Source organism: Balaenoptera physalus (genome assembly GCF_965194825.1).
Source record: "Balaenoptera physalus genome assembly, chromosome: 9".
In the NCBI taxonomy this organism is placed as follows: Eukaryota; Metazoa; Chordata; class Mammalia; order Artiodactyla; family Balaenopteridae; genus Balaenoptera; species Balaenoptera physalus.
The window spans coordinates 62,065,256-62,353,613 of NC_138888.1; the positions used below are offsets into that span (position 1 = coordinate 62,065,256).

Consider the following 288,358-nt stretch of genomic DNA (forward strand, 5'->3'; position numbering starts at 1 on the left):
TTGGGATGAAAATGATGAAGAAAGTCCTTCACATTTAGACCAGAAGTAGTTGTAAAACATTTCCATAAGTAAGATTGGGAACTTACACAGAAAGTCTTTCATTAAAGACGAATATGAATTTCTGCAAGGACACCAAGTTATTGTATGGGAATTTGATCATACATTTGCCATGAGGAATATGGAAAAAATGCTTACATGTATTCTTTATGAATTCTTAAAATTTCAGGGAAAATAAAGCCAAATTTCAGTAGATTCATACTACTACTAGAGTATGGTCAAAGAGCAAAAAAACAAGCAAAAAGATCAATTTAGTACTGCTTAGTTGGGACTTTTAATACAAAATAGCTTACTTTCATTTTTAAAACTGTAATGTGTACTAGTCTTTTTTTCCCAAATAAATATGGGTTTGTGTGCCCTTTACCCATTTTCATTTATTTCATTTATTATAACATAAAAATAAGAGATTTTCCCCAATTTAGAGTATAGTGTTTCTTATCAAATTAAATTGCCAATTCCATTTGTAAGCAACTTTTATTCTGAAAGGTTACAGCTGTGTACTCCAAGGGTAAATATATAATTTGTTCACTTTTTTCTTTAAATTCAGTGCAACCAATTATTAAATTATCTTTCTTCATTATGTTTTTCATCCTTTACTTTTAGTCTGTGTCTTCATACGTAAATTGAATTTCTTGTAGACAACTTATATTAAATCTTGAATTTTATTTTTTTACCCTCTTTTATTTCTTTACCCTCTTTTACCCTCTTATAGTCTCTGTCTTTAACTGGTATTTAGATCATTCACATTTAAAGTGATTATTGATACAGTTCTTTTAGTATCTAGCATGTTTGTAACTTTTCTATCAGTTGCTGTATGATCAGGCCGCCCGCTGTCTGTACATCCCTTGCTCAACCAGCGCCTGCTTCACCTACACCATAGTCACATGACTGACCTTCCTACTGCATGCCCTCCCACCCCGCCCCCCGCCTCAGCTGGTGTTCGTTCTAATCTTTGGAGCAGAACATCTCCACCAGAATAGCTTATCAAAGGAGTGGTGAGGGGCGTGCCCCTCTATTAGTTTCCCTGGTAACTGATGAGCCCACCTGCCGTCAATTCCCCTGTAACTGATAAGTAACCTTCCCAGCTTCCCTGGGAGCAAAGCCTGTCGCCATGTTCGGCCTGCCCGCGGTCTGCAGCACAGGAGGGAGGACGTTGCTCCAGGACCTCGCTCCAGACAGGTAAGCTCCCCCATCCATTAAACCATTGATGTTTGTCTCGCTGACTCCGGGCTCGCTCTTCGGTCTTGAAGCTGGGCAAGCACAGGGCTTGCAGGCCTGTGGGGTGCAGCCCAACAATTGGCCTAGCCAGCCGGGAGACCGAGGAAACTCCCGTGAGCGTGGAGATGTTGGGAAATAAGGACAGGGAATGGAAGGTTGCGGGGGCCGTCGGCTAATGTATGGAGTCTAGAAGTTACGAGTGTAATCCTGAGGTGGCCATCCAGTAATGCGGGGCCCAAAAGTTCCAGGGGTAATCCTGGAGTGGCCGTCCACGAGTACCTGGGGCCCTGTGGTGGCTGTTCTTGACGAATCGGGGCTGCTAAGAGAGTACAGAGAACTTACAGACCACCCTACCGCCCCCCCTCCCCAAGGCCATTGCTGAGATATTGGCTGCCATTATGGTTGGGGGAAAAAGAAGTTAGGCGATGAGGCAGTGGCCACAGCTGTGGGCAGGCCATTGCTTTTTACGTTAAGAAAGGCCACAGAAGCTGAGCTAACAGCTGAGGCAAAAGTTAACTTGAATGCTGATTCCTGTTCCTCTGAAAGTGCGGCACGTGAAGGTGAGTGAATGATATGTATTATTGTCTGTTACTGTTATTTATTTAAACTGACTTGGCTGTTTAGAAACTGAAAAAAATCCTTGAAAAGGGCCAAGATGGGAATCTTTTGACACTCTAACAAAACTGGTTGTTGCACATGCCCTTAGAGGAAGTTAGTTTTCTAGAAAGAAGTGGTATTTCTCTTCCTGCGCCTTTGAGATATAAGTGAGATTACCTGGGCTCCCAGGAATTATAATCACCTGTGATCCCTGAGAGTGAAGAAACAAAGAGGCCTTTTAAAGTCTAGCAGGAAAACTGTGACATCTCTGTGTCTATATAGATATATGAAGAGAATTCATTGACTATCTGTCATTTCAAATAGGATAAAATATTGGAGTATTAATTGCTGGTCAGTTCTAAGTTTATCTACTTTTGCCTTCTTAGGAGAGGAAGACTAAAGTATAAGTTTTCCAATCAGGAAATGCTGGTATGACAAATAGTTTACAATTAGTTCTTGTTTTTTGCCAGAGATTAAGGTTTTTAAGGGTTAAGATTATAATCAGTCATAATTGTAGTTATTGTAACCAAGTTTCTTTATTATATTGTAATCAGACATTTAACCATACCTTTTAAAGTCTTTTATCATTTATAGACAGTTGTATTCTGATGTTATTGCAAAAGTGCTTCATCTTCAAGAAAATTCATAGGAAGGAGTCTTTGACAAGTATAGGCCTCTGATAAATTTCAGATCATACTGCTGAACAGAGAAAGAAATTAAAGACTCCTAATGGAAAACCTAATGGCTTCATAAAAAGTTCACAGAAGGATTGGTTACTGAGTGAACTGGCGAATATGTTTATGATTCTTATGGTTTTTCTCTGGAATATTACTGGTTTTGATCTGTGCTTTGCAGGTCTAAGGAAGCCCTTCCCCTCGAGTTAGTTATGACTTACAGCAATTTGGTAAACTACACCTGTGGGTAGAATTGAAACATTTTTCTTTTTTCTCTGCCTGGTGCCTCCAGAAGTTGGAGATTCTTGGGTTCCAAGCAGCCGTATCAGGTGAACAGGAAAGACTGTCTCCTGGCATGTGCAGGAATCTCAGTATTTTGGGGACCTCTAGAAGAGGGAAATCCACCAAGGCGGAGTCTGATGGCACGCCTTTGACATGGGTTTCCTGGCCTTGAGAGGCCTTTTGGGAATTCAGTCTGAGACTCCTTCTGAGGACTGTTCCACCACAGCCAGTTTGGAAGAAACTATGTGGTTAATTGACCAGACTTAATTTGCAAACAAATTAGTCATGATTTGGCTGTGTTTGGTGGAGATGAGGGTAACTTGAGGGAGAAAAATATTATGTTTCAGTGGATATTAAATTCTAGTTCTGCTAATTGAGGTCTGTATTTATGAAAGTTATTGTGTTAGCCATACTTTTGCCCTGATGTTCAGGATGGAAAGAGAATTCTCTAGTGAAGTTGTCAAAGAGTATAACTACTCATGGTGTGTAACACTGCTTGCTTTAAATCTGCTGCTAAAAGCACAGATAAAACGGTCGTGTAACCATTTGGTATAAATGATAAAATGTATAGCCTCTAAAACGTTTCCGCATCAATATACCTCTGAGCTTGTTCAGGGTGTGGTACCTCAGAATGCGGTTACTGCTTGTGTTTTGCTTAACGGTCATGATCTCCCCTGTGTCGTTCCTGTTAGATGTCTTACATTTCGTCCCTAGCCTGAGCAGCAACAGTGGGTTCACTGTGAAATGAGTTTAACTGCTGGGTCTACAGTGAGTTGCTATTGTCACCTTTCTCTGGACTTGCATGAAAAATTGATCAGGCTAATGTGACCATGTGGGGATGACTGACAATGGGGAGAAAGACGCTTACATCTTCCTGTCACACATGCCGGTACCTCAGAAGGATGCCTGTCGGTAAATGTTACCATACAGCACATCCTACTCTTTGCCAGGGAGACTGCCCATGCGCCCCCCTGGGCTATGCTGTGTTGAGGGAATCAGCTGGCTTCTGGACACACGAGTCCAACTAGTGGGATTAACTTTTTTTTTGGTTGGAAAGACCTTATGGGTCCACCCCTGATGGCACCCAACATAACATGGGGTGGCAGACCTGTACTGTGACTGCTGACTCCTGGCTAGGCCACCAAAATATTTCTCTTAGAGTCAGGGCCTTCCCCTCCCCATGGGGGTGGCTCTGGGTTTGTGAAACCAGGTGTGGCCTTACCTTCCTTGTAACTGGACAGGGTGCTGCTATCATTGACTCCCTCTCCATTGACCTGGTAAGTGCTTGGCTCTAAAATTTGCCCACAAATGACTGTTCTGAGCATACTAGGTATCTCATTCTTGATACTCTTTGACTGCTGCTGTCTTTTATTGTACTTGTGATATGTGGTTTTAGTGCCCCCCTACATACATGACCAAAGGGATCTCGTGGAAGAGGAGTGAACCAAGATTGTAAGGGTTGTGCAGGGTGTGTAGGGGTGGAGTATATGATCAGGCCACCCAAGATGGCTGTTCTCTTGCTCTCTGTACATCCCCTGCTTGACCAGTGCCTGCTTGACCTACACCCTACTCACTTGACTGACCTTCCTAAATACTCCTCCCACCCCTGCCTCAGCTTATGATTGTTCTCATCTTTAGATCAGAACATCTCCCCCAGGATAATTTATCAAAGGGGCAGTGAGGGGCCTGCTAGTTTCCTTGGTAACCGATGAGCCAACCTGATGTCAATTCCCTCTATAGACTGGTAACCTTCCCTCCCCTCTGGAAGCAAAGACTGCCCCCACGTCCTGTCTACCGTCCGCTGCACACAATGCAGTGTTGGCTCTAGGACCTTGCTTCAGACCTGTAAGCTCCCCTCTTCCATTAAACCACTGATGTCTCTGTTGCTGACTCTGGGCTCTTTCTTTGGTCTTGAAGCTGGGCAAGTACAAGGCTTGCAGGTCTGTGGGGTGCAGTCCAACCGTTGCCCTTGCTCCTTCTCCAGTTTTAATTGAATGTTTCATATGATTCTTTTTTCTTTCTTCTTAGCATATAAATTATACTTGTTTAAAAACTTTTTTTAGGCATTGGCTTAGAATTTGCAATATACATTTAGAACTAATATAAATCTGCTTTCAAATAACGCTGTATTATGCTTTATGGGTAGTGTGTGTACCTTTTAGCAGAGTGTTCCCAATGACTCCCTCCCATTCCTTAGAACAGCTGTCATTCATTTCACTTAGCCATAAGCTATAATCACTGCATGCATCATTGCTATCATTATTTTGAACAAATTTATTAGGTCAGTTGAAAATGAAAAATAAAAAATCTTATTTCACCTTTACTTATTCCTTATCTGATTCTCTTTCTTTATGCAGGTCTGAGTTTCTCACCTATGTCATTTCCTTTTTCTCTGAAGAACTTTCTTTTAACATTCGTGCAAGGCAGGTCTACTGTCAACAACAACAACACAACAAGAATAAATTTGCTTGTCTGAGAAGTCTTTATTTCTCCTTCATTTTTGAAGAATAATTTTGCTGGATACAATTTTCTAGGTTAGTGATTTTTTTTTTTTCCTCAACACTAAATATTTCACTTCGCTCTTTTCTTGCACACATGGTTTCTGAAGAGAAGTATGATGACATTCTTATCCTTGCTCCTCTGTATGTTAGGTAGTTTTGTTTCCTCTGAGATTTTCAAAATTTTCTCTTTGCCTTTGGTTTTCTGAAGCTGGATATGCATAGGTGTAGTTTTTTTTGTTTATCTTACTTGGTGTTCTCTGAGATTTCTGAATCTGTAATTTTGTGTCTGTCATTAATTTTAGAAAATTCTCAGCCATTATTAAAATGGCTGAGAATAAAATAGAGCATATCAGAGGGAAAATATCTTAAAACTTACCAGCCAGGAAAGATACTCTATGTACAAAGAAGGACAATTAGATAGACAGGAAATTTCTTATTCAGAAATAGTTACTTGAATACAATAATATGATATCTTTGAAGTACTGATAGAAAAAAACACTTTTAATAAGAAATTCTATACCCAGGTAAACTACAATTTAAGAGTGAGGTCACAATAAAAATATACTCAGAGAAAGACTGAGAGAGGCTACGAGTCCTTTCTAACTCTTTTAAAAGAGCTACTAAAGGATATAGTTTAGTAAGAAAAAAAAAGAATCCAGAAGGAATTCTGGATTCTGCCAGAAGAAAATTGACTAATTTATGTTTGTTAATATGGTGGACTACATATCCTGAAGAATCTCCCTCAGTAGAACACATATATTCTAAACATACATGATAATTAGTACATATTCACTTAAGTGCATAGTTCAAAACGTCAAAAATTTAGAAGTTGAGATCATGGTTGTAAGTGATCACAGATACTTCGACTGCCCTGAGAGTGTTTATTAGTGAATTTAGGTTTAATAGATTATTGGAATTAGACACAAGGCATAGGAGTGAGTTGGAATGTTATCCCTCTCTCCTCATACAGCTAAGAATCTTATGGTATCTGGCATTATTGTTCCCAGTTTTTCACCCCTTCCTAATATCCATACCCTTTGCCATGTTGAAACTGAGTGAGAGGCAGTGACTACTGTGGCAGGCTTTTGGCTATGAAAATCAGGATCTGTTTATAAATCAAGTAATATTCTAGCAGGCTGTCAATATATTTCATTCTCAGAGACACTCTGATCTATTAGCTCACCAAACATCCCTATGAGTCAAAATGTTCTGACCATCACTAGGTGCCTGAGTCCTTTTTATTTAAAACATCCACCTTGTGCTTGGCACCAAAGTGCTAAAATTTCGTTTCTGCTGTTTTGAAGTCTCCAGTGTAATGGGGAAACCCATCTCAATGGCAGTATCCCAAAGGTCATTACTGTCTAGAAAATGAGAACAAACAGGTATTTTTAAGGTTATCCTCATTAATATATTTCTCAACGCCCTCGTGAAGGGAGTGTCTTCTGGGTCTTCTCATAGATATAGTTGGTATGTGTCTGTGTGTAGATTATACAGGATAAATCCATTTAAAGTCTTGTCTTCCTAAATCTTTGTATTCCTTTCTCTACATTAGTGCCAGGGAAACACTGGCATTTCAACTTCATTAAGCATATGCCACCATGAAGTCCAAGTTTCGGCCAACCAATTGCACTGTTAGAACGCATCCTAGCTGTACAAACTAACATTAATTTCAATATCTCTAGTAAGTGCACCCATGTAAAAAGAATTCAGCCTGGTATAGTATAGCATAAATAGTGTAGTATAATCTGTCCTCCTTAATACAACAACTTTAAAATCTGTTCATAAACATATTCCCCAGGAGTCTCCAATATACATTAGCAAAGTATTACAATTCTTTTGGTGTTTAAACTACTTCCTCTTTAATCCTGCTTCTTTTTGACCCCCTGAAGTAAGTTCAGATTTGACCTTAGTTATGGTGCTAGTGGCAAAGGAATGGCTGGAGTGCATCTTGAGCAGAACGGGTATCCTCTAGTAAAGCATCTGTCTAAGGTGAGGTTATTATAGGATTTACAAGCAGATGAAGGATATTCTTCTTACAAGGGAGAGCAAGCACATTTTCTTGATGAGGAAGGCTAAGATTGACTCAGGGTTTGAAGATTCTCAGTTTCGTCTGAGTCAAGTCAGATATTCTTATTCTCAGTTTCAAGGCCCCATTCCTTGCCAAACAGTGCCCTAAATTTTATCTGAGAAACTTGGCAAGGCTTCAAATAAACTTTGTAATTTTGCAACCCACCTATTAAATTTCGCATTCAGTTTTAGTTAACAATTGAGTTTTTCCAGTTCAAATTACTAGTGTAGTCTCTGTCTCCTGATCAGATTCTGACAGGTACCAAACATGAATTGCAGAAATGTTTGCTAAAACATTGACTTAAAGGTAATGTCATCGTCCAGTTAGAAGAGTGACACTGTAGTAGCACTGATGACAAACAACACTGATAAAACAATAGATTTTGAGTCCACTTGAGTTCTTACATAAAGTAAGTGACAAGCTCAACTCAAGTCACAGTCTGAGGACCAAAGAGTTAATTTCTGGAAGTCATGGGTTATATTGCTGGAAAAAAGTCTTTCTCCTATAGTCTTTTTTTTTTTTTTGTAATTTATTTAATTTTGGCTGTGTTGGGTCTTCGTTGCTGCATGTGGGCTTTCTCTAGTTGCAGCGAGCAGGGGCTACTCTTTGTTGCAGTGCACGGGCTTCTCATTGTGGTGGCTTCTCTTCTTGCGGAGCATGGGCTCTAGGTGTGCAGACTTCAGTAGCTGTGGTTCGTGAGCTCTAGAGCACAGGCTCAGTAGTTGTGGCGCACAGGCTTAGTTGCTCCGCTGCATGTGACCAGGGACATGGGACCAGGGCTTGAACCCGTGTCCCCTGCATTGGCAGGTGGATTCTTAACCACCGTGCCACCAGGGAAGTCCTCTCCTTTAGTCTTGTCTTCTCCCTCTAACACCCACTTTTGGTAGAGCCTAACATCAAGGCAGCTGGCAAAGAACAAAAGTTGTTTGGAGTTCAGATCCAGCGTCATAAAGCAGGGAAAAGACAGGTGGGTATGGTTCTGAGAGGCAAGAAGATAAGGGCTTAAGGCAGACCTCAACTGGCATAGATAAGCAGCTTGAAATTGAAATAACTAAATCCAGTTCTTGCTGAAAAAGAGCATAGATTGCTCTGTGATTCATAAGAAGAGCTTTAACTTTTATGTAGAAAGGGAAAAAAATTCATGATTCAACCACTCAGTTTTCTAGTCATCTTTCTTATGTATAAAAATTGTACCCTTAAAATAGTGATCATGTAGAGCACCACTTTATGGAATTTCAGAGATGGAAATATTTTTTAGTTTTCTAGTGAATCGTCTTGTCTTTGGCATGTCTGCATTACACAGTATTGATATTAGCCTGCTGTAATCAAGCCAAAATTCGTAACCTAATGAGAGGTTAAGTCAAGTTAGATTTTATTAATAGTTAGCCAGCAGTTTGTTGTTGTTGTTTTTTTCTTAATTGGGTAGTTATATTGATTCCTTTGGCTCTCTGTTTCTTTATCTGTGAAATGAAAGTTTTGAAGTTTATTATGACTCCATACCTGTGAAAGTACCTCTTAGGATATCCTCACTTTCCACTGGGATTAGAAGAGGTGTCTATAAGAATAATAAGGGTCAGAACCACATTTCCAGTTACCTGTTTCGCCAGTCAAATGGTAAAGAGGAGGAGAAAAAAAACCTTTTAAATGACCCCTGTCACAAGCTTTTAATACTGAGAATATACAGATGCACCAGTGTTTGTGCATTTTATGGCAATAGGTCAGGTTTTCATCTGTTGGGATTTTTCAACTGTCATTTTAAAATGTATGAGAAATGTTACTATAGCAGAAGTGGAGAGAATTTAGCTCCTTAAAAGACAGAAGCAGCGAAATACTAAATTTCTTTTTTTAGGTTTCAGATTTAACTGTAGCACTCATGAATTTCTAAGGTTTCAAACTTGACTATTTCCACATCCATATTCATGATGCTGTTTTTATCTGTAAGTGCTACCCACTAGGTTTATTTTAGATGATCTTGTTGATACCCTGACAAGCAGTGAACCTCTCACCTTTAGGACTCAGAAATGTGAAAGATTTGGGGTGGTGCAGGAGGGTGATAAAAAGAAAGTGGATACAGGGGGAAAAAACCCTTCTGTTAATGCTCAAATATCAACATGAAAATATTTCAGTGGTCAGAATTATTCTGAAATTTAATAAAAATGTATAAAATAGATAAAATTAAAATGTATTAAAAAATGTATTAAAATAAACTAGTGATTAAGACAGAATATTTAATTCACTATAGTAATTTCGAGTAGAAGAATATTTTCAACTAGATTAGAGATGTATTTCTCAGGGATCTTCTAAGTATCTTAAAGGGGTGCATTTGACTATTTAAAAAGAAATACACCTGAGATCATTGAAGTATTGGTAATTATGCCTTTTGGCCCAGGGCTTTAGTTTTTTTTTTTTTTTTTTTTTTTTTTTTTTTTTTTTAACATCTTTATTGAAGTATAATTGCCTTACAATGGTGTGTTAGCTTCTGCTTTATAACAAAGTGAATCAGTTATACATATACAATATGTTCCCATTTCTCTTCCCTCTTGCATCTCCCTCCCTCCCACCCTCCCCATCCCATCCCTCTAGATGGTCACAAAGCACCGAGCTGATCTCCCTGTGCTATGCGGCTGCTTCCTACTAGTTATCTATTTTACATTTGGTAGTGTATATATGTCCATGACACTCTCTTACCCTGTCACATCTCACCCCACCCCCTCCCCATATCCTCAAGTCCATTCTCTAGTAGGTCTGTGTCTTTATTCCCGTCTTGCCACTAGGTTCTTCATGGCCTTTTTTTTTTTTTTTTTTTCCCCTTAGATTCCGTATATATGTGTTAGCATACTGTATTTGTTTTTCTCTTTCTGACTTACTTCACTCTGTATGACAGACTCTAACTCCATCCACCTCATTACAAATACCTCCATTTCATTTCTTTTTATGGCTGAGTAATATTCCATTGTATATATGTGCCACATCTTCTTTATCCATTCATCTGTCGATGGACATTTAGATTGCTTCCATGTCCTGGCTATTGTAAATAGAGCTGCAATGAACATTTTGGTACATGACTCTTTTTGACCTATGGTTTTCTCAGGGTATATGCCCAGTAGTGGGATTGCTGGGTCGTATGGTAGTTCTATTTGTAGTTTTTTAAGGAACCTCCATACTGTTCTCCATAGTGGCTGTATCAATTTACATTCCCACCAACAGTGCAAGAGTGTTCCCTTTCCTCCACACCCTCTCCAGCATTTATTGTTTCTAGATTTTTTGATGATGGCCATTCTGACCGGTGTGAGATGATATCTCATTGTAGTTTTGATTTGCATTTCTCTAATGATTAATGATGTTGAGCATTCTTTCATGTGTCTGTAGGCCATCTGTATATCTTCTTTGGAGAAATGTCTATTTAGGTCTTCGGCCCATTTTTGGATTGGGTTGTTCGTTTTTTTGTTATTGAGCTGCATGAGCTGCTTGTAAATCTTGGAGATTAATCCTTTGTCAGTTGCTTCATTTGCAAATATTTTCTCCCATTCTGATGGTTGTCTTTTGGTCTTGTTTATGGTTTCCTTTGCTGTGCAAAAGCTTTTAAGTTTCATTAGGTCCCATTTGTTTATTTGTGTTCTTATTTCCATTTCTCTGGGAGCTGGGTCAAAAAGAATCTTGCTGTGATGTATGTCATAGAGTGTTCTGCCTATGTTTTCCTCTAAGAGTTTGATAGTGTCTGCCCTTACACTTAGGTCTTTAATCCATTTTGAGTTTATTTTTGTGCATGGTGTCAGGGAGTGTTCTATTTTCATACTTTTACATGTACCTGTCCAATTTTCCCAGCACCACTTATTGAAGAGGCTGTCTTTTCTCCACTGTATATGCTTGCCTCCTTTATCAAAAATAAGGTGCCCATATGTGTGTGGGTTTATCTCTGGGCTTTCTATCCTGTTCCATTGATCTATATTTCTGTTTTTGTGCCAGTACCAAACTGTCTTGATTACTGAAGCTTTGTAATATAGTCTGAAGTCAGGGAGCCTGATTCCCCCAGCTCCATTTTTCGTTCTCAAGATTGCTTTGGCTATTCGGGGTCTTTTGTGTTTCCATACAAATTGTGAAATTTTTTGTTCTAGTTCTGTGAAAAATGCCAGTGGTAGTTTGATAGGGATTGCATTGAATCTGTAGATTGCTTTGGGTAGTAGAGTCATTTTCACAATGTTGATTCTTCCAATCCAGGAACATGGTATATCTCTCCATCTATTTGTATCATCTTTAATTTCTTTCATCAGTGTCTTATAATTTTCTGCATACAGGTCTTTTGTCTCTTTAGGTAGGTTTATTCCTAGATATTTTATTCTTTTTGTTGCAATGGTAAATGGGAGTGTTTTCTTAATTTCACTTTCAGATTTTTCGTCATTAGTGTATAGAAATGCAAGAGATTTCTGTGCATTAATTTTGTATCCTGCTACTTTACCAAATTCATTGATTAGCTCTAGGAGTTTTCTGGTAGCATCTTTAGGATTCTCTATGTATAGTATCATGTCATCTGCAAATAGTGACAGCTTTACTTCTTCTTTTCCGATTTGGATTCCTTTTATTTCTTTGTCTTCTCTGATTGCTGTGGCTAACACTTCCAAAACTATGTTGAATAATAGTGGTGAGAGTGGGCAACCTTGTCTTGTTCCTGATCTTAGTGGAAATGGTTTCAGTTTTTCACCATTGAGGACAATGTTGGCTGTGGGTTTGTCATATATGGCCTTTATTATGTTGAGGAAAGTTCCCTCTATGCCTACTTTCTGCAGGGCTTTTATCATAAATGGGTGTTGAATTTTGTCGAAAGCTTTCTCTGCATCTATTGAGATGATCATATGGTTTTTCTCCTTCAGTTTGTTAATATGATGTATCACATTGATTGATTTGCGTATATTGAAGAATCCTTGCATTCCTGGGATAAACCCCACTTGATCATGGTGTATGATCCTTTTAATGTGCTGTTGGATTCTGTTTGCTAGTATTTTGTTGAGGATTTTTGCATCTATGTTCATCAGTGATATTGGCCTGTAGTTTTCTTTCTTTGTGACATCTTTGTCTGGTTTTGGTATCAGGGTGATGGTGGCCTCGTAGAATGAGTTTGGGAGTGTTCCTCCCTCTGCAATATTTTGGAAGAGTTTGAGAAGGATAGGTGTTAGCTCTTCTCTAAATGTTTGATAGAATTCACCTGTGAAGCCATCTGGTCCTGGGCTTTTGTTTGTTGGAAGGTTTTTAATCACAGTTTCAATTTCAGTGCTTGTGATTGGTCTGTTCATATTTTCTATTTCTTCCTGGTTCAGTCTCGGCAGTTTGTGCCTTTCTAAGAATCTGTCCATTTCTTCCAGGTTGTCCATTTTATTGGCATAGAGTTGCTTGTAGTAATCTCTCATGATCTTTTGTATTTCTGCAGTGTCAGTGGTTACTTCTCCTTTTTCATTTCTAATTCTATTGATCTGAGTCTTCTCCCTTTTTCTCTTGATGAGTCTGGCTAATGGTTTATCAATTTTGTTTATCTTCTCAAAGAACCAGCTTTTAGTTTCATTGATTTTTGCTATTGTTTCCTTCATTTCTTTTTCATTTATTTCTGACCTGATCTTTATAATTTCTTTCCTTCTGCTGGCTTTGGGGTTTTTTTGTTCTTCTTTCTCTAATTGCTTTAGGTGCAAGGTTAGGTTGTTTATTCGAGATGTTTCCTGTTTCTTGAGGTAGGCTTGTATTGCTATAAACTTCCCTCTTAGCACTGCTTTTGCTGCGTCCCATAGGTTTTGGGTCGTCGTATCTCCATTGTCATTTGTTTCTAGGTATTTTTTGATTTCCCCTTTGATTTCTTCAGTGATCACTTCGTTATTAAGTAATGTATTGTGTAGCCTCCATGTGTTTGTATTTTTTACAGGTCTTTTCCTGTAATTGATATCTAGTCTCATAGCGTTGTGGTCAGAAAAGATACTTGATACTATTTCAATTTTCTTAAATTTACCAAGGCTTGATTTGTGACCCAAGATATGATCTATCCTGGAGAATGTTCCATGAGCACTTGAGAAAAATGTGTATTCTGTTGTTTTTGGATGGAATGTCCTATAAATATCAATTAAGTCTATCTTGTTTAATGTATCATTTAAAGCTTGTGTTTCCTTATTTATTTTCATTTTGGATGATCTGTCCATTGGTGAGAGTGGGGTGTTAAAGTCCCCTACTATGATTGTGTTGCTGTCGATGTCCCCTTTTATGGCTGTTAGTATTTGCCTTATGTATTGAGGTGCTCCTATGTTGGGTGCATAAATATTTACAATTGTTATACCTTCCTCTTGTATCGATCCCTTGATCATTATATAGTGTCCTTCTTTGTCTCTTGTAATAGTCTTTATTTTAAAGTCTATTTTGTCTGATATGAGAATTGCTACTCCAGCTTTCTTTTGATTTCCATTTGCATGGAATATCTTTTTCCATCCCCTCACTTTCAGTCTATATGTGTCTCTAGGTCTGAAGTGGGTCTCTTGTAGACAGCATATATATGGGTCTTGTTTTTGTATCCATTCAGCCAGCCTGTGTCTTTTGGTGGGAGCATTTAATCCATTTACATTCAAGGTAATTATCGATATGTATGTTCCTATTCCCATTTTCTTAAATGTTTTGGGTTTGTTATTGTAGGTGTTTTCCTTCTCTTGTGTTTCTTGCCTAGAGAAGTTCCTTTAGCATTTGTTGTAAAGCTGGTTTGGTGGTGCTGAACTCTCTCAGCTTTTGCTTGTCTGTAAAGGTTTTAATTTCTCCATCGAATCTGAATGAGATCCTTGCTGGGTAGTGTAATCTTGGTTGCAGGTTTTTCTCCTTCATCACTTTAAGTATATCCTGCCACTCCCTTCTGGCTTGCAGAGTTTCTGCTGAAAGATCAGATGTTAACCTTATGGGGATTCCCTTGTGTGTTATTTGTTTTTTTTCCCTTGCTGCCTTTAATATGTTTTCCTTATATTTAATTTTTGACAGTTTGATTAATATGTGTCTTGGTGTGTTTCTCCTTGGGTTTATCCTGTATGGGACTCTCTGTGCTTCCAGGACTTGATTAACTATTTCCTTTCCCATATTAGGGAAGTTTTCAACTATAATCTCTTCAAATATCTTCTCAGTCCCTTTCTTTTTCTCTTCTTCTTCTGGGACCCCTATAATTCGAATGTTGGCACGTTTAATGTTGTCCCAGAGGTCTCTGAGACTGTCCTCAGTTCTTTTCATTCTTTTTTCTTTATCCTGCTCTGCAGTAGTTATTTCCACCATTTTATCTTCCAGGTCACTTATCCTTTCTTCTGCCTCAGTTATTCTGCTATTGATCCCATCTAGAGTATTTTTAATTTCATTTATTGTGGTTTTCATCATTGCTTGGTTCCTCTTTAGTTCTTCTACGTCCTTGTTAAATGTTTCTTGCATTTTGTCTATTCTATTTCCAAGATTTTGGATCATCCTTACTATCATTATTCTGAATTCTTTTTCAGGTAGACTACCTATTTCCTCTTCATTTGTTAAGTCTGGTATGTTCTGACCCTGCTCCTTCATCTGCTGTGTGTTTTTCTGTCGTCTCATTTTGCTTATCTTACTGTGTTTGGGGTCTCCTTTTCACAGGCTGCAGGTTCGTAGTTCCTGTTGTTTTTGGTATCTGTCCCCAGTGGCTAAGGTTGGTTCAGTGGGTTGTGTAGGCTTCCTGGTGGAGGGAACTAGTGCCTGAGCTCTGGTGGATGAGGTTGGCTCTTGTCTTTCTGGTGGGCACGTCCACGTCTGGTGGTGTATTTTGGGGTGTCTGTGGCCTTATTATGATTTTAGGCAGCCTCTCTGCTAATGGATGGGGCTGTGTTCCTGTCTTGCTAGTTGTTTGGCATAGGGTGTCCAGCACTGTAGCTTGTTGGTCGTTGAGTGAAGCTGGGTCTTGATGTTGAGATGGAGATCTCTGAGAGATTTTTGCCTTTTGGTATTACGTGAAGCTGGGAGGTCTCTTGTGGACCAGTGTCCTGAAGTTGGCTCTCCCACCTCAGAGGCACGGCCCTGATGCCTGGCTGGAGCACCAAGAGCCTTTCGTCCACACGGCTCAGAGTAGAAGGGAGAAAAAATAGAAAGAAAGAAAGAAAGAAAGAAAGAGGCTATAATATAGTGAAGTAAAATAAAGCTATTGTAAAGCAAAGCTATACAGACAAAATCGCACCCAGAAGCATATACATATACACTCACAAATAAAGGAAAAGGGGAAAAATTAATATATCCTGCTCCCAAAGTCCACCTCCTGAATTTGGGATGATTCGTTGTCTATTCAGGTATTCACCAGATGCAGGCACATCAAGTTGTTTGTGGAGTTTTAATCCGCTGCTTCTAAGGTTGCTGGGAGAGATTTCCCCTTATCTTCCCAGTTCGCACAGTTCCTGGGGTTCAGCTTTGGATTTGGACCCGCCTCTGCGTGTAGGTCGCCTGAGGGCGTCTATTCCCCGCACAGACAGGACGGGGTTCAAGGAGCAGCTGCTTCGGGGGCTCTGGCTCACTCAGGCCGCGGGGAGGGAGGTGTACAGAGGAGCCGGGGTGAGCCTGCGGCGGCCGAGGCCGGCGTGACGTTGCACCAGCCTGAGGCGGGCAGTGCGTTCTCCCGGGGAACTTGTCCCCGGATCACGGGACCCTGGCAGTGGCGGGCTGCACAGGCTCCCGGGAGGGGCGATGTGGAGAGTGACTTGTGCTCACACACAGGCTTTTTGGAGGCGGCAGCAGCAGCCCCAGCGTCTCACGCCCGTCTCTGGGGTCCGTGCTGATCGCCGCGGCTCACGCCTTTCTCTGGAGTTCGTTTAGGCGGCACTCTGAATCCCCTCTCCTTGCGCGCCGCGAAACAAAGAGGCAAGAAAAAGTCTCTTGCCTCTTCGGCAGCTGCAGACTTTTTCCCGGACTCCCTACCAGCCAGCTGTGGTGCGCTAACCCCTTCAGGCTGTGTTCACGCCGCCAGCCCCAGTCCTCTCCCTGCGATCCAACCGAAACCGAAACCCGAGCCTCAGCTCCCAGCCCCGCCCGCCGAGCAGACAAGCCTCTCGGGCTGGTGAGTGCTGCTCGGCGCCGAGCCTCTGTGCGGGAGTCTCTCCGTTTTTTTCCTCTGCGCCCCTGTTGCTGTGGGGTCTGCGGTGATCGCCGCGGCTCGCGCCCTTCTCTGGAGTTCGTTTAGGCGGCGCTCTGAATCCCCTCTCCTTGCGCGCCGCGAAACAAAGAGGCAAGAAAAAGTCCCTTGCCTCTTCGGCAGCTGCAGACTTTTTCCCGGTCTCCCTCCCAGCCAGCTGTTGTGCGCTAATCCCTTCAGGCTGTGTTCACGCTGCCAGCCCCAGTCCTCTCCCTGCGATCCGACCGAAGCCGAGCCTCAGCTCCCAGCCCCGCCCGCCCCGGCGGGGGAGCAGACAAGCCTCTCGGGCTGGAGAGTGCTGCTCGGCGCCGAGCCTCTGTGCGGGAATCTCTCCGTTTTTCCCTCTGCGCCCCTGTTGCTGTGGGATCCGCGCTGGTAGCTGCGGCTCGCGCCCGTCTCTGAAGTTCGTTTAGGCAGCGCTCTGAATCCCCTCTCCTCGCGCACCAGGAAACAAAGAGGGAAGAAAAAGTCTCTTGCCTCTTCGGCAGCTGCAGACTTTTTCCCGGACTCCCTCCCGGCTAGCTGTGGTGCACTAACCCCTTCAGGCTGTGTTCACGCCGCCAACCCCAGTCCTCTCCCTGCGATCCGACCGAAGCCCGAGCCTCAGCTCCCAGCCCCGCCCGCCCCGGCGGGGGAGCAGACAAGCCTCTCGGGCTGGAGAGTGCTGCTCGGCGCCGAGCCTCCGTGCGGGAACCTCTCCGCTTTGCCCTCCGCACCCCTGTGGCTGCGCTCTCCTCCGTGGCTCCGAAGCTTCCCCCCTCTGCCACCCGCAGTCTCCGCCCGCTAAGGGGCTTCCTAGTGCGTGGAAATCTTTCCTCCTTCACGGCTCCCTCCCACTGGTGCAGGTGCCGTCCCTATTCTTTTGTCTCTGTTATTTCTTTTTTCTTTTGCCCTACCCAAGTACGGGGGGAGTTTCTTGCCTTTTTGGAGATCGGACGTTTTCTGCCAGCGTTCAGTGGGTGTTCTGTAGGAGCAGTTCCACGTGTAGATGTATTTCTACTGTATCTGTGGGAAGGAAGGTGATCTCCGCGTCTTACTCTTCCGCCATCTTCCCGAGGAGCCCCCCTGGGCTTTAGTTTTGATTAGTGTATTTTCTACCATTTTGTCAGAAGAAAAACATTTTTATATAATGAGGAAAATATAATAACATTAAAAGTAGATCTTGCTGATTTTTTAGTATAATCTCGTCAGCCACAATAATAATTCAACCTTGAGGCAAACCTACTTCACTTATTTATTTAATTTCTATTTCTGATGCCTAGTGATCTATTTTTTCTTTCAAAAATGCTGGAGTCTGGGGTAGATGTGTGTGTTGGTGTAAGAAAGAGAAGGAAAGAAAATCTACTTTTAAAAATTGATTATAATCTGTAAAATAGTTTTTTTGCAATTCAGTAACTTTACTAACATACTTTAAAAAAGTACATTCAAATATATCTAATAAAAATATTGATTAGGGATTATATTGTCAAATTGCTCATTAAACTGTGGAAATGAGTTTGGACCATTGTTCCACTTTAAATTATGTTTGACAGAACGGATGACGTGTGTAACTTGTCCATGTTCAATGTGAAGCGTGTTCAGGACCTGTTTTGCTGGACAGCCCGTAGAACCATCTTTCTGAGCACTGCTGGTTCCATTTTGAGACCAAGTTATTATTATTATCATTATTATTTTTGGCTGCCTTGCGTCTTTGTTGCTGTGCATGGGCTTTCTCTAGCTGTGCTGAGCGGGGGCTACTTTGTCGCGGTGTACGGGCTTCTCATTGCGGTGGCTTCTCTTGTTGCGGAGCATGAGCTCTAGGTGCGCGGGCTTCAGGAGTTGTGGCACGTGAGCTCAGTAGATGTGGCTCAGAGGCTCTAGAGCGCAGACTCAGTAGTTGTGCACGGGCTTAGTTGCTCGGCAGCATGTGGGATTTTCCTGGACCAGGGCTCGAACCTGAGTCCCCTGTATCGGGAGGCAGATTCCCAACCACTGCGCCACCAGGAAAGCCCCTGAGACCGAACTTTGAGACTTAAATTGTAGAGCTCTTGAGAAAATAAATGAGGAGTGAAAAAGAAGCATAGAGAATTTTCATTTTAATATTTGTTGTTTAAAGGATACCGTATTTTTATCGGAGTGAAAAAAATACCATTCCCACATTTATTCTGCTGATCCTTTTCTCCACGAGCCAAAAGAATTGCACAGAAATGGAGTTTTTATGGTAGCCTCCAGAGATACTGAAGTGACAATGATATCTGTATCCTAGATCAGAATGTACCTATCACTGGCAAAATGAGTTAGCATGACTAAAACCCAAATGAATGTTATTTTACCCCCTGACGACCTTCAGAGTACTTATTTCATTTTATTGTTATCGCTTATTTAATTTTCTGCCTATGACAGTATAAGTTAAGTAAGGGCAGGTTCTATATACACTTTATTTTACACTGTTTTCACAGTGCTTAGTACAAGGTCTGGCTCTTGGTAAATTGTTAATAAGTATTTGTTGAATGTATGTCTGAGGAATAAATAAATAATGCTATGACCGCAGTTGCTTAAGCAATGCTCTACTGAATGGAGGGTAAAAATTTTACATAAGAGAACTACAGTCTACAGTAAGAATTATCAAATGATCAATTCTTGACCAAGGATCAATGGCTGAGCTGGTAATAGTCAACCTACTGGGAAATTCTAAAGTTTAGTCACTCATCAATCATCTTTTGAAAAGCAAGTATCGAACACCTATTATGTACTAGTTCCTGGAATAAGCTCTAAGGCCACAATTCCCAGCCAACAATTCTAGACATTTTTCAATCTGTAGGACAGTCCTTCACAGTGAAGAATTGTCCAAGGTTCCATAGGATTCTGAAATATTTTGCCATACTTTCACATACCATATTTCATTTGATGTAAGATACCACTGATTTTTAAGATAAATGATTATGTATAACTGAGAAGGGAGAAATGCTATAAGTTGTGACACATGCCTTTACTCTAGTTCTGTATGAAACATAGATCAGTCTTCATAGCTCTTGTAGCTTTGAAATTTCTTTTATCATCTCTGAGGGATCTACAAATTCTCCTGAGATCTGTTGCATTGGGTGACACGTGGTAGGAAATCTTGCATATGATTCATTAAGAAAACATAAGCCAACATCTTCTGATGGTGTCTACCTTCCTTAAATAAGGAATGTGTGCTTCTTTCTTAGAGGAAGCAATTTAGATGTTCCTTTGGGAAAAAAAAATTGAATATGATCATTCTTCCAATTATTAATATTTTAAAATTTCAAAATTATGCCCAGCTACACAGCTTTCCATGCCTTTGAATAGCTATTTATTTCAACGTTGAATCATACATGATCTTTTTTTTTTTAACATTTTTTTATTTTTAATATTTATTTATTTATTATTTATGGCTGTGTTGGGTGTTCGTTTCTGTGCGAGGGCTTTCTCTAGTTGTGGCAAGTGGGGGCCACTCCTCACCACGGTGCGCGGGCCTCTCATTATCGCGGCCTCTCTTGTTGCGGAGCACAGGCTCCAGATGCGCAGGCTCAGTAATTGTGGTTCACGGGCCTAGCTGCTCCGCGGCATATGGGATCTTCCCAGACCAGGGCTGGAACCCGTGTCCCCTGCATTGGCAGGCAGATTCTCAACCATTGCGCCACCAGGGAGGCCCCATGATCTTTTAAAAGGACATTTTATATAGTAATTAAACTCAACACAGGTAATACCTACAAAGCAGATAATGCAGTTGAACTGATGACACAATGAACAGCTGACCAAGTTTCTGATCTTGACTGCCACCTGGTTGAAACAGACTGTAAGAAGCACTTGACTATAAAACAAATTTCCTAATTTCAAAGAACTTAAAATGTGAGGAAAAACGTTACCCAGAGACAGTAGGTGAAAGATTTGTTTTTGTAGTTATGAGTCCAGAGCCTAAATCCATTTTGTTCAGTTGTTCATCATTTTGGAAGGTCAAGTCACTGATGGAAAAGATATATGTGGTATTAGAGGCTCTTACATCACACACCTGTAAGTGTCAGCATTAGGAACCAATACAGTCAATGTAATTCTTCATTGCAAATATCTGAGTAATTCAAATTTTGTCCTGTTCAAGGATTTATATATTGACATATAGCCTCCTTAATTATAAGTAATTTCCCTTTATTATTCCATATACTAAAGTGAAGGAATTTTGTTGATTTCTTTTGAACACAGTTTACTGCTTTATTATATTTATAGTGGTATAAAAATATAATTTCAAATGACCATAACCACATTATATATTATGATTGATAGTTTTTACATACTGAAATAGTGATAGTTTAAATAATACTTGAAATTCACTGACATTCTTTATGCAGATGCATCCACATGTTTTTCTAAGGTCTATAAACTTAATCTGATCTTATTCATATTCTTAGAATTTTCACACATCCTTAAAGTGTTAACTAAGCTCAGGAACTTTTTTTCTGAAAGAAGTGGCATATTTTACGAAAGCAATTACCCCCGAAAGCAGCTGTGCTTAATGATACATAGTAACTGATAGGATATTGATGGCTTTTGATGTATCAAAATTTCCTTTTTATTTAGAGCAAAAGCAAAAACTTTCACCTGGGCATCCAGACCACCTTCTAAAGACTGACCATATCCTTGAAATAGAACTCATTTGAAGGTATTTCACATAGCCATTTCCATTTTAATAGTCAAATGAGGATTGTAGTCTTCAATCTGAAAATCTTCAGCTTCCAAGTCATTAATTATCTCAATTTTTTTTTAAAAGAGGGCTTGAGTTTTAGCTCAGTTTTTTTTTATTAATTAATTAATTAATTTATTTATTTTTGGCTGTGTTGGGTCTTCGTTTCTGTGCGAGGGCTTTCTATGGTTGCGGCGAGCGGGGGCCACTCTTCATCATGGTTCACGGGCCTTTCACTGTCGCGGCCTCTCTTGTTGCGGAGCACAAGCTCCAGATGCGCAGGCTCAGTAGTTGTGGCTCGCGGGCTCTAGAGCACAGGCTCAGTAGTTGTGGCTCACGGGCCCAGTTGCTCCGCGGCATGTGGGATCTTCCCAGACCAGGGCTCGAACTTGTGTCCCTTGCATTAGCAGGCAGATTCTCAACCACTGCGCCACCAGGGAAGCCCAATTATCTCAATTTTTTTGAAGAGTGTGAAGTTAAGGAAAGGTCTGATTATCTTTCAATGGTTCAATACGATTTAAGTAGCCACGAGCCTCTCCAAACTTTGTTCAAAGTCTCTTGTCTTCAGGTCTGTGATGCGTGTGATCATGTAAGTGATGCTGAAAGGTCCCTTGGGATGCATGTCTCCTGTCACCCACTGAAGTTCACTGTTCATCAAAGAACCGGCTACTGGCATGCCACCAGTGCCAACAAAGGGAGTGTTTTTTTGGGGGGGGGGAATTCTAAGCCCACCTAATGATTCTTTTGTCATTGGGGTTGGTTTTGATTACCACAGTAACCTTTGGCAGTTGGTCTACTTCTTGACCTGAATAATCTGGTTCATCTCTTTGCATTTCGTCCCAGTGCTTCTACTGAAAAGCTTGTTCCCGATCTCCTTCTGGTGGGGAATCCAAGACTGTCCAAAAAGGTTTTGGGATTCATTGGCATAGTCGGATTCACTCTCTCAGAAGACAATTCTTCAGCATGTGTGGATGTCTTGATAACCATAGTAAATCTTCTCAGGACTGGTTTGTCCTCCTTCCTGAATCCATAGTGAGAATGTGCTCCATCTTCCCAAGGTACTAAAGCTGGCTATGGGGATGTGGTTCCTGCTCTGGCTCTGGCTGAGCCAGTGGGCAGGTACCGGGAGCCTGTGCTCACCTCCTGTGCAGCAGGTAGCACCTCAGGCTGTTGCAAAGGCCATTGGGCCTATTGATATTTTAAGTGTGTGTTTATATAGGTGCGTTAACTATGGCTTTCATATCAGGATAGTAAAGGGACTAAATGTATTTCTCAATAGAAGGAGTTGGTCTGATGGGTCGAGAATCACCGAACAGAAATATGCTATTCCTGCTCTCAGGTAGCTAACAGTGTCATTGAAGAAGTGGAAATAAACAGTTTCAGCCAAGTGGAAAAAGCATTGTGATAATGGTAATCACAAGGCGGTGCTATAAAAGCATGCAGGAGGGCACTTAGCAGGTAGGGCTTCCTAGGGGAGGGAATTTCTGAGCTGACTTGAAGAAAGAGTTGGAGTTGGCCAAGTGAATGGAAGTCATTCCAGGCAGAGGAGCAGAACTATGGAGGTGTGAGCCAGCATAGCATGCATGAAGATCTGCAAGTGGTTTGGGAAGTTGAATCCAAAGAAACAGTCCTTAAAATTGAATCTAGACTTCTTTTGAAGTCTAGACCCCACATTCTCCCACCCCCCATCACCCATGCACAGTGAGTATAAATCTATAGGCAAAAGGAGAATAAGAGAGGGGATATTGGTGGATAAAAGTTTATTACATTTTGTGAATTTGTGTAGCAGGAGTAGGGATGATATTTAAAATTATTTGAAAATAATTATGGCATAGGGTCCCAGCAACCAAAAAGAACTGCCAGATATAGTGCTGGAGCAGTTGTCTGGGGACCCTCTGCTGAGACAGTCATGTGCCGCATGGTCTCTGTCAACCCTTTGTTTTCCTCTTTAGATTTACTATCCACCCGACCCTTAGGGCTGAGAGGGCTGCCTTGCCCTTTGGCTTCTTGTTTGTTCAGCTAATGGAGGCACCAGGAGATGTCAGGGTCTTTATTCCAGACCCTGGCTCCTTCCATGCTGGGTCAAGATTTGGCAGTCTTTGCTGTGATCCACATAAGACCATAGTCTCTGTAGGGTGATTATTCTGTAGCAATAGCTCTACTTAGTTGTGACAACTGTTCCCTTTCCTTGTTTTTTCCGGCTGAGGGGAGGTGATAGCTTTCTAATCTTGACGAGTCTGGGGTCCTGCCCTATCACTTCTTGGCTTCCCTTAACCCTTTCCACATCCCAGTCAATGGTCTCTTCATTAAACCTTTCAGTGATCCATTTAAGGGTGCCATCTGTGTCCCTTGAAGAGCTGTGTGTGTGTGTGTGTGTGTGTGTGTCTGTGAAAGGAATGTTTCCAGACGATGCGGGGGCAAGAGGGAACACAAGGAATTTTGGGTTGGCTGCCAATAACCGACAGGCACAAGAGTATTTCTATTTCAAAAGTTTGCATGGCCAAACTGGGAAGTGCCTGTTGAATATCAGCAATGGATAGAATAAATATTACATACTTAACAGAACAGAAGTTTATACAGAAGAGAGGAGGACTTAGTTGCCCCCGCAAATGCACAGAGTCATAACTTAGGGATGGTATAAATATCAAAGTATAGAAAATAAAGTCCAGAACGGAAAATGGTATAAGCAAAAGCATTGATTTTTTTTTTTTCCTGTATATAGAACTGAAACCTCAACTACTATTTCCATCCCTCTGTACATTGAATAAGTAACTACATGTATAGCCTTCAGACAAGACATTATAGGTTATTCTCTAGAAATTGAACAAGAACTACTTGGGATTTAAAGCAAATGCAGGTTATTAATTGGAAGGCTTTTTTTCAAGGATGATTGATATCTATTCTCTTGTCCGCATCTAGCCTACACTGCATATATCTCCAATTAGGAGACTGGAGACTTCTTCTCTGGAGAACTGAATGGCTCCAGGGAAAAGTCCTTCACATATTGAGCTGCATATGGAATAGGAAGCCTAGGAATCCCCCAGTGGAATTATGGCTCCCACCCAGTCACCCCAAAGTGAAACATGCCAGTTGACACATCTCATCCACACATAGAAAGCTGCTATTTAGCTTTTTAAACATTCATCTTTAATATGTATTGTCAACCAAAAATATCTAGGCATGAGTAAAGCCCGCTAAATGAAAAAGAGAGTCCCATCAACAAAATGAAAAGACAACCCACAGAATGGGAGAAAATATTTGCAAATGAAGCGATTAATCTCCAAAATATACTAACAGCTCATGCAGCTCTATGTCAAAAGAATAAACAACCCAATCCAAAAATGGGCAGAAGATCTAAATAGACATTTCTCTGAAGAAGACATACAGATAGCCAACAGGTACATGAAAAGATGCTCACCATCACTAATTATTAGAGAAATGCAAATCAAAACTACAGTGAGTTATCACCTCACACTGTTCAGAATGGCCATCATCAAGAAGTCTACAAATAATAAATGCTGGAGAGGGTGTGGAGAAAAGGGAACCCTCCTATACTGTTGGTGGGAATGTAAATTGGTGCAGCCACTATGGAAAACAGTATGGAGGTTCCTTAACAAACTAAAAATAGAATTACCATATGATCCAGCAATCCCACTCCTGGGCATATATCCAGAGAAAACCATAATTTGAAAAGATACATGCACCCCAGTATTCATAGCAGCACTATTTACAATAGCCAAGACATGGAAGCAACCTAAATGTCCATCGATAGAGGAATGGATAAAGAAGATGTGGTACATATATACAGTGGAATATTACTGAGCCATAAAAAGAATGAAATAATGCCATTTACAGCAACATGGATGGACCTAGAGATTATCATACTAAGTGAAGTAAGTCAGACAAAGACAAATATATGATATCACTCATATGTGGAATCTAAAAAAATGATACAGATGGACTTACTTACAAAACGAAAACAGACTCTCAGACTTCAAAAACAAACTTGTGGTTACCAAACGGGAAAGGTCGGGGCGGGGGGGGGGGATAAATTAGGAGTTTTGGATTAACATGTACACACTACTATATTTAAAATACACAACCAACAAGGACCTACTGTATAGCACAGGGAACGCTACTCAATATTCTGTAATAACCTATATGGGAAAAGAATCTGTAAAAGAATAGATACATGTATATGAATAACTGAATCACTTTGCTGTACGCCTGAAACTAACACAACATTGTAAGTCAACTATACTCTAATAAACAATAAAAATTAAATTTAAAAAATAGAGTGAAAATGGAAGGAAGGAAATGATAACACATGAAATACAAGAAAATATTTTATAATTGAGAAATATGAATATCCAGATTTAAAGGATTTACCAATTCGCCACTATCAAGAATGAAAATGGCCCACACTAGGACACTTCATAATGAACTTTCAGAGCACAGATAAAGAAAATTTCAGAACACTGATATAAATATCTCGTAAGTACTAGGAAAGACCACATGTAAAGGACTGGGTATCAGAATAGAATCAGATATCTCAAGTCTGGAAACAACAAGACAATAGAAGATGGCTTTCAAAATTCTGAAGGAAAGTCTATCTACCTACTTGTTAGCTAGCTATCATCTATCTCCATCTATCTTTCTGAGAACTTTATACTCGTACTGCCAATGAAAAGTAGGGAAGATGAAGACCTATTCAGAAGGTTTGCCTTCTATGCAAACTTTCTTAAGCTATTAGTGGAGGATGTGTTCCAGCAAAATGAGGGAATACATCAAGAAAGAGGAAAATATAGAATCTAGGAAACCATGTCTCTAACAAAGGAGAGTAACAAAGAGATGTGCCAGAATAAAAGCTGTTCAGCAAGCTGAAAGAACAACCAGTCTTGTTTGGAGTAGGAGAAATGGAGGCCTTAATGATGGAGCACTCCAGAAAAAAAAATGTAGACCCAGTAGATTGCATGAAATTGTAGATAGCAAATTAGAGAAAGTATTAAAGATATTTACATGGAAATTATGTAAGAAAAAATTGTCACAATAATAAACTCCATAAGATAGGAAATAAAGTCTTGATAATCCTTTTCTGTATAGAAAATTATATTTCCTAAATCATATTAATGAATTGATTCAACTGGTAGCTTTTAACTCTATTCAAATAATAGGAGAGGGGAAGTGGAGGTATAAGAAAATGCACATATATCATATATGGAAATCAGTAATATGTAAACTATTGACATAATGTGTAAACTGCCATAAATCTAGATATAGAAGTATAAGCATATGTAGCAGAGACTTCTAGTTGTCACCCAGTAGCCTGTCTGCCCTTCTTCAATAGGAAGAGTTAGCACACGGTTGGCCAGTGCAAGCCCTACGTCTCCATCCTCACTGTGGCTTGGATGACGTTTTGTTTAAGGAGATGTATAGACACATTTTAAATGACAGCCACCTGGAATCTCTCATAAGGGAGAATATGCTCACGTGCCCTCATGTGCCCTTTGCTCCTTCTTTGCTTCTTTCTCCCTCTTGCTGCCTGAAACATGGACGCTACCTCAGACCAGGAGAACAAAGGCCATATTCTAGTGGTGGTGGAATGTGAATTGCGAAAATTCTGGGTCCCTATACTGCAAATCTTTTAAGTGAGAGAAAAGCAAGCGAACAAAACTCCCTTTTCTCTTATTTGAGGGACTGCTTTGAGCTTTGAAGAGCCAAACCTAACACTATTTTAGTGTGTGATGAGAAATATGGAGTTAACATCCAGAGGAATCAACTGAAAGGATGAAAAGTGGTTGTCTTTGGGGGAGGAGGCCTGGAGCTAGGGAGGGACAAAGCAAGACACTACAGTTTTCCATTACAGGTTTCAGTAATAATAGGTTGAAAATGAAATTGCTACCTTTGTATACTAAAATTGGTTGCACATCAACTTCATGTAGTTCAATCTAATAGATTTTTGTCAAGCTAGATGCATGTATTGGTATGATTAAAACATTTGAAATGACAAAAAAGAAAGATGAGACTGGGAAAGTAGACAGGAGTCATCTTGAAGGGCCTTGTATATTGTGGTAAGGAGTTTGTAGTTGAATGTGATCAGATTGGTATTGTGGAGATGACTCCCACGTGGAGAAGAGAGCTGAAAGGGCAAGAATCAGCAGCTATAATAAACAAAAATGAAAGAGGCTTTTATGGTAATCACGTGACAGATAAGACTAAACCAAGGCTAAAGAAGAGAGGATCAGCTCAAGAAATATTAGAGAGTTAGACCCAACAGAGCTGCACTACCAACCACAAGAGGGTGGGAGATGGAGGAGAGGCAGTACCACCAAGTGGTTCAGACCCTGTCCCTGGAGTCCTTCCATCTGCGGCTGTCACTCCATGTTTGACTTTTTTTTTCTTTTAGAATATTTTTATTTTTATTTATTTATTATTTTTTTATTGGAGTATCATGTTGTGTTAGTTTCTGCTGTAGAACAAAGTGAATCAGCTACATGTATACATATATCCCCTCCCTCTTGAGCCTCCCTGCCACACACCCCCATCCCACCCATCTAGGTCACCACAGAACACCAAGCTGAGCTCTCTGTGCTATACAGCAGCTTCCCACTATTTTACACACGGTAGTAGTGTATATGTGTCAATGCTACTCTCTCAATTCGTCCCACCTTCCCCTCCCCCCTTGTTTCCACAAGTCCGTTCTTTATGTCTGCGTCTCTTTTCCTGCCCTGCAAATAAGTTCCTCAGTACCATTTTCCTAGATTCCATATACATGCTTTGATATACGATATCTGTTTTTCTCTTTCTGACTTACTTCACTGTGTATGACAGACTCTAGGTCCATCCACATCACTCTCCATGTTTGACTTTGACAAGATTCTGCAAGGATTCAATGCCTCCTGTTCCCCCTCTGTAAAATGGATATAATAGGAGTAGCTTTTCTTGGAGTTGTGGTGAAGATTACGTGCAAGAGCACATGTGAAGCACTTAGCAAACTGCCTGGTGCAGACTGAGTGTTGAATACATGTCAGCTGCTATTGTTACTGCAGGTTGATCTATTTATAGTGAGGAAGCACAGGAGCAGGCTCAGACTGGGGAGCGGGGAGATCTTGAACTCTATTCTGGAATGTGGAGTTTGAGGTCCTGACTCTCCAAGCGGTCTGTCCACTAAAGAGGATTTACAGGAGAAAAGTTGGGCTACACACAGGAGTCATGGGTATCCAGGTAGAATTTGAAACTATGGGAACTAATTAATTCTACATCTGAGAGCAGTGTGCAGAGTGAGTAGAACGTAAATAAATAAAATAAATAAAGCAGGAAAACCAATATTTACAGGGAAGGGAGGCTTAAGAGGAATTAAGAAGGAGACATCAGCAATTTGGGAGGGGAACATAGGGAAGAAGCACTTTCAAATAGTCTTTGAGCATGCTCAAACACGACAAGGCATGTCCATTGGCTTTAGTAGCAAAGGGGTTGATGCAAACCTTGTGTTCCAAGGAGCACAAAGCCAGAGGGCAGAAAGCAGAGGCACTGTATTATGAAGGAGGCAAACCGAGCCCCTGGGCTTTGACTGCTCTTTCTAGAAGCTTGTCTGGGAATGAAATAACTGGGAGAGATTTGAGAATGTGTACACATGCAAATAAATAAGATGTCAGAAAAGAGGAAAAAAATATATGGGAAAGAGTACACATGAGAGGGCAGGGTCCCTGAGGATATGTTCTCCGATTCTCCAATTCTTCTGTTTTGCTTCTCAGATAAGTAGGATTTGTAAATTCAGAAAGATGAATCATTATTTTTGGCACTTACTTACATAAGATCTCTCTTAAAGCCCTCGTGGGAGCACGTGTTTCGTCCGGTTATATATCCTTTTTCTGTATCGTTTCTTAAAATAAATAACATATTCAAAGGAACAGTGAGAGAGAAATCAATCTGCAGTGACATCGCATGTCTAGGGATTATTCTCTGTGTCCAAACAGAAATAGCTCTTTTTAATAGCTTTTCCTATTAACATGCCACCTCTTGGAAGAAAAAGAAAGTGCTGTGCCTCACAGTTGGAAAACTTTTCTATTTTAACTGCTCCAAAAAGGTAATTGAGTGATTTCATCTGTCTATAAAAGTAGCAGGTGTGTGCGTGTGTTTAAGAGACTTGGGAGTTGAACTTAAAAGTCTTTCTATAATTAAAGATATTTTCAAACTGTCAGTGAAAACAATCATAAATATATTTGATCTCAGGATGTGACAGAGGCATTTCTAGTAACAAGAAGTGCGTGCATGCAGCCCCTGGGAGGGGCTCCTATGCTGAGCTCTGCCCCTGCAGCCCTGCTTCAGAGCCACTATAAATAGAGACAGTGCACATAGGAGAACCAATATGCTCTTCTGTATCAGCATCTGATTGATCCCAGGAAATGAACTGCTATTAAAGCTGATGACAAGAACTGGATGATTATTTTCAAATTATTTTAAATAGGTTTTCAATGCATATGCTGCTTGACATGTAAGGAAAATGTTATTTACATATCTATAACTTTGAGAGAACTGAGGAAAAGCTCAATGAGGAATAGCCTTCATGATTACCAAGCCCATGTCCTTCTAGGCCAGAATACTGCCATGTGTGTTCCTCATGTGAGTTCTGATTATTTGCCAGACACTGTGCAATGTACTTTAAAAGCGTTTACAATTGTTAACGATTACAGTCCTATGCCATAGATACCAGTATCACCCCATTTAGCAGAGGAGGAATTCGAATTTCAGTTAAATGACTTTCCCACTTTTTGAGATTTGGTATGTGGGCTTTAGAGCTACTAGTGGGGAGACCAGTCTTCCTAGCAGTTTGAAAATTGAGTGATATTCTGGGGCAAAACAACTAAGATTAAAGGAAATATCCTCACTTTATGAAATTGGTATATTCCTCAAAAGTTGTGGGCCTGGATGTATATATAAATTTTATAAATGTCTACAGCTCTATTTGAAAGGGGCCCTGCTGTGAACACTGAGTAAAGTGTTCTATAAGCAAAGAGTATAAGTGATTATTTCCCAAATAAACACACTCGTATGGAACTAACTGCACAAATGGGGACTTCAGTGCTTCAAACCGTGTGGCTAAGATGTGGACTCCTGTAAATTGAGTGTCACGGCACATGGTGGCCACTAGAGACGGGGCCGTGCTCCACCAAGGGCATGGAGCGGGCATGGAGCTGGCCTGGGCCTGCTCGCAGCGAGCAGCATGCCATCTCCTGTGCCCTTCTTGGTAAGGGTGTCTAGCGTAGACTTTTATGATTCCTGCTATGTTTCCATGATTCCAAATCTTTTTTGAAATATTTTTGTAAATATCCCATAGTTTCCTAAGAAAATTTTCTTATGTGCTCCTTTATTTCTTGTTATTTTCATAGTATTTCAAATTTATAGAAATATGAGAATAGTTCAAAGAACTATGTCCATACCTTTAACCAGATACACCAATTGCTTACATTTCCCCCATTTTCTCTTATCATTTTCTCTCACTCTCTCTAAATGCTTATTTTTTATTCTGAAACAGTTAAGAATAAATCTCAGACATCATGCCCCTTTGTCCTAAAGAGTTCAATGTGTCTATCCTAGGAACAAAGATATTCTTCTACATAACCCACATAACTGCGATTATAAAATCAGGACACTTAACACTGATACATTCCTATTATCTAATGGTGTATATTCAAATTGTATCAATTGTCCCAATTATGTTCTTTGTAGTTATTTTTTTCCCAGTCTAGGGTCCAATCCAGGACCATACATTGTATTATGTCTCTTTAATCTGGAACTGTTGCTCAGTCTTTCTGTGTCTTTAATGATTTTGACAATTTAAAAAAAAGTACAGGCTAGCTCTTTGATGGAATGTCCCTCAGTTTGGGCCTGTTTGATATTAACTCATAATTAGACATTAGACCATGTGTTGTTAGCAAGAATTCCAAAGAAGTGATGTATCTTTCTTGGTGTTTCACAGCAGGTAGCACAAGATTCATTTAGTCCCATTACTGATGACCTTGATTTTCACCACTTAGTAACATGGTAGCTACCAAGTCTCTCCTCTGTAAAGTTATTGTTTCTCTCTTCGTCATTAATAAATAATTTGTGCGGGCATCCATTGACGATTCTTGGCTGAATGAATTATTACTGTGGTATTCCAAAGTGGTGATTTTCTAACTTTTCTTGCATAGCAAAGAATTTTATCCCGTTATGTATTTATTCACTTATTTATCTCAGTTTACATGAGTTTGGATTCATGGATTTTATTTTGTTCAATAAGATGCAATATTTCATTTTCATTATATGAGGTGTTGGTGTGTTAATTAACTTGATGGGAGAACCCCTTCACAAAGTATATCAAATCATCACATTATACACTTTCAAATCTTACAGTTTTTCTGGTCAATGATGCTTCAATAAAGCTGAAAAAAATACATTCTCATAGCATGGAATTTGATTCTAATATACACAAAATCAATTATGAATAGTCAGTGATCTTGAAGAGTGGTATCTTTGTTGTAATCAGTGTACCACTTCTCAAACAATCTACTAATATTTCTCTTTTTTAAGCTAGTATAAATTGCACCACTATCAGTAGGATGATTCTCCCTTTTAGATTTTAGGTTCTGGTAAATTCATATTAGTCACACCTTCTGTAAGATTTTTCTATTTTCTTTGCTCAGGCACCCTCTTAACCTCAAGGAACAACTTGAGAGGTCAGGAATGGATTAAAATATATGTTGATAATAAATAGTTGCTTCTAATAATTATTGATTCATTTCTCTGTGTACTTTAGTCCAATAAGTATTATCCATTTGGTCTCTTAAGAGCCTGTTTTGTTTGGGATGTCTTCTGGTCAGTCTCTCTTTACAAATCCTACATTGTAGAATTCTCAAAATTAGATCTTATTTGCATGTGTAGAAATCTACAAACTTAGGACCAAAAGTGAAATGGCATAAACTTACATGTGAATCTATTGATTACCATTGCTTCTCATATTGTCATTGAACAGGAGAGGCACGGAATGGTTTAACTGAAATTATACCAGGGAAACTCTGTGTACTATGTTCAGAGGCTAAAGAACAAGGAATCTAATAATTGTGAAACTTCCTGGAGAAAAATTACCTGGAAGAAAATTAAGAGTTTGGAAGGATTTCAAGTTTAGATCATAAGTTTGGAAAACATATGTAGTGCCTTTTTGACTAGGCCTCTTCTTGGACTTAGGAAAACAGGTAGGGTAGTTAGGAGGGAAGAAAGGAGTCTGCTGGTTGAGAGGCATTGAACTAGGACTAAATTTTCCATTTAGCATGTTATTTAGGGTTTGTATTTGCTTTGTGCCTAGCCCAAATGAGGCATTCTATTTCTTGGGGAAGTATTTTCTCTACTGTAGATATTCTAAGAAGTCTTTATTTTGTTCTGTGATAATTTTAGAAAATAACCTTGACTCTCCATTAGAGGGAGGTTTACTTGAGTTTGCAAGTTGTTATTTTAGATGGTGAAAGCCACCCAGATGTACAACATCACTGTAGATATGGTCTTAAGTAGCACTTAATCTTAATCATACTTAGCTACGTCTAATGGAAAAACAGTTTTTGTTTTCTTTTAATTTTAGAGGAATGGTATTTGTTCCACCGTGGCCTATCTGAAATGGTATTGGTGTTGGAAACACGGCACTCTGTAGCAGGTTCACGTTTATTTGCCAGAATGGCTGATCCAAAAGGTTAAATACCTCTGTGCTTCCTACAGCAGTATATAGAAAATGAGTTCAGATGGCTTTCATCTATCTCCAGATGCTGTGCTTCCATTGGTCCCACACTGATACAGACAACCTAAAAAATAAGTCAAACTGTAACCATTGAAAGCTACCACTCTGGTCTGTGGGTACATAATGGCTTTCCCGCTCAACTCTGCAAAGCTGGCTACAGCTCAGTGATTACACATCAGCTCTGAGGCAGAGAGCTTCCGTGTAAAGATGATGCATCGCCCAAATTCAGTGGTGCATTGCGCACACTCATTTTAATCGTTGCCTGTATACTATTGCTGTCATCCATTTTTTTCTTCACAAGAATATAAGTATTTACTTACAAATTTTTAATCAGGAACAAAGCATCAGGTAAGCAGGGGACTGTTTATTATTATAGACTGTGAGTCGATTATTTCCTCATTTTTATGACCAATTGATGACTAGTTTCAAGTTAGAAGCAAATGTTGACTGATGATAATATCTATTAAGCACACGCAAATGGTAAATACAGTATAAAACCTAGGAAAGCCATAATTCTTGTTATCTAACAGTGCATAATCTAAGACTAAAAGATAGTCATATGTTCGGCCTCTGCCTTCCTTACCCACCGGATCCAAAGGAGATTGGCAATAAGGCTGAGTGAAACAGTCTTCCCTAGTCATTCTTAATTAAGTCAGCTTTTTATTGAGTAGATGATATCTGAGAATGTTTTTGGGAGGGGCGGCTGATTACAGGTGGGCCCAAGGGAACTTTTTGGGTGATGGAAATGTCCTATATGTTGATTGTGCTGGTAGCTACATGAGTGAATACATTTGTCAAAACACATCAAACTATATATTCAAAATGGATGAATTTTAATATATTTAAATCATACCTGGCTCCTAATTCATAAAGCAATCCTGGAAATTAATGTAAACTCCAACTAACTGATAGAATATTCTTCAAAGCATATGAAAAATCAATTCACAGAAATGGAAATACAAATGACTCTGAAGAAAATATACTGGTACTAGACTCCTCTCAAAATAAGGAAAGGCAATTTAAAATAACATAATGTAGTGTTTTTTTTTTTGTTTGTTTTTTACATGTAAGTTTGAGGAAAATTATAACAAACACATTGTATAGAACACAGGTGCTATCCAAAGGACAGCATGAAGAATCCTTGTGATGATGGAAGTGTTCTGTATCCAGGCTGGATCAATGTCAACATCTGGCTGTCATATTGTGCTATAATTTTGCAAGATGTTACCATCAGGGGAAACTGGGTAAAGGATACACAAGATCTCTCTGAAGTTATTTCTTTTTTTTTTTTTTTTTAATTAATTAATTATTTTTGGCTGTGTTGGGTCTTCGTTCTGTGCGAGGGCTTTCTCTAGTTGCGGCGAGCGGGGGCCACTCTTCATCGCGGTGCGTGGGCCTCTCACTGTCGCGGCCTCTCCCGTTGCGGAGCACAGGCTCCAGACACGCAGGCTCAGTAGTTGTGGCTTATGGGCTTAGTTGCTCCGTGGCATGTGGGATCTTCCCAGACCAGGGCTCGAACCCGTGTCCCCTGCATTGGCAGGCAGATTCTCAACCACTGCGCCACCAGGGAAGGCCTGAAGTTATTTCTTACAACTGCATGTGACTCTGCGATTACCTCAAAATAAAAAGTTGAATTAAAAAGAGTCCATGTACAGATTAGCATGGAAAATATGCTACTTTGTATATAAAAATTGTAAGAAGCAATCTATAATTGTTTTATTGTAAATAAATAATGGAATGCTAGAAAAATTCTTAAGAAATTTAAAAATGTGGGAGGGAGGGATGGAGGGAAAATGGGGGACATGAATAGAAAGGAGACTTGTCACTGTATGTTCTTTTAAATTTCCAATTTGTATATGCTTCTGTCTTAGATTATAAAGTCCCATAGGCCAAGTATATGTGTTTTCTTGATACATACCTGCACACTTCTCCATGCTATTAGTTATTTAATAATTTGTTTAATGCTTGCTAACTGATTTATAAACGTGAGTTAGGAGATTTGCCAAGAGGACAAATCTAGTTGAATAAAAATGTAAAACATGGAGAATGGATTAAAAAAAGCTGGAAGCTGAGTGGTGGAATAGAAGATAGTAAGAAATATGAGAAATAGACACACTTGTGAACACTTACCAAATGTAATTAATTTTTTTCCATCCTCATTTTCTTTATTTGATATGAACTCGTCATTATGAAGCTGTCGGCTCTGACTGTTGGGTAACTAAACTTTCTAATTCTTGGATCAGTGTTCATTTAGTCTATTTACTTCATCGACTCAACCCTTATCTTGATACTGCATGAGTGTGTGTGTGTGTGTGTGTGTGAGGTGGGGAGGTAGTAAGAGAGAAGGAGAAATGGCACATCCTACAGTTTAGTCGTCAGGTTTCTAGTCATTTCTCAATTCACTTTCTATCCCAAAGAGCCCACACATATAAAACAATTAGATGCCAGGCACCATGTAAGCACTTTCTGCACTTATTAACGTAATACTTGTAACAACGCTATGACGAAAGTTGTATTATTATCATACTCAGCTTTATTTTTCTCATCTATGAAATAGGTGAAGTGAACAACTTTCCAACATCATATAGCTAGTAAGTAATGGAACCAAGATTCAATGCAGGTCTGTCTGATACCAAAGTGTATGCTCTTTTCTTCTCTGCTTATATCTGAATGAGGAGTAATCAGGTGAGCAGAGCAGAGGTGGTGCCGTGATTAACGACACGCATCTATCTCCAGAATAGTTCATGGGGAGAGAGGCAAGAATTGGGTGACTCCTTGACCAGATTATAGTAGTCTGTATAATGAAATGCCTGCGATATCATAGATGCTTGGGTCATCATGAAGGAAATGTATACTTTATAGAAAGTATGGAAAACATTTTGTCAAAAAATGGAACGTGGGAGAAAAGAACAAAACATTTGATGTCCTGTCCTGGGGAAAAGGACATGGTGGTGCCTTTTACTAGTGAAAATTGGTAGTAGAGTTATCTTGGTTAATTAAAAAAGAGAGGGAAATCCTTCTATTGCCTGGTTCTGCTATATGTGTTAGGATGTTATTCAGACAGGGAATGAGGACTGGCTATCTGACAGAAGGGCAGAGAGATGTGAAGTGTATGAGGAAGTCGTGACTCAAGACAATTAGGATGGCTAAGCTTGTTTTGATGGCATACTTGGAAAGAAAAGGACAGGGCCAGTACAAAGATGAAGAAAACCAGACTCCTAAATTAGAGAAAACGAGGAGGAAAGAGAGAGACCATGAATTGGTTCAATGATAGATTGATAGATTTGAAATAGGTCTTTGAAAGAATCAGATGCATTTGTATAACTGTTTAAGGTAGACCGTTTCACTGTGCTGAACAATATCAGGGTATAATTTTCAGGTAATTTTAGGCTGGTGGAAATATCACTTTCGTGGAGCCTGCTGTATTTCCCTTTTCCTCACGTTTGGATTTCTGCTGATGGAAATGCACTCCAGGCACCAGTGCCATAACCAAGTGCCAAGTCCCATTCCAACTCTGAAATTAACCACGATGGCCCTTTGGGAACCTCAAGGATATAGAGACTACAATTTTAAATTGTCTCCTTTCCGTCCTGCACCTCTTCACTTGGTTAGGCCAGAATTTACACCTGACTCTCTCAGATAATTGTTGGATGGCTGCCAATCCTAGTAGGGACAATGGTTTAGAAAAATCCTCTCTCACTGATTTCAGGGAGTTTGCACGTACCATGGGGGAAATACGCCTTGCTATAGCCCACCCCTCTGGGAATTCATGGACCAGTGACTGCACATAATGAAGCTCTACCTGGGGAGAGAGCCTCCATGATAATCTAGTGATCTTCAAGAGAGAAAGTCTGAGCCCAAGGAGCTGCTCTCAAGATTATGTCCTTGTGGAGAGTCCTTCCTTTTAAAAGTCAGCCTCCTTCCATCGCACTGTCCAGTTGCAATGGGAGTTTCTCCACAGCCTAAAAATTATCACCCGACCCACAGTTTGGGGGATGTGCAGTAGACTTCCAGGGTTTGTTAAATCGCCATAGCCTAGTATCTCACACAACGTGTGCTACTGACATTTAACCCAGAAGAAACAATTTTTTTCTAAAAGTAAATGGTTACTAAGGAGATTACAACTATTTGGCAGGAACCAAACATGGTCTAAAGTTTGGACAAAGTGCTAGGGGAAAAAAAGGTACATTGTGGTATAGTGCTGAGGCCCTTTATATTCCTCCTGATTAAAATTCGCCTGATAAATTACTTTCTGGAAACAAAATGTAATTCCTCAATGCTAACCTTTAATTCTTAAGACCTAGATAGTAAATAATGAATGGGACCTAGATGAAATGAGTTCTAAAAATGTAATTTTTACTTTATCTGATAAATTATATTTTCTTAAAAAGAGCCTCTTTAGAGATTCATACTAAAAATATTTACAGATGAGGTAGTATGATGTCTGCGATTTGCTTCAAAATAATCCATGTGTGAGGGGAAAGGAATAAGTAGAAGTATAGAAAAAAGAAGACTGGCCAAGAGTTAATAATTAATCGAATTTAGGTGATGGGTACATGATTGTCTATTGTGCTACCCACTGTACTTTTGCATATGTTTTACATCATGAAAAGCTGGAAAATAATAGCACATAATGGTCAATCTTAGAGGCATTTAATTCTTGTGAATTTGACTACGTTCCTCAAGATAGATCATCCAAAATTTTATAGCAACTGTACATCATGCTTACTACTTAGCTCTGCCCCCAGGTCTTTATTTAGCACTAAATGTTGGCAAAAAGTATGGATATATTTTCAAGGAGGAAGCTCCAAGGAATTCAGCTTGATTAAGCCAAGTGTAGAAGAATCTATATCATATCCTCCTGCATTTCTAAGGAAGAGCTCTCTGCTGGGTCAAGAGACCTACATGCTCAGGTGCCAGAAAAAAGTGAGGTTCTAAAAAGAGAGGACAGAGTGTGGATAGAATTCAGTTTTTTTTTTTTCCCCACACACACTATATTTTATTTTTACAAGAGATAAATAAACTGACACCAAGCATTGTACATGGATGACCACAACAAAAGCAACAATGATTGCAATTACCAAACACGAAACACACTCATACTATGTCATAATATTGACATTCAGTCCAGTAATCCTCCACTGTAACAGCTCCTTTACTTTGCAGTGAAAATTGATTTGTATATTTTTTGCCTCTGAGTCCTTGTGGGATTTTTTTTTTATTCAAACAGAAAGTCACAAAAATTATAATCATCCTCATCAGTTCACTCAGTCCCATGTAATTAATTTTCTTTTTCATCTTGATCTTTTGTTAGCACTTTTATGAATTCATCAGTTTTCCATTAGAGTTCTGAAAATACTTATTCATTCAGTTCAGCAGTATAGTCAGTTACCAGAAACCTGTATTTGTCAGAGTCTTTTCCATGAATTCCTTGAAGATGAAACCCTTTTATAGGAACATTTTTGCGAAAGCATCAGAGTACACCCAAAACTGTCTGTAAATGACAAAAGACTTAAAAATGACCACGGTTAAAGAGTTGATGAAAGTTCATAATAATGCAATTGACAAGGAAATTTAGTTATTTCTGAGATATACATTTTAAAGTAATAACTAGAATTATGACTTATAACATTATACCAGAACATATAAGGTTTTTAGAAATTTCATGTAATGTCTGAAACATTTATATTAACATATTTCCATACAAATAACCCAAAGAAAGTTTAGTATTAGTTGTTTTTTGTTTGTTTGTTTGTTTATACTGCAGGTTCTTATTAGTCATCAATTTTATACACATGACTGTATACATGTCACTCCCAATCGCCCAGTTCAGCACACCACCATCCCCACCCCACATTGGTTTTCCCCCCTTGGTGTCCATACGTTTGTTCTCTACATCTGTGTCTCAACTTCTGCCCTGCAAACTGGTTCATCTGTACCATTTTTCTAGATTTCACATATATGTGTTAATATGTGATATTTGTTTTTCTCCTTCTGACTTACTTCACTCTGTATGACAGTCTCTAGATTCATCCACGTCTCAACAAATGACCAAATTTCGTTCCTTTTTATGGTGGAGTAATATTCCATTGTATATATGTACCACAACTTCTTTAACCATTCGTTTGTCGATGGGCATTTAGGTTGCTTCCATGACCTGGCTATTGTAAACAGTGCTGCAATGAACATTGGGGTACATGTGTCTTTTTGAATTATGGTTTTCTCTGGGTATATGCCCAATAGTGGGATTGCTGGATCATATGGTAATTCTATATTTAGTTTTTTAAGGAACCTGCATACTGTTCTCCATAGTGGCTGTATCAATTTATATTCCCACCAACAGTGCAAGAGGGTTCCCTTTTCTCCACACCCTCTCCAGCATTTGTTGTTTGTAGATTTTCTGATGATGCCCATTCTAACTGGTGTGAGGTGATACCTCATTGTAGTTTTGATTTGCATTTCTCTAATAATTAGTGATGTTGAGCAGCTTTTCATGTGCTTCTTGGCCATCTGTATGTCTTCTTTGGAGAAATGTCTATTTAGGTGTTCTGCCCATTTTTGGATTGGGTTGTTTATTTCTTTAATATTGAGCTGCATGAGCTGTTTATATATTTTGGAGATTAATCCTTTGTCCGTTGCTTCGTTTGCAAATATTTTCTCCCATTCTGAGGGTTGTCTTTTCGTCTTGTTTATGGTTTCCTTCACTGTGCAAAAGCTTTTAAGTTTCATTAGGACCCATTTGTTTATTTTTGTTTTTATTTCCATTACTCTAGGAGGTGGATCAAAAAAGATCTTGCTGTGATTTATGTCATATAGTGTTCTTCCTATGTTTTCCTCTAAGAGTTTTATAGTGCCTGGTCTTCCATTTAGGTCTCGAATCCAATTTGAGTTTATTTTTGTGTATGGTGTTAGGGAGTGTTCTAATTTCATTCTTTTACATGTAGCTGTCCAGTTTTCCCAGCACCACTTATTGAAGAGACTGTCTTTTCTCCACTGTATATCTTTGCCTCCTTTGTCACAGATTAGTTGACCATAGGTACATGGGTTTATCTCTGGGCTTTCTATCTTGTTCCATTGATCTATGTTTCTGTTTTTGTGCCAGTACCATATTGTCTTTATTACTGTAGCTTTGTAGTATAGTCTGAAGTCAGGGAGTCTGATTCCTCCGACTCCATTTTTTCCCCTCAAGACTGCTTTGACTATTCAGGGTCTTTTGTGTCTCCATACAAATTTTAAGATGATTTGTTCTAGTTCTGTAAAAAAATGCCATTGGTAATTTGATAGGGATTGCACTGAATCTGTAGATTGCTTTGGGTAGTATAGTCATTTTCACAATATTAATTCTTCCCATCCAAGAACATGGTATATCTCTCCATCTGCTTGTATCATCTTTAATTTCTTTCATCAGTGTCTTATAGTTTTCTGCATACAGGTCTTTTGTTTCCCTAGGTAGGTTTATTCCTAGGTATTTTATTCTTTTTGTTGCAGTGGTAAATGGGAGTGTCTCCATAATTTCTCTTTCAGATTTTTCATCATTAGTGTATAGGAATGCAAGAGATTTCTGTGCATTAATTGTGTATCCTGCAACTTTACCAAATTCATTGATTAGCTCTAGTAGGTTTCTGATAGCATCTTTAGGATTCTCTATGTATAGTATCATGTCATCCGCAAACAGTGACAGTTTTACTTCTTCTCTTCTGATTTGGATTCCTTTTATTTCTTTTTCTTCTCTGATTGCTGTGGCTAAAACTTCTAAAACTATATTGAAAAATAGTGGTGAGAGTAGGCAACCTTGTCTTGTTCCTGATGTTAGATGAAATAGTTTCAGTTTTTCACCATTGAGAATGATGTTGGCTGTGGGTTTGTCATATACGGCCTTTATTATGTTGAGTTAGGTTCCCTCTATGCCCACTTTCTGGAGAGTTTTTATCATAAATGGGTGTTGAATCTTGTCAAAAGCTTTTTCTACATCTACTGAGATTATCATATGGTTTTTATTCTTCAATTTGTTAATATGGTGTATCACATTGATTGATTTGCGTATATTGAAGAAACCTTGCATCCCTGGGATAAATCCCACTTGATCGTGGTGTATGATCCTTTTAATGTGTTGTTGGATTCTGTTTGCTCGTATTTTGTTGAGGATTTTTGCATCTATATTCATCAGTGATATTGGTCTGTAATTTTCTTTTTTTGTAGTATCTTTGTCTGGTTTTGGTATCAGGGTGATGGTGGCCTCATAGAATGAGTTTGGGAGTGTTCCTTCCTCTGCAATTTTTTGGAAGAGTTTGAGAAGGATGGGTGTTAGCTCTTCTCTAAATGTCTGATAGAATTTACCTGTGAAGCCCTTGGTCCTGGACTTTTGTTTGTTGGAAGATTTTTAATCACAGTTTCAATTTCATTGCTTGTGATTGGTCTGTTCATATTTTCTGTTTCTTCCTGGTTCAGCCTTGGAAGGTTATACCTTTCTAAGAATTTGTCCATTTCTTCCAGGTTGTCCATTTTATTGGCATAAAGTTGCTTGTAGTAGTCTCTTAGGATGCTTTGTATTTCTTCGGTGTCTGTTGTAACTTCTCCTTTTTCATTTCTAATTTTATTGATTTGAGTCCTCTCCCTCTTTTTCTTGATGAGTCTGGCTAATGGTTTATCAATTTTGTTTATCTTCTCAAAGAACCAGCTTTTAGTTTTATTGATTTTGCTATTGTTTTCTTTGTTTCTATTTCATTTATTTCTGCTCTGATCTTTATGATTTCTTTCCTTCTGCTAACTTTGGGTTTTTTTTGTTCTTCTTTCTCTAGTTCCTTTAGGTGTAAGGTTAGATTGTTTACTTGAGATTTTTCTTGTTTCTTGAGGTAGGCTTGTATAGCTATAAACTTCCCTCTTAGAACTGCTTTTGCTGCATCCCATAGGTTTTGGTTCATGTTTTCATTGTCATTGGTCTCTAGGTACGTTTTTATTTCCTCTTTGATTTCTTCAGTGATCTCTTGGTTATTTAGTAATGTATTGTTTAGCCTCCATGTGTTTGTATTTTTTATGTTTTTTTTCCCTGTAATTCATTTCTAATCTCATAGCGTTGTGGTCAGAAATGATGCTTGATATGATTTCAATTTTCTTAAATTTACTGACGCTTGATTTGTGACCTAAGATATGATCTATCCTGGAGAATGTTCCGTGTGCACTTGAGAAGAAAGTGTAATCTTCTGTTTTTGGATGGAATGTCCTATAAATATCAATTAAATATATCTGGTCTATTGTGTCATTTAAAGCTTCTGTTTCCTTATTTGTTTTCATTTTGGATGATCTGTCCATTGGTGTAAGTGAGGTGTTAAAGTCCCCCACTATTATTGTGTTACTGTCGATTTCCTGTTTTATAGCTGTTAGCAGTTGCCTACTGAGGTGCTCCTATGTTGGGTGCATATTTATTTAGAATTGTTACATCTTCTTCTTGGATTGATCCCTTGATCATTATGTCATGTCCTTCTTTGTCCCATGTAACATTCTTTATTTTAAAGTCTATTTTATCTGATATGAGTATAGCTACTCCAGCTTTCTTTTGATTTCCATTTGCATGGAATATCTTTTTCCATCCCCTCACTTTCAGTCTGTATGTGTCCCTAGGTCTGAAGTGGGCCTCTTGTAGACAGCATATATATGGGTCTTGTTTTTGTATCCATTCAGCAAGCCTGTGTCTTTTGGTTGGAACATTTAATCCATTCACGTTTAAGGTAATTATTGATATGTATGTTCCTATGACCATTTTCTTAATTGTTTTGTGTTTGTTTTTATAGGTCCTTTTCTTCTCTTGTGTTTCCCACTTAGAGAAGTTCCTTTAGCATTTGTTGTAGAGCTGGTTTGCTGGTGCTGAATTCTATTAGCTTTTGCTTGTCTGTAAAGCTTTTGATTTCTCCATCGAATCTGAATGAGATCCTTTCTGGGTAGAGTAGTCTTTGTTGTAGGTTCTTCCCTTTCATCACTTTAAGTATATCATGCCACTCCTTTCTGGCTTGTAGAGTTTCTGCTGAGAAATCAGCTGTTAACCTGTGGGAGTTCCCTTGTATGTTATTTTTTGTTTTTCCCTTGCTGCTTTCAGTAATTTTTCTGTGTCTTTAATTTTTGCCAGTTTGATTACTATGTGTCTCGGCATGTTCCTCCTTGGGTTTATCCTGTATGAGACTTGCTGTGCTTCTTGGACTTGGGTGGCTATTTCCTTTCCCATGTTAGGGAATATTTTGGCTATAATCTCTTCAAATATTTTCTCTGGTCCTTTCTCTCTCTCTTTTCCTTCTGGGACCCCTGTAATGCGAATGTTGTTGGGTTTAATGTTGTCCCAGAGGTCTCTTAGGCTGTCTTCATTTCTTTTCATTCTTTAGTCTGTTCTGCAGCAGTGAATTCCACCATTCTGTCTTCCAGGTCACTTATCCATTCTTCTGCCTCAGTTATTCTGCTATTGATTCCTTCTAGTGTATTTTTCATTTCAGTTATTGTATTGTTCATCTCTGTTTGTTTGTTCTTTAATTCTTCTAGGTCTTTGTTAAACATTTCTTGCACCTTCTCGATCTTTGCCTTCATTGTTTTTCCGAGGTCCTGGATCATCTTCAGTCTCATTATTCTGAATTCTGTTTCTGGAAAGTTGCCTATCTCCACTTCATGTACTGGTTTTTCTGGGGTTTTCTCTTATTCCTTCATCTGGTAAGTAAGCCCTCTGTCTTTTCATCTTGTCTGTCTTTCTGTGAATGTAGTTTTTGTTCCACAGACTGCAGGATTGTAGTTCTTCTTGCTTCTGCTGTCTGCCCTGTAGTGGATGAGGCTATCTAAGAGGCTTGATGGGAGAGACTGGTGGTGGGTAGAGCTGACTGTTGCTCTCGTGGGCAGAGCTCAGTAAAACTTTAATCCACTTGACTGCTGATGGGTGGGGCTGGGTTCCCTCCCTGTTGGTTGTTTGGCCTGAGGCAACCCAACACCGGAGCCTACCTGGGATCTTTGGTGGGGCTAATGACAGACTCTGGGAGGGCTCACGCCAAGGAGTACTTCCCAGAACTTCTGCTGTCAGTGTCCTTGAACCCACGGTAAGCCACACCCCCCCATCTCTGCAGGAGACCCTCCAACACTAGCAGGTAGGTCTGGTTCAGTCTCCCCTGGGGTCACTGCTCCTTCCCCTGGGTCCCGATGCGCACACTACTTTGTGTGTGCCCTCCAAGAGTGTAGTCTCTGTTTCCCCCAGTCCTGTCAGAGTCCTGCAATCAATTCCCACTAGGCTTCAAAGTCTGATTCTCTAGGAATTCCTCCTTCCGTTGCTGGATCCCCAGGTTGGGAAGCCTGACATGGGGCTCAGAACCTTCACTCCAGTGGGTGGACTTCTGTGGTATAAGTGTTCTCCAGTCTGTGATTCACCCACCCAGCAGTTATGGGATTTGATTTTACTGTGATTGTGCCCCTCCTACCATCTCATTGTGGATTCTCCTTTGTCTTTCGATGTGGGGTATGGTTTTCGGTGAGTTCCAGTGTCTTCCTGTCGATGCTTGTCCAGCAGCTATTTGTGATTCTGGTGTTCTTGCAAGAGGGAGTGAGAGCACGTCCTTTTACTCCGCCATCTTGGTTCCTCCCTAGAATTCAGTTTTTATTAGTCCCTATGATCCTTGGCGTCAAATCTATGTCAATGGATGTTTATAAAATTCATTCAATTAGAATTCTCCTGAAAAAATTCTAATAAGTGCATTTCAAATTCTATTGTTTTGCAAAATGCCAGGGATTAATAAGTTCAATTACAGTTTCCTCCAGAAAAGCAAGAGCACTCCCAATGCACTGATTTTTTTTTTTTTAAGAGTTAGTCATTGCCAAAGCACAGTTACCAGATAGGTTATGCTAATTTTCCAACGAGGTCGGCAGCTACAGCTTATATTACAATGTTGGAACCTATTGTTAGTGCAGATGCATTTTTAGATACAGCCAGAAAAATAGAGAGATGGATGTCGTTCATTCATTAATCAATCATTTAGGAGGGAATTGTGGCATAATGTTATATGCATGGGCTCTGGAGCCAGACTGCCAGCAAGAATCTCAACATTCCCTCTTACTGTGTGGCCTTGGGCAGGTTATGACACCTTTTTGTGTCTCATTTTTCCCCAACTCTTTCATAGTATAGTGGTTTAACTAAGTTAATATTCATAAAGGCTCTAGAACAGAGTTAGCTTTTGCAGTCATGGAGCTTATAGTAAGATAGGCTGTTAAGACATCAATCCTAGAATGTTGGAGCTTGAACAAAGACTAGGAAGCCTAGTCTAATCCTCTTATTTTATAGCTTAGGAGGCGTGAAGGAATACCAGTGTCCAGGTTCCACCATCAGAGAGCTGGCATCTGGGTTGGGCCCTCGGGTGAGTCTAATGTGCAACCAGGGGTGAGATCGGTGACTTGAAAGTTACAGAAAACTGTTCTACTGGAGGTTTTTCTGCTTAATCTTACTATCTGACATCTGGATGGAACATTCTATGAGGGCTCTCAGCCCTTCACCCAATGTCTGTGCATCCGTTCCCACTATGTTAAAGCAGAGCAACACAAACATATAATTAGTGTGCTCATACCTAATATTTATTGCTGTGAACACCTCTGATTTTTCTTTCCCAGCTTAAAAATACCCGTTTGCTTTAAAATGCCAAACGTGACAAGAGAGAGGGGATATGGGGATATATGTATATGTATAGCTGATTCACTTTGTTATACAGCAGAAACTAACATACCATTGTAAAGCAATTATACTCCAATAAAGATGTTAAAAAAAAAATGGCTCTGAAGAACCTAGGGGCGGGACAGGAATAAAGACGCAGGCGTAGAGAATGGACTTGAGGACACGGGGCGAGGGAAGGGGAAGCTGGGATGAAGTGAGAGAGTAGCATGGACATATATACACTACCAAATGTAAAATAGATAGCTAGTGGGAATTAGCTGTATAGCACAGGGAGATCAGCTCGGTGCTTTGTGTCCACCTAGAGGGGTGGGATAGGGAGGGTGAGAGGGAGGCACAAGAGGGAGGGGATATAGGGATATATGTATACGTATAGCTGATACACTTTGTTATACAGCAGAAACTAACACACCATTGTAAAGCAATTATACCCCAATAAAGATGTTAAAAAAAAAAACGCCACGTGTGACAAGGCCAGCGTTGCTAAGGGTAGAGGTGAAGGCAATTTGCCTAAATCTGAAGCTTAGCAAAGAGCCTGGACTAGCCCAGTAATGTCACTTTAGACAGTAACAATTTTCTGCCACCTAGTGGATACTTCAAAGAATAAACCATATCTTTATTTTTAAAAAAATCAACATTATCACAAAGCAATGACTTCTAAGGGTCCTGCTACCAGAAAGAAACGTTTTGGGGTTAGTGAGAGAAATCGTTTTCCACACACTATGTCTGAAATGTAGTCTTCCATTTTTATTCATTTACTGACTTATTTTTTCAATGGAAAAAAATTCATTGTCCCATCACTTATCTTAATATTGCTAAAAAAAATAGTAGATACACAAAGTATAAATCCAAATATGCTTAATTCCTAGAAGTTTACATACTTATCGGCCTGTGGTATAGATAAATATGTTTATATTTGGCTCTTTCAAAAATTTCTCCTACTGGAAGAAATTAAAATATTGTCTACACAGAGACTCTCAAGGAATCTACAAAAACACTCTTAGGACCAATAAGTGGGTTTAGTAAGGTTGCAGATAAAAGGTGAACACAAAAAAATCGACTGTATTCCTGCAAACAAGTAATGTGCAATGGAGAATCAAAGTTTAAAAAAAATCCCATTTACAAAAGCTCCAAAATAACTGAAGTATTTAGGTATAAATCTAACAAAATTTGTGTAGGATCTGTATGCTTAAAATTACAACAAAAAATCTACTGGCAGACAAATAGCTATTCTGCAATTCAGGGAATTATGTACCAGCCAGAATATAAATAAGGCTTAATAAAAGTTCGATAACAAAGTAATATTCAGAGTAATAAACACATTGCTTTACTTAAAAAAAATTCTCCTTTCCAGTATTGGGGGCAGTAGTGTCCAAGTTTAAGAGCATGAACTCAAAAGCCAAGCTTCCTGTTTTAAAATTCGGGCTTTCTCCTCTATTAACAGTGGGAATTGGAGAACTTAACCTCTTTGTGCCTTGGTTTCCCCATGTGATAAGGATAGTACCTGCCTCACAGGGCTGCTGAGAGGATGAAATCCATGCAAAGTCCTTGGTGTCAATGTCATTAGTATTTTTAACTGTTGTTATTGTTTACGTGTGTATCAGTATTTACTAATTATGGGGAAGAAGTTCAGAAGTGGCTTGTACTGAGACCCAATTCAATTTAAAAAATTAACAAGCATTTATTTAGCCTTATTTTATACTCAACATTACAGGGAATACAAAACTGAATCAGACATTGCCCTGTTTTGAGTCAGTGTTCTCAGAAACAAATGGGGGAGAATTAACTATAATTCAAAGCAAATATATTGAGTGTGAGACTGGAAGCATATTGAGTGTGAGACCAGAGTTATAAACAAAGTAGAGAGGTGGAGGAGGGTATTTGCAGCTGGAGAAGTTGACTTATGAGCTGTAGCTTAAATAATGGATACATTTTAATGGAAATTAAATTGCCTAAGTGGAGATGGTAGGGAGGACTCCACAGGTACATATTTTAAGCAAAGGAATCAAATCGGGGAAAATCTAGGATTTGTTTATTCTGGATGCAATAAGATCGGGCTAAAGCATAAGATCGCTTCATTCTTTCACCCAACACTTATTTGAGCATCTACTCTGTGCCAGGCTCTGTCGAGGTACGTTTATGATGGTCCAATAGAGTAGACCAAGACTCCATCCTTAAGGATGCGTATTCCAATGAGGAAGGAATACTGGGAGAGGAAGTCTGGGAAGAGAGGGTGGGACTCGATTTTGGAGGAGCCCTAACGAGGTGCCAACAAAGGCTGCTGAGTAAGATGGAGCCATGATCAGGTGCTGCTTGAGAAATATTTATGTGGTGGAGGAAGTGTGAGTGATAGATAAAAAAGACGATGCTGTAGAGGCACAAAAACATACTTCAGTAGGCGGTAATGAAAGTCCAGGTGAGAGGTAATGAAGCCTTGAACCATGGAAGCGAAAAGGAAGAAACTGACTTAGAAGACATCCAACGGGGGGAGCAGGACTTGGACCAGCAGGACGAGGGCATGTGAAGAGGGATGCAAGACGATGACACTAGACTTGCTGAGGAGAGGGGAGGCATAGTTATGTAGTGCGTCGTCCGCATCATTGGCACCATAGACACTGGAGTCAGACCTATCTGTATCATGACTCAAGCCAATTATATTATCTCTTTAAACCACAGTTCCCTCATCAGCCCAATGGGAATAAATAAAAGTACCACTTTATTAGATTGTTGTAGAAAATAAAGACAAATCCTTCCCACATTACTGCAGACATGGTGAGCGCTCAGCCCTGGAGGCTATTCTTGGGGGAAGTAAAGAAGGCTAAGCGGAGTCACCTACACCTGCCTGTATTTGGCATCAGATGTATTTGTAGGGGGCGGTGTTGCTCTCACCTTACAGCTGACAGTTGTTCACAAAGAAGATAATTAGCCAAGAAGTTTTCGACAATTATTCCACATTAGAAAATGAATCACAGATTGAAGGACCTTAATTTTTAAAAAATTTTTGTTGGAGTATAGTTGATTTACAATGTTGTGTTAATTTCAGGTGTAGAGCAAAGTGAATCAGTTATCCATATACATATATCCACTCTTTTTTAGATTCTTTTCCCATATAGGCCATTACAGAGTATTGAGTAGAGTTCCCTGTGCTATACAGTAGGTCTTTATTAGTTATCTACTTTATATATAGCCGTGTGTGTATGTCAATCTCAGTCTCCCAGTTTATCCCTGCCCCCTTAACCCCTGGTAACTATAAGTTTGTTTTCCACATCTGTGACTCTATTTCTGTTTTGTAAATAAGTTCATTTGTGCCTTTTTTTTTCTTTTTAGATTTAAAGTAATTTATTTTGCATTTGGGAATCCAAGCAGTTGTGAATTTTGGTAGTATTCTCCTCATAAACTGGCATAGTCCTCATGTCAGCAGCTAGAAGCATACCTCTTATGAGGGACAGAGATTTCGTGAAAAACCCAAGAATGAGAATTGGACTAAAGTTTCAGTAGCCAGAGTGTTTTATTTCCCCCAATCTCAGGACCTGTCTCTGAACATTTGCCAGCTGAAGACTTTTATTATCCCATCTTGAGAAGCTACATATAGAACATAATATCAGGAAGCAGAACTGTGGGTGCTGGTTAAGGACCAGGCAATATGGATCAAGAAGTGTGCCTAGATGTCTATTTTCTGGAATTCCTTCCAAAGTAATTATGTGAAGAGTCTGAATCTGTGTCCAGAGGGAATTAATGCACATTAACACAAAGAGAGCACTGAAATAGGAGAGGTGAGATGGTCAAAGGGGAAGCTTAATAAGGAGGAACAAGAGAAACACCGTACCTGGGGAGGAATGAGGCAGCTCATGAATGCTGCTCTGGTACGATAAGAAAATTTAGGATGCCCAAAGCTACACATACTCAGCAACAGGTTAGAGTAAAATTGTCTTGCACTTTTGAGAGACACAGAGAATGCACTTTGCAGTTTAAGCAAAGTAAGTTCAATTACATTTCTAGCTGTAAGTACATGAAACAAAACTTGTTTGGATAGATCGACTCCAAATTTGGCAGGCGTATTTGGGATGGTATGGCTTAACATAAAAGCTACTCCACATGCAAAATCTACTTTGAGGGCCCAAGAGGAAACTTCAAGTACAGGCAGTTATTCTCCAGGGCACCTGAAAATTAAGTGTCTGAAGAAACCCATGTGAATTCTGGTTGAAAGAAGCACACTCTACAGATCAGTAGTCACTGGACAGAGGAAACAGCGACATCAAATTTAAAACATTCAAAGCAGATGCTTGAAGATGCAGGTGTTGATTTGCAATCTAGCTGCTTCTCACATGGGCAACTTCATATAACACGATCAGGATGAGAAGCAAAAAAGATTTACATATTTATCATGGTTACTGACAATCAACATAGGAAGAATATTATTGTAACAATGATAACACTTTCACAACTAAAATTTAATTCAGTAAGTATTTATTGGTCATCTACCAAGTGGCAGACATTTTGCCAAGCTCTGGGTGTATAAAGATGAGTAAAAGCATGATCTAGGGGTGGAGTCAGGGTGGAAAAGAAGGTGAAGATAACTAAAGTTTAATAACTTTTTAATAAGTTAAATATGTTTTAGGCAGATGGGAAGCAGTTTGCATCTATTTCATCTAATATTCAGAGCAGCTTTTTGAAGTTTATATTACAGATCCCCAATTAAAGATTGAAAAACCGAGGCTCAGAGAGTTTAGTAACTACCAGATGTCACACGCCAAGGGAAGTGGCTAGGCTGGGATCTGAACCCGGTTTATCTGGCTCCAAAGACCATCATCTTTTAATTAGATTTTCTCCCATTCCTAACTGTAATATAAATTGAGTTATTTAAACTGCTCACAGAATTGTAAACGAAGTTGAGGAAAACGATTAATTTTTTTCTAAGGGATATCAATAAAGATTTGACATAGGAGGTAACTTTGATCTGGGCTTCAGAGGTTGATTAACATTTTGACAGGCAGGAGACTTCTAGGCAGAGAAAGTGTAAAGGAATGAAATTTGAAAGAAACGAAAAAAGCTTGCAAGGGAAAATTTTAAAAGTGTGGCTTTTCTTATAGGAATTAGGTGTAAGGGACTGGGGAGAGCAGGGAACCAAGACAGAATTTTTTAAAAAAACAACTTTATGAGATGTACTTACATATCATACAATTCACTCATTTCAAGTATACAATTTAATGATTTTTAGTAATTTTGCCAAGTGGTGCCACCATCACCATAAATCAGTTTTGGAATATTTTCATTCCCCTATTAAAGATCCCTCATGCCCATTTACATTATACCCCCATTCCCACTCCTAGCTCTAGGAAACCACAGATCTACTTTCTGTCTCTATAAATTTGCATTTTTGACATTTCATATAAATGGAATCATACATATGTGACCATTTTTGTCTGGCTTCTTCCATTTAGAATAATGTTTTCAAAGTTCATGTTGTGGCATGTTTCAGTACATCATTCTTTTTTATGGTTGACTAATATTCCATTGTATGGCTGTACGATGCTTGTTTATCCATTCATCAATTGAATACTTGGGTGGTTCCACTTTTTGGCTATTAGGAATAATGCTGTTACGAACATTTATGTGGACATATGTTTTCATAGCTCTCGGGTAGATAGCTAGAAGTAGAATTGCTGGGCTGTTTGGTAGTTTTATATTTAACTGTTTGAGAAACTGCCAAACTGTTTTCCAAAGTGGCTGCATCATTTACATTCCTGCCAGCGGTGTATGAGGGTTCCTGTTTCTCTACATTTTAATAGCACTTGTTATTGTCGACTTATAAATCACAGTCATTCTAGTCTGTGTGAAATGGTATCTTGTGGTTTTAACTTGCATTTTCTTAATGACTAATGGTGTTGAGCATCTTTTCATGTGCCCAAGACGTAAAATCTAAAGGCTCTGTTGGGATGATGCATTTAAGATGCGGAACATAAGAAAATAAGTGGAATTTGTAGGAAGGATAATGAAGTTGTGAGCTGCCCGTGTAATACTGATTTGGAGATGTTCAGAAGGCAGAGAAAAACTTGGGTCTGGAACTCAGAAGAGAATTGAAGGCAGGACACGTAGATTTGGGCTCAGTTACACAGAAAAGGCAATTGAAATCAAGAAACTAGATGTGTTCATTGACCGGGAAAATGTGGAGCAAGAAGCTTGAGGAGAGAATGTTTAAGAATATCTGTTTTAAAGAAATGGATAAAGGATAGTGTACAGGCAAGGGAGGCACAACTTTAGGTGACATTAAGAGAGACAGTGTCGTGGATGCCATTGGAAGACAATCTTAAAATTTTGCTAATGTTGATATTTTATTGTACTTCTTTTCAGTGTTTTTCTCCACACATAAATTAATAAATTAAGTAACATTGGAATATATCATACATGTTGTTTTATAACACTTTATTTCCACTCAACCTCAAGTCATGAACATTTTTTCATGTCACTAAGTAGTCTTAAAAAATTATTTTTTTCGTGGCTGTTTTTAAAGTTATTTCATTATAGGTAGGTATCATAATTTATTCTCTTATTTTGGACCTTTACGTTGGTTTCTTGTTTGGGGCTTTTTAAAGAACACTGCAGTAAACCTTCCAGTACAGAAATATTTGTGTGGCTCTCCAATGATTCCTCCTGTATAAGTTCTTAGAAATCAGAATTTCTTATTCAAAGCTTATGGAAAAAATTTTAAGGTTCTTTTTATATACGTTGACAAATTGCCTTCCAGAAGTACCTTTCTCTCCCCAGCTGTGTATAAAAATGAGCCAGATGTATTGAACATGAAAAGAATATCTCATAAACATAAGGACAATATTTAACATCATTACTATTTTAGAAGATGTGTTTCCAAGATTGCCATGAGCACCTATTGATGGGAACCGCCTGGAGAATTTTGTAATTTTTTAATTTTTAAAATTATTTAAGGTGTACAACATGGTAATGTGATATGTGTATACATAATGAAATGATAACTGTGGTCAGATTTTGAAGGAACAAGGGAAGGCCAACAATAGCAAATACCTCACAGCAGCATTGGAAGGTGAATATTATTGACTTTGGCAACTATGTATCTGTTGGTGGCATCTTAAGAGTAATTTTCCCTTGAGAGGGGGAGACAGATACCAAATTATAATTCTCAAAAATTTTATTAAAAATGTTCTTTTTCTTTGTCCATTTATTTTGCTTTCTTCAAATGCCTTGTGGTTTTGAAAATGTTTTATTATACTGTAGGGAAAAATGTTTTTAAAAATCAATTTAATTTTCTGTTTTTTTCAAGAATGTTAATTTTTCATCACCACTCTTTTTTTCTTCATTTCTTCTTTATCCATACTCCCTCATTTATTTCCTTGGATTAGAGTTTTCAGATAAACAGCTTCATAAGTGATGCTACAGAAACAAATCAAGGATAGGCTGTCATTTGTATAAAGAAAGAATAAGCCTTTGGGATTCAGTGTGTGGACTTCCATAAATGTCAAACCTAACTTTTGTTTTTGTATGTGGTGGGAATAGAATTTAATGTCACTGTTTGAGTCACTGAATGGGTGTCTGTTGAGCTCATTAATGTTCCCCATTCAGGGAACCCTTTATGGACATCCACTCCATAAGTTTATTACCATTCATGGGAAAATATTTGACCCAAATACTATTTGCTTCTCTGTGACATGGATCATAATTCTATCACAGTGAGCTGTTTCCTTTCTCAACCACAGAGATATACAATCCAGGCATTCCAAATACACATAAACTCTGTTATTTCTTTCATAAACTCAAACTTGAGCATGAATCTCTTCTGTTTCTTTCCCCTCCTTTTTGATTCTCAATTTGAGAACTATCTCCTCCAACCCCACATTCAACAGGGTATCTGGTCCAAAAGCTGGTCATCTGGGGAAATTCAGAATGTTCAGAATTCTGAACAAGAACTTCTCTAATTCTCTCTGGATAATGCATTTTTAGGACTGTCTAGGAAGCCACATGGATGATTGAGTGGATGGACTAATTTCTAATTTCTCTTGAGTTTGATGGTTCAAATGAAGACTCTTGGTATCCTTGCCCCTTGGTGTTCTTTTGTTATGTTGGCATAACAAATCTAAACACAGTAACTTCTGAGAAGTTATAAGGTCAAATCTATCTTATGACATTTTACCCAAGTCTTGCTAGGTCTCCTTTACCTCTTCCTGGAAAGAGGACCTCAGAGTTCCCCAAACATTTCTTTAGTTATCCCAGCTGACTCTTGGAATGTTTCCGATAGAATAATAAAGATTTAAAGGTCTGATGCTTCTGAGGGAGAGGTTCATGCTAAAAGTAATACCCCAGCAAGTAAAGTTTCTAGTGATATTCTGTTTCATTGAAGAAACACCATTCTAAGACATAAAAGTTTATCTTTTGAGTACCCTTTAGAATTTCATTATATTTCAAAGCCTTATGATTTTTTAAAATGCTCTAGAAATGTTTGAGAGATATTCTTCTGAACCTTTGTGAAACACGGTCTGACATTAAATGATTTAATCATCTAATGTAACTCTAGAGAGAACCTAATTGATGCTTATAGTGTGGATTAGCAAAAGTTTCATGAAGTCTGTTACAGACACAGATTTTGCTTTAGATAAAACAAAAGATTAAAACCACTAAGAGTTTTAACAATTCCTCTTATATATAAATAGTATTCCTCCAATATATAAAAGAAATTAGCAGAAGACTACCTCCGTCAAAACAGGAAAATCCAATTGAATGGGATATTTCTGATAGAACATTTTTAGAATCACAAATAATAATTAAAATAATTTTTAGTTTAGAATATTTTAAAATTTGATCACTAAGAAAGAACATAGATGTGGAGGCATTGCTGTTTGGGTCAGACAGAATTGAATTATGCTATTTTTGTATTAATATGAAATGATATTTGGACATATGGTTAATTTAGGTGTTACAAAAATGAAGATAAAAGTCATTATGCCCACTTACGTAACAAAAGTAGAAACACTGCAAAGTTATTCCATACCTCTTTTGCTTACTGCACAGTTAATGTAAAACATAAATATCTAAAAACAATTTGAGAAATATGTACTATACAAACTCATTCAGCATAAGAAACTTCTGAAAACCAGAATTTGTAAAACAAGTAAAAGCAGTATTATTGTAATAGTAAACAACTGTAAATGTATTTGAGAATAATTTATGTGCTCAATTAAATATATCTAAAATGTACTGTAGCAATCATTTTCCTATTTATTTTTTTCCACACACACACACTGTATTTTATTTTTATAAGAGATAAATAGACTGTCACCAAGCATTGTACATGGATGACCACAACAAAAGCAACAATGATTGCAATTACCAAACATGAAACACACTCATACTATGTCATAATATTGACATTCAGTCCAGTAATCCTCCACTGTAACAGCTCCTTTACTTTGCAGTGAAAATTGATTTGTATATTCTTTGCCTCTGAGTCCTTGTGGGATTTTTTTTTTTTTAATTCAGACAGAAAGTCACAAAAATTATACTCGTCCTCATCAGTTCACTCAGTCCCATGTAATTAATTGTTGTTTTTCATCTTGATCTTTTGTTAGCACTTTTATGAGTTCATCAGTTTTTCATCAGAGTTCTGAAAATGCTTATTCATTCAGTTCAGCAGTATAGTCAGTTACCAGAAACCTGTACTTGTCAGAGTCTTTTCCATGAATTTCTTGTAGATGAAACCCTTTTATAGGAACATATTTGCAAAATCATCAGAGTACACCCAGAACTGTCTGTAAATGACAAAAGACTTAAAAATGACCACGGTAAAAGATTTGATGAAAGTTCATAATAATGCAGTTGACAAGAAAATTAGTTATTTCTGAGATATATATTTTAAAGTAATAACTAGGATTGTTACTTATAACATTATACCAGAACATGTAAGATTTTTAGAAATTTCATGTAATGTCTGAAACATTTATATTAACATATTTCCATACATATTTCCATACAAATACAAGATTTTTAGAAATTTCATGTAACGTCTGAAACATTTATATTAACATATTTCCATACAAATAACCCAATGAAAGTTTAGTATTAGTTGTTTTGTTTGCTTTTTTATACTGCAGGTTCTTATTAGGCATCGATTTTATACACATCAGTGTATACATGCCAATCCCAATCGCCCAATTCAGCTCACCACCATCCCCACCTCACCGCAGTTTTCCCCCCTTGGTGTCCATATGTCCATTCTCTACATCTGTGTCTCAACTTCTGTCCTGCAAACTGGCTCATCTGTACCATTTTTCTAGGTTCCACATACATGCATTAATATACGATATTTGTTTTTCTCTTTCTGACTTACTTCACTCTGTATGACAGTCTCTAGATCCATCCACGTCTCAACAAATGACTCAATTTCGTTCCTTTTTATGGCTGAGTAATATTCCATTGTATATATGTACCACATCTTCTTTATCCATTCGTCTGTTGATGGGCATTTAGGTTGCTTCCATGACCTGGCTATTGTAAATAGTGCTGCAATGAACATTCGGGTGCATGTGTCTTTTTGAATTATGGTTTTCTCTGGGTATATGCCCAGTAGTGGGATTGCTGGGTCATATGGTAATTCTATTTTTAGTTTTTTAAGGAACCTCCATATTGTTCTCCATAGTGGCTGTATCAATTTACATTCCCACCAACAGTGCAAGAGGGTTCCCTTTTCTCCACACCCTCTCCAGCATTTGTTGTTTGTAGATTTTCTGATGATGCCCATTCTAACAGGAGTGAGGTGATACCTCATTGTAGTTTTGATTTGCATTTCTCTAATAATTAGTGATGTTGAGCATCTTTTCATGTGCTTCTTGGCCGTCTGTATGTCTTCTTTGGAGAAATGTCTATTTAGGTCTTCTGCCCATTTTTGGATTGGGGTGTTTGTTTCTTTGATGTTGAGCTGAATGAGCTGTTTATATATTTTGGAGATTAATCCTTTGTCCGTTGATTCATTTGCAAATACTTTCTCCCATTCTGAGGGTTGTCTTTTCGTCTTGTTTATGGTTTCCTTTGCTGTGCAAAAGCTTTGAAGTTTCATTAGGTCCCACTTGTTTATTTTTGTTTTTATTTCCATTACTCTAGGAGGTGGATCAAAAAAGATCTTGCTGTGATTTATGTCAAAGAGTGTTCTTCCTATGTTTTCCTCTAAGAGTTTTATAGTGTCCAGTCTTATATTTAGGTCTCTAATCCATTTTGAGTTTATTTTTGTGTATGGTGTTAGGGAGTATTCTAATTTCATTCTTTTACATGTAGCTGTCCAGTTTTCCCAGCACCACTTATTGAAGAGACTGTCTTTTCTCCATTGTATATCTTTGCCTCCTTTGTCATAGATTAGTTGACCATAGGTGCATGGGTTAATCTCTGGGCTTTCTATCTTGTTCCATTGATCTATGTTTCTGTTTTTGTGCCAGTACCATATTGTCTTGATTACTGTAGCTTTGTGGTATAGTCTGAAGTCAGGGAGTCTGATTCCTCCAGCTCCATTTTTTTGCCTCAAGACTGCTTTGGCTATTCGGGGTCTTTTGTGTCTCCGTACAAATTTTAAGATGATTTGTTCTAGCTCCGTAAAAAATGCCATTGGTAATTTGATAGGGATTGCATTGAATCTGTAGATTGCTTTGGGTAGTATACTCATTTTCACAATGTTGATTCTTCCAATCCAAGAACATGGTATATCTCTCCATCTGTTGGTATCATCTTTAATTGCTTTCATCAGTGTCTTATAGTTTTCTGCATACAGGTCTTTTGTCTCCCTAGGTAGGTTTATTCCTAGGTATTTTATTCTTTTTGTTGCAATGGTAAATGGGAGTGTTTCCATAATTTCTCTCTCTTATTTAAAATATGAATTATTATCAATACAACAAGTAGGTTAAATTAAAAGTATTTTTTTCTTAAATTCAAAAATGGTGTTACTAACAATAGACATATATTTTTAGGTTGATTTTTCATTTGTAATACTAAATTTTGCAGTGATATTTAACCAAGGCCATTCGTGACAGTGTTATGCATTTTCACAATGGTTGATCAATCTTTCACTCCAAAGTACAACTTAATGTTTTTTTAAAGTAAGTTTTGAACCCATGATTGTAGCGCTGTCACACTTCACTTAACCAGTGGGCCTAGATTGTCCCAAAATAACGTTTATGATTTTGTTAAGTGAAAACTGAACCGTTGGTCACCCTTCCTGTTATCATGGAAGCAGAAATTCTTCTCTTCATTTTTCTCCTTCACCTCTAACCCCAACATGACAACACAAAATATTTGATTCATTGACTTGTCTACTCATCTATATCAACAAATCTAGCTCTTGGCTTGCATTACCTATTGCTGTTTCTCTCTTTTCACTTCTGTAGCCACTAACCAAATGTATTACTGCAGTCGGAGATCTTCATCTTTGGAACCTTACCCTCTTCAGTTCTAGGCCACACGGCAGCATTAGCACAATGTTCCTCACACACTGTCGTTAATGCTTTTTCTCCCCTATTTAAGAACAATTTGTAACTTTCTGTTGCCTGTTCTATTAAGTGTAAGCCTTTAATCCTAAGAGTTCATTATTCTCCCTTCATCTGACCCTTTCTCGTTTAGCAATCCCATTTCTTCTTGCTCTTTGGCACAGTTGTTCTGCTACTTCCAAGCCATCTGGCTGCTCTTAGCACACAGGATTTGCTTCTAACTGCTTCCCTACCTGTGCAGATGTCACGCCTTGAATCACTGGAAGCCCGCTGCTTCCTGAGACAGCCCATTCCATCTTTGGGTAGGTCACTTAGAGAGGTTTTCTCTTTACTGAGCTAAATCAACTCTAGTATGTTGTGTATGACTTTTACTTTTATCTTTGTGTGTCAGTCTAAGGGTGTCTTCCTTCTCAGTTGTCGTGAATATGTGTGTTATGTCTATAGTGGCACTTTTCATAAGCTCTCTGCATCCGGCTCTCCGACGCTTCCATACCCTGATCTACCCTCCCACCACCCCAGAATCACAGGAGCTTGAGCTCTAACTGCGCACAGTAAATGTTTAATACATGTTTGATGACTAAGCTACCTCCTAAATAGGGAATAAATATCTTCTAAAAATAGAAATAATTCTCTATTTAGAAGGTAGGTTAGTCATGTGAAAGTATATGTACTTAACTATACTTATCAAAGGATCACAAAATCTCTGTCTTGGAAATGGTTCTGTGAATTTTTTTAATTGTAAAGATTGAACACAAGCCTGATTACGTGCATAACTCACACCCACCCCCCTATCCCACACAGCAAAATGCCTAAACAATACCAATTGTTTAAGAAAAACCATTACATTTTGTATGTTTGTTTATAATTGACTAACTGATACAGTATTACATGTTGTATATCTACACAGATTCAAAATGGCTTGGTTTTCTAAATATATGATACACTGTTATATTCTAGATCATAGAACAATTGGCATATCAGTTTCACACGTGTAATTTCAAACAGTGCAGGAAAAATATGGATATTTTTGCCTGCATTTAACAATGTGAATAAGAGAAAATATCTTGGCATTGTTAATACCAAAAAAAGGACAATTATATCTTTCAAATCGCCTATGAAGCCTGACCTTTTATTAGTATCTCTAAATTGCTAATCTCCAAATGTCCTTGCATTTTAAACTATTTCAAAAAATGTGTTTCCATAACAATTTTAATTAAATCTCTTGTGATGTAGTTGTAATCAGCCACAGCATGTAATTAGACTTCAATCAGAACCTTTAATGCTATGCAGTAATCTGAGAGTAGACACTTATAAAAATGTTATGTCAATGTGGGTTTCTTCTCGTGACCTCTCTCTGCTCCACCCAAGTGACACCATAACAAAGGGTGGTAACTGAACATGGAGAGCAGAGGTTGATTTCCATTTATCCCACATAATGTGGAAAATTTTATCCAGGGGCAGCTAGGTAAGGTCATCATCAGTAGATGTCTGGTATAAAGTTAAACACATGGTGATAGGCTTTTTACTAAGGCTGTGACCAATAAACACTGGCTTATTTGTAGATTGGGCACCGAGGGTTGAGAGTGCCCCTCACAGTCATGCAAGAGCTTGAAGCGCTGGAACACCATTGGCATGGGTGAGGTGAGTTGCATGGGCATGGAGGAACAGTGGGGAGGGCTCGTCTGTAGACCTTATCGCTCTGTGGTGCTGCTTTGCAGGTCCTGAATTATCAGCAGTGAATTATTCTTTTTCAGTTCTTGTTATTACTAGGTTTCTTTAAAGCCCACTTTTATGTCTTCCCATTAATCAACTATGTAATTTTGGAAGGCAAAATGCATGACGCTCAGAGCTAGTTATGCATTCTATTATGCCTTTAGATATCTGGGTGAAAGTCAGGTTCCAACACTCAATCCCTTCCCTAAAACTCATTTCCAGAAGTGATGATTTAATGATCTATTTACTTTAAAGGTTTGCCTTTGGGGACTGATTATCTTGGTTAGCTCTCTTGAAAGAATAGACTTTTCTTTCATGGAATCTGTAAGTATTTAGAAAAAAATCTTTGTGGGCTTTGAAATGCATTTAATACAAAATGTGTTGAAACCTATGCTTTGACTATCCTTAGGGAGAAAGGACCCTTTTATAGATATGCAGAGAATATAAAGAGAATGAGAGGCATAGTGTCCAGAATTCTCAAATTCCATTGATTAAATATGGTAACCAACCAGCTGTGAAGCAGGATGGATGAGGGCAAATCGTAGCTTTGTTCTTCAACTCTGAAGTCAGTACTTGTGAACAATAAAAGAATGATAAAATGACAAAATACTTAAATATGATGATTAGTAATCAGTTCCTCCTGATCATTTTTGTTCTTCTACCATTCACAGCCAATCATGTTATGTATAACTAGCTAGTTAGGAATGCAAACATTAGTCTCATGTATGCCCTTCAATTTGATCTCTTGTTTTCCTTTTTACTCTGCAGGTTTGAAAAACATCAGTTTTCAGTAATATCATCCATGACTTCTAGGTATAGATCATACACTTGATTACAGTAAAGAAATATTTTCCTGTATTTCTAACAGCAGAGTGCAGTATTTTGCAAGGAAAGGTGCCTTTGTGACTTAGTATATATTCATTTCTGTTAGACTGTGTTGTTTTGTTTTTTTTTTTTTGAGCTCTTATAACATAGTTCAATCAGACTGTGTGCAAAAACTCTTCTGCTATAAACTCTACGTGAATCTTTTCTAAAAATTAAGTCAGAAATACAACGTCGATCGAGTTCTGGATTTAGTGAGAACAAAAGCAAGGTGGATTTCAGGTGGGGAGGGACTGTCTTCTACATGTCAGTATCCACCCCAGAGCCACATTTGTGGCAGAAGATTTCCTTGTTGTGAGTCAGGAAGCCTTTCCCCACCAAGGAGACTGAGCACTTCTCACAGTTAAAGCATTCGCTGTGCCACTGGCGGTCTTGAAAGCAGATAAACTTGGCATCTCTGAAACCTGTAAAGGAATTGGAGAAAAAGAGTAATCTATTCTTTCAACAGCTAGATTGAGCATTCTCTCAGGGACTCTTCTGGGAACTGGAGATACAGCAGTGAGCAAGACCATGTAGAGGCAAGTAACCTAAGAAAGGAGGCTGCCCCCAGTGACCTGTGTCCATCTGGGAAAGTCGCCTGTGGACAAGTTCTTTCTATGAGACCCAGCCAGATTCTCAGTCAAATTTTTGCATAATCCACATAAGTAGGTAGAATCTGGGTATACAAAGCACATATTTTTGGAGACAGTTAAGGATTGCCTAAGACATAAGGAAATACAGGGTAGTGCAGTGAGAAGAGGGTATAGGTTTTGAAGTCAGACATATCTAAGTATGAATATTTATTTTCCCTCTTTGTGACCCTGTTTACTTAGAAGCAAAATTAAGATAAAATAAATGTATACTTCCCAGCCTGGTATTTGATATCTTAATGACTTGTAGTTCTCTTCTCTTCCCTCTTTTTTCATGTTTCATTTTATTCAGGATAAAGTCCCATGGTCGTATTGGGGCTTGGGACACAATTCCCAAAAGCCCTAAATAGAGAATTTCATCTAAACTATCCTGTAGCTAGCCTAATATGATGACCTTATTACCTTGCCCAGAGGTGACTTCAGCATAGGCTTGCAGCAAAGATCTGTGAATCTGATCCCTCTGGCCACTGAGGCCATGCTACCCATTGATGAGTTTCTAAGAGGTGCTTTGTCAGCCTCTGTCACTTCAAGAAAGGTATGAGAATTTGAGTCTTCAGTGAGACTCTATCTCTATATCCCAAATTTGAATCCAGCGTATGGTTCAAGGAACTGATTTTGAGGAGTCATAGAAAAGGAGAAAAGGTCTAAGGATTGGGAAGGGGTTGGGATGCCCTAGGCTTGAGTCTTTATTTGCCAGTGATAATGAACTTTTGTTTTCATCCTGGAAACGTTTTTTGATGTCTTCACATAAATTTACTAGTTCAGGGATAAATTTACATCAAATTCTTGTACTTTTCTTGATTAAATTTATAGCTTGCTTATTTATGATGCTGTCATCACTACTTTCTAATAAGAGTAAATCAATAATGTACCAATTAATTCCCTTAATATTCAAAATATTAATAAGCTGACTGCAAGAATAATGTTCTGTATATACATAAATCATCTCTGTTCATCAAACTAATTATTATACATCCAGCATTTTGATGCACATGAGGTTTTCTTGATTTTATTATTAGGCCTTGTACAGGTGGCAAATGTAAAAATAATTCTTTCTATAATTTTACAAAGAAGAATAAAAAAGAAGCATCTGGTAGCAGGAATATAAGAAAGTCCTGACTCAACATGTGAGCTGATTGTAAAGTTTTTTGATTTTGGATATGTTTACTCCCTCAGGTCACAAGGGTCATTTGCAATAAGAAAGTCAGCAATGAAATAGGTCTCTGACACCTGTTTTATTTGGCTTCATTTATTCCTGAAAATTCTGTTGAATAAGAACTAGCATTTGTTGGGCACTTGAAGATGAACCAGTCACTATTCTAAGCCCTTTACTTCATATAGCTCTCACCTCACCTTCATGGGGTAGATATTACCATCAACCCGACTTTGCAGACAGAAATTGTCGAACAGAGAGGTGCAGACTCTTGGCCAAATCACCCAGATGCTAAGTGGCAGATCTGGGATTCAATTTCAATCCTAGGCCATCTGGTTTCAGAGCCTATGCTCCTAACTTCACCAAATTGTCTAAATTTTCTTTTTTAAAGAACATAACCAGGAACCTTAGCATCCCTTTCTGAAGAAATCAACATTTGAAACTCACTTTACTAAAAATAAACAGAAATAGAAGAAAGCAAAGATGTGATCTTGTTCAATTCCTCATTTTGCAAATAAGGCAAATGAGGACCTTGGAGATGAGTTTTGTACCCATGGGTCACACAGTAGTCAGGGGCAGAGGCAAGACCAAGGTCTTTTACTTCCTAGATCAGAGCTCTTCCTACTAGACCAAGCTGCTTCATTTATCCCAGAAAGTTTGCAAGGTAAATCCTATCTTGCAGGAGGAGAAAAAATTGTAATTACATTTTGAGTTTGTTCCTTATAGATTTAGTTACTTTAAAATAGTGTTTTGAAAACATTCTAACATAGTTTCTTAGGATGACATATTGTTTGCATGAATGTACAACTTTCAGAAGATAAATATATGGAAATTAGTTCAAATAGTTCAATTTTAAAGAAGCACTACTACAGGGCCTATATACATTTAAGAATCAGATCAAAACATATTAAAGTGAGTTGGAAGTTTTTGCAGGCATTTAGTTTCTGGTGTCTCTCAATCACAGAGCTAAAAGAAGGTTAAGATAATGACCAAAAGACTGTCCTAAATTAAATGCATATCCTGCATGTGGATTACTTTGGGGACAAATCATTGGTTCCTGATCATTCCTATGCTTCATGTGGAACAATGTAGTTTTTCTGTCTGATCTAAAAAAAAAAAAAAAAAGCTGTGCTCTGTGATTGACCTGTAACAACCCATCAGAAAAATCACATGAATCTGTGGTGGGTCAGAAATGAAACTCATCAAGGTCAGGGCTTCTGTAGGCGCTTTCAGATCAGTATTAGCCATTTGGGTCCCCAGAAAGTTTTCAAACCATTTTGAGTTGTTTAATTGTCTCATTTCTTCATGGAACAATCCCTCCACCCGGCCCCCAATTTTTTTTTCTGGCCAATTCAAGAAAAGTGTTGTAGAATAAATTGACTAAATCCATTGGGCTGTGATTGCAGATTCTACTGATTTTGCTGCTCCAGTTACTGTTGCATTTATGGAAGTCCCATTTCTAACTAAAACCAGTAGAGATGGTGGCTTAGTCTCTTGGCTTCAGGAGTTGCCAGGTGTATAGAAGCAGGAGAGCAGCGTGGTTAAGAGCCCAAGATTTGGAGCCCTATAGTCTGGGATTGTCAATGTAAGCCCTTGAAAGGGCTGGAGAGGTGACATAGCTGAGTGATAGAGACAAGGTGGAAGCAGCAAAGGGGGCATGCCCTACATAATGGGCCAGCCACTCAGCTCCATATGACCGTGACCCGGCCGGGAAAGCGAGGGTAGTCTGCTCACCCTGGGCAGGCTCTTTGTTTACTTTTTGGCTACAGAGATGGATTTTACATTAGTTGTTTACAAACAAGTGCAGGCCAAACAAACCATGCTTGCTGGCCAGATATAGCCCATAGGCCAGTGTGAGATTCTGAAAAACATGGTGCCTTCCTTGTACAGACAGACAGAACTGTGTTCTGTTCATCCAGGAAACTCCCTCCCTTGCAAGTAAGTGAAAGCCTATCAAGCTGGGTTAGCAGCAAAACTCTTTATTTGAAGATGAATAAATATTCAGTTTTACTTTGTGATATATTTGAAGATAGAGGAGGAGGAAAAGGATAAAATAATCTTTAATTCTGTGTTATATAAACTGAGCTAAAAGTGAAATATGACCTAAGAGTACTAGGAATGGAGAACAGAAGTATAGTTCTGCCACGTTATTCGGTGACCATACATTGCCTAAAAGAATAGCTTTTGGATTTCTCAGGTGTGATGAGATCTTCAGTTCCTTTACTACAGGATTAGCATTTTAGAAGTGTCTCTAAGGAAAACGTAATGCTCTTTTTACCTTGAAAATCCATTTAACACAGATCGGATTTACCATTTATGTTATTTTCAAATCATGTCATGTATATTTTGTTTCTTCAACAGAATTCTATCTTGTTTTTTTATCTCATCTATTCACAATTAAAACTTATTGTAAGTGAATAGAAAGCAAAGAGAATAATACATTTGTTAGAAGCATCTTAAATTGAGGTTTAATTAATTCCTGACCTATGCTATCCTAATTATTATAGCTTCAGATTTTTGTACAGTACTTGCATTTAATTAAAACTTTTTCTATTTTAAGGCCCTGTTACCCTTGTTTGGAATTCAGCATTTTGTTTTATAAGTATCCCTTCCCCCACTCAACTTAAAGTTCTGCCTCAGATCAGGCCTCCTTGTGAAGGTCTTCTCCGCTCATCTTATCCTCCTTCTTCCCTGAATTATTACTTTATGTAGAGTCAGTACCATGAGGTTTAGTATTAATTACCCTCTACAGAGCATAGCTACCTTAATTATACTCTATACTTGCCTTGAAGGTTCTGCGTAATATTTATATTTATATATAGGTACCCATGTTTATTTCACAAGGAAACATAAAGGAAAGATCATTCTTTTTTAAATTGCATTTCCTGGATTAACTACGTAGCATTTACAGAGCCATAACTGTCTCATGGTAGGACCATATTAAACTGAATAACTCACCAGTAATAGGCTTGGTGCAGGTGGCACACTTTTTGGCATAAAGATGGTTGTAGCAGTCCAAGCAGAATGGATAATCATCTCTGGACATAAACTCTTCTTCACAGAGCTCTTTCCTACAGCCACGGCACAGAAAGCACTCTTTATGCCACGGCTGGCCACAAAACATTATCCCACCTGAAGTAATCACCTGGCAAATGATCACAAAAAAGGCAATGACTGTGGAAGTTATTACAATTCAGACGTTTTGTGATTCTCTTCTGTGCCCACAAGTGGTACTTTGGGCTACTCTATCACACTGTGTCAGAATGTCTTTTCTCTGTGATTTTTTTGAATCTATATTAGAAACAAAAGGCTACAGGGATTAAATAGAACTGGTGATAAATATCCTAATTTTTCTCCTACAGTGGAACAGAAAGGAAGCAGGGCCATAATGAACTCAGGAAGATGAAAAAGAAATAGGCCCTTGATTCCTTTGCTCATCTTTCTCTTTCTTGTTGGTTTTCAAAGATCTGTTTTTAGAGCTAACATATTTTCTATGCTATGTTCTTATGTCCATGTATAACTTTTAAGGATCCTAAAAAAAAAAAGGTTTTTTTTTTTCCTGAATGCTTTATTCCAGCAGTAGTAACCCTGAAAGGAATTGATCAACACCATAATCTGCTAATAATGAATAATATTTCTGAGGTGTTTTTTCAGTCTTCAACCCTGTTCTTAACTTCTTCTTAACATTCTCGACGTCCTGACACAGTAGGGACTATTATCTTTCCCCCTTTAGAGATGAGCAACTACTGAGAGAGCAGTTAAGTCACTTGCTAGGGTCACACAGAGCTAGCATTCAAACCTGCACAGTCTTATTCCACAGCCCATGTGCTTAACCATGAACACAGTACTGAGATTAGATTACTTTGCACTGATAAGCAGTTGACAAGTCTTTGTTGAATGAATGAACAAACACTAAGGGAAAAAATGTTTGGAAAGCAACTCCAGTATTGTATCTAGCACAAATAGGGGTGCTGTGGGCAACTTCAGCATTAGGGCTCAAAGTCATAAGTGCTGGTTGTACATTGAACCTTAATGTGTGATATGCTAGGGTTTTGCAGAGATGCTTGTTATTCCTCCATAAGATTTATTTTCTAAACCAGTTTAATCTGGATTTTACTTTTTTAAAGGCTGAGATATCTTTATTTAAAAGTCAGATGGAAAAATATTAGACAGCTTTTCTTGTGTAGCAATTTTTAAGTCATAGCATCTTTCAAATTCACGGCTCTTGGGCTCCTGGGGTGTCCGGGGAACCTGGCATATGCTCATGGAAATGTCTCATAATGACTGAAGCAATGTGATATCTGAGATGCCGCCTGTAATCTTTGTATGCAAATTAACTAGATATAGAAAAAGTAGTCTATTCTAAGCCATGCTATTGTGACATCTAAGTATCCTATAGCCATCCTATAGGATACTTGTCTATCCTATAGGCTTTTGAAAAGATTATTCTAAAAATATTTTAAAATCTTACAGTGACTATCTTAAAAATTAAAGATACTTGATAGAAAGTTATTTTTCATAAAGGAGAAAAAGTATACTATTCTAAATAAGTAAATAGAAAACATAACGGTGTGTGTGAGCTAAAGCAATTTAAAATGCCCCCTACTGACTTCAAATGCCTTACAGAAGGCACAGCAGAATTCCAGATTCCTTTGATTTGTTTGGTCAAATGATTAGCAGGCAATGCTTAAAAGATTCAAAACTTGAAAACTGTATTCACAGCAAAATAAAACTTGATGTACCCACCAAAGATTGTTTCATTAGGGAGAAGAAACTCTGGAACATTAAAAATTGTTTGCTTGTGATTATATTCTTTTGAAGAGGCAGATGGGCTAAGATGAAGTCTAATATCCAAGCGTGGTTTTTGCTACTGATTGATCCCAGGATTTAGAACAAGTTTCTTCTCTGGCAAAGTGGAGGCAATAATGATTTTGCACCCAGTGGATGAAAGCTGATGAATTACAGAATACTCTATGTGAAACTTGAGGAGTTTGAATTCAGAGTACTACAGTTTGAGGTTACTTGCTTTTTGGTAGAAAATAGATTTTATTTTGTGAAACTAAAATGTGTGAAAAAAGTTCTATGGGCCTGATGGTCAAGTAGTTTTTGCTTATTTTCTTTTGTTTTATATTTGGTCTTTGGCTTGGGTTGAAAGAAATTGTTTTTCTTCAGCTTGGATCATCTTGATCTGTAACATTTATATCCAGCTTTCCTTAAAGGACTTGTGGTTTTAAAAAATTAAATAGAAAATAATCTGGCATGTTGTGATCTGTCTACTACCCAATAGAAACATTTCATAAATTTTTTGGTGACTTCAAATCATGTCCTAAATACAGGGCAGGCTCCTCTAACCTGGGAAACACCAGGGCTTTGGCCCCAGGTAGTGCTCAGCTCTGATGTACTAGAGAAGTTCTCTTGAATCTTTATAGCATTGAAAGAAACTTTATATTGTGTGCCCAACAAATGATTTTAAGATGAGTCTCACGAGTGTCATTAATATTTTAGTGTAAGTCCTTAAGAAACGTAGCCTAAAAACGGCCAACTTAGTTGTCCCGCAAAGCAGTGAGATAAATCTATTTTATTTCCAGCATCCCTTTCTAAATGCATGTCATTGACTGATAATTTTTCGGAGCTTCATCTGTCACAGGGTCATAGGGTCTGACTGTTTCTTGTAAAGTCATTTTCTAAGTTGTTATTTCTGGTAGAGTAATGGAAGTCTTCGGGTGTAAGATGGTTTTGTAGCATGTTACTTTCAACTGTAATTTTCAGCCATCATGACAGTGTAATTTAATAATTATAACATAGGGGTTGATTGATGCCTCTTCAAATGCAGTACCAGTATTTTAAATATATGTGGAAAATCATTGAGTGTGTGTATGTTTGTACATGCATTTGTAGAAAGTGGCAATGACACTTCAGATGCAAGTATGCAAGTGATCTTAAGAGACCTGCCAGAGTAGCCTGTAGATCAAAAATGTTTAGAAACCACTGGACTTATCCAATATGTTTTCATGATTCATGCTTTCTCATCACAAGTTATAGGGTTATTTGAAACTTATGATGCCTCACAGGTCAAGAATTTCTTTGAGAACATCAATATATATTTATGGAATACAGACAGACTTTATCAAGGTGATAGAGATGAGTGACTTTTTCACGTAAAAGCTTAGAGGATACAAAAAGAATTGGACCGTGTTTACTTGAAAAAAAATGACTTTTTTTCCTATTGGAAAATATGTTTTGAATGGGTGTCCAAGTTGAAAGGCCCTGCATGGAGCTCTGAAGCTGGAGGTGAAGGAAACCACTTGCAGTTCTTAAGTCATCTTTCTGTCTTTCTGTCTAATGAATTTCCCTAATGATCTTGTCAATCTCTTGAGTGTCACTCTCTTATCTATCCACTCTTTTTTTTTTTTTAACATCTTTATTGGGGTATAATTGCTTTACAATGGTGTGTTAGTTTCTTCTGTGTAACAAAATGAATCAGCTATACGTATACATATATCCCCATATCCCCTCCCTCTTGCGTCTCCCTCCCACCCTCCCTATCCCACCCCTCTAAGTGGTCACAAAGCACCGAGCTGATCTCCCTTTGCTATGCAGCTGCTTCCCACTAGCTATCGATTTTACATTTGGTAGTGTATATATGTCAGTGCTACTCTCTCACTTCGTCCCATCTTATCCTTCCCACTCCCTGTGTCCTCAAGTCCATTCTCTACGTCTGCGTTTTTATTCCTGTCCTGCCCCTAGGTTCATCAGAACCATTTTTTTTTAGATTCCATATATATGTGTTAGCATACGGTATTTGTTTTTCTTTTTCTGACTTACTTCACTCTGTATGACAGACTCTGTGTCCATCCACCTCACTACAGATAACTCAATTTCATTTCTTTTTATGGCTGAGTAATATTCCATTGTATATATGTGCCATATCTTCTTTATCCATTCATCTGTCATTGGACACTTAGGTTGGTTCCATGTCATGGCTATTGTAAATAGTGCTGCAATGAATATTGTGGTGCATGTCTCTTTTTGAATTATGGTTTTCTCAAGGTATATGCCCAGTAGTGGGATTGCTGTGTCATATGGTAGTTCTATTTTTTATCTACTCTTTAGAAATATAAAAGCTTCAAGCTAAGAAGACATTTATATTGCTTGGACATAATGTGAGGAGTGAAATATCCTGTTTAAATTGGTTCCCTTAGTCACTCTGTGAGACAAATCCATATCTCTCTGAAATTAAATGGATCAAAAATTTTCTAAGAAATCTTTTGTATTCAAAGAGAGACATGGGCCCTCTACCAGAATATGTGAAACCTTGCCTGAACAGCAGTGAATGGAACTGGAATATCAAATCACTTGAGCCTTTGGAACATTAAATTCATGTTCTGGGTGGAATTTTATGGTGATAAAAATAGATGGGCCTCCTCACTGTGACAGGTAGTGCTTTCGAACATGTTGGAATTCAAAATTAACATGAATGTGCAAAGACGGATATAACATGATAGTATCAGTTCATTGCAAACATATAATGCCGCTAAAAAGCAATGGTTTGGAAGATTTCACAAGCTTCATCCTCTTTAGATATTTACCTTCTTACAAAAGCTGCAGTAGTGAGCAAACTCCATCTCAAAACACGGCACACAGTAATTGCCACTCTCTATGGAAATCAAAGGTTTAGTTCCTATTGGCTGTTGGCAATGCTTGCACACAAAGCAGGTTTCATGCCAGTAGTTTCCCTTAAATTCCATTTTTCGGGAACCTGTACCCCCAAAGTAAGAACCTGTTAGTACAAATCAAGCATAATTGTTTTCTTTTAAGCAATAATATGTCAAATTACTTAAAATATATACTAAAGTTAAGGTGAAAAAAGCAATCATCCATATAGAAAAAATAGTGTTTACTGGTTTCCAAAACATTTATCTGAAAAAAAGAGGTCAATAAATAGAGTTCAGCCACGGTGATGGTGAATCACTCTTTCGCTGGAAACTCTTGTGCTGTTTCACAATTTTGAGATGCGAAAGTACTATAAATGTAGACTCTGAAAAGCTGCACATGGTTCAGATAAACTGGGACATAATAAGCATTACAGGGATATTAGGAATGCCCAGGGCACAAACTCCTGGGCTTGATGTTGTGTAGTTATGGTCTCCTAGAAAATCTTTGAACCTATAATAAGAAAATGAGAGAGAATTGTTCGTATGCTGCTGCCCATAGGGATTGAGAAGAGGATCAAAACAGAGAATTAGTACTTGCTAAAGGTGTAACAGTTTACTTGGATCCTTGTTTTCCCTGGGAGAAAATGAAGATGACTGACCTTCACACCAGTTTGTGTTGAGCTACAAAATGATGATTGGTCCCATTCTCCTATGATGGATTGATTATGTTTTCTGATGTTATTGGTTCTGCCTAGGACAGGGTGTTTAGTGCAGTGTTAGTATTATTTATTGGTATAGATTTTATCTTTATTCCATGGCTCAGGTTCTGGTTCAAAATGTTTCTATGAATTAACTTTATGAAAAAACACAAAAGACAGTACTTTGCCCATTGGAGACAGAAAGAACAATCTTTTCATGTCTAAAGTACACTAAATGAGATAAAGAGATAGCAGAAAGATGTCTTTCTGAGAAGCAGGGTTTTGTATAGTATAGTTCCCCTTTATCTGTGAGGGGTACCTCCCACGACCCCCAGTGGATGTGTGACATTGCAGACAATACCGAACCCTATATATATATAGTATGTTTTTTTCCTATACATACAGACCTATGTTAAAGTTTATTTATAAATTAGGCATTGCAAGAGATTAACAACAATAACATAATAAAATAGAACAGTTACAACAGTATACTGTAATAAAAGTTACATGAAGGTGGTCTCTCTCTCAAAATACCTTATTGTACAAGTTTAATGCTTTTTCCATCTTAACCAAGCACCTATCATGCTCCGTGGCCATAACTTTTGCAGTTGGAGGTGCAAAACTAGCACGAATTTCTTTTTCCTTCTTCACAGTTTCATGGATGGAAAATTCGTTCTTACATTAGATCTCAGCAACCTCAGCATACAACTTCTTTCCTTACTAAGTTGAGAACTTCCTTTTCATTTAAAGGGAGCACTTTATGGCTTTTCTTTGGCGTACCTGAATGGCCAGCATCACTACTCTTGCACTTTGAGGCCATTATTAACTAAAATAAGGGTTTCTTGAACACAAGCACTGCAATACAGCAACGGTCTGATCTGATAACTGAGATGGTTAATTAAGTGAGTACTGGCCAGGATGCTCTGGACAAAGAGGTGATTCACGTCATGGGCAGGATGGAGGGGGATTTCGTCACGCTACTTAGAAGAGCACACAGTTTAAAACTTAAGAAACTTTTACTGCTGGAATTTTCCACTTAATATTTTCAGACTTAATATTTTTGGCCTCGGGTAATTTTAACCATGGAAAGTGTAAGCCATGGATAAGGGGGGAGTAATGTACTACACTCTTCCTGTGCTTGGGTTTAATTCAAAGCGTTGCAGGTTCAGTTATAGACCAGGAGTGCCTTGTGATCTTACCAGGCATGATGGTCTTCTTACAATGGAAGCACTTGGAGGAGCACTCGTTAGAATAGTACTCGGAGCATAGCTGGCACTCATCCTTGGCAGCAAAAGGCTTTTCCGCCAAAGACTGATTGCATTTGGCGCGATTGAAGCATCCTTCATGCCAGTGATGGCCTTTGTAGCAAAGATCCTTTGAGACAGTAAATAAAAGTTAATTAAGTATGTTTGTGACCAAACAGGCCATTTTATAAAACAATACTAAACACTCTTGGGACTCTGGTGCCAGTAGGTGGTGCTGGTAGCTTGAGGGCATGTTGTTATTGATACTATTACCCATAGAGAGGCGACTCTCTGGGGCAATTAAGAACTAGAGCCTGGGGCTTCCTTGGTTGGTCACAAAAGACAGATGGAAAATAAGCGTACTCTCCTGTTTCTTCACATTCCCTCTACCTTCCTTTTATAAACTATAAGAAAGGTTTTTCATGGAATGATTTTTATTTTTAGGTTGTAACATCCTATTACTGTTTGAGATTTACCTAAACACAATCTCAACACTAGTTAACTAAAACAAAGACCACCCCGGCTCCCCCCCAAAAAAGGAGAAAAAAATATAATAATGTGCATTCTGGGAGGAATGGGTGTATGCGTGAGAGGTATCAGCGCACAATGGTTTAATGAAGATGGGGCTAATGTGAAGCGAGAAGATACAGGTTTTTGAATCTTTACGGCTCCAATTATTTGGAATAGTTATTCACTTTTATCATTCTAGAAATAACATTTCAGCTGTGTAACTTTGGGCAAATAACTTCTTTCATCTTCAGCGTCCTAAACTATCTCCTAAGATCATTGTAAGGATATTAAAGTGTATCTTATGTTTCACAGTGCTGAGCATAGCGCCTGGAACTTGATTGATGATAGCTTTGAAAATCCTTATATCTATCTAGTAGCAGAGCATTAGAGTATTAACAGTCAACACTAAAGAAAAAGAGGCATTCCAAAGCACTTGTCTGCTGTTCATATGCAATCATTCTGTGAACTGAGGTAAGACCTACCTTGGAATCTGATTTGATCGGTTCTTTGCACTCCTCACAATAGTTAGAAAAGATACGATCATAACAAGTAACACAGTATGGATTATCATCCTTTAGCACATACTTCCCAAGAAGTGATGCCATGCAGTATTGACAATCAAATTGAGCAGTTGTCATTTTGGCTTAATCCTATGAATAAAAAAATAATTTACATATATAAAGGCAAGATTTTTGGATAAGATAAATTATAAAGCCTCAATACAACATGAGTCAAGCACCTGAATAGATTTATATTTTCTTATATGAACACCCACCGATTTAGGAAATAAGCTGTATTCATGGTGACACTTGGAGAGATTTAGGAAAGGCTACTCTCCCATCTTGGCAGTTCCTGTGTGTTTTACTAGCAAAATGCATTAAACCAGCAGCCAGAGTGTGAAAAAACATCTTGTATTCCTCATTCGCTAATGTGGAATTCAATGAGAATGTAATATGTGTTGAAATAGGATGGTTTCATCTCAAGGATATAAATATGAACTGTCGATAGAGCTTTCACTAACTGTCATAAGTTACTGTCTTGTTGGAGAGTTCTGGAGGTGGAGTTCCATGGGAATAACAACAGTCTTTTTTTGCTCTAACTGAAATAGAAATTACCAATCAAGTACATTGTCATTTTCCCCGCCATCCTTTTATTTCCCAATTCTTTATCGGGTACCTAATGAGGGTTCTGCACATTAGTCCTAAGGTCTTCCTGTACCGTAGACTCTCCCTTGGGACGTCCTCCTTACCTGTGGCTTCAACCTCCCTAAATATACTGTTGACTCAAATCTCTAGCTTTAGCCTGTTCTTCATTTGCCTCCTGGATATCTCCACTTAAATGCCCCACACTTAGCTGGTCAAATACAACTCCTCAGCAGTGAGGATTCAGTCCAAGTGTTAGGTCTGTGTGACTGCCACTGAGCAATTTTCCAGATGTGGACATGCAGTTAAAACCATCAGTGGTAGAAAAGAACTATCGGATTCTTCAGGTTTTAGGGCTAAACTAACATGTACACAGAAGGAAGAATAACAGCAGCATTTTATAGAATGAAAAACATAAAGCCAAGGTCAGGATAAGAATTCTAGTTATTTTGTAAATTTAGGAAAACCATTAAAAAACAAAACACGTGGATTTCAAAAGGGTTTAATTAGGCATCGAACACAAGTTTTTCATTGTCACCAAAAATAATACCACTGATTTTCTTAGAAAATAAATACATTGGGAACTATGAATATTTTCTAATTCTCCACCTCAGAAATTTGTTTTTTTAAATTTTAGCAAAATCAGAAAATTAGTTAATTATTGTGATGATTTTTACAGCATTTTTAATGCCAGTTTTTATTTACTACATTCAAATTGCATTCTCACATATTTTGCCTTCTTTTAATGATGAAGTTTCCAGCAGAGTGTCTTGCTGAATGTACATTGTCATTAATTCTGTTTATAGCAGATCTTTACTAACAAAGAAAAGACTAAGGATTTAGAATATATGTGTCTTTTCCCAGGAAAGATGAAAATTCAGACTAGAAGTTCCCAGTGGAACATGCCAAAATTATCTGCAAGGAACACTGAATTCCCTATTTGATTAATTCCACAGAAATGTCCCTTTTTAGTGAATACAAACACACTAAAAGGATTGCTGAGAGCTTGGAAACAGGAGGAAATAGATCTAAATCCCCTGAAAGATTTAAAAATGCAAATTTTATTCACATTTACAGTGATCCAGTGTTTATCTCTTAATAGTGAAATACGGTATATACCTTTAACTTTCATCACTTAATATGGAAAATACCATTTTCATTGTTAATATTTCTTTAGTTTTAGATGTATATAATAGCACCATGAAGCACAGCCTCTCAGGACTTAGGAACTCCCAGACTACTTCCATTTTGTGAGGCTTTTAGTATATTATAAAATGAAGAAACACCAAAGGGATCACAGAATTGGTAGAATTTCAAGTTTTTATTTTAAACAACACTCTAAATACAACATTATAATACCTGTGCCTCATTTGGTGTTCAGAAGTCTAAATATCTAAAATCTAAATATCTAAATAAATATTTATTTTATAATATAAATATTGATATAGAAATGTATATCAGTGAATATAAATACTTGTCTAAATGTAAGTACAAGAAGATCCTGCCCCCTCCCCATTCTAATCACATAATAGGCCTTGCTCCCTAAAAATTCTTAACAAAATTGACCCTATTTTCTCCAGTTTTTTAAAGGAGAAAGTACATCTTATTACATCTGTTTTTTAAAAGCAAAGTCAGGGAGTTGGGGAGAGTGAGAAGAGTCAGTTCAATATCTCAGAACTATGTAATTTTGCATTTTATAGAACTATACAGTGGGAGCAGGCATTTGGTCCAGGTCAACACGTGTTAAATGTCTACTCTGTAATAGTTGAAGTCCCTGCCCTCAAGAAGTCTGGATTCTCTTAGCTCTTACCTTGGTAATAGTGAATATAATTTGAGATAAGAAAACAAACTGAACGTTTGTGCTCTTATTCTTAGTTGGGGAAAGTACACTAAGAAATTCAGTCCTCATTTTCATAAAGTCTATCATTTAACTATGGGTATATGAATACATCTATATAGAGTTTCTTAGAGGTGTTATAGCCATAAATATGATACACATTCCACTAGAACCATATAGAATTCTTAGCAACTAATAGAAAGGGGTGAGGAGCTACAGTAAAGGGAGACCTTTCTAAGAAGATCTGAAGGAAGTTAAGCTTTTGCAAGTCTGTTAGGAAGGAAGGAAGGAAGGAAGAAGGATCTTGATTAGCAGGGAAGGAAGGGGAAAAGACAAATGGGAGAATGGCACAGAATTACATCCAAACTTGGGGAATGGTGAGTCTTGCCAACAGATTTTCACCCGGGTCCATTCAGGATAAAGGAAGACCTTGAAACTATTTAAAGCTTTTCAAAGCTATTTGGACCTTTAATAAAAGCAGTTCTAAGTGGTGTGAGGGCAGGCAAAAGAGGCAAGAGTATGAATTTTTCCCATTGGGTCACATTTTCCCACCTTATTTGCTCCTAAACATCATTCTGTACTTTTTTTGGCCTTTGTCTCTTTTTTTCCCCTCTTCTTTGTCCCTTACATTAATATTTTTGAATAATCAGAATAACTAGTGTCCTCAAGAGCAGACCAAATGGCTAGTTTTTAATCATTTTCTAACAGGTAAAACTGTAGGAAAGGGGATAGGGACTATATGATTCTCATCTCAGGAGCCCCCATCTGAGGGTTAATTTGGCAAAGATACTGGAAAATGTTTGCTTTCAAAGATTTAAAGTCCTTGAACAGAGCTGATTTATAATTATGAGTCATAAGAAATCTTAATAGTATCCCAATTGAATAACATTTAACTTTTCCTGGCATGAACTTCGAAACGTTAGTATCAATATCAATTAGACATTCTTGTCAAACTTTTCAAAAGGATTAGATTATATTCTTGCCAAACTTCTATCAAAGTGATTCTGCAATTATGCAACAGTTTAAGCACAGAATTTTTATCATTGCATACTGGAGTTTTGGAAGACTGATTTAGAGGTACACTGATATATCAAAGAACCTATGAAGATAAGATAAATAGCTCAGAAGTCCAATGTCATGAATGCACTTGGCTTTCTTTTTCCAGTTCTCTCCCTTAGATTTTAGATTTCTATCTAAAAGCATGTGAGTTTATTGGTCCTAACTTCTATAGCTGAGAATGCTGTTTCTTGCATGTTATTTTTAAAACCAGGAATAATTTTGTGTCAAGTTATGTTATATGGTGAGTTAATGATTAGAAGTTTAATGCTGTGAGCAGTGTACTCACTTATATTTTTATTATGCTGAACAGATTCCCAAAAAGTATAGTTGAGAGAATATCAAGCAGGAGAGAGGCAAGGACTTGAGGCTATGCAGGGTATCTTTAATATGCTTTGGTTTGCAAGGCATCACACACCATTCATTCATTCTATAAACAGGTAATTTTTTTTTTTTTTTGCACAGTAATCTGCTAGAAGTTATGAAGGACATAAAAATAGACTAGACTCAAATCCCATCCTCAGAGAGCTTATAATCTAGTAGGAAGAATATGGACATTTTATAAATAACTAAACAAAGGTTTGGAAGTGATAAGGAGAAATGAAAAGTTATAATAATTTAGAGCAATGGTTCTAAACACAATGCATGTTAGAATTTTTTAAATTTCCAAAGTGCACTCCTATTCGAAACCAATTAAATTGGGATTTCTGGGGGTAGAGAATGAGAATAAGTATTTTTCAGCTCCCAGAAGGTTCTAATGTCCAGTGATAATTAAAAACCACCAGTTAAGAGAAGGAGGAAGGAAATTACTTGTAGCTGGGAAAAATTCAGGAACAACTTAGAGAAAATGGCATTTGAATGGATCATGTGGTAGCTATCATGGGTTGGTTCTCCCAATCCTGGCTCTATCCTCCTCCTAGTTGGAGAGGCCAGGCAGCTAAAGACATCTCCTGGACCCTCTTACAGCTAGTGTTGAGGATGCAAATATGGCTCTGCTAACTCCAAACAGGTGTGTGTACATTGGAAGGTGGGAGTGATACGTTCCTGCTGCTGTTGCTGCTGGCAGGCTGGGTCGTAGAAATGTGAGTGGTTTCCCCCGTTCAGAATGCCTGGACTCAGGTTTTCCAGGGTCCAGGGACTTGTTTTCAGGCTGTGAGAGGTAGTCGTGGTAGTGGTATCAGCGGTGGCAGCAGGTTCCCGACCTCTGGATTACAGGGCAGGATGGGTGCTGTGGTGGGCAAAGAGCAGCCTCTATCATCCTTGAAGGAATTGTTAAAAATACTAACAGTGAGTTCTAATGCTCCCGTGTGTTTCCTGAGAGCCATGTACTGTGTTAACCACTTTGTGTAGATTCTCTCTCTTAATCCTCACAACAATCCTGTAGGATGGGTCTATTATTAATATCCCCATTTGACAGATGAAGAAGCTTAGAAAGGCCAAGATAACTTGGCTGATAAAAATGCCAAATCCAGGATTTTATCCTACACCTGTCAGAAACTGAAGCCCAGGATCTGAGCCTGTGTAAGCCTCTCCTTTCCTGAAGATGTTGAGGGAGGGCACTTGAGACTGACCAACAGAATTAGGAAAGATGTTTATACTTGAATACATGAGGCCTGCATGGAAAATAGCAAGTAATCTATTTGAAGTGGCTTGCAGGGCATGAGAAGGTACTAATTGGAGGACAAGTTTGGAAAAGTAGGCTGGGCAAGATCACCAGTGGCTTAAGTTTCAAGCTAGAGATGAACATATGTTTTCTATAGAAAAGATATAACCACTGATGATTGAGAATAGATGAGTGAAGTGTTTTGAGCTGAGATTCGTGAAAATTAATGGAAATAGTGAGAGAAGGGATTGGAAGGTAGATATACCACAGACAGGAAATCGATAAGGAGTCTATTTTTTAATATTCCATTTAATCAACATATATTATTATTATCCCCATGTAAAAAGAGTTGTTTTATGTATTTTGGTGGGAATATGAAGAAGAATTCTTATTGAGGAAATAATGGCCAGTCTATTAAAACTGACAAAATACATCATGTTACAAATTTAAAAAAACAAAAACTATGACCCTCATCCAGACTAAAAACACACAACCTAAGCACCTCTGGGTAAAACTACTAAAAATCAAAGATAAATAACATCTTAAAAGTAGGTTAAAAATATTACTTCCAGAGTAACAACAAATTGAGAAGTTACCTACTTCTCAACAGAAAAAAATGGAAGGTAGACAATGGAAAGATAAAATGGCTGAAAGAAAATGGGAGCCAACCTAGAAGTCTATACTCAGGTAAAATATCTTTTGATAAAAAAGGTGAAGAAAAGATATTTTCAGACAATCAGAAACTGAATATATCAGTAGCACACCCATATTAAAGTAAATACCAAACAGTGTTCTTCAAGGAAAAGGACACTGCGCTCAGATTGAAGCTTAGAGATAAAAGGGTGAAAAACAACAAAAATTATAAATATGTAGGTGAATCTGAATAAACATTAACAGAACAACTTTAAAGAATTTGAACACTTAGGCAAAATGGGAAACTTCAAAGGTAAGTAAAACGTTAAAACGGATACAAAAAGAAATATAAAATTTTAACTGGTTGGTAACTATTAGAGAAACTGAATTTGAAATTAAAAGCCTACATATAAAGTAAAATACAAGGCCACATGGCTTCTCCAGTGGATTTTACCAAGATTTAGGAAGAAATAACACAAATATTAACAAACTATACCAAATAATTGAAAACAAGAAACATGATCCACTTAATTTTGAACTCATTAAAACTTTGATTACCAAAATCTAAAAACATTATGAGAAAAATTTATAGGCCAATCATACTCATAATAATAAATTTTGCAGTAAATACAAAACATTTAGCACAGACAATAACTAATTGAATCCAGTGATATATGAAAAAGTTAATATCATGATAAGCTGAGTTTATCCCAGGAATGCAATTTTAGTTTAAAATTAAGAAGAGAATCACTGTATTTTACCACATTTACCAAATAAAAGAGTAAGCCATATACTTAGCAGATGCAGAAAAGACTGATAATTTAAAAAATTGCTCATTGGAGGATACTATTAATAATGAAAAGCCACAAAATGACAGACTAGTAGATGATATTTGCCACATATATAACTGACAAAGGATTAAAATGCAGAATATATAAAACATCAATAAGAATTTAAAATAAACTAATGGAAAAATGGGCAAAAGATATAAGAAAAAAATTTTTCTTTTTAAAATGACAGATATTTTAAAGGAAGCTCATTCAACTCAGTATGAAATAATTTGTACTCATGGTCAGAAAAAATTAGCAAGTCTGACAGTATGAACTGTTGGTGAGGATAAGGAGCAACTGGAACTCACACATTGAAATAAGAATGAAAGATGAATGGATAAACCACTCTGAAAAACAATTTTTCATTATATTGTAAAGTTATTGTAAAGTTGAACATGTATCCTTCCCCTAAGTGTGTGACTCATAAAATCTTGCAAAGGTCACCTGAAAGAAAGTTCGTGGCAACATAGTTTATAGTAGCCCTAGTAGCAGGAGACTCTGAATGTCTATCAAAGGGAAAATAGATAAATAAGTAGATGTATGGTCATATAACATACTGCTATATGGCAATAAAACAGATGAATTACAGGTGCCCTCCTTAATACAGATAAACCTCACTACTGAGTGAAATAAGTAAGTTATAAAATAGTAAATACACCGTGATTGCATTTTTATAAAGTTAAAAAACAGCCAAAATTGATTATTAGGAATTATGATAAATATATGGTAACATGTTATTAAACATAATAAATGTTATTAAAGCTATTTTAAAAAGCATGATGATGATGATAAACACAAGAATTAGGATGCAGTTTAAGATTATCTAACTTCTGGAGTTAGTCGGGGATTGGGAAATTGCAGAGGGTTTCAAATATGTGGAAAATATTTGATTTCTTAAGCCAAATTATTTTTATACTTTGCATATATTAGAAACATTATTTTCTATATATGTAATGTTTTGTTTTTAATAGTTTAAAAAATGAGTGGGTGATAAATGGGTTCTTTCCTTATGTTTGTCAACAGAGAAGTAATCCAGATGGATGTAGTAATATCCTGAGAATATTTTTGTGTGCTAATGGTGGTCATGGAATTTATTGTCCAAACAGGGAAGATATGGGGATAATTGTGGGCTGATTCAAAGGGTAAATTTCTCAGGGTGACCATTTTGGATGCAAAAAAGAGAAGGAGACCAAGTTTTCTCTCTTTCTTTCAGTACTCAGTTACCATGAAAGTGTGCAAAGTCAGAACATGGTTCCAATATGTATGATCTTTGTCTTATTACTTTACAATAAGACACGAGCTGTGTCTTACTATCATGTCAGAGATTACAAGTTTCAAAAGTAAGAGGGCTTTTACTTTTTATGGTGAAATTGAAACGTACTAGGATATAATTTGGGCCTTCTGGTTTCCAATAATGTCTCTATGTTGGTGTGGTTTTGAGGAATTTTATTTACCTGAGGGAGTTGAATTACCATATATCCTATATTCTAAATATCCAATATAAGTTGTTACATTGATTTGATTATAGCTTTCTTTGTTCCATGTGGAGGCAGGCAGTACTATATAAAATCATCAAATTGATTATGTGTCTTGATAAGAGGATATACAGTAAATGGTATTTAAGATTACTTCCATCTCTACTACATGATTTGTAAATTTTGCTAAATGGGTGAAAATAATGCCACAATCACTACTTTTGCACATACGTAAAAGTGCACTATTCTTCAATTCAAAGTTTGTTGGGTTTTCTGGCTTAATTTTCATCTGGTTATTCAAAGTAGCCTCATTCAGCCTGTATAAATACATTGCTGCTCATCTGAGAGTGCTACATGTCTATTTCAATTGCCCGTTCAGGTCTTTCATTGATTCTGTAAAGTAGATCTGTTTCTGCTTTTGTTTAGGAAAGAACTTGAAAGCATTGAAATCTAAAGGGCATAAGGAATATTAAAATGCTCTTGGGAAATGTTAGTTCAAAACGCTGACGTCTTTGAAACTTGTGTGATTGATATACGGAACTTGGGTGAAGACGGAAAGTGGATGAGAATCTTAATTCGAACTGTACCTAAATGAATTTACCTGTGCTAGTTTTCCCATTTAGGATTTTAATTTGAACTGTTGCTGTGAGGGCAGATAGGGGCTGATGGCCAGTCAAGGGCACTTTGGAAGCCTCACTGAGGAAAGTATATTGCTCTGTGCTCTATAAGGAGTTAGAGAAACCATCCTCAGTATGTGGTTATGCAATCCACCTAGTGGTTTCAATCATTCTCCCCTCTCTCCCTGCCTGTACCCCCTACATATATTTATTGGGTACCATATCCTATTGATTCCACTTCAGAAGCATTCCTTAAATCTTTGTTTAGGCCCTCCTCGTATCTCTGATGGACCATAGTGGCTTACATTGAACTGAAGATATTATTAAAAGTTTCTCCTTCTACTGAGTGGAACCAAGCACATTTCTACTATATGAATTTTGCTCTCTAAATAAGCTCAATTTCCCTGGGAGTTCCAGAACATCTTCCACCATACTCAAGAAAAATCTTTCTCAGACTCATGATCATCTCCCTTCCTTGGAGAAGAGCCTCCAACAGCTCTTCTTTGACTATAAACTAATGTCCATTACTTAGCATAGAGACCCTTTGCTACTTTGTCTACTTTTCTCACTATCTCTTCATCCCTTTCCCAACCCTGTACCATCTGATACACACACACCGCACCTATGCTTTAGCCACTTCCCATGACTCCCTATTCTTCAAATATACTATGTCTTTGAGCCTTCACACGTGACTTTTCTTCTATCTCTAATGACTTTCTTCTTGTCACCCTCCCCCCCCCATTGACCACCTACTTCTCGGTCAAGGTCCAGCTAAAAATCCTTCTCTCTGCAGCTTTCTCAGATCTCTCTGGACAGGAGTTTCTCCCATTAGTTCATACATATGTCTCTTTTTCTTTTGCCACATTTGGTAACAGTTATTTTGTACTGTGTGTGTCTCTCTCACTTCTAAGCTCCTCAAGGGTAAGGATGTTGCTTAATTCTGTGTCTCAGGTCTGAGCATAGCAGGACCTCAGAACATGCTTTGTGGCTGAAGAAATGAATGAATGGAAAAATTCCTACTTCCCATGAGCTTGGAGTCCAAGACAAGAACTAATGAAACACATATGCAAAGAGGATTCTATCAACAGAATAAAAGATAAAGGCTCAAGTATAAAAAAGTTAAGAATTTGCATATGTTCACTTAGTAGTGAATTAATTCATATCTATTATATCTATGGCAAATACATCCAAGGACAAGATAAGATTAGGGAACAGAAGGTGAAGATCTAAGGGCCTGTCCATGACAAGGAGAGTCCTTTCACTTCCCCTGAAGAAGACAGCTAGAATGCCCTTTAAATACCAGCTGAGGAAGGTATCAAAGAAACAGCAGAATGTGGTTAATCTGTTGACATTATTAAAGGGTTTCCTCTCTAAACTGTGGGCACCAATAGGCTTCCATTAACAGTTTTTGAACTGTATGATCAGATACTTCAATTCTCTGTTGGAAGATGCACCAGCCTTTCTGCATCCATGAATATGATTTTCAGAGACAGATCATGTCTTTACCAAGATTGCAAGGTCTTTGTCTTCAGAGATAGGTGATATCAGCTGAAGTATTATTTCACTGAAGTGTTATTTCTGAGCGACTGAAATTGACAAATTGGGTGGACTTAAATGAGATATATGAAAAAATATATCCTCCAAAGTCTGTGTAAACTAGGCCAGACAAAATAAGTATATGTTGTACAGTGGAAAAATTTAGATTCACAGATTTAAAAATATCATGGAGTTGGAATAACTAGTAAAGTTCTACTCTTAGTTTTTTCCTTTGTTTCTTTTCCTAGTTCTGAGGGTGGAGTTGAACAGACCTGTGTGTACTTCTGTATCTGTTTTCTGCTTATAACCCAAGACATAACAAACATACTGAGAAAAATATTGGGTTGGAAAGCAGAGGCTATAGATTTTTGCACTAGTTGCTTAAGCACGAGCGTGGAAACTACTGCTATGGAAACGTTTAATCTTTCTGGCACTTACTTTCCTTAACTATGAAATGAGAACATTATTAGCTGCTTATGATCCCACCCACAGATCAAGTGAAGTTAGAATGGAAAAATCATGAGTGAGTTGGCTGTAGGTGTACTTGACTTGATGGAAAGTGTAATTATAAGTGTAGTTCCCATTTTGAAGAAGGAGGCTATTTTCTAGACCCCTCAAACACTACTTTTGAAAACTAAACAATTTAAAAAATAACTAAAACCATAACTTCAGGCCATCAATCAAAAATTACCTAAAACAAGCATCATAGAATTGTGGTGGAATGCTTGATATTAGTCTCTAGGGACATATTCACAAGCCCAGCTTGTTGGAAGCTGAATGTCTTGTGTAGGGAGGTCAAATGAGAATTCTCCTGAGACCTGATGGCACTGCTCTCTCGTGAAACAAAACAGCTGACGAGAGCTTTCCATCTGGTTAATTTGTTCTGTGGATACTAACAAAGGAAAAATGTGCTTTGTATGATTTTCTTGGAGGGATTACGTTCAGAATCACGTAATTATGGCAGTGATTACTGAAACAGGTACATTGTAGTTCATGGTAATACCTAAGTATAACCACATTTTATCAAACATTATATTCTTTTTTTTTTTTTTGTAAGTATTATTTTTTTTATTAATCTAAAAAGGTTATAATTATCTTTATTTTTGATTATCATCATTTTATATTGGAGTATAGTTGATTTACAATGTTGTGCTAGTTTCAGGTATACAGCAAAGTGATTCAGTTGTAGATAGATAGACAGGTAGATAGATAGATATTCTTTTTCAGATTCTTTTCCCTTTTAGGTTATTACAGAATATTTCATTATTAACACTTTGAATGTATACTGCCAAATGGTTCTATAGAGAGACTGAGTAGTTTACACTCACCATAGAGTATGAGAAAAATACTGTTTTCTCTGTAATCTGATATTAGGCTGGGGAAAGTTCCTCCTCCTTTAAAAAAAAGAGTAGTATCCATTTGGCAAATTTTGACAGATGAAAAATATCTCTGTTTTAATTTGCATTTCGTTGAATGCTGGTGATGAACTTTTTTGCATATTTTCTGGCTTTTTAGAGTTCATATATTGGAAACTTCTGTTTATGTCTTTTGCACTGGGATGGTCCTCTTCTATTGATGTCACCTTCTTTTACTTTTCATTTGTGTTTGTATATATTTGGGATATCAGCCTTTTGCTCTCACATGTTACAAATATTTTTTGTTCATTTTTTTCTTTAATTGTATTAAAAGGTGTGTTTGGTATACTGAGTTTTTTTTTTTTTTTTTTCATGTAACGTCTGAAACATTTATATTAACATATTTCCATACATATTTCCATACAAATACAAATATAAGATTTTTAGAAATTTCATGTAATGGCTGAAACATTTATATTAACATATTTCCATACAAATAACCCAATGAAAGTTTAGTATTAGTTGTTTTGTTTGTTTTTTTATACTGCAGGTTCTTATTAGGCATCAATTTTATACACATCAGTGTATACATGTCAATCCCAATCGCCCAATTCAGCACACCACCATCCCCACCTCACTGCAGTTTTCCCCCCTTGGTGTCCATATGTCCATTCTCTACATCTGTGTCTCAACTTCTGCCCTGCAAACTGGCTCATCTGTACCATTTTTCTAGGTTCCACATACATGCATTAATATACGATATTTGTTTTTCTCTTTCTGACTTACTTCACTCTGTATGACAGTCTCTAGATCCATCCACGTCTCAACAAATGACTCAATTTCGTTCCTTTTTATGGCTGAGTAATATTCCATTGTATATATGTACCACATCTTCTTTATCCATTCGTCTGTTGATGGGCATTTAGGTTGCTTCCATGACCTGGCTATTGTAAATAGTGCTGCAATGAACATTCGGGTGCATGTGTCTTTTTGAATTATGGTTTTCTCTGGGTATATGCCCAGTAGTGGGATTGCTGGGTCATATGGTAGTTCTATTTTTAGTTTTTTAAGGAACCTCCATATTGTTCTCCATAGTGGCTGTATCAATTTACATTCCCACCAACAGTGCAAGAGGGTTCCCTTTTCTCCACACCCTCTCCAGCATTTGTTGTTTGTAGATTTTCTGATGATGCCCATTCTAACAGGAGTGAGGTGATACCTCATTGTAGTTTTGATTTGCATTTCTCTAATAATTAGTGATGTTGAGCATCCTTTCATGTGCTTCGTGGCCGTCTGTATGTCTTCTTTGGAGAAATGTCTATTTAGGTCTTCTGCCCATTTTTGGATTGGGGTGTTTGTTTCTTTGATATTGAGCTGAATGAGCTGTTTATATATTTTGGAGATTAATCCTTTGTCCGTTGATTCGTTTGCAAATATTTCCTCCCATTCTGAGGGTTGTCTTTTCGTCTTGTTTATGGTTTCCTTTGCTGTGCAAAAGCTTTGAAGTTTCATTAGGTCCCACTTGTTTATTTTTGTTTTTATTTCCATTACTCTAGGAGGTGGATCAAAAAAGATCTTGCTGTGATTTATGTCAAAGAGTGTTCTTCCTATGTTTTCCTCTAAGAGTTTTATAGTGTCCAGTCTTATATTTAGGTCTCTAATCCATTTTGAGTTTATTTTTGTGTATGGTGTTAGGGAGTATTCTAATTTCATTCTTTTACATGTAGCTGTCCAGTTTTCCCAGCACCACTTATTGAAGAGACTGTCTTTTCTCCATTGTATATCTTTGCCTCCTTTGTCATAGATTAGTTGACCATAGGTGCGTGGGTTAATCTCTGGGCTTTCTATCTTGTTCCATTGATCTATGTTTCTGTTTTTGTGCCAGTACCATATTGTCTTGATTACTGTAGCTTTGTGGTATAGTCTGAAGTCAGGGAGTCTGATTCCTCCAGCTCCATTTTTTTGCCTCAAGACTGCTTTGGCTATTCGGGGTCTTTTGTGTCTCCATACAAATTTTAAGATGATTTGTTCTAGCTCCGTAAAAAATGCCATTGGTAATTTGATAGGGATTGCATTGAATCTGTAGATTGCTTTGGGTAGTATACTCATTTTCACAATGTTGATTCTTCCAATCCAAGAACATGGTATATCTCTCCATCTGTTGGTATCATCTTTAATTTCTTTCATCAGTGTCTTATAGTTTTCTGCATACAGGTCTTTCATCTCCCTAGGTAGGTTTATTCCTAGGTATTTTATTCTTTTTGTTGCAATGGTAAATGGGAGTGTTTCCATAATTTCTCTTTCAGATTTTTCATCATTAGTGTATAGGAATGCAAGAGATTTCTGTGCATTAATTTTGTATCCTGCAACTTTACCATATTCATTAATTAGCTCTAGCAGTTTTCTGGTGGCAGTTTTAGGATTCTCTATGTATAGTATCATGTCATCCGCAAACAGTGACAGTTTTACTTCCTCTTTTCCAATTTGTATTCCTTTTATTTCTTTTTCTTCTCTGAATGTCGTGGCTAGGACTTCCAGAACTATGTTGAATAGTAGTGGTGAGAGTGGACATCCTTGTCTCGTTCCTGATCTTAGAGGAAATGCTTTCAGTTTTTCACCATTGAGAATGATGTTTGCTGTGGGTTTGTCATATATGGCCTTTATTATGTTGAGGTAGGTTCCCTCTATGCCCACTTTCTGGAGAGTTTTTATCAGGAATGGGTGTTGAATTTTGTCAAAAGCTTTTTCTGCATCTATTGAGATGATCATATGGTTTTTATTCTTCAATTTGTTAATATGGTGTATCACATTGATTGATTTGTGTATATTGAAGAATCCTTGCATCCCTGGGATAAATCCCACTTGGTCGTGGTGTATGATCCTTTTAATGTGTTGTTGGATTCTGTTTGCTAGTATTTTGTTGAGGATTTTTGCATCTATATTCATCAGTGATATTGGTCTGTAATTTTCTTTTTTTGTAGTGTCTTTGTCTGGTTTTGGTATCAGGGTGATGGTGGCTTCATAGAATGAGTTTGGGAGTGTTCCTTCCTCTGCAATTTTTTGGAAGAGTTTGAGAAGGATGGGTGTTAGCTCTTCTCTAAATGTTTGATAGAATTCACCTGTGAAGCCATCTGGTCCTGGACTTTTGTTTGTTGGAAGATTTTTAATCACAGTTTCAATTTCATTACTTGTGATTGGTCTGTTCATATTTTCTGTTTCCTCCTGATTCAGTCTTGGAAGGTTATACCTTTCTAAGAATTTGTCCATTTCTTCCAGGTTGTCCATTTTATTGGCATAAAGTTGCTTATAGTAGTCTCTTAGGATGTTCTGTATTTCTGCGGTGTCTGTTGTAACTTCTCCTTTTTCATTTCTGATTTTATTGATTTGAGTCCTCTCCCTCTTTTTCTTGATGAGTCTGGCTAATGGTTTATCAATTTTGTTTATCTTCTCAAAGAACCAACTTTTAGTTTTATTGATCTTTGCTATTGTTTTCTTTGTTTCTATTTCATTTATTTCTGCTCTGATCTTTATGATTTCTTTCCTTCTGCTAACTTTGGGTTTTGTTTGTTCTTCTTTCTCTAGTTTCTTTAGGTGTAAGGTTAGATTGTTTACTTGAGATTTTTCTTGTTTCTTTAGGTAGGCTTGTATAGCTATAAACTTCCCTCTTAGAACCGCTTTTGCTGCATCCCATAGCTTTTGGGTCGTCGTGTTTTCATTGTCATTTGTCTCTAGGTATTTTTTGATTTCCTCTTTGATTTCTTCAGTGATCTCTTGGTTATTTAGTAACGTATTGTTTAGCCTCCATGTGTTAGTCTTTTTTACGTTTTTTTCCCTGTAATTCATTTCTAATCTCATAGCGTTGTGGTCAGAAAAGATGCTTGGTATGATTTCAATTTTCTTAAATTTACTGAGGCTTGATTTGTGACCCAAGATGTGATCTATCCTGGAGAATGTTCCGTGCGCACTTGAGAAGAACGTGTAATCTGCTGTTTTTGGATGGAATGTCCTATATATATCAATTAAATCTATCTGGTCTATTGTGTCATTTAAAGCTTCTGTTTCCTTATTTATTTTCAATTTGGATGATCTGTCCATTGGTGTAAGTGAAGTGTTAAAGTCCCCCACTATTATTGTGTTACTGTCGATTTCCTCTTTTATAGCTGTTAGCAGTTGCCTTATGTATTGAGGTGCTCCTATGTTGGGTGCATATATATTTATAATTGTTATATCTTCTTCTTGGATTGATCCCTGGATCATTATGTAGTGTCCTTCCTTGTCTCTTGTAACATTCTTTATTTTAAAGTCTATTTTATCTGATATGAGTATAGCTACTCCAGCTTTCTTTTGATTTCCATTTGCATGGAATATCTTTTTCCATCCCCTCACTTTCAGTCTGTATGTGTCCCTAGGTCTGAAGTGGGTCTCTTGTAGACAGCATATATATGGGTCTTGTTTTTGTATCCATTCAGCCAGTCTATGTCTTTTGGTTGGGGCGTTTAATCCATTCACGTTTAAGGTAATTATCGATATGTATGTTCCTATGACCATTTTCTTAATTGTTTTGGGTTTGTTTTTGTAGGTCCTTTTCTTCTCTTGTGTTTCCCACTTAGAGAAGTTCCTTTAGCATTTGTTGTAGAGCTGGTTTGGTGGTGCTGAATTCTCTTAGCTTTTGCTTGTCTGTAAAGCTTTTGATTTCTCCATCAAATCTAAATGAGATCCTTGCCGGGTATAGTAATCTTGGTTGTAGGTTCTTCCCTTTCATCACTTTAAGTATATCATGCCATTCCCTTCTGGCTTGCAGAGTTTCTGCTGAGAAATCAGCTGTTAACCTTATGGGAGTTCCCTTGTATGTTATTTGTCGTTTTTCCCTTGCTGCTTTCAATAATTTTTCTTTGTCTTTAATTTTTGCCACTTTGATTACTATGTGTCTCGGCGTGTTTCTCCTTGGGTTTATTCTGTATGGGACTCTCTGCGCTTCCTGGACTTGGGTGGCTATTTCCTTTCCCATGTTAGGGAAGTTTTTGACTATAATCTCTTCAAATATTTTCTCTGGTCCTTTCTCTCTCTCTTCTCCTTCTGGGACCCCTATAATGCGAATGTTGTTGCGTTTAATGTTGTCCCAGAGGTCTCTTAGGCTGTCTTCATTTCTTTTCATTCTTTTTTCTTTAGTCTGTTCCGCAGCAGTGAATTCCACCATTCTGTCTTCCAGGTCACTTATCCGTTCTTCTGCCTCAGTTATTCTGCTATTGATTCCTTCTAGTGTAGTTTTCATTTCAGTTATTGTATTGTTCATCTCTGTTTGTTTGTTCTTTAATTCTTCTAGGTCTTTGTTAATCATTTCTTGCATCTTCTCAATCTTTGCCTCCATTCTTATTCCGAGGTCCTGGATCATCTTCACTATCATTATTCTGAATTCTTTCTCTGGAAGGTTGCCTATCTCCACTTCATTTAGTTGTTTTTCTGGGGTTTTATCTTGTTCCTTCATCTGGTACATAGCCCTCTGCCTTTTCATCTTCTCTATCTTTCTGTAACTGTGGTTTTTGGTCCACAGGCTGCAGGATTGTAGTTTTTCTTGCTTCTGTTGTCTGCCCTCTGGTGGTTGAGGCTATCTAAGAGGCTTGATGGGAGGCTCTGGTGGTGGGTAGATCTGACTGTTGCTGTGGTGGTCAGAGCTCAGTAAAACCTTAATCCACTTGACTGTTGATGGGTGGGGCTGGGTTTCCTCCCTGTTGGTTGTTTTGCCTGAGGCAACCCAACACTGGAGCCTACCCGTGCTCTTTGGTGGGGTTAATGGCAGACTCTGGGAGGGCTCACGCCAAGGAGAACTTCCCAGAACCTCGGCTGCCAGTGTCCTTATCCCCACGGTGAAACAGAGCCACCACTCGCCTCTGCAGGAGACCCCCCAACACCAGCAGGTAGGTCTGGTTCAGTCTCCCCCAGGGTCACTGCTCCTTCCCCTGGGTCCCGATGCACACATTACTTTGTGTGTGCCCTCCAAGAGTGGGGTCTCTGTTTCCCCCAGTCCTGTCAAAGTCCTGCAATCAATTCCCACTAGGCTTCAAGGTCTGATTCTCTAGGAATTCCTCCTCCCGTAGCCAGACCCCCAGGTTGGGAAGCCTGACGTGGGGCTCAGAACCTTCACTCCAGTGGGTGGACTTCTGTGGTATAAGTGTTCGCCAGTCTGTGAGTCACCCACCCAGCAGTTATGGGATTTGATTTTACTCTGATTGCGCCCCTCCTACCGTCTCACTGTGGCTTCTCCTCTGTCCTTGGACGTGGGGTATCCTCCTTGGTGAAGTCCAGGGTCTTCCTGTCAATGATTGTCCAGCAGCCAGTTTTGATTCTGGTGCTCTCGCAAGAGGGAGTGAGAGCACGTCCTTCTACTCCGCCATCTTGGTTAATCTCCCAATCAAACATTATATTCTTTACAAAATAAAAAAGTAGGACTCTCAAAAAATATATAGGTTTAATACCATCTTTGATTTTTTTCCTCACTGAGATATAAGAAAAATTTTAAGACATAAAGAATACCACCTTTTAAGGTGCAATTGGATTATCTAGATCTCTGTCTATCCAGATACCAACTTCCTGCTTTTAAACCCTTCATTAGGCTTGCCTCAGTTTTTATCCCAAAGGAACCACTATCATTTCAATACATATAAGCTGTCATTCCTTCTACTCCCTGTAGCCTTGCTATTATTTCTGTAAAAGGTGTTCTGGAAGAGCAAATACAAGTTCCTAGGTTGCCTCAGGATCTCCTCAAAGTCTTGAGTTCTCATGTAGTGCTGGGGTTTGGTATACACAAGGACTGAACTAAAAGAGGTGATTTATCTAAATGTATTTAGCACAGAGTCAGCACATGGTAGGGACAGGATGTTTCCTGCATATGAATCCCCCAAATCAACCTCATTTTCTGGAGATGGATTCTAATCTAAATATCACTGCAGATCTAATATAAGTATCAGAGAGTATTCCCTCCACCCATCTCTAAGCTTTTTGAAAAATTCAGCAAGTACTCTATGGAATACTAAATGTAGTAGTTGTGTCAGTTTTTTTGTTCTGTTTTGTTTTGCTTTATTTCATTGGTTTTCCTTTCTATTTGAAGATCACCTTCATCATGCTCATTAACTACTATCAGTATCTGAGCCCTAGTAGCTGTTTTCTCAGCAGTGGGGAGGGAGCTCATTGATTCATCTGTTTAACACTGTTTCTACCTGCTTCCTCTTGCATCTATTGACAAATGCAAGCATATTTAGCAAGAAGTGTGATCTGTCATTGTAGAAACTAAGTCTCCTGTGGAAGGACTGAATCTCTAACACATGCTAGTCATATGAATCACCCCCACAGGGCCAGGTATTTGAGTTCACAAGATCACATGAAAATTTCACTATGGTCTAGTGGAATGTACTTCATCAGACAGGAAATGCAATATCTTTTGTACCTTTTTTCCTTCAGTTTTTGAGTTCAATGTCATGTGTTATAAAGACGTTGTGACTGGATCACTGTAAAACCAAGACAGCTGTTTTATTTTCCTGGGTGGTTTTTTTCTTTGTTTGTTTTTTTGGCCGTGTTGGGTCTTCATTGCTGCACGCAGGCTTTCTCTAGCTGTGGCGAGCAGGGTCTACTCTTGCTTGCGGTGCGCAGGCTTCTCATTGCGGTGGCTTCTCTTGTTGAGGAGCATGGGCTCTAGGCGTGTGGGCTTCAGTAGTTGCGGCACGCGGGCTCAGTAGTTGTGGCTTGCAGGCTCTAGAGCACAGGCTCAGTAGTTGTGGTGCACGTGCTTAGTTGCTCCACAGCATGTGGGATCCTCCCAGACCAGGGATTGAACCCGTGTCCCCTGCATTGGCAGGTGGACTCCCAACCACTGAGCCACCAGGGAAGTCCCTTGCTGGGTGTTTTAAAATAAACTCTAATTTCCTTCCATAATTAGTGATGAGAGAACTCTAATTAATTCACCTTAAGAAGATGGCAAACATATTCAGTTTACACAGTGCCTGAGAGCAGATTAGGGTAATAACCATGGACCCAGGAATTTAGAGGAGCTGAGCCAAGTACTACAATCACCACAGTTGTCGATGCATCTTAACCCCATGTAATCTTGAAAACCTAAAAGTACGTGCTCCTTAGAACATAGAAGAACCAAGGAAAAAATACTTTCCATGATTTTCTTTCCAATAAATATGTTTTTAAATATGAGAAATAAACCATTTCTATTCTGATGAAAGATAGTATTAGAAACTGTCCAATGAAATGAAGAACGTGCTTTATTTGGAAGGTGGCCAATATAAAATGATAGATGTATTCTTTATCTAATAGAGCCTATAAAGTAGTTTCCTAAATCGAAAAATGGCTTAAAAATGACAACTCCAGTTAAACGAATTGGGAAGAATGTTCAGTCGTTTAACTAAGAGCACGAAATAAGATTTCATAATCAATCACTTAATTCTTTCCTGAGAATAAGACAAGTCTGACCATATAATATATTGGCTTTCATGTATCCTGGCATTAATGCGTATTATAGATTCTGTTGGTTTATGACCTTCTTCAAATTCATAAAACACAATGATGAAAGAAGAGCTCATTTCTGGGCCTTCCAAAACAGAGTCTGTCAAAAAGTTCTAAAGCTGCAGACATTTTTGAATTTTAGGGTATATGAGTTTGTATTATAAGGTATATATAAAGTATATGAGTTACATTTATGAGTTGTATTATGGTATGTTCAATGAAGGCCCTTTGTGTTTCTCTTAGATAATTCTTACTTCTTTTATAAATTTATAATATATATATTCTAACTTCTTTTATAAATTTTGGAAGGGGGGTTGTTGTATTCCTTATGACCATAATATAAGCTCACTGAGAGCACTGTATCTTACTCATTTCTGTACTCCAAATGGAGCCTGGAAGTGCCCAACACTTACTGGGTGATTTTTTAAATGTTGCAGATAAAACTTATGGTAATTTTTAAAGGATTTCTACTTCATTGAAAGTGGTGATGACTAAAGACCAAGAAAATAAGCTGAAGCACCTCCAGTTTTGAATTTTCTGTTGGGAGGCATCATTATGATTCCCTAGTGACTAAGCATGCTAGGTAAACATTCTTCTCTTGATTTATAGGGATGAGGCACCAGATACTCTCTCTTTTCCTCTGAACTTGTAAGGCAAGTCAGAGGATAACGAATGTCTTATGTCTTTCAAGTCTACCAGCAGTTTAATAAGTGGATACCGATGTGGTGTAGGTGTCTCTTTGGAACTTTTTATTCTGTTTTCAACAATAGTAGTCACTGCAGCCTTTAGACTCCTGTGAGCCTGTAGCAGGAGCTCTCCCTAGCCCTTCACAGCCTGGGGATGGGGGTGGCAATCCCAGCAGCCTGCCACTGAGGGCTGGCCATAAGGCATAAGTGCCCCTTTTCATATGCATACAATTTCCAATCATTCTCCAAATTAACTCTCAGTTGATCATTTTCATGATTTTTGTGGGGACAGGTCATAGTAACAGTTTATAAAACTACTCCATTATCAGCATCCTATTTGGCATTTTGACAGCATCTAAATACGTATATGGCAGAAAACATGACATTTATATTCTGCCTTATAAGGTAGAATATTGTAAATCATACCCATAGATGGTGCTTTAGAGCAAATTAGATAATACATATCAAAATACCTTAAAAACAATTATGAGTTATGCAAAAATAAACCTTGCTGAGAATATATAGGAATTAAAGTAATGGTAGACAGAAAATTTTAAGACTATATATAATTTGTTACCCTAATAGTGCTGTAACATTTGGTACTGATCAAAACCAAACTTAACTTCTCATTAACCGACATTTAACTTAAAAATACCTAGTCACTCTTGAAGAAACCACAAAAACAGTGATGAAGAGACAGGGAAGGTAGTGAGATTTACTTTCCACTTGTATATAGCCTTTTGTACCCTTTGAATTTTGTACCAAATGGCTTATTTTAAAAATTAAATGAAATCTTAACACAAATCAAAAGGCTAAACTTATTTCCCTTTGAATCACTTGTTCTTGACTATAGAACATAAGAACTAAAAAAGATAGATCAGTTTTAGCTCCTCATTTTACAGGGATAGAAACTAAATTCCAAAGAGGATATTTTTAGGGCTAGTATTTCTTTCTAGAAAAATTAGGAAAAATGGAATATACCTTCCAAATTAATTTTTGTAAATACTTAAAAGGAAATACCCACAGTGCTAATTAAAGTGAATTTTAACAAGCTTCTTTTTTTTAGCTTCTTTTTTGGCTGTTTAGAGCCAAGCAGCTACTCCCCTCCCATTTTATAAATAGATGCTGACTCAGAGTCTTTAAATGACTGTCTTTAAATCACACTACTTTCAGTGACCTATTCCTGGTCCAAGCTCTTTAGCATTTCAGACCTTTCAAAATCTGGCATCTTCCTTGGCCTGGTTCTATCAGTTTTAAACCCAACAATATCAAACAGCTCTTTGAACACAGTGAACGTTACTTCCGTAGGTTTCACAAAGAGCTCTTGAGTGCCAAAACAGTGCTTGGCAGTGAAGGTAAAACCAGGTCTCTCCCTGTGAAAAGCCTCCACTCTGGCATGGGAGAGAGGCTCACAAATAATTACTCTACTCCATCAGTCTTACCAGATCAGGGCCCTGGCTCTCCATACTTCAGCACACACTGTGCACTGTAGCCCTAGTTAATCGTCTTTCCCGCTCAACAGTAAGCTTCAGGCGGGATAAATGCTATGTTACCACCAAACTAACTGGTGTCTAGCGTATTATCAGCATGTGCTGGGCACTCACTAAATATTGTGGATGAGAGGGAGTGAGGGGAGAAAGGAGAGAGGGCAGCTGGAAATGCTTGGACGTAGGCACAGGGTGCCCTGGAAATTTCAGGAAATTTCTAGAAAATGTCAGGTAACACTTCTAGAGCTGTAGCTTAAAGTTGGAATAAAAGCTAGTCTCTAAGAAAAGGTGGGGAAGAGCAGTGGGGAATCCACACAGTTGTGAATGTGGGGAAGCAGCACACTGGGAGTGTGGACCAGGCAGAGAGCATTGCTGGACCTGCTTGAGGGACCACACCTGGAGGATGGCATTTCCTCCATACCTGGATAGGCAAAAGGTCACTTACAAAATGAGATACTTTTACATGTCAGAGCTTTCAAAACTCAACTACACATTGCTATGAATATATATTTGCCCACTTTTCTCTTCTTGGCCACCTGAAGACCATACCCTTAAACACAGGTCTGGGATGTATGCTGTCAATTAGAAGTCTCTCTTACTTGGCATTTTAACAGTTTACATTGATGACTTAAATTTATACTAAACTAAAATTATACTTACATTTATACAAAAAAGCAGGAATAGTTTTTTGAATTAAAAATCATATAAGAGAACCTCTCATTTCCCTCAGGTTTCTATACTGGTCATTTAAAGGAATTTCTCTCTTTTGAAAGTGTTGGGGGTAAAATGTTGGTCCCTTGGCTCACTGATTCTGTTCTACCTGGGGAGCGACTTAACTGAGAAGCAACTGGGCAAAGGGGTCTGCTCAAGTGCCACTCACTTCCCTTCCCCTCCTTCCGCTGGGATTTGCCAGTGCACAGGCCTAAACTCTGCCCTCCTTCCTGGAGGGAGCCCACTATAGCCGCCCAGCCCCATGAGGGGGCACTGGGTTAATAAGTTCAATTCAGGATGGGAGGGGCAGTCTCAGGGAAAAGCTTTGTTTTCCAACCCAGCCTTAACAATAATAACATTGATAATAAATGGATTCATATATGACACTTGTGTCTATTTCACAGTTGAATTAGAACTCTGAAAGAAGAGGCTCATGGTTAAGTGGGACTTTCAAATCCACACATATATTACAATAAAGGTGGCTTTATTCCTAAGTCCTTTTGCTGTACTGCATGCGTATGTGTATGTGGCAGGAGGGAAGAAAAGAGAGAATAATATATATACCAGTTTTTATTAACCAGGATGGTAGATTAGGATTCTCTAATTATGCTAGGTTTGTAGTTTAAAACTTAACAGAAACAAAATGAAGAAATGAATAGCATTATTTCTAAGTTCTTGGCTCAGTCAAAAACCAAACAAAATAATAAATATTCTAATTACCTTCATCAGAATAACCATTAATTCTGTTTTAAATGTGTTTGGTAATTTAACTTGTTATCTAGTTCCTCTTTAGGTTACAGTTTATAAGATTTTTGGATTTTGAGTATCAGTTTTTCAGGTGGAATTCTGATAATGGCATATATTTATTTTTATTCATCAATTTTTTCAGATCATTTGGTGCCTAAGTGAAAAATATCATAAGTGAAGTACCAATAGGTATTCTAATAATAATTTATGGTTTACAAAGTGCTTTCGTGTATATTATCTAGAACAGTCATTCTTAAACATTTTTAGGTTAAGAATTTTTTAGCACCTAATGAAAGCTATTTACCTCTTCTTAAAAATTTAAAATTCATATTCCTGCGTTCACAGAACTTTCTCAGACCTGATGAAGCCAGGGTTCTTGGAACCAGGCTGTAGAGTGGAGGTTGCCAACTACATCCCAAGAACCAAAATCTAGCCACAACCTGTGTTTGCATGGCTTGAGACCTAAACATAGCTTTTACATTTTTAAATGATCAAAAAAAAAAAAATCAAAAGAAGGATAAATTTTTTTTGACATCTGAAATTATATGACATTCAAGTTTCAGTATCTATAAAGTTTTACTGGAACACAGCCTCAGTCCATGGCTACTTTTGAACTATTATGGCAGAGTTGCTTAGTTTTGAAACTTAAAATATTTACTGTCTGACTCTACAGAAAACATAAAATACATTTTGTGGTTTTTGGTCGTATTTTGTTCGTGTTTGTTAAATTACACTTAACTAGGGTTTGAAAAGGACTTCTGCACACTGCTTAAAAGCATATAAAATTATTTACTAAATGACTTTAAAAATAATACTTGAAATCATTAACATGGTGTTTGGAAAAGTACTTAATGACGTGGCAAAATGCTCCTGATATTGCTTTAAGTGAAAAAAAAAGCAGGAATTAAATAATCAGTGTGATCTCAACCACATAAATACGTTTGAAGAGTAGGAAACAAGTTTAGAAGAAAATATGCTTGATTAAATTTATAGATTTTTAAAAAAGATTTTTACTGTTCATTACTTTCTAAACTGTACAATGCATAATGTATCACTTTGAAAATAAGGAAAAGTATTGAACAAAATTTGAGTGTAGTCATTCAGTTTAAAAAAAAAAAACTCTCAAAGATTAGAATCTTCTGTAATAGTATAACTGCAGAAATGTTCAAGGGAACAAATTAATAGAATGAATGTAATTACAAGACCAGAAATCATTTTTAAATCTTACTTCCTTTAGGTGGCATGACAGCTTGGTGTCAGATGCTTTTTTTTTTTTTTTCCTGGATGCAAATTATACCCATGAATCTGTTAAAGAAGTGCTGAATTTTATGGGAAGAAAAAATTTTACGTAACATCAAAGCATTTTTAGTTCTATACTGAGAAGCCTTTGGTCAAACTTTATGATAGGCATCTCCTTGTTCACGCATGAAATGGTCATCAGCACAGTGCAGGGATTCATGATATAAGCAAAATTGAACAGCTTGAATGTTTCTGTAGATACTATACTGACTTGATCTGCTTGGTGAATGAATGAGTGAATACATGAATGAATGAATTACCTGTATGTATGACTTTTTGGCCCTGTCAAAAAAATGATAAATAGTTTGATACCTTGACCAGGACAACTATTAATAGTCTTTTTAAAAGTATTAGGAATTACATGATTATGATATTTTACTTAAATTGTCTTATGAACAGTAAGGATCATTAAATATAAAGGATCATTAAAAAGGACAGAATCAAGCTGGAAGACAAGAACCCCAGAAGCCCATTTCCCCACCATCTTCAGTGTGTACTATCATTAAAATTAAATTGAAAATAAAACGCAAAGCGTATTCTTAAATAATAAGAGGGGAGAATCTGATACATCAAAATGATCTACTGAAAAATAAAACTCAGGGTCCATTGATGATACTGCTCTGGCAAAATGAATAAGCAAAGGAAAATCTCAAAGCTTTGCCAACAATCAAGTAAGATGCATTTAAGTTCTAGTAGCAACAGAATTGTATGAGCAGAATTTGAGAAGAGATAAAAGCAGAAATGCCTACTGGTAGCATTACTCTAAAACAGAATTCTACAAGATGGGTGTTTTTATTCCATCTTTAAAGTAGTGAGGCAAACTAATGTGCCCGAGTTCACGGAAGACTCAACATGGACCAGACTTCAAAGTTTTGACTCTCTCCTCTGTCATTCTTGCACTGACTATCTAGCCTTGCATATTTATGTAATGAATTAAAAAATTTTTTTCCTTTCCAGTGGGTTAACAATCCAACCCAGAGGCAGCAGTTGGAGAGAAAGCTCTTTCTATTATATCCAATATTTCCCTTTGCTCCAACCAGATCTTAAATTTTTCTGTTCCCTGACTCCATGTCTCATTTTACGGGTCTTTAGAAATGTGTATATAAAATGCATTCATTCTTACTGATCATCTGAAGCCTGCAACAGTGTGTGGGATGCTAGAAATTCAGCGGTAATTGCCACAGTCCCTTCTCTAAAAGAGCATACAGTCTTGTAGGAGATACAGATAAATAAATGAGTTTATAATGTGAGCCCAAGAAGGCACATTGGTAGTATGAGGATATGCAGAAGTGGCACCAAACAGATTTGGGTGGAGGGTGGTCTGTAAGTTCTTTCCAGAGAAGGGAGCACCTGAGGGTGACTAGGGTGAGTTAGGTCTGTATGCAGAGAGCTCTTCTTTGGGTATATAAATTGAGGGAGAGGTGGAGTTAGTTCACCTCCAGTTTCTGGCTTGAGCAACTGGTTGTTGCCCATGGAGGCCTGGCAGAAAAGAGGCATTTGCTCAGTTCTTAATCTGCTGAAGGTCATTTGGTATGACTGAGCGGCAGAGTGTGTGTGTGTGTGTGTGTGTGTGCGTGTGTGTGCACCTGTGTGCGCACATCAGTGCCATAGTAAAAACTGTTTGGGAGAAGAATGTAGAGGCTAAATTATTCAGGGTCTTAACTAGTAATAATAACAACTTGCACTTAACACTTTTTCTATGCCAGACACTGTTGTAATTTTAATATAACACATTGATTCCTCATTTCAAACCTAAGAAACCTAAGAAAAAGTTATACCGTCATGATCTCCATTTCATATACAAGGAAAATGACACACACAGAGGCTGACTCCTCTGAGTTCCCAGATCTAGTGAGTAATATAGCTGAGACTTGAGCTCCAGCCAATCTAGCATGAAAAGTGTGGTCCATGACCAGTATTATCAGCATCACCTGGGCGCCTGTTAGAAATGCAAAAACTCAGGCACCAACCCAGACCTACAGAACCAGAATCTACATTTTAACAAGGACCCAGAGGTGGTTCCTGAGCACTTTGAAGTTTGGGGACATCTGCTATAACCCACTAAACTCTACCGCTTCTCTTTACTTTGGGAAGGAATCTGGACATTATCCTAAGGTCAGTGGAAAGTCAGGAAAAGGTTTGAAGTAAGAGATTGACAAAATCAAATCTGGTTTTAGACCAATAGTTTCAGTGGCTTCAGTATGGAGAATGCAGCAGAAGAGGGCAATTCTGGAGGCATGGAGACCCATGAAAGGGCCACTGTTCACCAAGTAAAAGAAGATGGCAGCCTGAATAGGGTGATGGCAGTGACAAAGGAGAGAAGCTGGTGAATGTATGAGGTAGCATGGACAGAATTTGGAGATTCTTTGGGTATATAAGTTGAGGGAGAGGTGGAGTTAGTTCACCTCCAATTTCTGGCTTGAGCAACTGGTTGTATCATGATGTCATTTTCTGTATGAGAATACTTGGGAGAAGTAGGGTGGAAAGTAGGAGAGGGGAATGATGAATTTACTTTTAGATTAAAATGAGATTTGAGAGGACTGTGGGAAAGCCAAGCAGAGCTGTTCAGCCAGGTCCAAAGAGAGAGGGCAGGGAAACCACATACATTACTTGAACATTTTGAAATTCTATGTCAAAAATTTTACCTGGCTTGCCCTTCAGGCCCCTTCCCTTCCCTTCCCGCATTGTATTCACTGGGGTCCAAGCCTGCTCTGGGCAATCCTGTATTCAGCAGATAATTGGACATATAGGTTTGTAGCTCAGAAAAGATATCTTAGCTGGACATAAAGATTTTGGACTCAGTCATGTAGAATAGATTGTAATTGAAGTAATGACATTTAGCTCAGAAAGAGAAAGGGAATCTAGGATGTAGGGAAGAAGAAGAGGAATCTGTGAAACAGACTGAGAATAGTGGTCTTAGAGGTGGGAGGAAAACCAGGAGTTGGATACCATGGAATCCCTGTGTAAAGAGTGTTTCAAGATGGGGAAAGTGGAGAATAAGGTAAAATGCTTCTGAGATACTAAGAAGATAATGAGAAATATCTGCTGGACTTAGCAATACACTAGTGATCGGTCACCTCAGTGAGAGGTGGGGGAAACTGATAAGGACCAAAGCCAGACTGCAGTTGATTGAGAAGTGGGAGCTAAGAAAGTGGAGATTCTTTACAAGGTGTAGACAATACTTTTACGAGACTGAGCTATGAAGCCGAAGAGTGAGGTAAGTGGAGGAGCTCAGTAATGAAGGAGAAGCTTTTCAAGATGGGGAATTTGAACATGTTTAAATGTTGATAGGAGGAGCCAATAAAGAAGGAAAGAATAAAGATTGTGATCCCTGAAGCAGAGGGTATGAGATAACGGGCACTAGTTTAGATCTTACCTTTCATGTTCCAATCTACCAATAGGCCGGTATGGGGATTGGGGGGAATGGCCAGAGAAACAGGAAGGTCCCACTGCAGTCACCTGTTCCACATTCTGGGGTCCCTAGAGGCTTAATCCTATCACCCTTCCATTCTAAGCCTTACTCTCCACGAAAGGAACTGTTCTGATACTTGAATCTTCTACTTTTATTTCAGTGGACACATTGCCCAGAACAAGTATGGCTATGAATTAACTATGTATCTGCTTTGAAAATTAACCCTTAAATGTCATCGCCAGCTAAAATCCTTACCTTAACCTTACCTGTCCTCAGGTGAGGACAGTTGAGAGAGACAGTTTAGACATACTTCCACCGTAAGCCTTTTAAAGATTTGGTAAACCCACCAACCCCAGGGTTTGTCTGAAGTCTGTGGTTTCATGGAGAATAGTGGTTCATAATCAGGACCCCTCAAGAATACTCAAGGACAGGTTTCAAGAGTCTATCAACCCCAGAAATGTCAAGGAAAAATCTATTTACAATGGGCTTTTTTTTTTTTTTTTTTTTAAATGAGAAGAGGGTCCGTTGATTCTATCAGATTCTTAAGGGAATCTGTGATCCCGAAGTGGTCTAATGTGGAGATAGATAATGCTCAAGCTGATCATTTTGGAGGGACTCAAGGTGTTATGGCAGGAAGGAGTCCTCTACCTCCTCCTTCCCCTCCTTCTTTTCACAGCTCCTTCCAGGGTACCATAAGGTAACCAAGAAAAATGATGACAATCAGAGAGGAAAAAGATAATTACAAGAACATGGAAATGTACAGTTGTTTAGCTGACATCTGACTCAGAACTTTCCATGTGAACGCAAGTATTTGGTTTTCAATTCTAAAGAGATCATGTTCCCTAGATTGAAAATGTGAAAAAACAAATCAAAGCTTCTCTAACATGTTCTAGATAAAATTTTATTTTCAATATAGTAGAAAGTTACTAGGCTTGCTTAAGGAACCCAAATTAATCCAGCTTTACTCAGAATGTTGTCGGCAAGTATAATAAAAATAAGAGGTAGACTTGTCCCTGAGGTAATGTTACATTAAAGCACAAATCTGCTGCTCTTGTTTAGGTAGAACGGTCCCAGAATTGGCAACTAATGATAACACATGGGAATAAATAGAACACGTATAGAAAACAGACATCAGAGTTTACCTTCCCCACCAAGCAATTTGGATTATGGCTTTAGGCACATATCATAAATATGTTAAGAAATATCTTGTGTGATACATATATTTGCAATATTTGTGTTAAATTTTAATCCATATACGTTACTAATAAACATGCTGGAATTTATACACGATAGTATTGTGAATGTGAAATGAGGGCTAAAATGACTTGAGGAATTTCTTACATTTTATTTATAAGAATTACACATTTTATTAATGATTGTTTTTAGTTCCTACATTTCCAAAACGAAAATTGACAAGCTGAGGAGCTGCGTTTGGTTTTCGAATGCATGACAGACACCAAAAAGGGTCTGATTAAAATAGTGAGGGAAAAAGCATAAACACATATGGGAAGCATACTTTTGCTTATGTAACGCTATCCCAGTTTCAAGAAGCAATGCTTTAGATTCATTCAGTGTATTACATATCTGTGTGGGTCAGAAACACAGACATTTTAATTCAATCTTAGAAAGCCTAAGATTAGGAATTGTCTTTATGCCTGCTTGTGAAAAATAGGCAGATTTTTTTAAATAGCAGGAATCTCACTAACTCACTTAAAATCTGTAAATGACTTTAAATTGTGCTCTGGATATGTAAATCCAGCCATAAAATATCCTTAGTGATAAAGTCAGTCATCCAAATAAATTAAGCCAAATAAAACTCCAGTATGGAGTCATTCCTTTTTTATAAATACAATGAAGTTATACCTCCAATTATAAAGACAATTTTCAGAACTCAGGAGGCAACTCAAAAGTTATCTGGCTACAATGTTGCCTTAATACACATGGCACAGAAATGAGAAATCTGAAAAGCTCAGCATATAAAATTTGATAACTGTTGGCTCAAATGTTTAAAAAGTTTCTAAGAAACTTCTAGATATATACTTACTTGCTAAGTAAAAACAAATCACTACAAAGTTTCTTTTAAGCAGTCACTAGAAAGTTTATAAGAATCTCTTGTACTTAAAAAAAAATTAAAGAAGCCAATAAAAACCACATTAAAAACACAAAGAAAACATTAAGGAAAAGAAAACAAAACTTACTTTTTCTTAAAGCTGCTTCTTCCAGTGATTTAAACAGTATGAAAGGAGAATGTATGATGATTTACTTTTTCCTCCAACACATTCATATGTCAACTCCAAGAGGAATAGAATGGGCCACCAAAACTATCTGAGGGTCCCTCCCAGTTGCAGCTTTTTAAACTTTGTGGAAGACAATAGGAGGGTGTGTGAGTTTCCTCCAAGTCTTGTGACATGTACATAGCTGACTCCTACTGGGCTGAAAAAGCACTCCTTGTCAATTTTTACTTAAAATTATGAGTAACAAATTCTCTGCAGGACGTCCTTAAAGGGAAATCCTGCCAGAATTAGTATCTGAAATGTCTGGATAATCTCCAGAAAGTTTAAAATATAAAGTGCACATACAGACACTCACATACACTCAAGAAATTCCCACTGCCTAGGCTAAATTGAGGGCATATTTAAATTAAAAAATTTCTATAACGGATGATGTATTTCCTGTTTTTTGTTTTGTTATTTCAGTGACTATCAGAACCCTTCTTATAGGTTAGAAATGGCTGAACTATAGAGCTTTTCTTTTGAAATATCTGGAAAGAGATGTGGCCCCATGTTCTCACCTGTAGCGTTTTTGGTAGCTTGAGAGATGAACCGTGGTTTGTGGCTTCTATCATTGCCTTCCTGGGAAATTTGCGAACTTTGAGCCTTGGATTTGACTAGGATAACTCAAAGTAGTTGCCTGCTTCCTGCCCAGTACCGTGGACCTGGCATTCCCTGCTGTTGCCTATTTCCCTATGAGCTGGCAACAATTGTTATGTCACGTCCACAGCTGTATGACTTCATTTAAGCACAGACTCAGATAGTCTTTTGAAATCTTAAGTCAAAACTTGAAAAGTGGCTAGATATTTCATGAGTCGGATCTAAAGAAATGTTTGAATATTGAACTAATCCACAACAGGAATTCTCAGTGGGTCAAACTGATCCATAAAGCAAGTGACATTTGCTCTTAAACTCTCCATCTGAGGCCATTTCTTCAGTTCGTAAAGGTGGGTGAGGGAGGAAATGTTCCGCCTTAACTCCATTTATGCTCAGACCAAACTTGAACTGTCCTTGTTCTAAGTGCCAAAGGAATGATATGTTAATATTTTCTGAGGTCAAACTCAGTTACAAACAATCAAAAAACTCGAACTAGGGAAATATAAAGCCAATCATCTCTGTGCTTTGTTATTCACCCGACTTTGATGATGAAGATATGATGAAAATGAAAACATGGTGATTAGCAGCAGCAAATTGTTCTTATGTCCTTTCACTGAATCAATCTATTATAAAACAGTCAATCTAACATAAAATATTATTAGTAATAGATTTTAATCCTCATGACACCATGGCTAGACAGGCATTATTTTTCTCCTTTTATAGGTGAGGAAGTGGAGTTGAGGAGGTACAAAATCGCCTATGTCCCCATCTGGCTATTGAACTATTACCCTCTTTATTAACCCTATGCTTCCTGAGAGGGTAATCTACATTCACTTACCCAACCGGTGATCCTCCTGCTCCCTTCTCAAACTACTCCACCAAAGGAAAGCTTCATTAAGCCCAATAAAGACCTTAACACCCCAAAGAATAGTCTTTAATCTTACCTGAAATTTCTCATCTCTGCCATGTCCATTTCTTTTTTTTTTTAACATTTTATTTATTTATTTATTTATTTATTTATTTATTTATTTATTTATTTATTTATTTATTTATGGCTGTGTGGGGTCTTCGTTTCTGTGCGAGGGCTTCCTCTAGTTGCGGCAAGCGGGGGCCACTCTTCATCGCGGTGCGCGGGCCTCTCACTATCGCAGCCTCTTGTTGCAGAGCACAGGCTCCAGACGCGCAGGCTCAGCAATTGTGGCTCACGGGCCTAGTCGCTGTGTGGCATGTGGGATCTTCCCAGACCAGGGCTCGAACCCGTGTCCCCTGCATTGGCAGGCAGATTCTCAACCACTGCGCCACCAGGGAAGCCCTCTGTTTCTTTTTGAAATTCTCTTCCCTTGGTTTCACTAAGTCACACTCTCCTGATTTTCTCCTTGGGCTTAGCACCTTCAGCCTCCTCTCCCTTTATTCACCTCACCCTTCCCTAGAGCTTCATCCTCAGTTCAGAATGCTTCTCTCTACGCTGTCCGTGGGGTTCCTTATGAAAACAATTAATGATATATTATGACTCCTTAACCTGTATTCTCAACTGATATCACTCTCTAAGGTGCCAGACCTGTATCCTGTTGTCTACTAGCTGTCTTTGTCTAGAGGTCCCCAGGCATCTCAAACTCAGCAGTCCCCAAAACACCTTCATCTCCTCCCGACTCCCCACTGTACAGATAGTCCGCTGTATTTCCTATCTCAGGGCATGGCACAATCATCCAACCCATCATACCCTGGACTCCTCACTTTTCTCATTTATTCTCCACCATCCCCTTCATTCATCCCCAACCCCAACTTCTGTTGGTTTTACTTTGTTAAATATCTCTCAAATTTGTCATTATCCCTGCTTTCTGGTCCTCACATTTCTCACTTGGATTATTGTCATCAGTCATAAAACAACTGACATCTGTCTCAGTCTGGTCCCCTTCTATCATTATATCACTATAAAACAATATTTATTTAAAGATATCAGTTTATTGACTTATACATGCTTCTTGCAGAAAGTCTGGAATAAGAATGAAAAAAATAAAGTTTAAAATGACTTGCAATCCAAGAGACAGTCAGAACTCAAAACATCACCCAAATATTATTATGCATACATATAGCTATACAAGGAAATGTTTATGTAAATGTTTTCATGCAAATGTTTACACAGCTATAGTTAAATATAATTAGAAAACCAAGATCACATTGCATATGGTATATCTATTTTACTTAATATACTGTGAATGATTTTCCAAATCAATTAAATATTTTGAAAGTGGCTGTGAATAATGGCTGCAATATAATGAAATATGTGATGGAACAGTGCTTCCTCTTTTTTTTCTCTCTCTCTCTCTCATCTGTTTTCTTCAACACCAAAACTTAGCCTGAGCATTTATAAGGTATGAATCACAGGACTTCGATTTAGGTGGGAAAGAGGAAAGGAGAAAAATATAGAACACTCACTTTAAGTTCATTTACATTTACTAGACACTATTTAAACAACTATATATTCTGTACTGTGTTTCATGCCTTCAAGGAATTATCCAACCTGTAAGTCTATATAATGAAGTTTAAGGCTGCATTTTAGGTGAGTAAAGACAAGTTTAGTAGGAAAACAATTTGATAAAGTGCTTTTTCTCTTCTTTACACTGAATAACAAGAAACACAAGAGAAAATCTGTGGAAATTTTAGCTTGACTAGTTTAGTTTTAGCTTGACTAGTCAGAGAAAGGGTTTTTCTTCAGCAGACTAGCATGTGAATAAACAAAAATATTTCAGAGCCAAGAAGATTGCCTCCTTTCCTTGAAAGACACATTATCTATGTTCCTCTTCTATCAGAGGCTGGGAAAAAATATTTGTACACATTTTTAAGTCCACATTTTACTTCTCAGAGGGGAGACATTGATTTCACAAATAATGTATACTTCTTTTTTTCTCTCTGCAGGGATGGAGAGCTTTATGTAGTTGCAAAGAATATATATTAATATATTTTGCTAATTTTCATCATGATAACATACAATCAAAATGCATTGTCTTTTTTTTTTTTTTAGTATATGCCTTTTTAAAAAACATCTTTATTGGAGTATAATTGCTTTATAATGTTGTTACTTTCTGCTGTATAACAAAGTGAATCAGCTATATGTATACACACATCCCCATATCCCCTCCCTTGTGTCTCCCTCCCACCCTCCCTAACCCACCTCTCTAGGTGGTCACAAAGCACCGAGCTGATCTCCCTGTGCTATGCAGCTGCTTCCCACTAGCCATCCATTTTACATTTGGTAGTGTATATATGTCCATGCCACTCTCTCACTTCGTCCCAGCTTACTCTTCCCCCTCCCCATGTCCTCAAGTCCATTCTCTACATCTGCATCTTTATTCCTGTCCTGCCCCTAGGTTCTTCAGAACCATTTTTTTTTTTTTTTTTTTTTTAGATTCCATATATATGTGTTAGCATACGGTATTTGTTTTTCTCTTTCTGACTTACTTCACTCTGTATGACAGACTCTAGGTCCATCCACCTCACTACAAATAACTCAATTTCATTTCTTTTTATGGCTGAGTAATATTCCATTGTATATATGTGCCACATCTTTATCCATTCATCTGTTGATGGACATTTAGGTTGGTTCTATGTCCTGACTGTTGTAAATAGTGCTGCAATGAACATTGTGGTACATGTCTCTTTTTGAATTATGTTTTTTTCAGGGTATATGCCCAGTAGTGGGATTGCTGGGTCATATGGTAGTTCTATTTTTAGTTTTTTAAGGAACCTTCATACTGTTCTCCATAGTGGCTGTATCAGTTTTCATTCCCACCAACAGTGCAAGAGGGTTCCCTTTTCTCCACATCCTCTCCAGCATTTATTGTTTGTAGATTTTTTGATGATGCCATTCTGACTGGTGTGAGGTGATACCTCATTGTAGTTTAGATTTGCAATGACTATACTACCCAAAGCAATCTACAGATTCAATGCAATCCCTATCAAACTACCAATGGCATTTTTCACAGAACCAGAATAAAAAATTTCACAATTTGTATGGAAACACAGAAGACCCCGAAGAGCCAAAGCAATCTTGAGAAAGAAAAATTGAGCTGGAGGAATCAGGATCCCTGACTTCAGACTATACTACAAAGCTACAGTAATCAGGACAGTATGGTACTGGCACAAAAACAGAAATATAGATCAATGGAACAGGATAGAAAACCCAGAGATATACCCACACACATATGGTCACCTTATCTTTGATAGAGGCGGCAAGAATATATAATGGAGAAAAGACAGCCTCTTCAATAAGTGGAGCTGGGAAAACTGGGCAGCTACATGTAAAAGAATGAAATTAGGACACTTCCTAACACCATACACAAAAATAAACTCAAAATGGATTAAAGACCTAAATGTAAGGCCAGACACTATCAAACTCTTAGAGGAAAACACAGGTAGAACACTCTATGACATACATCACAGCAAGATCCTTTTTGACCCACCCCCTAGAGAAATGAAAATAAAAACAAAAATAAACAAATGGGACCTAATGAAACTTAAAAGCTTTTGCACAGCAAAGGAAACCATAAACAAGACCAAAAGACAACCCTCAGAATGGGAGAAAATATTTGCAAATGAAACAACTGACAAAGGATTAATCTCCAAAATATACAAGCAGCTCATGCAGCTCAATATCAAAAAAACAAACAACCCAATCCAAAAATGGGCAGAAGACCTAAATAGACATTTCTCCAAAGAAGATATACAGATTGCCAACAAACATGTGAAAGGATGCTCAACATCACTAATCATTAGAGAAATGCAAAACAAATAATGTATACATTTAAAGGATTTTGGTAAACTGTCAAACTGCCTTTCGGAATGGATGATCTTTCTAGAAGACAAATCTAATCACCTCACGTCCCTGGTTAATCTTTAAAAGCAACCTCTTGTTTTTCGGAGGATGGCTATACTTTTCTGTTTAGCATGTAAGGCATTTTGTGATCCCTCTTTGACCTCTCTAGCTTCATCTTACACTACTTCCCCAAACCATTTTTCTTATTTTCATACTTTAGGGATTCTCAAATGTCTCATTGCATATTAATTTATCTTAGTACTCCAGAATCTCCTTTTCTCTGCCCAGAAATGCCCATACCAGGCTAGTCCTACTTTTCCTTCAGGACTCAGTTCAGGGGGTCACCCCCAGCCTGTTCAGCTCCCCTCCCTGCAGTGCAAGGCAGTTTGACTTTCTTCTCCCATAATATCCTCTGCTTGCTTCTCTCAAAACACTGTATGGAACTATAACTGTTGATTCTTGCCATCTCCTTGAAAGCAAAGCACATTTTTAAGATTTTCATTCATATTCTTTGTACTTAGCTGTCTTACAGGATGCAGGAGATTACTGAGCCAAGGATTTAAATTCACCATGTCCTCCTTTTTTTCCATCACACCCCAATGCAATCCCTTCCTTCCTGCTCTTCAAACACACATCCAGGTTAGGTCTTACTACTAATCACTGAAGAGGAACAGAGGTGCAAATAGAGACAAGCCTGGTAAAACAGATAAAACACAACACTGGGAACTTATAAAAATTTTATAATAACCTGTTGAAAGTAGTTGTTCCTTCTCTTTTTGTGTGTGATGTAAATGGAATAAACACTGTTTCTGAAGGCCCTAAAGTCAGGCTTTCTTTCTTAGGTGGTTTGGAAGAGGTCTGTCCTGTGTTCTATTTTTCTAAATTAATTAATTTTATAGTTGATTTACCAAGTCATGGTAAATCAACTATAAAATTATATATATATGTAAATTACATATATATATATAAAATTATATATATATATAAAATATTTTTCAGATTCTTTTCTATTATAGGTTATTACGAGATATTGAATATAGTTCCCTGTGCTATATAGTAGGTCCTTGTTATCTGTTTTATGCATAGTAGTGTGTATGTTTTTCCCAAAGTAACTTATCTCCCTGCTACCCCCTCTGATAGTAACCATAAGTTTGTTTTCTATGTCTAAGTCTATTTCTGTTTTGTAAATAAGTTCATTTATATCATTTTTTAGATTTTTTAGATTCCACATAAGTGATAATTATGTCTCTCTGATTATCTGTATGGTAATCTCTAGGTCCATCCATGTTGCTGCAAATGGTATTTCATGCTTTTTAGTGGCTGAGTAGTGTGTTGCATATATATACCACATTTTTTTTATCCATTCATCTGTTGATGGACATTTAGGTTTCGTCTATGTCTTGGTTATTGTAAACAGTGCTGCTGTGAACACTGGGATGCATGTATCCTTTTGAATTAGTTTTCACCTTTTCAGGATATATGCCCAGGAGTTGGATTGCTGGATCATATGGCAACTCTATTTTCAGTTTTTAAAGAAACCTCCATACTGTTCTCCGTAGTGGCTGCACCGATTTACATTCCCACCAACAGTGTAGGAGGGTTCCCTTTTTTCCACACCCTCTCCAGCATTTATTACTTGTAGACTTTTTGATGCTGGCCACTCTGACCAGTGTGAAGTGATAACTCGTAGTTTTGATTTGCATTTCTCTAATAGTGATGTTGAATGTCTTTTCATGTACCTGTTGGCTATCTGTATGTCTTCTTTGGAGAAATGCCTATTTAGATCTTCTGCTCATTTTTTTTTATTGGGTTGTTTGTTTTTTGGTATTGAGCTGTATAAGCTGTATATTTTGGAAATTAATCCCTTGTCCGTAGCATTGTTTGCAAATATTTTCTTCCATTCAGTAGGCTGTCTTTTCATTTTGTTTATGGTTTCCTTTGCTGTGCAAAAGCTTTTAAGTTTAATTAGGTCCCATTTAAAAATTTTTGCCTTTGTTTCCATTACTCTAGGAGACAGATCCAAAAAAATATTGTTGCAATTTACGTCAGAGTGTTCTGCCTGTTTTCCTCTAGAAGTTTTATACTATCCAGTCTTATGTTTAGGTCTTTAATGCATTTTGAGTCTTATTTTTGTGTATGCTGTTGGAGAACATTCTAATTTCATTCTTTCACATGTAGCTGTCCAGTTTTCCCAACACCACTTATTGAAGAGACTGTCTTCTCTCTGTTGTATAATTTTGTCTCAATTGTTGTAGATTAATTGACTATAAACATGTGGGTTTATTTCTGGGCTCTCTATCCTGTTCCACTGATCTATGTGTCTGTTTTTGTGCCAATACCGTACTTTTCTGATTACTGTACCTTTATAGTATAGTCTGAAGTTGGGGAGCATGATTCCTCCAGCTCTGTTCTTCTTTCCCAAGATTATTTTGGCTATTTGAGGTCTTTTGTGTTTCTGTACAAATTAAAAATTTTTTTGTTCCAGTTCTGTGAAAAATGCCATTGGTAATTTGATAGGGATTACACTGAATCTGTAAAATGCCTTGGGTAGTATGGTCATTTTAACAATATTGATTCTTCTAATCCAAGAACACGGTATCTCTTTCCATCTGTTTGTGTGGGCTTCAATTTCATCAGTGTCTTAGTTTTCAGAGCACAGGTCTTTTGCAGGTAAGTTTATTCCTAGGTATATTATTCTTTTTAATGCAATGGTAAATGGGATTGTTTCCTTCTTTCTGGTATTTCATTGTTAGAAATGTAATGGATTGCTGCATATTTTGTATCCTGCAAGTTTACCGAATTCATTGATGAGTTCTAGTAGTTTTCTGGTAGCATGTTTAGGATTTTCTATGTATAATATCATGTCATCTGCAAACAGTGACAGTTTTACTTCTTCCTTTCCAATTTGGATTTTTTTTCTTCTCTGATTGCTGTGGAGTCCTGGGTTCTATTTATTCTCCTGTTGGCTTGGTGTGGCCTTCAAAGTGGAGCAACTTGAGTGAGTCGTCTGTAGATCATTTTAACAGCCACTTTAATAGTGCACCTAGGTTCTGTGGAAAATGTACATCCCAGAGCTTATAAATGTGTTTTTCTTTCATCTCCCATGTACACTGGGTCAAAGACTTCATTGGTATTAGTCAAAGAAAGCAAACCTTCCATCGTCCCCACCCCCTATCCAACTCACACAAGTTAGCTCTTGATATAGAAAAAAAATCCCATTTGGCCATGGGTCAAGTGGCCTTTCTGAGGAAGGAATGAACCGTTTCTTCACACACTCTTCTTCAGCTCACTGTTGCACTTTGACCTCATCCTTGGTGCTTCATGGTCTGACTAAAGTATCAATACATTCTCTAAAAAGTTCAAGATGATTCTACATTCAGGTTAAGCAATTTCTACATTTATTGTTGTAATTTAGCATTAAGGTCTTTTTGGAAAATATACTAATTTTGGTAAGATGTACCACTCTTCACTGAATCTGATGGTCAGAAGTGAGTTTCCTTTGACTATTCAAAAACACATGGTCTGGAGATGGAACACATGAATGTGAATACCTGAGCACATTATTCAAATATCTCTACCATTATCTGCAACAGTAGAAAGTAGCAGATGAGAGTTTAGCTACTCATTTGCTGAAAACTAGCTAACTGAAAGTGATTTACCGAGGTGAAATGGTTCCCGAAATGGCAAACTTTCAAGGAATGAAAGAGGACTATGGAATTATTTTTGTGTAAGAAAAATATAACAAAATCCTTTAAAAATGTTCAGAATAGAATTTAAAAATGTAAATACATATATGTATCAATTAATCCTAGTAATTAAAATAACAAGCTTCAAAGTACATAAAATTTAACAGAAACAACACTTTATTTTAAATAACATTCTTAAATCTGCCCATTAAGATCATAGTAGATAAACATGGAACAACTTTTATTAATGAAATTAGATTTATAATATGAAATCAGCTAAATAATTTTATTTACAAAAAAATAAAAACTGCTCTTATTTACTGTGGAAAAATAACCATTTTGATAAATGAAAAAAATTTAATGCAAACAAAATAAGACAGAATATTTTATTTGCTTCATTGTCTCTTCTATTTTTATTTTCACAAATTAAGAAAGGCATAATGCTTTTATTTGCTTCATTTGTCTATGATCTAGTTTGACCCAAATGTGGATTACTTTGGTATCTCTTGAAACATAAATGGTAAGGTCCTTAAAGACTGAATAAAAAATCAGGTTAGGTGTTCAGTATTTTGGAAGCTGAATCAACAAACTAACTGGAATTTGTGTTCACAGAGGATTTGTCATTTTTCTTCCTTTGCCCTTATGAAAATACATTAATAGAAAATTAGCAATGGAAAATATTTTTTAGTTTGTTACATTCCTATCAACTTTGCTTAGCAAATTATATTTCTTGCAATCATTATTAATACTTTGTCTAGAATTAGTGTAGAGGTAGACCAATCTTTGTATTCAAACATTTTCAAAAATAGTTTTAAATGCCATGTAAGGTATTATATAAAATAGTATTTTTAAAAAATATTTGAGATTTAATTTACTATTATATTTTAAATAAGTTCCTCTTTTATATACAATAAATTGTTGCCTGAAACTCATTTGATTGAAATGATTACTCCAAGGAACTATTTTAGTCTTTTAACTACTACTAATCTTTACAGAACAAGAACACCTATTTTTTAATAAGCGTTTTTTCTATTTTGAAAAAAAAAGTTCTAATGATTTAAATGCACCTATAGATCCCCTACAACAAAGTATTAGGTGATGGTGACTATTAATATAAAAAATGAAATTCAGAAATGCAAACTGGGTTAAAGAAAACTATATTAAATTTTTAGTTATTACAATGTTAAAATGTGACTTACACCTATCAGTAGTAAATTATATTTTTTCTCTCACTCTTGTTAGCATCTTACTTTAGAATAGAGCACAGCAGTGCATGGGCTCCTCGGGTGTTCTTCTTCTGCACCTGTAAACACATCCCTGAAGCTCCCAGCCACATAAAAGTTCACTCTTGTGGGGGAGATGAGAGGCCCTCTATCTGCCAGAAATAAGAGCGAGGGCTTAGTAATAAAAAAAATATTTTGCAAGTTTCTGTATTTTAGGTTTGAACCATTCTCTATTAATTTTAAAGTAAAATACACTATTTTCAACACCAAAAAAAAAAAAACCTGCATTTTAAGTTTCTGCTTAATAAATTTACACATGTCACTTGAAATCCAATAACACAACAAATGAGTCCTTTCCTAGAGATAAAAGATAGCAGAAAATTTATTCTTCATTCAGCATCTAGAAAGAAAATAAACTAAAATGTATAATTTTTAGAATAACGTGAAAAAGAAATCTTCCATGGAGAACCCAATTTACAAAAATTCACAAGATTTACAATGAATACAACACTACTGTTTTAACTGAATTGTGAGTGTGGGAAGTGCTCTTGGGTGGGGGATTCCGAACTGTGAAATGTGTATTTTTTTTGTAACCACTCACCTTTAACTTTGGGGAAAAATGTTTACTATATGACAACATTAAGTAAATTAAAATCATTACTCTTCTGTCACTGATGATTTCCTGGATTTGACAACAAGGTCTTTAATGGATGAGGAAAGTTCTTGAAGCTCTTTACGAGTCATACTGATGATATCTTCTTGTTCTTTGTCTAATTCATCACTCAAGGGATCTTCTCCCTGCCCAGTCTTCTTATTTTGACTGACTAAATGCTTTATAACCAAACCTTGATACTTTACTAAAAGAGTATGTTGAACCTGTGAAAAGAGGAGAAAAGTTAACAAACATGATTTAATTTTCTGTGAAACAAAGTATTGGGTTGGCCAAAAGGTTCCTTCAGTTTTTAAAGTAAAAATGAAAGACATTTTTCATTTTCACCAGGAACTTTACTGAACAACATATTCATTGTTTTGTTCCACTACTTTCTGCCATTTTTCAGGCAGCTTCATAATTCCACCTTCCCAAAAATTTTGTTTCTTTTTGAGCATGGAAATGTTCCAGGTGCCTTTTACAGTCTTCCAGGAAACTGAAGTTTTTTCCATTAAGAGAATTTTGTGAAGACTGAAATAAATGGAAATCTGAAGGTGTGATGTCTGGTGAATACAGCAGATGAATCAGAACTTCCCAGCCCAGCTGTAATAGTTTTTGCCTGGTCATCAAAGAAACATGCAGTCTTGCGTTATCCTGATGGAAGGTTATGTGTTTTCCGTTGACTAATTCCGGATGCTTTTCGTCTAGTGCTGCTTTCATTTGGTCTCTTTGGGAGTACTTGTTGGAATTAGTCATTTGGTTTTCTGGAAAAAGCTCATAATAGAGGACTCCCTTCCAATCCCACCATATACACAACATCACTTTCTTTGGATGAAGACCTGCCTTTGGTGTGGTTCATTTCGCTTGCTCCATGATCTCTTCCGTTCCACATTATTGTACAGTATCCACTTTTCATTGCTCATCATAATTTTTAAAATTGGAACATTTTCGTTAACAGTTCAGTAGAGAATCATGTGCGGAAATACTGTCAAGAAGGTTTTTTTTGCTTAACTTACGTAGAACCCAAACATCAAAGCGATGAACATAACCAAGCTGGTGCAAATGATGAAAAACGCTTAATTTGGATATTTTGAGTATGTCAGCGATCTCCTGCATGGTATAATGTTGACTGTTCTCAATTAATGTCTCGATTTGATTGCTATCAACTTCAACTGGTCTACCGACTGTGGAGCATTGTCCAGCAAGAAATCCCCAGCACAAAACTTAACAAACCACTTTTGACACGTTCAATCAGTCACAGCACCTTCTCCATACACTGCACAAATCTTTTTGTGTGTTTCGGTTGTGTTTTTACCTTTCTTGAAATAATAAAGCATAATATGCTGAAAATGTTGCTTTTTTTCTCCCATCTTCAATATTAAAATGGCTACACAAAAATTCACCAATTTTGATGTTTTCTTTTTAACAGCACACTGATATGACAGCTGTCATAATACAATCTAACGAATTGTTTCAAATAAAGTTAAAGACAACTGACTGCTACTGGAGCCATCTTATGGAAAAAACCAAAGGAACTTTTTGGCCAACCCAATATATTGACGGTCTTCATCTTTACAAATTACTGGCCATAGAATTAGAAAGCTGAACCTAGCAAGGTCCTTGCTCTCAAGGAATTTACAGTTCGGGGGAGATAAAACATGAACACAGATCATTTTAATGTAAGTTGACTGAGCTAGCTTCTATCACCAAAGATACAGTCAAAGTGATATGGAAGTTCAAAGAAGCCAATTTACGTTTAGCTGAAGAGTTTCTCAGATGAATTTGTGCAGGATAAGACTTTTTGAGCTGGTCCTTAAAGGACAGGTTAAACCTGCATAAACTGAAATGGAAGACTGAACATTATTATTTCTCTTCCAAAAGCTTAATTTCCAGATTCAGAATACTCCTTACCATGGATCTTACAGGATCCTAAAAGATTCCTGAGCTATGCTGAGTTTTAAAAATCAACCTCCTTATTCACTGTTTCCATTCTTGGAAGCAGGAAGATGATGTTAATATGTTTTGTTGTCTTAGTGTTCACAATGATTCACATCTATCCATTCAAAATATTCAGAATCTAAAAGCTATAAAAGTTTCAAGTGCACTGAAAATGTAATACCTCTGGAATTTTAGTATTCAGAAAAGCAATGATCTGCGGGACACATCTTCCAGGTGCATGGAGCATGCTGTGGGTTGAGAACTGAAACAGCAGAACCGATGTGAGATGCAGAATAAGAGCAGGGTCTTCTGTGACTTTTAGCTGTTCAGCCAGTGCTTGTCGATGCTGGAACAGTATCTGCCTAAACAAAAATAAAATAACATAAATACATTATCATATTTTAACAAGTTCTCACCAACTTCAGTTCTTCTGTTTTCATCAACTTCAGTTCTTCTGTTTTCATTTTTAGCATCTCTAGTTTAATTAATCTAGTTCCATGAAAATTTTAAAGGACCTTTTAGGGGATACAGACACACATAATCCTAAACAGGCATGGACAAACTAATATGCTAGAAAATGACAGAAAAACATATATATATATATATATGTAGCAGGGATACTCAAAGTATGCTTTTTATTTTGAATTGTTGGGGATCAAACAGATGTGCACTGGATTAAATAAGCTTTCCTATAAAGGTCTTAAAGCTAATAAGAAGTTCCCAGGCTTGATCAACTATGGTATTAACAACTCTGCTACCTTATTCTATTGGGTCAGAGAGAGACACCTAAGGATATGAAGACTGACTATGACTGAAGGTCTACAGCCATTTAGACACAACAGTTCTCTATGCAAGATTCGGATAGACTCCAATTTCAGATACAAAATTTCAGACATTAATTCAATGTTATTACCTTTCCCTTTTTTTGTCTCCCCTTTTCACCATAATATCACAAGCTTCTGCTGCAGAATCCAGACAAGAAAGAAAGTCTTCTATGCTCTGAAAAGGTATTTAATACCATGATTTGCTTTTATAAAACAGGTTGCCTAAAGAAAAGCAGTCGTTTAATACCATTTTATAATTTTGCACCCTGGATACAATTTTAAAAAGGTCATTTTGTCATGAAGTTTGAAACTGTGATTTAGGACTAGAGGGTAAAATGCCCCCAGCTTGGTCTCTTCCTTCAACTGCCAAAGAGGTGTCTGAGTGCAGGATAATAGGTTTAGATTTAGTTTTCAGTTATTCTATCTATTCAAAGATCACAAATTCTAGCCCAAGTATCTAAATAGAATAAAACTTCACTTACCTTTTCATTCAGAGAGCTATGGAGTTTTGTGAGAGCTACTTTAGTTTCTTCTGATAATTTACTTAGAATTTTTTTTCTTACCTATAGGGCAAAAGAAATTCCTTTGGAATGGTGTCTTAGACATGTACTGGATATAAGTTTAAACAAAGCAAAACAAAAAATGAGTATTTACTATTGTAACAGAATGCTAAGTGAAATTTATCTTTGTTCTTAAATTTTAGACCACAAACTAGGGATAAAAATATGCTAAAACACTCTAAAATCAGAATGCTAGTCAACAGTCAGTCAAAGACGCTAGATGCAGCCCCTACTCCTCCCATCTGCTCCAGCAGTATAAGAAGAAGAATGAGAGACAGAGAGCGCATGAGTGAATGAGCACATACACACCATTCATCCTGCAAGAAAAAGAGAATTTGGGGTAAGAGGCTGCTCCCTCTTTTTTCTATTGTGGTGGGAAGAGTGTTTTTGTCTAAGGCCAAATGAGGGGGCCCCACTCATAAAGATCCAGAAGGCCATGAAGGTCCAGGATGCCTATAAGTGAGGGGACCTGAAGCACAGAAGGATGGATGCTTGTTATACTGTCTGGTGTGTGGGACCTTTTCAGCACCCCTCTCCACACAGCTGTGCTTTGTGAAGTTTGGTGGCATTCTTGACCAGAGTCTTAGGGCTCCTTCTAGTGCAAAATTTCTGGAGGAGGCCTTATTGGAATGGCTTGGCCAGCAGGCCCTGAAAATTACAGTATGTCTTAGAAGATTGGACCAACCTATTGACTCCTACCCCATGCTACAGCAATCCTCCTGTGGCCCTTAAAGGGCATGGGAACGACCCCAGGTACTTCCCACAGCAGAGGCTGGCATGCAGGCAGGTACATGGAACTATCCAAGCAGTTGAGAATCACTGCTCAAGGCGAAGAATGGGAGGGGAACAGTACCTTGCCAGGGTAGGAGGGAGAGATAAATGGACCTTTATCTGGAGGTTTAGGGGGAGTCCTTGCTATGAGAAGGAGTCACATGATACTAAAACATCCCCACAAAACAACCTATCCCACCTATGCAACAAAGACCACATCACGAGAAGTCACAAGCATTAGACTGATTTGGTTTGACCTAGATCAATGCCAGTGATATGCAGTCAGTCTTATGAAGGCACTGTTGTCTCTTTCATTCTTCCTAAATCTCCAACCTTAAGTAGATCTAGGGTGAGGAAGAAGAGGAGGAGGAGTCCTAGGGATAGGCCATACCTTTCCTCCTGTAGGCAACTGGGAGCCATAGCTCCACCTTACATTGCAAGAAGGGAAGAGATGAGCTTTGAATTTGAGATTAGAATTTAAGAAAATGAACTGGAATTAGTCTAAATAAATGAGATGGTGTCACGAAATGAAAATGACTGCAAAGTCAGAACACTGATAAGGGACTTGCAACTCAGCAGGAAAAAGGGATGTGACATAACAATAATCAGGAAAAAATAAAATAGCTGATTCCAAAGTAACTAAGCATCATTACCTTTTTTTTTTTTCCTTGTTCTGGGTGCTTCCTGGGATTCTAAACTGTGATGCTAGCCTAGACCTTTAAGAATTTGTTAAAATTTCAGCTGCTTTACTTCCAGCTTCTATGATGGACACCTCTTCTCCCTGAAGATCTGCCTAAAGTAAGCCAGTTCATTTGTCCCGTCTCTCCATCCTACACCTCTTTGAATAGTGACCCTCACTCTTTGCAAGGCTACCTAGTGAAATTAAATCCAATCTGAGTCATCTGATGAGCTTTAAAAAAGATTCTGTAGGCTACTCAGCTTATTTATTTACTTTTTTTCAGAGATAATACAACGCTTTCCTGTTGCTTTCTGTACAATAATAGGAAGTAGAAGGCCAAGCACGCATGCTATATTTATTACAGGCATTCCCAGACACAATGACTAGTATTTCCTTACTTTTATTATTACTGTTAATAGACTGGTTATATTACCAATCCTAGTAGCAACTGTATATATATTGTACTAAACTAGAACTAAAAATCTGACAGATTTCTTCCTAAAAACTCCTTTTATTTTCCCTTTAGATGTGAGAAAATAAAACATGCTTGGATTTCAAAGCAAAACACATCAAGAGTGGCAAGAAAATCACTAACTTACTTCACTTGTAATGGTTGCAGGATTGTCTACTGCCATCATTAATTCCGAAGCTAAGAAGTTGAAAATGAGATTAGTGACATCAGTACACACTGTCTTCAGCAAGTGCTTCGTAAGAGCAGCCTGGGTATCATCTGGAGAATAAAAGCGCTTCATTAAAATGAATGTCCAAGGACAATTATGAGAATCAATGAAAAAACAGTGTTAAGTATAATACCTGTAAAGAACTTCATCCCTTTTTCAAATAATCGAATATTATTATAAAGGTTTGAAACCTCTTCTTGCAAGTCCTTGATCGTGTGCTTCCTGCCAGTTCCAGAGGCAGAAGAAGTTGAAGACACGAATACTGAACGTACCACTTCGAGATAAGTTTTATTTAGAGGTCTGTGCATGAGATAAATATATTTAGTTTATTAAAATGTACTGGGTTTATGTAGATAAGAAATTTTGCTTCTATGCAAATAAGGCTTTAAAAAAGACCCCTATTTTTTTAAAAAGATTAATTTGGAGAATAGTTAATAAGAATTTTCCCTCAAATTCCAGAAATTATAACTTCAATGAATTATTTTTCTCTGTTTTAAAGTACTAAAAGTTATTGCATGAAAGACAATAAGAAAAACAGTAACAAAAGCTTCAGTTCAAATTCAATTCAGAGCAGCTTTTAAAAATTAACTTGGAGAACAGTAGCCTATACATTTGTTTCCCATCCTCAGGGATGATAACAAATTCTCAATTTCTAACGTACTATAAAAGATATGTATTTTAAAAAAATCTTTTTATGCCCAACTCAGATTATTTTAAAAAGTTATGGCAAATGATTAATAGTAACTTTCATCTTTTTATATATGAAAAATGTAATTATGTAATGTACTTATCCACAAGAATGTTCACTTAAGTTTTTAAAAAATCTCACTACAAAAGCTGTTCTTCTAATTCAAAAATTTAGATGCACTAGGCTCCTGGATTGCATTTAGAGAAGCTTACACATAGAGACTAACTTGGGGGAAAACCATGTTAGTTAGCAGTAGTCAAGTTATACACAATTTCTTTTATTTCTGTATAAAAATAAATTTAGCCTGGCTCACTTATCAGGTAGTGCTGTCTATTTTATTCTCTTTGAGGGCAGTGTGTTACTTTATTTTCTCCCTAAAAGTGCACTGTTTAATCTCTGTCAAATAGAAGATACTCTTTTCTTCATTTTAGATGTACTTTCATGCAGTGTTAGAGACCAGCCAGTGTTCAGTGCTGGTGTTTTTCTCCCAATTAGAACTGTAAGATGAGTGAGGGAGACCACCTCCACACTCCTGCCCTGTATTTCCGACACTGCCTTGCCCAAAGCACTTAAGTGTTTGTTGAACTGTTTCTGTAAGCAAACAAAATCTGGAATTTGGTGACTAGGTTAAATTTTAAGGTTTGAAAAGAAAACACCTAAATTATATGTTTTCTATGACCTTGCTGAAAATTTTAATAACTAACTCACTAAATTTCTATTATAAAACAGAAAACATATGTTCTTATACTTGCTTTATTAAGTACTCAGCAAGTTCAGAAATAAACTCCTCAGGGGCATCTTGTAAATGTTTTCTTAAAAAATCTTCAATCTCATCTTGGAACATAAAAGCGATCTCTGGCTTCTTCTTTCCTGTAATAAAAATGAGCCATAGGAAAAAACAACAAAAATAAATAAGCAACCTACAAGCAAATAAGGTTCCATTAATATATTTAATAAGATGATGGTAATTCATTTATTGCCTACCATAAAGTCTCCATTGTTAGTTTCTGTCACCAAAATCGCCAATGTCCAATAGCAATAACCAATGAAAACACTGTTAAAATAGGATATATAGTGGCATTTCTTTTTAGTAATAATTTTCTAACTTGTTTTCTACAAGTCAATCAAAAAATAATAAAGACGATTTTTTCCTCCCAAACTAACTTGGATGATGCAAATAGTTGGAAATCAAAACAACAAGTGGATAAAAAAAAAATCTTTTAGGAAAGGATGATTTTTCTCTGTTGAACAATGGATACTGAGCGGAATGTCCTTCTTTATAAAGATAAATATTTAATAAAAATCCAATCATCCTTATAATTTACACAAGCTTTTCAGGAAAGGTCTTTATAATCAAGTGAACCACAACTCCAGTAGAATTAAGCTAAAAATTGTCTATTTTGGAAAGGCATGGAAGAAAAAACAACTTAAAATTTTACACCCATAATTTATTTTTGCTCTCACAAAAATAATTCTATACCAAGGAAAATTTGTATGTAATGGAAATAATTGTTAACTGAGGAAATGTCATGCCTACTCACTTACTTGGAAAAGTATGAGTTGCAAAGAAAGCTAACATTATTTCCATTACTAATTGTAAAACTATAAAAAAGTGATTATTCCCAGCTAAATTAGGTTATTGACTCTATAAGTAAAACCTTAAAAATAAAAATAGAATAGCTCAAAAATCAATTTTCACTATGCATCAAGATCTAAGTACAACTACTTATCATAGCTTTAGAATAGATGGAAAAGTACTATCCTTTTTTCCTGAGATCTGCTATTCATTCCTGATCTCACAACAAATAGTATCTGATTTCTCCGTCTGCTTCCTGCATGCATTTTACTAGTTATTAAATTGTATTTCCTTCTAGTAATCTTTCACATAGGGTTGACTGTATATTTTAGCTGAGAACCTAACTGCATCCTCCATTTCTGAGATTACGACAGAACCCTTTTTCAAAAGCACTGAAATTACCTTTTTTTATAGGGAGAATGGTTTTACTCTTTTATAGCTCCTCTCTTACACTATACACAAAAAGTATCACATGCCTCATTTAACAATTACTTAGGGCTACAGATTTTAGAGAAGTATTTTCTTAAATGCTACTTCACTCCCACTCCTTGTTACATCTGGGAAAATAGGAAAATCCATTTATTAATGAAAAAGTAAAATTCACACAGAATAGTCTTAATGCTAATTAAAATAAGGGTAGAGCTCATAGTTTCTAAGATACTTTTCCTTTAATTAATACTGCTTTATGTATGTTGAGAACAGTAGCCACTGTTACCTATCTTAGACTACTTTAGACAGATCTTAAGCAACTGTTCTGTTACAGGTAGCAGCACATTAACATCTGAAGCCTTGTCACTTGACCCTTATATCTCCCAAGCCCATACATAATAAATTCTGTGGAAGAGGTAAAAGAAAATGTCAAATCATCATCATTTCAAGTTTTTTTTTTTTGGTGGGGAAAAGGAGGTATCACAGTTTCATTAATTTTTAAAAAACAAACATATTAAAAAAATCATAATTTTATTTAGAAAAGCAAAGATGTCTCTTGCTAACTTAACCATACCAAACACTAACAAGTCTAGACAAAGAAAGATGCATATACTTAATTCTCCTGCTTAGATAGAAGCAACCAACCAATTAGGTGTTACCATAAAAATTAAACATGCATGAAATTAATGTTTTCTACTTAACTTTGTAGAGATTCACTATTCATAAAATATTCTAATTTCTTCTGCATGGAAGTTGGGAGACCATAACAAATCTGTGCAAGCCAAAACTGCGAAGTGTTCTTAATAAACAATGGGAAAATTTATGATTGTTCTGTAACCTTTTAAAAATGTTTGTGCAAACATTCAAAGCTCTTACTGTTGGTTATAAATGTATAGGGAAATGAAAAATAAGACTAATAGTTCTAGTTTAGTACGCTGTAATTTAGCACATCAGAAACACTGAGAATGAAAATGTTTTCTTTGTAAAACACTCATCAAGAATAGTATGAACAGGGCTTGCTTGCCTTCTCATCCAATAACTTAAAATACAGAGGAAGCATCTTTTCTATGCCTGGGCAAGTTGTCATATTCCTTATTAAACTCTGGATCAGCTTCCAACATTTTATCCTTTGCCCTTTCAGCACTGTGCAACATCTCTGAGAATTCCTTTAATGTGAAGCTTTTTGCCAACTTCACATCCTCTAAGACATTTTTATCCTTTTCGTCACAACCATTTCCCTTATTTCCGCCTTTACCAAGTTTCTCTGACTGCGCAGCCTAGAGTCTCTTGAACAGAGGCAATGCCAACATTCCCATGGTCAGGCATTTCTTTTATAACTCCATTTATTCTTGATTCATATTTTATTTCCAGGGTTACGACTTTTCCTTTGCTGCACATTTATCTTTGTTGGCCAATTCCCCCTTTTGATTATCCATTTTTGTAAAACGTCACATGGATTTATCACTGGGGGACAAGAAGTCACCACAACTACATGCTGTGTTTTCTATGCATAAAGTGAATAAGAGCTGCACAGTGATCAGCCTCTGAAAAGCTTGGAAATGAGTGATGTGACTGTCACAGATCATGATGCACATCTGTTATTTACGTGCTGATCTGCAGACTAAGGAACCAGCAACAAAGTTTCTACTTCAGGCAATTACTCACAGTTAATACACCCTGGTAACTGAAATATGAACTGTGTTGTTGGGACTCTGGTGTTACTTAACTAACTGTGAAATCTGTGCTCACTGAAACTCTGCAAAGCAAGGACTTCCTTTAAGCACAGACACCTAAGTGTATGCATCTTAAGAAAATGTTAAAAAAAAATCATGCACATACAAAGGAAGAGTGAAATAAGCTACACACCTGTGTGAGATGACTCATCATCACTGTTGTCATCTTTTCGCCCTCTCTTCTTGATTTTTTTAATTCTGTACTCTCTGGCATTGCCGCCACCTCCTCCTCTCACACTTCCACTGCCCTCTGGTGGAAAACGACATTAGTTAGTATTACCTAACTAAATACTGTTTTTAGAAATAATGACAATATATTGTTGTACTTAACTTTACAGTAGAAAAATAAAGCCAAATAACTGACCTTTCAGCCACTTTTTAAGGTTGTAGTTTCTTTATTAAAACAAGTTTTATAAACTCAATCAGTAAAAATTAATAAGTAAGATATGAAATCTCTTGAATTTGAGCAACTCACTTAGATAACCCGCCTGCTCTAAATGCAGTCTCTTCCTCTTTCTCTAATGACATCTATTTTCTGCAGCTTTGATTGACTTTTTCCTGGCCGAACCCATTCCTTTACCTCCTCTTCTACCTTCTTCAAAAGTGCCCTAATTTGCTTATCTCTGTTACCACAGCCTCATTAACATCCCCAACTACAGTACCTCACAAATTTGGTTTTGTCTTTATGATTGAAAGATTATTCCCCAGGTTTACAGGAGACATCCTGACTCTCCCACCACCCAAGAAGATAACCTCTTGACAGTAGGGAGAACATCTCACTAACGTCTGCATACTTGAGGTTAAGGCAATGCTTGACACAACAGGGGCTCAGTAAATGTTGACCATAGGGGCTTCCCTGGTGGCGCAGTGGTTGAGAATCTTCCTGCCAATGCAGGGGACACGGGTTCGAGCCCTGGTCTGGGAAGATCCCACATGCTGTGTTGCAACTGGGCCCGTGAGCCACAACTACTGAGCCTGAGCATCTGGAGCCTGTGCTCCGCAACAAGAGAGGCCGCGATAGTGAGAGGCCCGTGCGCCGCAATGAAGAGTGGCCCCCACTTGCCGCAACTGGAGAAAGCCCTCGCACAGAAACGAAGACCCAACGCAGCCAAAAATAAAAATAATAAATAATAAATAAAAAAATTAAAAAAAAATGTTGACCATAAATATTAAATTAAGTAGAAAAATACAGTTATCAATCACCTACTGGCTAAATGAAGACTAAAAAAATACAAACTATGAAACAAACTAAAACACTGTAAATGAAAGTAAAATTGTTACTGAGGTATTTCTCTATTATATATTTACATTTAAAATATTCAACAAAATAGGATACTTTAGTAATGGAACTGTAACACTGAAAAATACTGAAAATACATTTCTTCATAAAGATTCATTTTTTCAATAAAATGATTTATATAAACAAAGATCTTTCTCTAAACTCTAAGAAGAATTCCCTTAGAGTTCATCATATTCTATAAGTTCTATTGCTTTCATGATAGAAAAACACAACTTTCAAAAGCACAAGTTTAAAGTGTATGTATCTTTTACATTTGGTAATAAGTTTCTTATGGGAAAGATGTTTGACATTATTCCATGAACTGTAATTAAACTATTATAAAACAACAGCACTATCAGAACAAAACACCAGATGAACCTGAATTTTTATAAGAATATAAAACAGACTAGTTATACTGACATAAGTGCAAACAATTAATTAAGGTGGATTTATAATTATATCTTAAAATAACAAAATATGCATGGTTGTGAATATTATGATTTATTGCAGTAATTTACTACATAGTTTTCCTAGAACAGAGAAATTTCAAAATATTATTGAAAGATTTTGTAGAAAAAGGTTTTTGAAGAGGAAAGAATCTCAAAGATATAGTGAATTCCCACAGCAAATAAAGTTTTTATAACGTGTTTAATATAGCTGTATTTAGTAATGAAATATGTTGAATATCTAATTTCTTTAACCCTGATACAGCACTGATAAAATTATTCCTACTATAAAAAGTATGGAATATACATGTTAATTTCCAAATGCAAGTTACTAGTATGCCAGTGCTACCTAGGATAATTTCCAGTGACTCTAAATTAAAAGAATTAAAAAAAAATGTCCTTGGGAAATTCATTCACTCAATAAATATTTATGGAGCACTTAAAATATTCCAAGGAGTGCTCTGAGTACTAGGGAAACAACAATAAATGAGATGGAGCAGACTCCCAAACGATAAAAGACATCACAATGATAAAAGTGCTGTAAAAAAAACTGGGAGGATAATCCGATGGAGAGTGACGGTGTGTGTATACTATTCTGGGTGGTTAGGGAGGCCTCTGTGAGGAACTGACATTTAAAGGTGAGCTCTTAATGACAAGAAGGAAACAGTTACTTGAAGCTTGGGAGGGAACAGCTTGTGCAAAGGCCTTGAGGTGAACACAAACTTGCAAAATTTGAGAATCAAGAAAGAAAAAAAAAGCTACTGGGGCAGGAACATAAAGAATGAGAACAGGAGATCATGAAATTAGCTTAGTTCTCACAAAATGAAACACAGTAAGTAATCACCAATATTTTCATTTTCATAATCAAAAGTTAATTCACTAGCAAAAGATTTGGTTAATATTAACAGTTAAAGGTGAATCAACCAAATAAAAGGCCTTTCAAAAGGTCTGATAAGTGCAAAGTTCACTGCAACAAATAAACTCATCTTGAATCTTGTTAATAATGTTACCTGTTGCTTTCCTCCTTCGTTCATCTTTTTTATCCTTTTTACTTGTATTAACGCTTTCTAAAATGGAGACTTGTTTCAGATCTTCTTCAGTGATTAAATGGACAGGATTATTTTTCATTTCCTGAAATAAAACATGCTTATTTTTTGTAGGCAAAAATATATAACATTACAAAAAGCATAAAATAAAAGTTGTTTATATACTCATATCCTAACTGTTCTTGTTTGGTTTCATTGCTAAGAACTATAGAGCTTTGTCTCAGCTGCCACTCTGAGATTGTTCCTCCATGCCCCAAATAAGTCTCCTCCCTTGCTGTTCTTGACTTTTTGTATTTATTACCAGCTAATGAGAAATCCTATCCTATCACTGAACAGCTGATCACACAGCATCAGATGCAATCTTCTTCAATTGTTATTGGCTAATTTTAGCACTGCTTAACGGATGACCCTTGCTACCTCTCTTTTTAAGACTCCCAAGGTCCAGTGCCACTTGGATATCTGAGATTACTAGAAAGATAATGAAATCTCCATCCCCACCCCACCATAATGATCACATATGAGTTGCATACTTAGGCATGTGAACTTTTTTCCCCTCTGGACTCATTCTTGATCTTTGCTTTTTATAAATTAATGTTAGGAACAATGAACTATTTCCAACTTCAGAAACTGATTCTTTATCATGGGAAAGGGTTCTAAATCTGTAGTGACAAACATACATTTTCACGTTAAAAATACTTCCTTTTCAGTTTTGCAAAGAAATGTTAAGAATGTTGACAGTTCAAACAAAAAATCACTTTCTTTTCCTGAATTTATTTTTGTGGTTGGAGGGAGGAGCACAAGGAAAGAAAAAAAAAAATCAATGATTATGTTAAATTTTTATTTTAGTAAAGGGTCTCAAATGAAAATAATAAGGTAGTCATTTAACTGGTAGCTAACATGTACTAAACATTTTATTTACATTGCTCCTTAATTTATATTTATCCTTGTGAGACTGGGCATCACCATCCTTTTCTCTGAAGATGAGGAAACTGGAAGTCTATTTGTCAAAGGCAAAAACAGAGTAAACAAGTTGAAATTAGAACTCAGGTTTACTGATATCAATCCTGTGTACTTTTTACTCCTCTCTGCTGCTTTGCAGGCCAAATGTAGAAAAGTTATATCATTTTTAAGACTATTAAGGAGCTTCAAAGGAATACAGATAAATACAAATTATTTATATATTTAATAAGCCCTCATGAATTTATTAACAGTCTGAGATATAAATGGGCTTTTTCTACCTATTTTGTGAGCAGGCTTTATAATGAGGGTGCTGCTAACTAGAAACATGAATTGAACAGTCATTAAAGCAGACCTGGCATGATCTCTGCTTCTAAACACTTCCACAGCCGTTGCTCTGAGGAACTACTCAATTTTAATAGTAACAATTTCTTTCCTCAGTAAGTTATCCCGCTGGTATATCCCAAATAGGTCAAATTATGAGGCTCTGCTAGATTTAGTAAATATAATGTGTACTGATTGATAAATATACTATACATTTATGCATATAATCCACAGGTATCATTTTTATGGATTTTAATGTTGGACCAATACCCTCAGGTGACTTAAATGTGAAATATATAATTTCATTTGTATGATTTCAATTTATAAAAGCAGCTTCCTAAGTTCTAACTTCTATGTTCTGACGGGAATGGAGAAGGAGAAAAACAAATCCAGGAGAGGAAATAAAAAGGAATGATGCATTGAAGGAAAATAATGTATGAAACACAGTGTTCAGTTTTGGGTATACTGCTTACCTCATTTTTCAAAAGTCATCAGATGATTCTAATGTGAAAGTACTGTTAAAATTAGTAGGCGAAAGGAAATGTGGCATACCTTTTCAGCTTTTTGGTGCATCAGGTCACTGAACAGTTCTGTACAATCATTTATAAATTTTTCACTGACTACAATAGTATCGCTAAAGACTACAGCTAAAGCCTGTTTGCTGAGTGCTCTCATCACATGTTGAAGTAATATTGCAGCATCTTCCACTGATAAGGAACTGGGTAGCAGAGGCTAGAATTACAAACAAAATGAAAACAAAGTATAAATGCAATATAATACAGATAAACCATTTGTTATATGTATTCTCTCCCTAATTCTCTCTCCATTAAGTCCATTAGTCCATTAAGTCAAAACCATCTATATGCTGATAACCTCCCAAATTGTATTTCTACCTTTATCCTCACTCCTAACTCTGAAATCACATATCCTACTGCTTCCCTAACCTCCCCCCACTCATATACCTAACAGGCATCTTATATTTTAACATGTCCTGTTCAAAACAACGTGGTTTGTGCCTCCTGCCCCCAGACTCCCAGCTCCCATCTTCTCTTCCCCATTGCTCCCCCATCTCAATTAATGGAACCACTCTCCATTCAGTTGATCAGGCCCCAAACCTACAAGTCACACTGAGTTCCTCTCATAAACTCACAAACATTCCAACTTCAAGTCCTGGTAACTTTGCCTCCAAAATACATTTCTTCTTAGTTCTTTCTGCTATCTGAAATGAACATTTTCATTAATACCCCTCCTCCCCCCGCCAACCATGAAAGTATCCTTCCTGAAAGCTACATCCTAATTCTTAAAATGGCCATATACTAGTGAAGTATCAGTTGTCACTGGTTTAAAGGAAAATTAAGAAGAAAAAGATAAAACATACTGCAATATCAACCCATGTTCCAGAGCTGATGGCTTCCTCTACTGATGCTTCCACCTGATCCACAAGTCCTTGACCAACACAAGCTGCTTTCAAAAACAAGAGTTGTGTAGTCTTATATCTTTTCTTTATGTAGCTCACAGCATCTGGGATTCCAAGTCTGGACAAAGCATCAAATTCTAGAAATACATCACGAGGTTGGAATAGAATCATCATTCACACCTTTTAGAAATCTCAGCAAAAGTTAAGTTCTACCAAAATCTATTCTTTGTGAATGCACTGTATTCTAATAGAGTTTTTTAAGAATAAAACATAGAAGTGTACCATAGCCTATTCCCTGGTTATGTTACCGTCCCCAATTTTTTATTACTAAACATATTTGTAGAAAAATTGGTTCAAGTACTGCATTAATTCAACTTTGTCTCTTACTCTCCAATTGAGGGGTCAAAGGGAAACATGAGGACTAAAGAGCAATAAAAGTAGAAATGAGGATAACGGAATGTAATGACTTAAGTAGAGAAACAAAAACTGGAATTTTGCTTATTATAGTTAACTAAAGGAATGGAATTTATTTTTAAAATCTTTCATTAGACAACTGAGGACAAAGCAATTCTCTAGTCTAATTTACACTAGTAAAAGATTTAGCATATAAAAGTAAAAAATTTAAGACTTAAATTTGCAGCCATTAAAGTTATTAGAGATATCTACCATCCTCTCTCTGTCCTCAAATAATAATATTTAAGGAAATTAATTACAACAAAATTCTAATCCAAGTCCTTGGCTGAAGAAACTGAGAAGGCACATTGTAGAAAGTCAAGAAAACATAAGCCAAGCCAGTGTTCATTCCAGCACACATTTAAACTGAATGAACACTAATGACTTACAGGTATACTTATTTATAGGTAACTGATCCCTTACATAGTTTGACTTGGGTTATGAAATTGATCAAACTGAGTTTTATATATATATGCTACTTATTTTAATGATTAAATTCAATCAATCTACTTTATCCAAATGATGGAACCTCAGAAACAAAATTTAGAATAACTTCTATGTTTCTGAAGTACTGGATAACTAATAAAAATGAACACTGTAAAACTGACAGCAATAAAATATTTCTAAGATTATGTAACTAAAAAACCAGGCAACTTCATAAGTTACAAGATATAATAAATACAATTACTTTTTATGAATTAAAAAGAACTTGAAGTATCTTATATATAGTATCACATTACTAGAAGGCTGGTAACAATCAATACCGGCTTCTGGCCTTTCTACATTACAACTGTTCAATAACTATGGAATTAAACTCAGTTACATGACCCACAAAAACCTACAGTGTGATGACTACTTTTATACTCAAAGGGAACCATTATAGTCTGCTGGCCAACAGTAAAGTACAAGTGTACTCCCAGGGCTACACCCTTTCTAAGAATGTGTTTAATATTAGAAATGATTTTTAGTTAAAAAGAAAAAAAGTTACCCAGATAGCCATTCTGCCTGAGAAAAGAATCCACCCAAGTACTTTGTGTTCTGGAGTAAATGTCAGGGACAAACACCGCTTTATCCTGTCTCCCACCAACCACAGTGCCTCGTAAGCGTCCACTATTAACAAGTTCCTCAAGAACAGCTTAAAAGAAAAGCAAACAAACAGAAATAAATCAGAGCAGGTAAAAATCTCAAAAAGTAAAACACTTTAAAATTTCACAATTTAGTTATTCTTACCCTTTAAAAAAGCAATTTAAAATTTAAATTTCATACTAAATAAAGACATTATATTTTAGACAAAACTTTCCTGCCATTTATGAGAATACTCAGGTCGTAAATTCAGGAAATTTTGGCAACTAGCTAAAGATGCTGAACTGTAATACAAACTAATTAATATTAATGTTCAATTTTTTAGTCTAATTTTGGAAAAAAAATGCCAATATTTATCTCATGATTAAAAGTAGACAATTACACACTCTGAGAATAGATAATACACAATCACTAGTGTTACCAAGTTCAATTTCCTCATATTTAGAAAAATCAAGACACCTGGATCCTATTAGAATCAACAGTGTGAAATAAAGCCATGAATATCTGTATAAATTATTACATTTCCACTGTTTAAATTGAAGGAACACATTTTAATCCTACCTATAACAGAAATATAATGCCATGGTTAAGAGGATGGATATGGACCCAGATAGCCTAAGTCCAAACCTCAATTCTGCCACCTACTAGTGCTGCCATTAACACCAAATTTATGATTTTTATTTAAACCATAACATTCGCCACTTTGTCGTTTTAAATATCAAAATCCCCTAAAAAGAGACAAAGCAGATAGGACAGAGTTATTCCTAAGTGAACCAACAAGAACAGTCAAAAGATGTCTAGCACAAAGAATGATTCAGGAAAGTTAGCTTTTAACAGAAATAAAAATTAGTTTACATAGGAATTTCAGAATTCCAATGCTGAGTAAATCAGAGTACATCAGAAAGGTCTAGATTTCACAATTGACTGCAGCACATAATTTTAAATTTTGTGTGACTGTACAACACAAATCCAAGCTAAATTCAGACGAAAGTTATCAATTTATCAGTTATTACTTGAAGAACTTTACATTATAATGAAATTTCACCAACTCTGATTATGGAAGTTCAGAAATCCGTCACATTTTAATTTTAAATTTGTCTTAAAAAATTTAACTCCATATTCTGAAAAATACAGTGAACAAAAATTAATTTTTGGTTCTGTATTTAAATTTATTTTCCATTATTCATTTTAATTTTATATTTGCACAGATACCTGAGTTGAAAGATTAAGTCATTGCTTTTAAAAATTACTTCAGCCAAGCTTTACAAAAAAACCTTCGAAATCTCGTAAGAGTTTCACAAAAACACAAAATATAGTCAATGGACCAAAATTATTTTGAAGCTATTACTGTACTGTTTGAATGCTAAGAATTTATTTTTAATGCTATAAGCCTTTTGTAAAAATTTTATTAGCCAAACACTACTTTCATAAGAAAATGTAGTAAAAACCTGTAAGAAACAAAGTAAAAATTATTCTTAATCCCAAAATTTTAAATCTCTATATGCATATGCATAGCAGAGTATTTTATACACACACATTTTTTTTATTCCACTCCTCTTGAGGTACCCAACACTAAATGTTTGGTGGGTATAACAAGACACGTGTATGAAAATTGGTATAGAGAAACTTCTCAACCAGAAATATACTTTTTAAAATAAATTTATTTATTTATTTATTTTTGGCTGTGTCAGGTCTTTGTTGCTGCACGCGGGGTTTCTCTAGGTGCCACGAGTGGAGGCTACTCTTCATTGTGGTGCGCAGCCTGCTCATTGCAGTGGCTTCTCTTGTTGCAGAGCACGGGCTCTAGGCACGCAGGCTTCAGTAGTTGCAACACGCGGGCTCAGTAGTTGTGGCTTGCGGGCTCTAGAGCACAAGCTCAGTAGTTTTAGCACACGGGGCTCAGTTGCTCCGTGGCACGTGGGATCTTCCCAGACCAGGGATTGAACCCATGTCCCCTGCATTGGCAGGCAGATTCTCAACCACTGTGCCACCAGGGAAGCCCCCTATATTTTAATTACATAAGTTTTAAGATTAAAAGAGGTAAAAACATTAAAATTAGTTAAGTTTTACATTTAGTCTATTCAACAGCTAATTAAGTGATATATCATTTAAAGCAAACTCACAGTAAAGAAGCTGCTCCTGAAACCCATATTTTGAAATCAAAGAATTCACTGCTGTAGGCCTTTATGGAAAGAAAAAAAAATAAAAAAACCATTTTACTCATCATAGAGTTACACATACTTATGAATTAAAAAAACTAGGATGATTAGTTTATGAAAAACAAATTAATTTAGAAGAAAAAAATGAAGGCAAAAATTGCACCACAGATCAAGACGGCAGGATAGGACGTGGAGCTCACCTCCTCCCTTAAGTGTATCAAAAATACATCTACATGTGGAATAATTCTCACAGAATACCTACTGAATGCTGGCAGATCTCATACAACCAAAGTTGCAAGAAAGATCACCATTTAACTGGGTAGGAAAAAGAAAAAAAAAAGGAATTGGGACAGGATCTACGTCCCTGGGAGGTACCTGTGAAAGAAGGAAGGTTCTCTCACATTGGGAACTCCCTTCACTGACTGGAAGATCAGCCGGGCCAGCAAGAGAGCTTCAGAGGCTCAGCGGAGAATGCAGCAACCAGCCTGCCACAGGCAGAACAGAGAGAGGCTGGCACGGACGGGCCTGACCACGTTGCTGCACTCCCCAGCCAGACGCATGTCTGCTAGTGGGCATGGGGGCTAGGTGCTGAATCTTGGGCTTCAGGGGACAGACCTGGGGAGAGGACTGGGATTCGCTGTGCAGAGACAGCCTGAAGGGGGTGGAGTATGCTTTGGGCTGCAACAGGAGGTGTACACAGGACTGAGCCTGGGTCTGCCACAGAAGCCCCACTGTTAATGGGGTGACCCTCAAGCAAAGGGAGGGGCAAGGCCCCACCAGAGCAGCCTCAATCTCTGCGTGCTCACAGCAGGTGTGGCTCTGCCTCTATTAGCTCTGGGAGCATGCAAGCCCGGGAGTGCTGCCCACACTTGGAGGTGGGGCTGAAATCTGAGCTGTGTCCCAGCAGCTGATCAATCCATGGATTTATGCCGCTGCTGGCAGCTTTGTAAGCTCAGCACCTGTGGGACATTCAAGCAGATTCCTGGTGATCCTGTGGCAGGGGCAAGTCTGGCATTAGCAGCTGCAAGCTTTGTGGGCATGCATATGCAGAGGTGGAGCTGGGGTCTGGGCTGGTTCTGTAGCTCCCAGGGCGGGTCCAGGTGCGCTACCATGACAGTTCAGGTGCCTGACTTCAGTGGATCTGCGCTGCTGGTTTTGTGAGCACAGCGCCCGAGGGTCACCCAGGTCGACTGCCTGCATTCCCATGATTGAGGAGGGGCCAGGGGCAGTGCCAACAAGAGCATACTTTGTGAGACTGCACGAGTGACAGGCAACACCACAGGTGCCCTCCTGGCAAACAGCTCCTGTGGAGGAATAGGCAGTGGTTTTTCTCCCAGCGGGAGCACTCCAGTCTTGCCTATCTCACACTGTAGTAGCTTAGAAATGTATCTGGGGGCTTCTACTCCAACAACTGGTGAGCAGACCCTGTCTCCAACAGGGCTGTGACAACCACAGAGCAAAGAGGACGCCCTGCTCAATATCCATTGCAGGCTCTGGTCACCACAACACCAGTCACACCCCCATCAATGGGATAACGGCCAGCACACACTGAGAAAAGACGTGCAGGGCCCCATACTAAAAACAGCTCTCACACCAAAAATATTAGATTCATGCAGGGTACAAGGGGATGCTCTGACATAAAAACAGCCCTCCAAGACCACAGCAGATAACTGTCTCTCCTAAACTCTTACAGTAAGAGAAATATAAGTAAAATGAAGAAGCAGAGGAGCCAAATGCAATTAAAAGATCAAGAGAATTCCCCTGAAAGAACAAAAAATGAAACACCTCTCCAGTCTACTAGACCCTGAGTTCAAAAAGGAGGTAATAAAACTACTGAAGGAATTAAGAAAGGCTATCAATAGAAATGCAGATCACTGTAACAAGGAACTAGTTACTAACTATAAAGAGGAACCAAGAAAAATTAGAAAACTCATTTTCTGAGATGAAAGCTGAGCTAAAGGCAATAAATAGCAAACTGAATGATGCAGAAGAATGAATAAATGATCTGGAAGAAAGAATAATGGAAATTACCCAATAAGAACAGCAGACAGAAAGACAAATGAAAAAAAATGAAAGCAATATATGAGACCTATGGAATAATATAAAGTGTGCCAATCTACACATTATAGGGATCCCAGAAGGAGAAGAAAGAAAAGGGGATCGAAAATGTATTGGAAGAAATTATGGTTGAAAACTTCCCAAACCTAAGGAAGGAAACAGATATCCAGGTATGGGAAGCAGAGAAGGTCCCAAAGGGATGAACCCAAACAAACCCACAACAGGGCATATTATAATTAAAATGACAAAAGTTAAAGAGAGGTTTCTAGGCAGCATGAGAAAACAAAGAATTAGTTACAAAGGGAACCTACTTAAGCCTATCAGCTGATTTCTCTACAAAAAGGTTTCAGGCCAGAAGGGAGTGACAAGATATATTCGATGTCCTGAAAGGGAAAAACCTACAACTTAGGAAACTCTACCTAGCAAGATTATCATTTAGGAGAGAGAAAGAATGTCTCAGACAAGCAAAAACTGAAAGAATACAGCAATACTAAACCTAGCCTAAAAGAAATATTGAAAGGTCTTCTCTCAATAGAAAAGAAGCAAGAATCTGTAGGAAAGAAAAAAAAAAAATCACAACTGGAAAGTAAATCACTTAAATAAGCCAGTACACAGATTTTAAAAAAATTATTGTGAAAGCGATAATAACTACAATGAACAGCAAAAGGATAAACATGAAGGTGCAAAAGAGGACATCAAAATCAAAAAATATGGGGGAGAAGAGTAAAAAAATACAGATTTCTTTTTTTTTAGAATGTGTTGAAGCCTATATGACTACCAGTTTGTAGCAAGGAGATACAGGAATGGGTTAACATACTTGAAAAAACAGCGTAATCACAAATCAAAAACATACAACAGATTCACAAAAACCCAAAATAAGAGAACAAAAGCATAATACAAAAGAAAACCATCAAACCACAACAAGACAAAAAGGAAAGACAAAAAGAAAAAGAAGGGAATAAGAAATATAAAATCAACTGGAAAACAAGTTTTTAAATGGCAACAAATACATATCTATCAATAATTACCTTAAGTGTCAATAGACTAAATGCTCCAATCAAAAGTCAAAGAGTGGCAGATTGGATAAAAAAACAAGAGCCTACAACATGCTGTCTACAAAAGACCCACTTGAGGGCAAATGACACACATAGATTGAAAGTGAAGGGATGGAAAAAGATGTATCATGCAAATGGAAGTGACAGAAAGGCGGGGGTAGCAATACTTGTATCAGAGAAAACAGACTTTGAAACTAAGACCATAAAAAAAGATAAACAAGGGCACTGAATAATGATAAAAGGATCAATACAAGGAAAGGATATTGCACTCGTTAACATATGCACCCAATATAGGAGAATCTGAATACATAAAACAAATACTAACAGACATAAAGGGAGAAATTGATGGGAATACAATAGTAGGAGACTTTAACACCAGACTCATATCAATGGATACATCTTCCAGACAGAAAATCAATTATGCAACAGAGATTCTAAATGACACATTAGAATAGTTAGACTTAATTGATATTTTCAGGGCATTACATCCAAAAAAACCAGAATACATAGTTTTCAAGTGCACATGGAACATTCTCTAGGACTGACCACATACAAAAACACAAAACAAGCCTCAACAAACTGAAGAGGATAGAAATTATTTCAAGTATCTTTTCTGACCACAACAGCATGAAACTAGAAATCAACCACAGAAAGAAAAACAAGAAAAAAACCGATTACATGGAGACTAAACAACATGCTACTAAAAAAAAATGGGTCAAGATGAAATCAAAGAGGAAATTAAAAAATACCATGAGACAACTGACAATGAAAACACAACCATACAAAATCTATGGCATGCAGCAAAAGCAGTCCTTAGAGGGAAGTTCACAGCAATACAGGCCTTCCTCAAAAAATAAGAAAAATCTCAAATAAACAACCTAACATACCACCTAAAAGAATCAGAAGAAAAAACAAAACCTAAAGTCAGCAGAAGAAAGGAAATAATGAAGATCAGAGAGGGAATAAATAAGAGATTAAAAAAACCAGAAACAACCCAATCAAAAAGCAGGTAGAAGATCTAAACAGACACTTCTCCAAAGACATACAGATGGCCAATACAGATGAAAAAAATGCTCAACAATGCCAATTATTAGAGAAATGCAAATCAAAACTACCATGAGGTATCACCTGACACCAGTCAAAATGACTATCATCAAAAAGGTCTACAAACAGTAAATGCTGGAGAGGGTATGGAGAAAAAGGAACCCTCCTACACTGTTGGTGAGAATGTAAATCTGTACAGGCACTATGGAGAACAGTATGGAGGTTCCTTAAAAAAACTAAAACTAGAGCTACCATATGATCCTGTAATCCCACTCCTGGGCATATAACTGGACAAAACTATAATTCGAAAAGATACATGCATCCCAATGTTCATTGCAGCACTATTTACAATATGCAAGACATGGAAGCAACTTAAATGTCCATTGATAGATGAATGGATAAAGAAGATGTGACAGATATACATACACACCCACACACACACAATGGGATATTACTCAGCCATAAGAAAAATGAAATAATGCCATTTGCAGCAACATGGATGTAACTAGAAATTATCATACTAAGTGAAATAAGCCAAAAAAAGACAAATATCATACGATATTGCTTATAAGTGGAATCTAAAAAAAAAAAAGATACAAAAAAACTTACTTACAAAACAGAAATAGACCCACAGGCATAGAAAACAAACTTATAGTTACCAAAGGGGAAAGGTAGGAGGGAGGGATAAATGAGGAACTTGGAATTAACATATACATACTACTATACATAAAATATCAATAATAAACAACAAGGACATACTGTATAGCACAGGGAACTATACTCAATATTTTATAATAATCTATAAGGGAAAAGAATCTGAAAAGGAATATATATATACACACACATATACATACATGTAACTGAATCACTTTGCTGTACACCTGAAACACACCATTGTAAATCTATACTGCAATTAAAAAAAAAAAAGAAATCAATAAAATCAAGAGCTGGTTCTTTCAAAGGGTAAACAAAACCTACAGACCTCTGGCCAGGCTCACCAAGAAGAAAAGAGAGAACTAAATAAAGTAAGAAATGAAAGAGGAGAAATAACAACTGATACCACAGAAATACAAAAACCATAAGAGAATACTATGAACAATTATATGCCATCAAATTGGACAACCCAGAAGAAATGGACAACTTTCTAGAAACATACAGTCCTCCAAAACTGAATTAAGACACAGATTAATTTGAACAGAATGATCACTAGAAGTGAAACAGAATCTGTAATAAAAAAACTCCCTGCAAACAAAAGTCCAGGACGGGATGGCTGCACTGGGGAATTAATTCTACCAACCATACAAAGAACTTACACTGATCCTTCTCAAACTCTTCCAAAAGACTGAAGAGGAGGGAACACTCCCAAAGACATTCTATGAAGTCACCATCATCCTGATACCAAAACCAAACAAAGATACCACCAAAAAAGAAAATTACAGGCCAGTATCTCTGACGAACATAGATGCAGAAAATCTCAACAAAACATTAGCAAACCGAATCCCACAATACATAAAAAAGATCATACACCACGACCAAGTGGGATTCCTCCCAAGTTCACAAGGATAGTTCAACATAGCAAATCTATCAATGTGATACACCACATAAACAAAAGAACAGACAAAAACCACATGATCATCTTGATAGCTGCAGAAAAAGCATTTGACAAAATTCAACATCCATTCATGATAACAACTCTTACCAAAGTGGGTACAGAGGGAACATATCTCAACATAATAAAAGCTATTTATGACAAACCCACAGCCAACATAATACTCAACAGTGAAAAGCTGAAAGCCTTTGTGCTGAAATTTACAACAAGGATGCCCACTGTCACCCCTTCTGTTCAACACAGTATCAGAAGTCCTAGCCACAGCAATCAGACAATAAAAAGCAATAAAAGGTACACAAACTGGAAGGGAAGAGGTAAAATTATCATTATAAGCAGGTGACATAATACCATATATGGAAAATCCTAAAGAGGCCACACAAAAACTACTAGAACTGATAAATGAATTCAGCAAGGTAGCAGGATACAAGATTAACATACAGAAATCTGTTGCATTTCTTTATACTAACAATGAAATATCAGAAAGGGAAAGTAAAAAAAAATTCCCTTTAAAAACTGCATCAAAAAAAGAAATACTTAGGAATAAACCTCATCAAGGAGGTGAAAGACATATGCTAAGAACTACAAAACATTAACAAAGGAAACTGAAGATGATTCAAAGAAATGGAAAGATACCTCATGCTTTTGGATCGGAAGAATTAATATTGTTAAAATATTAATACTACCCAAAGCAATCTACAGGTTTAATGGAATCCCTATCAAATTACCCATGACATTTTCCACAGAACTAGAACAAATAATCCTAAAATTTATATGGAACTATAAAAGACCCAGAATGGGCAAAGCGATCCTGAGGAAAAAGAACAAAGCAGGAGGCATAACCCTCCTTGACGTCAGACAATACTACAAAGCTACACTAATCAAAACAGCATGGTATTGGCACACAAACAGACACATGGGTCAATGCAACAGAAAAGACAGCCCAGGGAATTCCCTGGTGGTCCAGTGGTTAGGACTCTGTGCTTTCACTGGCAAGGGCGCAGGTTCAATCCTCGGTCAGGGAACTAAGATCCTGCAAGCCACACGGCCAAAAACAACAACAATAACAGAAAACACAGAGAGCCCAGAAATAAACCCACACACCCCCATGGTCAATTAATCTTCGACAAAGGAGGCAAGAATATACAATGGAGAAAAGACAGTCTCTTCAGCAAGTGGTGCTGGGAAAGCTGGACAGCCACATGTAAATCAATGAAGTTAGAACACTCCCTCACACCATACACAAAAATAAACTCAAAAATGGCTTAAAGACTTACATGTAAGACATGACACCATACAACACCTAGAAGAGAACATTGGCAAAACATTCTCTGACATAAATTGTAGCAATGTTTTCTTAGATCAGCCTCCCAAGGCAACAGAAATAAAAGCAAAAATAACCAAATGGGACCAAATCAAACTGATAAGCTTTGGCACAGCAAAGGAAACCATAAACAAAATGAAAAGACAACCTACGTACTGGGAGAAAATATCTGCAAACAATGTGACCAGCAAGGAGTTATTTTCAAAATATACAGTTTATATAGCTCAATATAAAAAAACAAAAACAAAAACAAAACACCAAACAACCCAATCAAAAATGGGCAGAAGACCTAAATAGACATTTCTCCAAAGAAGACATAAAGATGGCCAATAGGCACATGAAAAGATACTCAACATCACTAATTATTAGAGAAATGCAAATCAAAACTACAATGAGGTATCACCTCACATGGGTCAGAATAGCCATCATCAAAAAGTCTACAAATAATAAATGCTGGAAAGGGTGTGGAGAAAAGGGAACCCTCCTACACTGTTGGTGGGAATGTAAATTGGTGCAGCCACTGTGGAAAACAGTATGGAGGTTCCTTAACAAACTAAAACTAGAGCTACCTTTTGATCCAGCAATCTCACTCCTGGGCATATATCCAGAAAAGAGAAAAACTCTAATTCGAAAAGATACATGCACCCCAATTTCATACCAGCACTATTTTTTTTTAAATAAATAAATTAATTAATTAATTTTTGGCTGTGTTGGGTCTTCGTTTCTGTGCGAGGGCTTTCTCTAGTTGCGGAGAGCGGGGGCCCCTCTTCATTGCGGTGTGCGGGCCTCTCACTATTGCAGCCTCTCTTGTTGCGGAGCACAGGCTCCAGATGTGCAGGCTCAGTAGTTGTGGCACACGGGCTTAGTTGCTCCGCGGCATGTGGGATCTTCCCAGACCAGGGCATGAACCTGTGTCCCTGCATTGGCAGGCAGATTCTCAACCACTGCGCCACCAGGGAAGCCCACCAGCACTATTAATAATAGCCAAGACGTGAAAGCAACCTAAGTGTCCATCAACAGATGAATGGATAAAGAAGATATGATATATATACACACACACAATAGAATATTACTCAGCCATAAAAAAGAATTAAATGTTGTCATTTGCAGCAACATGGATGGACCTAGAGATTATCATACAAAGTGAAGTCAGAGGAAGACAAATGCCATATGACATCACTTACATATGGAATCTAAACTATGATACAAATGATCTTATTTACAAAACAGAAACAGACTAAGACATAGAAAACAAACTTAAGGTTATCAAAGGGGAAAAGGGGTGGGGGAGGGATAAATCAGAAGTTTGGGATTAGCAGATACAAACCACTATATATAAAATAGATAAACAAGAAGGTCCTACTGTATATATAGCACATGGAACTATATTCAGTATCCTGTAATAAAGTATAATGGAAAAGAACATGAAGAAAAGTATATATACACATATATATGTATAACTGAATTGCTTGCTGAACACCAGAAACCAACACAACATTGTAAATCAACTAAAAAAAAAAACAAAAAACTGCACCAAATTTTACATCCTTAAGCAGAGTTATGCTATTGAAATACCAGGTAATTGATCTGTCTTCCCATTCTGGGATCAATTTACTTTCCCACCAAAATTTCACCTCAAATTTGGTGACTCTTGACTATCTGTCTTGCCCTTTATTGTATGTTAATTTCTTGTTCATTCTATTTTTTCTGTCTGCAAGGCTCTCCTCACCTGGGAAGTCAGTGAATGTTATATGATTCCATTTCTGAAGAAAAATGAGATCATGTACCTACTGAAAGGAAACTGGAATGCTGTATTCCAGTTAGGGTGTATGACTGGGAGAAATCCACTTTAATTTCTCTCTTTTGCTTATCAGTATTTTCTGTAATGATTATACATTTCTTTTTTTTTGAACAGCTTTAATGAGATATACAAAATTTACATATAAATCTAACCAATTCTAAGTGTACAATTCAACGATCTCAATAAATTAACAGAGCTGAGCAACCAACACCACAATCCAGTTTTAGAAGGTTTCCATCACCCAAAAAGTTCCTTCCTAGATGTTTGCAGTTAATTCCTGTTGCCACCCGTAGACCTTCAGAACCACTGATCTGCTTTCTGCCTCTACAAATGTGCTTTTCTAGAGATTTCTTATAAATGGAATCAGTATGTGGTCTCTTGTGTCCGGCTTCTTTTACTTAGCATGTCTTTGAGGTTCATGTATAATAAAGCACGGATCAGTATTCACTCCTTTTTATTGCTGAATAGCATTCTGGTGTATGGATATACCATATTTTGTTGTTTGTATCCATTTATCAGTTGATGGACACCTGGATTATTTCCAGTTTGGGGCTATTATGAATAATGCTGCTATGAAGATTTGTTTCATGCCTTTGTGCAGAGATATGTTTTCATTTCTTTTGGACAGATCCCTGTGAATGTTTTTCTTTTACAATAATTATAATTTCTTTTAAGTAAAGGAAACAATTGAAAAAAAAGATCTAGACTTTATTCTGACTCCAATTTTTTTCTTCCCTATTCATTTTAAGCCAATTATACCAGTTCTCTGGTTTAGGTTTAGTCTGTGTTTTTATTCTTATGCATATAACTAAAATACTTTTAAGTTATTCCAACTACTTGATTCTCTCTTGTTGATTATTTAAAATGTTATAAATTTTCCCTATGACAAACCTGGGAGAGCAGAAACAGTTGTCAAAATATGAATTAATACTTAAAACCGCTGTTTGGGGATCTTTGACTAAACTATTATTTTTACCAAATTCCTATATAGATCAATTTGGTTTGTATTAAATTATTTTACCTAAAATTTTCAGTTGAATTATCTAGAGCCCCCCCGAACCACTTAGGTCCAATTACGTGAAGTTTGCTCTCCTCTGTTTATCTTATTACAACCTTCTCATGTTTTTTGTTTTCTGTTCCTTTCTACCTGAACACATTCCTACAAAAATGCGGAGGGCTCCTTGAAGAACTTTATCTTAAAATTGCGGGGTGCATAACTTACTGTGGGTGTTCAATAAAAGTTTAATTGCATTGCACAAAATTTCTAGCTTTTTTTGTACAATGAAACTTAGCTGCTGAATTATTTCAATCTGGAATACAATGTAGCTTAGTATACCTATATATCTCATTTTTCTCACTAATTACTTCCTGCTCTTCTTTCTGGCTACCTATAGTAACAATAAACATAAACCCTTTTTAATCAGAGATGCAGGTCTTCTCTCTGAAGTTAGACCAGAAAAGTGAGTTGGTTCCTTGTATTTAAGAGGCAAATATGAAGATACATTACCTTAAATGGAACTATCTAGAAGCCACACAGCCTAGCAACATCTTTTGTGGCTCAAAATTTGTTTTTGCTCTCATGGTTTGATAATACCTCCATACAGAGAAACTCAGGAAAATATTATTTGCTGAACCAGATGATAACTACACTCACCACAATAACTAGTCAAAGAAAAAGGATAAATATTTGTTAATAGGAAAAATACACTGGTTTTTTTTTTTTTTGACTAAGTGATAAATGTTCAGGGTACAAAAAAGTTACAAAACGGAGTCCCCCTCCATTCCTATCACTCAGCTACTCAGTTCCTCTCCTGGAAAAAACTACTGTTCTTGTGTTAGAAGGGTGATCTGGTGGAAGCTGTCAGAGCCTATGTAAAGAAGACATCCACATAGGGAAGAAAGCTGTAGCAGCAAATGGGAGATCAGTCACATAAAAGGGAATTAATCAAATAAGTAAATACATTAAGGATAATGGGAGCTAGGTTTCTCAAGGACAGAGAAGGGAGTTACAATTATGGAAAAGGAGAAAACTAGAACAAGACTTAGAGTGTTGGAGGTATCAGTGTGAACTCATGGTTCCTGATACACAAAGATACAAAAATATAGATATAAGGGGGGTGTATACAATTGTGTAACGTGTATATCTTAGCTTGTCTGCTGAGAGGGCTTGGGAGCAGGAACAACCAAACAGCAATAAACAATCTAGTGTCCAGATCTTGGTTTCTAAATACTATACTCTACTAAAAGGAACCAGGGCTCCCAGGAGGAATGGCTGATTCCAAGGTTGGAACAGGTAAAGTATGAACTGAGCCTGGAACTTCTTGTTGTGCCAGAAAGAAGTGTTGGAAGAATGATGGGGACATATCAAAAGGACACAGAAGCCAGCTTGAAGGGCCTTCCACTAGCTAAATCAGAGCCAATTTGAAAATCTAAATAATGGTAACAATAGATTATAATTCAATGACTAATATAGAAAACTGTAAGTCCACAGTGATTTAATAAATGAATAAACTGAAAATTTGATGAAAAACAGGGTAACTCACATGATCTCAAACTGCCCTCCCCATAAATACTTAATTATAAAGGGAAACAAGAATCTTTATGAGAAGCCTAGCAGATATCTCCTTATTAAGAAGTCACAATGCACCTCATCAGTAACTGGAAAAATCTGAATTGTATGCCACCTGATAGGGTTCAATGACAAGAAAATATAATCACTTTTGTGATATTCCTGCCAAAGATGCATAACCTGAATATAAGTATGACAAAGTAGCAGAAAGGAAAGACTGAATATTCTACGAAATAACTGGCCTGTGATCTTCAAGTGTCAAGGTCATGAAAGTAAGGGTAAGTGTTCCAGATTGAAAGTGACTAAGGAGACATGACAATTAAATGCACTATGTGATTCTGAACTGGATCCTTTTTGTATAAAGAATATTATTGGAACAACTGGTAAAACAAGAATGGGATCCAAGGACTGGATGGTAGTAATGGATCACGGTATTGTAGTTCTATAGGACGTTGCCCTTGTTTGTAGGAAATACAGACTAAAGTGTGATTATGGGACATCATGTCAGCCACTTTCTCTCAAATGGGACAGAATTAAAAAAAAAAGGTTCTCTTGCAACTTTTCTGTAAGTGTGAGATAAAGAAAGGAAAAAAGAGAGAAAGAAAACTGTTGCATTAGATTGCAAGCTCTCTCTTCTATCCTTTTAGTCTTTTGTTCCACCAGGGCCCTGAATGTATTAGGTGTTCAATGCGTGCTTTTGATTTGTTGAATGACAAAAAGAAATCACTGTGGCTGCCACGAAAAAATGTCCTGAAAGGTAATAGGAGTAGAAGAAGGGGGACTTGTTAGAAAGCTCCTGAAACAGTCAAGGTAAAAAATGGACTGAAGTGGTAAGAATGGTGATGTCAGAGAAGTAAAGATTATGTAAATATTTAAAATATGAATTCAAAAGATGTTGTGTTATGGAAAGGGAGATAAGAGAAAGGATGGCATAAAGGAGGACTCCCAGTTTTCTGGCAAAACCAACCTGATGATGATATTTACTGGTAATGGAAACACCAGTGGAAGAATAAATTCAGAAGAGGTGGAAAGTGGGACAGTAGTGAGTTATTTTAAAAATGCTGAATTTGAGGCACTTGTAATAAAACACTTCAACAGAGATGCTGTACAGATAGTATGAGTCTGAAACTTAGAAGAAAGGTAAAAGCACCTAGGCAGACAGTACAGGACTGAGAAGAAAAGATGGCCTGAAACAAAACTTTCAAGGCTCGTGAAAGGAGGAAGAGCCAGAAAAGGTACAGCCTAATAAGGTACAGCCAAAAGAGGTAAAAAGAAACCAGGAAAGTATAGTGTTAAAAAAAAAAAAAAAAAAAAAAAGAGAGATGAGAACATTTCAAGAAGGAAGCCGTAATTGGGGTTAAATGGTGCTATAAAGTAAAACAAGGACAGGAAATGCCCATTAGATTTAATGATACTGACATCATTGCTATGTAAGTTGTAGAAGCCAGATGGGTGAGTTGAGAAGTTACTGAAGGTAAGAAAACTGAGACAGTAAATGTTGACATCAATTCGAGAAGTTTCACTTTAAGGAAAGGAATAAACAAGATGGTAAAGGGAGTGGAATATGGGGTTGAGAGAGGTTTGACTGTTTTAAAATGGAGAAATCTGGACATTTAAATGCTGGTGGGACCCAAAAACCACTGAGATAAACTAAATGACACAGGAGAAAAGAGAGAATTGAGAATGTAGGTTTTCTTAATTCCACACTGGAGTTTGTTACACAGGCCCCAAACATTAAGTTCAAGTGATTTTGAAAGTAAAATTGTTATTCATTAGAATTCTAGAATGTTTAGTAAAAAAAAAAAGTTCTAAAGTCATCCAGCCCCATCTGCGGCCCAAAGAAGTTAGGTGTGACTGACTTATCTACTCAAGGTCACAAGGTTACTACGTGATAGGGCTATGACCCAAGGACTTCTGACTGCATACTCTTTCCACAATCCCAGGGTGACTTTATATATGATCTGGGTGTTCTGCAGAAGTACATCTGGGGTCATAAGGATGGTGAAGGTAGGCGAGTAAAGGAGATGTGGGTTGGAGAGAGTGTGGCTACATTCTAGGGCTCTGGAATCCCCATTCCTATTTCACAGAAGCTGCCCTCTGTCTATTTAACAAACTAGGGTCCTGAATGAGATTCTGCTTTAAAAAAAAAAAAGCAAACAATAATCAAACAAATGTAAAAATATACATAATTTAAAATATGCTTACCGGGTAATAGCACTGAACAACCCACGGATGCGTGCTTTATGTCTAGCTACAAAAGCTTCAGTAAATATTACTCCTCTGTTATCAAGATCAATGTGTCCGTTAATAATTCTACCTAGTCGCTGAGTTAGTGCCTGAGGGTAAAGATGGATGAAAATTCTTATTAATTTGAAAGAACAAAATTACACATTTACATTTGTACAGTCTTACTAGAGTCATGTTGCATGCTGATGTTGTATTAATCATATGATTGAATAATTTCAGCAAGCATGAATTAACAAGATATATAAGGTAAAATGAAGACTTAGGATCTAGGAAACTTCATAATCTTATGGCAGAGACAAGAATCGAATGAATCAAATAGCTGAATGTTAAAAGGCTCAGCTACTTGCTAAAATAAGGCCTATTTCTATGGTAAAATAAAAGAGATTGATTAACCAATTTTCTAGATATAGGCAGTCTGACACATAGACAGACAAGACATATACATGGGTCTTGGAGAGGATCCTATATGGAGCCTCTAACACTAACAGAGAGAAATAAATGTTATTCCAAGATTCTGCGACCTAGGGAAACATAAGACCTGAACAGTTATCTTCTGTGATGCAAATATTAACAAACTGTGTCCAGAAATCTATACTGACAGACAACCTGATTTCTTGGTAATCTCAAGAGAGTATTTTTCCACAGCTACACTATGACTGGGATCAGGTACATATAAAATGAGCCTGGACATATTTGCCTTCCCAGGACAAGTTAAATCTACTCAAGTCAGCTTGGCTGGTACTTTTATGGTACAGAAAAATGTTTTCCAAACAACTTCTTAATGAGCTTTTAGAATACTGCCTGTGATACTGAGAAAAATTAAAACTGAAAAATATTAAGAAACTATATATATTTCTAAAATGTATCAGTAGCACAATTTTATAAGAAATCATTTGAATCTGTTCTGATACTTTTATTTAAAAGTGTCTAAAAATTTTTTTTTACCTTCTGTGATTTACATATATTTGCCAATTTTATGTTCTGTGATTTACATACATTTGCCGATTTTATCTTCTGCGATTTACATATATTTGCTCAGGAGCTTAGGCTCCTGAAATGCTTTGTAAAACAGATCTATGCCCTAAATGGTATTTTAGATGAAATTAGGAGAAATCACTCAGCTAAAATGAGTGAGTAAATCGGTTGTATTATAAATTAACCTCATGAAATTATGGTTTGGTAAGTTAAAGTATAAAGAGATTTGGCTTTCCCCTTATTTGTTGCAGTAAATACAAAACAAAACCATCATTTATTGAGTACTTCCACTGTGCCAGCCATTTCAGTAGATATATCATGAATATAACCTCATTGAGATCTATGAAAGAGACAATTATTCCCATTTTCAGATATGTAACTGGAAGCACAAAAGACATGAAATAATTTTCCTGACACTGAGTAACTAAGCAGTGGCATAGACAGAATTCAAATCAAGGTCTGTTTAACTCCAAAGCCCATGCACTTTCCACTGTACCAAATGGACTTCTATAATTCGAAAATGTCAAACCACTTTAAGAAAAAAGAAACAACAAACAGGGAACTAGCCTCTATTTTCAGGTAGCATTGTTATTACACTATAAATCAAGATATCTGATTTGAATATTGACACAAGTACCAAAAATTAAGAGAATATAAGTGATTCCTTGGTTCTTCTTCCTGTCACACTGACAGTTTAGAGGAGGAAAAAAGGTGACATCAAAAGATGTTGGTACTACTTACATTTTGGGCAAGAAAATTCTTTGTTGGGAAGGGATGTTCTGTGCACTGCAGGATGTTTAGCATCAGCCTTGACCTTTACCACACAAGATGCCAGTAGCACCCCTTCTAAATTATAGTCTTCATCAGTTATTTCTTAAAATATAACTAGGCAATCAGAACTGATGATACCCTGGTTAAAGTTTCTGTACAGCTGTTATCAGAACATTAAATAAACCTATACGCTTATGGTATACCTGCTACTGCATCAAAGCAGGCCTAGAACTTAAGTTTACTTAAGTTTAGGGTGTCTCTGGGTTCAGGAAGATTACAATCACTTCTAAACAATCTCATCAGAACCATCAATGTTTAAGTATTCCCCAAATATATTGCTAGAACATCAGTAGTCAAACACTTGCAAAAAAACAATTAATGGTAAGAAGGTCTAGTTTCTTCCCATCCATTAAAATTCTTTTATTTATCTGAAAAGACATATTAGAGTATTAAGAAAAAAATACCTGTGTCAGAAAGTTTCCAGGAAGATCATAGGTTTTACACAGTTCGGATATCGTTACCTGACCACTTTCCTGTAATTTATCATTTACCTCTTCTGCTAACCGATCCAAATAGTTCCTAATAGTTTAAAAAAAAAAAGGGAAAAACCCAATTAGGAATAATAATTTTCCTCTATCTATTATGTTTAATTCCTGTTGCAATAAGGTATGCCCCCAAAGTAATGAATATGGTATGTTTAGGTAAACACCATTCATTACTCATATTTGAAAATTATTTTCTTACCAATGTAACTAAATGTAAGGTTAATCAAATAATAAATGCTGAAACTGTTTTCAACAATTAAAATTCTGCAATCATTTTCATTAATATTTTTGGAACAATTCTGCTTTCAGAGTTAAACTCATACAGGAAAGATGATAAAAATTATGTTTTGTGTCACTTTAAAACAATAGAAAAAAATAAAAGTTTATATTATTTCCAAGTACTCCACACAATTAAGCACTTACTTTTTAAGTACAATGATCCTTACAATGAAAATCAGCACTAAAAGAGTTCTAAACAAAATGCTGAAATGGCCACAACTGTTCTAAATTTAGGTATAAATTTACTTACAAAAAAAAAAAGAAAACAAAAAAGTGTTCTTAAATATCGTACTTACTCATCTATCAGTTGTCCCAACACTAGTTGAACATGTTTTTCTGATTTAACAATGTCACCAATTCTGTTTTCAATATGAGTCAGATCCACATTAATCGCCTGGAAAATAAGTACAAATTCTATTAGTGATAAGTTCATACTGTTTAAGTTTGAAATTACATATTTAGAACTTTAAAAAAAAACCTTACTTACCCTTAGGTGAATTTCAAATTGATTTGAAATATTATAAAAAGTCTCAAATAAAAAATTAGAGGCTTGTTGCTTATTTACTTTCACTTCTGAACAAGTACATTTTCACTTGCTAAGAAAGTTCATATTAAGAAGTTACACCATTTCAGGGGTCTTTTCTCCTCCAGAGTCCCTCCTGGAGCCCGGGGAGTCTGGTGGGGCACAACAGGCAAGTCTCAACCCGCCAGAGATCACACAGTGAGGTGGTGAGTCTGTGACCCAAACCGCCCATTGCCTCGGAGCAGTCGCCAGACTGCCGCCCCACAGGCAGCCACTTGGCCCAAGGTTCAACCCAGCCCTGGTTCTCTCGCTCAGGAGAGGCTTTGCAGGCCAGAATTCAGGGGATCAAGCTGGCCCATGCATCTCAGCCCCTGCTGTGGTTCTCAGGCTTGCTAAGATGTCAGCCAAACCTGCTGTCGGCTTCATGAACAAGGCTTCTCGGCAGATCCTGGCTGGTGGTTCTGAGGTAGGAGGTAGATGGGCCCCTGGACTGAACAGCTAGAGTTTGTCAGGCAGAGTAAATTGGAGCTTTGTGTTCCCTAGACACTTCAAGGACAAAGCTAATGGCAGGAGCTGAGCTCTGCCAGAATAAAGAGATAAGATGACCACATCTATCACTCCTGAGGTCAAGGAGACCTCCCTGACTGCACATGTGCAGAAAGACTCCTCGGGGGTCAAAAAGGGAGGGGTGCTACCCCATAATAGGTGCTGTCAATGTCCCATAGGCTGCTGCGCTGGAATCCATCTTGGCAAAAAGATGCACACGCATATGGAGAAGCACCCTGGGTCAGGTCAGAGGTTGGAAACAAAGCAAGATAACTGGCCAGAGAAAAACAAACATCTGGAAAAACTGCCTCCATATAAGTGATTTAAATCACATCTCTGGTGTGCGCCTCGTTAGGGAGGATGCCTGCGCTCTTCTCTGGGTGTGTATTTTTGCTTTGCTCTAAATAAACTGGTTCTTTGTTCTCTCTGCACATACTGTGCTTCCAATAAATCTTGTGCCTGCTTTACAATGTCTCTTTGTGGAATTCTTTCTCCTAAGAAGACAAGGACCAAGGTCCTCTCACCTGCCGACGTCATCTGGTGCCATGACTTGGATTGCTTCCAAGGTAACTGGCAGGTCTTGCTCAACTATGGCTAGAGACCTCTACTTGCACTATCTTCCTTACCTTCTCCTTTGGCCTGCACCTTTCTTTCCTACTTTTCTTACACATAAGGGTCTGTTTTTCACTACATACTTTCACACCCTCCTGGGAGAAGATCTTTTGCTTTTTATTTCTAAACTGCCAACGCTGTCTTTGTCAGGCTGAGTGCACAGGCTCCGTGAGGTCTTATCTTTGTTACAAAAAACACCAGGGCATATGACTGGAAATAACTATGTTTCCCAACTCCAATTCTTCCAAGAGTTCCTCCTTTTACCTCTCAGACCCCCCCCCCCCACCCCTCAAGCTTTGGCAGCCCTTACACTGCTATGGACAGCCTATTGGGCTGGCCAATTCCCAGCAGATCATGTCATAAATTTTACAAATGCTCAATCCCGAGGAGTACATCCCAGTAGGAAATCTTGTTACAGGACATAGGGGAGATCTGATGTCTATAAAGCTTAAGGAAAAACCGGCAACCGCTCTGCACTGGTTCAAATGTCCACCCCAGGTAAGAAGGGAGGGCACCCTGTGCAAGGAACCAAAGTTGACCAGAGATGTCTGGTTAGAAATCAGTGGGGGAGTAGAGGATGCTCCAAAGCCCGTCAGCATTAAGATCGAAAGACATTCAGAGGACACTCTGAATCTCCTCCAGGTGCCTCCTAGTAATGTTTCCAGGATGCTGGACTTCATTTCTAGGAGCACCGTTCTTGGCTGCAGGTTATTCAACATGGGAGGATCTCCTTCTAAACCAAAAAAAGCACCCCTCAGAAACGCTCCCAGGGCACTAAGTTTTTTTTGTTCTTTCTGTCCACTTTTAGTCATAAACACCACGGAAGGTATCCCTGGGACAACAATGTATCAGCCAGTCTGCCTCTGTCATTAAGGCCAATTTGAGCACTCTTTGGTTTAAATTCTAGCTATGAAACTATGAATACAGAAAAAGATGTTGTTTTTATTTTTTTTGACACTGTGTGGCCACAATACTCTTTAGACTCCAGAAAAAACTGGTTAAGATAAAACCCTTTTGAAATTGCAAAACTGGTTCTTTCTGCATATGCAATTAGAGAAAGCTAGCTTGTTAAAATACTTTTTTTCAGAATTCTGACCCTGAGAGAACAAAAATATGCCTAGGAGAAAGCCTGAAGTTAACTCTTCTCATGTCCTTGAGAGACAAACACAGCCCACTTTGCCTGAGACTTCAGCCTTGGGTTAATTAGTAGAACTTCAAGCCAAGGGGAAAAAAAAGCAAAGAAGCATTTTAAACCTCAAGCAGAAACTGTGAGATCTCTGTCTGTCTGGATTTATGTATATCTCAGTATGTGTCTCTGTCTGTGGATAATATTGCTGAGGCTAATTCGTAAATGAACTCTATTTAATTGGCTGAAAGAAAAGTAAGTGCTTACAAATCAAACAATTCTATATACAAGAGAAACTAAGCTAAACAAATTTCAGGTTCACATGATCTGGGAAATATTCAGTATTGAATTGGTATCTGATATTAAAGTTAGTTTAAGTTTATTAATACAGACATGTCTTTAGAGTCATCAGTATTAAGTATAATACCTTTGTTGTACCTAGGTTTACTGAAAGTCATTAAGTTCACACTGTTATCTGTTACAACATTTGTCAACAAGAGAATTAACTTAGTATGGGATAAAAGCTTTTGAGTAAACACTGTGGGAATAATTATGTTCTAGTTTTTCCAGATTTTTGGTACCTTGAAACTTTAGTTTTGCTAAATCAAGTCAAATGATAAAAAGTCATTAAACGTCTAAATCATTTTTAAGATAAAATACTGGAATATTGATCGCTGAACAAATCTAAATTCACCTACTTTTGTCTTCTCGCAAGAGGGAAACTAAAGATGTTTGGGTTTATTAGACACATGTCTTGCACTACATTGATAAAAGAAATTGTGCTTTGGGAAAATGCATGTTTTTAGAGGTTATGGAATATATTGTTTGCTAATCAGGAAATGCCAATATGACAAACAGTTCACAATTGCTTTCTTCTTGGTTTTCACTAGAGGTTAAGGTTTTTAAGGATTAACAAGTATAATACGTAATTAAAGCTACTAAAATGATAAGGGAAGCATTTCAATGTGTGAAGCAAGTAGAATATATGTTGTCAGTGATAGAAGATATGAAGACTGGATTTAGTTCTCTCTCTGTTAAGAGAACAAAGTTTTCTTGGAATGCTGCTTTTGATAACAGACTGTGTGAATTTCTTTGCCTTTAGGTGATTTGTATTTGCTTTTGAAATCTTTTGTTACTTTGGTTGAGTAAGTATTATTTCACAATGATCTATGATTCTATTGGACTAAGTGTTTTAAAACTTTTTGATATTTTTTAACAAACTTCCCAAGTGTCAAATTCTAATTAAAGTTCTTCTGACCTCCAGCTAACTTCAAGGCACTTCAGAGGGCCCCTGAGGCATCTCAGAAAAATATTACACTAACTGGGATTATTTGACAGATTAAATTACAGGAGGAACATTGTCAAATAAAAGGTAACAACGACAGAATCTGTAAAGATCATGACACATGTAGATAAAGTCACTCTGCTTCTACAAAGATTAACCCCTGACTGTCAGACTCTGCCATCCTGATGTCCTTGTAACATGGCAATGGTCTATTCCTAAATCAGGGAATTTAAAATGGGTAAACAATAGCTGTAAATTAAAGTCAGGGCTATGGGAAATCCAAGGTGGCCACCTGGCTTTTCCCAGCTCCCTGGCAAACTCCATTTCTACTTGATGGGTTAAAGCCTTCCCTGGCTGCAGGGCTGATGCCCTCACAATGAAAAGGAAATGGTTAAAGAATGTGTTTTCCACTTGGGGTATACTTTCTTCAACCTCCAGTGATCGAGGCACCCACTTCAACGGACAAATCATACAAGCCTTAACACAAACTTCTTGAAATTATCACTGTAACTATCATCTTCAATCATCAGGCAAGGTCAACAAAACTAATGGAAAAAGTGGACTCAAACAGAACAAAAATTAATTACATGGGATTAAATGAACTGGTAAATATGATTAATTTTTATGACTGACATATTACCGACTTCTAATCTTTGTTTTTCAGATACAGAAAAGCCCTTCTCCTCAAGCTACTTATGGCGTACAACAATTTGGTAATTTACACCTGAGGATAAAATTAAAACATTTTTCTCTTTGCCTGGTCCCTCCAGAAATTGGAGACCCTTGGGTTATGAACAGCCTTATCAGGTAAATAAAAAAGACTGCCTCCTGACATGTACAGGAATCTCAAAATATTTTAGGGACCTCTAGAAGACAGAAATCCACCTAAGCAAAATCTGAGGGCTGGCCTTTGGCATGGCTTTCTTGGCCTTGAGAGGCCTTTTGGGAATTTAGTCTGAGACTCCTTCTGAGGAGTTACAGCAGAGTCAGTATGGAGGAGCCTATGTGGTCAATGGACCAAACTTACTTTGAAAACAAATTGTTCTTGGCTGTGTTTGGTGGAAATGAGGGCAATTTTAGAAAAAGGATTGTTTCACTAAATATTAAATTCTAGTTTTGTTAATTAAGGCCTGTGTCTACTAAGACTCACTTCCCAGATAGTTCCTCACTGTTAACATTATACTGTTACAAAATTTAATTAAATTATTAAAGGGACATTCTAAGTTTCTTTCTGAAGCCTAACTTCATAATCAACCTTTGGATAAAGATCACATACTCCATGATCTACAACCTGAAGATTAACACCAGGCTATGATCATTCAAGCTTAAAGGAACAATTAGACTATACTAAGGATAACCAGCCTAGTAACATTAGGAAATTAAGCTGAATGTCTTATGGACAATGCCAATGTATATAATTTCCCTTAAAGATAAGTGGTACAAAACAGACTAAGACAGACAACTTGAGGATATACTAGGCTGCACCTAATGTAAGTTCTTGACTTAAACCCTTACTTCTGACCTTACTAATACTGCTAGCTATATTATTTTTTATTGCCTGTTTTACAAAATTGTTGTTTCTTACATTACCAAATGTGTGACTGATCTCTGATAAAATGATGATATATAGTCTCATACGAAATCAATGACTGTTAACAGTGTAACTCTAGATATGGGAGGAAGCAACAAGAGGGAATATTTTCCTGGATCATAAGAGACTAGTAAGACAGGTGGTCCAGAGACTTTTGGCTACTGATAACAAGGCCTGGTCCAGTAATAAATAGCACAGTGAGTGACCTGTCAGCAAACTCTTCACCAGACCTGGGAATGAACATGCCTAGCGCCATGGGACAAAATGGTCATAAAATGTCGCCCAAACCATGTTCAAATTTATGATTATAAAGGGCCCTGCCAACTGGAAACTGGCACTCGCCATCTACCTCTACAAGGATTAAATCATGAGCTGCTTCAGCTGCTGACCTTCAATATCCCATGAAAAGAGTTCGGGATGGAAATCAGAAATGAGGCACTCTGTGCTCTGGGAAAAAGTGACAGAACAGGCCTTCAGATAGTTAGATATTTTCAGGTAAGGATTTTTTTGATCCCAAATTCTTGCCTCTTCTCATACCTAGAAAAACACTAAAATCATTAACAGTGACATCTGCTTTGGCTATTAAGGGAAAAATTACAATTAAAAGTCAAAATGAAGGAGCTGTGGTTCAGCCATGCAAGGTAATACTAGCTGACACTACGGGCGTGATTTCAGAAAAGACCTTGTATTGCTGAGAACTTAAGTTTTATGAGCTTATGACTTGACGCCACCAGCTGTTCTCAGGACAATACCAGCTGACAGCTGGTAGCTACAACCTTACATTTTCAAGGTCTCCTTTTGTAACTACTACATTTTTAAATAATAAAATTGCTTTAGATCATACATTAACAGAAAGAAGGGGCATGTGTAGTGACCAATAGCTCCCGTTATTTATGTGTTAATACCACATCAAAGGTTAAAACCTACTTAGATAAAACTAGACAACTGGCTACCTGGCTACAAGTCTCCCCGAAGCACCAGGTCCATATTGGGTCTCAGGTTTATTCTCCTGGGAAAAAAAAATGAGATCTGTTTTGTCTTTTAATGTGCAGGTTGTCAATCCTCCAGCTGCTTCTAACTGGGGCTGTAACACCTACAACAATCACACTGGGTTAATAGAAAAGGACATCAAAAATATATGACCAGGCCAAATGGTTCCATTCTTTGAACAGGATAAGCCAAGCACTGACTCTATCTGGACCAGTATCAAAACTGTTACCAAATGTAACCTGGTTCTTACTCCTGCTTGGGCCTCTGGTTACAATAATTCTTTTACTGATCTTTGGCCCTTGCCTTCTTTTAACCTACTTGTTCAGTTTGTTCTCTCTAGGATGCAACAGTTTCCCAGACAATATGACGGTGATCCAGAGATTCCAGCCATTCCTTGAAACGGATCTTGCCAGAATAATAATAGAAGTCACCCTGGGGCCCCTTAATGAGACCTGGTGAGGGCTCCATGACCCCAACTAGGTAGGGTCTATGAGCCCCTTGCCAGCCTGAAGAATCTATAGAGGAAAGACTGTTGCTGTTCATCCTCCCAATAACGATTTCTTGGGGTTCACGTCTCTCGGGGGGATTTGAGGTAGAAGGTAGACAGGCCCCTGGGCTGAACAGCTAGAGTTTGTCAGGCAGAGTAATTGGAGGTTTGTATGCCCTAGACACTTCAAGGACAAAGTTAATGGCAGGAGCTGAGCTCTGCTGAAGTAAATAGATGACTGCATCTATCACTCCTGAGGTCAAGGAAACCTCCCTGACTGCACATGTGCAGAAAGACTCCTTGGGGGTCAAAAAGGAAGGGGCACTACCGCATAAAAGGTGCTGTCAATCTTCCATAGGCCTCTGTGCTGGAATCCACCTTGGCAAAAAGATGCACACGCATATCAGGAAGGGCCCTGGGTCTGGTCAGAGGTGGGAAACGAAGCGAGATGACTGACCAAAGGAAAACAAAGGCCCTGAAAAACTACCTCCATATAAGTGATTTAAATCACCTCTCTGGTGTGCTCCTCATCAGGGAGAACGTCCACACTCTTCTCTGGGCATGTATTTCTGCTTTGCTCTAAATAAACTGCTTCTTTCTTCTCTTTGCACATACTGTGCTTCTGATAAATTCTGTGCCTGCTTTACAGTGGAATTCTTTCTCCAAAGAAGACAAGGACCAAGGTCCTCTAACCTAACGACATCAGTTTTGCTCATTTTTGGAAGGCAGGAAAACAAGGTGGTGGAGTTGAAGGACGTGAGCTCACCTCCTCTCAAGAAAACACCAAAATCACAACTAACTGCTGAACGACTATCAACAAAAAAGACTGGAACCTATCAAAAAGGATATTCCACATCCAAAGACAAAGGAGGAGCCACAAGGAGATGACAGGAGGGGCGCTTTCTCAATATAATCAAACCCCGTACCCGCCAGGTGGATAATCCACAAACTGGATCCTCTGTTACAGAGTTTCTCCCACAGAAGTGAGAGTTCTGATCACCACGTCAGGCTCCCCAGCCTAGGGGTCTGGCATCGGCAGGAAGAGCCCCCAGAGCATTTGGCTTTGAAGGCCAGTGGGCTTGCGTGCAGGAGCTCCACAGGACTAGAGGAAATAGAGACTCCACACTTGGAAGGCACACACAAGGTTTCATATGCACTGAGACCCAGAGCAAAGCAGTGACTCCACAGTAGCCTGGGCCAGACCTACCTGAGGGTCCTGGAGGGTCTCCTAGGAAGGTGGGGGTCTGCTGTGGCCCACTGCGGAGGCAAGGACACTGGTGGCAGAGGCCCCAGGGAATACTCCTCCACGTGAGTTCTTTGGAGGTTGCCATTTTGGCACCAAGATCTGGCCCCACCCAACAGCCTGCAGGCTCCAGTGTTGGGACACCTCAGGCCAAACAACCAACAGGGTGGGACCACACCCCATCCATCAACAGAAAGGCTACCTAACGTTGTCCTGAGCCCACAACCACCTCTAGACACACCCCTTGACATGGCCCTGTCCAGCAGAGGGGCAGGACCCAGCTCCACCCACCAGGGGGCAGGACCCAGTCCCTCCCACCAGGAAGACTGCACAAGCCCCTGAACCAACCTCACCCACCAGGAGGCAAACACCAGAAGCAAGGAGAACTACAATCCTGAAGCCTGTGGAATGGAAACCTCAAACACAGAAAGTTAAATAAAATGACATGGCAGAGAAATATGTTCCAGATAAAGGAATAAGATAAAGCCCCAGAAGGACAACTAAGTGAAGTGGAAATGGGCAATCTGCCTGAAAAAGAATTCAGAATAATGATAGCAAAGATGATCCAAGATCTTGGAAAAAGAATGAAGGCACAGACTGAGAAGATACAAGAAATGTTAAACAAGAGCTAGAAGATTTAAAGAACAAACAGAGATGAACAATACAATAAATGTGATGAAGAATACACTAGAAGGAATCAACAGCAGAATAAATGAGGCAGAAGAACACATAAGAGAGCTGGAAGACAGATTGGTGGAAAACACTGCCGCGGAACAGAATAAAGAAAAAAGAATGAAAAGAAATGAGGACAACCTAAGACACCTCTGGGACAACGTTAAATGTGCCAACATTCACATTATAGGGGTCCCAGAAGGAGGAGAGAAAGGGCATGAGAAAATATTTGAAGCGGTAACAGCCGAAAACTTCCCTAACACGAGAAAGGAAACACTCACTCAAGACCAGGAAGCAGAGTTCCTTACAGGATAAACCCAAGGAGGAACAAACCAAGACACATACTTATCAAACTGACAAAAATCAAAGACAAAGAGAAAGTATTAAAAGAAACAAGGGAAAAGAAACAAATAACATACAAGGGAATCCCCATAAGGATATCAGCTGATTTTTCAGCAGTAACTATGCAAGACAGAAGGGAGTACCACAATATATTTAAAGTGATGAAAGGGAAAAATCCTCCAAGCAGGAATACTCTACCCAGCAAGGCTCTCATTCAGATTCGATGGAGAAATCAAGCTTTACAGACAAGCAAAAGCTAAGCAAATTCACCAGACCAGCTTTGCAACCAATGCTAAAGGAACTTCTCTAGGTGGAAAGAGAAATCCAGAACTAGAAACAAGAAAACTAAGAATGGAAAAGCTCACCAGCAAAGGCAAACATACAGTAAAGGTAGGAAATCATCCACACACAAATATGATATCAAAACCAGCAATCTTGAGAAAAAGAGAGTACAAATGCAGGACATTGGAAATGCATTTGAAATTAAAACACCAGCAACTTAAAACAATCTTGTATATATAAACACTGCTGTATCAAAACCTCATGGTAACAGCAAACCAAAAATCTACGATACACACTCAAAAAAGAGAAAGCAATCCAAATACAACACTAAAGATAGTCATCAAATCACAAGAGAACAGAAGAGGAAGGGAAGAAAAGAGACCTACAAAAACAAATCCAAAACAATTAACAAAATGGCAATAAGAACATACATATCAATAATTACCTTAAATGTGAATGGATTAAATGATCCAACCAAAAGATTGGTTGAATGAGTACAAAAACAAGACCCATATATATGCTGTCTACAAGAGACCCACTTCAGAGCTACGGACACATAGAGACTGAAAGTGAGGGGATGGAAAAAGGTATGCCATGCAAATGGAAATCAAAAGAGAGCTGGAGTAGCAATACTCACATGAGACAAAAGAGACTTTAAAATAAAGAATGTTATAAGAGACACAGAAGGACACTACATAATGATCACAGGATTAATCTAAAAAGAAAATACAACAATTATAAATATATATGCACACAACACAAGAGCACCTCAACATAAAAGGCAAATGCTAACAGACAAAAAAGGAGAAATCAACAGTAACACAATGAAAGTGGGGGACTTTAACACCCCACTTACATAAATGGACAGATTACCCAGACAGAAAATCAATAAGGAAACACAGGCCTTAAATGACACAGAGCCGATGGACTTAATTGATATCTATAGGACATGCCACCCAAAAGCAGCAGATTACACTTTCTTCTCAAGTGCACATGGAACATTCTCCAGGATAGATCAAAACGTGGGCCACAAATCAAGCCTCAGTAAATTGAAGAAAACCGAAATCATATCACGCATCTTTTCCAACCACAATGCTATGAGATTAGAAATCCATTACAGGAAAAACCTATAATAAACAAAAACACATAGAGGCTAAACAATATGTTACTAAACAACCAATGGATCACTGAAGAAATCAAAGAGGAAATCAAAAAATACCTAGAGACAAATGAAAATGAAAACACAACAATCCAAAACCTATGGGACACCGCAAGGGCAGTTCTAAGAGGGAAGTTTATAGCAATACATTCTTACCTCAGGAAACAAGAAAAATCTCAAATAAACAACCTAACCTTACACCTAAAGCAACTAGAAAAAGGACAAACAAAACCTATAGTAGAAGGAAAGAAATCATAAAGATCAAAGCAGAAATAAATGAAATAGAGATGAAGAAAACAATAGCAAAGAACAATGAAACTAAAACCTGGTTCTTTGAAAAGATAAACAAAATTGATAAGCCTTTAGCTAGACTCATCAAGAAAAAAAGGGAGAAGGCTCAAATCAATAAAATTAGAAATGAAAAAGGAGAAGTTACAACAGACATCACAGAAATATGAAGGATTGTGAGAGACTACTACAAGCAACTATATGTCAATAAAATGGACAACATAGAAGAAATGGACAAATTTTTGGAAAGGTACAATCTTTCAAGACTGAACCAGGAAGAAACAGAAAATATGAACAGACCACTCACAAGTACTGAAGTTGAAACTGTGATTCAAAAATTTCCAACAAACAGAAGTCCAGGACCAGATGGCTTCACAGGCAAATTCTATCAAACATTTAGAGAAGAGTCAACACCTATCCTTCTGAAACTCTTCCAAAAAACTGCAGAGGAAGGAACACTCCCAAACTCATTCTGTGAGGCCACCTTCACCCTGATACCAAAACCAGACAAAGATATCACAAAAAAAGAAAATTACAGGCCAATATCATTGATGAACATAGACACACACAAAAGTCCTCAACAAAATACTAGCAAACGAATCCAACAACACATTAGAAGGATCATACACCACAATCAAGTGGGATTTATCCCAGGGATGCAAGAATTTTTAAATATGCGCAAATCAATCAGTGTGATACACCACATCACAAAACTGAAGAATAAAAACCATATGATAATCTCAATAGATGCAGAAAAAGTTTCTGAAAAAATCCAACACCCATTTATGATAAAAACTCTCCAGAAAGTTGGGCATAGAGGGAACACACCTTAACATAATAAAGGCCATATATATGACAAACCTACAGCTAGCATCATACTCAATGGGGAAAAGCTGAAAGCATTTCCTCTGAGATCAGAAACAACATAAGGATGTCCACTCTCGCCACTTTTATTCAACATAGTTTTGGAAGTCCTAGCCATGGCAACCAGAGGAAAAAAAGAAATAAAAGGAATCCAAATTGGAAAGGAAGTAAAACTGTCACTGTACACGATGACATGACACTATACACAGAAAATCCTAAAGATGCTACCAGATAAGTAAAACTCATCAAGGAAATTGGTAAAGTTGCAGATACAAAATTAACATACAGAAATCTCTTGTTTTTCTATACACTGACAACGAAAGATCAGAACGAAAAATTAAGGATACAACCCCATTTACCACTGCATCAAAAAGAATAAAATACCTAGGAATAAACCTACCTAAGGAGGCAAAAGACCCGTACTCTGAAAACTGTAAGACACTGATGAAAGAAACCAAAGATGACGCAAACAGATGGAAATATATATCATGCTCTTGGATTGGAAGAATCAGTATCATCAAAATGACTATACTACCCAAGGCAATCTACAAATTCAATGCAATTCCTATCAAATTACCAATGGCATTTTTCACAAAACTAGAACAAAAAGTTTTAAAATTTGTATGGAAATACAAAAGACTCCGAACGGCCAAAGCAATAGAGAGAAAGAAAAACAGAGCTGGAGGCATCAGGCAACCTGACTTCAGACTACACTACAGGTTACAGTCATCAAAACAGTATGGCAAGAGAGGAACCAAGATGGCGGAGTAGAAGGATGTGCTCTCACTCCCTCTTGCGAGACCACCAGAATCACAACTAGCTGCTGGACAATCATCGACAGGAAGACACTGGAACTCACCAAAAAAGATACCCCACATCCAAAGACAAAGGAGAAGCCACAATGAGACGATAGGAGGGGCGCAATCACAGTAAAATCAAATCCCATAACTGGTGGGTGGGTGACTCACAGACTGGCGAACACTTATACCACAGAAGTCCACCCACTGGAATGAAGGTTCTGAGCCCCATGTCAGGCTTCCCAACCTGGGGGTCCAGCAACGGGAGGAGGAATTCATAGAGAATCAGACTTTGAAGCCTAGTGGGAATTGATTGCAGGACTTCGACAGGACTGGGGGAAACAGAGACCCCACTCTTGGAGGGCACACACAAAATAGTGTGTGCATCGGGACCCAGGGGAAGGACCAGTGACCCCGGGGGAGACTGAACCAGACCTACCTGCTAGTGTTGGAAGGTCTCCTGCAGAGGCAGGGGTGGCTGTGTTTCACCGTGGGGACAAGGACAATGGCAGCAGAAGTTCTGGGAAGTACTCCTTGGCGTGAGCCCTCCCAGAGTCTGCCATTAGCCCCACCACAGAGCCCGTAGGCTCCAGTGTTGGGCTGCCTCAGGCAAAACAACCAACAGGGAGTGAACCCAGCCCCACCCATCAACAGTCAAGTGGATTAAAGTTTTACTGAGCTCTGACCACCACAGCAACAGTCAGCTCTACCCACCACCAGAGCCTCCCATCAAGCCTCTTAGATAGCCTCAGCCACCAGAGGGCAGACAGCAGAAGCAAGAAAAACTACAATCCTGCAGCCTGTAGAACAAAAACCACATTCACAGAAAGACAGACAAGATGAAAAGGCAGAGGGCTATATACCAGATGAAAGAACAAGATAAAACCCCAGAAAAACAACTAAATGAAGTGGAGATAGGCAACCTTCCAGAAAAAGAATTCAGAATAATGATAGTGAAGATGATCCAGGACCTTGGAATAAGAATGGAGGCAAAGATCGAGAAGATGCAAGAAATGTTTAACAAAGACCTAGAAGAATTAAAGAACAAACAAACAGAGATGAACAATACAATAACTGAAATGAAAACTACACTAGAAGGAATCAATAGCAGAATAACTGAGGCAGAAGAACGGATAAGTGACCTGGAAGACAGAATGGTGGAATTCACTGCTGCGGGAACAGACTAAAGAAAAAAGAATGAAAAGAAATGAAGACAACCTAAGAGACCTCTGGGACAACATTAAATGCAACAACATTCGCATTATAGGGGTCCCAGAAGGAGAAGAGAGAGAGAAAGGACCAGAGAAAATATCTGAAGAGATTATAGTCGAAAACTTCCCTAACATGGGAAAGGAAATAGCCACCCAAGTCCAGGAAGCGCAGAGAGTCACATAAAGGATAAACCCAAGAAGAAACACGCCGAGACACATAGTAATCAAATTGGCAAAAATTAAAGACAAAGAAAAATTATTGAAAGCAGCAACGGAAAAATGACAAATAACATACAAGGGAACTCCCATAAGGTTAACAGCTGATTTCTCAGCAGAAACTCTACAAGCCAGAAAGGAGTGGCATGATATACTTAAAGTGATGAAAGGGAAGAACCTACAACCAAGATTACTCTACCCAGCAAGGATCTCATTTAGATTTGATGGAAAAATCAAAAGCTTTACAGACAAGCAAAAGCTAAGAGAATTCTGCACCACCAAGCTCTACAACAAATGCTAAAGGAACTTCTCTAAGTGGGAAACACAAGAGAAGAAAAGGACCTACAAAAACAAACACAAAACAATTAAGAAAATGGTCATAGGAACATACATATAGGTAATTACCATAAACGTGAATGGATTAAATGCTCCAACCAAAAGACACAGGCTCACTGAATGGATACAAAAACAAGACCCATATATATGCTGTCTACAAGAGACCCACTTCAGACCTAAGGACACATACAGACTGAAAGTGAGGGGATGGAAAAAGATATTCCATGCAAATGGAAATCAAAAGAAAGCTGGAGTAGGTATACTCATATCAGATAAAATAGAATTTAAAATAAAGAATGTTTCAAGAAACAAGGAAGGACACTACATAATGATCAAGGGATCAATCCAAGAAGAAGATATAACAATTATAAATATATATGCACCCAACATAGGAGCACCTCAATACATAAGGCAACTACTAACAGCTATAAAAGAGGAAATCGACAGTAACCCAATAATAGTGGGGGATTTTTAACACCTCACTTACACCAATGGACAGATCATCCAAAATGAAAACAAATAAGGAAACAGAAGCTTTAAATGACACAATAGACCAGATAGATTTAATTGATATTTATAGGACATTCCATCCAAAAACAGCAGATTACACTTTCTTCTCAAGTGCACACGGAACATTCTTCAGGATAGATCACATCTTGGGTCACAAATCAAGCCTCAGTAAATTTAAGAAAACTGAAATCATATCAAGCATCTTTTCTGACCACAATGCTATGAGATTAGAAATGAATTACAGGGAAAAAACCGTAAAAACCACAAACACTTGGAGGCTAAACAATACGTTACTAAATAACCAAGAGATCACTGAAGAAATCAAAGAGGAAATCAAAAAATACCTAGAGACAAATGACAATGAAAACACGACGACCCAAAACCTATGGGATGCAGCAAAAGCAGTTCTAAGAGGGAAGTTTATAGTTATACAAGCCTACCTCAAGAAACAAGAAAAATCTCAAGTAAACAATCCAACCTTACGCCTAAAGGAACTAGAGAAAGAAGAACAAACAAAACCCAAAGTTAGCAGAAGGAAAGAAATCATAAAGATCAGAGCAGAAATAAATGAAATAGAAACAAAGAAAACAATAGCAAAGATCAATAAAACTAAAAGCTGGTTCTCTGAGAAGATAAACAAAATTGATAAACCATTAGCCAGACTCATCAAGAAAAAGAGGGAGAGGACTCAAATCAATAAAATTAGAAATGAAAAAGGAGAAGTTACAACAGACACCGCAGAAATACAAAGCATCCTAAGAGACTACTACAAGCAACTCTATGCCAATAAAATGGACGACCTGGAAGAAATGGACAAATTCTTAGAAAGGTATAACCTTCCAAGACTGAACGAGGAAGAAACAGAAAATATGAACAGACCAATCACAAGTAATGAAATTGAAACTGATTAAAAATCTTCCAACAAAAGCCCAGGACCAGATGGCTTCACAGATGAATTCTATCAAACATTTAGAGAAGAGCTAACACCCATCCTTCTCAAACTCTTCCAAAAATTGCAGAGGAAGGAACACTCCCAAACTCATTCTATGAGGCCACCATCACCCTGATACCAAAACCAGACAAAGATACTACAAAAAAAGAAAATTACAGACCAATATCACTGATGAATATAGATGCAAAAATCCTCAACAAAATACTAGCAAACAGAATCCAACAACACATTAGAAGGATCATACACCACGATCAAGTGGGATTTATTCCAGGGATGCAAGGATTCTTCAACATACGCAAATCAATCAATGTGATACACCATATTAACAAACTGAAGAATAAAAACCATATGATCATCTCAATAAATGCAGAAAACGCTTTTGACAAAATTCAACACCCATTTATGATAAAAACTCTCCAGAAAGTGGGCATAGAGGGAACCTACCTCAACATAATAAAGGCCATATACGACAAACCCACAGCAAACATCATTCTCAACAGTGAAAAACTGAAAGCATTTCCTCTAAGATCAGGAATGAGACAAGGATGTCCACTCTCACCACTATTATTCAACATAGTTTTGGAAGTCCTAGCCGCGGCAATCAGAGAAGAAAAAGAAATAAAAGGAATACAAATTGGAAAAGAAGAAGTAAAACTGTCACTGTTTGCAGATGACAATACTATACATAGAGAATCCTAAAAATGCCACCAGAAAACTACTAGAGCTAATCAATGAATCTGGTAAAGTTGCAGGATACAAGATTAATGCACAGAAATCTCTTGCATTCCCATACACTAATGATGAAAAATCTGAAAGAGAAATTATGGAAACACTCCCATTTACCATTGCAACAAAAAATAAAATACCTAGGAATAAACCTACCTAGGGAAACAAAAGACCTGTATGCAGAAAACTATAAGACACTGATGAAAGAAATTAAAGATGATACTAACAGATGGAGAGATATACCATGTTCTTGGATTGGAAGAATCAATATTGTGAAAATGACTATACTACCCAAAGCAATCTACAGATTCAATGCAATCCCTATCAAATTACCAATGGCATTTTTTATGGAACTAGAACAAATCATCTTAAAATTTGTATGGAGACACAAAAGACCCCGAATAGCCAAAGCAGTCTTGAGGGAAAAAAATGGAGCTGGAGGAATCAGACTCCCTGACTACAGACTATATACTACAAAGCTACAGTTATCAAGAGAATATGGTACTGGCACAAAAACAGAAACATAGATCAATGGAACAAGACAGAAAGCCCAGAGATAAACCCACACACCTATGGTCAACTAATCTATGACAAAGGAGGCAAAGAAAAACAATGGAGAAAAGACAGTCTCTTCAATAAATGGTGCTGGGAAAACTGGAGAGCTACATGTAAAAGAATGAAATTAAAATACTCCCTAACACCATACACAAAAATAAACTCAAAATGGATTCGAGACCTAAATGTAAGACCGGACACTATAAAACTCTTAGAGGAAAACATAGGAAGAACACTCTTAGACATCAAACACAGCAAGATCTTTTTTGATCCACCTCCTAGAGTAATGGAAATAAAAACAAAAATAAACAAGTGGGACCTAATGAAACTTCAAAGCTTTTGCACAGCAAAGGAAACCATAAACAAGACGAAAAGACAACCCTCAGAATGGGAGAAAATATTTGCAAATGAATCAACGGACAAAGGATTAATCTCCAAAATATATAAACAGCTCATTCAGCTCAATATCAAAGAAACAAACACCCCAATCCAAAAATGGGCAGAAGACCTAAATAGACATTTCTCCAAAGAAGACATACAGACGGCCACGAAGCACATGAAAAGCTGCTCAACATCACTAATTATTAGAGAAATGCAAATCAAAACTACAATGAGGTATCACCTCACTCCTGTTAGAATGGGGATCATCAGAAAATCGACAAACAACAAATGCTGGAGAGGGTGTGGAGAAAAGGGAACCCTCTTGCACTGTTGGTGGGAATGTAAATTGATACAGCCACTATGGAGAACAATATGGAGGTTCCTTAAAAAACTAAAAATAGAATTACCATATGACCCAGCAATCCCACTACTGGGCATATACCCAGAGAAAACCGTAATTCAAAAAGACACATGCACCCCAATGTGCATTGCAGCACTATTTACAATAGCCAGGTCATGGAAGCAACCTAAATGCCCATCAACAGACGAATGGATAAAGAAGATGTGGTACATATATACAATGGAATATTACTCAGCCATAAAAAGGAACGAAATTGAGTCATTTGTTGAGACGTGGATGGATCTAGAGACTATCATACAGAGTGAAGTAAGTCAGAAAGAGAAAAACAAATATCATATATTAATGCATGTATGTGGAACCTAGAAAAATGATACAGATGAGCCAGTTTGCAGGGCAGAAGTTGAGACACAGATGTAGAGAATGGACATATGGACACCAAGGGGGGAAAACTGCGGTGAGGTGGGGATGGTGGTGTGCTGAATTGGGCGATTGGGATTGACATGTATACACTGATATGTATAAAATTGATGCCTAATAAGAACCTGCAGTATAAAAAAACAAACAACTAATACTAAACTTTCATTGGGTTATTTGTATGGAAATATGTTAATATAAATGTTTCAGACATTACATGAAATTCCTAAAAATCTTATATTTGTATTTGTAAGGAAATATGTATGGAAATATGTTAATATAAATGTTTCAGACATTACATGAAATTTCTAAAAATCTTATATTTGTATTTGTATGGAAATATGTATGGAAATATGTTAATATAAATGTTTCAGACATTACATGAAATTTCTAAAAATCTTATATGTTCTGGTATAATGTTATAAGTAATAATCCTAGTTATTACTTTAAAATGTATATCTCAGAAATAACTAATTTTCTTGTCAACTGCATTATTATGAACTTTCACCAAATCTTTTACCGTGGTCATTTTTAAGTCTTTTGTCATTTACAGACAGTTCTGGGTGTACTCTGATGATTTTGCAAATATGTTTCTATAAAAGGGTTTCATCTTCAAGAAATTCATGGAAAAGACTCTGACAAGTACAGGTTTCTGGTAACTGACTGTACTGCTGAACTGAATGAATAAGCATTTTCAGAACTCTGATGAAAAACTGATGAACTCATAAAAGTGCTAACAAAAGATCAAGATGAAAAAAAACAATTAATTACATGGGACTGAGTGAACTGATGAGGATGAGTATAATTTTTGTGACTTTCTCTCTGAATTAAAAAAAAAAAATCCCACAAGGACTCAGAGGCAAAGAATATACAAATCAATTTTCACTGCAAAGTAAAGGAGCTGTTACAGTGGAGGATTACTGGACTGAATGTCAATATTATGACATAGTATGAGTGTGTTTCATGTTTGGTAATTGCAATCATTGTTGCTTTTGTTGTGGTCATCCATGTACAATGCTTGGTGTCAGTCTATTTATCTCTTGTAAAAATAAAATACAGTGTGTGTGTGTGAAGAAAAAAAAAAAAAAAAAAAAAAAAAACCACACACAAGATTACCCCCACCAAAAAAAAAAAAAAAAAAAAAAAAAAACGCAGATGCTCTTTTGGCCAACTAAACAAGCGGGCAATGCAAATCAGCATTACAAAAATGTCTCACTTCGCATTGGTCAAAAGGCCCATGCTGAAAAAGTGTAAAACCCAGAAATGCAGGACAGGCCATGGAGAAAACGGAGCCTTGTTATGCTGATCGGCGGGATGTAAATTGCCACCGGCCACTCTTGAGAAGTGTATGCTGTATCTTAAAACTTCTAAAAAACAGAGCTACAGAACATACAGCACTTCCCCTCATGGGCGTATATCTTGGGAAAACCAAAAAATCGACAAGACACAGGCACCCCAAAGTTTAGGGCTGCTCTGTTTAGAAATACCTCGATTTGGGTACAACTTACATGTCCTTGGAAGGAAAAAATGGAGAAAGAAGATGTGGTACTTATGTACAATGGAATATTACTCAGCAATTAAATCAATGAAATAAGGCCAGTGGCAGCAACTCGTGCAGACTGAGGTACGATCATTCTAAGTGACATAAGTCAGACATAAAAAGAGACTTATCATAAGGTATCACTTATAGATAGTATCTAAAAATGCCTTCACATGAACGCAATTACAAAACAGAAACGGAGTCACACATTTAGAAAACACACTTATGGCTGCTAAAGGAGAAAGGTGGGGCGGGGTGATGCATAAACCAGGAGGTTGAAATTAGCACAGATACGGTTCCATAAACAAAATAGGTATTCGACAGGACCTACTCTATAGCTCAAAGAGCTGGACTCAGCACACTGTTGTCACCAGAAAAGGATATATAAGACTGGTAAGAATCTGTAAAAGAATTTATTGATGTCTCTCTTTAAGTGAATCAAGTGGATAGATGTAGAGCAGGAAGAAACACAGTATTGAAAATCAGCTATACCCCATTATAAAATTAAATAACAAGAACAAAATAAAGACAGTGAGAGAGAAAAAAAAAAAAAAAAAAAAAAAAATGGGCAGAAGACCTAAATAGACATTTCTCCAAAGAAGACATACAGATGGCCAAGAAGCACATGAAAAGATGCTCAACATCACTAATTATTAGAGAAATGGAAATCAAAAGTACCATGAGGTATCACCTCACACCAGTTAGAATGGGCATCATCAGCAAATCTACAAACAACAAATGCTGGAGAGGGTGTGGAGAAAAGGGAACCCTCTTGCACTGTTGGTGGGAATGTAAATTGATACAGTCACTATGGAGAACAATATGGAGGTTCCTTAAAAAACTAAAAATAGAATTACCATATGACCCAGCAATCCCACTTCTGGGCATATACCCAGAGAAAACCGTAATTCAAAAATACACATGCACCCCAATGTGCATTGCAGCACTATTTACAATAGCCAGGTCATGGAAGCAACCTAAATGCCCATCGACAGACGAATGGTTAAAGAAGTTGTGGTACATATATACAATGGAATATTACTCAGCCATAAAAAGGAACGAAAATGAGTCATTTGTTGAGACGTGGATGGATCTAGACACTGTCATACAGAGTGAAGTAAGTCAGAAAGAGAAAAACAAATGGCGTATATTAACGCATGTATTTGGAACCTAGAAAAATGGTACAGATGAACCGGTTTGCAGGGCAGAAGTTGAGACACAGATGTAGAGAAGAAACGTATGGACACCAAGGAGGGAAAACTGCGGTGGGGTGGGAATGGTGGTGTGCTGAATTGGGCGATTGGGATTGACATGTATACAGTGATGTGTATAAAATTGATGACTGATTAAAAAAAAAAAAACAGTATGGCATTGGCACAAAAACAAATATAGATCAACGGAATAGGACAGAAAACCCAGAAATAAACCCACATACTTATGGTCAATTCATTTATGACAAAGGAGGCAAGAATATACAATGGAGAAAAGACTGTCTCTTCAGTAAGTGGTGCTGGGAAAACTGGACAGCTACATGTAAAAGAATGAAATTAGAACACTCTCTAACATCATACACAAAAATAAACACAAAATGGATTAAAGACCTCAATGTAAGACTGGATACTATAAAACTCTTAGAGGAAAACATAGGCAGAACACTCTGACATAAATCGCAGCAATATTTTTTTTTAACATCTTTATTGGAGTATAATTGCTTTACAATGTTGTGTTAGTTTCTGCTGTATAACAAAGTGAATCAGCTATATATATACATATATCCCCATATCCCCTCCCTCTTGGGTCTCCCTCCCAGCAATATCTTTATGGATCCACCTCCTAGAGTAATGAAAATAAAAACAAAAATAAACATATGGCACCTAACTAAACTTAAAAGTTTTGCACAGCAAAGGAAACCATAAACAAAACGAAAAGGCAATCCACAGAATGGGAGAAAATATTTGCAAATGAAGTGGGTGACAAGGGATTAATCTCCAAAATATACAAACAGCTCATGTAACTCAATATCAAAAAAACAACCCAATCAAAAAATGGGCAGAAGATCTAAACAGACATTTCTCCATCAACATACAGATGGCCAAAACAACATGAAAATATGCTCAACATCACTAATTATTAGAGAATGCAAATCAAAACTACAATCAGGTATCACCTAACACTGGTCAGAATGGCCGTCATCAAAAAGTCTACAAACAATATATGCTGGAGAGGCTATGGAGAAAAGGGAACCCTCCTACACCGTTGGTGGGAATGTATATTGGTACAACCACTATGGAGAACCGTACGGAGGTTCCTTAAAAAACTAAAAATAGAGTTGCCATATGATCCAGCAATCCCACTCCTAGGCATACATCCGGAGAATACTATACTTCAAAAAGATACATGCACGGCAATGTTCACTGCAGCACTATTTACAATAGGTAAATTGCTTCCAATTAGGTTGGAAGCAACCTAAATGTCCATCAACAGAGGAATGGATAAAGATGTGCTACATATATACAATGGAATAGTACTCAGCCATAAAAAAGAATGAAATAATGCCATCTGCAGCAACATGGACGGACCTAGAGATTATCATATTAAGTGGAGTATGTCAGACAGAGAAAGTCAATTATCATATGATATCACTTATATGAGGAATCTAAAAAAAAAAATGATACAAATGAAGTCATTTACAAAACAGAAACAGACTCAGAGCCTTTGAAAACAAACTTATGGTTACCAAAGGGGAAAGGTCAGGAGGAGGGATAAATTAGGAGTTTGGGATTAACATATACACATTACTATACATAGATAATCAACAAGGACCTACTGTATAGCACAGGGAATGGTACTCAATATTCTGTAATAACCTATACAGGAAAAGAATCTGAAAAAGAACTATAAATCAACTATACTCCAGTATAAAATAAAAATTAAAAAAAAAAGAAGTTGTACCATTTCACACAAAATTTGCCAGTTTCTTGTATATACTGTAGTGTACCTTACTGATGACATGTACACCTGTATTTTCTAAAAATATCTTCTACATTTCTTTTACTTCCATATATTAAAAACAAATAAACATGAAACTGGTGATTTTTCTCCCAAAATTACATAAATTTTGTAATTACATAAAATGACAACTATGAGTTTATTTCGTAAAGAATAAAGAATAAGCAAGTCAACTGAGAAAGAAAAACTTATTAAACTGATTCAATATATGTCAGTGAGGGTTATGTAATTATTTCTTCACAAACACAAAACACGATACCAGTACCAAGCGAATACTTAGGGCACTGAAAAAATTAATGATATAAAAAACACTTGAGGAATCAAAGTAAAAACTATTATAAAGTTGAAATTTACCTGTTGCAGATCAACAATGTTTACTCGACCTTTAAAGAAAAGACATTCATTTATTTTACATTATGTGTTAAGTACATACCAGCCAAAAACTGTAAATTCCAAAGATTTATGTTCTGGACCGTCAAGGTTCTCCTTCTACAAAGGACACAGGGCTGCAGTAATTAATGTCTTCAGATGCAAACCATTAGCTGAATAAATTTTCATGACTTAAGGTACAGACAATAGTTTATTTTCAAAGTTCCATTTGTCATATCAGGCCAATTAGAGAATCAGCTGATACACGGGTTGGCCAGGTATACAGGGGTTATTTACCTCCCTTTGCAATTTTATCTACTGTGACCAAAGAGATACAGACAACTAAATTCAGGTAAACTTTTTTCAATTATTTGAAACTGGTAGGTTACCACTTATTAGCTAAAGATTATCTGTTAAGTATTCCAAATTATAGCTAATATTTTATTAGGACTATGCAGGACGATAAAAAACAAACACCAAGGGTGTATCTAATGACATCTAATGAGTTGTTTTCACAGATGCATCTAATCTAATCAAATAGTGTTCAAATTTGCTCAGTAATTGGTTCAAATTTCAAAAAGACAAAGGAAACAAAAACTTTTTGTATGCTTGTAATAGCATTTCCTACAAACAGATGTGGCACATTAAATTGTTTCCTAATTTGCAAATACTTAAAGTTTAAAAAAGAGCATGGTAGTACAACCTTGATTTTCAACAATCTATAATTTAAAATTTCTATTCCCTCTTCATAATTATCACCTGATAACAGGCAGCTAAGTATCCACCCGAGTCACCCAATAAATTCATCAACTGTGAAAAGAAACAGCTGATTAATTCACATACAGAACACATAACCCAAAATAATAAAAAATGCTATTTTTAAAGTGACAATATTTGATTTCATTTAAATTATACGATCATGTTTACCTAAACCTATTAAAAATATTAAGGCTGATTACCATATTAACAATTGAAAGGGTGTCTTATAACCTCCAAATCACTTATGATGTATAGTTTTAAGGGTTTTTTCCCCCCTTCCAAAGAACCAGAAGAAAAAAACTAAGGAATTACTTACCACCTCGAACATGTAGCTCATCTCTCATTTCTTTACTAATTTGGGCTGGAGTAATATATTCCTTCCCATCAAGTGTGTGAACTACTTCTAGCTGTTTCTGAGCAATCAATTTATTCACAATCTCAATGCAATTCCGCTCTGACAACCTGAGGGAAACAAAAGTTAAGTTTTAAAAATGCATTTGATACATTCAGGGCATAATATGATTAAGAAAACGTATGAAAATTGGCTTTTAAAAAGGTTTGGGTAGTCATTAGGTTCTATATTACAAAATCTGTATCTTTTATTAGTATAATACTAATTCAATAAATTAAAAAAAAGTTCTAGGGAGTAAACAGGTTTATATGAACTTAAATCATGTAGTTCATTGTTACAAATCTATTACAGATTTCAAGTTTGCTCTCTCTTCTAGGCCTGCTTCTAATCTTCAAATCTGAAAAATGTGGACATGTAATTTACATAAGGGAAAAAACTGCCCTACTTTTATTTCAATTTTCACTTTAGCTTCAGTTAAAAAAAAAAAAACAAAATTTTCTTTTATTGAATGCATTATTGCCTCATTCATACAACTCATCTGTAGGCAGGAGATAGGAAAACACGTTAAGCGTCCTAGTTTGCTCGCACTGATACAAAACACAGCATCAAGGGATTAAAGTCTTCAGCCCCAGAAGGAACAAGACAAGGAATAGTCAACAGATAAAAAAGGGTTCTACTAGCTTTTTACGTGCTCGGTAATGGTAAAAAGCAGAGTTAGGGTGCTTTTCAGGACACCCCCCCCCCCCACAAAGGTTAGTGGGTTTGTAGGAAATATCAGTGTCCGGAGTCCCTACAAATGACAGATGAGACCCTGGCTCTGGCCTAGCACACCTGTTCTGGAGAATAAAAAGGCAAAATGTTTAAGGAGTCAACATAGTACTTGCAAAGTACTGTACTTCGGGGTTAGCGTCTCCTTTCAAGCTCTAAGTCAGGCAGTGTATAACAGACAATGACTTGCTGACGGTTAAATAAGGGTCAGAGGGACGTTCTTAAGACAGCTCCAAGTCACCAGCCCCAGCTGTCGTGGGGGGAGGCCGCGCCTGCACCTGGCTGGGGCTTAAAGGGTGGGGGGATGTTCTCGGTCTCCCCCCGCCGAGAATTATACTGGCAGCCGCAATCTAGGCTCTGGGAGCGGGGGAGGGGGCGGGAACGCTGACAGCGGCTGGGAAGGTCCGGGGTCCAAGGCCTAGGGTTTGCGGCCTCAGGTCTTGGCGTGGCCGCCCAGGGGCTATTTTGGACTCCAAATGGAGAGGGAGGGTCAGGCACCTCTGCGTGGCCTCTGCGAACTGCGCCCGCTGGAAGTCAGCCGCCAACCGCCTAATCTCTTCCCAAGCGTCCGCCATCTCGGCCCTACTCGCCAAGCAGCCGACCAACAGCAGACACGTCAGCCGAAAAGCCACGGGAGCCGAGGCGGAACGGGCCGCGCAAAGGGACAAGAGACTCCTCCCCGACGCAGCTACGAAACGCGTGCGGCCGGCGCAGGCGTGGGCGGGGCCCGAAGAGCCGCAGCCCCGCCCACCCCGCGCGGGAGGTTTGTCCTCGGCTATGGGAGCCCGGCGGGGACTTATGAGAGCTAGGCTGCGAGGTCTCTGCTCGGCCGCGGATGGGTTGCAGGAAAGCCAAGTTAATAAAGTGTTACTTTAGGTCTTTGTTTGCATTATCCCTAATGTTTTGGAGCAGTGATAATCAAATTAACCACTCTTCTTTTTTTTTTCTGCCCTCCCTTTGGTTTATTTTTGGGACGGGGGGCGGGGAGGAGATGTGCCCGGGCCTGCAGTTAGCATCCCCTCTTCTCTAGCTATTAACGAAGGGCAATCCCGTTTGTATAGGGAATCATGCTTATTTTTACTTGGGCTCAAAGCTTTGAACCTGTTGGATAATTACTTTTTTTTTTTTTTGCACAAATATGAATAATTTGGGTACCATAAATGTTGGGAACTGCTTTCATGTAATCTAGAGCCTTTCCGATTTCTCTTACTGGGAGGATTAGCTCCATCAAATAATGAAGAAATATAAACATAAGGTAGTAAATGTATATGGATGGCTAAATGGCTCTGGATGGAATGGAAGAAACAAGGAGCACGTTTGTTTTGCTTTCCCCTACATTGAAATCAGTAAAAAGTAGATAGTTACTCTGGAGTACCTTTCTTGATCCGTTTTACTTTTATACCTACTCTTCATTTTTAAAAAATGTATATACTATACATATATAATTCCTTTTAACTATATGCCCTATAGAGTTGGTGAAGGGGAGTTATTTCAGTTACTTTCCCATCTCAGTATCTCATTCTGGGTCACTCAAAGCCAGTGCCACAAATGTTCTTGTCTAGTAAAGTTCCCAGCTTTATGTAAAATGCAGAAAACAGTAATAAAACCTGTCACTAAGTACTGCCACCAAACAGGCAAACTGTTGGGCAATGTGGTTGCAAACTGAGAGGTGGAACACCGGACGTTAAAGAGGTAACTTGGAATAGAGGAGGTGATGTGGTCCCAAAGGGCATCAAGTTTCAGGACAAGCAGAAACATTCATTCATGTAGCAAATACTTATTGATTATCAGATGCCATGGAGTACAGTGGTGGATAAGGCAGACGTGATCTTGCCATAAACAACTTGAAAATCTAAGGAAGCAGATTTTTAAAAAGCCATTTAATATAAAGTATGAAATTTATAACAATAGAAGTATAATGTACTATGTGACTACTTGATATCCAGACTTCTTACTGATCATGTAAGACTCACGATCAGCATGGAGTCTACTTTCCAGCAGCATCCTCTGCGGCTGCATACCACATGTGGAGTAGCACACTGTGTCCTAGATACACCAAGCCTTTTCAGGACTTCATGTCTTTTCTGGAATGCATGTCCTCTTCTTCACTCTCCTTTACCCACGTTTATTTTTTAACTTATTCTTCCATGATGTCCCAGCTTAAATAAAACTCTTCAATGAAACTTTTTAAATTCCTGCAATTGTTTCATATGCTGTGTCCCCACAATTCTCTATTCAGATGTCTCTAGCAGCAAGCAAAATTATACTGTAATTTTTACTCACTACATCTCTCAGTAGTCTGAGCTCTTCAGTGAGCTCCTAAATGCTCTTTAGCATTTAGGATGACAACTGGTACATAGTGCCTGGTATATTCCATAAATGTTAAATGAGTAAGTCAGTGTAAATGTTTTGGTGCAGCACTACATTTTGGTACAGTAGTAACATTTACATTTATTCCTAAAAAGGGAATAATTCCTAAAAAAGGAAGAATTCATGATTGTACTTTGTAGAGACAGCTTGTGCTGACTAAAAGGATAGCCACCAGACAGATGAAGCTATTTAAATTTAAGTTAATTAAAATTAAGATTATACCAGCAATGAACAAGTGGAACTTGAAATTGAAAACACAATATCGTTTTCATTAGCAAGCCCCCAAATGAAATACTTAGGTATAAATCTAACAAAATATGTATAAGATCTACGTGAGGAAAACTACAAACTCTAATGAATGAAATCAAAGAAGAACTAAATAAAGGGAGAGATAGTCCATATTCATGGATAGGAACACTCAATATCATCAAGATGTCAATTCTTCCCAACTTGATCTATAGATGCAATGCAATCCCAATCAAAATCCCAGCAAGTAACCATGTGGGTATTAACAAGCTGTTTCTGAAGTTTATATGGAGAGTCAAAAGACCCAGAATAGTCAACATGGTATTGAAGGAGAAGAACAAATTTGAAGGACTGACACTACCTGAACTTAAGACTTATTACAAAGTCACTGTAATCAAGACAGTGTGGTATTGGTGAAAGAATAGACAAACAGATCAATGAAACAGAATAGAGATCCCAGAAATAAACCGATGTAAGTATAGTCAGCTAATCTTCCACAAAGGAACAAAATGTAATACAATGGAGCAAATATAGTCTTTTCAACAAATAGTACTGGAACAACTAGACATTCACATGCAAAAAAAAGGAATCTAGACATAGACCTTACACTCTTCATAAAAATTAAGTGAAAATGGATCACAGACCTAAATGTAGAATGCAACTATAAAACTCCTAGGAGATAACAGGAGAAAATTTAGATGACTTCTGGCATGTCAATAACTTTTGAGATAAAACACCAAAGGCACAATGCATAAAAGAAATAATTGATAAGCTGGACTTCATTAAAATTAAAAACTGCTCTGCAAAAGTCCATGTCAAGAGAACAGAAGGCAAGCCACAGGATGGGAGTAAATATTTGCAAAAGACACATATGATAAAAGACTATTTTCCAAAAGATAGAAAGAAGTCTTAACATTCAACAATAAGAAAATAAAAAACCAGATAGAAAAATGGGCCAAAGACCTTAACAGACACCTCACCAAAGTAGATATACAGATGGCAAAGCAGCATATGAAAAGTTGCCTCATATCAAATGTCATCAAAGAAGTGTAAATTTAAACAGCAAGATACCACTACACACCTATCAGTATGGCCAAAATCTGGAATGCTGACAACACCAAATGCTGGCTAGGATGTGGAGCAACAGGAATCCTCATTCACTGATGGGAATGCAAATTGGTACAGCTGTCTTGGAGACAGTTTGTCACTTTCTTACAAAACTAAACATACTCTTAACATGATTCAGCAATCACACTCCTTGGTATTTACCCAAAGGAGCTGAAAAATTATGTCCACATAAAACCTGCAGACAGATGTTTATAGCATCTTTATTCATAATTGCCCAAACTTGGAAGCAACTAATATTTCTTTCAAAGGGTGAATGGATAAATGAACTGTGGTAAATCCAGACAATGGAATATTATTCAGCACCAAAATGAAATGAGTTATCAAGTCATGAAAAGACATGGAGAAAACAAACGCATATTACTAAGTGAAAGAAGTCAATCTGACAAGTTTACATACTGTATGATTCCAACTACATGACATTATGGAAAAAGCAAAACTATGAAGGCAGTAAAAAGATCAGTGGTTACCAGTGTTTGGGAAGGGAAGAGGGATGAATAGGTGAAACACAGAGGCTTTTTAGGACAGTGAGAATGCTCTGTATGATACTATAATGATGGATACTTGTCATTATACATTTGTTCACATCAGTAGAATGTACAACACCAAGAGTGAGCCATTATGCAACTATGGACTTTGGGTGATTCTGACGTGTTAATGTAAGTGTATCAGTTGTAACAAATGTACCCCTCTGGTGGGGGATGTTGATAATGGAGAGGCTGTACGTATGTGGGGGAACGGGGTATATGGGAACTTTCTGCACCTTCCTCACAGTTTTGCTGTGAAGCTAAAACTACTCTAAAAAATAAAGTCTTAAAAATATATGTATCATTTAATGTCAGTTCTTTAGTCACAAAAGCCACTCAATAGCCACATGTGGCTCATGACTATCTTATGGGACAGTATAGAAAACCAATTTTATCTTCACCAAAAGTTCTGTTGGACAGCTCTGGTTTAGACCTTTGATAAGGGCACAGATTTGTTCAGACTCTGAGCTCATGAGACTCAAAGCAACCACCTCCACCTAGCAACCATATATCCCAACTACAGTTTCAGTTATTTTGAATGGGGTATAAAAATTTGAATAGGGACTATTTCAGTGTTAGCCAACATCTGATACATTACCTGATAGAATAAGGGTAGGCACTAGTGGCTACTGAATAAGAGATGAGAGATTCCTTTTAAGAACAATCTTTGTGTAGACTTGAAACATAGAGCTTCAATTTTCTAGAATATTTTCTAACAATTTGTGTCTACAAACTTAAGTCGGATTTTGACGTGTATATTATGTGGGAAGGATTCAAGGTTTTCTCAGCTACACTAGGTACATGATTGTGACACCATCCTTAGAGTCATCTTAATTTCAAAGGCTAATGAAATATTCTAATATCTGTAATGTGGATTGATGGTTTCACTGATTTGATATGAGCTGTGATCCTGTAAAATTCCTCCAAGATAAACTTTCTCCAACTTAACCAGCAAAATAAAACTAAACAACTGCAAAACGGGTACTTTCAAGCAAGTCAGTATTCATTATTTGTTGTTGTAGAGAAATTACAAAGACATAGACAGTGTTAATTACATAGCTGACATTATCTTATTGTAGTTAGGGATATAACAGTTACCTTAACCTCATCATCAAAAATGGCAGTAAAATCTTGTACATAGAAAGCATCAATGCCTTAGGAAACTACTGTGATTCATGGGTGGAAGAAGAGAGAACAGATCAGTAAGCAAGAAGATGAAATTGAAGAGATAGAAATAAGGGAAGCGAGAAGGTATAGGGGATCGAACAGTTAACAATACCTCTGCATGATCAAAGGGAATGTAAATAAATGCAACCCTGTTGGCTTTTAAGGTAAAGAGGTTGTGACTTTTCAGAGGCCACTTTTTTTCCCTTCAGTGGTTGCAATCGAAGTCAGATTGTAGGACTACTTCATAAGCAAATGAGAATGATGGGAGAAAGAACAAAGAGAACTTATCAGATATTAAATGAAAAGAAGGTAAGTCAATGAAAAGAGAGATTGTGATAATGTTGAAGAGGTAGGCAGCAAATCACTCAGGGGTCACAGAATCAGAGGATATCAGGGCAGGAGAGGCTCTTCAGATCATCCATGTTAATATCCATCCACAGTAATAATTTGTGAGTCTCTGGTAGATTATGTACTTTTTGCTTGAACATTTGAAGTGATGAAGTGTTCCCTTCTTTGCAGGGTAGAGTAATTCAGTTTGGGACAGATCTGTTAGAAATTCCTTCCTTATACTAAAGCAAGATCTGTTTCTCTGTAGCTTCCATATTCTTTCCTTGGGTGATTCACAGGATGACTCTAATATATCTTTCCCATGACAACTCTCCAGATATTCAAAGCATGTTCCTCCTGTTTTCTTTTTCCAAGTTAAACATCTCAGATACTTCAATTATATCTCATGACGAGATTTCCAGACTTCCGAATATCCTGGCTACCCTCTCTTGTTAAATTCTAGTTTGCCAATGTCAACTTTAGAAAGTGATGCCCAGAAGGAATTTAGTTTTTTTTTTTTTTTAATTTTATTTATTTATTTATTTATTTTTGTCTGTGTTGGGTCTTCGTTTCTGTGTGAGGGCTTTCTTTAGTTGCGGCAAGCGGGGGCCACTCTTCATCGCGGTGCGCGGGCCTCTCACTGTCGCGGCCTGTTTTGTTGCGGAGCACAGGCTCCAGACGCTCAGGCTCAGTAGTTGTGGCTCACGGGCCCAGTTGCTCCGTGGCATGTGGGATCTTCCCAGACCAGGGCTCGAACCCGTGTCCCCTGCATTGGCAGGCGGATTCTCAACCACTGCGCCATCAGGGAAGCCCCAGGAATTTAGTACTTTACACATAGTCTGACTAGAGTGATGACAGTGAGATTAATTTCCCTAGATATTATACTTCTGTTCATTGGACTCTTGGCTTAAATTGAGCTGGTAATGAACTGTATCTGACTGGTATTCATCTAAATTGCTATCAAACCAGGTTTAGTCTATTCTGTACCTGAACAAATTAATTTTATTTGATAACTTTCGCCTTGTTATTTTTGACCCATTCATTCATTAATTCTTTCAACAAATAGTGTTTGAGGTCTACTATATGCCAGGCTTTGTAGTATGCCCTGGGGATACCCAGAAGAACAAATTGTTCTAAATGGTTAAGGCTATTTCAAAAATTATCTGTGTCATTCAACATTGTTATTTCTGCCATCACTTGTCATCTATAAATTTGATAAATATGATTAAGTCTTTATTCAACTTAATAACAAAATTGATTAAGAGAGAATCAAGGACATATACCTGTGATGACTGGTGACACTCATACAATAGGACCCTGGATTCTAAAATTTTAGAGTCAGAGGGGACTTTAGGAACATCTAACAGTGTGGTTCATTTATTTTATAAAAGAGAGTTAACATATGCCTTTGGGTATGATTGTCTTAAATGCCATACTTCTTTTGTTTAAGGGGAAGATCATGGAATGCCACTTTGTTTATAGAATTTCATAGTTCAAATTTATTAATCTTAGGAGGAGTAAATTTTTCCAGATTTAATCTTAAGGAACTCGTACTGTTTTCTACTGATCATCATTTTTTAAAATTTAAATCCTGCAAAGCCATTTATTTAATGATTTATCGTAGAATATGTCATGCTTTCGTATATTTTTCTTTTCCTTATTATTCCAAAATGAGGTTTTAAACTCCCTTTTGTTATTTGTAGGTTTTGTTGAGAGGTGAGGGAGCAAGTTTCTGCTCATTCTGACCTTTTCCCTTCATCAGTAAAGCAATAACCAGCATCGATTCTGGTTCCCATCACTTTATCTTTGGTACATAATCTTTGTAGTCTGACTTATGGAGTCAAATGCATGTCAATATTTTGTAAACTATAAAATTCTCTGTATATTTATGCCCCCTATTTATGCCTCACTAGTGTCATTTGTGATTATATTGGCAGAATTTCATTTTAGAGCCACACTTCTGTTGAAATTGTGCTGCAAATATATATATTTATTCCAAAAGCACTAAGTATTGTTTTGTTTCCAAGGGAACAAATACTATATTACTCTTTTCTGGTTTTGCTTTTTTCCCCCAATTCCTTCACAATGCTGTATTTAGAGCCAGATTTATTAGCTCCAGGCATCACTTTCTTTCCAGCGTACACTTCTCCACGGTGTAACTCCCAGGCAAAATGACAAAAAGGCAAATTCGCAAAGGAACAAATTAGTTCTCTTGTCAGTGCTTGGGCTTTGCTCTCAAAGGAGCTGTAAATTCTTCTGTTTCACCAACAAAGTATGATTTAAAGGGATATATTGCCAGCTCGTATCAGTGCTAAGGCAGTGGTAGGTAGAGTTAATAGTCATAGGAACACATTTTAAAGAAATACATAGTATCTGTGCTTCCTGTCAAGCAAGGGAAAAGTTAGACTGGCTCAAACTCCAGGAACAACTGTGTCATTCTTCTTCTCCTCCTTTCCTTCTTCTCCTTCTCCTCCTTCTTTTTTTTCTTCTTTTGTACCTTTTGACCACTTTCACCCATTTCACCCACTCCCAACACTTCACCTCTGGCAACTACTGATCTGTTTGGTATCTGTATCTATGAGTTAAAAAAAATTTTTTTTTTGTTTTTTATGTTCCACATATAAGTGATACCATACAGTATTTGTCTTTCTCTGTTTTCTTTCTTCTTTCTCTCTTGCTTCTTCTCCTCTCTCAATTTCTTCCTTCTCTTCTTCTTTCTCTATGCGTTAATTATTAATAACACCAACAAGATGACATGTTGTAAAGAAATAGGACTTGCAGCAGATGCCACACTATAGTGGCAGCAGTGACAACATCTGGAAGTTGTCAAGAGCCACAGCTGGCATCCCTAAAATTCACCTTCCTAAATTCCATTCCGAGGAGATTGTTTCTGAAAGTAAGTTCTGGCCAAGCTCCTAAAGTGCCAAAATCAAGGGTAATTGGCATCTATCCTAGTTCATGTGAAAGGTAAAAATGTCTTCAGATATATAGATATACAGGCTATGTGAATGCAAACCTTTAAGGCAATTCTTATGCTCTTTTAATTGAATTTGTTTCTCTGAATCTTAAAATATATGCTTATATTTTAAGCAGATCGAGTTTGTTTATGAGGGAGATATTGCTGATATCTGTTATTACTTACCATAGTAACTATATTTCTGCATAATTTTTACATGGACTAAACATTTATTGTCTTGCTCTACATTTGCTTGACAACAGTGATTCTAATCAATTTTATAGGGTCAGCAAATACACAGCACACAAGCTAACACTTCCTTCTAGCACCCAGGGCAGACCACTAATCAATGATGGCATTTGTCTTGCTAAGCCTGGAAATGCCTCAGATTTCTTCTCAAACAATATTCCAGCCAACCGCTGACAATATATCAGAGTTGGCACTTGCTATGAAATATATTTGTCATTCCAGAGCAAGGCCATACCTCTGAGAAATAACCTCATGTAAAAAGATCTGTGGGCAGTGGCATCAGAAATGTAAGGGTCACCGATTGAGTATGTCAGAAATCTCTCTGATTGGGGAATTGTGCTAGGAAAATCAGATAGAGATCCTAATTTCTCAGGAGCTGGGAACTGCGGGAAGGTAATTCTGGTTTGGACTTGGAGTAAATGTCAGATGCAAGTGAAGAGAGAAAACAAACTTTGGGGCTACATCTCTAGATCTGTATATTGTCTATCTGTGTAGCCATCAGTCAGATTCTTCTCATTCTATTGAGTGTTTGTGTGTGTGTGTGTGTGTGTGTGTGTGTGTGTGTTCTAAGATGGTGCCAATTGTGACATCATAGGTGTTCCTTGGGACTAGCTGCCCAAAGGAGGATGAAAGAGAAAACATTTGTTTTTGGTTTTGCTTTCCTACTACATAGAGGAAGGAGCTCCTTCTAGTAACCTAGAGGTTCTCACTTTTTAGTCTCAGGAAAATTTTGTGGTCTTAAACACTTTGAGGATCTCCCAAAGAGCTTTGTATGTGGGTTCTATATAACAATATTTACCATGTTAAAAATTAAAACAGAAATAAAATAATTATTGAAAATGACTGCAGTACATGCCTGTTAACATACATATTTGTGGTAAAATTATCTGGTCTTCTAGAACAAAAAAATTAGTGAGAAGAGTGGCATTGTTTCATGTTTTTGTAAATCTGTTTAACATTTGGCTTGCCGAAAGAAAATTCAGAAAACTTTACTTGATATAAATATTTTATTGATCGAGAAACAAATTATTCATGAACAGGGAGACTTCAAAACTAAGAGTGGTAAAAGGTTGGCTTTCAGCAGTTATAGCTCAGTTCATAAAGTTTAAATAAACTTTATAAAATTTGTAAATAAAAGTTTATAAATAAAATTTATAAAGCATGAATGAGGAAGTACATTGTTTCTTATAGTGATCAGTAACTAGAAAGTTACATTCTTTTTAGGGTAATAGCATTTTATTATCTGACTTGTTTGTGTATATGTTCACTTGATTGGCTAGGAAACTATGAGGTGATGCTGATATGAGGAAAGCTTAAGTTTTGTTTAAGGTCAGAGTCAGCGTTATAGGGAAATTGAGACGTCTTTAAATTTTGGTTACATGACTATTTGTGTTTGGCCTACAGGTATATTCAAACTGTGCCCTCCATTTTGGTTTCTTTTTAACAGGCTAAATAGAAGGTAGCTAGCTTCTTAATTCAATTTGTTATGCTATCACACATTATGCAGTCTCTGGAAAACATCACCATACACTCATGATAAAATAAGTGCAAAAAAGACAAATAATGTCTTAGTATTTTTTTGAAAATAGTTTTGACCTCACAGACCACCCCCCCCCCCGAAAGATTCTGGGGATGCCAGAGGTTCTTGACTTATATTTTCAGATCTGTTGCCTTAACACATTCTGTGATGCCTGCTGACTTGATGTAAAATGAGTGCAGAAAGTCTCTTGGTAGGGCTGTCCCTGTCATTTTTACCATTCAAAAAGTACCAAGCCTGTGGAAACAATATAGGTCAACTGAGATAATTCATTCAATTAAATGTTTATTGAAGATATTTTCATAACTTTTGCAGTATGTGCATTCATAATTTAGAGAAAGTACACTCCAAAATTATTGATACAGAAATAATTATTTCAGTAAGGATAAATAAAAAATAATCAGATGTAGGGAAATACAAGTAAAAATAGAAAGTCAAGATCTGGAGAAAAAAATGACAATGCAGATAGTCAGGCCATATAACCCTTTAAAGCTGCTCGTTCATTTATTTAAAAAATGCTTATTGAGCACCAGTATTAGGCATAGGAGATGAGTGAATGACTAAGACAGCCAAAGTTGTTACCCTCATTGAGCTTACATTCTAATTGTATAACTTGTATCCCAAATATGACTTTAAGCAAAACAAAAAACAAAAAACCAAAACCAAACAAACAAATATGTCAATTACAAGATTATCATTGACAAAGGTAAAAAGGGCTTCTCTGGGGAAGCAAAGGTTTTTGGAGATGTACTAAATAGTTTTCCTGCAGAAATGTCATAATGGACTTCATAAAGCTATTTCTTATAGCCTCTATTGATGAATGCTGACAGCATGAGAACAAAATGCAACTGAGAATATCACAGAAAACGCTTTTTGTGAAACGAACATTATAATCCATTTGTTGCCAGTCTTATGAGACCGTGACTCTAAAAGGAAATTACTTTTCCTTTTTATAGTCACATTTTCATAGTACAAGCCCCTACTGGTCCATTAGAACTGCATACTGCCTACTGAAAATTAGTCCCAAGGCTCTGACTTACAGCAAGAGGGCCAGGAAATGTGGAGGAGCACCGGGTATTTGATGGGAAGTAAATGTCTGATACAGATGGAACTTTGAGGGAATGGTTCTTTAGAAGGGAAGTTTTTGTTGTTGCCATTGTTGTTGTTTTCCAGAATGGGAAAGAATGGTTTGTGCTATGGGCTGAATCTTGCTCTCCCCAAATTTATAGGTTGAAGTCCTAACCCCCAGCTCCTTGGAATACGACTGTATTTGGAGACAGGGTCTTTAAAGAGGTTATTACATTAAAATGAAGTCATTAGGGTGGTCCTTAATCCAATATGACTGGTGTCCTTATAAGGAGAGGAAATTAGGAGACAAATATACAGAGTGAAGACCACGTGAGGAGAGAGAGAAGATGGCCATCTATAAGCCAAGGAGAGAGGTCTCAAAAAAATCGATCCTAACAACACCTTGATCTGAGACTTTTAGCTTCCAGAATTGTGACAAAATAAATTTCTGTTATTTAAGTCACCCAATCTGTGGTACTTTGTTATGGCATCCCTAAAAGACTAACACATTGAGATTATATGATGAAGGGAAGAAACCATTGAAGGCAAGGAATCAAAGATACGAGGGGGAGGGAGGAGGAGGCAAGGGGAAGGGTGGGAATCAGAGGGGGAAAATCTCAGCAGAGGCAGGAAAGTATGGGATAAAACCACAGGTAGATGGTGTGGTCAGTTGAAAAAGATAACCGTGTCAATGCCCTGGAATCTGTGAACATTATATGACGAAAGATGTGATAAAGTTAAGGCTCTTGAGAGGAGACGTTTATCTTGGATTCCCTGGGTAGGCCCTAAACATAATCACATGTATCCTTGTGAGAGACAGGCAGAGAGAATTTCAAGACAGACACACAGAAGAGCAGAACGTAAAGTGATGCAGCCTGCGGCCTGGGGACACCTGGAGCTCCCAGAAGCTGGAAGAGTCAGGGAGAGAATAGACTTCTGTTGTTCAAGTTTGTGGGCGATTTGTTACAACAGCCACAGGAAACCAAAGAGGGACTAAGCTGGAGATCAGAGGGAACATTTCTTCCTTTTAGACCTGAGATACAAACGTAAGGATGGTTATACACTGATTATCTTGGAGGTGGTGGTGATGCAGTAGTTGAAGTAATTAGAGACTGTCCATTTGGTAAATAATGAGCCTCAAGAACTTTTCTGATTTGCTTATTAGGTGGAAAACCCAGAGTTTAGACTGAACCCCAAATATTATGGAAAGCATTGAGGTTTCCTTTCAAAAAAAACCTTTTAATACCAACAGTAAAGCTTCTTAATTCGCTTCTTCAAGTCTTCAGTTATAAATAAAACACCAGAGAGGAAACAAAGGGTCAGTAATGAAATACCCAACTCCTCAAGGTGTGTATGTTTTATAAGTTATGCTAGACATTTCCAACTGCTTTTCCTGAAGTTGAAAGAACTTTCGTAACAAGATTGCTTCTTTGAAATACTGTTAACAGTACAATGTTCTAGATTGTGATATACTGCAGTATGTTAAAATCTAATGATTTTTCCCCATAAAAATTCATAATATTACTATGATTGAACACTGCTTTAGAACTTGGTAAATACGTTGTTTTTCTAAAATCTTGTATTTGTTATCATACTTATTGTGGCAGGTGGGGGAACATTTGGGTGAATGTTTGTTGTTAACAGAAGGATGAATTAGTTCTGCAGCATGAGTTGGCATTCCATGAAACCCATTCACGAAATAATTGCTTATTGGAGCTTTTCATCATTATAGCTGAGAAAGAGAGGCACATCTGTGCTCCTTGCAATATGAGACATTCATCGTTCAAGCAAACGAAACACACTAGAATAGATAGGGATACGGGAGAGAAAAAGATTCAGTAGTTCTACTTGAAACTGATTCTAACACTAGAGGCAGAACTGAGGTTCAACACTATAGCTATACCATGAAAAGCCATAATAAACATATGGGGGCTTCACACATTTTAATTCTGCCTATGATAGCTTTCATTTGGGTAATTTGGTAGAGAAAAACAATATGAAAAAGAAACATGTTTAGAAGTCTGTAAAGTATTATTAATTATTTATGGGCTTTCAGACATTCGATATGCTGCCATCTTGAACAAATAAGAAATGCTCTAGTTTAAACATACAGCATGAAATAATATTCTAAACCCAAAAGTGCTTTCTCTTCCTGATGACATTTATTCAACAACACACAAGCCAAACAATGGAAAGGGACACTGTATGTGCGTGGGTATTGGGGTGGGGGAATGCAGGTGCAGGAAAACCAACCACTAGAAGCATTTTCTGGCACTTCATGAACCCGGAAAGTTCTTTGCCTCTGATCTCTGATATCTTTCACTTCCTTTCAATTCTCTCTACAACCACCAGCAACCTGTCTTATAAATTACCTGAGTCCAGGGACAAAGTCATTTATTTATTTATTTATTTATTTATTTTTATCAAAAATGGGTGTTGAATTTTGTCAAAAGCTTTTTCTGCATCTATTGAGATGATCATATGGTTTTTATTCTTCAATTTGTTAATATGGTGTATCACATTGATTTGCGTATATTGAAGAATCCTTGCATCCCTGGGAAAAATCCCACTTGATCGTGGTGTATGATCCTTTTAATGTGTTGTTGGATTCTGTTTGCTAGTATTTTGTTGAGGATTTTTGCATCTATATTCATCAGTGATATTGGTCTGTAATTTTCTTTTTTTGTAGTGTCTTTGTCTGGTTTTGGTATCAGGGTGATGGTGGCCTCATAGAATGAGTTTGGGAGTGTTCCTTCCTCTGCAATTTTTTGGAAGAGTTTGAGAAGGATGGGTGTTAGCTCTTCTCTAAATGTTTGATAGAATTCACCTGTGAAGCCATCTGGTCCTGGACTCTTGTTTGTTGGAAGATTTTTAATCACAGTTTCAATTTCATTACTTGTGATTGGTCTGTTCATATTTTCTGTTTCTTCCTGATTCAGTCTTGGAAGGTTATACCTTTCTAAGAATTTGTCCATTTCTTCCAGGTTGTCCATTTTATTGGCATAGAGTTGCTTGTAGTAGTCTCTTAGGATGCTTTGTATTTATGCAGTGTCTGTTGTAACTTCTCCTTTTTCATTTCTGATTTTATTGATTTGAGTCCTCTCCCTCTTTTTCTTGATGAGTCTGGCTAATGGCTTATCAATTTTGTTTATCTTCTCAAAGAACCAACTTTTAGTTTTATTGATCTTTGCTATTGTTTTGTTTGTTTCTATTTCATTTATTTCTGCTCTGATCTTTATGATTTCTTTCCTTCTGCTAACTTTGGGTTTTGTTTGTTCTTCTTTCTCTAGTTTCTTTAGGTGTAAGGTTAGATTGTTTACTTGAGATTTTTCTTGTTTCTTTAGGTAGGCTTGTATAGCTATAAACTTCCCTCTTAGAACCGCTTTTACTGCATCCCATAGGTTTTGGGTCGTCGTGTTTTCATTGTCATTTGTCTCTAGGTATTTTTTGATTTCCTCTTTGATTTCTTCAGTGATCTCTTGGTTATTTAGTAACGTAATTGTTTAGCCTCCATGTGTTTGTCTTTTTTACGTTTTTTTCCCTGTAATTCATTTCTAATCTCATAGCGTTGTGGTCAGAAAAGATGCTTGATATGATTTCAATTTTCTTAAATTTACTGAGGCTTGATTTGTGACCCAAGATGTGATCTATCCTGGAGAATGTTCCGTGCGCACTTGAGAAGAACGTGTAATCTGCTGTTTTTGGATGGAATGTCCTATATATATCAATTAAATCTATCTGGTCTATTGTGTCATTTAAAGCTTCTGTTTCCTTATTTATTTTCAATTTGGATGATCTGTCCATTGGTGTAAGTGAAGTGTTAAAGTCCCCCACTATTATTGTGTTACTGTCGATTTCCTCTTTTATAGCTGTTAGCAGTTGCCTTATGTATTGTGGTGCTCCTATGTTGGGTGCATATATATTTATAATTGTTATATCTTCTTCTTGGATTGATCCCTGGATCATTATGTAGTGTCCTTCCTTGTCTCTTGTAACATTCTTTATTTTAAAGTCTGTTTTATCTGATATGAGTATAGCTACTCCAGCTTTCTTTTGATTTCCATTTGCATGGAATATCTTTTTCCATCCCCTCACTTTCAGTCTGTATGTGTCCCTAGGTCTAAAGTGGGTCTCTTGTAGACAGCATATATATGGGTCTTGTTTTTGTATCCATTCAGCCAGTCTATGTCTTTTGGTTGGGGCATTTAATCCATTCACGTTTAAGGTAATTATCGATATGTATGTTCCTATGACCATTTTCTTAATTGTTTTGGGTTTGTTTTTGTAGGTCCTTTTCTTCTCTTGTGTTTCCCACTTAGAGAAGTTCCTTTAGCATTTGTTGTAGAGCTGGTTTGGTGGTGCTGAATTCTCTTAGCTTTTGCTTGTCTGTAAAGTTTTTGATTTCTCCATGAAATCTAAATGAGATCCTTGCCGGGTAGAGTAATCTTGGTTGTAGGTTCTTCCCTTTCATCACTTTAAGTATATCATGCCACTCCCTTCTGGCTTGCAGAGTTTCTGCTGAGAAATCAGCTGTTAACCTTATGGGAGTTCCCTTGTATGTTATTTGTCGTTTTTCCCTTGCTGCTTTCAATAATTTTTCTTTGTCTTTAATTTTTGCCACTTTGATTACTATGTGTCTCGGCGTGTTTCTCCTTGGGTTTATTCTGTATGGGACTCTCTGCGCTTCCTGGACTTGGGTGGCTATTTCCTTTCCCATGTTAGGGAAGTTTTCGACTATAATTTCTTCAAATATTTTCTCTGGTCCTTTCTCTCTCTCTTCTCCTTCTGGGACCCCTATAATGCGAATGTTGTTGTGTTTAATGTTGTCCCAGAGGTCTCTTAGGCTGTCTTCATTTCTTTTCATTCTTTTTTCTTTAGTCTGTTCCGCAGCAGTGAATTCCACCATTCTGTCTTCCAGGTCACTTATCCGTTCTTCTGCCTCAGTTATTCTGCTATTGATTCCTTCTAGTGTAGTTTTCATTTCAGTTATTGTATTGTTCATCTCTGTTTGTTTGTTCTTTAATTCTTCTAGGTCTTTGTTAATCATTTCTTGCATCTTCTCAATCTTTGCCTCCATTCTTATTCCGAGGTCCTGGATCATCTTCACTATCATTATTCTGAATTCTTTTTCTGGAAGGTTGCCTATCTCCACTTCATTTAGTTGTTTTTCTGGGGTTTTTTCTTGTTCCTTCATCTGGTACATAGCCCTCTGCCTTTTCATCTTCTCTATCTTTCTGTAACTGTGGTTTTTGGTCCACAGGCTGCAGGATTGTAGTTTTTCTTGCTTCTGCTCAAAGTCATTTATTTTTGTACTAAACAGATATACATAGCACAGTGTCTTAAGGTGAAATATTAAATTGTCACCTTATACTTGATTTTTACAATAGTTACTGAACTGTTTTGTTGATTTCAGTTCACATTTCTACAACATATTTATATTTAAAACATAATTGTATTAAAAGCATAGTTTGTCATGCCACTTGCGCTTTTTTAAAACATTTAACGGCTCTTCATTGGTCAAAGAAATGAAGTATAGACTCGTAAAAATCTCCTGAAATAACCCTACACAATCTATCCCCAAATGCTTGCCCCAGCTGCAGCCTAATCTTCCTCAGCACCCTTCAGGAAGGCTGGGATCCAGGCAAATGCCAAATTGTTAGCTTTCTCAAAACCTGCAGGATTCCTGCAGGGCTCTGCGTATTTGCACATGACAGTTTACCTTTCTGAAATACACTTTCCCTTCTTTTTCATCCCTGGCAAAGTAAGTTTCTCCCTTATTTTTGCTCTAACAACCTTTATCTGCTCTCCTCTTGAATAATATAAGGACCTTAGAAAACTCTAATTTTTCCATCTATATGATTTTTAAACTCTATTCCACTATTTTTATTTCTCCAAGTTAGTCCAAGGTTTAACCTTTTCTTTCCTGCTTCTACTCTTCCCCTCTCAGTAAATATTGCTAATCATTTCCCAAAGATCCGTCCTCTCCTCTTTTGTTAAAGATTATATCCTAACTATATTAGAGTGACAAAGTAACTAGATTAAACAATTTCTATTCTTCTCATTTATTGCAAATGAAGGGGGTGAGGAGATGCCAGAGCTGTCTTGGGGGAAGCTTTGGGAGAAGCTCTTTGAAGCTGATAAATCTGGGAAGAACACGTTTCTCTTGCCTCTTCCTGCATTTTAATGCCTGTAATGTGGACGTGGTAGAGAGAATTTCAGCAGCCACTGAGTCCACAAAGTAAATTCAGGAGAATTACTGAGACTTTGGCACCGATATCTTTGAGTAATGGAGTTTATACTAGCAATCTCCTAATCGTTACATCTTATCTAAGACTACATAGCAGCCAGAGAAATCCTTTAAACATGTTGGTTTGTAAGAGAAAACATCAAATAATGGTTACACGTCTTTGAAATAGGCAAATTCTTTATACATTTGCCTATTTCAGGAATAGGCAAAGAAAGGAAAGGAATGACAAATCAAAATACATTAAAATTAAGAACTTTCATCAAAAGATACCATTAGACATTGAAAAAGCAAGACACAGACTAGGAGAATGTATTTTCAATGTATATGTCTGAAAAGGATTTATATGCAAAAGTATAAAGAACTTCTACAAATCAATAAGGAAAATATTACAACGCAATTGGAACGTGAGCAAAACACTTAATAGACACTTCAAAAAAGAGAATATCTAAATGACCATTAAACATGAAATGTGCTCAACTTCATTACTTATTAGGGAAATTTATATGAAAAATAAATGTAGTGAAAACTAAAATAATGAAATAACAATATACACCCACCAGAATAGCTAAAACTAAGAAGATTGACATTTTCGAGTGTTGATGAGTATGTGAAACACTGCTGGTGGAAGTAACAATTTAAAAACACTGTTTGGCATTGTCCACGAATGCTGAATGTAATAAACATCTCATTCCTCAACAATTTTACTCTGAAGTAAAATCCAATAAAATGCATACATATTGTGGTAGGCTGAACAGTGACCCCCCCTGAAGATGTTCACATCCTAATCGTCAGAACCTGTGAGTGTTACCTTATATGACAAAAAGGACTTGGCAGGTGTGATTAAATTAAGGATATTGAGATGGGGAGTCGATTTTTGATTATCTGGGTGGGCCTGATAAAATCACAAGGGTCCATAGAAAAGGGACACAGTAGGAGTCAGAGAGAAAGCAATGTGATGGCTGAGCAAGGGAGTGATGTGGCCATAAGCCAATCAATGCTGGTAGACTCTAAAAGCCAGAGGGGCAAGAAACAGATTCTGCTGGAGAATTTAGAAGGAATCAGACCAGCTGACACCCTTATTTTTGCCCCATGAGCTCCATTTCAGAATTCTAATCTCAGAACTCTGAGAGTGGGAGCTTTACTTGTCTTCGTTAATACTATGTCCCTGTATCTAGACAGTGTAAGTGCTCAATAACAGTTGTTGAAAAACAATGTGTGAATGAAGGAATACAAATGTCTTTATTTCTCATATTTGGTGGCTAAGTTATCATGGTTTAGAATTCTAGGTTGACAGTTATTTTCTTGCAGCACGATAGAGAGGCTTCTGACTTCTCTCATCTCTCAATTCTCTCCTTGTGTAACTTCACCTGGATGTTCTAGCCTCTGTGTCTCTAAACTTCTCCTTCATTATACCCTTCTCTTTATTTCCTTATGCTGCTCTTTTGGTAGTTTATTCAAATCTACACTGAGTTCATTAATCCTCTCTGTTTAACTTACCTACATAAAGTGCACAAATCATAAGGATAAATCTCAATGAATCATTACAAAGTAAACATACCTGTAACCACCACCTAGGTCAATAAATAAAATTTACCAGCACCCAGAAGCCTCTCATGCCCAGTCCCAATCACCATGATGTTCTTTCTACCTAGAGGTAACCATTATTCCTTTACTATTTCCATTAGTGGAATCTATTTAACAGCATCAGTGGGTCTACTCACAACAGATTCTCTTGTTTTAGTCAGTGAATATCCTAATGCCTCAAAGACATTTTCACTGATTATAGAATTTTAGGTTAACAGTTATTTTCTTTTGGCACTTGAAAATACAATTCATTGTCTCTGGCTTCCATTACTTTTATTGGAAAGGCAATGATGAGTCTTATTATGGATCCCATCAAGCTAGTCTGTTTGCCTTGCCTATAACTGATTTTATGATTTTGTTATTTTTCTTCCTTTTTCATTGATTTCACTATGATGTGCCTACCTGTACCTTTCTTTGTATTTATCTCTTCTAGTTTTCCTAATGCTACCTGAATCTGTGGCTTGATCTCTTTTGCCAGCTTTGAAAATTCCATAGCCATACTCCCTTCAACTATTTTTCAGCCATATTTTTCACTCTTCTTCTGAGCTGGCAATTATACATCTGTTCAAACTTTTCTCAGCATCCCCTATGACTCTCCTGTGTAATTTTCTCTATTTTTCTGTCCTTTTGTTTATCTGTACCTTATTCTGTACATTATTTTCTGACCTATGTTCCAGGTGACTTATCCTTTTTACACCTATGACTAATTTACTATGAACCTATATATTGAGTTATTAATATTGGGTCATTATACTTTTTCAGATTTAGAATTTTCATTTGATTCTATCTTTTGTACAATTTTTAGTTGTCTGCCAGTGTTTTAAATCTTATCTTTTACTGCCTTGAAAATATTCAAATCTATTTCTAATAACTCTATTATTTGGATTTTCTGATTGTTTCTATTATCTATTTTTCTCTTGGTTGTGATCATATTGTCTGGTTTCCCTGTACCTTGTTCATTTTTTAAAGTAAACATCACATTTAACATAAAGTAATAGAGATAATTTAGGGGTATATGGTGTTATTTTTCCACCAGAGAGGATTTATATTTTCTTCTGGTAGATAGCTAGAAATTCCAGATCATTTTAATTTAATAAAAGTTTGAGGTGATTCTTATCTGGGCTTCAGTTCTTATAAAAAGCCTGTCTTTTTATGATAGACCCTCATTTGTAGGGTATATTTCTTTGTGGTTCCAAACCAATATCTGAGGTGTTTATCACTACCCCTGTCTTAGGCAGGCAGTGAACTCCAATTTTTGTTCCCTTGGCACGATGATCTGTTCAAAATCCTGCTAAGTTCCTGATTCTCCCAGATGTCTCTTCCGGTATGAGCATGTACATAAAGGAAAAGTGGCCCCAAATACAGAGCTCTTCTTTTTTTAATTTCATCCCCTAGATCTTGCTCTTTTAATTAATCCCTGCCTCTTTCATCCTCAAATGGAATCAAGTAGATTTACTAAAAAAAAAATTTTTTTTACCAGCTTTAATAGTTATTAGCATGAAGGTTGACCTGATTTACTTTGGTCACAATTACTGGAAATGAAAATCATAAGCAATTTCTAGGTTTTTCACTTATAAGTTCGATTTTATTCTTTAAAAAATATTCTGTCCTTTTCTACAAAGTCTCCTTCCTTTGGTATGTCTTAGATTCCTTTTATACATCTTTTATTTTTATTCTAAAGATAGTTATTTTGTAGTGTCTACTCAATAGTTACATTATTAGAAGTTCTTGGAGGGTAGAATCCGGTTGTTTATTGTGGTTTTTTAAAAAAGGGAGTTCTGGATTTACATAATAGATTCAACCCTTAATTGTTGTGTGACCTTAGGCAGTTTGCTTAAATTTCTAAGGCTTAATTTTCTCCACCTTTTTGAAATGGAAATTATGTTAAATATAATTTCCATGGTTAGCTGTGCAATGTAGATGTTTATTTTTACCTGTTCTGTTAATAAAAAGGTGAGGAAACTTGGACTGATTTTTTGCTTTCTACTAGCAAATAAGTTATAATGCACTTGTTTTGTTCTGTAGATATATAAAACTTGGTATTTTGGAGCTCCCCTTAATTACAATGATTCAGTCTGATATTACCTTGACAGACAGAACTCCCATCTTTATTGCTAGAAAAACCTGGGGATTTTCACTTCAGCAATATGGAGGGCTAGATCACCTACTCCACATGTGCTGGTTATAATGCAATAGCTTTTTAAAGTTCACAAGGGCACTCCTCATTGTTCAAAAATAAAGAAAAAGCAGGAATCTGGCATGGTAAGCCAATACCAGGTTTGTGCTTCATGCAGGTATTTTCTGATTCAAAGAGACTTGTGTTTTCATGGCCCAATACCTTGTACCTATGCAAAGTGATTCCTATAGCCAGTTCCTTCAAAGGGATATTTGCTCAGTGAAAAGACAAGCTAGGAAAATAATGTCTTCCTACCAAAAAAGATACATGCCAAGGTCACTTGTTTGTCCTTGGCTCTGGCTCTAGGTAGGGCAAAAAGAATTCGTTTCTTAAGAATTCCTAAATATAACCATGACTTCAAGTGGAATCAGTAGTTGGATTTATATAATCCCAATTCTAGAAATTAAAATAATGTGGCCATGGGTATCTGACAGAAGCAAATAAAATTACTCTCTAGAAAGATCCACACTTAACTCAGATTCCCTCATTATTTCCACAGAGTTAGATTAACTGAGCTCAAAATTCAAAATTATAAAACGCTCAAGAAACAAGTCATCATGAATGAGAATCAGTATGAACAACAATGGAGTTTGAAATATGGTACAGCATCAATGGGAGTTTTTGTTTTGCTTTGTTTTGTTCTCTTTTTTTTAAAGATGGAATAGACTAAATATATTTCTAGGTCAAGAGGAAAAACAGATTTAAGATGGAAGAGTCAGGGGAAGTACTTGATGGAAATCCTGCCAGTACACCCGAAGAGAGATGGAGAGCAGAGGCTGAAGGGAGAGGGCCCATTCATCCCCTGAGGAAGGGAAGCTGATGTTGAAATGTTGAGTTAGGAATGGACTAGTCCTTGACAGATTCATGGTTCAATTTTCTCAAGTAATAGGAAGATGAAGGAGGTGAAAGTGGGTAGTGGAATTGGAAGCTTGTGGACATAGGTAAAAGTTTAGATTCTGCCTGAAAGAGAGATGAACAAGAAAAAGAGAAAGGCTGCTGACCAGTGTTGACAGCCTGAGTGTGGACATGGAAATTTGAACTATATTCATTTTGTGAGGTTGTGGCATTTTCTGTCAGCCATGGAAACATGGAGAAGCTGTAAAAACCACAATTACAACTGGAGGCACATTTAGAGCAAGGGCAAATGAGTAACGAGAATTCTTGCATTAAGAAAAAGATAAAATTCTATTCAATGTTCAGATTTTAAGAAAGAAGGAAATTGTGTATAGGAAGTTTGAAATCGTTGGTTGAAGGTGAAATGATTATAAATTTAAAAGTGTTTATGCTAGAAAGAGTAAACATAAGCTATCAAGAAAATTTTCTTACATGGACAAATACTGGACAAATGAACTATAATTGAATTTCTTTACTTCTTACCTGATTAAATTGATTGCCAATAAATTTAAATTGTTTTTTTTCTCTTTCTCTAAATATGTTTAGCAAAACATAAGGAAAAAAAATCAGTCTTAAATCTCTTTCAAACAATGTATTCAGGAAGTGGTTAGGCACTATACATGTTAAGTTTGAAATCTTGAGAGCCAAAGAATAAGTGCGTGTATGAATTTTAAGTGGTTTCCAATATCTTCATTTCAACCCCACTGGAAGCATTCATTGTGTTAGGTGTTCTAATCATTTATTGATCTTCCGGTAACTAGTATGGCAGCTGCAACAAAAGCCCTACCATATTTCTGTCCAAAATTGCTGCTGCACTACAGTACCTGCTATGGAGAAAATTAAGTATGGATGAGACAACCTTGCTGACTTCATTCCCAGCAGCCCACATGAAAAAAAAAAAAACTTTCGTTCAGGAGATCCTGAAATAACAGAAAATAAGGAGAAATGAGGGGGAATCTGAAACAGTAAAAGATAAAATGAGTTGAAAAAGTAAACAAGGTCTGACACAGTTTTAAAAAATTGTGAAATCCAGAGATTATAAGAAGAGGAGCATCTCCAATAATGGTGTGGTGAGAGAGTTCAGTTTGGGAAGTGCCCAGAGTCAAAGGAAGCAAGGAGTTGATGTGATTCCAGTGCTCTTGGCATCTCACACCGCTCTTTGGCAAGCAAGTCTTCTCTGGAGGCTGCTAACTGCTTAGCACCCCTCAGGGGGAGTTTATGAAGAACATTAGGTAATATAGAGCCTTGTTTAACTTAGTTGCTACGTTCAGTTTTGGTACTAAGGATTTCATTGGTTGCCAATACTTTCTTTTTGTTATTTAATAATATTGTGATGTTTGTTTTGAAGGACAGTGAGAATTAATTAGAATGAGGTATATTTTAAGCCTGACTAAAGTATTATCAGGGCCAAGAAACTTCTCACCCCAAATCTCTTGGACTCATTATTTTGACTCAAGCTAGGAAGCTCAAGGAAGCTGCTATTTCCAAACCACCCAATTGTTACATGCTAATCCCTCGACAGCATGCTGCTTCAGTCGTCTGTGCCCTGCTTCAGCTTCTGCCTTAGGAAAAGGGAGCACCTAGTGGCGGGTAACCGAAAGTCAACAGAAGCACACTCACTGAAAATACGGTTAAAGGAAGTAAAATTTTTGTTTATAAATGTGACAAACTGACTGCTTCTTGCAAAATGATAGCGGTATACCATAAAAATAGAGCATCTGAAGAGAAAGAAAAATAAGCATCCCGATGTTTAAACTTCACATCATAAAGCCCATATGCTTAATTTTATAGGAAATCCCCTTGGGTCCTCATCCAGAGGCTAGTTACTGTATTTTGTGTAACATTCCTACGTGCCTGATTATCTACTTTTTCAACCTACAAATGGTGTATGGAATATGTAAATCTAGATAACTGTGAGAAATTCACTATCAAGCTCCATAAGGATAGAGACTGTATTTATCTTATTCAATTTTGGATTTCCAGTGCCCAGCATATGCTTACCACACAGGAGCAGTGTTAGAAATATTTGTTGAATGAATGAATGAAAATTAATTAGGGTTATCAGGGAATCTAGATCTTACCAGTGAACCAGATGTGTGATATATCCTGAGAGACCTGAAAAAAACTCAGTTGTGATGCTAACAGTGTCGTTTTTTAGAGAGAATTGAAATGGAAAATATTTCACCTTTTTTTCCCTGAGGTCTGTCAACTCTGTCTTGAATGACCTAAACTGTGAAGTTTATAACTGAGAATATTGGCAACTACTTGGATTAAAAACAAACTCAACCATAGTCAAAATACTGACCTCCAAGCAGAAAATTGATATCCTTTTATTAGATTCTTAAGCCAGGCTTATTTTTAATGTGTCTAACATGTTTAAAACACAGCCCTTATCAAACTTAACTCTAAATTACGATGCATTGACCTACATTTTGTCTCTACCAAGAATCTTTTAATCAAACTAGTAATCTACTTATTGGTTTAATTCAACATAAGGGAGCTGGTGATTCTGAACCCCAGAGGCTATTCCCATGATAACAGCAGTTTTTGAGTAGTGTAGATTTCTTTTCTTCATTTCTAAGAAAGATAATGAATATAAAGACAACTGAAAACAATAGAAATTTACTCTCTTAAGTGGTTGAGTTTACTTTCTTAAAGTCAAGTTGAAAACATGTCAGAATAGTGTTATTAGTATGTGTTATAATCAGGAATGTGCCAGAAAATAATCTATTCATCTAGAATGAGAGAGCTAACTGTAAAATATATTGATTAAGAGCACAGGCTATGGAGCCAGACTAAGGTTCTTAAACCCTGGCTATGCCACTTAGCAGCTATGTGACTTTAGTAATACTTAACCTTCCTGGGCTTCAGATTCTTCATTTGTAAAATGGTGATAATAACATCATCTTTTTAATAAGGTTGTTGAGAAGGCCAAATGAATTAATATGGAGTTTATAGAAAGTACCTGGAATATAGGAAATGCAATATAAATGTTTGGTCTCCTATCCTTTCTAATAAAGTAACTTTAATTATCCTTTGGAGAAACTTATATAAAAAGGAAGAACGGCATGTATTCGTATCAACGTGAATTCCACCAACACCTTGGCTGTATTCTTTGTACAACTGGGCAATCATTTCACTACTAGTTCTATCCAAAGATGACTTCATGTGGGCCTAGAAGTGATTTAATGCTGGATTTTTTTCCCCCCTCATGAACAGTTTAGTGAATTCTTTAGAGACCAAGCTCCTTGGTATGACTCTCTCTTGGCTTAGAATAATGTACTCTATTCAAGCAGTCACACCCTTGAATAAAGCAGTCAGCCACCAGGAGTGTAGCTGTCTACCTCCAATTTCTCATCTGCTGAGGCCTGTTTCCCCTCTTAGATGAGCGTTTTGGACAGGATCTATGACAACTCCCAAGCTTGTTCCTTTTCATCTGTGGCCACATCTGCCCACAGGAAATAGACATGCATCCTTATGAAAGCAAACTGTAAAGCAGTAGCACCTTTCCTCCTCTTGCCCTTTAGAGTCCCTGGGCAGGAGTCAGTCATCAGTCCTTTGGGTTCCCCTAACTCTGGGCACATATCAAGCCTTCCAGGTGCTTCTACTGAAGATCCTCTGTCTTCCCCTAGGTTCACAGCATCTCAGCAACTCTCTCCCCAAATCCTCTTTCCAACCCCACTGATAACCCATTAATCCTCTCCATGTGAGTTTTAGAATAATTAGTATCTAATTCTCGACCACACCACTTTGACACACTTAAGTTCTACTGGATATTATCCCTTAACTCATTTTAGTATCCAGTGTTCACCTCATCTTTGTGCCTCAGTTGAAATTTCCTATTATATTCTGTTACAGAAGCAAAGCTTAGTTCTGAGGACATTAATGAGAGGTTTAAAAAAAATTTTTTTTTTATTTTTGTAACTTTTATTGGAGTATAGTTGCTTTACAATGTTGTGTTAATTTCTACTGTACAACAAAGTGAATCAGCTATACGTATACATATGTCCCCTCTCTTTTGGATTTCCTTCCCATTTACGTCACCACAGAGCATTCAGTAGAGTTCCCTGTGCTATACAGTAGGTTCTCATTAGTTATCTAATTAATACATAGTATCAATAGTGTATATCTGTCAATTCCAATCTCCCAATTCACCCCACCCCCCTTCCCCTTTGGTATCCATACGTTTTTCTCTACAACTGTGGCTCTATTTCTGCTTTGTAAATAAGATCATCTATACCAATTTTTTCAGATTCCACATATATGCATTAATATACGATATTTGTTTTTCTCTTTCTGACTTACTTCACTCTGTATGACAGTCTCTGGTTTTTCTCTAGAATTTCTGGTTTCTGCATGTTCCTTTTTGCAGATTGTGTTGTTCTCTGCCCTTTATCCTGGATTTTTCCTCAACAGTCTGGTCGTCCCTGACTGACTACTCACATTTCAGAGTGAGACACTAAAACTGACAGGAAGCTCTCTCTGCATATGTGTAGGTTGGACTATCAACTGGTGGGCTTCTCTGTAGCGTGATCCAACTGGGCAGTTTTACAGTGGAGTGCTAGTGATGAGGGATCTGTTAGGTCTTTACTCTAGGCATGGTCACCCAAGAAAGGAATCCTGCGATCCTCTGCTTTTAAGGTATGGTGGTAGTGGTAGCGGTGGTGGATTGAATCTGGACTGCCAGTTTTCTCTAAGCCAATAAGGAGAAAGGTACTAGGCTTTCACCCTTCATAATGTAGTACTCAACATAATTTATGGAATCAGCTCTACCGTCTTTGTGGCAGTGACATGTGGGTGAAAACTTGAAGGTTAAGTGAGATTATCCATATAAGGAGTAAGAGAGACACTGATCTAGTAGTGGGAAAATCATGTCTGAAATCCCCGAGCAGGTATGTTGTTTGCTAAGTTCAAGGATTTCAGGTGCGACCAAAACCTAACGAGCAAATAAGAGAGCAGGTAAGATGGCATGAAAGAAGCAGACAGGGACAGATTACGTAAGTTATTAAAGGTCACATTTGGAATTCTGGGTACAATTCTAGGTGTAATGAGAAGCTATACAAGGGTGTTAGAAGAGTAATCTCAGTTATTGCAGATAACTGGACTGACCTTTCCACAGATAACAATTGTAATACATATGTGTGTGTATGTTTGTGTGTATATAATTTGAAGGCATTAGATAGTAACCAGAAGCAGACAGAACCTAGAAAGACTTTAGCCCTTAAAAGAAGACACCCATATGCACAGACGAGATTCACATTTATATGACCTCCCTTTTTTTTACACAAGTCACTGCATAATATAGAACATCTAGACTTAAGCAGAAAGCCAGAATCTTATTGGCTTGAGAAATGAAAGGTTGGTGTCCAAGGATGCCAGAGTGACTGAAAATTTAGGAGGACACACTGTAAAGGAGGAATTCCTAGAGAAGAAGACACAAAAATATGAAGAATTCTCTTCAAATACTTGGGTGACCTCTGGACTATGCAATCATGGGGGAGACTCCAAGAAATCCACTAGAAAGTAGTAGCTGAAAGGATGAAAAAGTGAATAGAGATGTTAGATGCTTCCCAAAGCAGAAAAGGCAGAGTTTGGAGTTTGAGTTCTTTCAAATTAGGGAGTTTGGTGAACCCCCAGGGTTTTCCACCTCCCTATCCTATCAAAGCCTAACACCAAGCCTCCACAAGTTCTAGGTGATCATCTAGTAATTTAACTCACTTCCAGAAGAAAAATCAATGGTCTTCTGGGGAAGAGACTAGATTATAGCATTTCTACACTGGAACACAATGCCTCATATAAAATAAAAAATTCTAGATATGCAAAGAAGCAGAAGAATGTGACTTACAATTAAGGAGGTGGGGGAAAGCAAATGAATAAGATGTGAAAATTAGCATACAAGGACTTTAAACTTGATTTTATAAACATTTTAAATGACCTAAGGGAAACAATGGTTATAAAGAGTGAAGAGATAAGAAATCTCAGTAAAGAAAGAAAATCTATACAAAACAAGAAATTTTAGAATTGAAAAGTACAGTTTCTGAAATGAAAAAAAATCACTGAGCTGGCTTAACAGGAAATTGGATGAAGCAGAAGAAAGTCAGTAACTAGAGGACAAGACAATAAAAATTATCCAATCTGAAGAATAGAAGGAAAACAAAGACTGGGAAAAAATAGCACAGCTTCAGTGGCCTCTGGGATAACATCCATTGATCTAACATATGTCTAATTTGAATTCCAGAAAAAGAGAAGACATAGAATGGGGAAGAAACAAGTTTGAAGAAATAATGGCCCAAATTATGTGAAAAACATCAATTTACAGATCCAGAAGCTCAGAATACTCTAAACAGGATAAATATAAAGAGAACCACACCTTAGGCACATCATAGTCAAAGTTTTGGAAAGCAAACATAAGTTTAAATTTTGGAAGTGGTCAGAGAAACAAGACACTTTATATATACAAGAACAATGAGCTGAATGGTAGCTGCCTTCTCAGCAGAAACATTGGAGGACTGGAGACAATAGAATGGCATCTTTAAAGTATTGAAATTAAAAACAATAGAACCACCAATCTATGATTCTATATTCAGTGAAAATATTCTTCAGAAATGAGGGCAAAATATAGATGTTTTCAGGTAAATGAAAGCTGACAGGATTAGTTATCATCAGGCCTGTGCTTTCAAGAAATACTAAAGAATGTCCTTTAGGCCAGAGGGAAATAACACCTGATGAAAACTGAATCTACTATAAGGAAGAAGAGGACAGGGAATGGCAAATATATACATAAATATAAAAGATGACTTTTTTCTTCCTTTATTTCCTTTACAAGATAACTGACTGAGGTTTGTAAAACATTTATAATACAAGCTGAATATAATAAAAAATAGCACAAAAATAAGAGACAGTTAAATGGAATTTTATACCTACAAGATTCCTAATTTTACATTAATTAACACACTATTAAGTCTAAGTAGACTGTGATAAATTAATCCCTAGGATAACCACAACCAAATAATACAAATAGATAGGTCTAGCTAAAAAGTCAATATACAAATTAAAATAAAATACTAAAAATTATTTGATTAACCCCTCCTTCCTCCCAAGAAAGGCAGGAAAGGAGGAACAGAGAAGCAAAAAAAAAAAAAAAAAAAAAATAGAAACCAAGTAAGGTGGTATACTTCAATCAACCATATCAATAATTGCATTAAATTTAAATGGCCTAGCAGACCAATCAAAAGGCAGAATTGATGACAGTAGAGATGGAATTAAAAGGATGAAAGAGAGAAAGGCACTGGTAGTAGGTGCTACCTACCATTGCTCAGTAGAAGGTGTATAGCGTGAAAACTATCTGATATAATGTGATATTGCTGTATTGTATATGTTAGAACTTTCACTCGTCAGGCCTAACTTTAGAACTACAAGTAGAACTCACTATTGTTACTGGTTTACTTCATTCCCTGCACACTGAAAATGAAAGCACACATCCAGGTACTAAATTATCTTTCTTTTGGGTGTTTACAGTCTGGAAGGCATTGAAATAGCTAAAGAATAATGAAACAGGAGAACTGGGGCCAATACACCCCTGGTTATTTCTTTCTTGAGTTATTCCCTTCCTTTATATCATCCAGTACAAAATAGTGTGTACCTATTTTTAATGACACCCAGGGGATAATATTCCTCTTGGCAACTTGGAGCAATGCTTAGCAGGTTTCTCTGGAAAGAAATGCTTTATACGTAGCATGAATCCCTTGTGCTGCTCTTTGAGTTTATTTTGAATGAATTAAGAATTCGTTGAACACCTGCTATGTGCAGTACACTGGGGAGGAACAATTAAACTCAAAAGCAATATTAAAAGAGTGTCTCTATCCTTATTAAAGTCAAATATGTGTGGAGAGATATATAAATATTCAAGTAGTTAATTAAAAATACAAGGAATATGACAAATATTAATTGGTGAGCAAAGACAATAAATGCAATACAAGTCCCTAGGAAGTATAGACAACTGTGAGATGGGCTGATTAGGGAGAACTTCAGAGAGAACATGTGACTTTCCCTGAACCTGAAATCATGGGTAGGGTTCAGACTGGTAGAGAAAAGGATGAGAACTCCTTCCAAGTGAAGAGAATTGGGGAACAATGCTGTGCCATAGTGAATCAACACATTGTGCTTGAAAACAAAGGACAGACAAGCCCATGTAGAAGGGAGGCTTTGAGTGGCCATGCACCAGGGTCTAAGAGAGGAAAGGCAGGTTGGGTAAAACCTATGGAAGGCACGGAAGGCAGGTTAGGTTGCTTCAGCTTTTACCAGGAAGCCACCGGATGTGGTTGAGGAGAAAAATAACATGGCAGACATAGTTCATGAAAACTAATCTGATCCTGAAGAGTTGCGAGGATTGGAGGGGAGAAGATTCCTTTTATTTTGCCTTTAGTATAGTCAGAGAAGGATTTGAATAAGGCAAAGTTATATGTGAGAAAAGAATAAGTACGTTTACTATAGACTACCTTTAAAAAGCAGATAAGGAAATGCTAATATTATTAATTGTGGAACTGTTTCAAGGAGAATATTACACATTGTTGAGTATCTGTGAATTTTCGGTCAAGAAAATTTATGTGACCTTAGTTATGAACTGTCAGTAATTGTATAGTTGTAGCTTCTAGTAGCCTAGAACTCATTTTGGATGAACTGCACTGGGTCCCTAGGAGAAGGGGCTCAGAATTTAAAAGTATGTCATTGGTGTGTCTTTATTAGCTCTCCTTTGTTCATGGGGGATAGAAGCTATCTATAAAAACTTAATGTTTTGTTAATAAAAGTGAATTAATAATGTCTCATAAAGTCTTTCATTCTGCATTTCATTTTGACTTTGGGCTTATTTCAACCTTCTTTGTGATAAAGTGGGGGTACATTTTTATGTTTATTTGCTGTGAAAGATTTATGAAACTCAGGTACCAAAATATCTAGAGCACCTGCATGAATCTGGAAACTTTATAGAGCTAATTGGCGATATGGTACACCGCCAGATAAGCACATCAGAAGGAACTCAAAAAAATATCTAAAACTGTTTTCTTTGACTTTTCTTGATAATGGCTTTGTTTATTATGAAATGCTGGAAGTGGGGTTAGGGGCTAAACTGGGAGAGAATTTGAGAAGATATTTTAATGTAAAAAAAACTTTAGAGAAAAATTTATTCTTTTGAGCTTTTCTTGTGATATTGTATCACCTGCTCCCATGATGCTAGTGGCCATCTTAGTCAATGAAATTTCCTGTGAATTCTGCTCGGCCTTGCTTACGTCTCCCTGGTATATCAAGGAAGCTCTATCAAAGGAGGTCCTGGGAGCGGTATGGATAGGACTTTGCAATTTGATGATAAAATGACACTACATGTTAGATCATTTTATGGAAAAATTTGGTAATCATTAGGCTGGATATGATTGATTGTACCGTTATGGATGAAAATACTAGGAAACCATTGAAATCTGATTTCTTTTCATTTTTAGCATTTATATATTGTTTTGAATCACATGAGTTATTAGGATTTAGTGAATGAAGAGATCATTTAATATTATCCAGAATTCTACGAACCGAATACAGTTTGGATACCTCGTAGATGGTCAGAATTACTGACCTTTAAACGAATGAATCATTGTATGCGTCAAGATAATTTTATATGCAAACAAAATTTAGTAATTTTTAAGGTATAGCTTTTGAACTATTTTCTGCTCTTACATAAAATCTAGCTTTAGAAGAACCATTAAAAGAAATTAGGGAAAATTCTCCTGCAAAAAGTATCCTGCTTATTAGAATCTGGACATATCCTATGGCCAGGCCATTCCCACCATAGATAAATTCTAATTCTCAACTAACTTTTAAGGAGAGTGGAGAGAGTAGCCATTCAGAGATGGAAAAAGTTTTATTCTGTCCTCCATCCTCTTCTTGTTCTGAGATTTCACATGAATAAATTTTAATTTCCATGAAATGGAAGCTTTCCACTTATAAATGTGAGGGGTGAGTAAGCAAGTATTCACATGTTGACTTTTATCTGCATCTCTCAATGGTTTAGAGATGTCCTACTTTGCCATGACTCTCTATTTCTGATTATTTTCACTTACATTTGTGAGTGTGTGTGTGTGTGTCTGGGTGTTTGATCTCAGGAATGCATTGCTGTGCTTCCTTATATTTTCCCTTTTTTACAACTTCACATAGCTTATGAATCCTTTCCTCATATATATTGTCTACCTATTTGAAGTAGAATATTAACAAAAGGCATTCAACAGCACTACATAAAAGATACCATAAAATTGCTTCAAATACTCAATTCAGTAGGGAGTTTGCAAAACTAGAACCTGATTTGCATTTTCTTCAAAAGAATGGAATACTCTCGAGTTTGACTGTGGCAGAGCAAAACCATGATAATATAAGGAGAAAAAAATTAGAGAAAGTTTTCATCACCTATGTTTTTCTTGTTCTTGATCCAGCCTTCCAGAACAAATGTGATACAGTATTATCTTACTGTGATGCCTGTTCCTAATTGAAATCTATAATTTTTTGTGGTTGAATTTAGACACATATAATCAAATCATATCGTGTTGTGAACATAGAGATCCAAGTTTATATCTCATCTCTGAATGCACTGTATACTGTATGAGAGTTCAGCCACTAAATGGGGGGAGCTGTAGTGATCATACCACTTCTTGGGGATAATTGGGAAACTGGGTTGCCAGAGTCTAATGATAGGCATGCCGACTTTCATCCCTTTCAGATTTCCAACTACATGCTGGACTGTAGCTAAAATATTGCTTGAGAGTTAAATTTTTAAAATATTTTTCCTAAATGTAACACTTTTCTACCAAATGACCTAAAAATATCTCTGATATTTCCATGACTATTTTATTCTATTCTCATTGTAGGTGGGACGATCGCACATATGGAATGACTCTACTCCTGGCGTTTGTAGATGAATACAAAGTGGACCAGAATATAGGGAAGGATTAATGGTGAAAACAATGAAAAAATAAAGTTCGCTTAACAAGAATCAAAAACATTAATAGTTTCCAAAAGCGACACGTCAGCAAGAGAGATTTGAAGGCTGGACAGGAGGCGCTGGTCACATAGGAATGGAAAATGTAGAAAACTTTGATATATTTATGGTTGGAGTTTTTCCTCTTTGTATAATGGATAGTATTAGTAAACATTCTTTCTTGTGGGATGGAAATAACAAATTAAAAAATTTCTGATCCTCGTGACATTTCTAATTGTAACCAAAGAACGTAACTAGCTGCTTATGTCCTATTCTCCACCATGTAATGTCAACCCTTGAACACTAAAAGTAGTTTACCCAAAGGTGTGTGCACAGAGAGAGACATGAGAGAGATGCTAAGGCTCTAGGAACTACCCCATGCATACACCATCTGGTCTGTGCTTTCCTGAAGAAGTATATGGTTTATCAGGGTACAGCAGGTGGTACTTCGACCCCTACGCATGGGTGGTAGGCTAAAAGGCAAGATGTTCTCACTCCTGTTCATTCCTATTGTGTTCTGAGTGAAGGATTATTCTAGCACATTGCCTGTGATAGAAAACTGGCTTAAAAATATTAAGTATGAAGGATGCTATTTATTTCTACTTTGAATTACTTTCCCTTTTTTTGTTTGATCCTATTTATTTTACACAAAGTAGGTAAATAACCAATTTACTTTATAGAATTTTAAAATAATACTTAGAATGCATGTCCAAGTTCTATTTTAGTGGTCTTTCACCATCACTGCCTTCGTAAATTTTATGAAATACTTGTCTCTAGGTGGCAGCATTTCAAGCCTTTATAATACATTATTTAAAAATACATAAAATGAGGTGTTCCTCAGTGTGGCTAGTGATGATTTGGGGGAAGATGGTAAGACAGAATAATTTGCTGACAAAAAATCAAGGGCTTGTTGAATATTCAGGACATATTTGGCATTAATCAAAACCAAACTGGCAGGAAAAATGCTCACAATATAAAACAAGACTGTGTTTTTGTTCACAGCTGGGCTTTCCAAGGACCGTCAGTGTGATTCAGCATCCACACTGGCTAGACCTCTGGTGGAAAGAAAATCCTCTCCAGTCATCCTTCTCAGATTGTGTGAGTGCAAAGAACATTCTCTGTTGTCACATCTGTGTGGCTTCATAACCAGTTTGGCAAAGGGGAGGGGAATTAGGACATTGCCTGGGCTGCATGCCTTGGACAATAACAGATTGGATGCCTGTCATTACAACTGTCATTTATTGGCTGCTTCTCATGTGATTGCTTCAATCTATTTACTTTACAAATGCTTATGGATTTATTCCTCACAATAACCCTAACAGGTAGGCACTGCTATTCTCCATTTGCAAATGAAGTACTAAGGCGCAGAGAGGGTAAGTGACCTGGCCCTAGGTAACACAGATAGAAAAGTGGCAGAGCTAGGATTTGAACTCCACCATCGTGCTGCAGAGATTTTGTACTTATTTACCATGCTAAGCTGTGTAGTCTTAGCTGGAAAAGGCCCGGAGGGAGTGAGAAAAGTACAGCAGCAGGTATAGTGTGGCTTTATTGGGCTTCGGGGAGAAACATCACTTCTTTATGCTCAGTGGTCTGTAGAGTATTCTTCTGAAGGTTCTGAGACTACTTTCTGACCTGGTACTTAAATTCAGTTCAGCATACATTTATTGAGTGCCTCTTGTGATCTAGGAATCACATAAGGTGCTAGGGACAGCAAGACAGGTAAGATACAGATAAGACTCTACATTAAATCTTAGAAAGATGTTCTTTATCTTATAAATGTCCTCAGACGGCATTCTTTGCTGATGCCCTTAAAGTAGCAGAATGACACAGTGAGAATGCACAGTTCCAAACGCGTGCTTGTTTCTTACCAGAGGTCAACCTCCCTTTTTGTTTACATCTCAAGTCATTTAGGGAAGTGCAACCGACGGTGTCCATATCAGATGAATCCAATTCCTGATGTGCTCTCTGGTCATCAGTAGCAGGCCACGGCTGCTTGAAGCTGCTTATTAACCTGCTGGCTTACTGATGAGCTTCTCAGACTGCAAACATGCATAACTGAAATGGAAGAATAATAGTCAACTTTCTTCTTCCATTCCTGTATTTTAGATAATTTTTGTTTTGACTCCTGACTTCCCTTGTTCTCGAAAATAGCAAGTAGCATGTAGAAAAAGCTATCATCTGATAGTCATGCAAAAATGGCAAGGCAATACTGCCTCTCTTGCAATGAACGTATCATCTGAAATAATATTTACTACCATCAAATTCCATAAATTCCATAAAATAATAAATAAATGGAAACCTCATTCTTCAGCTGTTTAGCAGCAACTGCACTTCTTGATTCTATGATTATTTTCAACAAGTGATTTTGAGAATTAATTAGGAATTAGAAAATGTGAAAGAAGATGCTTGAACTTCACAGATAACATGTTTGAAAGACTTACTATTTCTATGTCTCTAAAATCTATGGGTTAAGCCGCAGCTTCATAGATATAGATAGTTTGGAGCCATGCTGTTGGTGGCACTTCAAATACTTCATGATAGTAACAACACTAACCAACATTTATTGGGTCAGGCCGTAGGCTAAGTATTTAATATGCATCATCTCATTTAATCTTCCCAAACACCTAGTTTTCATATAAGAAAACAGACTCATAGAGGTTACTTGTCCAAGGTTACATAGCTAACTGTGACAGAGTGGGACTCCCAAACTGGGAGATTTGTCTAACCAGTCTATACTCAAGGCTACCTTCCCATTCTCTCTAACAAAGTCACTTAGTTTATTGACTGTAGCTCGTGCCCACCCATTCAGCATATCACAGCTGTAAGCCCTTCTTGACTCCCTGAATTTTCGTGGATTTATTGTGAGAAGTAAATTCATTCCCCAATTGTATACTTACTACTCCAGAGACCTTTTCATTTTACATTTCATTTTAAATCTGTGTTGTGATTTCATTAGTGTCAGTTATCTATTGATGTAACAAATGACTTCAAAACTATGTGGCCTAAAGCAACAATCATCACTTATTATCTCTCATGGTTTCTGTGGGTCAGCAATTCAGATAGGGCACAAGAGGGATGACTTGTCTCTGCTCCATGATATCTGGAGCCTCAGCGGAAGCTGGAATCATCTAGAAGCTTGTTCACTCTCCTGTCTGGCAGGTGATGCTAGCTGTCAGCTGAGGGTCTAGTGGGGTTTTGGTTGGAACATCTATATGTACCCTTTACATCAGTCCTGGGTTTTCCTCACAACATCATAGCTGGTTCCAAGGGCAAATATTCTGAGAGAGAGCACCAATGCAGGAGCTCCATTACCTTTTATTGGAGGGGGTGGTGGTGGTGCAGCTTTATTAAAGTATCATTCACATACCATAAAAGGCACTCACTGCAAGCATATTGAATATTTTTCAAAGTCTATACCATTGGCGTTCATGTGAGCGGATGCATAGTTAATTAAAATACGTACTAGTGGTAGGTTTAATGATAAAGTGAAGATAACAAGCCGTTTTTGAGGTATTCCATAAGTCATCTCAATATATCTGACTATGGTGCCTTATTTAAAAATGGGGTTCTTGATTGGAGAAAAAGGATGTTGAGGGCCTGGGCATCACCACCCTGCACATACATACTGTGCATATTTGTTGGGAACTTTCTGGACATATGTGACGACCCCAAGAGTAGTCACACAAAATACCTGATAAACATGGCTTCTGTTGTGGGTGAGCAAGGAGTTCCAGCTGTAGACACTACCAACTCCACTTCATTGCAAACAAAATCCTGATTTTCTTCAGGGATGTGATTGAAATGTGAGCAGATAAAGGTGGAGTTCCACTCATGCCCCCTACCTCCAGGGAATAAACCATAAACTGAAGCCCACACTCTTCTTTCATGCCTTGGGAGGTGTAGTCTGAGAGCAAGAGGCTTGGAGGTGCTGCAGTCATTTTGTGACCATGAGGGGAGAGCCAACAAAGTAGGAGGGAAGCCAATCGGAGTCCTGATATTTTTGAGCAGCTAAAGTAACCAACTCTAAAACTTCTACTTCAAAAAGTCTTGATGAGTGAATTACTAAACTATCCTTAATGTTCAAGCCACTTTCATTCGCATATTTTGTTACTTGAAGCAGCACTCCACCCAAATGACAAATTCCTGTGAAAAGAACAAATCATACTTACTCCTGTCGGCAACAGAATAAAAGTATACAACTACTTGCTCTTATTAATTCTATTGCGATAAACTGAATTAATCTTGAGACTATTATAATTTATAATTTTTCTTTTGGAAAGTCAGTGCCAGTAAGTGGTTGGAACTTCTAGGCACCTGAGGTCATAATGACTGTGTATTAAAGATATATTAAATCAATATTAAACTAAAAATCATTTTTGAACTTTATGCTTTAAAATATTAGAGAATATAGGGAGAAAGCTCAAAAGAGCTGAGCAACTGATTTAGGAAATAAAAAGTTGGGAACTGGAAACTATAAATTATGTAAGAGGGGCATGGTCTGCTAAGCTGGGGTCATTTTGCACTGCCGAGTTGTGTGCAGGACTCCCTCTGAAGTCAGGCAGGCTTATGTGCAGAAATCGCTGTCAGGATCTTGCCCTGAAACTGTAAATGAGGAAAACTGAGAAACTGGAACAATTTCTTGATAAATGTGTGGGAATGTACCAGCTTTCAGGAAGACCAGGTGTTTGATGGAAATCAATGTTCTTGAGACTCTAATATTGCTGGATAATTTAACAAGAAAGAGAGAATCCCATTCACTTTCTTTAAACTTAAAATGATTCATTTTTCAAAAAAAAAAAAACCTTTAGGAATACTTCAGTTATTATTTTTCCAGATAAAGTATTTTAATGAATAATGCTCACTCTTTGAATAACTGGCATAAGATTAGACTTTTTTCTTTCCAATATTCTTAGAAAAAATTTCTTTCATATTAGGCCCAGCTTAACCTGTGAGTCAGAGGCTACCGTTTGTGCGTCCTTGTTTCTGGAACGGGAGGTATCGGTCTAATACTCATGGCATCACCCAGTTTACTATGAGCCTCCTTGACTGTTAGAGAGAGGGTGACGAAGGGACAGTGCAAATTTGGCAATGTCAAGTCTCTGAAAACCATTTTTAAAGAGTTTTGTCATGGAGGTTCAAGGGAAGAATTAAAACTCATCTTATAAGTCCTGATATGATTATAAAATTTAAGCAGAAGTTGTGATTTATTAAAAAAATGTTTTAATTGACTAGGTATTTAAAGAGCCAGCATGCAGAATCTTGCTTGAAGTCAGTGTTGATTAGAAGCCTTTCTGGTCGATTATAATTACAGAAGGAATTTTTTAAAAATCTTGATTTTTAATCTTTAGTTATGAAAATTTTCATAGGCGTTACCAGGCCAGGTCTGTAATTTATAAGCTCATCATTCGTGGGGATAAGTGGTTATTGTATTTTTGCTGCTGTCTCTTTCTTGTGGGACATTTCATCATTTTTTATTAGAATTTTATCACTATAGTATTTACTAAGTTGGTATCAGAGATTTACAGTATGCATCATTTTAGAGTCTGCTATATGAGATCTCAGACAATTTTGATAAAGGTAATAGTATTGATCTATTGATTGAATCATCTGGTTTTTTGTTGTTGTTGTTTATGTAAGAGTCATAAGATGTTCTTAGTGGGTAAGATCAAAGGTGTAGACAATGAAGTATTTGTAGACTGAGCCCTCAAGAAATTTACAGAAAATGTGATTTTTATAGAATTGTGCGGAATTTGGCTTTGCAGATCAAGCCGTCTATCTTACACTCAAGGGACTGGAGGAGCTCCTAAAAGGTCCATTATCTTGTTTGTCAAGGACCATAACAGTGGGTTAGTGGAATAGGAAGAGAACCCACATCTTTTAACTCTTGTCCAGAGGTCTTTAGAATACATCATAATATCAATCTCAAATAGCACCAAATTTCCCTAATAATCTACCGGGGGTCTATCATTTTATAGTTATCTAAACCCTTGTTTTTCAATGACATTTGCAGGGTTACAGGTTCAATTAAATTAGCATATCAGTACAGAAAATTTACATTTATTATTTTTGCCCTAGAAAAATCTCTTTAAAATTTCAAGCTTACTTCTGGTTCTAGTGTTTTGGGATTTAGAAAATTATCACACAATCTACTTATACGCTGTGTAATATAGCTTTCTGGGTTTCAGTGGGCTCATCATAAAATGAAAACATTGCTGTAATTGATCTCTCAGTTCCAGCCTTAGAATTTTCTTAATCTGTATACAATATCCACTTAATCTTCAGATGAACTCTTCCTGGTATTAGGATTTTACTGTGTTTCTCTCATTGGGGAATAAAGACTTTCTTTGTGCATGTAAAATAATTTTAGGCATGAATGGTTAGAAATATTTTTTGGCAAGTGCCCTCTTTATCTCTGAATTAAATTGGCCTTAAGACTGACCCTGAAGGTAAAACCACTGTAGTCTTTTAGAATGCCTTAGATTAGAAGTAAGTTCCCTGGGCTAGCCTCTGTCTTCCATGTTCTTTACTGCAAGTCTCTCTTTTCCGAGGTCTCAGTCTTAAATTCTCAAGTGCCAGAGATGCAGAGCCATTACTCACTTGACCTTCTCCCACCACCCACACCTGCCTGTATTGGTTGAAATAACACTCTGGATAAACCATGGCCTCATTCTCCTAAGTTCCTAGGGCCTTAGCCCTCTGTTGACCAGAGATCCTGGATATGTCGGGGTGGTCCAGTTATTAGGTAGGCAAAGACTTCTGATTGTGGTAATGGGTCTGGGAGAGCACTGATGGATCTGAGCATATACATCAGTGCTAGGGTGTGAGGTGCAGTCAGTGGCGCTGGAACTCCAGGTCCTGGTTTTTCTAATGCATCAGCACAGTGTCAGTGTGAGGGCAATTTTACTGATGATGATGGTGAAGAGAACTAAACAGTAAATGCCACTGGGGAAAACTGGAAATCTGTGCTCATAATAGGTACAACATAAGGATCAAAATTTATACTAACTAGAGTACAAATTATACTAATTATAGTACTTTTGTGACCTAATTTTAACTTAGGTTTATTTATTGAGCAGTAAAATAATGATTAGATATAAAGCTAAGTATGTCACATGAATGCTATTCTGTTTTATTGATTCCGATATTCAGACTTACTCACGTACTCATCAGTGTACATATAATCTAGTCCCGTACTCATGCAATGGGATTATTGTTTCAGATCTTAAAAAAAAATTAGATTGCATCCAGATGAAGGTAATTTTGATCCTTAAAGGATTTGTGTGAATGCTAATGAGTGCCACCTGAGAACTGTCAGCTATGTACAGGCAAATCTTGAGAAGCATGTGGAACAGAGGGCTTTTAATCACATGCTAATTCTCTGAACAAATTTTAAAAAGTAACATTTCTTGGTTTTTCCTACGTGTTCATTGCAAAAGTAATGGATATAGAGAAAACTTAATATATGAAATAATTATTTACCCATACTTGCACCACAGGTAGATAAGCACCAGTGACATTTGGCACGAACTCATAATTCTTTCATAGACACACACACACAATTTTTTTGGATGCAAAATTGCTCTCAGTCTATTTCTTTTGTATCTACTTTAAAATATTAACTTTTCCGGGTTTCAGTAGATTCATCAGAAAATGAGGGTATTGATCTCTGAGATCTAGCTACCCCCAATTATATGAATCTCTACTAAAGTTTCATTTATTCTTTGGATAAAAACTCTTGCACACCAATATAAAAATTCTTTTAAATTCACCATTTCCCACCTAACAATGCTTTGTGAACATTTTTATGGCTTTGAATATTATTCAATATTATGATTTTAATGGCTTTATGTTATTCCATTATATGATGATATCATGTTTTTACCAATCTTTTTTTTAACATTAGGGTCTTTTTTTCTAATTTTCCTGTTATATTTTACGCTCAGTTATTGTCTTTGTAAATAAACTCTTATGCAAGTATCTGATGATTTATGTATAATAAATTCTTAAGTGTATAATTTATGGGTCAAAAGATTCCCCAAATTTAGGTGTTTTATAAATATACTGAAAATTACCTCCAGAAATAATGTGCTAGTTTATATACTCCTGAATTTTAGCTCAGCATATTATAATTTAAAATATTTATTAATCAAGTTTAATACAATAGCACACTGTTTTATGTTCCTTTGATTACTAAATTTTTCCATGTATTTATCACTTGCATTCCTTTGCATATTTTTGTGAGTATTCATCTACTTTATTGATTCCTTCACATATTAACATTTTATCAGAAGTTTGCAAATTTATTGTCCTGAGCTTATTCCTTGACACACTAGCTGTGTGATCTTGGGCAAGATGTTTCTCTTGCCCATGCCTCAGTTTCTTTAAAGTAAAGTGGGACTGATCTAGCCCATCTCTTCAGTTAAAGTTTTCTGGATCTGAAAACTGGCGCAGATTTGGGGAGTGAGTAAGACTGTGACTTTTTATTAGAGAGACCACACTCACCCTCCTGCTCTTCTGTTCTTGCCTTTTTACCTGATTGTAGAGGTTAAGTAGCACCATCGTTGGCTGCATGTCTATCTTTTTTTTTTTTCCTTAAAAGTATTATTTTATTGAAGTATAGTTGGTATACAATGTTGTGTTAATTTCTGCTGTACAGCAAAGTGACTGTTATACATATATATATTCTTTTCCACATTCTTTTCCATTATGGTTTGTTACAGGATATTGAATACAGTTCCCTGTGCTATACAGTAGGACCTTGTTGTTTATCCATTCTCTGTATCATAGTTTGCACCTGCTAATCGCAGACTCCCAATTCATCCATCTCCTACCCCCTTCCCCCTGGGCAACACAAGTCTGTTCTCTATGACTGTGAGTCTCTTTCTGTTTTGTAGATAAGTTCACTTGTGTCATATTAGATTCCACATTTGTGATATCATATGGTACTTGTCTTTCTCTGACTTACTTCACTTAGTATGATGATCTCTAGGTCCATCCATGTTGCTGCAAATGGCATTATTTCACTCTTTTTAATGGCTGAGTAATATTCCATTGTATGTATATATACCACATCTTCTGTATCCATCCACCTGCTGATGGACATTTAGGATGCTTCCATGTCTTGGCTATTGTGAATAGTGCTGCTATGAACATAGGGGTGCATGTATCTTTTTTTTTTTTGGCTGCGTTGGGTCTTTGTTGCTGCACGTGGGCTTTCTCTAGTTGCGGTGAGCGGGGGCTGCTCTTTGTTGCAGTGCATGGGCTTCTCACTGTGGTGCAGAGCATGGGCTTTAGGCGCACAGGCTCAGTAGTTGTGGTACACGGGCCTAGAGCGCAGGCTCAGTAGTTGTGGTGCACGGGCTTAGCTGCTCCGCAGCATGTGGGATCTTCCTGGACCAGGGCTCGAACCCATGTCCCCTGCATTGGCAGGCAGATTCTTAACCACTGGGCCACCAGGGCATGTATCTTTTTGAGTTATAATTTTGTCTGGGTATATGCCCAGGAGTGGAATTGCTGGATCATATCGATCATTTGTTTTTGACTTCCTTTGTGGTGCTGTTACAATAAAAATAACTATCTTTTTATGTAGTTGGAGTCTTCTACTGCTTCATTTATGGCTCCTGTATTTTCTAAGACAGTCTTCCCTTACCCTGGAATTAAATTGTGTTATTCTTAAAAAAAAAAAGGGGTTTCTGTGGAGGAGAAGAAAGGTATTTTATTTAGGAAAAATAATCACTATCTTTTTCCTAATCTTCAGCACACCCAATTTAAACATAATCTGCTGTAATGCTTTACACAATTCCTGTGTACTGAAGCAATAACAAGATTAAAATACAGTTATATATATATATATTTAACATCTTTGTTGGAGTATAATCGCTTTACAATGTTGTGCCAGTTTCTGCTGTATAACAAAGTGAATCAGCTATATGTATACATATATCCCCATATCCCCTCCTTCTTGCTTCTCCCTCCCACCCTCCCTAACCCACCTCTCTAGGTGGTCACAAAGCACCAAGCTGATCTCCCTGTGCTGTGCAGCTGCTTCCCACTAGCTATCTATTTTACATTTGGTAGTGTATGTATGGCAATGCTACTCTCTCACTTCGTCCCAGCTTACCCTTCTCCCTCCCCGTGTCCTCAGGTCCATTCTCTATATCTGCATCTTTATTCCCGTCCTGCCTCTAGGTTCATCAGAACCATTTTTGGGGGGGGGGGTTCCATATATATGTGTTAGCATACAGTATTTGTTTTTCTCTTTCTGACTTACTTCACTCTGTATGACAGACTCTAAGTCCATCTACCTCACTATGAATAACTCAATTTCATTTCTTTTTATGACTAATATTCCATTGTATATATGTGCCACATCTTTATCCATTCATCTGTCGATGAACACTTAGGTTGCTTCCATGTCCTGGCTATTGTAAATAGTGCTGCAATGAACATTGTGGTACATGACTCTTTTTGAATTATGGTTTTCTCAGTAGATATGCCCAGTAGTGGGATTGCTGGGTCATATAGTAGTTCTAGTTCTAGTTTTTTAAGGAACTTCCATACTGTTCTCCATAGTGGGCTGTAACAGGTTACATTCCCACCAACAGTGCAAGAGGGTTCCCTTTTCTCCACACCCTCTCCAGCATTTATTGTTTGTAGATTTTTTGATGATGGCCATTCTGACCGGTGTGAGGTGATACCTCATTGTAGTTTTGATTTGCATTTCTCTAATGATTAGTGATGTTGAGTATCCTTTCATGTCTTTGTTAGCAATCTGTATATCTTCTTTGGAGAAATGTCTATTTAGGTCTTCTGCCCATTTTTGGATTGGATTGTTTGTTTTTTTGATATTGAGCTGCATGAGCTATTTCTATCTTACCTCTAGAGGGGTGAAGCTCTATTAACAACTGCCAGCCGGTCAAAGCCCCTGGGCTGCCTCTCTGGCCTTGCCAGCTGTCCAGGTAATTGTGGCCTCCTGGCATCTGCTGCTAAGCCCCACCTCCTGGACTCTCATCCCCACAGATAGTAACAAACCCAGCTCTGTGGCCACCTCTCCCAGTCAGCCCTGCCCTGCAAAGAAGTCCACCACAGAACTGCCTAGGGATGCTGGTGCCCAGACCAGTGCCTTCCTCATGGCCTTGCTGAATTGTTCTTTACTTGATGTCCCATTCTTCCAGTGGAACATAATCCTCTGATGAGTATTCTAGCCTTACATTTATTCCAGCACACCACTTCTCTCAGCCCCTGTATTCTTTACCATCTGTTAGCGTGGGCCATCACTCTCTCAGACTTCCAGGAGCCATTCTGGTAACAAATGCACCCACTCCCTGAGGTCCCTGCCAGGTTGTTAGATCTCATTCCCTGTGAAAGTGCTCCAAATCAATATATCCTACTTTATCCAGTCTTATATTCCGGCCCTTTGGTTAAGGACCCTCTCAGTCCAAGGCCAGATGCACTCTCCTGTCTCCCGTTGGTGTTGCTGTTCCTCGGGTGTTTAGCCTCCTTCCTCCTTTGCTGTGCCCGGCTTGTCCCCGTGCAAGTTATGCTTGGACTTAACCCTAGTCATCAGGCTGGCAACCAGGAGAGGAAGTTAGGGAAGCTTCCGAGAGGGGCACCTGTTGCTTTACATAGAAGAAGCCTCTGTTACATCTTCCAGCACAGGGACCTCTGCATCAGGGTCCCCTGGTTTTCCACCACCGACCTTCCTTGACTATTGAATCATCTGTAGAGCTCTGCACCTTTAACTTTCAGAGCTGCAACTTGCTGCTCAGCTGTGTCTTCTTTTCCACTTTGTAAGCTGTTAAAGAGGCCAATGGTTCTCTCATTTAGCCCTTAACTGCTTTTTAGCAACGTTCAGTTTCTTATGATTCCTTTGTGGTAAGCAATACAATTTATCAGTAACCAACCATCTCTGCTGTCTTTGTAGGTATTGTTCCTCTTCATCTTCCAAATGCCTTCCAGGTCATCTGGGGTGACCATTAGCAATTGGGCTGCTTTGGGCCAGGGACTGTCCATGCCCCATATACCACTCAGTATGGCATCGTCTTAGCCTGCTGGGCAGTGACTGAACTCACCCCCAAAACTCATTGCCTCTTTTCTTGGACTACGGGTGGTACCATTTGTATTAGTTAGTAGCTAGCACCGAGACAGAATTAGACATATGTATTAATTTCCTATGGCTGCTCTAACAAATTACTGTAAATTGAGTAGTTTCAAACAACACACGTCTATTCTTCTGCAGTTCTGGAGGCCAGAAGTTCCAAAATCAGTTTCCCTGGGTTGAAGTCGAGCTGTTGGCAGAACCACACTTCCTCTGGAGGCTCTGGGGGAGAATCTGTCCCCAGCTCCTTCCAGCTGCCGCTGGCTGCTGGCACACCTTCCATTACCAGCAGCTTCAAATCTCTCTCTTGCTGTTGCTTTCCCTCTGCTTGTGTTTATGTCAGATCTTGCTTGGCCTCTCTCTTATAAGGGCATTTGTGATAGCATTTAGGGCCCACCTGGGTAATCCAGGATACTCTCCTCATCTCAAAATCCTCAACTAACCACAGCTGTAAAGACACCTTTTTCGAAATAAGGCACATTTACAGATTTCAGGATTATGACCTGATATCTTTGGATATTAAAATACAGCCCCTCACAATATGCAATAGATTTATTGGGGAAATACTTGTGAAGAAAAAAAGGAAGGGAAATGCAAAGGCAGTGGGGAAATGCAACGCTGACATTTCTGAAAGAGAGTAAGAAGGAAGGGGCAATGTGTATAAAGTGTATCAGACCGCAGTGCAATTCCAGAAAAGTTTGCCCAGGCTGATGGGGAGTCCTTGAACCAAAGTACTTCATTTAAAAGGTCCCGTGTCTGCAGGTATGGGTCTGCATGCATAAGCCATTGTGCAAAGTCACCGGCTTAGTGCAGCATTTGGGAAGTGTGGCCTGGGCAGGACTGTGGTGGTGAATCCAGAAGAGCAAGAGCTCAAGCCATCAGTCAGTTATGCTCTGTGGAGCTGGGGAACTGAGCAAGGCATTTTCACGGCCACCACGTCCATCTGTGTACCTTTCCTTCAGTTCGTGTTGTCATCAATCTTCACATTTCTCAAGATCCCTCACTAGCTAGGCAACCCAGTAGCCATTAACCAAAGATTAGTTTAGATTTGTACCCATCTACCTCTCCTTCTACAAAAAGTGGAGCACAAATTATTGCCTGAAGTTTTGCTCAGCGGGAGAATTTCCCTCGCCTACTGTCATTTAGGGACACCCCTAAGTGGGACTGTAATAAAGCAGTGATCTCTTCTTCTTGGCTGGGGACACAATACCTTGTAGACTTACCTCTGAAAAAAGTCTGTGCTTTTTCCTCCTCTATGAACCAGTCATAAGGCACTGCTTATGAATTCATAGGTGTTGGTGAAAGGGAGGCGTAAAGGCAGTAATAGAGGCGCCCTGGGGTCTGTTTTACCAGCTCATGTGATTCACTTGTGCTGTCTGCACCATCTTGAGCCTGGTCTTGGGTGTACCACTTCAGTTTAAGAGTAGAATGCTGCTGCACATGTCCCACTCCATAATTTGACACAACAAATGTCACATTTCATGATGGACAGTCCTGGTCACAGAGTCACATAATGTCTGTGTCTCTGCTGGACCCAGTTCAAAGCCGAGATGTGCTTTTCAAATGAAGGATAGTTGTTGGAGGAAGATAACATGTCCTTACTTCCAAATCCTAAGATCTGTGCTGTGATTCTTCTATTGAGCCTCTGTCAGCCAGAAGCACTTTAGGTATCATTGAATCTGCTGGGTCATAAAGCCTAAACGGCAGGACCACTTGCACCACAGCTTGTGCCCAACATTGAGGCTTCTCTTACTCTGGAACCCACTTCAAACTGGCAGCTTTATACATTACCTCGTAATTGGATTGGGGCAGCACATCCAAATATGGTATTCATTCTCTCTAAAATATAAAAAGTTCTACCAAGCACTACGCCTCTTTCTTTGCAGTGGGAGTGCCAAGTACAGCCAACTTTTCTCACTTTACAGAGATTATCCTCACCTGCCACAGACTACGGCTCCTCTAAAAACTTATCTATGTGGCCGGTCTCTGAACTTTCATGAGTTTTATGTCACCTCTCTCTGGCAGGCACGTGCCTTTTAAAAGCATCTACTTTTCCTACTTCCCGATCACCAGGTCTAATCAGCATATTGCCATCAATCTAATGAACCAGTGTGATGCTCTGTGGAATATCAAGACAATCAAGGTCCCTCTAGGCTGTAAGGAGACTGAGAGCCAAGAGCTGACACAGCCCTGAGATAAAAGAGCACGGGTGAATCACTTTTAATTTTCTCTATTACCTGGTATAGAAAATAAATGTTTCCTGAGTCAGTGACTGCCTAAAAGGTGCCAAGGGCTGTGATGATGTGCTCCAGGGATGATACCACATTGGGAATAGCAGCTGCGGTAGGTTCTACAAGCTGATTAATTTTATAATACATAGGTATCCCTGAGCATATATCTGGCTTTTGCACTAGCTAAATAGGGGAGTAAAAAGAGGACATGATAGGAATCATCACCTCTGCATCTTTCATGTCTTTGATGGTGGCACTAATTTCTGTGATACCCAGTGATACAGTTTTGCTTTCAACGATGGGGGCAAGGTAAAGGGGCTTCTTACCATAATGGCCTTTACACACTGTGGGTTACAGAACCAGTGTGCAGATGCCCCCAGCCTTGGAGGAAAATAACTACAAAATGGGTCTGCAGTCCCAGTGTATCAACTTTGAGATGGATTCAGGCCAAGACTTCATCCATCCCCTTACCTCCACAAGGTCCTCTGACTGCCTGACTGGGGTGGCATTTCAGGTCTCTGGGGGTGAGCATCAGTTCAGAGTACTATCTGTTAACCTCAGAATGTCTGAGTTCTGTTAACCTCTGAATGTCTGAGTTCTGTTAACCTCTGAATGTCTGAGTTCACAGTGCACAATCACCCTGGTACATGGCCACATGTCCCTCAGGGGAAGGCTTAGAGGAAGAGTTTTAGTGAACATTTAAGGCATGGGCAAGGTCTTCCTCTAATTAAGGGACTCTGGGTCCAAGAACTGGTTTAAGTTTCAGAACGAGACAAGTGGTCTTTTATCCCCAATACAGTGACTCACAAGTCTCTATCACTAGGCCTAAAATTTGTTTTCATTTTTACATGTCAAGCAGTATTTTAATGGCTGCCCATCTATTTTATTCCTAGGGATTTTCGTACTCAATTAGCTACCACCAGAGATCATTTTAGGTTAAAAGACTTTGATTACTGCCCCACCCCATTGGCTTATTATGGTAATTGCACCCAGCAAGTGTCTAATGATTCAACAGTGCCACCTGGTTTCTGTCCATCTGGAAATGAAAGCAGGGAGCCCGATTTTATGATGGCATCTGCCACCATCATCTCTAGCCTATAGAGAACAGCCACCATAAAGCTTTTGAGAATGTTGATCTTCCCCTCACCAATGCATTTCTTTTTTTATTTTTTTAATTTTTTAAATTTTTTTTAAGTACATTTTTAAAAAATTAATTAATTAATTAATTTTTGGCTGTGTTGGGTCTTCGTTTCTGTGCGAGGGCTTTCTCTAGTTGCGGCGAGCGGGGGCCACTCTTCATTGTGGTGCGCGGGCCTCTCACTATTGTGGCCTCTCTTATTGCGGCGCACAGGCTCCAGACGCGCAGGCTCAGTAGTTGTGGCTCACGGGCCCAGTTGCTCCGCGGCACGTGGGATCTTCCCAGACCAGGGCTCGAACCCGTGTCCCCTGCATTGGCAGGCGGATTCTCAACCACTGCGCCACCAGGGAAGCCCCTGCATTTCTTAATACCTTGGTGAAGGAGGTGTCCTTTGGGTCCTACCAAGAGGAATTTCTGGAGGCAGCTAAGCAGAGGCATGTGACAGTTTTATTCCAATATTACCTCCCTAAGTCTCTATATTCCTTCCTCTATTCTAAGCCAGAGTCTGGCATCTTATCCTCATTGTCTGGAGGCCACTAATGAGCTCATACTTTAAATTTTATTCATCATTTCTAGGTGTTTGGTATTTGGAATTTTTTTCTGGTTAGTCTGCCAGATTGCAAGAAATGTGTTATTCTTACAGTTTATGATTAATGTTTATATTAGTTAGAATCCCATCTACATTGATTCATTATTTCATATTTCTCTTGACTACAAGGACCTCATTATGCTTTAATTACGTGTTAAATATTCCTTACCATATATTAATACTGTTTTAGACTTTTGAGTATAACCTTCCATTATAAACTCACAAATAATTTTTAATCTTGGTTTCTTTTATGTTTTTATAAATTTCCTTGATTCTGCTCTGCATTCTAGTGAGTTTCTTAATGCTGTCTTCCTACCTATTATTTCTCAATTTCTCTACACTATAAAGTTTATCCCCTTTATTGCATTTCCCATTCCAATTGCTATGTTTTATATCTCAAACATGTTAATTTTAAAATTTACATGTCTTTATTTTGTTTCTGTTTACTTCTCATTCTTTTTATTTTCTTTTTTTAAAAAATTGAAGTGATACCTCTGTTTAGCCCACTGGATATTTGCAACATATTTATTTTAAAGTTTTTGTTAGATTTTTAAAAATGAGATGGATTTCATCTGGAGTGAATTCCTGTACCAGTTATTGATTTTGTTGGTTGCCTTTTCTGGCATTGGAATTTATCTTAGTATTTTATTGCTGTGTGACAAATCACCACAGACTTAGTGGCTTAAAACACCATTTATTTATTGTCACACTTCCCATGTTTCAGAAGTCCAGGCACAAATTAGATGAGTCTTATGATCAGGGTACCAGATGAGGGCTCATCTGAGGCTTAGAGTCTTTTCTCAAGCTCAAGCAGTTGTTGGCATAATTTATTTCCTTGCAGCTGTAGAACACATGGTGGCTTGCTTCTTCAAGGCCAATAGGAGAAAGCATCTCTGACTTCTTTTAAAGAGCTCACACAATTAGGTCAGGAGCATCTAGGATAATCTTACTTTTGAGTATCTCAAAATCAGCTGATTAGGGACCTTAACTTCATCTACAAAATCCCTTCACCTTTGCCATATAATGTGACCTAATCACTAGAGTGCCATTCATAATATTCTCAGATTCTTCTGGCAATCAAAGGGAGGGAATTACACAGGGTATGTACATCAGGGGATGGGAATCTTTAGGGTAATCTTAGAATTCTGCCCATCACACATATTTTAAAGACAATTTTGGGGGGTAGGGTATACTCATTCTCAGTGGGAGATTTTATCTCTTACTTGCTTTTTTACCCATCTCTGAGGAGTGGTTTTGCTGCTGCCCTCACTCATCCTATTTGTCCCTAATCCAGAACCAGGTTTTATAGTGTTTTTAATGCTGGTTTCCTGTGATGGTGTTGGGAATACTGAATACAGAGTCAGAATGGTAGGGGAGAGGAAGATTGTTGGCCTTAGATGCTTGTCAAGATGCTCTTTTAAGTCCTCTGCATCCCTAATTTGGACTATAATTGCAGGCAGCATTCTACAAGACTTTTTGTTTGTTTTATGTTTTTATTATTTATTATTTTTAAAGCTTTCTTCAGGACTTGGTGCAGCCAAAACCTAGACTCTGGTTTCAAAAAGTGAGTGTGGCACTGCTTTTATGTGGAACTCTTATAGTTTCCTTTATTCCCACTGTCAACTTCAGGCCCCGAAGCCCAGCCATTCTGTGGATTCAGTTCCCACTGGCCATTTTTATTACCTGTCCATTTCTAGTCCATCATGATGTTTAACTGTTAAGTGTTTGGTTTTCTGTTTTAATATTAGTCTTCTGTCATTTAAATATCTCTGGAACAGAGACAGTTTTCAAAGTATGAACTCATTATGCCATTTTCATCTAGAAATCCCTCTGTGTATTTTTTTCTTTACAAAATATATTTAGTTTGTCATTGTTTTTGGTCTCAAATTAAGCATTTATTTTTGTGATTGAATGAGGGAATTTAATCCACTTACATTTATCATTTTATAAATAGATTTGGTTTTCTTGTTGTATTGGCCATGACTGAGAATCCTGTTAGTGGGAGTGAAATGTTAAATGACTGTTAGAGATCTCATTCATGTATAGAGGTCTGGTGAATAGGTTCTATCCCTCTGGACTATTGTGTTGATTTTGCTCCTTAAGAATATTTGAACATAAAAAAATTGCCACAGTCTCTATTACTAGAAGAAAGTTAATTTGCTTAAAAACAGAATACCATAAAATGTTGACATAAGCTTTAAGTTCAGACTTAGTCTTGATCTTCCTCAGAAGAGGTGCCACTGCTGCTAGCTGCTCTTTTCTGCAGAGACTTAAGGTGTATACAATACAGCTGTTTATTTTAGCTGTTTTCTCCGATTGCTATCCAGGGCTCCAACTGCCTACTTCCTGGAGGCAATGTTACTCGGTCAGTAAAGAGATTTTTAAAACATAAATTTTTAATTGGGAATCATTTTAGATTTACAGAAGAATGAAATACAAAGATAATGCAGAGAGTTCCTATACACCCTACACCCAGTTTCCCCTAAATCTTATACTTTATATTACCATGGTACATTTGTCAAATCACTAATGGTACTTCACCATAACTGAATTCTAGCCTTTGTTTGGATTTTACCAACTTTTCTATTAAATGTCCTTTTTCTATTTCAGGATCCAAACAAGAATACCAAATATCAAGTCATGATGAATAGATTTTAAAAACTAATATAGATTCACAAAACATTTGGGTCTTTAGTAGAAGATGGTATTTAAGGTGAGAATTTCAGACATTTTGACCAGCCAGAAGAACCCAGAAGGGTAGAGGGCAATTTCTTCCTACCCAACAGCTGGGATGAGGATAGGATGCAACTTTACTGGCGGACACTACTTGCCCCAAAGCTGTTGCAGTAAGAGATGCTGGGACACCTGACAGACGACAGCAGAAGGTGAGAATTCCTACCAAATCAGTCAGTATCCTGGATCTGTTGGAAACAAGAGTGCCGTGTGGCTGACAGGATTGTGGTGCTCCGGCTGGGTGTCAGGCCTGAGCCTCTGAGGTGGAGAGCTGAGTCCAGGACATTGGACCACCAGAGACCTCCCAGTCCTATGTAATAGCAGTTGGCGAGAGCTCCCCAAGAGATCTCTGTATCAACACTAAGACCCAGCTCCACCCAACAGCCACCAAGCTCCAGTGCTGGACACCCCATGCCAAACAACTAGCAAGACAGGAACACAACCCCACCCATTAGCAGAGAGGCTGCCTAAAGTCATAATAAGGTCACAGACACCCCAAAATGCACCACTGGATGTGGCCTGCCCACCAGAAAGACAAGATCCAGTCCCATCCACCAGAACACAGGCACCAGTCCCCTCCACCAGGAAGCCTACACAAGCCACTGAAGCAACCTCAACCACTGGAGGCAGACACCAAAAACAACGGGAACTATGAACCTGCAGCCTGTGAAAAGGAGACCCCAAACACAGTAACTTGAACAAAATGAGAAGAGAGAGAAAAATGCAGCAGATGAAAGAGCAAGGTAAAAACCCACCAGACCAAACAGATGAAGAGGAAATAGGCAGTCTACCTGAAAAAGAATTCAGAGTAATGATAGTAAAGATGATCTAAAATCTTGGAAGTAGAATGGAGAAAATACAAGAAACGTTTAACAAGGACCTAGAAGAACTAAAGAGCAAACAAACAATGATGAACAACACAGTAATGAAATTAAAAATTCTCTAGAAGGAATCAGTAGCAGAATAACTGAGGCAGAAGAACGGATAAGTGACCTGGAAGATAAAATAGTGGAAATAACTACTGCAGAGCAGAACAAAGGAAAAAGAGTGAAAAGAATTGAGGACAGTCTCAGAGACCTTTGGGACAATATTAAAAACACCAACATTCAAATTATAGGGGTCCTAGAAGAAGAATAGAAAAAGAAAGGGTCTGAGAAAACATTTGAAGAGATTATAGTTGAAAACATCCCTAACATAGGAAAGGAAATAGTTAATCAAGTCCAGGAAGTGTAGAAAATCCTATACAGGTTAAATCCAAGGAGGAATACACCAAGACATATATTAATCAAACTATCAAAAATTAAATACAAAGAAAAAATATTAAAAGCAGCAAGGGAAAATCAACAAATAACATACAAGGGAATCCCCATAAGGTTAACAGCTGATCTTTCAGCAGAAACTCTGCAAGCCAGAAGGGAGTGGCAGGGCATATTTAAAGTGATGAAAGGGAAAAACCTACAACCAAGATTACTCTACCCAGCAAGGATCTCATTTAGATTAGATGGAGAAATAAAAACCTTTACAGACAAGTAAATTTAAGAGAATTCAGCACCACCAAATCAACTTTACAACAAATGCTAAAGGAACTTCTCTAGGCAGGAAACACAAGAGAAGGAAAAGACCTACAAAAACAAACACAAAACAATTAAGAAAATGGTACCAGGAACATATATATTGATAATTACCTAAAATGTAAATGGATTAAATGCTCCAACCAAAAGATATAGACTGGCTGAATGGATACAAAAACAAGACCTGTATATATGCTGTCTACAAGAGAACCATTTCAGACCTAGGGACACATACAGAGTGAAAGTGAGGGGATGGAAAAAGATATTTCATGCAAATGGAAATCAAAAGAAAGCTGGAGTAGCAATTCTCATATCAGAAAAAACAGACTTTAAAATAGAGACTATAACAAGAGACAAAGAAGGACACTACATAATGATCAAGGGATCAATCCAGGAAGAAGATATGACAATTGTAAATATTTATGCATCCAACATAGGAGCACCTCAATACATAAGGCAAATACTAACAGCCATAAAAGGGGAAATTGACAGTAATACAATCATAGTAGGGAACTTTAACACCCCACTTTCACCAATGGTCAGATCAAAATGAAAATAAATAAGGAAACACAAGCTTTAAATGACACATTAGACCAGATGGACTTAACTGATATTTATAGGACATTCCATTCCAAAACAACAGAATACACTTTCTTCTCAAGTGCACATGGAACATTCTCCAGGATAGATCATATCTTGGGTCACAAATCAAGCCTCAGTAAATTTAAGAAAATTGAAATTGTATCAAATATCTTTTCCCACCAGAACACTATGAGGCTAGATATCAGTTAGAGGGAAAAAAAACTGTAAAAAATACAAACCCATAGAGGCTAAACAATATGATAATAAATAACCAAGAGACCACTGAAGAAATCAAAGAGGAAATCAAAAAATACCTAGAAACAAATGACAATGAAAACACGATGACCCAAAACCTATGGGATGCAGCAAAAGCCATTCTAAGAGGGAAGTTTATAGCAATACAATCCTACCTCAAGAAACTTAACTTACAAATAAAAAACTGAATGTTACACCTAAAGCAGTTGGAGAAGCAAGAACAAAAAAACCCCCAAAGTTAGCAGAAGTAAAGAAATCCTAAAGATTAGATCAGAAATAAATTAAAAATAAATGAAGGAAACAATAGCAAAGATCAATAAAACTAAAAGCTGGTTCTTTGAGAAGATAAACAAAATTGATAAAACATTAGCCAGACTCATCAAGAAAAAAAGGGAGAAGACTCAAATCAACAGAATTAGAAATGAAAAAGGAGAAGTAAGTGACACTGCAGAAATACAAAGTATCATGAGAGAGTACTACAAGCAACTATATGCCAATAAAATGGACAACCTGGAAGAAATGGACAAATTCTTAGAAAAGCACAACCTTCTGAGACTGAACCAGGAAGAAATAGAAAATATGAACAGACCAATCACAAGCACTGAAATTGAAACTGTGATTAAAAATCTTCCAACAAACAAAAGCCCAGGACCAGATGGCTTCATAGGTGAATTCTATCAAACATTTAGAGAAGAGCTAACACCTATCCTTCTCAAACTCTTCCAAAATATAGCAGAGGGAGGAACACTCCCAAACTCATTCTACAAGGCCACCATCATCCTGATATTAAAACCAGACAAAGATGTCACAAAGAAAGAAAACTACAGGCCAATATCACTGATGAACATAGATGCAAAAATCTTCAACAAAATACTAGTAAACAGAATCCAACAGAACATTAAAAGGATCATACACCATGATCAAGTGGGGTTTTTCCCAGGAATGCAAGGATTCTTCAATATATGCAAATAAATCAATGTGATACACCATATTAACAAACTGAAGGATAAAAACCATATGATAATCTCAGTAGATGCAGAAAAAGCTTTTGATAAGATTCAGCACCCATTTGTGATAAAAACTCTCCAGAAAGTGGGCATAGAGGGAACCTAACTCAACATAATAAAGGCCATATATGACAAACCCACAGCCAACATCATTCTCAATGGTGAAAAACTGAAACTATTTCATCTAACATCAGGAAAAAGACAAGGTTGCCCACTCTCACCACTATTTTTCAATATAGTTTTATAAGTTTTAACCACAGCAATCAGAGAAGAAAAAGAAATAAAAGGAATCCAAATCAGAAAAGAAGAAGTAAAACTGTCACTGTTTGCAGATGACATGATACTATACATAGAGAATCCTAAAGATGCTATCAGAAACCTACTAGAGCTAATCAATGAATCTGGTAAAGTTGCGGGATACAAAATTAATGCACAGAAATCTCTTGCATTCCTATACACTAATGATGAAAAATCTAAAAGAGAAATTAAGGAAACACTTCCATTTACCACTGCAACAAAAAGAACAAAATACCTAGGAATAAACCTACCTAAGGAGACAAAAGACCTGTATGCAGAAAACTATAAGACACTGATGAAAGAAATTAAAGATGATACAAACAGATGGAGAGATATATCATGTTCTTGGATTGGAAAAATCAATATTGTGGTAATGACTATACTACCCAAAGCAATCTATAGATTCAGTGCAATCCTTATCAAACTACCAGTGGCATTTTTCATAGAACTAGAACAAAAAGCTTTACAATTTGTATGGAAACACCAAAGACCCTGAAGAGCCAAAGCAAACCTGAGAAAGAAAAATGAAGCTGGAGGAATCAGGCTCCCTGCCTTCAGACCATACTACAAAGCTACAGTAATCAAGACAGTATGGTACTGGCACAAAAAGAGAAATATAGATGAATTGAACAAGATAGAAAGCCCAGAGATAAACCCACATACCTATGGTCACCTTATATTTGATAAAGGAGGCAAGAATATACAATGGAGAAAAGACAGCCTCTTCAATAAGTGGTGCTCGGAAAACTGGACAGCTACATGTAAAAGAATGTAATTAGAACACTTCCTAACACCGTACACAAAAATGAACTCAAAATGGATTAAAGACCTAAATATAAGGTCAGACACTATAAAACTCTTAGAAGAAAGCATAGGCAAAACATTCTATGACATAAATCACAGCAAGATCTTTGTCATCCCACCTCCTAGAGAAATGGAAATCAAAACAAAAATAAACAAATGGGACCTAATGAAAGTTAAAAGCTTTTGCACAGCAAAGGAAACCATCAAGAAGATGATAGGACAGCCATCAGAATGGGAGAAAATATTTGCAAATGAAGCAAGTGACAAAGGATTAATCTCCAAAGTATACAAGCAGCTCATGCAGCTCAATATCAAAAAAACAAACAACCCAATCCAAAAACGGGCAGAAGACCTAAATAGACATTTCTCCAAAGAAGATATACAGATTGCCAACAAACACATGAAAGGATGCTTAACATCACTAATCATTAGAGAAATGCAAATCAAAACTACAATGAGGTATCACCTCACACCATTCAGAATGGTCATCATCAAAAAATCTACAAATAATAAATGCTGGAGAGGGTGTGGAGAAAAGGGAACCCTCTTGCACTGTTGGTGGGAATGTAATTTTATACAGGCACTATGGAGAACAGTATGGAGGTTCCTTAAAAAACTAAAAATAGGACTACCATATGACCCAGCAATCCCACTGATGGGCATATACCCTGAGAAAACCATAATTCAAAAAGAGTCATGTACCACAATGTTCATTGCAGCACTATTTACAATAGCCAAGACATGGAAGCAACCTAAGTGTCCATCCACAGATGAATGGATAAAGAAGATGTGGCACATATATACAATGGAATATTACTCAGCCATAAAAAGAAACGAAATTGAGTTATTTGTAGTAAGGTGGATGGACCTAGAGTCTGTCATACAGAGTGAAGTAAGTCAGAAAAAGAAAAACAAATACTGTATGCTAACACATATATATGGAATCCCAAAAAAAATGGTTCTGATGAACCTAGGGGCAGGACAGGAATAAAGACGCAGACGTAAAGAATGGACTTGAGGACCCGGAGAGGGGGAATGGTAAGCTGGGACAAAGTGAGAGAGTAGTACTGACATATATACACTACCAAATGTAAAATAGATAGCTAGTGGGAAGCAGCCGCATAGCACAGGGAGATCAGCTCAGTGCTTTGTGTCCACCTAGACAGGTGGGATAGGGAGGGTGGGAGGGAGACACAAGAGGGAAGAGATATGAGGATATATGTATACGTATAGCTGATGCACTTTGTTATACAGCAGAAACTAACACAACATTGTAAAGCAATTATATTCCAATAAAGATGTTAAAAAAAACCAAAAACATTTGATTTGACAACTCTAGAGCAAGCTGTAGCTGCGCCTAGGACTGAAAGCTGTGATTCATGTTGCTTTCTGTGGAGAGACTTACTGTTAGGGTCATAGACAACATCACATACAAGAAACATTTTCTATTGGTTGCCCTGCCATCGTGAAGTGCATTGAAAGTGGAGAAAACTAAGATATCAAGGCATAGGCGTCATGTTTATTTCTGCCTTCTGATGGTGAAGGATTTGCCACTGACACAGAAAAGAAATATCAGGAATTTACTACAGGTCAAGCTGACCCAAAGGAGAGTCTCAAGATGGATAGCAGACCATTTAACACCCCAGACAGCTGGATTCTCTAAGCTGGTTTCCCTGGTAACTGGAAGACTCCCTCCTCAGTGTAGTTGAATAACAAATTGTTGAACATTTGAATAAGTGGTCAGGGAACGTACTATGTGCTAATATTGGGGGTGCATATTTACCAGGAAGGCAAACTCTCTTCAGAGGCCTATAGGTAAGTGAAAGAAGATATTCTTCACAAAGATGCCACCTGATTTATCAGGAAAATCTTACCTTTGTTTAATTTTGAGATTTTTTTTTTGCCTTTACCAGTAGCCAGGAGGGGTGGAATTTAAATACCCTTACTCTTAGCTGACCAAACGCTTACAGGATTCAGAGGAATGCAGAGGAGTGCAAAGAGTAGTGCAAAAATGCACAAAAATGCACAAAAATGCAAAAATGCACTTCTGTCTTGAGGCCAACACTCCAGCCCACACAGAGCCCAGTAGAATTTAGGGGTGGCTTCTCTGTCCTATTTATCTCTTGCATCCAACTTTTCAGGTTCAAGTCTTGAGCTGCCTTGTGAGGCTTCCCCTCTCACAGTTGCTAGGAAATTTAAAACCTCTGCTTCTTCTGATCTCTGCTTTCTCTTCACACCTCCCAACTACCACCGGCCCAGTTTTCTTCTCAGCCTCAGGGGAATTGTTCCTCATTCCCATCTGCTTCTACTTTCGATAGCGTTGGGATTGTGTGGAGGTGGCTGCATTTTGGATTCCGTGGAGGGGAAGTTGCAAAGCAATGAGACTTAGTACTCAGACATATTACAGTGCATATGTCCTGTGCACTATTGTGTTAAGAGCACCCTGGTTTCTATCTCTAGTTTTAGATGCAGTACCAAATGTCGACTTTTCTCCTTGCTGAGATGTGTAACAAGAAGCAGGAAGGGAGTTGGCATTTTCTAGGAATCAGGAATGGAAGGTGGAAGGAGTGGGAGGAGGATGAGGAAAAAACTTCATTCTGCTTTACTTCTTACATGCTTTTTGCGTTCTTCAGACTTGCCAGTTTCTCTTTTTTCTTTCCCGGATTCCTATTTGGATTCAGTGTGTTGGCTTGTTTTCCCCTCTGGTGAATTGGGAAGTCTGCATTCTATTTTTATTGTACTAGTGGTTATTTTTGACTTTTTATACCACAGTGGAAGGTCTTTCTCTCTATTGATCAATGTCAAAAATGAGAGAATGTTCACCGCAAAGCTGAAATGCAAACGTAAGCAGTTTCATTCCAGCATTGTTGTTCTTTTTTTTTTTTTAAAGGAATTCCTTTATTTTTATTTTGTATTTATTTATTTATTTATTTATTTATTTATTTTTGGCTGTGTTGGGTCTTTGTTTCTGAGCAAGGGCTTTCTCTAGTTGTGGCAAGCAGGGGCCACTCTTCATCGCAGTGCGCGGGCCTCTCACTATCGTGGCCTCTCTTGTTGCGGAGCACAAGCTCCAGACGCGCAGGCTCAGTAGTTGTGGTTCACGGGCCTAGTTGCTCCGCGGCATGTGGGATCTTCCCAGACCAGGGCTCGAACCCGTGTCCCCTGCATTGGCAGGCAGATTCTCAACCACTGCGCCACCAGGGAAGCCCCAGCATTGTTGTTCTTAATGGTTAAGCTCTTCAACCTACACAATGATGTTTCAATCATCTTCTCCTTTAGCCTTTATTTTTAGCATCATTTCCTAGCCTTTTAAACAAAAATTATTAAGAACAAGATTTCTTGAACTGGGATTACATACTTCTGGAGTATTCTTTGCCTACGTATATCTTAGCCAGTAAAGGATGGTTCGTTTTACTGGAATGCTGTTTATCTGAAGACTTGGGAAAATATTGTTAACTCTTTGTTGTCATATATATTTATAAGGGAATCAGCAGAATTCCAGTTCTGTGTGTATCTTCTGTGTGCAGTGTGTATGTGTGAGAGAGAGAAAGAGAAAGAGAGAGATAGATAACCTAGAAAAAAGAAAATATGCAGAGTATAAGGAAAATTTTGTACTTTACGTACTCCAAGAAATAAGTGGTATTATGTTACTATGTGGATGAATCAAGGTGGGGTCTGCCATGGTGTTAAAAACATATGCTCATGTCATTCACCCCCATGGTTTTTGCAAGTCTGTCAGACAGAGGAGCAGAGGTGTGTGATAGTTTACTAAGTCTGTGGGAGTCCCTAGAGCTGTTTTTTTTTTTTTAATAAAATTTACCACTTTATAGAACATTGCTTCTTTTTCTGACTTTAATTAATTACCAACTAACCAAAACTCAGCTCTATCGGTCGAATCAATTCAAATTTGTGCTGAAATTGTGCTTTATTCAATGTTCATTTATAAACATATGATTTTGCTTCATGCCATTTCCAACCAAAGTGAGGTCCCTTTTCACAAATATCCTCAATTGTTACCTTTTATTATTTTGCATGTCCTCCTTTGTCTTACTTAAGTGTCCTCATTCACCTTTTAAAAATTAAAAAAATTAAAAAAAAAAACTGTTTGGAACCTGGATCTGTGATGCACAATCATGAACAGAAAGTACAAAGCATGATAAGGAAATTGAGAACAATGTTAAATCATCATAGACTGTGGTAGATGAAGACATTATCCCTAAGTTTCCCACAATGAACTTGACAACAAAGATGATAGCTCTCCTCAACCACAACCACTAAATTGATACCAAGCAGAGGTATCAATTGGAAGAAGCTTTCGATGTATTTTGAAGCCAATTTGAAAATATAGGCTTTAGTTACTGTAGAGATGCAAATGAACCTAAAATTTGGTGTCTTTTATGTAAGAAAACAATGAGTAATAACTTCATGAAATAATCTTTCCATTCCATTTACAAAAAAACTGCATTTTCTCTCTTTGTGCATATAAGGTTTTTCTTTTTTCCTTTTTTCCAAACTCTAAGTTCAGAATTTCATCAGAATACATCTAAATATATATTTTTCTCATTAATTATTCCTAGGACTCTGAACATTTTAATCTTTGATTTGCAGATTCAGGGTTTGTTTGTTTGTTTGTTTTTTCAGTGAATAAGAGCTTTTCTTGATTAGCTTTTAGCTTTTTAACTGTTCTTTTTCTTCTGTTCATCTTATCTTGGAATTCCTGTCATGTATAGGTTGAATATTTTATATTTGTCTTTTAGGAATTGTCACTTGCATCTCGTAAACTTTTCTTCCTCTTTAGGTGATTTTCCTAACTTTGTATCTCCTACTTAACATGTTCAGGTCTTCTTAGACAACACTTTCTGCTATTTTGGGGCTTCCAAACAATTTTTTTCTTTATCTTTTAGCAATAAGCTATTTGATAGAGTTCTGCATCCAGAAATTGTGATCTAGCTTCTTTGGACAACTGAAGAACAACTAAACAGATTTGTAAAACAAACAAAAGAGTTGTAAAATTATGAACCAAAAAATCTGGTCGAGGGCATTGCAGGACTACCTTGGTAAAGAGTACTTGCAAGACTGAGACAAGAAGAGAAGGGAAGAACAGGAAGGTGTGTGTCAGACATTTGGTCTTTCCTTTTCCCCTCAATGCACTTGCCAATTTGAAAGCAGTAACTGAGAGGCTGGGAGGCTATGCAGAGCTTTTCTAACAGTCTCACAGCATTGGCAGGACAAACACTGAAACTGGGGCAACAGGAAGTATACCAGTAAACCAACTAGTAAATAAACTAGCTCTTGCCAGGCCTGACCCCAGCTTCAAATAATTTCCATTCACGATTGGATTAAGGAGATAGGTTTTTTAGACTTATTCCTGGCAGAAGCAGAGCAAATACATTTGGATGAAGAAATAAGTTATATATTCAAATGATCCCTAGATATTTCTATGTATAATTTTCAAGACTCAATAAGAAATAATGAAACATAAAAGTAAAATAACTGATTAAAAATGAAGAAAAAAACTGAACATATCCAAAAGAGATACAGATATTAAAGATAGCAGAAACACAATCTTTAAAATTACTGTGATAACATATTTGACATTCAATTACAAGTTGACATTTTTAACTAAAGAAGTAGAGATTATAAAAAGAATTGAATGGAACTTTAAAACTAACAACTAAAATAAAAAAAAATTAGTAACTTTTAATTAAATGTATTTAAAATAATAAACAAACAAATTAATAAAATTAAGTATTTAATGTCTGGCTATGCAGAGCTTGTCTAGCAGTCTCACAGCACTGGCAGGACAAACACTGGCAGGACAAACACTGGAATTGAGGCAACAGGAAGTATACCAGTAAACTAACTAGGCTTTCAGTTGAAAATTTTACCCTTAGGAGTAAGGGTAAAAATAACATAAACTAGTTAAACACAGGAGACTGAATGCAGTTGTGAAAAAAATATATAGTGAACTGGAAGATAGGTCAGAAAAAATATCCAAACTGAAGTAACTGACACAAAAGGATGGAAAAGAACATATGATGAATATGACATGCAGTTAAAATGTCTGCAACTGGAGTCCTTGGAGGAGAGGATAGAGAGGATGGCACAGAAGAAATCTTGGAGGAGATATGGCTAAAAATTTTCCAAAATTAATAGAAGATATCAAACCACAGATACTAATGTATACAACCATCAAACAGGATCAGTACAAAGAAAATCCCACATAGTAAAACAATTGAAAACAAAGATAAAATCTTAGGAGAAACCAGAGAAAAAGTTGTGTCACTTTAAAGAACGACAATGAACTGACAATGGACTTTGCAGAAGACAAGGGAATAATATCTTTAAAGTGCAAGAAAATAATTACCAACACAGAATACTGTACTCAGTGGAAATATCCTTCAGAAGGGAAGACAAAAACATTTTAATAGAAACACAAACAGAAAATTAATCAGTAATAAACCTACAGTAGATGAAATTATGAAGGGAAATTATCAGGCAAAAGGAAAATAATGACAGATGGAATGTTGGAGGTAAAGAAGGATGAAGTATATCAGAAAGGATAAACATCAGGTAAATGTAAATGAATACTGTCTTTTAAACAATAATAATAATGGCTTATGAGGCTGTAAATATATTTAGAAATACACCAACACAATAACATAAAAAATATTCATTATTGGGGAAATGGTTAAAAAACAGGGTAAAATACATAACTAAGTCTTTGGTAAATCAAGTAGTCAAGCTGTGATCACAGATAACAGTTCACTAGTACAATAAAAATAAAAGAATATATAAACCACACCTATTAGGAGAAACAAATAAATTAGAAATAGTTAATCCAAAAGAAGATAAAAGAGAAAAACAAATACAGAACAAAACAGAATAGGGATAGTAAGATGATAGCTATGAACTACTACATACCAGTAATGGTATTAGATTCAAATGTGACAAATACTTTAATAAAAACAAAGACTGTCAAACTGGATGAAGAAATAAATCTGCTGTATTCTGCTTATAAGGGACATTTAAAAAATACAAACATACAGAATGGCCAAAAATGAAACTATGGAAGAAAATAGACAGTACAAATTTTAAAGAAAAGGAATCTGTTATAATTACACCAGTATCTTCTGTAAGTAGTATAAAGCTTGATCTTATTCTCTTATTCAGCAGCAGCTCCACTCATTGCCAGCCTGCCGACGGGTGACTCAACGTATCATTTTAGGTTCTGCTTCCAAGGACCACTCCCCATCCATCTGTCTTAGGTTGAGTCCCTAAGAGGGTTTTGGGACATGCTCTTGGGCACAGCACCAGTTAGGGAATGAAAGAGCAGGATCATGCAAAGAGTAAAGTTGAACTCAGATGGCATTACAGCAGAGGCTTCATGAGAATTCCATGAGAATCTCTGAAACTGGGATGGTATCTCAAATTGAGGCAGTACCCTGGGGCTTTGTAACTGCACATCTACCAGGATAAGATCCAAGCTCTCTCTGAGAAGGTAGTGTGTTACGGGGCTACACAGCTCTCTTCTTTGGAGGAAAATTTTGCAGGCAGGACTCAGCTGTGAGTCATTAGCAGCCAACATTCCCAGCAGCTGGGGGAAGGAGTGTCTGTGTCCTGCAGGGGAATACGGGCAGCCCACCATAACATCCAATTTAGGAGACTTTTGCTCCTATTCTTCCAGCCAGTCTCCTGAGGGCAGTATAACAAGGGTCTTCAGAGAGCAAGCTTTAGAGACTCCTGTGATTGGAAGGTGGGCCCACCACTCACTATTTGGGTGACCCAAGGCCAAGTTGGTTTCTTGGCTGAGGTACCCGAGTTCCTCATCTGTATGTAATTATAATAATATTTCTCTCATGGGACTGATATAAGGCATATATGAGGTAGTAAAATCAATGCTAGACAAATGAAAAGGAGTCATCCAACATGAAGTATGTATCTTTTAACAGGTCAGGTGGCTTTGGCTTTGTCACTCTGGAAGGAAACTCAGACATGCTATCTCTCTGTTTACTTTGGCTATAGGTTCTGGGAGGAATTCCTGCTGTTTTGATTATTGTTATTGCAGATTTGCAGTGAGTGCAACACCTGCAGGACCCTTAGCACATCAGCTCCCTGTCAGCTGGGTCTGTCTGCTCCAATGCATGTTCTCAGTCTTCTAAGTCAGGGGTTGTTACGGGTGGTCTCTAGGGTCTATTTCATTGAATTCCTAGTACACTCACCTTTCTAAGCATTCTTTTCTCTTTCTATCAGAAATTCCAATAAATAATGATAAATGGAGAGCATCCCCCCGCTTTATACATTATGGATTATTCCACAGGAATCTGGGAAAGGAGATCTAATTTCTGTTGTGGCACTAACAATTTACCTCTGGGTGTCTTGGAAAATGACTATGGAACACACATGACCAAGAGGGTACAAAGAAGAAAAGACACAGCTGCCTCTGACCTCCAGGAACTTAAAAATAGCTGCCTCCTGAAAAAATCCTTTACACAGTTCTGCCTGTAGAAAGCAGGTTATTAATATTTGACAAATATAAATTGACTTGCATGTATATGTCGGGAACTAGGCTAGGAGATATATTTAACAACACATATTCTACATTCTATCCTCTTCACCATTTAGATCCACTCTTGCTCCAATTAAGTTTTGCTCTGTCCTGCCAGAGTTTCTTCAGGGTGGTGGACACTCAAAATTTCTATCAAAAATGATTTACAATGGAAGGGTTTGTAGGACAAGCTATACTCTCTGGTGCTGCAGCTGATGCTGAGGTCACAACTGATATTCGTCATCCATTTCTATATATTCCTCACTCTCAGCCAGCATTTCTGTTGATCTGCTTGGTTGTTCCAGAGCTTTACTCCTGAGAGATGAGACCCTAGATTCTGCACCCTTGTTAGGCAATGGTTGCTACAGTTACCCCTTAAGAGTAGTCATACATGTGGAAGTACTCAGAGATAAACCAGTGAATTTGTCACGTCCCAGGTGCTCTGCCCATTACATAACAGCAACTGTATCTCCTCAAGATAATCAAGCTCAATTATTCCTGCTACAGTACGTATATGTATAGCAATTCTTTTTTTCTTTTTCTTTCTCTTTTTTTGTTTGCCTTCTGGTCTTCTGGTATGAGGAACTCAGAAACTGTCAGGTGTAAAACATAAATTTAGATTTAATGGACACCCTGCTGTGTTCCTGATGGAAGCATCTCCTCCTCCACTCCCAGGGACAAGAAACTCTAGACCAGAAAAGCCAAAAGTTGTGGGAACAGGAAGCATAAATTCTCCAAGTGGGTTACTGAGAGTGACATTTAGATAAGCCACTCCTATTTCTACTCTTTGGTTCCCAGACCCCACTATCAGGGACATAACACTATAAAATAGCCATTGGTTTAATGTATACACTGTATTTTGTAGGACAACACTGCACACATAAGCTGGGATCTCAGTTGTGCAATTAAGGGGCCATTACAACGTGAACCCAGGAGGGCAACTTTTGAGTGATGAGATTTTGGAAGGACCAGGGGAGTCTGTCTGTGAGCATCATTGCACCACTTCTCCTGTGGGTCCCTTGGCCTGTGGTGATGTTATCAGGGGTCCCATGATAATAAATCATACACTCTGTAAGCTCTTACAGAGCGGTGCTAGTCAAGGGCCTGCACGCAAGAACAAACCTATACACAGAATAGGTACCAGTTCTATTAAAGAATGAATTGCTGCCCTTCTGGAGTAGAAAGGATCTGAAATAACCAATTTTCTATCAAAGTGGCTGGTTGGTCTCCTAGAGAGGTGCTATCACATTGAGAATTTAGTGTCAGTCTCCACGGTGGACCAGCTACACTTTCAGCCACGGCAGTAGCTAAATCAGCCAGGTGAGAGGGAGCCTGCACTTTGAGACCCGTGTGCAAGCTCTGGTACAAACTGAAACATGGTTTGACTGACCTTTCTATGTTGAGTAGTGCGACAGGAACTTCGTTTCCACAGCACAAGCTCAGATTGAATTCTTCTGGCTATCCCCTCATAATTGAATATTAATCCTAGCACTCCACTCAAATTCATACTCCTGGCATTTATTTGAAATGGATACATTTCAACTTTGGATATATTGCTTGCTCTATGTTTTGCATTTTTAGGTGCCCTATTTTCAGTCTGTACTTGTCTCGTGTATTGTTCATTGTAAAAATCTGAGAGGGCAAACATTTTTTCTTGGTAATTCTCTTTGAATTATACTTACTAAATATAACAGTGATGGCAATAGCTATTATTATTGAACAGTGGCAGGCAATATTCTTGAAATATGTTTCACAAGAGCAGGGATTTTTGCTGTGTTTATAATATAGTCCCAAAACCTAGAAAAGTGCCTAGCATATAGTCATGTCAAGAAAACTTTAGGGTTTCCCTGGTGGCGCAGTGGTTGAGAATCTGCCTGCCAATGCAGGGGACACGGGTTTGAGCCCTAGTCTGGGAAGATCCCACAAGCCGCGGAGCAACTGGGCCCATGAGCCACAGCTACTGAGCCTGCGCGTCTGGAGCCTGTGCTCCGCAATAAGAGAGGCCACGATAGTGAGAGGCCCGCGCACCACAATGAAGAGTGGCCCACGCTCGCCGCAACTAGAGAAAGCCCTCGCACAGAAATGAAGACCCAACACAGCCAAAAAATAAATAAATAAATGTAGTCATTAAAAAAAAAAAAAAATCTAGAAAAACAAAATAATATAAAAAAGAAAACTTAGAGTCTGTCATACAGAGTGAAGTAAGTCAGAAAGAGAAAAACAAATACAGTATGCTAACACATATATATGGAATCTAAGGAAAAAAAAAAAAAAAAAGGCCATGAAGAACCTAGTGGCAAGATGGGAATAAAGGCACAGACCTACTAGAGAATGGACTTGAGGATATGGGGATGGGGAGGGGTGAGATGTGACAGGGTGAGAGAGTGTCATGGACATATATACACTACCAAATGTAAAATAGATAGCTAGTGGGAAGCAGCCGCATAGCACAGGGAGATCAGCTCGGTGCTTTGTGACCACCTAGAGGGGTGGCATGGGGAGGGTGGGAGGGAGGGAGACGCAAGAGGGAAGAGATATGGGAACATATGTATATGTATAACTGATTCACTTTGTTATAAAGCAGAAACTAACACACCATTGTAAAGCAATTATACTTCAATACAGATGTTTAAAAAAAAAAAGAAAACTTTATTGACTAAACAGACTCCTTCAGGGTGTTATTATCCTTACTTACTGTTGCAAAAGTTAAAGCTCAAAGTGGTTACGTGACTTTCTGAAAGTAACACAGCCAGTGAGTGGCAGAGAGAAATTTGAATTTAATTCCATCTTTCAGAGGTGTCACTTTTTCCACCACTCAATAGGGATGACAGGGTGACCCTGACTGTCAGACAAGTCATTTGTGTTTCCCAAAATATGGAAAACTCAATGGGGGCAAGAAACTTAATCAGATTTTGTAGCCCCAGGGGTTAGCAAATAGCTTGATATGAAATAGGCCTTCCATAAATATTTGTTAAATAAATGGCTATGATTTACTCAAATAACTAAGGTGATTTGCTGCCATGCAAAGATGTAGCCTCAGACACAAAGAATGGGAGCTCATCTACCAACCAATCTTGGAAATGAGAAGGTATGGGGGAGAGGAAAAGACAGGTTCACGATCTTCTCTCAATGTTATAAAACCACAAAGAGATTTCCTGAAAGCTTTAACACAAATATAACCTGTAATCCTTGGTTAGAAAATTATCACTGATCAGTTATTCTGGATTGATTTTTCTTTTTATGGTACTCAAATGATCCCGATGACTGTGGAGTTTTATCCCATATAAATTAACTCACATGGAATCAGATTCACTATAGAACTTAGAAATGGGAAAAGAAAATTTCTCCTTGGACTTGGATTAAGTTACTAGACATTTCTAAACTAGAAAATTCAGAGCAGAGAATCTTCTGGGCTTGTATTTTTTTTTTCCTGTAGACCCTAAACAATTTGAGATTTCTTATTGTAAGGTGGGAATTAGCATTTAGTTTCCAAGAGGCATTATTGAAAAACTTTTTTCATGTTCACAGAATTTAGAGGCATATGTTTGTTTTGAAGTATGAAAATAACTTGTACAAATGTAACAAAAAATGCAGAAAAAAAGAAATATTAACAAACCAGGGTATTTGTGGGATCAAGAAAAGTAAGGGATAGTAGTTCTATCACAAAGGTGAAAAGAAATTGCAAAATAATCATTTAATTTCATGTTTTGATTCAATAATTCAGTATAAACTTATGTTTTCCCTAGTGAAAATACAGCCAAAAATATTTTCTTTATCAATCAACAAGATTCTCAATATAATTCCAAATATAAGAAGGACTAAAACAATGAAGAAAAGCTTTTACTAGTAACAGTCAAACTGGTCTGACAGACAGCTTTGGAACACTGCCCTGCTGCTATGACAACTGGCATTTAAAAACAACTTCCTCAAATACCAGAAAAGAGGCAAGTAGAAATTTTACCTTATTTCTTTTACCTTGGAATTTTGACTGTGAAAAATAAGATGAAAAGGGAAAAATATCACCAGGAAACTTAGTTTTAGCAATTTGAAATTTCTAAGTTTAGAAATTTTACTTTCTAAGAAGGAAAGAAGAAAATTGTTTCATTGACATTCGATTCTCTGATTTTATACTTGAGTATAGGTCATCTAAATACCTATTTTTAATATTCTTTTAATATTCTATCAGATCTGGACAGTTACTGTGTGTGTGGCAGGGGTGGAGGGAAACAGAGAGAGAGAGAGAGACAGAAAGAAGGGTGGGGGTATTGCTGGTTAAATCTATCATATGTCAAGTCTGCTAGAATAGACATTTGATAGATTTAGCCTGAGGAATGTCACTGACTATTATCATCTTCTTTTCAACAGTAAGGGCCAAAATATGAGTGCATAACATTAGATTGTACCCCAGTGGAAACTGAGAGATGCTTCTGAAGCAGAGTAGGGAAGTTTGCATCATTCTGTTATAATTAATGCTTTTCCTGGTCTTTGGATAAAGAAGCGTTTATTGCCTTTTGCTCTAAGCTGGCATCCTCTATGATGAATTTACTTTGAACTGTAAAAGAAGGAGATTTTTCAAAGTATACACTATAAAGAGATGAAAGTTTCTAAGAGGGTGACCAGTATGATAGAAATATTTCCATTCATCATGTAGGTTTACATTTTACCCAGTGGGATTAGGAAAGAGAAAAGCACTCTTTCTGCACAAGGATCAGTGAAATAAATCTCAGTAATAAATACAAAGTTGAATTTTATAATTCCAAATTAATGAATACTGATAATAATAAAAAGTAGCTCAAAATCAAATTGATCAAACATTTAAAGTAATTTAAAACCGTAAGTAACATCAATACCGTCATATGAATATTGCCAGAACAACGTAAGAAGCCCTAGAGGGGCAGATGACAGGCAGACCAAGAAATTCATGAGGTATTTGTAAGAGACAACATCCCAGTAGGAACCATGCCCAAGTTCCCACATTATGGCGTTCCTCAATCTGATGGTTTCATCTAGTCAGTTCTGGTATTTCTACGCCTTAGCACCTGAAGTTATCCTTTTAACTTGGAACATTTAGAGAGGCACAGAGTCTACAATATGGCATGAAGCATATAGAGTTGACCAAAAATGAAATGAAACTTAAAATACATCATGGTCAGTATTAGCCTGAAAACCCATCTCCTACTGATGTACCCATCATGGCGGGAGGCATAAAAATTCTGAAATCATGGAAATGAAGGGAAGAGAGAGAAGCCAGGTAGCAAATTTGAGACCTAGGGTATGCATGTGTGGAAAGGAGCCAGGACCGCATGCCGGGATTGAATGTTTAGTGGAGAGCTGAGCCAGGGCAGCGCTTTCGCCAAAACAGAACCCTGGAAAGCAGGTGACATAGGAGGTAGAGATGCTGGGTCATCTAAGTTAATTAGGTAAAATGCATCTCTCCCTGGCCTGCGGCTGTTTATAATAGGCTGGCTGGATGCCTGGCACAGGAAGGTGACGACTAGTACCTGAACACTAGAATACTGCTGAGACCATAAATCAGGCTGAGTCCAGAAGTGCCTCTGAGGCAGCTCTTTCTGCCTGAATCTTCTGGTTTACCTCATTCTCTGCTGGTGCCTCTGCTTCTGAGATCCATATGCCATGTTCACCTGGCTGTTTCTTGACATCTGCATGAACTATTTTTTTTAGTAGGGAATTTGAGGTTGGCTTTAGAATAGGCAAGTTTCAAAGAGAGTTGAAATTAAGTGGAGCTCAAGAGGAAACACCCAGAATATGAGGTCCTGTTAGTAAGTGTCTCGTGGGAATAATAGCATTCTGGTTGAGTAAGGGTGTTTTTTTTTTTCTTTTTCTTTTTGAGGCCCCAGGCAGCAAAGGCCTTCTCATTCCACACCAACTTAGTTACATACCCTGGCCCACTACCCACAAAAAGTCCTCAAGCCAGGTTCTTCTGGACCCATAGCTGGGCCATAGAGAAGATCAGTAGACATCCAAGATGTCTGTGAGGAAGTCTCCAGGGATGACTTTCTCCCACTCCTGAAAGCTGGCTGGAGTGAGCAGCAAGGAAAAGTCCCTGTTGCTTAGTTTTCCTCAAGACATCACTCACTGTTCAATACTCCTTGTAATCACATGATAGAGATGATAGATTGGAAGAGTGTATCAAGGATGAATTGTGGTTCAGAAATGTTTCCCATTGCTCGGATTTACAATTCATAATTTGGGGCTAGGGAATAGTAATTTTATTCATTAGTATATATATTGAGAGTGAGGGAAGGAAGATGGAGCTTTTAGATGAGACTTCCACAAAGGGGTGGTACTGAGCTGAGTTCTGACAGATGAGTGGGAGTTATCCAGGGAGAAAAGGTGTGGGTGGGTAGAGATTTGTAGAGAGGACTTTCCAAACAGAGGGGAAAGTCTGGAGATGAGAGAATGGGGAGCATTAGAGGAAACTGCAAGTAGTCTGATGTGGTGCAAGTAAGAGGAGGGGGATGGTGAGAGGTGGAGTGGGAGGTATGAGAAAGGGAGAGGTCACGAAGGGCCCCTTTTTGCTGTACTAGGAAACTTGGACTTCCCTCTCGTGACCATGGGAAGCCCAAAAAGATTTCAAGTGGTGGAATGTCATGATCAGATTCCTTACCTGTTGACCATTTGTGGGTCTTATTTCTTGTCTATTTGCTACTGTTTAGGTCTCTGCAGTGCTGAAAAAATGGGGATGAGGCTTTCTCTGCTTTCTCCTCATATGAACATCTCTGCTAGTGGCTTCTGCAAAAGGTCTTCTATAGAACAATACCTTTTGTGACAAGATGGGTAGATTTCATATACTTGTATGAATCTGAGTGGGAAAAAATTAAAAAAAAATTTTATTGGAGTATAGTTGCTTTATAATATTGTGTTAGTTTCTACTGTACAGCAAAGTGAATCAGCTATACATATACATATATCCCCTCCTTTTTGGATTTCCTTCCCATTTAGGTCACTGCAGAGCACTGAGTAGAGAGTTCCCTGAGCTATACAGTAGGTTCTCATTAGTCATCTATTTTAAGCATAGTATCAGTAGTGTATATATGTCAATCACAATCTCCCAATTCATCCCACTCCGCACTTTCCTCCTTGGGGAAAAATATTTTTCAAACACAGTGTTCAGTAGAGAGAATCCATTATTTAGATGATTTTCTTTTGGTGATTGCTTGCTACCTCATGCCATCAACTACCCCTCGGTTACTACAAGTGGGTTTCAAGCTTTTTGCCTGCAGCATTATGGAGGTCATTCTGGCTGTTGTTTCATGCTCAGTCAGGCTGAAAAATTCCCTCCAAGAGTCTGAGTTAGTGTCTCTGGCAACATTTCAAGAAGATCAATGATTAGAAAACATTTGGGTTTATAAGTATCACCTGGGAAGCTTGTTAAATAAAAGATTCCTAGATCCTACCTTCAGGTATTCTGCCTCAGTAGTTGAGAGATGGGGCCCATAACCTCTATTTTTAATAAGTGCTCTAGGTGATTCAGAAACAAATGATCTGGTAATTACACTACCCCCTTCCCCAAACCCCTTTTCTATAATTTTGATTGTTTATATTTTACCTGATTTCTGAAGTGGAACTTAAAATAAATCTATTACAGTAAATAAGGAATAAAAACATGACTTTGTATTATATTCATTTCACTATTTTTATAAGCTGTAATCAATTTAAAATAATGAAGATGTGGAGCTTGTTTGAATGGTAAGGTATTCCAGGATTTTGAAAGTGGCCTTGCATGACATTTAGAAATTAGAATAGCCTGATGATAGGGCAAGGCACAGTTGTATCTTGCATATGTTAGAAGTGGAGGTGTATTCTGGGACAATGAGACCCAGCATGTGTCCTTTAGTTAGGCAACATCAACATCACCTGGGACATTATTAGGACTGCAAATTCTCAGCCCCAACCTGACCTACTGAATCAAATCTTCTGGGGTGGGGTCCAGAAATCTGTGTTTTAACAAGCCCTCCAGGTGATTCTGATGTACACGAAAACAGAATAATTGGTCTAGTGCACTTATATCTCTCCATGGAGACTATATGTTTCGGTTTTTAAAGTTTAGTAGTGTATCTTACACTGTGGAAATGTTGCCTGACTTGTTTCTCTAGAATAAATTCACATCTTAGAGAGTGATTTAATAAGGATTTTGTTCACCCTAAAGAGACAACAACAGCAATAACAAAAAAACACCAGTGAATTTAAGAGGTAGAAACTGCTTTCTCCCTTCAAGTATAAATTAGAGCAATTCAGGACTGGTTTGACCCTCCATGATATTAGAGACCGGGGCTCCTTTTATTTTATTGCTCAGTCTTAAGAGCACGGCATCCCCAGATTCACCCATTACCTCTGAAGGTTGCTCTGGCCAGACACGTACATCTGCATTCCGGTCGGCAGAAAGGAAAGAATGGACAGGTCACAGGAGAGGCAGACACTGTTGCCGCTTATGTTCCATTGGTCAGGATCAAGCTATTGGTTGTTGTTAGCTTCCTAGAAGGTGGTGATATGTAGTCTTAATTTAAAAAGGTATACCCAGCTGAAATTCAGGGTTTTATTATTGAGGAAGAAGCAGAAAAGAGAAATTGGGTGAGGAGCTGGGGATGGGTTGGTTGTTACTGTCACAGTGGGAGTAGACACATCTGGGAAACTTACATTTCTGATATGTTCCTTTTCTTTTTTAACCTTTACTTCCCTCGCATATAGTTTTTTTTTTTTTATGTTTTCCATTTTTCCACTTTAGATTTTCAACTAGTTCTTTGGTCATTCTCAGAGATTTGAGGAAAAGTTTGCTAAATCCTACAGAAGTTGTAATGATGAAATGATTCTTGTTGTCTATCTATCTTTCTATCTATCTATCTACCTACCTATCTCTATATCTGTCTGAATGTGTACATAACGTTTCCACGACAAACTTTTGCTGCTTTGCTGGTATATGTTATGTATGTGAATAAATATGGAAATTCCCATTTTAAAAATAATGCTTCTAATGGTCCACGTTCTCTGAGTTTATGAGTTATGCCGTGTCAGAGAGTGATTCTAGAACCTTTAGGGAAATATCAAATTTACATGATAATATCAACAACGACTTATTTTAGACAGCTTTAAATAATTCGCTTCTCATTTTTTCCAACTTAATATTTCCTGACATTTGAACCAGACAATGGCTGAATACAAATGCTTTATGTGTTCTCTAGTGGAGACACCTAGTGTAAAATGGTTATTAAAAAGCCTATTAATCATCCCTTTCTCTAAAATATTCAGTTCTTTAAAGCTGATTGCTATTAGCTGTTCATATTATTTTAATTAGAAGAAAACACGGCTGCTGAAAATTAGCCGAAGGTTCTATAAATAAAAGTGTCCATCATGCAGAGTCAAATTTGAATTAACCTTTTAGCATGACAACCTTTCCACTGGAATTTTTCAGGGCTTGCAAGCCATTCATTTTGTTCAAAAGCCATATGGGCTATGTTTCATCTCTATGTAATCCAAATCTGTGAGAGTGTGCTCATGGAATACAAACACTGTTCATCAGCTGTGACTTAAACACCTTTATTGAAATGAAAAACACCCAAATCAATACAGTATGATATGGTGGAGGGGGAAATACACAAGACAGAATAAAATAACTATCTCTTCTTTTTCCCATTTATCTCCTCATGTGAGCCACATTTTGTGTCCTGACCTGCTTTGGGCTTGTTAGTTTCTTAAGGATAGACTACTTACTCGTGATTAAAGCAACATCAGACTGTAATTACTGGGAATCAGACAGTCCACTTTTACTCTTAGTTATTACCCACATGAAAGGTGTTTTCATAAGCTATCTGTTGGAAAATCCATATGTGACATAAATAAGCATTTTCTGCTGATTGATTTTATGTGTTGCTATGACTATGACTGTGAAAGAAATGCTCGATCAAAGTATAAAAGGTGGCTGGACCCTGAATTCACTTCAGTTCACTGTTACCAGAAAAATGTTTTCAGAAAAAATGTTTCTAATTGTTATGCAGTCAATGAAAATCATCAAACACAACCATAGCAACCACTGTCAGAACCTGACCTTAATAAGCAAAGAGGCCTGATATTAATTCAGTTTCTATGGTTATATTCAAAATAAATGTGGTATTTTTCTATTTAAAATTTACAACTCTCACAATTCTCTGTGTTCATTACAGTAATCAACTATACCTGATTTACTAAACTTACAAAAAGAACCAAATGATAAAACTCTGCATTTTACAAATAATACCCTAGATCTTCAGTGGTGATTTGGTGACTCTAGTTTTAAGTGGAAAGCACAAGGCTGACCACCGCATGCTTGAAACTACTCATTGCAATGATCCTGCACTTCCTGGATGCTTCTACTTCTCTGACCACTACTTTGGTTATATCTCTTCCTGAAACCCAGTTCCTTACAGGAAAATGCTTTGTAATCTGCACACATACAAGATATAAGTGTTAGTTATTCCCATTGCTCAGGACAGAAAATTAGAGAATCAGGCAAATGGTTAAAACCAAGGGTTCAATGAGTATAGAACCTATGGTAAGCACAAAGCGAGAGTCTAGGATGTTGAATCAAAGAAGACAGAAAAGGACAGAGGTGGATTTATAGTGGGTGAGCCACAGAGCCAGGGAGGTAGGCAGTTCTGACATGGATCCCAATCTTCAGTTCTTTCCTTCAACCTCTAAAAACACTTCCCCTCCCCTCACCATAAGCATGCCTGGTAGGCAGTCTCTGAAATGACCCCCAGTGATGATGAGCCCCACCTCTTGGTATTCACCTCCTTCTCCTTGAATGGATTTAGTGACTTGCATCTGATGAATTGAATACAGAAAAATTAATTGGTTATGACTTCTGTAATCTGATTACAAAAGACAGTGACTTCCATCTTGCCAGCGCTCCCTCTCGCTTTATAGCTTGTTCACTGTCAGGGACGAGCTGCAATGCTGCGCTGTGAGATGCTCTATGGAGAGGTCCATATAGTAAGAACGGAAGGAGGCCTTCTGGCTAGCAGCTCGTGAGGAAGTAGGGCCTCAGTCCAGCAGCTACGAAGATCTGAATCATTCCAACAATACCAGGAGTGAGTTTTAAAAAGGATCCCTCCCAGTTGAGCCTGGGAGTTAAGCCATGTCTGCACTCCTGACCCACAGAAACTGTGAGATAACTGCTATTGTAATTTTAAGCCACCAAGTTAGGGATAATGTATTACACAGCAATAGATAAATAATAGAGCCAGACTTTGAAACAGCTATACAATCCAGCCATGCAGAGGGCAAGCCGGGAAGGGTTAGAGCATGGAAGCGAAGGGTCCCCTCAGCATGCAGACAGGGATCAACGTCCGGAGACACAGATCAGGAAGAGACAAAGGGAAAGAGGGTGAGTGAGAGAAAAAGAGAAGTATAAAGCATAAATCTCACTCAGGGGTCAGGGTTTAAACTGGAAACAATGACGACAGGAACATCGTCTGAAACCAGAGAAAGACTTGGCGCTCAGAGTGGAGCCTATCACAGGATCTCCTGCTCCCCCTCACAGGTTATTACAGACATTACAATTAGAGAAGGAAAATCCAATATGTTCACGACAGATCTCTCCACAAGATCCTCGGTTTAAAAATGTATACTGTTGCAGGACAAACAGAACTCGGATTTATGAAGCACAAATTATATACCTCATATTTCATATTTGATGATAGAGTTCTCTTTTTCCTCCGATGTATGCAGACATTACAGGACGATGTGGATAGGGTGTGTGTATAATAGCATCCGAGGAAAGTGCACTGTGTTGTGCTATCTGAAGCCACTGACTGCAGCCGTCCCCGCTGAGATGCGTCTCACTCACGAAGCTTGGAGTTTGCAGGGTATGCCACTCACAAGAAAAGCATGTTTCTGCAGTTATCTGTGGCTCGGCTGATAACAACAAAGAGCTTTGTGCAATTGTCATCCAACATGGGATGCAGCGAATTCTCACAATTCCATCAGGGACTGTAGAGAGAACTACAGTGTAGTGATAATCTTAGATCTTAGGTAGAAAAATGTCCCCTTAGGTCTTTTGAATTGGAGGATTTTCCAGTAAGACTTGCTTTAACAGCTTGTACCTAGGCCCACGGAGCAAGAAGCTTCATCTAACTGACCGGTAGGCTCTCAGCACACCCCACCTCCTGTGTGTCTCAGATTTTCCAAAAGCGATTTGACTGCAGTGTAGGTGGACGTGACACCTATAATCATGATCTGCTATCCTTTGCCGCCAGTAGTGACTTGTGCCTCCTGAAGAGAAAGAAATGGCCGAGCTATCCCTCTTGATGCTCTACTGGGCTACCCACGGGGTGGAGCTGAACCATACTTAGTATCATATGCTCCAAGTATTAGCATTTTCTCAATATTTATTCTAGTTCTGCTTTGTGAACAACTCTCTAGAGCCAATAGGTGAACTGTATTCCCTTCCATATCCTGCCTGAGATGTCACCAGTGTTGGCAGCTAGAGAGTGATCTACTTCAAGTGCTGGCTTCCACTGCCCCTGGAACCTTGCTCCCGATATTTAAGACGTGATGCTTAATGGACACCCTCTGACAACTCAATGTAATTTAAAACATCTCTCTTAATCTATTCATCTTCTCTTAGAACTTTGCTTCCATGAGAAGATGGGAAATGGGCAGTCTCTTCAGGTATGTCATTATAGATCCAAATCCCAATTATAGGCATATGAAGATATGTTTACAAAACTGTTTCTGTGTATTAATTTCAAACTTGATCTATGACCTTTCTCTGAGTGATAAAATTTCATTTTACTTATACCATCCTCCTCCTTTTTTTTCCCCTTTCAATATAATTTTTATCACTTTTTATTTCCTATATTGGTTAACTTATAATTTTAAATAATAATGCTTAAAATTTTGTTGATTTATCATTTATAGATTGTCCCTTTTTCTTCCTTTCTATATAGATGACCTATTACTTAAATTACAAGGAAATAGTATTTTTGTCAAACTTTGGCACGAATGCCTGTGTAGAATTTTCTTTTTCATTCTACACTCCTTTCCAACAGCTGCCTAAGAAACAAAGGCAAATTTTGTAAATCTTTGCATGACTGAAAATATCATTATTTCACTTTTATCCTTAAACGAAAAAAAATCTCGGTTGAAAATTATTTCCTCTCTGAATCATCGGGTGCTGGTTTTGAAAATCTTTAAGTAATTCTGATTCTCCATCTTTGGATGTGATCTCTTTTTATTATTATTAATTGTTTAGGATTGTCTCTTTAGCATAGTATTCTGAAATGTCATGGCAATATGTTTTGTTTTGGATATTTAAAGATATTAAGTATACTGGTACTCTTTTTGGTTCTTTCAGTTTGGAAATGTACACTCTTCAGTTTTGAAAAAGTCTCTTTTTAAAAAATATTTTTTATGCCCATGACATTCCTTCTATTCTCTTATGAAACTCATATTAATTGGTTATTTGAGCTCTTGGTTTGATGCTCTCAGTTCTTAGCTTTTCTCTCACATTTGCCATCTTCTTGACATTTTTGTTTACTTCTAAAGTTCTGTAGAAATTTTGTTTCAACAATGTTATTTTAGCTAAGAGTTCTTCCTTCTAAATATCATCCATTTTTATTGATGCAAAAACTTCTATCTCCCTGATGTGTTAATTTGCATTTTGTGTTTAATTTTGAAATGTTCTTGCATTTCCTGCATTATCTTTCCTCTGAATTTCTTTTCTGGGTTTGCTTACTTGGCCTCCCTCTTACATTCTGGAGACTTTCTGAATATGTTTCATGAGTCTTGGTGACCATTCTTATTTAACAACGAGGCTCTCCAATTTTGGTTGGAAGCTCTGTGATCTCTGTGCTTGTAATTTGTACTCCTCACTCTTGTGAAATTGGCCCAAATGACGGCCAGTCACCCAGGCCCCCAAATTTCAATGCAGGGAAGTTTACCTCTGGAATATTTTAATATCTACAGAAAAAAATTCTCTAATATTCTACCTGAGGCCTGACCATTGGTTTCTAGTAATCTGTGTAAGGTGGGGCAGAGGTCTTGGAATCAGGCTATTACGTATACAATGGGTCAATAATTACTCTTATTTTCAAGTATGTGCCTCATTCTTGCTCTACTAATGTACCTTATATTCCAGTGATTTTATCTTCATCTGTTACCAGTGATTAAACTTTCAGTTTCTGGCCTCTGGGGTTGGGGTACTTGATGACTTGTATTCAGTGTGTGGGAGTGGAGGAGGAGAAGTGAGGGTACTGAACATAGACTTTCAAGCTACCTTCTCTCTCCTACACCCACTCCCCACACACACCTGTTTTCTTCTCTGTAATTTCCTGCCATCCTCTGGATCAGATCTTTCCAAATCCTGTGCTTTGCTGGGATAGTGAAAGGGCTGGTGGCAGAAACCAGCTAATTTTTTATCAACTTCCCCCCTGCATGGCAGGAGCCTGAGATTCTAATTACCAATGTCATTTTGCTGCTCTAGCTGCTAAAATCTTTCTGAGATCTCTTGTTTCTTAATCTTGGAGCTGATAAACATGTGTTCAATATAGTATTCTCAACTTGAAGCTGTGTAATATAAAATAAACTATATAACATTTACTGAGCGCTTATGTACCAGACATTGTACTAAGCACTTTATTTCATGTAACATTCATAATTTTCATTTTACACATGAGGAAACCAACAATCAGAGAGATAACGAAGGATGGTATAATTATAAGATGTCCAATACAAATTTTTACTCCAGTGAATTGAATTTAACTTCAAAAATGTTTAATCAACTATAAGAAAATAGACATATGAGAGAGAGTGTCTTTCATCCCACCAGACTAGCCCGAGCTAATGTCAAGACTATGTGAATGTCTTCTTATGATAAGTTTATATCTTAGACATTTTATATCTAATGAGTGACAGAAAGTGTCACTTCTAATAAATATGGCAAATTTGGAAAAGAACAGATAATTTATTATTTTGGATTTTTTCAAGAGTTACTGAGAGCTTATCTAAAATACACATATCATTTGCAATGTGACTCTGTCATAAATATTACCTTCAAGGGTTGAATTCTAATCAGAGTTCATTAGTGAGTGAAAAATATGCTGTAACTTAACACATGAAAGCTATAGACCACAAGATATAAATGAATAGAAGAAATTTTCTAGCAAGGAAAAGAATGCAAATGTCCTGGGATCCCACTCCCAGGAAACTCAGTCCATTTTCTTCTCAAACAAAAAGAATATTGATCTCATTAAACAGAATGCTTAAACCTCGCACATTTAGTGATAGGCAGTGCTCAAACCTTTGTGTGTGTTTCGAGTCTTCAGAATAGCTATAGGCTTACAAATATCCAGCTACTTTTAAAAAAGTTTTCTTTAGCATTTATAAAAAATGCATCAAAAGTCTTTCATCAACAATAAAAGACTTTTTCCCCTAAGGTAAAAGAATAATCAGCTTGATTCTTGCTTCCTTACTCCTACTCTTGCAATCAAACAAGATAGAACCAGACTTGAGAGGAAGGCGTGTGTTACCTTCAGGGACCTTTCCTTGTAGAGTGAAAGAAGAGCTCTCCTCCATCCTATGTTTAGGAGCTATCCTTCAAAGACCCTGGAGCTAGAAACACTGGAATTTTCTACTGTTCTTTTGTACTATTTATTTGACTCAATACTGTCTCTCCAGTGGACAGCTTTTTTTTGAGGGGGAGAGGATCTGATATAAGTTTATTTATTTGTTTGTAACTTTTTATTTTGATATGCTTTTAAACTTACAGAAAGTTTTCAAGAATAGTACAAGGAACTAGGAATACCCATGTAATGTATACTATACCCAGATTCTATTATTTACATTTTGTCCCATTGCTTTCTCTCTATGTACTTGCATATTATTATTATTTTTGTGAATCATTTGAAGGTAACTCAGAGAGACGAATTTTTACCCCTAAATAATTCACTGTGTGTTTCCTAAGAATGTGTTTATTCTCCTACCTGTTGACAACATAGTTATCAAAATGAGGACATTTTCTTATTTTTTCCCTCTTCAAGATCCAAATCAGGAACATGGATCACATTTATTTTTCATGTCCCTTTGGTGTCCTTTAATTTGGAACAGATCCTCAGCCATACTTAATGTTTTTTGCCTTAAATTTTTGAAAGTTACAGATCAGTTGTTTTGCAGAATATCCCTCAATTTGAATTTATCTGATGTTTCATTGTTATTAGTTTCAGGCTATGCATTTTTGTCTGGAACTCCACTGAAATGATATTTTAGCTTTCTCAGTGAATCATATTGTGGCACACAATTCAGACTGCACTAATATTAGTGATATTAGTTTTGATTGCTTGGGTAAAGTGGTGTCCACCAGGTTTCTCCATGATAAAGTCACTATTTTCCCTTCCTAATCAATAGGTAACTGTGGATGCTTTGAGATTATGTAAATATACTGTTCATCAAACTTTTATGTACTAGACTTGCTATCCACTAATGGTTTTCTGACTCCATCGTTCTTTCTTCATTTTTTGGTCTGCATTCTACTGTAAAAAGTGCATTTCCTTTCCCCCCTCCTTTATTTTGTTTATTTATTTATTCATTCATCTATTTATTTATGTCAGTGCAGAGTCATGGATTTTTATTTTACTCACCAGGTTATAATCCATTATTATCAATATTTATTTTGGTGGTCAAACTGTCCCAGATTTGACCAGTGGGAGTCTTTTTGAGCTGACTCATGTATTCGTTTGACTTGTCCCTTTATCTTTACTTCCTTAGTTTCTGTCACATCAAGGCTTGTCTTGTACTTTCCATGCCTTAGAACTGATATCATCTATTTTTCCTAGGAATCCTGGTTCCCTTTAGTGGAGAATGGAATTTATAAACCAGGATCTGAAAAGTAGGCATGCCATTGTTACTGGTGTGTTTTTGTTCCTCTGCCTTCTCAGTGAATAGAATGAAAAAATATCATATAGGTGTGTAAATGAGAAACCTTGCTCTAATTATCATCGATATATTTATTTGTTTGTTCAAGCCTAGAATACACTAAAGGGAATTTTAGAACTGATAAACTGCAAAGCAAACTTATTAACTAGAGTTTTATATTTCAGTTTTCTTTTTGAGGTAAAATCATAAGGATACAATTCAACGAGGTCTGAAAAAAATAATATACTCATACAGCCCATTCTCTAACAAGTTATAGAAGATATTCCTCACCGAAAAGTTCTCTAATCCCTCTTCCTGGTCCATGCACTCTTCCAAACCCTGAGAAAACTACTCTTCTGTATTTTTCACTTTAGATTGGGTTTTGCCTTTTTGAGGACTTCAATCAATATAATAATGTCTATATTATATATAAACTCTTTTTACCTGGCTCTTTTGTTAAGTAAAATGTTTTTGAAATTCACATGTTGTTACATATATCAGTACCTCATGCCTTTTTATTGCTCAGTAATATTCCATTGTGTGAAATACTGGTTTATTTCTTCTCCTACTGATGGACAAGTTCATTATCAGTGGAATGTATGCCCCCTCCTCCTCAACTTTTATTGATGATGGAGTTATTACATGTGTATTCCTTGGGAGGTGTAGTAGAAACATGTCCCCTTTTCTTGGCTGTCCATTTTTCAAATCCTTTTTGTATTTTAAGAAATATCCCATCCTAGAATCTTGGTGGGATACAGGGCCCCAGCTCCCAGTACAGCAGCCAATGGAGGAAAAACTTTCCTTCCCCTGACCCCTGGCATTAAGGGCTGTGGGCAGGTGATAATAGCTCAGCAGACTGAATTCTTCTGCCAGGAACATTGACTCTGGGGTAGTAAATACAAAGATGGAGGGGCAGTTTTAAGCTTAGTTCTAGTTGCGGTGTAGAACAATGACTGCAGTGGCATCCGGTGGTTTCTGCAGTAACACCCAGTGGCAGTGGTCTCACAATGCTCAGGGCAGTGGAGCTAATGGCTGCTTTCTGAACAGATTGATTCTGCAGAATGACCTCACCTGATGCTCTCTGCCTCTCTTTGCTTGGTTTCTGCCTATTTGGGGAGCCCGAGTTCCAGTTTTCCTAATAATTCTTAATATCCTACATCCTTCCAGTAAGTTAGACAGAATTGATTTCTCTTCCTTGAAACTAGGAACCCTAACAGTTACAAGACTCAAGGACAAAGTTCTCAGGGACAGTTTGTAGCCAATAAATAAAACTTTTGGTAAATGAAAATCCAGTGCATCTCTTAGTCTTATTACTTAGGTAGCAATAGCACTAACTTCTCAATCAGCTGAAGCAGTAAGTCAGGTAAGTATATTTAACATAGAATGGTCTAGAATTTATTCTATTATTAGGCATGGAATGATGAAATTTATAGATTATTGTAAATGGTGTATGGTAGCAAATGACAAAAGATGTATCCTAATTCTTGCATACAAATCACCAGTTTCCGTCAGTAATATTAGAAGTAGAGAATTATTAACAACATCAATCATTCTATTTCTGTCATAGGACACTATAACATTACACACACCTTAAAAATTCTATCAGAAAATAATACTACAAGTTAAAGAAATATATATTGGTTTTCTGGAAAAAATAGCTCAGCCTATATATATATATATATATATTTTTTTTCTCTATAAAGTAAATTGTGTGCACTTGGAGTTGTACAGTGGCAGTCTAGCTATTATGGCCCTCTGCTACCAAAGTGTAACCTGGCTGGACGCTAACAGTAAGAGCTACCATTTGCTTTACTATTTACACTTCTACATAATGTAGAATATTTTTGCTAATATGAATTGCCTCTTTAGCTCTTTTAGGACATTACTATGGAGATACAGCATAGAATGGAAGGCTACTAGAGAGACACAGGTGTTGGGAAAAGCAATTAGGCATAAATAACATTAAACACTGTGCTCATTTCTCTATAATATGGTAACTAGTCTCTTAAAGTCTAGCTCCCAGAAAATAAGACAGCTTTAAAACTTTTAAATCTAAATTAACTTAGTTCATGGGCACATATTGATGCTGTTTCATACAGAACTGACTCAGATGTGAAATCAAGATCACAGCCCTGATGGAGAGGGGGATGTGAGTAGCAAATCAGTGTTTTTAAAAAGTTCCCCAGGTAATTTTAAAGTACAGCCAAGGTTAAGGACCTGTATGCTAACCTATGGCCTCAGGGTCTCATTTTCCACCCTAAACTGCTTTCCCCCCAAAGAATTATGGTGTTAGATTTTTAAAATAGAGAAAAAAAATCATCTTCCATTTTAACTTTGTAAATGAAGACTATTTTTAAAAAGCTATTTAATAATATATTATTACAGAAAAACTCTAACTGTCCTAGAAGAGCAAATAATCTACTTAGACATTTAATTACTTAAGAACCACTGGTTGACCAAATAGATCACATTTTGTCACATAATACATTTTCTGGGCATTTTTACTTTTACGATAAGGTTAGACAAGTAATGTCAGTGAATGTCCCCACAGCCATTCCTGAGAAGGTGAAAGCCGTAAACTTGGGGTCAGATGTATCTTCAACTTAGAGCAAAATTACATTCCTCCTATCTACTTTGACCCGAGTCTTTAGTAATTGATTTGCCCTCTGGGAGAAGTATTAGGAGTGCTGATAAGCTGTTCCCTGTTTCCTTTTAGCTGCTTGACACCTCTTCACCTTCGTTGACCAAAGTCTTCTGGATGATTCTATAGCTACTGACAATCACAAAAGACTGCCTTGGGAAAGTCATGTTGAGAATAAAAATGTATTTCCTCTTCAACTTCTCAACTTTGGAGGTGGAGTGGGGAGGTGAATTATGTGAGATATATATATATATTTAAATACTTTCTGCTACAAATTGATAGTTAAAATTCTGAAAACCAGGAAAAATGCTTGTAGCTTTTTTAGTGATGACCTTTCATGAACATCTCATTTTTTCATTAAATTTGCTTTCTGATAATACCAGGACTAATAATGTATATACACGAGTTAGGAATAACTATAAAAATATTTTGTTTTTACATCGAAGTGGGGTGGAATGAAGAAAAAGGTGATCTCCTTTCCCTTGCATACAACATCACAACACCAAGCTTTCAGCCTGCTCTGTCCAGAATGGCACCCAGAGGAGGGGGAGGGGAGAAAAAGAGCGCCCCTGATTACTCAGGCATTAGCAACCCACCTTCAAGTGGTTCCTCAAACAAAGTGAAGCTAGAGAAAGGTTTCTCAAGGGGGACTCTGGACCTTTCGAGGTAACTCTTTCACTCTGATTTCCCTTTAACGAAGCAGGTGAAAGGCCATTTGGCACCAGCCGGTTCCTTTTACCCCAGCTGCCTGTGATGAGCGCGGTTGCCAGGCAACCAAGTCTCTGGCTCTCTCTGTGCCTACATCAGGCTAGGAAATTTGAAGGTTTTTAAAGCTGTTTGTTGCAGACAACTTCCACTGAAATGCCTTTAGCTTTGTAGGACTATTTTTTAATTCCTTACAGTACAACTACATTATCTTTTCTAATTTTCTCTCCTTTGTAGAAGAGACTATTTAGAGTGTATATGGCTATATTTCCACAGGAAAATATCAAGACCTTGACTTCAAAATCAGAAGTAATTTACATTTTAAAAGAAGAGTAAATGAGCATCACAGCTGCATTTCATATGTTTCTTCCTGTCAGCTTAATTTCTTTCATTTTCTTTCTTCTCCCCTTCTTTTGCTTTTAAACTTTTTATTGGCTTTCCTCTCTTTTTTTCTTCATTACACCCCACTTCAACGTGTTTCTTTGATATCTGTCTTATTCTCCCCAGTGTCATGAACTCTGTGTTATTAATGCATTCATCTTTAATCAGTTGCTAATCCCATGAATTTGAAGTGAATCAAGCCTTTCTGTACAACCTCACTGGTTTATATTTTCTTCTTACTTCTGAACTCCTTTCATCATCATTATTATTATTATTATTATTATTAATCTGTGGCTAGAGACGGTTAAGGGGAAATAACTGACAAAACATTCCGAGTTGTTATTTGGATTCGTCTTGTTCCTGGCAGAGAAACCTGCACCATTGCTCTCTGAGCCTCCCTGTGTGCCCTCTCTGCTTGTATGGAGGCCCTCTTGGTACATTCCATTAGCCTTGAACCCACAGAGTTCTCCAAGTATTTTGGTCCTACATTAACCTGGGACATCCTCTTACATACTTAATATTATGAAGATATTATATTGAGTGCCATTCCATTTAAAAAGACATGAAATGGGCGTGCTTCCTTTTGTTCTTTGTCTCTGAGTCTGGCAATAACATAAAACAAATGAGAGCAAATTGGTCTGGCTAAGCTTTTAATCTGCTCCTGCAGAGGGAGAAACACCTGGTAATGAGACAAGAAAAAAGGTCAAAGTTCTCCTGGAAAGATGTCCACTCAAGACAGCAATGCATTTCAAACTTGAATACCTTTTGGTGATCCCCACTCCCATCATAAAAAACAAGCCCTGATATTTGTTTATCATCGTGAGGTAACAAGCAGTTTAAGGATTTTGTTTTATTTGCTCACTAAGGATTTGGTATAATATGGAAGCGGACCTGCTCAACGTCATTGCCTGAAAATCCACTGTTGCAGATAAACTCATCTGTTAAAACTGTTAAAATGAAAAATGGGCTTAATGGTTAATATACTTATGGTTTTGATTTTGAGTTAGTAGGTATGCAACCAATCACATATATTTCTGGAATTTATGAGTAAAAACTGTTCTCCCTCTATGACTCAATATTATGATCTTCCATATTTGCTATGGAAAGTATAATGGAAGAGTTACATCGTTTTCTGTAGGATAAAATCAGGGTACTGTGTTATAGTAGGCCAGAAAACAGGGGGTAAGGACTTTACTCTGAGTTCAGTCCCTAGCTAGCTTTTTGACTTTGGGCAATTCCCTTAATCTTGGTCACAGTTCCGTCTTCTGTAAAGTTGTATTCTCTGAGATATATTCTGCTGTAAAATTCTATTATTGAATTTTAAAACCACTAACCTTTTCAGTGAGTCTGATTTAGGAAAGGGATGATATAACGTTTGTTCAAACTGGTAAAGTTTTTAAATGAAAAAGGTATTTAAACCTCCTTGTATTTGTTAATTGAGCTATTTTTTTTACTTAGACATGCAAGTTCAAAATTTATATCTCTTTTCAACTCTACAGTCAGTGGTTAAAAAGTACAGTTTCTAGAGACTGGGTACACTTCAGTCTGCCTTCATCATTTATTAGTTGTGGATCATGGGCATGTTCCTTCATGTCTTTGTGCTCGGTTTACTCACCTGTCAATTGGGAATAATAACAGTATCCAAAACGCAGGGATATTGTGAGGATTCAATGAGATAACTCACTTAAGCCCTGAGCAAATGACTAGAGCATTAACATATTCTTTTTTTTTTTAAATAAATTTATTTATTTATGGCTGTGTTGGGTCTTCGTTTCTGTGCGAGGGCTTTCTCTAGTTGCGGCAAGCGGGGGCCACTCTTCATCATGGTGCACAGGCCTTTCACTGTCGCGGCCTCTCTTGTTGCGGAGCACAGGCTCCAGACGCGCAGGCTCAGTAGTTGTGGCTCACGGGCCTAGTTGCTCCGTGGCATGTGGGATCTTCCCAGACCAGGGCTCGAACCCGCGTCCCCTGCATTGGCAGGCAGACTCTCAACCACTGCGCCACCAGGGAAGCCCTATCCTAATTTTTAAATGGATTTGAGAGCAGTGTACTATGTCTTATTCAATTTTATTTCCTACAGTGCCTAGCATTTTGCTTTGTTAACTGTCAGAGGCTAGCTGTCTAGTGCATGAATACGACTAACAGACTAATATTATCCATTCTTTTGTTACCATTTTTAAAAAAAGAACTATGCTATTTCCATAGAGGCAAATCTGCATTCCTTACCAGGCTTCTCAGTCTCTGCAAGTGCAATCACATCCTCTCTATTTAACATGACTTTAGGTACCTGCTGAAGCCATATTGGCTTTCTCATTATTCCATGGACGAGCCATATTCAATCTTACCCCATCCTTCCAGTAATGTTTTCTTTGCCTGAGCGCAATCTTGTCTTCTTTGTGACCCAAACCTCATTTAAGGTTCCATCTCAGTTCCCAAATTTTCCATGGAGCACTCTATGATGACTTCTGCAACATTTCTTCTCTTTCACCACTGAAAAGAGAAATTAATGCACTTAGTTTAACCGTCATACAACTTAATCATACAAAGAAACCGCTGCCCCCAGAACAATGAACCTGGAAGAGAATGTAAAGGTGTGGCACTACAGAAATTCTGATATGGAAACTTGAGAGTGGCTACTTCCATATTAACTGACTCTTTGAAATTCCTTTTTTTCTCCTCCCTCGGTTACCCCTATATTATCTATACAGATATCATTCTTGGCTGCTTGTTGTAAGATATTTATGCAACTGAATCACTATGTAAATAGTATGACTTTACATGTGCTAAGTGCTGATTATATTTTAATTCAATAGAAAAATACGATTTAAATTTGTATCAATTTTTTATGTGTTTTAGTCTTTCAACCCATTAGATATTAGATCCTTTAGGGCAGAGGTCAAATCTGGAACTTTCTTTGAATTTCCTCCATTAGCAAGCATAGTTCTAATCACATAGGAGATTTTTATCATATGAACATTATTCATTGTTAGATGAGACCTACCTGCCAAAATGACCTAGTTCACTTTATATTTATTTCACAATACGTGGCACTCTAACTTCACTCCATTATTCCTGGTCTGTTGGTTCTAAGTTACTGCATACTTACAGTTTTTTTCCTGGTCTATTGCCTTCTAACTTACTGTCATACTTACTGGACTTCTCAGTAACCAAGGCAACTAAAGCTGTATCTTTGGAGAAGACTTACACAGATATATCTTGGGGGGGTAGGTACACAGGGCGGGATAGGATTTGCTCTCTCTGCTGCATTCATTCATACTGTTTTTCACCTTTTAACTGAGGATGAAAATGGAATGTATTATAAATATTTGTTGAGTGGCCTATATGAAGAGAACTGTGTTAGACCCTTTATATACACCATCTAATTTTATCTTCTCAACAAACCTATGTAGTTGATGGTACTAAGCTATATTTGTAGACATGAAAGCTAAAGCTAAGAAAGCTAAAACTAAGCTAAGTCTTTATCCTTAAACTTGATCGCAAGCCTTTCTGATTCTAGGGTGCATGCCAACAGAAGAGGATAAGACAGTGGATCTCCATCTTCAATGAGCAGAAAAGTCACCCAAGGAACTCTTTAAAATACATATTACTGAGATCAACTCCAAAGAGTCCAATTTGTTAGGTGTGGGGTAAGGCCCAGGAATCTATATTTTAAGAAACACAAAAAAAGTATTCATTTGGAAAAATTTTGAGATAAGGAATAGTTAAGATAATCATAGTAACAGTGGTAATAATGCAACAACAACAAAACCATACAATACATGGATCAATACCACACTGTCTCTCAGTTACTGTACCACCTTCCTATTTGTCAGCATTGTGTGTTAAGCACTTATGACATATGTTATCATTTGATTCTCACAACCACCTAATGAAGTATATATAATTATCATCTCCCTTTTATGTGAGGAGGGAACTAGGATCAGAGCGGTCACATAGTTGGTAAGTGGTAGACTTAGCACATGCCCACAACTCTATGAAAGAGGCAGCCAAATAAAAAGAAAGCCAGGGAAACTGCTGTCATAGAGCCAAAAGGAAGAGAGCACATCAAGAACAGATGATGTCAATGCCTCAGAGTTAAGTAGCTAGGTTGTGAGAAGTGTTCCCTGGATTTGTAAATGAAGAGGTCATTGCTGATCTTAGCAAGATCAACTTGAGTAAGAAGATAGGAGTAGTAAGGCAGAATATTGAGAGTTAAAGAATGAATGGAAGATGTAAAAAATAGAGTGCTTAAATACCCATTTTATGAATGTCCAACAAAAAATAAGGAAATAAAGAAGGGTTGTTTCAGGGGGTAATGCAAATTTAGTGAGCATTTAAAAAAATATGGGATAGTCATGAAAATATTAAGGGGAAGGTACAATGATGAAAGAGAGGTAGATAAGGATGAAAGTAAATAAAAGTGATGAGACAGAGTCTTGGAGAAGATGGGATAGATCCATTAGCTTTGTATAGAAGCACTTATTTTTCTGGGAAAGGTGAGCACAGCTGTGGATACAAGTATAAGTATTTGACTAGTGATGCCGACATGGGCATTTATGTGCAGGGAGATGGGAAGTTAAAGTAGCTCCTATGTGATGGATTTTATTTATTGTGTTGGGAAAACTAATAGGGTCTTCAAGTGAACTGATAAAGATTTAGAATAGCTACTGTGAGGAAACAGAGGCCAAATTGACCAGAAACACATAAAAAGGATTGCTGTGGGGTTAAAGGCCCAGCTGAGAGGAAAGATCATACAGTGTAGTGGCATCAGTGTGTATGGTTGTGTGGTTTTTATTCAGTGGTGTTCAGTGGATGCAGAGAAGTAGAAGTAGGATTGGGTTCATCTTAGCTTAGGGGTTTAGTAAAACAAGTGGTGTGGGCAACAGTGAAACGTACGTAAGAGTGTTGACAGTAGGCTTGGTGAAAAGGCCTCTGGAACTAGAAGCTGGGGGAAGACAGTGAAGCTAGTAGAGCCTTATAGACAAGGAGAAAAGGGCTAAGGAATTGGGTTTGAAAGAGATGGTAAAGTAGTAAATGGTAAAAGTAGTGAAAGAACTGGAAAAGTAGGCAGTTGGGGGATGAAAATGGGAATGAGTGGGATCTCATGTATTTTAGTTACAGGGGAGCAACCTGAAACGAATGTGAAATTTTTTTACTTCCATGATCTAATCTATTTTCTTCTCTTACTTTTTAGGAAATCTGAGATCCTAACATCTAAGGAAGAGGTCTACTTTCGGCCTTGTGTTTCCTCTCACGTATTGAGAGCTTTTTGATTATCTGGACCTTTATTCCTTGTGTCTCCTTTACTATCAGCTCCGCTATCACTTGCTCTCAGTCAGATTAGGAGAAGTATTTATTTCTTTAATTTCTAGAATAACGACTGCAATGTGAGAACCATGCATCAGGATCACCTGGAGAGCATGTTGACAATTTATACCTCTGACCTTCACACCAGACTTATTTAATCAGAATCTCTGTGGGGTGGATTCTGAGGAATCTGTATTTTTAACAAGCTCCACAGGAGATTCTGACTCATGTGACTGTTTAGGAGATGGCAGTTACAATAAGGCAGATTTTTCTCCTTTAACTTACCAATTCATACTCAGTATGTTTTTGCTGTTGACTCCTATTTGTTGGACAATAATGCTGTTGCTGGTGGGTTCTGACTTTGGGGTGGAGAGGCAAGAAAGCTACAATTTGACCTTGAAATTGGTACCTTTTCTAAATTTCATTCTTACATACAATCCCCCCCCCAACACACATACCATATCTCCATCCACTATTGACACCAACACCTAACGCATTTAGAAAAGCAAAAGCAAAGTAGAGATGAAAGTGGAAAAGATTTACAGAACTAAGCAGCATGACCAAAAAACTCCGAACAGTAGAGATGATTACAAGTAAAAGGTGAGTGGAGATTGGGTAGGTGTAGAGAATAGACAGTTGAGTAAGAGTTGCAATTCAGAAAGAGATAGAGATGTGTCAGTGGTGACTACAGATGTACTGTTCTGCTTTCGGTTGAATTAGACATGTGGTTGATGCCCACGTCTTTGAAACTTACTGCCACATTTACATTGTGCTTTTTTGGTAATTCTATGATCCATTAATAATCAATGAATTCTCTTGGCACTGAACTCTTGTGTTGTTAGATTTCCCACACTGAAATTTCAGTTCACAAACAAGAAGAAATCTTATTTTTGGTATCCTGGTACCTAGAGGTAAGTAGAGAATGTATTATTTTCTTCAGTATCTGCTGACAGTTTTCAAGGAACAAAGGCACAGTGTTGCATTTAAAATCTCCCCTTAGTGACTTAGAAGTCAGGCTTCTGTATATTGGAGTTATGAATCATACAACAAATGTGCACACTCATGGATGAAAAAAATCACTTGATAATATTCTATGTGGTAATATACTAATCCATAGCAATGAAAATATTTTTTAAAGTTTCCTTTTGAGAAGGAACTATATCTTAGATATATTTTTTTATATTTGCAAAGTACACTTTTATTATATCTTTATTAATGATTTCTGTTTAACCTAATACAAAGGCTCTCTCTCTCTCCTTCTTCCTCTCCTCTCTCTCTTCCTCCTGTACCACCTCAACACTCTTTTCTCTGTTTCTCTGTGTATGTAGTCTCATTAGCATCTTTATTCCTTCATGTAAGAGATCTTACTGCATAAAAAAACTAGAATGAAAAAACTCAGAATCACATAACCTAAATAAGATTTAGAATAGGAAACATGCCTTTCTTTGAAGAGTAAATGACTGGATGTCACAGATCATGCAAGTCATTCTTCACTTGATAAAAATACATGAATTAAGTTTCAACGTGGACCATGTAAGTTTCACCTCCCTGAAGTGAATCACCACCATCTCATCTCTTCTGCTTCTCGTCCTAGTGCCCAGGTGCATGGACTGCCTATGTTCAGGCCGGACCGTGTGGCAACAGCAAACATGACCATTCAATTACTCCGACAAGCATCGTTTTGAATTGTTCTTACTCCCCAGTGAGAGAAATTTCTCTTAGGTTTGAGCCAGAATAGTCAACGTTAGTTCAATTTATTCACTTAATAAATTCTGTCCAATTTTAGAACTTTTGAATGAACTTATGGCCTCTCTCTTGTAAAATCCACAATCTAGATGCCCTAATTCAGTTTGGACTCTGGCTAATGATGCTCATATCCTGCCCCTGAGCTATGTCTCTTGGAGATGTTCCTGCTTTAGGAATCATGCTCATCTCTGGAGTAACTAACCCTTGCCCTTATTTCCATTTTCAGAGATTCTGGGCCTTAGCACAACTTGTGCTTTCAGTACTCTGGCCCCAGCATCCTCCGATCTGAATTCTGGGACCATGAATGAAACCATGGCCATGTTGCTCTTTATTTTAGTCCCAAGGCATCTGATTTTGTACTCATTATGTAGTCCTTTCTTACACTGTAGCCATCTACCTTCATTTAGGTGTAATTACTTCATACCTTGATAATGGAAACATTCTCCTAAATTACCTCTATGGTACTTCTCCTCAAATTCATTGTCTATGATATTACCAAATTAATAGTCCTAAATATATATTTTCTCTGTGATGCATTTCCTAGTGAAAAACTCCAATGACTCTACAATGCTTACAAAATCAAATTGACATTCCTTAGTTTAACATTTTATGTCTTCATCCACAGTCTATTCTTGATTTTTTCCAGCCTTGTCTCTAGTTATTTTCCTACATGTAGCTTTTACTATGAGTTTCTTGGTGTTGTTGGATGATACTTTTTACTTTTTAATTTATTGAATTCTTTCTCCCTGAAATACCCTCTCTCTCTAATTCAGTTATGAGAAATCCTACTCATTTTCTAAGTTTCCATTAAATTCTTTTTCTTCCATGAGATTTTCCATCATTTTTCTATGATGTTTTCTCCTTTATCTGAATTCCTATAGGTTTATGTTTTATTCATTTGATACTCACAGATATTACTGTAGCTATTTTGGAACATAGCGTATCTACTCAACCAGACAGCAAACCCTGAACAAAGGAAACTGTTTCTTATGTATCTTTGTATATCAAACAGTGGTTTGGGTCTAATAGGTACACGGAAAATATTTTTAATGTGAAGTAATGGCTAGTACATCAAAATACGGTACTGTTATGAGATAGTAAATATTAATTTTTAAGATAATGATGATCATCCTTAAAGCATGAGGGTTGAAACGTACTGGTCTATAAGAACATTTCCATGGTGCCCATATAATTTCAATAGTGTATATTTGGCTTTCAAAACTATTTCCAACCAGCGTACCATAAGATTTAAGTAGAGTTTACAAAAGATAGTGATTACTTTCTTGATTTATATAGAAAGATGCTAGAGCACCCTAGGATTCACCACTTACTAGATATCAGCCTTAGCTTTATTGTTTGTAAAAAACAACAAAAAAGCACCTCAAAAACAAACAAATCAATGAACAAACCATATAACATTTGTTTTATGGCTTCATTAATTTATTTTTCATTTATCTAAAAATGCTTATTGAGAATTGACTATGTGAAAGTCACTGAACTCAGAACTAGGGATATGATGGTAAACCATTCCTGGCCCATGAACTGGGGAAAATTAAAGTATTAAGGTAGTATTATCATATGAAGGGAAAAGAACATTTGCATTGCAAAGATAGACAAGAGAACATAGACTATTTTGGGAATATGAATGACATGTTATCAAATTTTATGAATTCCTCAAAAAAAAAAACTTAACATCTACTATGTGCCATGTACTGTGCGATGCAGTGAGTGTAGGGCAGCTGTTGTAGCCTTTATTACTGTGCGGCAATTCATTCTCCCCTCCCTCAACACATAGGCAAACTATGCCTCCCCATTCCATTGATTTTGGTCTTGTCCATGTGATTGCTTTGACCAGTGAAATATGGGCAGAAGAGACAGTGTGACCATTTTTAAATGAGGCTTAAGAATCATCATGAGTTTCTGTTTCCTGTTGCACTATTGCCATTTGCCATAAAACCATGCCCTATGTTGTCACTGTTTCTTTAGTTTTGGTTCCAGAATGAGAAATATGTGGAGCAGATGTAAACCCAACCAATAGCCTGGAGTTATGCTTAGGAAGCCCAGCTGTGTCCAGTTGGGCCAAGCTGTCGTCACGAACTCATGAAGAATAAATATATTCGTTGTTCTAAGACGCTAAATTTGGTTGTTTGTTAATGCAGCAAAAACTAAATAATACAGCAGTGAAGGAGGTATTGTGTCTAGTGGGGAAGAAAGACATTATTAAACAGGTAGTTATCAATGTTCTTTGTGTTTTGAGGAAATGGAGTGTTTCTACAAGCATGTATAGCAGGTAGACTTATGTTATTCTGGGGGAAGAGGAAAATCTTCTGGGGTGGCTACTACTTATATATAAATCAATTTAATTTAGCTTCTATTTAATTTAGTCATTACTTAGTATATCCTACACCAGCTTCTATTGGGGAACAGATGTACCTTTGGGAAACAATTTCCCAGAAAAATCAGTTGCAATATCCACAACAGAAAGCAATTGCTATTTTTACCTCATGTAGTAGTTCTGCATAGTTATAAATTATTTTAATGAAGGACTAAAAGGATACAGTTCTGTATTTTCACTTGAGATCAATATTCTTGTAGCTTCTATATGACAGGTAACCTCTATAGGCACAAGCTTATTCTAGTAATAGAGAGTATTTCTCTTAAGTTATAGACCATAGACTATTTAGATTGGTGTAGCCCTTGAGGTGACCTGTCCAACAACTTCATTTTGCAAGCCAAGCAACTGGGGTTCAAAGAAGCAAAATTACTTTCCTAAGGCTCCCATTGGAATTTGGGAAGGCTCAGATGTGGAGGTCAGGTGTCCTGATATCTGGATCACAGTGCCTATAACTTTGAAAAAAATGTTTCCCCATATAATTGTCTTTGGGTGAATTTTAAGGAAAAAAATTGATTATAAATATTGCAAGTTTCTGTGGTGATTCAACTTAGAGACAAGAGGTAAATTTTAGAGGCTGAAAATTTTTATTAACTGTAGGCCAAAGGGATCCTTAAGTTATCTACCAAGTTTCCCTACATTTCCCTGCCAACCCTGGTCATATTATGCATTTTTATGTTTAGTATTATTCATAGTTTTTCATTACATAATTTTTGGTGTGATCACTCAGTTAATGTCTATCATTTGTACAATTTTCCTTTTAGGCTCCATTAAGGCAGAGACAATGTATCCCCAGTAGCTAGCACAGTATTTGATGCATGCTAAGTGCTCAATGCACTTTTGTGGGATTAATGAACAATCTCTCATCCATCCCATGCAAGTAAAATAATCATGCTTCATCATTTGGTATGAACTATGTCCCATGCTAAATAATCTCTTCTTGCCAAATGGTCAACAGAATACGTTTTTCATAATGTCTGAAGGAAATGAATTAATGGGTTACTTTCAACAGATTTTTATCAACAGATCACATAATGAATATAACATTAAAATATAGCATTATTAATAATAAAATCTAAATATCACAAAATGATTGCATTAAAATTATTTCATTTAAGAAGAAAATAAGGGTGCACAGTGACTCATTAAATGAAGGTCTATTCAAGTGGAATTAATAGAATTACTAATAAAAGATTTCAAAATTATTTGAATGGCTAATACTTAAGATATGGGAAACTAAAAGGCAACAGTGCTCTAATTTACTATCTTGATATTTAGAAGAAATATCTGTTGGATTAAAGTAGCCTCATTGCCTAACTCTTAAATGATGCATTACTGAGTCATGTAAAAAAATAAAGTTTTAAGGAGAATAATATAGGTCCTGAATACTTATTTTGCCAGCATTTTGGGGACTCCAGGGCTAAAAGGGTAAGAGGAAAGGGAAAGCCAACATACAGCTCAGTAACTGAGTAACTTTCATAGTCCTGATGTGTGGGAGTAACCAGCTCCCCAAATGATCTCCACTCTGCTTTCTTTGCTGTTCGACTTGCTGCATTCTCTAAGAGATTAGCATGGACTCTTTAAGAATGGTGTGAGGCCCCTTGGCATCCAAAATTATGACAACATAGAGCAAAACTTGAACCAACCAGAAAATCTTTCTTCTTACATAAAGATCATACATGAACACTTATCATTGTAAAAGAACCACATCTTGCTGGAGTTTTTGAGGAGGATGTTATTTATTAATGACGTACATACAGCTTTCCTACATGATTGCTAAATGATTTGAGAAATAAAACAAAAAAAAATATGTGAGCCAAAATACCACCTTTATCATTGCTGGAGACCAGGATGCAGATTGCGGCTTTAGGTCCATTAGCCAAATGGGCTTGGTACCTGGATTCCAGAATTAGGGGACTTCATCCATTTACAGAAAGTGTGGACTTGGGCAAGGTCTCCTTTCATCACACTCCCCAGAACTGGCTCCTGCAAGACTTCCAGCATGAAAGTGAAAATGAAGACTAACGGTCTCTGCCGGAGACTGGCTTCAAGAGAAAACTGGAGGGTGTGGCATGTCTAGTTATTCTTCCTATGTTTTCAGGCAGAAAAAGCACTCCGTCTTCCTAAGAAGAAAGTGACTAACAACAACTATAAAAAAAAAATGCCAAAAGTACAGTAGTCGAACTCTCTCAATACAAGGAAAATTAAGAATAGTGGGAAGCTTGAGGAATTATACATGATGAAGATGTCTTTAGTGGCAATATACGTACGTTCCTGCCTCAAAAAAAACAGGGACAAAATATTCTTGAAATCTTTCAAGAATAAAAAGACCTCAGTTGAAAGTGAAAAGTAATAGCAATTTCTGGCAAGACATCTATTTTGATGTGGACATCAGGAAACTTTCCGTGAAAGAACATTGAACTATTGTAAATCAATGGAAGGTTGTAAAACACTTCATGTTTAAGTGTTTCTTTACAACTTTTCTCTATATTTTCACATTAGACCATGTAGACCATGCAGTTTTATGACATAAGAAATTCACATGCATCTCAGTCTGGATACAGAATTTACTAAGAAGGTCTAAATAAAAAGACTTTCGTGAAGGGACTCCAGACAGAAGTGTGATTAGTATAAAGAAACAAAACAGGAATGCTGGGTCACCAGAGACTTGCAACAAAGGAAGCTATAGGACCCAATGGGTAGAATAAAGACATGTTTTCTTGGAGCTCAGTGGGCACTCGAGTGGCAAAGAATCTGTGCAATGCAGTCTGTAGCAGTTGACCTCTCAAAGGCAGATCAAGGAATGGATCAAGAGAATGGTTCTGGCAGGGTAGGGAGCCAAATGGAGAATAATCAGCATGCCAGTTATTAAAAATTGCTTATAAATAGATTTTTGGCCATATAATATTCCACTATCACCATACCATGTATTACAACCACTACCTTTTGATTAACTACTTAGATTGTGTCCAATGTTTTTGCTATTGTAAACAACATGGCAATGCATATATTTCTTTATTTCTACAATTTTCTTAGAGTAAATTCTTGGGAGTTGAATTACTACATTAAAAAGTACAAATGTTCTTAGGCCTTTTGAAACTTGATAATAATGTTTTAAAGCCATACATATTATTCTTCCACCAGCAATGTGAGAGTGTGCTTATTTTACCGCACACTGTTGAGCATTGCATATTCCCATGAAAATTATTTCTTATTCTGATGAGGATTTGTCCATAAAAATAACATCTGTGTATTTTTCAAAAGAAATCTTTAAAACTGCATCTCTTTAATTTTAATCAATTTTTTTCTATATGCTTTTTGAATTTTGTAAATCGTGTCAGCATAACCAGGTAATAATAGTATGTTGTTCTCTGCTGCTGCTGCCGCCACACTAGCATCATTGATTTAACCATCCTATCTCTCCAAGGCTGCTTTGGGTTGCTTCCTTAATCATTTAGTACCTTATTACATACACTGATATATGTTTTCTGAGCTATCTGGTTTATTTCATATTTCAGTCTATTTTTCTTTTGGATAATGTGACTAAAACATAGCAGCTCTGGAGTGCCAAGCTGTCTGTAAAGTAGCTTGACAATGGAAAATAACAAAAGATAGGCTCCCTGTTCCCTAACATATTAGGAGGCTCACCACCTCCTTCTTTACCTTTCAGCCTTGCTAATCAATGTTAATAATAGGACAACAACAAAATAAGGAAACAATAGCACTTGTTGAGTGCTTACCAAGGGCTAGGCATTGTGAAGAAGCTACCACATCAGCTTAAACCACAGCAACAGTGCCTCTCTTCTGGATCACGAATGAATTTTTTTGGAGGCTTAAGTACCTTTACCAAATCTTGTTAATTCTACTTTCTAAATACTTCTTAAATTTCTCCACTTCTTTCTACTCCTATTGCTATAACTCTATTCAAGCAGTCATCTCTTTTGCTGGATTAATGCAGCAGACATTTTCAGTTCTCAACTGGTTTGATCTTTTAGTAGCTTGCTGTTTAACTTATCTATATATTTTTTTTTAACGTTTCAATGACTATTTTATTTCCAGAATCTCCATTTGGTTCCTTTTCAAAAGCATCTGAGTTTTTTTCTTCATAAAATCTTTATTCTTCATGGAATCTCTTGCTGCCTTGATCTCTCTGAATATTTTAAACATAATTATTTTAAAACTTCTCTCTAATCTCTTTGATCTCTATTTCCTTAGTATGAATGATCCCATTATAGCTTTTCCTGAGCTAGTCTCCAGTGGGAGTTTTTTTTTCTCTAAAAGCCTGGATATTCTTTAGATTTTTCAAGAGTCTCTATGTTGCTGTTTCCATGTAACCAGGATCTATTGGGTCACTGGTTGGGACCTATGTTTTATAGTAGTTCTTGTGAGAGGTTTCTGTACCTCAGGGATCTTGTGAATTTGGGTCTCATCCCCATGCAAGATAAAGGCCTTGGTTCTGGTTTGTAGAGGATTATTCCTTCTACTTTTGGCCCAGGCAGGGTGTCTGTCTCCAAGTCAGTCTGGTGTTTTTGTAGTCCCTACAAGGACTTAGTTTTCAAATCAGTTGGGTAAATACCCTAGGAGAGCGATTGCGGGATCATGTGATTAAATTCGTTTACTTTGTAAGAAACCTCCAAACTGTCTTCCAAAGTGGCTGCAGTATTTTGCATTCCCACTAGCAATGAATAAGAAGTTCTGTTGCTACACATCCTTGTCAGTAGTTAGTATTTCAAACTTTGTGGATTTTAGCCCTTCTAATAGTGGCATCTTAATTTTGTTTTAATTTGCATTTCCTTAATGACATATGACATTGAGAATCTTTTCATATGCTTATTTGCTTTCTCTATATCTTCTTTGGTAAGGTGTCTATTCATATCTTTTGCTCTTCTTAAAGTTGGGTTATTTATTTTCATTTTGTTGAGTTTTAAGAACGCTTTGTATATTTTGGATACCAGTCCTTTTTCAGATATGTGTTTTGCTAATATTTTCTCTTAGTCTTTGGCTTGTCTTCTTATTTTCTTTCACAGAACAGATGTTTTTAATTTTTAAAATTATTTTTAATTATCATAAAGTACACATAAAACTGATCATTTTAACCATTTTTAAGTGTACAGTTCAGTGGTATTAAGTACATTCATATTGTTGTACAACCATCACCACCGTTTATCTTCAGAACAGTTTTCATCTTGCAAAATTGAAACTCTGTCCCCATTAAACCATACTTTCTATTCCCCCCTTTCCCCAATACCTGGCAAACACCATTCTATTTTCTGTCTCTATGAATTTGACTACATAACTCATATAAGTGGAATCACAAAGTATTTGTCTTCGTGTGACCGGCGTATCTTATTGATACTTAATATAATGTCCTCAAGATTCATCCATATTGTATTATGTAACAGAAATTCTTTCCTTTTTAAAGGTGAATAATATACCATTGTATGTATATACCACATTTTGTTTATTCATTTATCTCTTGATGGACACTTGGGTTGCTTCCATGTTTTAGAGATTGTGAATTATGCTGCTATGAACATGCATGTATAAATATCTCTTTGAATCCTTGCTTTGAATTCTTTTAAATATATATCCAGAAGTAGAATAGCTGGATCAAATGTTAATTCTCTCTTTAATTTTATGAGGAACCTCCATATTGTTCTCCACAGAGACTACACCATTTTGCATTTCCATCAACAGTGCACAAATGTTCCAATTTCTCTACATCCTCACTAACGCTTGTTATTTCTCTTTTGTTTTGTTTTGTTTTTGGGTTTTTGTTTTTGTTTTTTGGGTTTTTGTTTTTGTTTTTTGATAGCAGCCATCCTAATGGGTATGAGGTGGTATCTCATTGTTAGGTTTTGATTTGCATTTCCCTAATAATTAGTAATGTTGAGCATCTTTTCATGTGCTTATCAGTCACATGTATATCTTTGGAGAAATGTCTATTCAAGTCCTTTGTGCATTTTAAAATTGGGTTGTTCGTTTGTTTTCTGGTTGTTGAATTGCAGGGATTCTTTATATATTCTGGTTAATAATCCCTTATCAATATATAATTTGCAAATATTTTCTCCCACTGCATGGGTTGCCTTTTCACTTCGTTGTTTGTGTCCTTTAATGCACAGAAATTTTAAGTTTTATTAAAGTCCTGTTTTGTTTATCAATGATTTTTCTTTCACGAATAATGCTTTTAATGTTGTATCTAAAAACTCATCATCAGACACAACGTCACAGATTTTCTCCTGTTTTCCTCAAGAAGTTTTGTAGTTTTGCACTTTACTTTTAGATCTATGATCTATTTTGAGTTAATTTTTGTAAAAGGTGAAAGGTCTATGTCTAGGTTCACTGTTTTGCATATGAACATCCAAGTGTTCCAGCACTATTTGTTGCAAAGACTATCCTTTCTCCATTGGATTGTCTTTGCACCTTTGTTGAAAATCAGTTTACTATATGTGTAGATCTATTTTTTGTCACTCTATTCTATCCCACTTTAGCTAATACTATGTTTTGATTACTGTAGATTTTTAGTAAACCTTGAAATAGGGAAATGTGAGTTCTACAAATTTTTTTCTGCTTCCTCAGTATTGTCTTAGCTATTCTAGGTCTTTGCCTTTCTATATGAATGTTAGAATCAGAATCGGTTTATATTTACAAAATGTCTTGCTGGGATTTTGATTGGTATTACATTTAATCTATAGATTAAGTTGGGAGGACTTGACATCTTAACAATATTGAAACTTCCAATTCATGAACACAGAATATTTCCCTATCTATTCCCCAAGCAAGGGTGGAAAAACTTTTGTATAGCTCTAAGTCTTTTATTTTTAAACCCTCAAAAGCCAAGTTCTAGGTCCCTATCTAGGTCTAGGCTTAAAGCCTCCAGTCTAATCCATATGCTGTGTAAAAATCCATGCCTCAGAGGTGAATATCATGTCTTTCCCACTTTTTAAACCATAGTTTCCTTCAACTTGAGCTCATTGATATATCTCTGAATGCTTCAGCAGACTAGATTTATTTACTTGATTGAGGTACTTTACAGACTTTTCCTGTGGGCTTTTAAAATGTTAATCGTTTTCCCTGGGACCTCTACCATTTTCTGGACACTCATCTTTAAATATGAGTTTCGACACCTTAATCTCAGTGAAGTGTCTTCTGACTCCCTGATTAGGTTGAGGCCCCCCAGTTGTGCACTCCCTGGTCCTTGTATATTCCATGCTTAACAATCAGGCAGAAGAACCTGAAGTAATTTGAAAAGAATACAAAAATCCTTTACTTGCATTTATTAAACATCTTGAAAGGCACAAAAAATCATCAACATTCTTTCTTAAAATCCTTTTTTATTCCTCTTCCATCCTCTGCCAACACAAACCTCAGCTTTTTTATATTCTTCTGTTCTCAAAACCATGAGAAAAACTCATTTGACTCCCAAGAACTATCAGTCCTGTAACCAGCGCCTCTCTAGTTTCCATATCTTTTGTGTTCTAGATGTTTAGGTTTTCTTTGGGTTTAGTATCATATGTATAATTATAATATCATAGTTTGCTTGCACTAACTTAAGATACTTTCATTTTTTTGCTGCTAACCATTCTTGACTTTACTCAGATCTTATGCTTCAGTTGTTCAGAACTGCTTTTACTCAGACTATTCTCCCTCTCTGGGATGCAAACGATAATGCTCAAATCTTAGCTTTTGGTGTAAATATTGAATTTCCAAGGCACAATTTATGACTTCATCTCTAGTGATTTCACTGCACTTCACTCATATTGTTAGAACCAATACTCCCACTGGATGGTAATCATTTGTGTATATGTTTCTTCCCTCACTTGACTGAACACAGACAGAATGAGCATCACTGATAATCACACACAGTGGCATAATATGAGAAATTTATCTTCATCCTATGACCTATTAAGTTGCACATGATTTTTATAATTCTACCAAAAAGAGTCAGTCCTAGGGGATAGAATGCGTATCGGTCTCTGCTCAGAAGAGACGGGAAACTAATATTCATTAAGTCCTATCATGTTCCAGATAAACTCAAAACCACCTCTGGCTCGAAAGGAAGCTGAATGAAACATAAGCCAGTTTGAAGATCCCTGCCACCCAATAACAACAAAGGAGGCCTAAGTGATGATACACTCATGGGTGGGCCAGGCCATAACCAGATTAAGCATTCCAAGGAAGACAAATGATTTACTTTCAATTGCTATATATAATTGTTTATAATCCCAATTTCTAAATATTTACAAACTGTGCACCACCATTTAATTATTTCCAGTAGTTACTGTATAAATAACAGTTGTATAAATTTTAAAATACAGTGAGTTATAACATGAAAGATGCTGCAGTAATACTGAGAATTATTAAGTGTCTTCCTAAAAAACAAAACAGACAAGACATAAATTCATAAAGTTGGTTGATGACAGACAACTGTCATCTGTCCTTCACTGGAAGGAAAAGAAAAGTGAGTCTCATACAGATGAATGGGCAGAGTTTATAAAATGAATAAAATGTAATGAAACACCCATGAAGAGCTAAACACCTAGGAGAGAAAAGGAGTGTATTAACATTAAAAAGCAAGGAAAATTATATTTCAGGGAGCATAAAAATAAGCAAGTTTCATAGCTAAGGGGAAGTTAGAAGAGTATGCATAATGGGAAATAGAAAGAGAAAGAAAAATGTAAGTTGGAATAGGTTTTCTGAAGCATCAAACTATGAACTAGCTAGGTGACAGTTCCTTTCCATTCTGCAGTGAAAATGACACAGCAGGAGATATGACTTTTCAGTTTCCCTAGGATTTTTGCCATTTAGGAAAGAAATATGTGACGGAATTTATTCTATTCGAAACAAAAATAGAATTTTAAATATGGGATCATGAAGCTAGATTTGAAATATTAATAATGTGATTTACAGTCTACCTCTCTGGAAAAATGGAAGCAACAGAATTTTCATGAAACTCCAGGGATTTGAAATTAGCTTAGAAAGCTACTAGGTCATGGCACGTTACTACAAAATCTTTGAAGACTGTAAGCACCAAGATGGGAAGGAGAATGCTGTCTGATCTGAAAGGGAATAATGAAAAGAAATAGGAGGAAATTGAGCAAGGGCAACTTTATTCTACCATCCAAAAAATTTCTTGACAGTGACAGGAAACAGAGCCCCAAAGAAGTGCTAAAAGCTTGATGACATGAATAATTGTAACCAGTCTGCATTTCATTGAATAATCTTTTTAAAAGTCATGCAAAAAATACTGCCTAGGTTTGGTGGGAGAGGCACCATGTAGCCAGCGTTATTTTTCTCTAATTTGTAACATCCTTAATAGATTAGGTTCACATTATTGTGCACTTATTACTGTCGTATCTGGAAAATATGAATGTATGGCACATGGGGAAAAGCCAAAGAAAATCAATTATTTAAAAATTGTAGAGCTGGAAGAATCTAGAGGCAACTTTACAACTCAATCTGTCATTTTAGGGTAAACAACAACCCAACCAACTAAACAAACAAACAAAAAACAGAAAAAAATCCGAAAACTTAATGCCTGAGAATAAGTGACTCATTGAAGGTCATATGATTAGACTATGGCAAAGCCACGACTAGGACCCATGTTTCCTGATAGAAAATCTAGTTCTCTTTCTAACCACACTCTCTTAGCTAATTAAGAGTGTCCATCAACTACTCAGTAACTGGATGCTAGGCACGGCTGAGGTCTCCTATCTTCCTGAACTTAATTTACCTAATACAGCATGTCTCCATGGCCTGAGCTCCTTAGCATGGCTTAGAACAGAAGCTGAAAACTCAGATGCTACTGGGACCAGACTGGTAATATAAATTAGCAAAGTAGATAGACATTTCAATATCAAGTGAATAGAAATAATTCTCATTTATTTTAAAGAAATATATACTTCATTTTCTTAAAACATGCCACCATCATGATTTTTTTTTTTTTGCTTTCCTACTTTATATTGTTCATTCAATTATTCAACAAATATTTAAGACAGAAACAGTCTTGATGTGTTTGAATAACAACAGAAGGCTAATGTGACTAGAGTAGAATGATTAAGGCAAAGAGTAATGGGAGATGATGTTTAAGAGGAAAGCAGAGACAAGATCATGTAGTTGACCGAGTGCATAGTAGGGGTTTTAGTTTTATCTGATTTTATTTTTTTCTGTATGTAATAGATAGGATGACCTACTACCTCAGTGCCCCGGACTGAGGGAGTTCCTGGAACATAGAAATTTCATGTTAAATCTAGGAAGGTCCCAGGCAAACTGAAATGATTTGGTCAAGCTAGTGATGGCTTTAAACAAGGACCATGATATGATACGATTTAACTTTTATAAAGGTCACTGTGGTAGATAACTGACTAGGAAGTTGAGAGTAGAAGCAGGGAGACTTGTTAGGGAACAATTGCTATAATATAAATGAAAGATGATGGTAGTCTTTGCTAAAGTTTTAGTGATGATCTATAGTGAGATGTGGTCAGATTCAGACAAATATCTTGAAAGGAGCGTGAGTGGACTTTCTGATAGATTATATATCAGGTATGAGAGAAAGAGAAGAGTCAAGAACAAAGAACTGGATAATTGTGGTTCCTTTTACTGAGATGGGGATAGTTGAGGCAAGAGCAGGTCTGAAGAAGAAATTCAAGCGTTTGGATTCAGACATGTATGCTTGAGAGCCTAATCTGTATTCAAGTGGAGATGTTGAATTAGTCTGGGTCATGAGTACAGAGTTCAGGGTAATATTTGAAACTAGAGAATCCTGAGTGTTATCAGTATATAGAGGAATATTCGAAGCCTACAACATGGGTAAGGTGAGGGAAGAGAAGAGATGTGAGGAATTAGATGTAGGGCATTAAATATGGATGGAAGAGTAAGCAGTAAGATGCAGATAAGTGAAAGAGAACCCTTCAGAGAAGCCTGAAAAGGGTGAGTGAGTTAGGAGGAATACATAAAAGTGTGATGTCATGGGAGCCAACAGAAGAAAGTGTTTAAACAAGGATTATTGAAGAACTTTTCAAATGCTGATGAGATGTCTAGTTAAGGTAACAAAAAGAGTTGGTTTTTGGATTTAGCAAGATGGAAGTTATTGGTGACTCTGATGAGTGGTTTCAGAGGAGTGGAGGTAATAAACGTCTGATTGAAGTGGCTTTGAAAAGAGAATAAGAGAGGGAGAGACAACTCATGCATCCACTAGTTGCGATTTTATTATGAAAGGGAAATGTGGCAGTAGTTTGATGTGGGTTGTGAAAAAATGGAGTATTTTAAAAATGGAAGATATTACTGCATGTTTGCATGCTGATAAGAATAAGCCAGTTGAGAGGGGAAAACTGATAGTTCAAGAGAGTGCAAAATCTTTGAGTATGCAAAAAAGAGAATGGGATTCAAAGCAGCACAAGCGATGGGTTGGCCATAGGTGGAAGCCTGACATTTTATCTCTTTTAACATTAAGGAAGGCAGGGGACATGGGTACAGATACAGGTAGATTGAGTACAGGAAATATTCTGTATTAGAATAAGTGAAAGAACAGAGCCATTAGATGTAGACTACTTGACCTTATGGTGGGGAGTTCATGCGTGGTGGAAGCACGCAGGCAAACTGAAAGCACATGCCCTCTGTGCAGGGGCAGCTGCTTCTTGGCTCTACACAAATTTTTTTGTTTGTTGCCTGATCTTTGTGTATTTCAAGAGAAACCTGAAATGCGGGTTTTAATGGAAGATCTCCAAATTTTTTTATTTTTATTTTTTTATTTTTGGCTGCATTGGGTCTTCATTGCTGCGCGCGGGCTTTCTCTAGTTGCGGCTAGCGGGGGCTATTCTTCGTTGTGGTGCGCGGGCTTCTCATCGCGGTGGCTTCTCTTATCGTGGAGCACAGGCTCTAGGTTCATGGGCATCAGTAGTTGTGGCACATGGGCTTAGTTGCTCCGTGGCATGTGGGATCTTCCCAAACCAGGGCTTGAACCCGTGTCCCCTGCCTTGGCAGGCAGATTCTTAACCACTGCGCCACCAGGGAAGCCCAGATCTCCCAATATTTAAATGTTGACTTAAATTCTATGAAACAAAGCAAATAAGGGCAACAACAAAAGCACTATGTATGACAAGCAATTACTTCTGACGTCTAAATCTAACCTAGGGGCCGTGAGTTGGGAGCTTCTGTTCTGGAAGCTTAAAACCTAGTCTCACGGGACTTCTCTGGTGGTCCAGTGGCTAAGACCCTGCGCTCCCAATGCAGGGGGCCCGGGTTCGATCCCTGGCCAGGGAACTAGATCCCACATACTGCAACTAAGAGTTTGCATGCTGCAACTAAAAGACCCCACGTGCCGCAACTAAGACCCAGCGCGGCCAAATAAATAAATAAATATTTTAAAAAACCCACAGAAAACCTGGTCTCACACCTCTAAGGGCAATTGGCATCTGTTCATCGCTTCAGAGGAACCAGAAATCAGGCAAAGAACAGTACATACCAACCCTCACTCTTGCTTCCATTCTGAGAGGGGAAATTTGATTTCCTAGGGAGTCCCTAGTTTCCTGGGGACTTGCCTGAGCAGTCCCAGAAGGGTTTGTGGAGAAGCTGCTGGTTACCCACACATCTGACCCATACTCTCTAGGGAGAGTTCTGTCTTCTCATAAATGGGTAAATGGGAAGAATAAATATAGGAACCAAGAGAGAATTAAGTGATACAAAAAAGGAAAAAAAAAAAAACACACAAACAAAAACAGAGCAGGATTCTGAGGACTCAGAAAAAAAAATAATGTCGTCCAAAAGAACTACAAACTAGAACCCAAAGAATTTGTTTAAATCTGCTTATAATCCCAATAAATATTAATAATTATAAAATGGTAATAGCACCAGTACTGGTAGCAACTGCTACCAAAATTTATCGAACCTCAGTATAAGCCAGACTGTTCTAGTGTTTAATAGGCATTAACTTATTTGGAACTCACATCAACCCTGTAAGGAAATTGCTATCATTATCTTCATTTTATAGATATAAACTGAGGCACAGAGAGGGTACATAAATATGTCTAGGATGCAAAGAGTTAAATGTAAAATGAGTTAGCAAATACGTTACATTGCTTTAATTTACTTTAAAATGTTTCAGCTAAATTAAAAATGCTGTGTATGTGAGTTTTGATTTACATACACCCCCAGAATGGTTAACATGGGGTGGGTGGGTGGGTAAGAGAGTAATCAGAATTTGAAAGACTTCTTTAGAGTCATCATTCGTGACTCCAAAGGCAGCAGTTATAAGCAAGTCAACTCTCTTTCTCTCTGGTTAGAAGTAGATAGTTTACTAATCAGTATGATGGGGTGTGAGAAATCATTTTCATTGGTGAAATTACTGATGTTTAAGATTTGTGGGTTGGCCAGAGATATTAATCAAGCACCAGTGCCTTTGCATAAATAAGGTTTAAAATCAAGGAGCTCATTCCCTTGCAGCAGTATCCGAAGGCCTAGATTCAGCCTGGCCCTGAGATGACCACAAAAGAAAAAAGGATTCTATCACTTGATTCTGATTAAAACCTGGCTGGATTCTGCCACTAGAAAACTGTCACATCTGCCTCATGTGACTCTTCTTGCCAGACTGCTTCAAAGGACAGGGAGCTGGGACTTCATCAAGCTTCCTAGGAACAGATCCTATGACTGTTCTTGTGCCACTTGCTGTTAATTTGGGCAGATGTGACATGACTGAGACCGAAATATCCAGCCTGTTACTGGGTAGTGAGGTAGAGCCTGTAGTCTTCTTCAGTCTTGAAGTATTTCAGGCCATTTGAAATACTGCCGTCCGAAGAATCTAATAATCATAGGGGACCAAACTGACTTAGTTCACAGCAAACACATACATTTAACAAAAGAGAAACTAATGTTCAGAATTTTTCCAGAGAAATATATTTTAAACACAAACCAAATAATGTCAGATAGAGAAGTTCATCATATTAATGAAAGGTATAATCAGAATGAAGGTATAATAACCTATTCAATAATAATCCTAATAATAATAACCACAGTATATTGTATTCTATGTACCGGCAGTTGTGCTGAGACTTTCAGGAATACAATCCCACTTTAACTTCACAATTGTTCTGTGAGGACAGGAATTTTTGTTGCACCCCTTTTCCAGTTGAGGAAACTGAATATTAGAAAGATGTAAGTAACTTTCTTGGAGGAAACTTATCTATGCAAAATGGCAGAGAGGGACTCAAAATCAAAATTTTCTCCCTCCAAAGTCTATATTATTAAACACTATATTGTACTGTTTGGTAAGTACTGATTAACTGCATCTATTCATTCATTTATTTTATGAAATATTTATTGTGTCTACTAGTTCTCAGATTTTGAAACTGGTAATGAAGATACAGTATGTAAATAAGACAGATACAGTCCATGTGCTTATGGAGCCTGCATTCTATTCTGACTTTAAACTAATTACAGAAATAACTGCAAAAGTACAATGTGATCCTGAAAATTGCTGAGGAAAAAAACCGAGAGCTCTGAGAACATGGAAGATGGAACATGCAACTCTGAGTGACAGAGGATAGAGGAATGATAAGTGAAACCTCCCAGGGGAGAAACTAGAGATTAGGAGGCTGGCCTGATGTTCTCCAAGAAATACAGATGCAGCGAACCCAGGAGGTGCCCCACCATATTAGCAAACAGAATGGTTACTGCAACTTAAAATACCTTACTGATAAATATATAAATTAGCAGGTGAAACTATTCACCTCAACAGTGAATTCCTCACGTCACAAAATTATCATAGGTTCCTTTTATATAGCACCTGATCAAGTGTTAGTTACAGAGCATTAAATTCTTGCAGAGAGAGACCCCAAGAGCTGAAGGGTTCCAAAGCACGTGCTGCATAATCATGAACCAGAAATTTAAATAAAACTAATCTCAATTATCATAAAAAAGGTCTATCACTCGTGGGGTGGTTTTATTTTCATTTTAGCCCACAGGAAGTTGAAATACTAAATACTATGTTTCCATTCCATATATGCTTTATATGTGTCAAATCATTCAGAGCAACCCAAAGAGATGTGTACTATTACACAACCTCTCTTACTGTTGGGAAACGTGATGCAGAAAGAAGTAAACTTATTTGCCAAATCTCACATGTTCAGTAAGTGGTAGAACTGGAATTCAAGTTCTGGGATTCAAATCCAGATACTTTGACTCAAGTAGGCTCTTAACACCAAGCTACATTGACTAGGCTATGTTTTGTGCTAATATATTTAGAAAATATCTGTATGCTTTTATATACCTATGAAATATATATATATGTATATGTATTTCCAGAGTTTTCTTACATAGAAAGTAGAAAATAACAGGTAAAACCTGAAAAATCATCCAAAAACTCTGCTGAATGCTCTGGAAACAGAATGCCTAATTGGTGAATTCTTTTGAACTTTTTTTGCCATAGGTAATTTGTATGCCACATCTAACACCACCAGTCTGTGTGTAGGTGAGGTATGCTTCCCATCTTGTTTCACACAGTTAACCCAACCCTGAAACCCAAACTGGTAAAGATGTCACAAAATAATGTCATACCCATCTTACTTTCCAATATAGATGTAAAAATGTCAAAAAAACTTTTTAGGGAATACAATTTAAATGTGTAAATAATATACCATAGACAAATATGGTTTGCCCTAGATTGCAGAGTTCAATATTACCATATTAATTAATGAATATATCAATATCATATAATTAAATTGGTAGTTAAAATAAAACAACACTGCTCAGAGCATGGCCCCTACTTGCCTCATGGATGTCACAGCTACCAGTTTTGTACAGTGATATTTCCCAAGCTGGTCTTTCTCAGTGCTCTGTTCCAAAGATACTACTAGGCATTAATGAGTGTGCTGTGAAAGAATAGTTCCATGCTCTTTGACGCTCTGTTCTTGTACTCATCCTTCAAGGTTTAGCTCAAATACCACTTCCCTCTGGGCTGTCCTCCCTGACCCTTCTCCTCCCAAGCAGAAAGGAACCCTTGCACCTCCATTGCTCTTTATGGGCACCCAGTTTATGGGTGATTTTAACTTTCATCTTGTGTTGGTGTTATTTGAAGACATTTTACCTTTTCTCTTAGATTCTATGTTCTTTGACGTCGGTCTCTCGATACCCTCCACACACAAAATAAAGCATAACCCTACCTCTTAATTTAAATAACATGGTTATTTGAAAGCTAGAGATGAAAGCACAATGGTTATCTAATCCTATCCTATTGTTATTTCTCTTTCCAGAACAAATCCAACCCTGAAAGAAGTTATGAAAGCCTCTTAGATCTATGTGAATGCTTTTTAAAGATTATTATTAAAGACTAGTTCAGGCCTTGCAAATCTAATGCAGCACATTTACTTTTGATTTTAATTGACTTTAAAAACATGGCATGGTATATAGTGAATATATGTTTTCTAATACACAAAACTAATGATTTAGACCAGATTTTCTTTCCTTAAAAATTACACAGTGGAACATTAAAATGAAGTTTTATAGAGATACAAAATGATAAGAATAGAAATATTATAAATGAGGTATCTGAGGTATAACCTACCATTAGTTTTCTATCAGCAAGGGTATAAAAGAGTTCCATTTGTTTTAGAAAGATGTATTATATAATGGACTGAAATCCCAGACACAGAAAGGAATGTACATTGATTTCCTTGAAAATGATTTATGATTTAGGCTCTGGTGGGAAATCATGTTTTTCTCATTTTACATCTCACTTGAAAATATTCTCCTAATTTAGTCCAAAATGTTCTTTTTTCTCCTAACACCGTCTGCTGTTAAATGAAAATTTCTAGAAAAATTTTACATTTTCTGTTTGTTTTAGAGTTCAGAGTTTTTTTTTAATTTATTTAAAAAATTTTTAAGTTGAAGTATAGTTGATTTACAATATTGTGTAAGTTTCAGTTGTACAGTACAGCGATGCAGTTATACATATATATGCACATATATATAAATATTCTTGTTCAGTTTCTTTTCCCTTATAGGGTATTACATAATATTGAGTATAGTTCTCTGTGCTATACAGTAGGTCCTTGTTGACCTTCTATTTTATACATAGTAGTGTGTATATGTTAATCCCAGCCTCCAGAGTTTTAAAAAATAACATGGACCTTGAGTCCCTTTGTAACTATACTAAAAATATAGATCAATTATAGCTTAGTGACCAGCTTGATAATACTCTGTGATGGGGAGATGAATTTAGTTCAAGTCGGTTTTGCTTATGGTAAGAAAGCTGTTCTAAAGTAGTTCAATAAAAACATGTGATTTACCCATATGATTTATATGAGAAAAGATTTCATTCTATAGATTTTAATGGTTTAGCTAGTTTTATTAAGAATGATCTAAACTCTTTGTTAATGGCATACTATTTAATATGACATCATTATTACTGAGAAAGTGCTGATATTTTGTATATCTGATAGTAGAGAGAAGATATTAAAAATTTGCAAGCGTTCTTGAAAGTTTTAGGAAACATATATAATTTCATGCCTATAAAAGACTACATCAAACCTATGTAGGTCAATAAATTAAAGTAAAATATTGGTGATT

At 37.3% G+C, this 288,358-nt stretch overlaps 2 protein-coding genes and 1 long non-coding RNA gene across 8 annotated transcripts; 1 reads left to right on the plus strand and 2 right to left on the minus strand.

Annotated features, from left to right (window-relative positions):
* Positions 1–935: 935 nt before the first annotated feature.
* LOC309667190 lies at positions 936–120,189 on the plus strand. Its single transcript, XR_014267604.1, has 3 exons — positions 936–1,236; positions 117,699–117,749; positions 120,103–120,189. It is a non-coding gene; the product is annotated as an uncharacterized lncRNA (long non-coding RNA).
* On the minus strand, positions 60,802–235,196 carry FHL5 (four and a half LIM domains 5). 4 transcript variants are annotated; one of them, XM_082475449.1, is made up of 7 exons: positions 235,184–235,196; positions 103,765–105,549; positions 73,118–73,285; positions 72,081–72,255; positions 70,118–70,287; positions 65,487–65,673; positions 60,802–61,150 (listed from the first exon to the last, which is right to left on the minus strand). In XM_082475449.1, exons 3-7 carry the CDS (start codon positions 73,271–73,273, stop codon positions 60,987–60,989), a joined length of 852 nt encoding a protein of 283 aa, XP_082331575.1. In that variant the 5' UTR covers positions 73,274–73,285; positions 103,765–105,549; positions 235,184–235,196; the 3' UTR covers positions 60,802–60,986. The 4 variants fall into 4 exon arrangements, with proteins under 4 accessions (XP_082331575.1, XP_082331574.1, XP_082331573.1 ...); XM_082475448.1 differs by lacking the exon at positions 235,184–235,196 and having other exon boundaries at positions 104,358–106,424; XM_082475447.1 differs by lacking the exon at positions 235,184–235,196 and having other exon boundaries at positions 103,765–106,424.
* On the minus strand, positions 113,302–176,070 carry UFL1 (UFM1 specific ligase 1). Of its 3 annotated transcripts, XR_014267501.1 has the most exons (20): positions 175,885–176,068; positions 174,583–174,728; positions 173,493–173,521; positions 150,417–150,514; positions 149,761–149,875; positions 147,509–147,639; positions 133,811–133,869; positions 131,593–131,739; positions 130,113–130,288; positions 129,287–129,466; positions 127,418–127,538; positions 124,816–124,932; positions 121,697–121,814; positions 120,390–120,556; positions 120,176–120,306; positions 118,049–118,129; positions 117,656–117,741; positions 116,924–117,104; positions 114,757–115,031; positions 113,302–114,307 (listed from the first exon to the last, which is right to left on the minus strand). XR_014267501.1 is itself a non-coding variant. In XM_082475184.1 (19 exons), exons 1-19 carry the CDS (start codon positions 175,959–175,961, stop codon positions 114,813–114,815), a joined length of 2,379 nt encoding a protein of 792 aa, XP_082331310.1. In that variant the 5' UTR covers positions 175,962–176,068; the 3' UTR covers positions 113,302–114,812. The 3 variants fall into 3 exon arrangements, 2 of the variants coding, with proteins under 2 accessions (XP_082331310.1, XP_082331311.1); XM_082475184.1 differs by having other exon boundaries at positions 113,302–115,031; XM_082475185.1 differs by lacking the exons at positions 113,302–114,307; positions 114,757–115,031; positions 117,656–117,741 and having other exon boundaries at positions 116,932–117,104; positions 175,885–176,070.
* Positions 235,197–288,358: the final 53,162 nt, after the last annotated feature.

Coding starts and splice junctions, on each gene's coding strand:
- FHL5 (XM_082475449.1), bottom strand. CDS start 73,273: ATGACAACTGCTCAATTTGATTGTCAATACTGCATGGCATCACTTCTT. Junction 70,288..72,080: donor TAAGAAGACCATCATGCCTG/GTAAGATCACAA, acceptor TTGGGGGTACAG/GTTCCCGAAAAATGGAATTT. Junction 65,674..70,117: donor ACTGCAGCTTTTGTAAGAAG/GTAAATATCTAA, acceptor ATCATTTGCCAG/GTGATTACTTCAGGTGGGAT.
- UFL1 (XM_082475184.1), bottom strand. CDS start 175,961: ATGGCGGACGCTTGGGAAGAGATTAGGCGGTTGGCGGCTGACTTCCAG. Junction 147,640..149,760: donor CTGGAAACTTTCTGACACAG/GTATTTTTTTCT, acceptor CTTTACCCTCAG/GCACTAACTCAGCGACTAGG. Junction 115,032..116,923: donor TGAATACTAAAATTCCAGAG/GTATTACATTTT, acceptor CTCTTTTCACAG/GTTCAACATACTCTTTTAGT.